Here is a 285,123-nt window from a genome sequence, read left to right as displayed (position 1 = left end):
TCCTCGAAGTGCTAACTCTAGAGATACACCTAGGTAACAGGTCACTCTCCTCCCCCTCCTCTATGTGCTAACTCTAGAGATACACCTAGGTAACAGGTCACTCTCCTCCCCCTCCTCGAAGTGCTAACTCTAGAGATACACCTAGGTAACAGGTCACTCTCCTCCCCCTCCTCTATGTGCTAACTCTAGAGATACACCTAGGTAACAGGTCACTCTCCTCCCCCTCCTCTATATGCTAACTCTAGAGATACACCTAGGTAACAGGTCACTCTCCTCCCTCTCCTCTATGTGCTAACTCTAGAGATACACCTAGGTAACAGGTCACTCTCCTCCCCCTCCTCTATATGCTAACTCTAGAGATACACCTAGGTAACAGGTCACTCTCCTCCCCCTCCTCGAAGTGCTAACTCTAGAGATACACCTAGGTAACAGGTCACTCTCCTCCCTCTACGCTCCCATCTCCCCTCTGCCCTCTGCCCTCTCTCTCTCTCACACATCCCCTCATCTTTACACCATGGTGTATAAACACCCTTCTTGTGACAGATAGTAAATGAAGGTGGAGAGAAACTCGCCTTTCTGAAATCAAATGAACTTGAACTGATCTGAAAATTACACATTGGAAAAAGAGAAAAAAATATAGTCTAACACAGATAAATGTGTGCCTGTCTCTTTAAGAACGCAGACACCGTCATAGGTGCACAACGAGCTGTATTTATGCACCGTTAAACCGTGACAGGCATTATGTGCATGCATTCTGAATGGCTTTAATAAATCGGGAGGGTGAAAGATAAACGCTCAGTGCATTCATATGGTATTTTCCACCAACCCCCTCCCAACCCTACTGCCTCTACACACACATACACACCGAGATCAGGGACATTACGCATACTTCCACTCCCTACTGAGGATGAAGAGTAACGCTGTAAACCGCTGCTGTTTCACGTCTGGGCGGCTGCCTAATTCCAGAGCTAGACGACGCCACAGTGACACACTGGCAGCGACACACGGAATCCGGGCTGGCTGCTCCCACCATGCGTCCTTTTATTCCGCTTCAGCGCAGATGAAACGCAGACCGCGCCACAGCCGCCTTCCCCTGCCGGGTTTAGCGACCAGCCACACTGACACCACACGCAGACAAGCATCTGGACAGACAAACGTGGTCCTGAGAAATCAATGTCTGTCATGTTCAGGCTACTGAAATAAAGGTGTTATCCACACACATTTAACCATTGTCTCGAATTGAGACAGAAGAGGCCTATTCGACAAAATGTCAGTTCAATGTCTGAATCACAACACAGATATACAAGCACACTGTCGAAAATAAGTTAAATAAAACGAAATAAAGACAGTATTCTCCCTTCTCCTCGTTCACCGTCCTTCCCCTTTCACCGTATATTTGCCTCTTTCTCCCCTCTCCCTCTTTCCACCAGCCCAGGAATCGATCTCCGCAGGATCGATAAGTTTGCATGAATATTTCCTGCCTGCAGAGAGGGTAGTTCGGGAGAGACGGAGGCTGAGGCACAGGCGTACGGAGCGGAGGAGAGGGAAGGATGGAGAGAGGGGACAGAAAGAGGGATACATCACCGGGAGAAAAGGAACGTAAATAAACACAAGATGGACCCGTCGCACATTACGAGCACGTGTTCTTTCAAGGGAATGGAGAAAATGACGTTTACGCGCAATTATTTGCAGTCTAATTTTAAACTATGGACTGTTTATTTACACATTTAAAACAAGAGAGAAGAGGAGTGTATTCCAGCCTTCAACACAGAAGTGTGTGTGTGCCCAGAACACTTTCCAGTTCCGAGTGCATAATCGGCACCGAGAAGCGCGCTACATGGGAGTCGTTAATTAAGGTGGGGCGGGAATGCATGACTGAACCTCACCGACATGGCAAGAATAACAGAAAATGTCTTACCGGAGTCGGAACGTAGAGCCAACGGGGACTTCAGACGCCAGGCGTTGAGGTCAGGGGCAGTTCTCTGAAACATGAACGGCACCGGCAAGGGAACAAACATGATCTTCCTCCGTCTTCTGGTTTTGTTTCATATCATTTTTCAGTAATATTGTGACAAGATGGCCCCTCTTCTGTGTATCTTCGTCCGTTTGAAATATACTTGGTATCGAAAACTTAGAACATTCGTTGTTTAGCTTACCAGTTGATGGCCCGTACACATCTAGGCTATGCTGGATAGCTCTATTTACGTTTTAGGATGTCTGTTTCTCATCCGCAGGATTTTGGATGTAAATGTGCATAAAACATATATCTATATGGTGCTCCTTGACTGTGCAGCAATCAAGCTAATGAACCAGCCCAGACCCAACACACAGACGGATAGAACCACAACTGAACTCCCACTACTATATCAGAGGAACACTATCAGGACTAATATAGTAATAATACTTGTATTATAAGCCTGTGGTTATGTCCAGATTTTTGCTCCTGTCTCTCTCGTATGCCGTGGAAAACTGTAAGTAACCATACATTAGTCTAATCGTTCTATTTCTCATGTATGCGTTTATATTAGCATAGTCTCAATGTTAGCCCACTGTTTTCCTATCGACAGGCGTGAGAACAAACACCGTAACAGTCGCTAGTTTCTTAGCGTCACTCACCCGGGTTAGCTTTGGTTTGCGCTGGTAAATAAAATGGATAATATTACAATAGAAACAGACGAAACCCGAGTCACGCTGGCGTGCATAAAGTACAAGAATTATTGTGATATATTTGGATTTGTTATTTTTGGTTAATCTACTTTATTTGGTTTATAGCTGATTGCACTGTCTCACTGCCCCTCGCATGTAGGCTATATACACACACATTCACCCATAAGCAGGTTACAAAGCAGCGAATCGTGTTTAAAATGAATGTAAAATAGTCGCATTAAGCTAATCAACTGAAATAAATAAACATTTGGAAAGGCTACACAACGTGCCCGCTTGGCCTACGCTCCTCCTCCCTCACTCCCTGTCACAAGGCAGTAATTAAAACGCAATCAATCGATAAATAAATAAATAAAGCCAAATAAAGAAAGAAAGAACGGAAACAACATAAAAAGAAAGCCGAATATCCGTTACGTTTCTCGTTTTTGTCGGAGCACTTGCCTATCTTTCCGTCCATCCGCCTGTGTGTCTTTCTGTCTGCCTGTTTGTCCCAGATATTTGGGAACCCCAAATAGCTCACTCGACCCGGCTCCCTCCAGTATTCTAGCGATCTGCCACTACGCTGGCTGCAACATTGAAGCGAGAGCACCCGCTACTCACACATTACCACCACCTTACCCCCACCCCCTCCTCCCTCATGCTCTCTCTCTCTGCTCCATCCTTCCTCGCTCCCCTCCCTCGTTTTCAGCGCCGCTGCTAAAGGTATCCTGTATTGATTTCTGTCTTCTTTCCTCTTAATAAGACCATGCTATAATGATGCGAATGGTGATCATTACATTACTGCTTGTCTGGGAGACTGGGATCAAAGATAACTGGAGAAGCCAACCAATAGGCACATACAGTATGTTACTATACTGAACAAAAATATAAGCGCCACATGCAACAATTTCAAAGATTTTACTGAGTTGCAGTTCATATGAGGAACTCAGTCAATTTTAATGAATGAATTAGGCCCTAATCTATGGATTTCACATGCCCGATACCTTAAATAATGGGCCTCAGGATCTCCTCACGGTATTTCTGAGCATTCAAATTTCCATCGATAAAATGCAACTGTGTTCGTTGTCTGTAGTTTATGTCTGCCCATACCATAACCCTACCACCACCACGGCGGACTCTGTTCACAACGTTGACATCAGCAAACCGCTTGCCCACATGACACCAAACACATGGTCTGCAGTTGTGAGACCGGTTGAACATTCAAAATCTCTGGCAACAGCTCTGGTGGACATTCCTGTAGTCAGCATGGCAATTACACGCTCCCTCAAAACTTCAGACGTCTGTGGCATTGTGTTGCATGACAAAACTGCACATTTTAGAGTGGACTTTTATTGTCCCCAGCACAAGGTGCACCTGTGTAATGATCACGCTGTTTAATCAGCTTCTTGATATGCCACACCTGTCAGGTGGATGGATTATCTTGGCAAAGGAGAAATGCTCACTTACAGGGATGTAAATGAATTTGTGCACAAAATTTGAGAGAAACAAGCATTTTGTTCAGAAAGATAAAACCTATCATAACATTTAGATTTTAATCAAATCATGTTTGCATTTTTTTTTCTCTCTCATGGAATTGCGTGAGGGAATCTTTGCATTAAGACATCTTTCAGCCTTAAAAATTCACAGTTGAACCTTCATTGGCTAACGCACTATAAACGCTTTCTTGGTGATTTCTGACACCCATATACAATGTTCTACAATCATTATGACAGTCATATGAATCTAGTTTATATGTTTAGGTAAAGGCATAGTGAGACCAGCTATAAGCATTTCTAACAAATCATGGCTGTTTAAATTCCTCCCTGCATCTATGACTTCAAATTCAAAATTACTGACGTGTCATGATCTAATTTCATCACCATAATTCCTGTGACTCAGAAGATGCTACTATTCTATGTGAAGAAACGTCATCTGCTACAGGTAAGGCTTGTGTTTGACCATGAGCAAAATCCCACTCCGGTAAGGCCAGCAGAGGCCTCACCGGCTTCACGCGGAAGAGCACCGGTTCAACCAACATCTCACTTCCCGCATGCAGGCCACATCTTGGAGTATTGCCGTGCACGCAGCGCGCGCCCTCTTTCTCTACTTCATCGCCTCACCTCCCTCGTGCCAAACCGATATATAATACGCGGTGAATTACCACGCCATACACTAGATTATTATCGATATAGATTTTTAAACAGAAAGATCAATACAAACATCTAAATCAATACAGGCAAATCAATAGCATTGAGTAAGACCTCCGCCCCCCACACACGTTACAGTCTATAGGCCTCTTGCTACTAGTTAAATATGAAATGTTAAACGTTATGACTGACTAATAAAAACACATAGGCCTATCGATATAGTCATACAATATATTTATTATTAATATTACTACAATTATTATTTGTATTATTATGATGATTATTATTATCATTATTATTCCTTCACCGTTTTGGTTTCACTGCAGGCCAGGGATATGTGCTAGTTTCTAATTATGAGAAATGTGTCCTATTTCCAGCCTTCATCTCTACCCCCGAATACACCACAATACAACACGGTTTGTTGTCCCTCTCCCTCCGCTCCACGTATGACAGATGACATCCGCAAGTCCAACGAGAGGAAGGAGGGATGTGGTTGAGGAGGGGAAGGAGAGAAGCGACTAGTTGTCCTTCACGCACCCCCTTTTCGAACAGAGGTAGCCGCGCGCGCCCCGCTCCTTCCTCCTCCCCATACTCCTTCCAGACAAAAGCAATTATTTCTTGTAGAATGTAGTGTGGTTGTGCGCGTTTGTGGGAGAGACGGATAGAGGTAGGGTGTGTGAGATTGAAGGAGGGGAAAATAAGATGGTGTTGGAGGGGATGGGAGGATGAGGGGGGCCCTAACACCTCCAGCATCCCCCATCCTCCTCCTTGCACACCTCCATCCAACTCTTCTCTTTCCTTTATCTGCAAATGTCATCTGTCATATGTGGAGCTGACATCCAACCAAATAAACTCTGTGTCCTACCCAAAGCTGTACCCCAAATACCCACTCCCATATGCACCTTACTAAAACGTTTATCTTGTTTTTTAAACATGGGAGTACATTTGGGCACTTGATTGTTCAGTATTTACCTGCCAAAAACTTTTGCAAAAAAAAATATACAAATGCAAGTAGCCAGCCAGACAGACAGACAGACACTAAGTTCATACTTTGCAATTCATCTAAGAACTATACTGTGTGTTGTCCTTGCCATGGCAAACAGTAGTCGAGCCTCAGGGCTATACCCAACCATACTATACACCTGGACCAAATACAAAGCTCCTCTCTCTGTAAGTCTTTATGCCTCCCCTCTCTCTCTATGTGATAATGCCCAGGCAGGGAGCCTGCAGGGAGGCTGCTCCAGACTTCCCCTCCCTAGTGGCCTCCATGGACCCCTGGAGCCCAGAGACAATACCCCTGGGGGGCCTCACCATCCAATAACCCCTGCTGCTCTGGACCATTCTCACCAGGGGCCCGGACGGCCTGGGACAGGTTGTCCACTGTTGGGACTGGTACTTCGTCAAACAGATAAAATAGAGAGGCTCTTCTCATCCCCTTTTTTAATGAAGAAGGAAAGGGGGACATCTAGTTAGTTGTACAACTTAATGCATTCAACTGAAACGTGTCTTCTGCATTTAGCCCAACTCCTCTGAATCAGAGAGGTGCAGCAGGGGGCTGCCTTAATCGACATCATCGGCATAACAACAGATTTGTACCTTGTCAGCTCGGGGATTCGATCCAGCAACCTTTCGGTTACAGGCCCAACACTCCTACCCACCAGGCTACCTCTGAGATGGAGATGGAATGGAGTCATTGTCACTGTTATTATTCTGTACTGTTATGTTATTGCATGGTACTGTATAGTAATGGCTATATGGATGCCAATTTCAATATTGGGGATTACATTATTATTGGCCCCATAGTGGTAAAAACAGGATCTCAGATATTTTTTATTTCATTACAATTGTATGACAATGTTATTACAAATACATAGATTTGATTGCTTAATTTGTGCAAAAATCTTACATTTTCTCCCTATTTAAATAGGCATTAATGGATAGAAATAAAATTCCCAGGCTGATTACAAGGTTGTTGTTTCTTAATAAATGTTGGATACTTTATTGTGTGTGATAACATGTTCTGATTAACGGTTAGTTCATCTGCCATTTTCTCTGTAGAACGATATATTGCTATTTATAATCAGGATTTTTGATGACCTAAAAATAAATTAGATATTTTTAACAATAAATCAAAGCTTCATCTATGCATACAAGAAAAACAAATAACATCCAACAAAATTGACCTCAAATTCTATCAATCACCAATGACATTCATAGAATGCAGAATGTTCCTAAAAATGTCATATTGGTATATCCTTCTTGAAATATCAGTATATTTAGTCATATTAACTTAGACATTATGGTTACACATTCAGCACATATAGTCTGGTCATCCTGCCCCATCTGTCCTTTAGTCTAGTATATTACTGGCCTCAGAGTAATAGCATGTCATTTTCATCTTCAAAGAAAGCAAGAAAAAAACACTCTGGAAATTACGGCAGAAATAAGGAACAGGAAGCCGGGTGGTTAGAACCCATGAGCCTTCCAAAAGAAGTGTGTAACTACGTACGAGCTGTGTGTGAGTGTGTACTAAATGTGTGTGTTTGACTATGTATTTGTCTGTGTCTACTGTCCATGTGCATGCTATGTCATGGTTATTGTTAAATGGTGATGTCACACTGACAAATGAGCTGGTTGAATTCAATTCTCACTCATCAATAACACCCATGTCCCCAAATCAATATCAGGCAACAGTTGTGTTACTGTCGCCGTCAGAGTGGTAACAGGGCCACATTACAATGAACAATACTCTCTCACTGTGACACTGCCTAGATTCAATCCAATACCACCTAGCATCAACCCAGACCTCTCACACCCTCGATCACTACACTGTCACTCCAATACCACCTCGCACCAACCCAGACCTCTCACATCCTATATCACTACACTGTCACTCCAATACCACCTAGCACCAACCCAGACCTCTCACATCCTATATCACTACACTGTCACTCCAATACCACCGAGCACCAACCCAGACCTCTCACACCCTCTATCACTACACTGTCACTCCAATACTACCTAGCACCAACCCAGACCTCTCACATCCTATATCACTACACTGTCACTTCAATACCACCTAGCACCAACCCAGACCTCTCACACCCTCTATCACTACACTGTCACTCCAATACTACCTAGCACCAACCCAGACCTCTCACATCCTATATCACTACACTGTCACTTCAATACCACCTAGCACCAACCCAGACCTCTCACACCCTCTATCACTACACGGTGTCACTCCAATACCACCGAGCACCAACCCAGACCTCTCACACCCTCTATCACTACACTGTCACTCCAATACTACCTAGCACCAACCCAGAACTCTCACATCCTATATCACTACACTGTCACTTCAATACCACCTAGCACCAACCCAGACCTCTCACACCCTCTATCACTACACTGTCACTCCAATACTACCTAGCACCAACCCAGACCTCTCACATCCTATATCACTACACTGTCACTTCAATACCACCTAGCACCAACCCAGACCTCTCACACCCTCTATCACTACACTGTCACTCCAATACCACCTAGCACCAACCCAGACCTCTCACACCCTCTATCACTACACTGTGTAGGACATACACACACAAAATTAGGGGTTCAACAAGGGTTCTTCTAAGATCCTCAAAATTATTCGAAGAACCTTAGGGTTCTTGGCACTGAAAATGGCTCCCAAAAGGTTCTTCCAAGAACCCCATAGGAGTTGGGGTTCTTCAAGGAACCTCCTTAGTTTGTGGGGGTTCTTGCAGGAACCTAACTATCCAATTTGAAATGACAACAGGTGCAGGCACTTAACTGAAAGATGCAAAGATCTCCTCAATTTAAGGTAAGGTTTGTCCCTTGTATGATCTAAATTGATATTGTTTTATAATGATACCATCTATCTTTTCATATTTTTGCAAATCTTTCTAAAACAGAAAATGGACACCATTCAATGGATATCAATCAACAAAGAGGTGAGAATATGTAGGCTGTAAGAACATGTTGAAGGCTAGATGTGTTGGGTGCAGATGACTGAACTGCTCACTTTTGTGTCTGTGTCTGCAGGTATGCAGACAAGGAGGCATACAAAGGTATGTCAATTGCTATTGGTACAGTATGTAATACAGATCACATGTACCATCCTCCTCCCTTACCTCTTCAATGAATATCCCATTGGCCTCTACATTATGGACAAGATATATGTATGAAAAACATGATCAAAACAGTTTTTCTTTTCATTCACATTCACCACAAAAACCAAGGTATGAATTCTGTCATGTCATATTTTGTTAATCATCTGTATAATAACTAATTTTTGGATTCACAGACTTCCCCCTCCCTACACCTCTGATGAATATAACAGGAAACCTGTTCGATCACCATGCACTGCAAAATCATTCTGTCTATGGATTTATTTATTTTATTTCACCTTTATTTAACCAGGTAGGCAAGTTGAGAACAAGTTCTCATTTACAATTGCGACCTGACCAAGATAAAGCAAAGCAGTTCGACACACACAACAACACAGAGTTACACATGGAGTAAAACAAACATACAGTCAATAACACAGTATAAAAATAAGTCTATATACAATGTGAACAAATGAGGTGAGATAAGGGAGGTAAAGGCAAAAAAAGGCCATGTAAAAACAATATAGCAAGTAAAACACTGAAATGGTAGATTTGCAGTGGAAGAATGTGCAAAGTAGAGATAGAAATAATGGGGTGCAAAGGAGCAAAATAAATAAATAAATACAGTAGGGGGAGAGGTAGATGTTTGGGCTAAATTATAGATGGGCAATGTACAGGTGCAGTAATCTGTGAGCTGCTCTGACAGCTGGTGCTTAAAGCTAGTGAGGGAGATAAGTGTTTCCAGTTTCAGAGATTTTTGTAGTTCGTTCCAGTCATTGGCAGCAGAGAAATGGAAGGAGAGGCGGCCAAAGGAAGAATTGGTTTTGGGGGTGACCAGAGAGATATTCCTGCTGGAGCGTGTGCTACAGGTGGGTGCTGCTATGGTGACCAGCGAGCTGAGATAAGGGGGGACTTTACCTAACAGGGTCTTGTAGATGACCTGGAGCCAGTGGGTTTGGCGACGAGTATGAAGCGAGGGCCAGCCAACGAGAGCGTACAGGTCACAGTGGTGGGTAGTATATGGGGCTTTAGTGACAAAAATGATGGCACTGTGATAGACTGCATCCAATTTATTGAGTCGGGTGTTGGAGGCTATTTTGTAAATGACATCGACGAATTTGAGGATCGGTAGGATGATCAGTTATTACGAGGGTATGTTTGGCAGCATGAGTGAAGGATTCTTTGTTGCGAAATAGGAAGCCAATTCTAGATTTAACTTTGGATTGGAGATGTTTGATGTGAGTCTGGAAGGAGAGTTTACAGTCTAACCAGACACCTAGGTACTTGTAGTTGTCCACATATTCTAAGTCAGAACCGTCCAGAGTAGTGATGTTGGACGGGCGGGCAGGTGCAGGCAGTGATCGGTTGAAAAGCATGCATTTATCTTTACTTGTATTTAAGAGCAATTGGAGGCCACGGAAGGAGAGTTGTATGGCATTGAAGCTCGCCTGGAGGGTTGTTAACACAGTGTCCAAAGAAGGGACAGAAGTATACAGAATGGTGTCGTCTGCGTAGAGGTGGATCAGAGACTCACCAGCAGCAAGAGCGACATCATTGATGTATACAGAGAAGATAGTCGGTCCAAGAATTGAACCCTGTGGCACCCCCATAGAGACTGCCAGAGGCCCAGACAACAGGCCCTCCGATTTGACACACTGAATTCTATCAGAGAAGTAGTTGGTGAACCAGGCGAGGCAATAATTTGAGAAACCAAGGCTATCGAGTCTGCCGATGAGGATGTGGTGATTGACAGAGCCGAAAGCCTTGGCCAGGTCAATGAATACGGCTGCACAGTATTGTTTCTTATTGATGGCGGTTAAGATATCGTTTAGGACCTGGAGCGTGGCTGAGGTGCACCCATGACCAGCTCTGAAACCAGATTGCATAGCGGAGAAGGTATGGTGGGATTCGAAATGGTCGGTAATCTGTTTGTTGACTTTAGAAAGGCAGGGTAGGATAGATATAGGTCTGTAGCAGTTTGGGTCAAGAGTGTCCCCCCCCTTTGAAGAGGGGGATGACCGCAGCTGCTTTCCAATCTTTGGGAATCTCAGATGACACGAGAGAGAGGTTGAACAGGCTAGTAATAGGGGTTGCAACAATTTTGGCAGATCATTTTAGAAAGAAAGGGTCCAGATTGTCTAGCCCGGCTGATTTGTAGGGGTCCAGATTTTGCAGCTCTTTCAGAACATCAGCTGACTGGATTTGGGAGAAGGAGAAATGAGGAAGGCTTGGGCGAGTTGCTGTGGGGGGTGCAGTGCTGTTGACCGAGGTAGGGGTAGCCAGTTGGAAAGCATGGCCAGCCGTAGAAAAATGCTTATTGAAATTCTCAATTATAGGATTTATCGGTGGTGACAGTGTTTCCTATCCTCAGTGTAGTGGGCAGCTGGGAGGAGGTGTTCTTATTCTCCATGGACTTTACAGTGTCCCAGAACTTTTTTGAGTTTGTATTGCAGGAAGCAAATTTCTACTTAAAAAAGCTAGCCTTGGCTTTTCTAACTGCCTGTGTATATTGGTTTCTAGCTTCCCTGAAAAGTTGCATATCACAGCGGCTGTTTGATGCTAATGCAGAACACCATAGGATGTTTTTGTGTTGGTTAAGGGCAGTCAGGTTTTATTTATTTTTTATTTTACCTTTATTTAACTAGGCAAGTCAGTTAAGAACAAATTCTTATTTTCAATGACAGCCTAGGAACAGTGGGTTAACTGCCTGTTCAGGGGTAGAATGCAGGGTAGCCCCAGAATGCACTGCCCCTGTCCCAGGTCTGGAGAGAACCAAGGGCTATATCTGTTCCTGGTTCTAAATTTCTTGAATTGGGCATGCTTATTTAAGATGGTGAGGAAGGCATTTTTTTTAAATAACCAGGCATCCTCTACTGACGGGATGAGATCAATATCCTTCCAGGGTACCCCGGCCAGGTCGATTAGAAAGTCCTGCTCGCTGAAGTGTTTGACAGTGATGAGTGGAGGTCGTTTGACCGCTGACCTATTACGGATGCAGGCAATGAGGCAGTGATCGCTGAGATCTTGGTTGAAAACAGCAGAGGTCTATTTAGAGGGCAAGTTGGTTAGGATGATATCTATGAGGGTGCCCGTGTTTACGGCTTTGGGGTGGTACCTGGTTGGTTCATTGATAATTTGTGTGAGATTGAGGGCATCAAGCTGAGATTGTAGGATGGTTGGGGTGTTAAGCATGTTCCAGGTTAGGTCGACTAGCAGCACGAGCTCTGAAGATAGATGGGGGACAATCAGTTCACATATGGTGTCCAGAGCACAGCTGGGGGCAGAGGGTGGTGTATAGCAGGCGGCAACGGTGAGAGACTTGTTTTTAGAGAGGTGGATTTTTAAAAGTAGAAGTTCAAATTGTTTGGGTACAGACCTGGATAGTAGGACAGAACTCTGCAGGCTATCTTTGCAGTAGATTGCAACACCGACCCCTTTGGCCGTTCTATCTTGCCTGAAAATGTTGTAGTTAGATTTCAGAATTTTTGGTGGTCTTCCTAAGCCAGGATTCAGAAACGGCTAGAACACCCGGTTTGGCAGAGTGTGCTAAAGCAGTGAATAAAACACACTTTGGGAGGAGGCTTCTAATGTTAACATGCATGAAACCAAGGCTATTACGGTTACAGAAGTCATCAAAAGAGAGCGCATGGGGAATAGGAGTGGAGCTAGGCACTGCAGGGCCTGGTTTCACCTCTACATCACCAGAGGAACAGAGGAGGAGTAGGATAAGGGTACGGCTAAAAGCTATGAGAATTGGTTGTCTAGAATGTCTGGAACAGAGAGTAAAAGGAGGTTTCTGGGGGCGATAAAATAGCTTCAAGGTATAATGTACAGACAAAGGTATGGTAGGATGTGAATACAGTGGAGGTAAACCTAGGTATTGAGTGATGATGAGAGAGATGTTGTCTCTAGAAACATTGAAACCAGATGATGTCATCGCATGCGTGGGTGGTGGAACTGAAAGGTTGGATAAGGTCTAATGAGCAGGGCTAGAGGCTCTACAGTGAAATAAGCCAATAAACACTAACCAGAACAGCAATGGACAAGGCATATTGATGTTAAGGAGAGGCATGCTTAGTCGAGTGATCATAAGGGTCCAGTGAGAAGTGAGGTTGGTTGGAGTAACGGCGATCCAGACAGCTAGCCGGGCCATCGGTAGCAAGCTAGCATAGGATGGAGGTCTGTTTTCAGCCACCCCATGCGCCTCCGTCAGTAGAACAGTGGCGCTCTGTGTGGCAGAGGGGATCAATCCAATTGGCTAAATTGTCCGATAGACCCACTCAGATAGCAGCCGATAAGACAGCCAACGATTAGCGGGCCGCAGATGGGCGTTCAGGTAACGTCGCGACGGAGAGGCCAGTTAGATAAATCCCTCGGGCAGATAACGTCGGTAGTCCAGTAGTCCAGTCGTGAAGGCCCGGTGGGGCTCCGCATCGGCAGTAAAACGGGTCCGGATAGGTGACCGCAGCCCAGGAGTCGCCGATGGAATTCCCCAGCTGGCCAGCACCGGAATAATCTATGTTTGCTCCGGGAACAGCGCAAGCCAATAGTCACACGGATAGCAGCTAGCTAGCTGCGAGATCCAGGTGTAAATGTCCAGAGTTTGCGGTTGAAATCCGGGGATATGGAGAGAAAAATAGGTCCGGTATGTTCTGGTCTGAGTCGCGCCGTACAAAACTGGTGATAGCTGTTCGAGCTAAAGGATAGCTGATGACCACAAACCGTGGTTAGCTGAATACTAACGTTAGCCAGCAAACTGGCTAGCTTCTGGCCAGCTTCTGGTTAGCTTCTGGTTAGCTTCTGGCTAGCTTCTGGTCAGCTTCTGGCTAGCTTCTGGTTAGCTTCTGGCTAGCTTCTGGTTAGCCTCTGGCTAGCTTCTTGTTAGCTTCTGGCTAACCAGAAGAGATTTGGGGTAAATAATACTATTTTTTTTAATTGGTGAGGTGGGTTGCAGGAGAGTGTTCTGAAGTTGAGTTTTTGGAAAATAAAATATATAAAAGATATGCGAAGAAAGATGTAAATATATATATATCCATGGGACACGACGAGACGAGGACAAAGGACGCCTGTCTGACTGCTATGCCATCTTGGTATGTACGGAGAATATGTATGTATGTACGGATACGGAGAACATCAACATCAACACGCCAGAGGATATACCCATTGGACTTGGGGGCTGCTGGGAGTTTACCTCATATTGAGATCTTTATTCTGCTGTGCCACTAAAATCATAATAAACACTGAGAACTAAAATATTGTTGTTATTGTTATGCGTATTATTATTAATAATAAGAACAGATGAGGGGGGGGGTACAATAACAGAGAGAAGATGCAAAATTCACACAAATCCATATGCTGACCTGATGTATAGATTTATCAAGATAAATTGGACATGATGTATGGTGTTATATTGTGTGTGTGTGTGTTGATCTACAGTATCTAGCGTTAGTGTACTATGCAGATCTGAAGACACAAAGCATACACTGGGAAATAAATAATGTGTGAGCATACAGCAGACTTATATACTCCATGTAGACACACACAAGCATGAAAGTACACACACACACACACACACACACACACACACACACACACACACACACACATACACACACACACACACACACACACACCTGATCCCCATCTCTGTCTCCCCTCCTCCTTCTATAGTGAATAAGCAGCCAGTCCATCTTAAGACCTTGTTCTTCCTGTATTTCTTGTCTTTTTTTATTAGTTTTTATTAACTTTGCCTCCCTCTCTCTGTCAGCACTTTCAATAATCAATGCTGATATATTGCCAATATCCAGCCAAGTCCCCAGTGTCATCTTTCACTGAGGCTGCGTTATTGGGGGAGATTGGCCCAATAATAATGATATTTATTACGGATATTTATTATCTGGATCTTGACAGTACTGAGGGCCACACCCTGCTGCTGACTTACATACTCACACTCTCTCCTCTCTGACTCCACACACTCTCCTCTCTGACTCCACACACTCTCCTCTCTGACTCCACACACTCTTTTCTCACTGACTCCACACTCTCTCCTCTCTGACTCCACACACTCTCTCCTCTCGGACTCCACACACTCTCTCCTCTCTGACTCCACACACTCTCTCCTCTGACTCCACACACACACTCTCCTCTCTGACTTCACACACTCTCTCCTCTCTGACTCCACACACTCTCTCCTCTCTGACTCCACACACTCTCCTCTCTGACTCCACACACTCTCCTCTCTGACTCCACACACACACACTCTCTCTCAGACTCTACACACACTCTCCTCTCTGACCATACACATTCTCCTCTCTGACTCCACACACTCTCCCTCCTCTCTGACTCCACACACATTCTCCTCTCTGACTCCACACACACACTCTCTCTCAGACTCTACACACACTCTCCTCTCTGACTCCACACACACACACTCTCTCTCAGACTCTACACACTCTCTCCTCACTGACTCCACACACTCTCCTCTCTGACTCCACACACTCTTTTCTCACTGACTCCACACTCTCTCCTCTCTGACTCCACACACTCTCTCCTCTCTGACTCCACACATTCTCCTCTCTGACTCCACACACTCTTCTCACTGACTCCACACACTCTCCTCTCTGACTCCACACACTCTCTCCTCTCTGACTCCAAACACACACACTCCTCTCTGACTCCACACACTCTCCCTCCTCTCTGACTCCACACACATTCTCCTCTGTGACTCCACACACACACACTCTCTCAGACACTACACACAATCTCTCCTCTCTGACTCAACACAATCTCTCCTCTCTGACTCAACACAATCTCTCCTCTCTGACTCCACACACACACTCTCCTCTCTGGGGCAAAGTTAGACAGAGAAGGCAGGGAGATATTAGTAGTTCACTAGCTGTTTCTATCCTAACCATATACAGAGGCATTTTTCTTTAACACTTGTATATTGGCCTATTTGGGACCAGCAGTTCATCTGTGTAGTTGGACCTGGAAGCGATACACATTTGAACAACTAAAGGAAAGACAGAGAGAGGAACGGTGTACAATGGGACCTGGTCTGAGGACTGTACATCTTGCCCAATTTGTCTCCCCCTCCCCATACCTTAGGTAGCCCAACCTCAAATCTCCAGTCCAAGGCCCCCAAAGCACCCCCCCTCCCATCCCCCCCAAACCCCCCTGGCCTGCTTGGCCCCCTGACGTTAATCCAGCCCAGCCCAGCGCCCCTCATCGTTTCAGTTATTGATTTCCTCTCCAGCGCCATGGTTACATGTCACACCACGTCATTGGTCCAGGCTGCTGCTCCAGCCAGCCAGCCAGCCAGCCAGCCCCCTCTAACCTAACCTATCCACAAGGGAACCAGGGAATGGGAGAGGGAGGAGGAGGAGATGGGAGAGGAGAGGGCAGTGTTGTTGGACAAAATCGAGAGGGGGAGAGAGGGGAAAAAAGAGAGAGATGGGGAAAGAGAGGACACAAAATGGGTGAGAGACGAGGGGGAGAGAGGAGAGAGGGGGAGCCATAATAAACACTGCAGTATTTCAGCAAAGCAACCAGCGTTTTACAGGGATAGAAACAATCAGAAGCAACAAAATAAAAAATCTGCCCCGGGTTGCAGGAGAAATTGTGGAAATTATCAGAATGCGACACTAGAGTTCAGGGCGACAGATTTGTCTTGGGAAATGTATAACTGCTTGTCTTGCAGTTGTATACACATAATTATAAACTGGCTGGTTTGAGCCCTGAATGCTGATTGGCTGAAAGACATGGTATATGAGACCGTATACCACGGGAATAATAAAACATTTATTTTTACTGTTCTAATTATATTTGTAACCAGTTTATAATAGCAATAAGGCATCTCAGGGGGTTGTGGTATATGGCCAGTATACCACAGCTAAGGGCTGTATCCAGGCACTCCACGTTGCGTCCTGCATAAGAACAGCCCTTAACCTTGGTATATCGGCCATATACTTCAAACCCCAGAGATGCCTTATTACTTAATTACACAGAATGAAAACATATTGTGCTGCATGTAAGTGCATATATGCAAAGACAGGTAAGTCCTGTCACCATCACCACAATGTGAAACGCAGCTACAGCATTCTACACACCTCTGATAATATAAATGCCATAAAGAAAGACGGACTCCATACCACAAAGACAGACTGACTCCATAAAGACAGACTGACTCCATACCACAAAGACAGACTGACTCCATACCACAAAGACAGACTGACTCCACAAAGACAGACTGACTCCATAAAGACAGACTGACTCCACAAAGACAGACTGACTCCACAAAGACAGACTGACTCCATAAAGACAGACTGACTCCATAAAGACAGACTGACTCCATAAAGACAGACTGACTCCATACCACAAAGACAGACTGACTCCACAAAGACAGACTGACTCCATGCCATAAAGACAGACTGACTACATGCCATAAAGACAGACTGACTCCATGCCATAAAGACAGACTGACTCCATAAAGACAGACTGGCTCCAAGCCATAAACACAGACTGACTCCATACCATAAAGACAGACTGACTCCATGCAATAAAGACAGACTGGCTCCAAGCCATAAACACAGACTGACTCCATACCATAAAGACAGACTGACTCCATACCATAAAGACAGACTGACTCCATGCTATAAAGACAGACCAACACAATGCCATAAAGACAGACTGACTCCATGTCATAAAGGCAGACTGACTCCATGCCACAAAGACTGACTGACTCCATAAAGACAGACTGACTACATGCCAAGAAGACATACTGACTCCATGCCAAGAAGACATACTGACGCCATGCCATAAAGACAGACTGACTCCATAAAGACAGAATGACTCCATAAAGACAGACTGACTCCATAACACAAAGACATACTGACTCCATAAAGACAGACAGACTCCATGCCATAAAGACAGACTGACTCCATGCCATAAAGACAGACTGACTCCATAACACAAAGACATACTGACGCCATGCCATAAAGACAGACTGACGCCATGCCATAAAGACAGACTGACGCCATGCCATAAAGACATACTGACGCCATGCCATAAAGACATACTTACTCCATGCCAAGAAGACATGCTGACTCCATACCACAAAGACAGACTGACTCCATAACACAAAGACAGACTGACTCCATGTCATAAAGACAGACTGTCTCCATAAAGACAGACTGACTCCATGCCATAAAGACAGACGGACTCCATGTCATAAAGACAGACTGACTCCATAAAGACAGACTGACTCCATCCCATAAAGACAGACTGACTCCATGCCATATAGACAGACTGACTCCATGTCACAAAGACAGACTGACTCCATAAAGACAGACTGACTCCATGCCATAAAGACAGACGGACTCCATGTCATAAAGAAAGACTGACTCCATAAAGACAGACTGACTCCATCCCATAAAGACAGACTGCTTCCATACCATACATGTTTTTCAGGTCCATGCAGGACAGACTTCACCATGTGAAAAGCAGCAAATTACTTTAGAAAAAGGTTACCACAATTTTGGTCAAGTACTGTAACTGTAGCTAAATAAAGAAACTATCAACTGAAGGATTTGTGCCCAGGTCCAAAAGCCAAGCAAATGTCACACACGCACAGACACACACACGCAGACACACACGCAGACACACGCAGACACACACACACGCAGACACACACACACACGCAGACACACGCAGACACACACACACACAGACACACACACACGCAGACACACGCAGACACACACACGCAGACACACACAGACACACGCAGACACACACACGCACAGACACACACACGCAGACACACGCAGACACACACACACAGACACACACAGACACACGCAGACACACGCAGACACACACAGACACACACGCAGAAACACACACGCAGACACACACACGCAGACACACGCAGACACGCGCAGACACACGCAGACACGCAGACACACACAGACACACGCAGACACACACAGACACACGCAGACACACACACACGCAGACACACACACACGCAGACACACACACGCAGACACACACAGACACACGCAGACACACACAGACACACGCAGACACGCAGACACACACACACGCAGACACACACACGCAGACACACACACGCACAGACACACACACGCAGACACACACACGCAGACACACACACGCAGACACACACACGCAGACACACACACGCAGACACACGCAGACACACGCAGACACACGCAGACACACGCAGACACACGCAGACACGCAGACACGCAGACACACACACGCAGACACACGCAGACACACGCAGACACGCAGACACACACACACGCAGACACACGCAGACACACACACACGCACGCAGACGCACACACACACGCACACACACGCGCACACACACACACGCAGACACACACACGCAGACACACACACGCAGACGCACACACACACGCACACACACGCAGATGCACGCACACACACGCAGACACGTGCAGACACACGCACATGGCTGATTAGTAGCACCACCTTCACTAACAATGACACAGTAATATCCATGTAATATAATCCATCTATCTATCTATCTATCATATAGTTGTGCCCACCCATGAAATGTCGGTCTCTAGGTTAAATGGAATCTCTCTCATTTCCCAGTTCATCCTCATATTCTCTCTCTCTGTTTCTCTCACTTTTAATGCACTGTAGTGTCTCTGGCCAGTGTGTTTACCTAACCCTCTCTCTCTTCCACTCTCTCCTCTCTTCTTCACTCCCTCGTTCCCTCTGCGAGCAGCTAGGCTGTGTGTGGGAGATTTAGAGCGGGGATCAATAAGAAATGTAAAAATCAATGCACTTAGTGCCAGGAAATCAATGGGACTAATCGGGATGCCAATCAGCCCAGTCAAAACAATTAGGGGGAAGAAAAATGTTTAACATCCTCCTCTCTCTTGCTTACACACAGAGGCAGGAAGAGAGGGATGGGGATATCAGAGGCAGGAAGAGAGGGATGGGGATATCAGAGGCAGGAAGAGAGAGATGGGGATATCAGAGGCAGACAGAGAGGGATGGGGATATCAGAGGCAGGAAGAGAGGGATGGAGGGAAGAGAGGGAGGGGGATATCAGAGGCAGGAAGAGAGGGATGGAGGGAAGAGAGGGAGGGGGACATCAGAGGCAGGAAGAGAGGGATGGAGGGAAGAGAGGGAGGGGGATATCAGAGGCAGGAAGAGAGGGATGGAGGGAAGAGAGGGAGGGGGATATCAGAGGCAGGAAGAGAGGGATGGAGGGAAGAGAGGGAGGGGGATATCAGAGGCAGGAAGAGAGGGAGGGGGATATCAGAGGCAGGAAGAGAGGGAAGAGAGGGAGGGGGATATCAGAGGCAGGAAGAGAGGGATGGGCGAAGAGGGGTGGGGATATCAGAGGCAGGAAGAGAGGGGTGGAGGGAAGAGAGGGATGGGGGGAAGAGAGGGATGGGGGAAGAGAGGGATGGAAGGAAGAGAGGGATGGGGGAAGAGAGGGATGGAGGGAAGAGAGGGATGGAAGGAAGAGAGGGATGGAAGGAAGAGAGGGATGAGATGAAGTGATAGATGGGAAGGAAAGGATCAGGAGGGAGAGCCCCAAGCTTAGTCTGGGGGAAGAGAGGAGAGAGGGATGGGTGGAGCGAGGCTGGGAGGAGTGAGGGATGGGTGGAGCGAGGCTGGGAGGAGTGAGGGATGGGTGGAGCGAGGCTGGGAGGAGTGAGGGATGGGTGGAGCGAGGCTGGGAGGAGTGAGGGATGGGAATGGAAATAAACAGAAGTCAACAGGGAACAGATGAGGTGGTCACACTAAAGACAACTGGGTTCTGGCATACATCAAGTATCAGCCTTTGACCATGAATTCATGTTAAATGTATCTTCTTGGCCTTTTCTAATTCTAGTGTAATTCTAGAGGAAACCAAACAATAAAAATATGATCATAAAAGCTGATGCTTTTATCCAAAGCAAATATCCAGAATACTGTATGTGGCCAATGTCAGACACAAACCCACAACTGTGGTGTAGTGAGAACCAAGCACAGGGCACCACAGTGTCATCAATGGGATCATTCTCTTATCAAATGGTTTGATTCCTAAATCAGATCACAACCTGATCCCCCAAGTCATCAAATACAGTCAGAGTGGAGGAAGGCAACAACATACACGACTGGTTGGATTCTGACATACAGACAATTCTGACCTTCATTCAGTTGAGTCAATCTTCCAGGAAATCCAGATATTCCCACTGTCTTTAATCCAACACAACAACACACTGAACCCCATGACAAGATCCACCAACAACACCTGACTCAGCTCTAAAAACAACCAACTCTTTACAAATCTGGAAGATCCAACCAAGAAACTCTACCTCACTGAACCATCCAATCAGATTGAGTGTTTTTCAGGCCAGACATCCAATAAGGAGGCAGGAATTGAGCGAGGAGACGTTGATGGGGGGTGGGGGGTAATTTGGGGTCAATCAATAGAGCTGGCCTCCCTCTATCTTGTAGCTGCTCACCGTGCTAAAATCAATAGGGAAGCCAATAGTTCCCAGGCTGGGTCTAGATTAGTGAGCACACAACTAATCAGGCAGTCTGTGAAACTGACACCACAGCTATTAACCTATTGATACGCCAGGAGACACCAGTTGAAAATACACAGATGCGCCAACACTGACACACGCATTCCACCACAGATTGACATTCTGTCAGACTCTGACTCCCTGTAAGAGAACTTCATACTACCGTTTAGTCTAAAGTGGTACTCCAGTCTCCTTTTCAGCTCATTCAACACCTGATCTTCTTAATAAAAGGCACATCTCAATAGGTGGTCCAGGTAAGTAATGGGGGGGGGGGGCTTTACTCTCTTGTTCTCTATTGCTCCTCTATTATTCCTCAAGAAAGGGGGAGGCTGATGACATCAGAGGGCTTCATCAGACAAGCTCCTCGAATGGCCTAATCCATAAAGTTACCACTTTCTTAGCTCAACACTATTTTTCACCCCTAGATGAGTGTACATTTCTGTATTTACACGTGATATATTGTTTTTCAACAAGAAAAGTTCCAATATAGCTGGAGTGCATCTTTAATACAGGTCCCATGTGGCTCAGTTGGTAGAGCATGGTGTTTACAGCACCAGTGTCGTGGGTTTGATTCCCACGGGGGACCAGTATGGGAGGGGGGGTAAGAAAATGTATGCACTCACTACTGCACCTTGTTCTGGATAAGAGCGTCTGCTCCCCCCCCCCCCCCCCCCCCCCCCCCACACACACACACACAGCTGTGCTCTGTATTCAGGCCTCATTGTCTCTCTAGTCAGAAACAGGATAGCATGGATGTTACCTCTGGAGCTAGACCGCAGGGTCAGAGAGGGGACTCAAAATGGCTGTGAGTAGATGGCAGTTTCACTCTAATGCAGGTGTCTCCGATTGGTGCAATGGTCTGCATTAGTGAGAGTGGACTGTAAATTTCTTCTCATAAATAGATATCCACGGGTTATATTTCTATGGTAGTAACTCTATAAATGGTAATTCACATAGACTACTTTTACCATTTAAATAAATATTTAGACAATAATTATGTAATTGTCATTGACCATCATACCACATAGACCTATATTTTAATCAAACTGATAGAAATTATGGTCATGACATACAAATTGCTCTGCAAAACTGGAAAAATAGCATGTTTCAAATTTGTTACCACTGTGTTATTCAGTCTTCAGCCCAAACTAGCCACAGTCTTCTCAAGTAGCAAAACATTATGTACCACTACCTCACTACTCTTTAGGGCTGCACCACACAAGGATCATTTGTCAAAAAGCCGGACTAGCTTTCATCCTTTACTTTTGAAAGCCCTGTTGTTTTTATAGATTGCCTCTCCTTCCTCTGTTCCTCTTCCTCTCCTTCCTCTCCTTCCTCTCCTTCCTCTCCTCCCTCTCCTCCCTCTCCTCCCTCTGTCTCTCTCTCTCTCTGTCATGTTTTAGTCTTCATATGTTGCTTTTGTTCTCTTCCTCATTTTCCCCTTGTGTAAAAAATGAAAGGCTGAGAACAGGAAGAGTTACAACAAACACAGCAGCTAGCCGCAGTACATCAGTGGGATCGCTCTGACAGACAGTTACAGGCTACATCTAACAGCACAGCCCAAAATCAAACTCATATACATGATATTTAAAACGCTCAATATTAATCAGCATTAAATTAAAAAAGCTCAATCATATTCATATGCATGGTATTCAAAGGGCTAGCTATCTCCAGATAAACAGGGTTGCATGATATGCATCATACAAATCATATCTTCAAAGCTAAGTAGGATTCATGCATGTTTGGAAATAGATTTTCTCCAGATCTGTCAAATCATATTGATATTCATGATAAAGACAAACATAAATCATTTTAAAACATGATATCTCCAAAACGCAATAGGATCCGTGCATTTGTGTTTAGAATTTGATAATCATCCATACACATTGGACTGTGACAGCTCAGGCAAAGCACCCAACAGAACTTTCTCTCTCTTTTTCTTTCCGACATCCTTTTCACCAATCCCTTTTCACACGTTTAATACACAGGGAAAATGAAAGTGAGAGGCGTATGAATTGAACTGGATTTATTTTCCAGTCAGATATACTTCCATGGTGTTGTCTATCCAGCATAGGTCCATCATGGACAACATGCAGCTAGGGCATAACAAACAGGATTCTGCTTTACAGCCTAATCATAACCCTTCCCTCTACGCTGCCATGGCTATGATGGGAAAGGAGACGTCAGGGGAAAGGGAAGAAGGAGAGAGAGAGAAAGGAGACAGGCAGGGGAGAGAGGGAGAAATGGTGGGGAGGCAGAGGAATGGAGAGAAAGAGAGAGATGGAAAAAGGGCCTACTGAGAGGAAGGGTAGAGTAGTCTGGATGCATTGGTTCCGTATAACAGACCTATTTCAGTCTGATAGACACATGTTGCCATTATAAGGAAACGGAATCCAAATGTCTCGCATTAGGTCCAGTATCTGGTCCAGTATCTGGTCCAGTATCTGGTCCAGTATCTGGTCCAGTATCTGCACCATACAAAGTAGGAGGATATGGGGAAATGATCCAGACTCAGTATTTGGCTCTCTCATCCCTCTCAGAGATATTTTCCCCTTAAGCGTCTTTCTCCGAAGCTCTTTCGTCTCGAGTGTTTCATTGCTTGCTTTACACAATGAAATGCTGCACTATTGAAACCACTGACAGGTTTTAAAAACAACATTCCATTTGATATGATAACAGACTGACAGAGCCAACGATCCCACCGAATCAATTTAAAAAGAGCTGAGGTATATGTTTAAATACAGTGTATTGGCACTAACCATAACCCTAACCCTTTTGAAGTGGCCATTTAGAAGATTATAGACATTTAATCCCAATGATACATCTCTTACATTCACATAATTGATTATATAAAGGTAAGAACACTGTAATATCAATAGTTACGTATCTTTGTACCTCAACAGAATCCAAACACAATAGAAAGAAACACAGGCCAACTGGAGAGACTGACGACTGCAGCCAAATCACAGAAAATGTAACACATCCTACAAAATGGCTGCAGAATCTAAAATGGGTGTGAGCTCGATATTGCCAGGCCAAGATAAGAACACTCTCCCTTAGCAGGTACACTGAAGAGAATGAGCTTCAGACTGTGGTAACAAACTCTATAATAATTTATAAATGTTATAATTGGTATGATTTAATTCACTTAAATAGCAACAGAGTCAATGGTGATTGTGGCAATTTGTCACAGCCTAACAGAGTAATATGAACTACACGTAGAGAAACAGAAGAATACGAGAGGTAAGCAGCAGATGAGAAGAGACCAAAACAGTATGGATGGATGATGGCAAAGAAGAAAATGAAAGACTGAAAGGAGTAGACCGCAGAAGAGAGACAGAAAGAAAAATAAAGAAATATGTAAAAAATAGACTAATTAGTTTAGTACAGCAACATTAACTGCTGCTACACTACTGGTACAACTACCACACAAAAAACATCATAATAACATATATGCAGTACTTGTACTATCCAATCATCAGCATCACTATATCTGAAGTGTTTAAAAGGGGTTATACTGAGAGGTGGCATGTTTGGGAGTGATAGAGGAGGAGTAGAGAGGTAGAATCAGAACAATTGAGACAGGGGTGGTGAGAGAGATATATTTGGGATTAAGGAACAAGTGCGTGGAAAAGGACGAGGATTAGGGGAGTGGGAGAGAGAAGGACAAAGTGAGAGGAGTGAATGAAAAGGCAGACAAAGAGCTTTGACGGAGAGGGCAGGGATAAAAATAGGTATTTTTCTGCTTCATCTATTTTCCTTCCTCTCCTCTGCGCTGCTCCCTACCTCTTTACTCCCTTCTCTGTCTAACTGGGAAGATCATTAGGAAACCTAAACGAGCCAGACCACCTGCTCTCTACTGTCGGTACTGCACTATGTAATGACCGAGGGACCATTGGACCGTTTCTCACACAGTGTAACCATCCATCCAGCAGAAGACAATGAGGTTAGGAGACTGGACTGGGGCTGGGGTTGGAGCAAGGGCATATTGGACCCAGGGCTAGAGCAAGGGACGGGACTTGGTGGAGTTGCGTGGAGATAAGACTATTATTTCATGGTCATTATGGTCTAAGGCAGTGACACTGAGATCTCTCAGGATTGTGACTGTGGGATTAGAAGGCAGGATCAGAGCGTTGTGACTGTGGGATTAGAAGGCAGAATCTGGCGGTTGTGACTGTGGGATTAGAAGGCAGGATCTGGCGGTTGTGACTGTGGGATTAGAAGGCAGGATCTGGCAGTTGTGACTGTGGGATGAGAAGGCAGGATCAGGGGGTTGTGACTGTGGGATGAGAAGGCAGGATCAGGGGGTTGTGACTGTGGGATTAGAAGGCAGAATCTGGCGGTTGTGACTGTGGGATTAGAAGACAGAATCTGGCGGTTGTGACTGTGGGATGAGAAGGCAGGATCAGGGGGTTGTGACTGTGGGATAAGAAGGCAGGATCAGGGGGTTGTGACTGTGGGATAAGAAGGCAGGATCAGGGGGTTGTGACTGTGGGATAAGAAGGCAGGATCAGGGGTTTGTGACTGTGGGATTAGAAGGCAGGATCGGGGGGTTGTGACTGTGGGATAAGAAGGCAGGATCAGGGGTTTGTGACTGTGGGATTAGAAGGCAGGATCGGGGGGTTGTGACTGTGGGATAAGAAGGCAGGATCAGGGGTTTGTGACTGTGGGATTAGAAGGCAGGATCGGGGGGTTGTGTGTAAAGAGAACATCTTCTCAATCCACTTCCTCATATATTCACTATATAATTCACTACACTGTGTGCTTGTAAGTGTGTGTGTGTGTGTGTGTGTGTGTGTGTGTGTGTGTGTGTGTGTGTGTGTGTGTGTGTGTGTGTGTGTGTGTGTGTGTGTGTGTGTGTGTGTGTGTGTGTGTGTGTGTGTGTGTGTGTGTGTCCAGGCTAGATAACACACATTTGCTGCTGCTGCTGGGGGTAGCAGTGGGAAGGGGAGCGGGGTCAGAATCCAGGGTCAGGTGTTAATTCACTGCATCTAGCAGCAGGAGCAGGAGGGACCACATCCAGACCAGACCGCTGCTGGAACATACATGGACAAACCAAGTTATATTCAATGATCATCCCTGTGGGTGGATCTGTCTGTCTCTCTCACCTCTCCCCTTCAACTCCCCATCTCGCTTCTTCCTCCCCCTCTCGCCACCTTTCAGTCCCTAACTCACTCCTTCTTCCCCTCTCTCCTCTCTCCCTTCCCCTGTCCGTCTCTCCTTCCCGGTTGTCCTCTCTCTCCTCCCCCACCCCAGTTTAAACGCAGAGGTCACTCTGTCTCCCAGGGTCCTGTCTGTCTGGGATGATCCTGAACTCTGACCCCAGGCTTGATCATATTCTAACCACACACAGACCACAGACACACTCACAGAAAGGGCATGTGTGTCCTCACAAGAGCCTTTTCATTGTGGTCATTGTTGATCAATTTATCACTTCTTTCCTGTCACTTACTGAAAACCTATTGGCAGATAAAGCTCGTTTGGCAAGAAAGTCAACGCTTTTGCAAATGTGAACATTTCGGGTGATTACAAGGATTTATCAAGCCAATCAAGCAATGATCGTGATTTAGTTATGAATTTGCTAGGAATCGGATACTATTCAATAGCCACTGACGCTGGTGGGTTCATGACATTTCTATCATGTGGTGTGGAGTAGAAAAATGACAAGCGATATCTTAAACAACCGCAGCATCATATTATCACAAAAACAAAAGCTCCATGAGCATACATTACAATAGGCATATAGCTTACATTCCCCCCAAACATGTGCGTAATATTTCCACTGTCATTCATTCATGCACTTTACCTATTTAATATTTCCCGAAAAATATGTCCAACTAAAAACAACGATAGTCTACTGACTAGGGTGTGTAGCAGCTTTTATAAAGGCATAGCCTACAACTTCTAAAATATATATATGCCTCTCTAAATAGGCCTACTGCAGACATTTTATATTACTAAATTACTTTATTGTAAAATATGGGCTCTATATGTTAAATACAATCCAACAAAATGAATTGATTTAACCCGTGTTATAATGCATTTTTAAGTCGAACAATGTGGAGAAGTATGGTGGAAAAAAAACGTATAGCAAAATGGCACATATCCCGAAATGACGGTCCCTTCTTGTCGCAGAAAGGCTGCAACGTGCAATTGCAATTTTTTCCGCTTTAATTGAGGGACTGGCCAAGCGGCCTTTGACCCGCGGGTCATTACTGCATTGTGCTCCGGGCCGCGGAGAGACCCAACACCATTTGGGGGGAGAATCGTGCGCAGAAAATGGATTCATTTTAAACGGCCTGTGGTGCTGATAATGATTGGAACTATAACGAAAAATCTATAGACAATGTATCCTCGTTTTATAAGGTATCTTAGCCTATGACTTGTAAAGTTGAGACACTGAAAATAGTTGGTGCAATAAACCTGTGAGGATTTGTGAAGGTCCCAAGAAAGGATTTCGGACTTGGTTTCAGATATTAGGGTTCATTGCATAGCCCAATCCTTTTAGGCTACTCACCAACCATATCCACCATTTTAGATCAATTGAGGGTTTCGTTTAGCAACATCAAAAATAACTTATGACTATACAATTGAAAGACCGTTCTAAAAACATGTGTAACCTCTAACACAACAGGCTACGTTTACCCTATATTTGGATAGGTAGCCGAAGCATTATCTGACAGACAGTAAGCCTAGAGAACCTATTTACAAAAGAACTGGCCAGAAAAATAGATTAACAGTTTGTTTCACATCAGTTTGATTGAATATTTCATGTCGTATAGCGAAGTAGACTTGTAGGCTACACAGTTTTTGATTATTGTAATTATAATATCGTAGTTTATTTCATTCTGATCATTAGTTCAAGTTCAAAGACATTTGGTCCGATAGCATCTATTGTAAACGACGTATCAACACATTTTAGTTCATATTTGAGGTATAGGGAGTTTGTGTTTAATTTTAAACTATGTTTAGATCGATTGACTAAGAGAATGAAGACTCTGATATTCCTTCTTGAATGTTTATTTTTTACATTGTATATGCAAGTTTCATTGCAAAGTGGTTAAACTTTGTCCCGTTATGCATGGTGTATATCTTGATATTCGAGCAACAATAAATTAGAACAGCCTGTGTAAATGTCCCCATGAATTTGCAAGTGGGCAATATAAAATGAAAGCATTTAAAAAATATATATATATATATATGTAGATTTGAATATTATGTAGGAACAATTCTCCATTCATCCTCCAAAAATGTTTTCTTTGAAATATCTCTCCTGTGTCATTATGCCAAACTAATGCAGATTCCTTCCGATATGCTATAGGCTTTTTCACGTTATAGGCTTTTTGCAGCATCTGAGCTTCATGCAATAATTTACGTCATGCAGGCTAAACTTAATAATTATAGGGAAGCCTATGTGAACAATCTGTTTTTTTAAGAGAAGTCCAATGTCTTTGAACGCGTGCGAAAGAACGCACACCAACAAACACATGGCGCAAAACACCTTGCAAATAGTGTCAACGTTACAAAACGCAAATGAATAAGCAGAATGAAACGTAATGTAGCCCTGTGCACAAGAAGACATACATATAAATATACAAAATGAATATAGGCCTACATAGCTAATGCTAAGGAATATATCTTTCACCTGACAGAAATAACATCGTTAAAGCCTTGTTTCATGGTTTTTAAATATTCCAGATATAGGCATAATAAACACTGAAACTCAGAACATCCCTACTGTGGTTGGAATCAGGGAATTGAATCACATTGCCTAAGCATTTGAAGACAAGCTATGTGGAACATTTAGTTTTCCAGCGAAAACGAGGGCTTTTTCAAACGCAATATCGTTCCATATTCACTGATACATGGGCATTTTACATGTCTGCATTAGGAAACACAGCCTGTTATAAAAGCATGATGAGGAAATCCTAACGTTCTCTGGTTTAGGGTTAGGTCGTCATTTTAGAGAGGCCTACTTTGTTCCTATGACTTTCCTAAAACCACAATAATATGAACATTCTGAAAATTCTGGGGGTTCTTGAAACTATATTACATTCAATGACTTTCCTTGTCTTATCTCTCATTTGCGTTCAAACAGGCCTATCGTATTAAGAACATTACATTCTGCATTAAAATATTATTATTATTATTATTATTATTATTATTATAGGGTAGTGCAATTGTAAGACTTTCCTTTCGTAAAAAAAAATGCAAATATGAATATAATTTTGAATGCAAATATGAATATGCTATTACATAACCATATTCAGCTAATCGTGTTTATTTGCATTCCGGTGCACATATTTAAGTGCTTTAACTCACACACACACACACACACACACACACACACACACACACACACACACACACACACACACACACACACACACACACACACACACACACACACACACACACACACACACCACCGTTTTTCACTTGACGTTTAAACTTTACATATTGTATTCATACTAGTTAAAGAGAGATGTATAGCCTAATCAAACAACCAACCCTCGAATTATCATCGTTAGTCAATTGACTGGATTAAGAACAGAGCATAGTGGGCTTTCCCTTTACCGAACTTGAAAGAGATTGGGGGAAAAAGCTAACCAGACTTGCTTCATATGCTTATTGAATAAATAGCCTATGTATCTGGAGGCTAACTGAATACTTTTAAAACTCATCACCATCACGACTCTGAGATGTAAAAAATGAGAGAGCTATACAGTATAGGCCTACTTTATGTGGAATGTATTAAATCAAATTTGAATATTTTAGGTGCACACAATTCTTTCTCAATTTTTACCAAATAACTAATACGCACGGCACTACACACGAACATTCTATATATTTTAAACCACATTATTAGATCATATTGGAGGCCTGTGTAGGCAATATGAGATGTAAGCCCATAATTTTAAAATAGCCTACACTGGACTGTACACCTGTGTGTTGTGTGGATTTTACCGAAATATAGCCCATAGAAGCAAGATCGTTCATATTTAAACATTATTATCCAGCTAACAAACTATCACCCAATATCTGATTAAACGTGTGAATGCGTGGTTGACAATTAGGCCTATTCTAATGATTATCTCTGTCTCAGCTCAAACCCTGTCTGAAACATCTATATCTGACCAATGACCAGTGTTTGTTGCTCATTAACCAGTGGACTACGGTTTGGGGGGCTCCCGGGGGAATTTTTCGTGTATCATGTCTTCGGGGGCATATTTTGTGTATCGTGTCTTCCTGTGCCTTTTCTTCTCGTGCCTGTCTGTCTGTCGCTCCAAGTTCTTGGTCCCTCTATTTACACCGCGCGTGGTCCTTGAATCAACCACTGCACGTGGAGCCACATAATGGCCTCTAAATGGCAATAGGGTCTCCGAATGTTAGCCGCCCAACACCAGTAATATATGGACACTTGCACATACACGCACACACATAGCAACTGGAAAGCAGAGGTGTGGTGTGTGTTGGAGACACACACTGCTGCCCAGTTGCTGTTATGTGTGAGAATAATGTGTTTCAAATAGCAACGATTCCCAAGTTGATGCAATCCTTAATATTACATTACATTACATAAAAACACAAAACACAACTAGCATACGTGACAATCATCATTTCAACACAGTATTTCATGAATAGATTTTGGTTAAAAGAGATAAGATCACATTGCCTTTGTTCAATGACATCACATGGAACGCTCAGTTTGCTTGAGTCAGGAGCGAGATGGAAGAGCAGAGCCGGACGGACAGAGGATGAACCTCCGCCAGCCCTGTAGGTTGAGTGTGTCCGCCTGTCCCCAGCTCTCCCCCTCTGCGGGTGCTCTGTCTCAGTGCTCAGGCTTATAAAGGCCCAATCCCCTCCTCTTAATTGATTTTCTCATAATTAACTCACTCTGTCCATCGATTTCCCTTCTGCGGCCTATCTGCCCTACAACGGCACTAACACTCCTACTGGCCGTGTAGGGGCCGTGTTATTGTGGAAGGTAGCCTATTATCTGCGGCGATCGGGCAAGCTGCCGAACAAATATCGACCAAATTGATTAACAATCCCACCCAATAACACTAAATACACATAGTCTTTATACTGTCACAGTCAAGGGCAAATAATAGCCTATTCGTGTCCACTGAGTGGGTGAACATATAGGCTTTTCTCTCATGGCAGATATTTGAAGACTATACGCAATTAAACAACAAAAGGCTTATAGCGCCATCAAGGGATTCCACTGAATTCGGTTTGTAGCCTATTTAAAAAACTACTTTCAGATGTTCCGGCTAGACATCTGAATCAAATGACTCATCGCAAACCCCAGTCATGTACTCTTGCTATGTAAATAGACATATGACATTATAATCACAACACACAGCATATCATATCAATAAACGATAAGAGGAAACATTCTGTGTGTAATGTTCCCATTCAACGAATGCAAGCGCAGACTGACGCATGATGCACGTGCATACATAATATAGAGCGAACTCATATTCAAAATCAAATATTCGCGCGATTCACAACCAGAAATACGGCATGCAGAGCAGGTGAATGACAGCGCGATTCGCCCACCGAGAGAAGGAAAGCGGGGGTATGAGAGGGACAGAGAGAAAGGGTTGCCCACATGAATTTATTTATGTTCTAATCAATAAAAAGAAAATCCCTGCCCGCGCAAGAAATCATTAAGGCCGTTATTTCTCTGTCCATCTCCTCTCTCTCCCTCTCTATGACACAGGCAAGTTGGCCTCGAAATTTGACTAAAGTCTTCCTGGTTGTGAATTGAAACAGAAAAGCAATATACTTGATAAGAAGGTGGAGGGTTTAGAGAGGATGGGAAGAGGCAGGGGGGATACATGGGAGGAAGCAGAATGCAAAGATAAGTTATCACTATGCAAAGTTGAGCCCTTATATGAAATCTTTATCTTTTTTTGGAGGTGAAAATTTACCAGTGCTTCCATCGGTGAACGTCTCTATCCCCGCCATGCGAGCTGCCTGTCTGAACACGAGAGGGATGGAGTGCAGAGATGGGGAGAGGTGTGTGTATGGGTGGCCAGGGAAAAGGGGAAGAAGGAAGGGCATAAGGGGAACACAATCTGGGGTGGGGGCTGTGAATTAGAAATTGGGGGTAGGTTAGAGGTGAAGGCTGGGTTTTGGGGTGCGGGGGTTGGGAGCACGCGCCCGCCCTGTATGGTAGGTAACACCCTAACCTTTCATGTCTCCCTTGCTGTCCTAATTGTGTTCCCCTCTGCTCTCCTCTCTCTCCACAGCTCGCGTTCCCTTCCCATCTTTCACTCTCGACGTCTCTCAGCGGTTTCCATGGCGACGTGGTGTTTGTGGTGCTGCTGCTGAGGAGAAAGAGGCGCGTGCATGTGAGACCGGGAGAGCAAGAGGGATAGTGTGTGTGTGAGAGGCAGAGATTGTCATTTAAGAGAGTGTGAGGACAGATTTCGACATTTCTAAGAAATCTAATTCAAAATGAACATTTCATAATATGCCTGCTTCAGTTGGACATACAGTAATCCCTTCCCCAGAGATATTATAACACACAGTAAAATAATCAGTGTTGGTTGTATTCTGCAGAATAGTATGATTTCATACAGTATAAAGAAGGCATATAAAATAAAAGGTCTACGAAAAAGGTGTCCTAACATGCTTATGAGAGGTGACACATTTGTTGTCACAGATCATTTTGAAGGGCTCTTAAAAGCTGATTAATTCATAGACAATAGCCTATTAATAGCCTAGCAATCAATTAACATTAAATTGTCAATATTCATGGTCCATCAATTCCTAAAACGCATTGACCTGGAACAGAAGTTATATCCACAGTTCCAATACCGGACATATAGGCTTAACTCTGGATATTCAGTGGGGCTTTTTCTCTATGCAGCTCTCTTCAAATGGACTATTCATCTCATGCTGCCATCTGCAGGCCAGAAACAGCGTTATTTATCAGAAAAAAAGAATGAATGAGCACCTTGTTTTTGGTGGATTTACTTATTTTTGTAAAATATTCCTTGATAATAATGGTAGACATCTGTGTGCATGAACATAGACACAGCAGAATTGACCTCCCAACTGGATGGGAGACAGCCTAGCCTGCTTCAGGTGGACATACAGTAATCCCTTCCCCAGAGAGCTCCAGCTCTATTATCTTTAGACCGTCAAAGACCTAGCCCCCAACAATTGTGAGCGCAGTGTGAAAAAGTCCTTTCTGGAGATGAAAAGCGGGGACCAGGGTGGACAGACCACGCTTAATGTCTAGAATAAGACCAAGAGGTCAGTTGTGAAATATGCATATAAATATATGTTTATGTTGAGCTTATCCTTTTTTAAGCATTGTAAGCCTAAGGTGGAGGTAGCTACCAGGCCTGTTGGCTTTTTATGAAGATGTTTGGACTCGGGTGCTCTGGATCCTTTGATGATGCCGACAATGTCTCATCAAACAGACCTTTTGTGATTGTTTGTAACTTGCACAATTCAATAAAAGGTCTATACAAACAAAATATAATTCTTTAAAACCAATTTACCAATGAGTCAACAAATGCAATACAAAAAATTGATAACTAAATAATATTTTTAAGAATTAACTCGATCTCCATGGATCATGGAGATACAGTATACAGTCAACTGTCTCAGTACATTGAGCATACAAAACATTAGGAACACCTGCTCGTTCCATAACATAGACTGACCAGGTGAATCCAGGTGAAAGCTATGATCCCTTATTGATGTAACCTGTTAAATCCACTTCAATCAGTGTAGATGAAGGGGAGGTGACAGATTACAGAATAATTGTTAAGCCTTCAGACAACTGAGACATGGATTGTGTGTGTGTGCCATTCAGAGGGTGAATGGGCAAGACAAAATATTGAAGTGCCTTTGAACACAGGATATGGTAGTAGGTGCCAGACACACCGGGTTGTGTAACCAACTGCAACGCTGCTGGGTTTTTCCCGCTCAACAGTTTTCCGTGTGTAACAAGAATGGTCCACCACCCAAAGGACATCTAGCCAACTTGACACAAGTTTGGCAAGCATTCGAGTCAACATGGGCCAGCATCCCTGTGGAATGCTTTCGACACCTTGTAGAGTCCATGCCCTGGCGAATTGAGGCTGTTCTGAGGGCAAAAGGGGGTGCCACTCAATATTAGGAAGGTGTTCCTAATGTTCTATACACTCAGTGTAAATCATACAGTATAAAAACACACAACAGATAGAAATGTAATTAAAAAAATGAATACTGCTTTTTATTCATTGCTCTGTTTTGCTCGACATGCAAGAGAAGAAACAGCACACTCCACTCCAACAGTGTCCAGGCTTCTCCTTCTTATTACCCCCCTCTTCCTCTCTCACTGCATTCTCTGGCTGTTCCATCACCAGCTGGCAGCACGATGACTGGGGCACTATGGTCATCAGGCTCTGAAGCTCCTCCACCTCCTCTCCTTCCACCTCTGTCACCATGACAACCTCATTGACCCCGGTGACATGGATGTGGATCTGGCCGGCGTCCCTAGTGCTCATTGGCAGAGGGCTGCTGGGCTGGGAGTGCAGAGTGGTGGTGTCAGTGGGTTCCATGGGGTCAGAAAGATGCGCGGTGGTGGGAGCCTGGGGGGTAGCATCAAACTTCACCACCTGGGACCAGGGGTGGGCTGGGCTAAACCCTGGCTCAAAGATGGAGTCACTGCAGAGCTGAGAGCGCTGAGCCTGTTCAACCTGTGGCAGGGCATGCTGGGATAGTAGCGGTGTTGTCGGGGCTGAGTTCGGGTCCAGACTGAGGTTGTTCATAGAGCCCCTATTGGGTCCATCATCACCCTGGGTGGATCCACAGGCTGGTGAGTAACCAGGAGGGGGTGTGCTGGTAGGCAGCAGCAGGTCAGTGCTACTTATACCACAGCCTGGTCCGAACACTTCAGGGAACATCTGTGGCTGGAAGAGCTCCTGAAGGGAAGGAGCAGTCTCAGCGTCCAGGTCCACAGGGAAGACAGTTGGCGGTTGGCTTGGAGAGTCAGGCCCATTGGTGGTGGTCTCCAGGAGCATGGTGTTAGTCACAGCAGGCTGGGGCTCCTCCATGGTTGAACATGTTGCCCCAGAGTTCTCCAGGCCTAGATCCCCTAACTCTTTGAAAAAATGTTTTTTTAGAGAGACAGGGTCTTCATTGAGGAAGTCACTGCTCAGAGCTGGACCATCGAAGCAGCCTTTCAGTTGACCGTCCAGTTCTCTGCAGAAGTCAGAGTTGGTGCGCATGAGCCTCGGTGTCCCTGGTTCCTGGCTTGGTGTTGAGAAGGACAGGCCTCCAAACATCTCTCTGCTCATCAAGGGATTCCTCTGGCAGTCTGGCTGGCCATCGAATAATACCGCCTCTGAGAAAGACAGTGAAGGCCCAATCAGATTTTTCTCTGGGGGTTGGTCCCCCTTGCTGTTCTCCATGTCTGCTGATCAAACTATGAAGACATTTGAAAATTCCTAGGCTTTATTAAGGGTGGGTGTGGTCAGAACTCAACATTATTACATAAAACATTGTTACATCAACGTTGTGATCCACATTAAAACAAGGTAGTCATCATAACTGTGAACCGCGAAAAACGTAATAATGTGTTTCACGGTTCTAAGACTTATACCGTCATGGCGGAAATTGAGAGAATAGGAAAATAATTCATGTTTTCACCGCTGCAGAACACACACACAACATAGCCTACCTGTTATCCAAATTGCCAGAATAAATGTTAATGTGGTAGCCTAGGCTATTTTCGTAGCATCATACTATAACTAAATGCTACTTTGGAACAGGCACATAGAAAGGTGGATTTAGGCTAAATCAGGAGCTTTGGGTCTCTATTTATATGTAACCAAATTTACACCACATATATTTTGTACAGAAAATGTACACACAAAATGGATGGATCTTCCTACCTTTTCAAACTAGTCACTCGCACAATGACCACAGGCCCACCTGGAAGAGATGGGTAGATTATATTTGAACCTTGGTTGTTTATATTTGAACAGTGCATAATATAGATTTCAGTACTTTGAGTTAAGAATGCTGCAATATTATTTTAGTCTTTCTAACTTCAGATAGTAGCCTATGTTGAACATTAGAAACACCGTGGAACTAATTGACCAACATCAGTGAGTCCGCGCGGATTAATTGTATCGTTGGACACCTGATATTATTCCTGCTGGCACCATTCGAAAACCTAGACCCCAACCATTGTGAGCGCGGGCTGAAAAAGCCCACGTCCTTTCTGGAGATGAAAAGCGAGAACCAGAGTAGACAGACCAAGCATAATGTACAGAATAAGTTCAAGAGGTGAGTTAATGAAATATACATATACATTTATGTTTAGCTTATCCTTTTTTATGCATTGTAAACCTGTTAGCTCCAATTTGCATGCGTCTCGGCTCGGACCAAACATGCCCAGAACTGATTAAACAAAAGAGCAAAAGGTTGGGTATGAAATTGGAACTTAGAAAATGCCGAGTTTGTAGGAAATTGCAACCAACATTCCTGTTTTAAGCATATCTGTTTTTTAAGAAGACGTTTGGACACAGGTGCTCTGGATCCTCTGACGATATCTCATCAAACAGTGGATGCCTTGGCACTAAATAGTTTCTGTTTTAACTAAATTAGTTATGATTAAAGACCTTCACCTTTAGGTACACTCTACACATGTATCTAAATCTATTTACTTTGTTTTAGTACAAAAGTCACCAGAAGACTGAAAAGGTGTCTTTGGCTTTTCCCACCTCTTGACTTGTAAGTGTGAATTAATAGGCTACACGTGCCTGCACTGTACTGTTTTCTATATAAAAGCGAAATGACCTTGCCACAAGCAGCACCACAGATATTGAGATGAGCCAGATGCAAGACTTCCCTCCCCATAGACATTAAAACCATTCGATAGCACCGACGTCATCCTCGTATCCCTATGGAAAAATCCCGATGGCTCATGAAATCGGAAATATTTTAATTTGAAACGCCCCATATTGCTGAATGGGTCAAGGCTAGCATCAAAAGTTGAATATTTTTGGATTTTAGATAACTCTAACCCTTTTCCTAACCTTACTTTAACCTAATTATCCTAACCAGCTGTTAAGTATCCTAACCTGCTTTGTCATTTTTCCTAACCTGCTACGAAGTCGAATCTGATGTTAATTTGTCAAAAGCTGTATCCCTTCTAGTCATGACCTTCCTATATGTAACCTCTATTTAACTAGGCAAGTCAGTTATGAACAAATTGTTATTTACAATGACGGCCTACTAGGGAACAGTGGGTTAACTGCCTTGTTCAGGGGCAGAACGAAATATTTACCTTGTCAGGTCAGGGATTCAATCCAGCAACCTTTCAGTTACTGGCCCAACACTCTAACCACTAGGCTACCTGCCGCCCCATTGGGCTGAACGGCACCAACATTGCTAAGGATCATCGAGAAAGTGGCCAGAATTAGCAAAGGATCATGTTCGATGTAGTGGTTTTCATCCTGCCTGAGAGACACGTGCAAAGAGCGTGCATGAGGGCGCACGCCTCTCCGTAGCCTGCCGGTCTGTGATTGGTGTCAGTACATTGGTCTGGTCTGTGTCGGGCTCCCAAGTGGTGCAGCGGTCTAATGCACTGCATTTCAGTGCTAGAGGCGTCACTACAGACACCCTGGTTTGAATCCAGGCTGTATCACAACCGGCCGTGATTGGGAGTCCCATAGGGTGGTGCACAATTGGCACAGCGCTGTCCAGGTTTGTCTGGGGTAGGCCGTCATTGTAAATAAGAATTTGTTCTTTACTGACTTGCCTAGTTAAATATTGTTTATTTATTTAAACATGGTCCAGAGTGAGGACTAGTAGTCAAAATGGATCGGTATTTAATTTCATTTATCGATTTGTAGCGAATTTTTAAATAATTCACTGTGGGATCGAACTTAATCATTGTAAACCAATTTTAGAGCCAAAATCAGCTGTTTAAAACAAATTGTTTGGCCATTCTAGCTATCATACTTTATATAGGCATTCTAAGGCAGACCAGGGGTTTTGGCACCGCTAGGTTGCTATGCAGTAGCTGACCAGCAGAGCACTTGGCTTCACACTCACACAGTCACACAAAGTCACACACAGTATCTGCGCATGTGCCTAGGTTTGCTTCACACTGTTACAGCGTGGTAGCCAGGGGACCAAAACAGAAGAAGAAGTTGAGCCTTGCGCTTCAACACTTAGTTGTTGTGGAAATTGACCTACTATGTTGTTTACTTTCTGCATCTACGTCATATCGCAGAGTCTACCTTTAACTCAGTTTTTGTAATACATTTCCTCTCTCAGGGAGGAGGATGCAGCTCCGGTCCCTGTGTCTGACGCCACCAGAGAACCACCAGAGACCAGGATGTCAAAGAAGAAGACTTTCCCCAGACCACCTGTCACACAGGATGCAGAGAAGTTTCATGATGGCCCAACTAACACCAGTAGGCAAGTATCAAACATTCTAAATGCTCAGTTCTCATATTTTGTTAGAAAAATAATCAAATTAACACACCTGACATGCATCTAAACCGATTTCCATTGTTTTAGCCCCAATACCATCCCAAAGAGAAGGTGCCTTTTCCCAACCCTGTGAGTAACAGTTACACAATTAAATTAAATGAACAATTCATGATTTGTGAGTGTGACTGCGCATTTGACCACCTCCTTCAGGATGTCTGAGCCAGACCCAGTGCCTCTCTCTGAGCCAGACCCAGTCCCTCTCTCTGAGCCAGACCCAGTACCTCTCTCTTATCCAGCAGAGACCAGCGAGCCCCAGCAGAAGGCAGGAATCTTCATCCCACCTGCCACAAAGCGACTGAAGAGGACCAGGTTAGGTTACACTTTAGTCATAGTTATTTCATACTATATTCACACCATTAGTTAGTTGAATCCCAATTTCTAATGATTGTTTTCTGTTCTAAGATTTTTGTTTGTGTCAATTCTACCTCAGAAAGTTGGAGCCAGCCCCAGGCCTTCTCTCTGAGCCACCAGAGAGCATGAAGTCAAAGGAAATGGAGATCCCAGGTCCACCTGCCACAAAGAGACTGAAGAGGACCAGGTCACTCTCTAGTTCTCATATTCTAGTCACACTATTATGTAGTCAGTTGAATCTCAATTTCTTTTTTTCAGATTCTACACTCCACATAGTTTTTTGTTCTAAGATTTCTGTTTAATTTGTGTCTGTTCTATCATGTTCTACCTTAGGAAGTTGGAGCCAACTCCAGCCCCTCTCTCTGAACCTCCAGACACCAGAAAGTCAAAGAAGAAGAAAATAATCCCTGGCCCACCTGCCAGTCAGCAAGTGAAGAGATCCAGATGTCCTCCCAGCCCCTGGACCCCTAACCTAGTGGAGATTAGACGTAGGACACCTACAGCCAGACCTCCTACCTGTGAGATAGGTGTAACTACATTTACCTTGAGATCGAAGGTAGTGACAAGCCCTACCTTGAAGTCAGGTGTAGTCACATCCCCATCTAGCGGTGAAGCCTTTTCCACATCCCCTGAGAGGAAGATGAGGAAGAAGAACAGGAAGAGGGCCAGATGCAGTGGTGCGGCCGTTCCCACCCCCCCTGAGAGGAAGATGAGGAAGAAGAAGAGGAAGAGGGCCAGATGCAGTGGTGCGGCCGTTCCCACCCCCCCTGAGAGGAAGATGAAGAAAAGGGTGAGGTGCTGCCCTGTCCTGTTGAACAACCCCTTGTCTGTCTGTCAGTCGCAGAGGGCCACCCAGGGCAGGAAGGCCTGTGTGTGGTGTAAACAGGAGAAAGAGTGGATGAAGACCATCTGGCAGTGTGAGGCCTGTCAGGTGGCCCTCTGTCTCATACCGGGCAGAAACTGCTTCAGGGCCTGGCACAAGACTCACAAGTGGAACGAGGAAGTCATCTTCAGTCTGTTTTCTTAAATGTTGTCAAATATGTGGGTCTGGAGCCTCAGCATGAGATATTAATGGTTTGTGGTCAAAAAAGGCCACATTCAGTTCCTAGTTCATACGGTTTTAGTATAATTCAGGCATACATGCATTAAATAAGAAATATTTCATTTGTGGGTGTTTTTGCAAAAAAAGGAAGTTGAAAAGTTTGCTACATTTTCTTAAAAGCCCTTTTCCTTATGTTGTTTAAGTTGACATATTAAATACATTGTTAAAAAACAAATATGCCTCTTTCAAATGTGTGCACTTTGTACATTACTTTACAGTTCTTGTTCTTACAACTAACCGTGATCCAAACAGTATCTTTCAATGCTACAAAGACAGATGAACTCATAAAACAACCATGCACAGTGCCTTAAGTATTCATAGCCCTTGACTTTTTCCACATTTTGTTACAGCCTGAATTCAAAACGTATAAAAATCTATTTTTCTCACCCTTCTACACACAATGCCCCATAATGACGAAGGGAAAATGTTGTTCTTAACGGACTTGCCTGGTTAAATAAATGTATATACCGGTAAGTATTCACACCTGAGTCAATACATGTTAAAATCACCTTTGCCAGCGATTACAGCTGTGAGACATTCTGGGTAAGTCTTAAGAGCTTTGCACATGTGGATTGTACAATATTTGCACATTATTCTTTAAAACATTATTCAATCTCTGTTAGGTTGATTGTTGATCATGGCTAGACAGCCATTTCAATCTTGCCATAGATTTTCAAGCTGATTTAAGTTAAAACTAACGAGGCCACTCCGGATCATTCAATGTTGTCTGGTAAGCAACTCCAGTGTATATTTGGCCTGGTTTTTAAAGTTATTGTCTTGCTGAAAGGTGAATTTGTCTCCCAGTGTCTGTTGGAAAGCAGACCGAACCAGGTTTCCCTCTCTCATTTTGCATGTGCTTCGCTCTATTCAGTTTATTTTTATAAGTAAAACTTGCTAGCTCTTCCTGATGAAAAGCATACCCATAACATGATGCAGCCACCACCATGCTTGAACATATGATAAATGCTACTCTGTGATGTGTTGGATTTGCCCCAAAAATAACACTTTCTATTCAGGACAAAGTTAATTGTGTTGCCATTTTTACTTTAGTCCCTTATTGCAAACAGGATGCATGTTTTGGGATATTTGTATTCTGTACAGGCTTCCTTCTTTACACTCTGTAATTTAGGTTCGTATTGTGAAGTAACTACAATGTTGTTGAGCAATTCCCAGTTCTCCTATCACAGCAATTAAACTATGTAACTGTTTTAATGTCAACATTGGCATCATGGTGAAATCCCTGAGCAGTTTCCTTCCTCTCTGGCAACTAAGTTAGGAGGACACGTATCTTTGTAGTGACTGGGTGTATTGATACACCGTCCAAAGTGTAATTAATAACTTCATCATGCTCAAAGGGATATTCAATGTCTGCCTTTTATTTTATTTTTACCCATCTACCAATTGGAAAACCTCCCTGGTCTTTGTGGTTGATCTCTGCTCGACTGAGGAACCTTACAGATAATTGTATGTGTGTGGTGCAGAGATGAGGTAGTCATTCAAAAGTCATGTTAAACATGTTCAATTGCATAATTATTTTTTATTGTTTAACTCCTGAACTTATGTAGGTCTGCCATAATAAAAAGGGGTTGATTACTTATGGACAATACATTTCCGCTTTTAATTTTGAATACATTATCCCACTTTGACATTATGGGGTATTGTGTGTAGGCCAGTGACACATCTCAATTTAATTAATACATGTAAAATTCAGGTTGTAAGAACAAAATATGGAAAAAGTCAAGGGGTGTGAATATGTTCTGAAGGCATGGGTACATCATAGACGCAATAAACCTTTGATAAATCATTTATTTTTATTTGAAATAATTCCAACTTTCCACTAATATATTAAACTAATATACAGCACTTTTGCAGTGCCTAAATAAAAATATCCAGATACTTAAACAAAAGTTCACCCTAAGTTAATGAACTAGAACACACAGTATTTTTGTTATTTTCTCTTATGAACCATACAAAGCTACACTAACGAATCCATATACCAAAACACAGAAAAAGCAAACACTACTAAGGTTTTCCTGAGTGCCTCTAGTCCTCCATCTCTGGTCCCATAGGGCTGTGTGAACCAGACACAGTGCTGTAGCAGACCAGGAAGCCTGGTTGTATCAGGGGACTTATCCTCCAGAGGATGAGGCGGCTGTCCAGGAGCTGAAAGGCGGGATGGAGGTGGGGATCCTTCTCCCTCTTCCTCTCTTTCCCCTTCTCCCCCTTACTCCTTCTCCTCCCATGGTGGTGGTGGAGTGACAGAGGGGGTTATTGATCCCACTCAGAGGAGTTCAGGCATTAGTTCCACCAGGGTGACTAGACTAGAGACAGACAGCACTCTGTGAGCCACCAGTGGGGCCTACAAGTCAGGGCTGAGTGGAACTAGGATGTATCCTTCTGATTTTGATCTCCTCCACATCAGTTTTATTGACTGATGCACTGTCTTGTGCTTCAGTTCCAATGGGAAAGGCAGTGGCCTTGCCTTGCTGGAAGCCGGGGTGAGCACAGCCTAGTGTGTTATCCCAGCTGCTGTTCAACAACTTGTGGTGATGTGATGAGTTCTCCATGGTTGGCTGAGGATGAGAGGTAATCACTCCAATCATCTGAGATGAGATGGCCACTGACCACAGCTATCAGGCCCTGGGTTAGCATGGCACAGTGATTGGACTACCAGTGGCTTGTGATCATGATGTGTGTGTGTGTGGACGAGTTCTCGAAGGACCAGCGATTTGTCCACTACACTGTCCTCAGGTAGTCTTCACTTTGCCATCTATTTCAAATTCTCTCCCAAAAGGTAAAAACATAATCTCATGCTTTAGTAATTTCCCCATCATCTCTGAGAGCTGCAGTCTCGGTCATCTTTTCAAAATCATACATTTCAATGGAAACGCAAACTAATATTTAGGCGGGTGAAGTTCGCCTTGCAGGGCATCTCACACGCTCCTCAAACATAACCAGAGATGCTCAGCATTAGCGCACAGTCTAGTTGGTATCTGGGCTGTCACTGTTAGCAAGAAATGTCTCTTGGCTTCAATGAGTCTTACAGGCAGCGCTGATGGTTCATCGTGTAGATGATTTTACAGAGCGTGTATGTTAGATACAGTGGTAGTTTGTGTGTGTTACAGTGGAAGTTTAGTTTCTCTGTGTGTGTGTGTGTGTGTGTGTGTATATGTGTGTGTGTGTGTGTCTCAGAGGCGGTCTCTTCCTCAGTGCCGTGAGGGCATCTAGGCTCAGTGCAACTTGTGTTATCAATTCCAAACAGAACAGTGTGTCAAGTCTTAGTCCAGTTTGCCTTCACTTCAAGTTTGGCTGTTTTCCCTGGGGACTATTCATTCCCCTGACCTAGGAGTGGCTGTATCCTCTATTCTCAGCATGAGAAACTTAAAAAGGAGAGAAAAATGTTCCTCTTCATATTTTATTCTCCTTTTCATTCCTCTATCCTTGGGCTCATGACCTGCAGAGGGAACATAGTGGAGGACGGTGGTTAGATTTACAACTATTATTCACTGTCTCTGAGGATTCTAGAACTGTTGTGTGAACTGACATGAGCCGGAAATAATTAACACAACCTCGCACAGCTGCCTGTCTGTCTGTCAGAGCCGAACGTCCATAACCAGCTTTCTCAGGTTGGGTCTAGGGAGTATGACAACGTGAGACCAGGTAGTGTATATGGCTCTGATGCCTGTGGGCAAAGTTTGCCATCTAGTGGTTATTGGTGGCATTACATAGCTATTCCAATTCATGACCACCAGTCAAGTCCACATCTATGACCCCCACCCCCTGTAGTGGTCACCATGGACCCAATACATACCACAGAGTAGATAAGTACTTTAATCAACCAGCTTACTAACACAGTATAACAGAACCAGAATAGAGAGTGCAGTGAGGCTCACCCGTCTCGTCCCCAGCAGCCGGCCTGTTGTTCCTGTGCGTCCAGCAGCAGTCTGCGACCCTCCTCGTAGTCATCCTGGTCCACACTGATCAGCAGCCGGACCCCCTCTCTCCCTGCCGCCCTCCGCAGAGAGTCTGTGATGAACACCCCCTTCAGGGCCTCTAGCAGCGCTCCACTCAAATAGTCCCCCCAGAAGGCCTCCAGGTTGTCCAGCTCAGAAAACTTGATGTCGCAGATGATGGAGCCCAGGTCGCGGGCGCGCAGCACGGAGGTGGCACGACTGAACAGCTCAAACTGCCGCTCCAGGGGCTGCTGCTTGTCCGAGGAGACGCCGCCGCGCAGAGCCGACTCATGTTCCCAGTATTCTGCTCGCACACGCAGACGAATGTCTGCAAGGAGGGGGAGGGTGAGGAGATGGAGGGAGGTAGGGGAAGAGTGAAGGGAGGAAAGAGAGAGAGAGAAGGGAGGAAAGGGTAGAAGAGGGAGGGAGAGTGGTGGAGGGGAAGGTGTAGGGGAGGAGAGAAGAGGAGGGGTAGATGTAGAGGGACAGGAGAGGTGATTTTTAGGGTGCAAAGAGGTCAGACATATTCAAAAAGGGAAGCAGGAGATTGAGCGGGGTGAGATATATCATGTACACGTGAGAGTGAAAATCAAATATGAGAAGGAGGGTAGGATCATTGAGTCAGAACAAAAGGAAGAGAGGGACAAAAACACAAAGAAAATGATAAGAAAACGTTTCAAATAAAGCCGTAATCACAGAATATTATCTGAAAAATGGTCAAGAACAGGCTATGGGAGGGTTGATTGGCACTTGTCTAAGTAAATAATATTTAAGGGGAGCCTACTACATTCAACAGAACTGTATCTGACATTAAACTAGTGATTAGAGTAGGATACCACATAGAAATACTTACTGGTATTATATTTTCTTAACTCTTCTTGAACTGCACTGTTGGTTACGGTTTTCTAAGTAAGCATTTCATGGTAAAGTCTACACTTGTTGTATTTGGTACATGTGACACATAAAGCTTGATTTGGTATAGGACACTGCTGTGTTATTAACTACAGTTGATAACAAAAGTCTGTATTTAAGAGTGATACAGGTGAGGCAGAACTGAAGACATCTGTGGAGCACAGAGGTGAATGTAATACCAACCAGACTGTCTACCATCACTAACCTGACAGTGGGAACAAATATGACCTGTTCAGGTCCAGAAGAGCATTACTCAGGATTTACTGTATGACTAAACAGATCTATTTTTCACAACACCCACTACCAAAAGCTGTTGTTGTAGTACTGAAATCAGAGGATGGATAACAAGCATATTCATCAAGGGAAGAACACCACCACACCACTCTGTACAGTTCTAATAGTCCACCCCCCATCATTATTCACCCAGGAGATTTCAGCCAGGCACTGTAATCTACACAAAACCTCTACACACTGAAAGCTAGAGCTATAACTATGTAATCCATTTCTCTGAGTAATTACAAAGCTTGTTACACTGTACTTACAGTAATAATGAGTTATAGGTGGCACAAAACAGGCAGAAATAAAATGCTACTTGTTGTGAGGGTTGTAGGATTTTGTTAGGCCACTCTTTTACACTGTAAACAGCCCTTGGGATGGATAGCAACCTTTCAGTGACATGTTTTTGTTGTTTCAGCAACAGGATAATTAGCGGTCATGCAGCAACAGCACAGTGAGAAGGGTCAGGAGATACATACTGTACTGAGCAAAGGCAAGCAGACCTCTGTCTCATCCTCCTCTACTGCCATTATTCACCAAGCGCCCAGCAGAACCAGCGTCCTTCCGACTTTGCTGCAACAAAAAATCCAAACCTTCCCAGTCCCACACTACCCCACCAGAGAGATGTAAATAGATAGGCAAACTTTGTTTGAGACTACTTTCACGGAAACATGTTCGAACCAAACATTCCAAGAAAACAATTATTCAAATTAGAATATTCTTGTCAAAGAATGTCTGTTGCCAACATGGAGGATAGTTTGTCAAATGGTGTATCTGGATTTACCCCACCCACCTTGCCCTCCCCAACTTCATGTAACAGAAAATGGAGGAACGATAAAGAGAAGAACTGGATTTAAAAAGAGAGAGAGAAGGAATATGGAACGGAAAGGGGGCCCCAGAGGTCCAAAAACTCACATTGAAAATTAGACCACCGTCTTATCTCTCAAAACACCTGTGGATGTGAATAAGAGGGAAAGCTATGTGTAGTACCATACACAGGGAACCGGGTACCTACACATACCTTGGTCTCTGAAGACACCGAGACAGGTTTGGGTAAAGGAGAAACTGACAAATAGTTGCTTCCTCTAACGAGGACACAAGAAATAGAACCAGACAATTTAAACTGGAATGTTGTACCAAATGAACCAGGGACATGACTGTGCCTTAGAATATGTGATTCATTTGAGTTCTTTGTCTCCATCCACATTATTGTTCAGGCCCATGGGGGACAGCCTCTGGAGGGGGCAGCTTTGGAAAATGCCAACATTAGAAATGCAAATGTTGAATTGATTATGTATTTCTTAACATTTGTAAGAGAGAAAACCAAACACTGGTTCCTTCTTTCTTTGCTTTATAAGGTTGCAATGAGGAGGCAATACAAACACGTACTACTTGGACCATCGGGGAGGTTAGACATCCTCAGGTTAGACAGATCTCCTACATGTACTGCCAACATTGAAAACATACTCTGATTTATCAAAAATGTATCTTAAGATCAACTGCAAGTAGATTTGTAGATAGCTAAAAAATATGTGTTATGTATCACATCAGGCCAAATATGATAATCATGATCATATTTCATGAAGGTCAACTGTTAGTTTGCACACAAAGAAATTGGATACAGAAGGTGTTTGGATTTTTTTTTTTCTTCCAGGAGGCAAAGTTATGGTACAAGGAACATTTCTGTCTCTATTGATACAGCAGCTCTTAGGACAGTTATCAATGAGGTTGATAGAGAACAGTAGGACGCATACAGTCCCGAAAATAAGACTAAATGCACACAGCCCCATAATCTGACATGTTGTGAAAAATAATTGAAGAGTTGCCTTCCCTCATCACTACTCCAATGTCTCACCAACATCTCCACATTGTTACTCTGGGGAGATGTTTCTGCATGTAAAATCATGGACCATTTCAGGAAATACATTGTCAATTTGGGGGCAATTCGTATCAGAAAATACATAGTTTGTCCCTAAGGCAGTGTTTCCAAACTCGATCCAGGGGACCCTAAGGCGTGCACGTTTTGGTTTTTGACCAAGCACTATACAGCAGACACAAATGATCAAAACTGGATGATTAGCTGATTATTTGAATCAGCTGTGTAGCACTAGGGCAAAAACCTAAATGTGCACCCAGGGGGGGCCCCAGGACCCAGTTTGGGAAACCCTGCTCTAGGGGATACATTTATCTCTCCCTGCCAGCAGGGTGTCAAATCAGCTAAAACAGGATGTGCAGCTGACAAGGCACAGCACTGCTCTGAGAGGAAACTGAAAGTCAGCTTCAAGCTAATAACATCTGAAAGTTACCAGGACTGCATAATACCCCTGTCAATTGTCGATATGGTAAAACATGTCAGATAAATAATAAACTGAGTAAAACTGTAACAATTGTGCACTTTTGCAATGTACAAGTCTAGCGACATGGGTCATATACTGTGTGGGGACTGTGATGTCAACACCTACTACACAATGTCCCCATACTTCTAAATGACTGCTCCTTCCTACCTACTTGTGAAAAATGGACTTGCTGAGAGCACCAGGAAAGGAAGGCCCTTAAAAACAATGGGAACATAGTGATTTTGTTAAGGTTACAGAGTCCTTTACGCTTCATCAGAGACAGATAGATCCATTTAGACAGAACAATAGGAGGCACAACTTTCATTTTCTCCCTTTAAAACAAGGAGTTGGTTAGATTCTCCATTCACCCCACAGAAAAGTACCCATTTACGAGGAGTCACTTGGTGCGAAGAGCTTCAACTCTTTATCGATCCGTTTTTCTGCTGAACGACAGACCAAGAGAGGGAGGGAGAGAGGGAGGGGTAGAGAGAGACAGGTAGAGAGACCTCTCTCTATTCCCCTTTGACCAAAGCTCTTTCTTTTTTTGGTTTGTGTGGTTTGAGCGTTTAGTGTTCGTTCTCTCCCTCTCAGTGTGTGTGAGAGGATGTTTTTTCCTGACACACGAGTCGGTCTGTTTTGAACTGCGAACATAGAGAAAGGAGAGAAAGAGAGAGAAAGAGACAAGCACAGTTGGATTGGATATCTGTCAATTTGGATGTTTCTCAAGATCAAGCAGGCAAGCTTAACACTGGTTCAAAGGCAATCACTTGGAGTTTGAATTGTTTTTGATGCCTCCAAGTCCACTGTTTAACATTACGGTTTAGGTGGACAGTTTTACGTCGCCTCTAATCGTAGGTTACAGTTTGGTATAAGAAATTGTAACCACAAATAACTGAAATAGTGTAACTGAAACACTTGAACTGAGAAAAGGAACTGATGTGAAAACAAACTGACTGGTAAGATAGTAGAGGTAGTAATGGGTTTGGTCTGAATGCTGTGAGGCAGCATTGGACTGGACTGCCCCATCTATCTCTGCTCCCCACACTGGGAGCTCATTCAGGGGTCAGAGATGAGATACAGCATGCGGTTACACAGCCCTTAACACAACACTGTTGGGTCATTTTCCTCAGAACTGCTCGAGCAAAGGTTCCAGAGAAGCTGTCGGCGGCCATGTTATGTTCATATAAAGATAAAATTTGAGTTAAGACTGACAAGAAGACTGAGATCATTGGATCTCTGAGACCAGTTTGACATTTTTTTATTGAGATTCCAGAATGAGTTTAGCCTCTTTTTGTTTTAGTAAACCAGAATCAGTTGAGTTGTTTGAATTCTGAGAAAGGTATTTGTGATCACTGACCAGAGGTATCTACTGAAGTTGATGCCACAAGAACCACTGGGACTCAGTTAAAAGGCTCCATTTTGATGGCTGCTTTAGAAGAGTAGTTTACCCCAAAACTAAAGTTAATCAGATGTTTTCAATATGCATGTAGTGGGATATACACCAGACTAGACAGAGTGGAATATGCACTCAGTTATCACTTTTGAGGAAAACATCTGTCAAACTTTAGCTTTGAAGTGAACTACCCCTTTAAGAACATTTTCTTCAGGTCAGTTTGAGCTTTGAGTCATTTGGAGAGTCCGAGCATGGTATTCAGAAGAGGGGTCAGGTTCAAGGTCGCATTACGGTGATTAAGAAACTTCTGGAATATTCTACACATATTTCCAAGGACTCTTTGGTCAGTTCTGTGAAACACTGAGACCAACACCCCTCTTTAGAGTAATAGACAAATCATGGAACATTCCAGAACACTTTGTGGGGAGCATTCTGTTTTTTCTGAATGGGGTAAGGAGGAACAGGATAGCTAGAATAATACACAGGCATTGAACACAGAGCAGAGTGGCAGCCCCCCCTCGTTCTAAGGGGGAGGGCCTCTTTTACCTTGGGCATCGGGCCAGACTGACGAGAGAGAGAGCGACTGAGGTGAGCACACACTGCAGATCGTACGGACAGAGTGAAAGGCCAGACCAGACTTTTTTTTTTTGTCCAGCCTTTCTCTCCGCTCTCTAGGTCCGCTCTCTAGGTTACTCGATCTGAGTCACAATCCTGAGTCAACCTGGTGGGGATCAAATGCGGAGTCAAGACAGCAGCATGTTCAGAGGCAAAGCAACAACACTGTGTATGGTACATGTCTGGGACTGTGAGGGCAAGGCTACTGCAGAGGGCAAGTGTCCCTCGTAGATTGTTCAGGGTTTGATCACTGGGCACTTAGTGAAGTTGATTTAGAGAAGGCTGTTCTGATCGACGGGGACAAAATGGCACATTTGAAAGGGTTGCAGTGTTATGTTGGAGCGCTACGAAGCCAGTGGAAAATCATAAGCATCTTTGTCTCCCTTAAGAAGAGACTTCATGGATTGCGAAAAGTTGTTAAAATCAGATCATGTTGATAAATAAGCAGTATCACTCATCAGTATGTGTCAGGCTGTGGGAGTGGCTGTGTCTGGGATAGCCACAGTACGAGGGGTTAGTTGGCTGTCAGGTAGGCTAGGTACAGCAACTGAACTGGAAAGGCTAAGGGCCTACTGACCTGGGCCCGGTTTCCTGATAGCGATTGAATTTAGGCTTCCGAGTGTTTTAACGATGCATCTTTGCTATAACGGCCAAAGATGTAACATGTTTCCAAAAACACAGCGCAGAGAGAACGTTCACCACGTGTGTCGTTGAGGCTTGTGTCCATACTGATAGTATTGAAAGAAAGGCAACGCTGCTCTCGGATCAGCTTTCTCCATTCAAATCTTAACTTAACATTAGGGGCGGCAGGTAGCCTAGTGGTTAGAGAGTTGGGCCAGTAACTGAAAGGTTGCTGGATCGAATCCCAGAGATGACAAATGACAAGGTAAAAATCTGTCGTTCTGCCCCTGAACAAGGCAGTCATTGTAAATAAGAATTTGTTCTTAACTGACTTGCCTAGTTATATAAAACATGTGATAATCAAGATTTGGCACATCATTGCACATATTAGGCATGAAATATATACAGACAAAATTACAAGTAGCAAAATAGAACTCCATAAATGATTGAAATATATATATTTACATTTATACCAAGCTGCTTGTTTGTATCAATTGCAAAGACATTGTCAATTTTGTATTTGTTGTCCACTTTGTTGGAAAGTTTTCAGCGGTCACAGATGCAGATAGACCAGGTGATTCTGTGTTTAGCGGAGCTCTTCTGTGTGTAAAGTGACGCGGGAGGGCAAAAAAAGCATCTAACGACCCACTTAGCTGTTCAATGAGTGGTCTGAGACAGGCGTTAGATTACAAGTGTAACGTTAATAACGAAGGTTTTGGGAAACAGCTCTGAGATTTAATAATGGTCCTACAAAGGTTCTAACAAACTTAGCTTTAAGATGCTTTTGGGAAACCGGACCCTGGTCTGGGAAGATGTCAGCAAGTGAGAGGCTATCAATTCAATTTATGTTCAGTACACATTCAGAAATTCAGTGGGACTTTCTCTAAACTTTGCTAGGGATCGGAGAAGACAGACAGTACTACCAACATAAGAGACAGGAGACCTACCAGGCAGGGTTCTTAAGAACAGGAGCTGAAAAAAATTGGGTAAGTGGAAGAGAGGGAGATATGTCGGGGGTGATGAAAAGTAAGAGAAGAAAAATGGAGAAAGGGATAGCACAAGCAGTAGTTATGTAGCCTGGGTACCAGTCGGTTTGAGATACCATTCCACTCCTTGTCATGCCAAATGAGTGACAAGCAGTGGCATGATCACACAAGCAGATCTGGGACCAGGCTAGTAGTTATGCTATATGAAGAAGACAAGCTCGGCTGACAAGTGTATAGCAGACGTATAAGTGAAAGACAGGTGGTTTACTGTCTTCTACACTCTAACTGTCCTTCCCCTGGGCCTCAGTCTGGACCACAGGCTAGTTATTACGAGGCAGCATTCCAACCATGTGTGGCAGCTATAGTATGTAGGTCGAAATCATACATTTTCCCCACAAGTATTGTCACAAAAGAGCAAGGCAGCTCTCACATTATTTTGGTCTGCACAGAAGAGACTAAATTGTTCCGTTTAAGGAGCTTGTGGGTTGATGCCGAAACATCCCATTGAAACATAACACGCTTGTGAATCTAAGGTTGAATGCCACGTTGAAATGCCATGTCCTACTACTACACGAAGCCTGCTGTGCTGTGTGGAGCTCAGACAGAAACGCTGACTCACAATGCTGTGCTGTGTGGAGCTCAGACAGAAACGCTGACTCACAATGCTGTGCTGTGTGGAGCTCAGACAGAAACGCTGACTCACACTGTTGTGCTGTGCGGAGCTCAGACAGAAACGCTGACTCACACTGTTGTGCTGTGCGGAGCTCAGACAGAAACGCTGACTCACACTGTTGTGCTGTGCGGAGCTCAGACAGAAACGCTGACTCACACTGCTGTGCTGTGCGGAGCTCAGACAGAAACTCCGACTCACACTGCTGTGCATTGGGTGTGTGAATTCCTCTAAGGGTGCATCTCGATAGTCTAAAGAGGCTTCTTTCCATTGTTTCCTCCCCATTATCTGAATGGCCAGGATAGGTAAAGGGCAAGTATTAAGGCTGGATGCTTATTTAGTTTGAGACACTAGTGGGAATGGTGAAGACAATGGCTGACATAGGCATAGTATATTTAATAGATGGGAGTTGTAGGCAAGCCAATCCAATTCCCCTCTGTGCTACGGTCATCACGAAATAACAGACCAGATAGATTTCATTTCATTCAGTTTCTGGTTATTTTTGTTAGTGTAGCAGGGGGCACACAATCAAAGTCCCCGGGAGTGTGTAAAACACTGTCTGAAACCCTGGTGATAATGTTTGAGTGAGAGACAGTTTGACCACGACAGAGAGCATATGATGACCAGGTTGAGGGGTTAAGTCAGGTCAAACACAGCCAGTCAGTATGGGTTGTATTTACTGATGAGCGGTCACTCATTCACACATGCTCTGCTCTCACAGTATTGTTACAGCACAGCCCACTCAGTCCAACATGCCTGCAGGATAGTATTGATCTCCCAGGAGGCCCATGCAAACCATTCTCAAACCAGCAACAGTGGGACGGTCAACTTATGGTCAGGGTATAAGCTGAGCAGAGGGAGCAAACTGAAGTCGTTATCTTATGTGAGGACATGAACACGGCTCTGACTGACATGGATTCAAGGTTGCTTGATATGGACATTAAGTTCAAACTTACTGGTGAGACAAGGTGGTGACTGGGACATTCTGATATGGCAGAGATTTTTAGTATCATCACTGTTATTAAGGGCTGTTGGGGAGATGGTGCTTACAGCTTCTCATTAGAAGAGAGATAGAAAATGGATGTAAGCCAGAGAGAGAGAGACTCAGACACATGTATAATGGCAAGAGAGGAACCCAGAGTGAGTGTGGTGAATGAGCAAGTGGGTTAAAGAGAGATGGAAAGAAAATAGAGAAAGAGAGATGGAAGGGAAACTAGAGAGAAAGAGAAAGACATGGAGGCAGGTCTTACCGCAGGTCACTTTCTCAGGTATAGGTGGGGGAGGAGTTTCAGGGATTCCTATTCTTCTCCTGTGGGAGGTGGGCTTGCTGCTCCAACGGCGGCCTTTACCCCTCTTCTTCCGTAGGGGGGCAGGCGTTGGCCTGGCAGAGTCAACACCTATTAGACAGACACAAAACACAGTCAATCAGCAATGCTTAACTGGTGCAAATCCAGACAATTTCAGAAACAGTCACTGACATTTCTTAGAGACAAGTTCAGGCATGCACAGATTATACCGGAGTGTAGCTTACCCCCCCTCCATTGCTGGGTGGCGTGTTCGTCATGTGATTCTGTCTGTGCACAGGGGTCAGTCAGTCCAGATGTGCACACCTGTCTTTTGTCCTCTGTCCCGTAGTCCACTCTGAAACGTTCTGGTGATACTGAGAGGTAGATTAAGGTCAGACACTGACACAGCAGAGTGTAGACAGACAGGCAGATAACACACAGCTGGGAGGAGTAGGCCTACAGGTGATTATGACAACATTGTCTCTATTACTGCATGTTGGCTTCCAGTTATGAACAGCACTCTGTTACAGTCCCTTACCTGTCCTCCTTTTCTTGCGGGACACCAAAGGCAGGAGGTCGTGTCGCGTCAGGACTCGCAGCAGCTGCAACAGGGGCTCCAGGTTACCCTCACTGAGGTACCCACGTCTCTCCAGCTCCAGCAGCAGTTCTAGCCCACTCTTGGGCTTGTGGCGGGCAGCGGTAGGGCAGGCCAAAGCAGGAACCTTGGGCTGTAACCGCCGCCAGGCCTCCAGGAGCACTGGGCTGGGGGAGACTCCTTTACTGGCCTCAGGGTCTTCCTCACTGGGCTCGCTGGTCCAGCCAGCTGGGTCCAAGGGGTGCCCTCCAGCCGGATAGGTCTCATCCAAGAGGAACGACAGCACCTCAACGTCTGTCTCAGTCAGTTGAGAACCGACAACTTCAAACATCTCGTGTAGAGAGAGCATCCTATAGTACGTCAGGCACTCAGTCTCATCCCAGTACAGAGAGTCTCGGAGAGAGTACCTTGGACGACGCATGGTTGCCATTGTTAACAAGCTAGCTGGCTATCCTTTCCCAATGCACCTTGGCCAGACGTTTCTATGTGATAAGAATAAAGTTAATGTGAGTAGCAATGAAGTAATGACTCAAAATGTCAAACTAAACAACAGGAGGACTGGCTAGGTTTATCAGGTTATCAAATAACAAGCCAGATAGCAGCCACAACGCGAATGGACCATACGATATTGACATGGACAGTTACAGGCTTGAAAATGCAAGCAACTGTCTAATAATAACCGATGTGGGGGTGTGAACCACAAAGCTCCTTCGTTTTCGTTGTAGCTACGTTGGAGAGCTCGAGATCTCGTCGAGCCACCATATGTGTTGACAGTGCAACAAATTACGTTACGTAACAGACGTTCCACTGCTGGAAGAAAAAAAACTGCACTTTACATTTAGATTGACAGCCCTTGAAAACGGTCCAAAATAGAGATGGTCCCTCATACATTGCTACATTTCTCGAGTTGATAGTAAAAGCTAGATGGAAACATCAAAATAATGAGTTGCAGCTGGAAGAACCATTTGGGTAGCTAGATAGCTAACGTTAGCTACGAAATTATCGCTAGCTAGCAACGACAACAGCTGACTATACCATGAAGATGAATCAAGACGTTAAAATACATGTAAAGACTAAAGGCGGTAATTCATTGTCAATATAATATTGTTAATCGTTGCAACAAGCTAAATAATGTGTTATTTTGTGAAACTCGCCTTCGTTGTTCGAAGATGGTCAATGTTGTCAACACAGCTGGGGTGTATTCATTAGTCAGATTTGGTTCTAAAACGTGTTGTCTGTTGCAAAACGGAAACCGTTTGCTCTAGGAACCAAACGGAAGTAAACAGAAAAAATGGAACAGGAACGAAGCGGGGAGGGACCTGCCTAAATGTATCCAATAGAAACTCGTTGTCGTTGCAAAACGTTTTGCAACTGAATCCACTAATGAATACGCCTCGTCTCGCACGCAGAGTTGGCAGTCGAACAACAACAGGCAGTAACCAATCACTGCACTTACTTTTTTAAGACATGTTGGCAGTGATCTACCGCCATGATGAGGAGGACAACAGTGGGTAGGTAGCGAAGAGACGAAGATGCTGTTGTCAGACCTACTCATTTTATACATGAAGAATGTGAATGAGGCAGTATTGCTGATGTCAGTATAGTGACCTATCAGATCATTTTCCCGGAATACCTAATAAATATCCTGTTGTTTTCACTTTGTACAATGACCAGCACCGCTATGCTATTACCACAAGAAATCACGTCCCATCGAGAATTAATGTTTTATTTTATTGGAGGATTTTAAGGCTACATATAAATGTGTTCTGTGTGTCTATATGGCAAAAGCTGCAGCGGTCATCCCCCTCTTCAAAGGGGAGATGCTCTAGACCCAAACTGTTACAGACCTATATCTATCCTACCCTGCCTTTCTACGGTCTTCGAAAGCCAACTTAACAAACAGATCCCCAACCATTTAAAATCCCACTGTACCTTCTCAGCTATGCAATCTGGTTTCCGAGCTGGTCATGGGTGCACCTCAGCCACGCTCAAGGTCCTAAAAGATATCATAACTGCCATCAATAAGAGACAATACTGTGCAGCCGTATTCATCGACCTGGCCAAGGCTTTCGACTCGGTCAATCACCACATTCTTATCGGCAGACTCAACAGCCTTGGTTTCTCAAATGACTGCCTCGCCTAGTTCACCAACTACTTCTCAGATAGAGTTCAGTGTATCAAATCGGAGGGCCTGTTGTCCGGACCTCTGACACAGTCTCTATGGGGGTGCCACAGGGTTCAATTCTCGGGGTGACTCTTTTGTCTGTATACATCAATGATGTCGCTCTTGCTGCTGGTGATTCTCTGCTCCACCTCTACCCAGACGACACCATTCTGTATACTTCTGGCCCTTCTTTGGACACTGTGTTAACTAACCTAACTAACTAACCTGCCATACAACTCTCCTTCTGTGGCTTCCAACTGCTCTTAAATGCAAGTAAAACTAAATGCATGCTCTTCAACCGATCGCTGCCCGCACCTGCCCGCCCATCCAGCATCACTACTCTGGACGGCTCTGACTTAGAATATGTGGACAACTACAAATACCTAGGTGTCTGGTTATACTATAAACACTCCTTCCAGACTCACATTAAGCATCTCCAATCCAAAATTAAATCTAGAATCGGCTTCCTATTTTGCAACAAAGCATCCTTCACTCATGCTGCCAAACATACCCTCGTAAAACTGACAATCCTACCGATCCTTGACTTCTGCGATGTCATTTGTAACATTGCATCCAATTTGCTGAGTAGAGTGTTAGAGGCTGTCTATTACAGTGCCATCCGTTTTGTCACCAAAGCCCACTATACTACCCACCACTGCAACCTGTATGCTCTCGTTGGCTGGCCCTCGCTTCATACTCGCCATCAAACCCACTGGCTCCAGGTCATCCACAAGTCTCTGCTAGGTAAAGCCCTGCCTTATCTCAGCTCACTGGTCACCATAGCAGCACCCACCCATAGCACACGCTCCAGCAGGTATATTTCACTGGTCACCCCCCAAAGCCTATTCCTCCTTTGGCCGCCTTTCCTTCCAGTTCTCTGCTGCCAATGACTGGAACGAATTGCAAAAATCACTAAAGCTGGGGACTCATATCTCCTTCACCAACTTTAAGCATCAGCTGTCAGAGCAGCTCACAGATCATTGCACCTGTAGATAGCCCATCTGTAAATAGCCCATCCAACTACTTCATACCCATATTGTTTTTTGTTTGTTTTTTTGCTCCTTTGCACCCCAGTATCTCTACTTGCACATTCATCTTCTGCACATCTATCACTCCAGTGTTTAATTGCTAAATTACTTTGCCACAACGGACTATTTATTGCCTTACCTCCCTAATTTTACCTAATTTGCACACTGTATATAGATTTTTTTCTATTGTGTCATTGACTGTACGTTTATTTATGTGTAACTCTGTGTTGTTTGTGTCGCACTGCTTTGCTTTATCTTGGCCAGGTTGCAGTTGTAAATGACAACTTGTTCTCAACTGGCTTACCTGGTTAAATAAAGGTAAAATAAAAATATATAAATTCTGACCGTATGAGCGCTGGGCTCTCACAGATCCATCCAGACATGATGCTGCAGGTCTCTTCTCTCCAGCTCCGAGAAGGGTTGGTCTCTCTGAGGGTGGAGGCACACACTCTCTCCCCTCACAGCACTCTTTCTACCTGGGGGATTCCACAGAGATACACTGATTTTCTACACATCCAATGCCCATAATCTATGCGTATTATATCCTGTATTAATACTAGAGTAAAGATTGTCTTGGGGCCCAACCATCTTGCACCATAGATCTAACCCACCTCTGCGCATCTCCAATACAATGTCTCTCACCTGTTCCTCTGGACTAATGACCACCAGATCTCCGCCCTGTTGAACACAGTCGACCCGACCGCTGCTTCAGCTCCTCCTCTCAGTGGAGAAGAAGTAACACCTGGAGGAGAGAATCTTCCAGCCCTTAAGACAAGGTGTGTGAGGCGATTATGTACACAAACACTTACACACGCGCACAGACACACATAAGAACACATTCATGCACATTGCACACCCACATGCTCAAACATACAGAAACACACATACACAAGAACATATTCATGCACATTGCACAAACACACAGTATATAGTGCATAGATATAGAAGGAGGACAGATAAATCAAGACACTGCTGACCATGGGTGAGCTGGTCTCTGAGTGGACAGTGTCGGTCCACAGGCAGGAAGTTGACCAGCTCTGTAGGCATCTTCTGAAGGGGATCCCTATCCCTCACCGTGACAACAAAGTCTCTGTTCAAAATTGCCTCAGTTTCAGAGAAACTTATGAGATCTAACTGAAGTTGGTTTTTAGTCTCTGCGACCCTCACATGCTCTCACCTCAACTGGTCATAATGCTTTGATCACACAAACAGTGTGTTTGTGCAAAATGGTACGCAGCATCATCTGGATATGTTTGCAACAAAAGATCAACATTTACCTCCTGCTACCATTTCTCTCGAGCCGTCTAGGCTTACAGTTTGATGCATGTATTGGATAAATCCACCGTATGTACCACACAAAACGCACTACAACTGCCTCTACAATGCTGGAAGGCAAACGCAGCATTCCATTGGAAATGAATGTACTTCTGGTGTACCAAAATGCAATGACGCGTTGGTGTGATCGAGGCGTTAAGCTGCACTGATGTTCAGGTGTTGTCTCTGTGACCGTTCCCTGGTTCGTGTGAGATCTTTTAGCTCTCTCTGTAGTTGTTTTTAGATGCTGTCAGGTCTATAGTTTTTTTTTGCAATTTGTTGTTGGATGTCAGTAGGCCTTCATACTCTCTTTCTAATTGGTTATGAGAAGCAGCAAGGTCTCTGTGTTGCCTCTCTGACTGGTACTTGGACGTGACAAGTTACATGTAGTCTCTCTCCAGTTGGTCCTTAACCACAGCCTTCATAGCTATTAATTTTCTGTAGCTCAGCTTGAGTTGAAGTCAAAGCATAATTTTGGATCCAGATCTTGTTCTTGGCTGTGAGGACGGTGTCGTAGTTGTCCCTCAGAAGCTGAAATTATGCCGCCAGTAAGGTGCAACTGATAGAAGCTGTGTAATCTGGTGAGATGGACACAAAGTGTGAGTGTTAACAATTAGTGTACAGCAGATTGTTTTAGTATACGCTGCCTTTAAGGTTATAGTGAGGCCCAGATATTCTAAATACATGGCTCTGGAATGGCCAAGGCCCATAAGGATGTGATGAAGAATATGCCTATTGTGTCCTCCTGTAATCATAGACCTGAGATGGTTAGGATTGATAAAAGCAGTATCCAGGGGCTTGAGGCGTCACTACAGACCCGGGTTCGATCGGGAATCCCATAGAGTGGCGCACAATTGCCCCAGTGTCGTCCGGGTTGGGAGAGGGTTTGACCGGGGGGGCTTTACTTGGCTCATCGTGCTCTAGCAACTCCTTGTGGCGGGCTGGGCGCCTGTAGGCTGACTTCGGTCGTCAGTTGAACTGTGTTTCCTCAGACACATTGGTGCGGGTGGCTTCCGGGTTAAGCGGGTGGGTGTTATAAAGCCCGGTTTGGCAGGTCATGTTTCGGAGGATACATGACTCGACCTACGCCTCTCCCAGGCCAGTTGGGGAGTTGCAGCGATGAGACAAGATCGCAATTGGATATCACGAAATTGGGGAGAAAAAGGGTGTACAATAATGCAGTATCCAGGGGCAACACAGACCTATTAAAATAAGAAGCATTATACAGCTCATTGATTGAAAAAACAAGGTAGACTAGCTGTTAAGCAGTTGGTCCAGTACCCAAAAGGTTGCTGGTTTGAATCCTTGAGCCGGAAAGGTGGAAAAATATGCTGTTCTGCCCTTGAGAAGGGCAATTAACCCCCAACAACTGCTCCCCACTTACAAAAAAATGATTGCAGTTTTGAAAGTGCAGTAACTGCAATTCACTGTGGTATTTTGGATGCAGAATAACTGCAGTTGGACTGTAGTTATACAGCACTCTAACTGCAATTACAGGCAACATTTCTGCAGTAAAAAAAAGAAGAAGCTGTTATTGTGGACGCAGTATACTGCACTCTGACTGCAATCTTTTTTCGTAAGGGCCGGGTGTCGATCACTTGGATGTTGATTAAGGCAGCCCCTCGCACCTCTCTTATTCAGAGGTGTTGGGTTAAATGGGGAAGACATATTTCGGTTAAATGCATTCAAAATGTGCAACTGTATGGGATCAATTTCACGCCATATGTATTGAATTTAAAATAAAATAAATCGTGAACATGAAAAATAAAGTTGAGAATTTGACATATTTTCGAGGACGGGTGAAATCAAAAACCAAACAATTGAAAGCAAAATGTATAGATTTTTTTTTTTTAAATAAACATCAAAAGCAAAATCCAAAAACGTGTAAGCAAATCATTTTTAAGCGAGAGAAAAACTCTATGACAAATGATTAAAAATATATATATATATTTGTAAACGAATAAAAAAATCGTTTTCGGTTCAACTTTCCCAGCAACCAACCCTATTGAATCCATTTTGCCTACGCTCTTGCCTACCTTTTGGTTACGCTACTCGTATATTTGCTTTCGATGTCTGTTTCTTTGCTTTCACTGACAGTCTTTTCGATTGCGAGTTTTGGCATTTTTCCCCCTGAAGGGCGTGGTTTAGAGGGAGGCCTAGACAATGAGTCTCCATTGGTCCGCTAGTTTTGGAGCGACGGTTCGTTTTAACCTAATCAATGAACATGACAGACAGGTTTACCTGTTGGACAACTTTCGGTGCAGGTGTTTGGCGAACCAGTTACTACACCTACAAGTTTTGGAGTTTTGCTTTCGATGTCTTATTTGTGTTTATAATTCTATACATTTTGCTTTCAATTGTTTGGTTTTTGATTTCAACATCCATTATTTCACCCGTCCTCGAAAATATAATGTTTACATTCTCAACTTTATTTTAAATGTTCATGTTTTATTTTTATTTAGAATCAATACATATGCGTGAAATTGACCCCATACAACTGACTATGTTTCCCCTTCCCATATAATCTTTTTGGACGAGAAAAAAAATACAAGAATTTGAAAGACCGAAGTCGCATTCCGTTCCAGCAGGTGGCGATAGTGCAAAATGTGTTTGCCGCTGTGCTCAAAGGAACGTCCTCCTTTGTTTAACGCATACGGTGTCTACGCTATGTTGTTGTAAATGTACCTGTGAATATCCGCTAGCAAGCTAACACAACTTTTCTCCTCTAAAAATGTCCAAAATAGAGTTATTGAGAGTGTTTCTCAACCAGAGATTGACAATGGCAGCTGAGGAGATATTTGGCGTCGTTGAAGAAACGATATCAGAGTACCAGGAAGAGAACAGCCGTCTGCGTAGCATGCTCGATGTAGTTATTAAACCAGATATACTATTACACAGAATAGGTGTGTGACTGAGGCTGCTAGCTGTTATATTTTAAACGTTATTTGCATGTGTCAAGTGGTCAATGTCATGATGTATCAACCAAAACCAATGACAATGTAGCTAGCTGCTATGTTAGTATCTATCGAAATAGCTATCTATCTAACTAGAATACTATTCATGTTAACGTTTTAGATGTTTTATTTAATTCTCTATCCTTCCCTCCAGACATCCAACAGCCCACTCACCCTGTATCTGAACAGGAGGTTCTCCCTGAGCAGCAACACTGTGAGCAGGAGTGGAGCCCCAGTCTGGGGCAGGAAGACCCACATTACATACAGATAAAAGAGGAACCGGAGGAACTAGAGTCATCTTTGAAAAATGACTCCAACCACCAGGACCTGACTCAGTCCTCACTTCTTTATGAAACCCAAAGTGAAGACTACGAAGAGACGTACTGTCTTCCCAGCACCTCAACTGCACAGAGGAACTACTCTCTACACAGCACCTTAACTGAACAGAGCAGCTACTCTCTACCCAGCACCTCCACTGAACAGAACATGATACAGATCAAACCAGAACTTAATGCAGAAGACAATGGAGTATCAGAACCATCCCGTGAGTCTCAGCCCCTCTTTGCAGAAGATACAGAGTCTTCTGCAGCTCAGAGTAAAAACATGAAATGTGTCAAAGGGGAAGAGAGTAGACCTCTATCAGATTCAAAGCCACTGAAATCAAAGAGATCACAGACAGTAAGAAAACAAAGTGCCTATATCCACTGTAAATTTTGTGGAATGTATTTCTCTTACTTAGCTTCTTTAGTGAATCATGCAAGAAAGCATGCACAGGACAAAGAATGTCTATGTGGTGTGTGTGGAATACACTTAGAGTCCACAGAAAGTATGTTAGATCATCTAGAAACCCACGTTGGAGCTAGAGTTTGTCATGTTTGTGGTACATTTTTCCCTGGGAGTGCTGAGCTGAATGATCATATGAAGGTTCACCCAGGGGAGAAATCGTTTCGCTGTCCTGATTGTGGCAAGTGTTTCAGAAAAAATCCAGATCTCACAGCGCACAAGAGGATTCATACAGGGGAGAGACCGTACCGCTGCCAGTTTTGTGGCAAAGGATTCAGTCAGAGTGGAAACCTGGCTGTGCATATGAAGAGCCACTCTGGGGAGAAACCGCATTGCTGCCCTGTTTGTGGGAAATGTTTCAGCAGTAAATCTTATATGAACACACACATGAAGATTCACACAGGGGAGAGGCCATTTTGCTGTCGTATATGCGGAAAATGTTTCATAAGAAACCCTGATCTGACAGTCCACATGAGGACTCATACAGGGGTGAAACCATATAAGTGCCAGTATTGTGGCCAAGGCTTCAAACAGAATTATCACCGGAAACTACACATGAAGATCCACATGGGAAAAACCATATCATTGCCATCTTTGTGACATGTATATCAGCACTAGCACCCAGTCAACCTGGCTTGAGATTTCACATGGAAGAGAAGACTTCACTGCAGAGGCTTTGCATAGACTGGAAGTTTGGGAGGACATATAATGACAATGCACAGAATACTTTAGTGTAGAAAATACTGACTGTAGACCTTGTTTGTGATACATGTTTCACTCAGCCGCTTTATTGAGGAAAGTTTTTACATGCAGTGACTGTTAATATGTGGTTGTTTTACCTGTTTTGAATGTACTGACTGTAAGTTGCTCTGGGTAAGAGTGTCAACTAAATGACCAAAATGTAAATGCAAGAAATTAAATTGACACAGGAGAGAAACCGTGTCATTGTTTTATAAAAAAAACATACATAAGGCAATGATTGCTGCTAAATGCTTAAAATGGATGAACTCCCCTAGAAGATACGAGAAGAACATTCACAAGAGGGAGAAAACATAATGACAACGTGACAGTCGTGTAGGGAGAGTCTTTCAGACGATACAAGAAGTGCATTAAAACATCTCATACACTAAATCTACTGTCATTCTTTATTTCTAGGAAATATATAAAAATATACAGACACTGGAGAATAGATTGGGAAATACTTATTCAATCTGATCAGTAATTAGTAGTATGAAGGACGAGATATGAATTCATTTTGCCCAGTAATCAATGTCCTCTTCTCAAAAGAAGCAGACTCTGGCGCCACCTGCAGGAACGCCACGAACCGCGTCTTCCGCTCCAGCAGGGGGCGACAGTGCAACACTTATTATGCCGTACACGCAGAGACTGACAGCGCTCTTTGTCTTGACTTAGTTTACGTTGGTAGCTAGCTGGCTAACTTAGCTAGTTAGACAACGTTCCTTATAAAAACATGTCTAAAATAGAGTACTTGAGAGTGTTTCTCAACCAGAAATTGATAGCGGCAGCTGAGGAGATATTTGGTGTCGTTGAAGAAACGATAGCAGAGTACCAGGAAGAGGTTTCTCACACAAAGGAGGAGAACAGGCGTCTACGGAGCATGCTGGATATTCGTTCTAAGCCACAGATCAAGTTACATAGACGAGCAGGTGTGTGTTTGTTTTTTCAACATTCGTTTAATATGAGACATGTTAAGCTATCAATGTGTATTTACTTTTTGAGAGTGTAGCTAGCTAGTTACAAAACCAGTGTCTGTAATACGATTATTATTGTAAGCCTCGCTAACTACGTCAAGTCAGCTCATGAGTTTTCTTTTTCATCCTTCTCTTCAGACCTCCAGCAGCTCCCTGTCACCGTGTCTGATGAGGTGGTTTCCCCTGTGCAGCAGGAGTGGATCCCCAGTCTGGGGCAGAAGGACCCAGAACCCACACGGATGAAAGAGGAACAGGATGAACCAAGGACCAGTCAGGAGGATGAGAATAATTTCAATGAGTTTATCAATTCTTACGGCTGTGTATCAAGTGGCTATTATCAGGACCCAACTCAGTCCTCACATGGAGAGAGATACTCTCTACCCAGCACCTCAACTGAACAGATCAAAACAGAACCTTATGTAGAAGACTATGGTGTATCAGAACCAACCAGAGAGCCCCAGCCCTTCTCTGCAGTAGATACAGAGTGTTCTGCAGCTCAGAGTGAAAACAGAGGACATATTGACAGGATGGAGTGTGGAGGACCTCTGTCAGGTCTAATGTTAAAGCCACTCAAATCAAAGAGAACAAAGACAGTAAAAGGACAAGGTTGTCATAGTGTTAAGGACAGGAAATTGAACCATCTAAAATCACACTCGAGACCCAGTGTAAGCTGGGATGCTGCTCCTAGTTGTAAGGTATGTGGAAAGCAATTTGACTCCATGGCGTCTTTATTAAATCATGTGCAAGTGCACACACAGGATAAAGAACATCTTTGTGGTGTGTGTGGAAAATTCTGTCAGTCTACAGAAAGTATGATGGATCACCTACAAACTCACATTGGAGCAAAGTGTTGTCATATTTGTGGTAAATATTTTGCTTGGGATACTTTCCTGAAAAGGCATTTGAGGAGTCATACAGGGGAGAAGCCGTTTTGCTGTCAAGATTGTGGCAAAGGATTTACTCAGCGTGGACACCTAAACTTACATATGAGGAGCCACACAGGGGAGAAACCACATCAATGCCAGGATTGTGGCAAAGGATTCAGTCAGAGTGGAAACCTGGCTGTGCATATGAAGAGCCACTCTGGGGAGAAACCACATCGCTGCCCTGTTTGTGGCAAATGTTTTAGCAGAAACCCTGATCTGAAAGTCCACATCAGGACTCATACAGGGGTGAAACCATATAAGTGCCAGTATTGTGGCCAAGAATTCAAGCAGAATTATAACCTGAAACTACACATGAAGATCCACATGGGAAAAACCATATCATTGCCATCTTTGTGACATGTATATCAGCACTAGCACCCAGTCAACCTGGCTTGAGATTTCACATGGAAGAGAAGACTTCACTGCAGAGGCTTTGCATAGACTGGAAGTTTGGGAGGACATATAATGACAATGCACAGAATACTTTAGTGTAGAAAATACTGACTGTAGACCTTGTTTGTGATACATGTTTCACTCAGCCGCTTTATTGAGGAAAGTTTTTACATGCAGTGACTGTTAATATGTGGTTGTTTTACCTGTTTTGAATCCACTGACTGTAAGTTGCTCTGGGTAAGAGTGTCAACTAAATGACCAAAATGTAAATGCAAGAACAGTACTCCAACAGTCCAATTAAACACAGGAGAGAAGCCAAATACTTGTGTTATTCAAATGGATGAAGTCCCCTAGAAGGTCTGAGAACATTCACAAGAGGGAGAAACACAAATAACAACCTGATGAAAATCCTCCTGACAACATGGCAGTTGTCCCCTGTGTAGAGAGAGTCTTTCAGACAATACAAGAAGTGCATTAAACATGTAGTTCTCCGAGTTCTTTATTCCTCTGAAATACATCACTCATCTCCTCTTCCTTTAATTAATTGCAGACATGAGAATGTTGGATGAGTGATAGCAGTATAGTGTATTATATGTTTGGTGCACTTTAGTGATCTAGGGAGGCAATGATTGATCTAAACTTCAGATTTGCACCAGTAGTGCTGTAGCAGTGCCACCAGCTCTGCAGTCTACTACATGTAGGTCTATGTGCTGGGCTAGAATAACAATATACAGACACTGGAGAATAGATTGGGAAATACTTAATCAATCTGATCAATGACAAGAGAATAATTCATGTTGCCCAGTAATCAGTGTCCTTCTTAAAATTAGAATCAACTCTGGTGCAAACTGCAGGAGCTTCACGACCTGCGCTTTCCGCTCCAGCAGGTGGCGATAGAGCAAAATGTATTATGTCGTGCACGCACAAAGACTACATAATGAAGAGATGCTCATGTCTCCGCCCTTACAGTGGGAAGGTAGGCGACAACCTTGGGTCAAAAATAAGCCCATATAAACGCGTTGGCCTAGTTTCGGACAGAGTTAGGGGAGAGTGAAACCCTCTTTATTTTTTCGACTTAGTAGCTATCTAGCAAACGTTCCTTCTGTACAAATGTCTAAAATAGAGTTATTGAGAGTGTTTCTAAACCAGAGATTGATAGCGGCAGCTGATGAGATATTTGGTGTCGTTGAAGAAACGTTAGCAGAGTACCAGGAAGAGGTTTCTCGCACAAAGGAGGAGAACAGGCGTCTACTGATCACGCTTGATATCCTTACTAAGCCAGATAACAAGTTACATAGACAAGAAGGTGTGTTTGTATTTTCAACATTCGTTTAATATGAGACACGATAAGCTATCAATGTAATAAAATGTTGAGAGTGTAGATAGTTCCAATGTCTGTAAGAAGAGTACTCAATCTTAAACCCGGCTAACAATTCTAGGGTGAGGATTTATATATATTTTGATGTTACCCGTAATCGTCCCACGTTTGTTTGTCCAGTTTTCCGTTAGTTATGGAAACATTATATCTATGTTAGCAAAACCATTTTGAGAACCCGTTAGCATGTTTTGATGTTAAAGTTAGAACATTACCTTTTTAATGTCACATTGATCTTATCAAGAACGTGGCTACAATGTTATCAGAATATATAACATTCATGTTCTAGACGCGCTATATGGGACGTTGCAAAAACCTTTATGTGTCCGGTTTTCTGAGGGTTAGGGGAATATTCTAACAAAGTCCCACAAATTATACACAGGACATGGTTGCCAAGTTCTCGGAATGTAAGATATTCGTGTTCTAGACACGTTTCATGGGAACATTGCAATAACATTTCTGTGTATCAGTTGTCAAGCAGTCGCCTGAATTGTCCAGAAAGAAACGTTCTCCCCACAAAAATCATTGCACATCACGTTTCTGTTGCCGAGCCCATCAAGGCCCTGATTGGTAATCCATTCACAGCTCTTTGTTGGCAAAGTTAGGGTTACTCACACACCCACAGTGCTTTTAAAACCCTGTTTTCAACTACCACATTTGACATACATCATTACATTGTGCATGTTGATTTATACAGCAATTATTATGCAACATTTCCTCACCTGGAATTTGAATTCACAACCTCTTGGTTCACGGCAATCAGATCTTCCTGCCACACCACCATGCCTGTGTCAGTTATCAGTTAATTGGACTATTCTCTCATTGATTTGATTTACTTATTTCAACAATTGAATGGCTTTCTATATTGTTATGTAATGTTGGTGGGGCATATTAACCTGTTTTAATGATACTCCTCAATCACTAGGATCAATATGTTTTTCTTGAGTGTACTTTTAACAGAACTGAGAGTTACTTAAAAGTTCATTCACCCTATTGCTTACACATATCACGTTGTTTCAGGTCTACACAAGTGTCTAGGGAGGAGGGTTGGGGTTTCTTCTTGACAGGGCCTAACTATTGGTTTGTGTTGGGGCAGTAACCAAAAGGTTGCTGGATCGAATCCCCAGCTGACAAGGTAAAAATCTGTGGCTCTGCCCCTGAGCAAGGCAGTTAACCCACTGTTCCTCGGGCGCTGAAGACGTGGATGTCGATTAAGGCAGCCCCCCCGCACCTCTCTGATTCAGAGGGGTTGGGTTAAATGCGGAAGACATTTCAGTTGAAGGCATTCAGTTGTACAACTGACTAGGTATCTCCCTTTCCCAATGAGCACATGCCCTAGAGCAGGGCTGTCCAACTCTTCCTGGAGAGCTACCATCCTGTAGGTTTTCACTCTAACCCTAATCTAGCATACCGACTTATCCTAATTGGCTGGTGGATACACTGAATCAGGCTGGTGACAACTGGGGTTGGAGTGAACCTACAGGAGGGTAGCTCTCCAGGAACAGGGTTGGAGTGAACCTACAGGAGGGTAGCTCTCCAGGAACAGGGTTGGAGAGCCCTGTCCTAGAAATAACCCTCATTGGGACAGTTGTTAGGTTGTTCCTCATTGGTGCTAGTGGCCTTGGTTTGAGACCCGCAGGAAGAGGCAACCTACTCTCACATTCTTAGCAATATGTTAGTCATTATTTGGCAACAGTTACAACACACCAGTGTTTGAAGTAAATATCTGTTAAAAGTACACCCAATAACATATTTTATTGATCATAGTGATTCAGAAGTATCATTAAAACAGGTTAATATGACCCATCAATATTAGACAACTATAGAGAAAGCCCTTAAATTGCTGGAATAAGTAAATAAAAAATCAAAGATAAGACACTAATCAGATTAACTGACAGCCTACTTTACACAGACATGATGGCGTAGCAGGAAGATTGGAGTACTGTGAATTAAGGGGTTGAGAGTTCAAATCCCAGGTGTGGACATGTTGAATAATAATTACTGATTAATTGAACATGCACAATATAATCATGTATTTCAAATATGGAAGTTGAAAACACAGTATATTAAAAGCATTGTGTGTGTGTGAGTATCCCTAACCTTGCCAACAGCCAAAGAGTTGTCAATCAATTAGCGGTTCACCAATCAGGGCCTTAATTGGCTGGGCAATAGTAAGACGTGATGTGTAAAACATTTTATTTTGTGGACACAAATGTTTTTGCAACGTCCCTATTAAACATGTCTCGAGCATTAATATCTCATGTTCTGAGAACATGGCAACCATGGTCTGTGTATGTTTGGTGGGATGTTGATGGAGTATTCTCCTAACCAGCAAAAACTGGAGACATGAATGTTCTTGCAACATTCCCATGAAACATGTCTATGGCATTTATATGACTTTCTGTTTGACATTAAGGGAATGGTCTCTTGGAAACATGCCTTGTACATCCCGGGAACATTCCTAAGAAAACGTTAGTTAATGACTGAATGAGACGCTTAAGGAAATATTCAAATAAAGTTGTGGGAACATTTGTTGTTAGCTGCATATGTCAAGTCAAGTCTTGAGTTTTCTATTTCATCCCTTTCTCCAGACCTCCAGCAGCTCCCTGTCACTGTGTCTGATGAGGTGGTTTCACCTGAGCAGCAGGAGTGGATCCCCAGTCTGGGGCAGAAGGACACAGAACCCACACGGATGAAAGATGAACAGGATGAACCAAGGACCAGTCAGGAGGAAGAGAATCATTTCAATGAGTTTATCAATTCTTACGGCTGTGTATCAAGTAGCTATTATCAGGACCCAACTCAGTCCTCACATGGAGAGAGATACTCTCTACCCAGCACCTCAACTGAACAGATCAAAACAGAACCTTATGTAGAAGACTATGGTGTATCAGAACCAACCAGAGAGCCCCAGCCCTTCTCTGCAGTAGATACAGAGTGTTCTGCAGCTCAGAGTGAAAACAGAGGACATATTGACAGGATGGAGTGTGGAGGACCTCTGTCAGGTCTAATGTTAAAGCCACTCAAATCAAAGAGAACAAAGACAGTAAAAGGACAAGGTTGTCATAGTGTTAAGGACAGGAAATTGAACCATCTAAAATCACACTCGAGACCCAGTGTAAGCTGGGATGCTGCTCCTAGTTGTAAGGTATGTGGAAAGCAATTTGACTCCATGGCGTCTTTATTAAATCATGTGCAAGTGCACACACAGGATAAAGAACATCTTTGTGGTGTGTGTGGAAAATTCTGTCAATCCACAGAAAATATGATAGATCACCTACAAACTCACATCGGAGCAAAGTGTTGTCATGTTTGCGGTAAATATTTTGCTTGGGATGCTTTCCTGAAAAGGCATTTGAGGAGTCATACAGGGGAGAAGCCATTTCGCTGTCATCATTGTGGCAAAGGTTTCAGTCAGAGTGGAAACCTGGCTGTGCATATGAAGAGCCACTCTGGGGAGAAACCACATCGCTGCCCTGTTTGTGGCAAATGTTTCAGCAGAAACCCTGATCTTACAGTGCACATCAGGACTCATACAGGAGTGGAACCATATAAGGGCAGTATTGTGGCCAAGGATTCAAGCAGAATTATCACCGGAAACTACACATGAAGATCCACTTGGGAAAACCATATCATTGCCATCTTTGTGACATGTATTTCAGCACTAGCACCCAGTCTAGGGCGTGACCCCTACTATTCTCTATTTTGGTTTGGTCAGGGTGTGATTTGGGTGGGCATTCTATGTCCTTTTTCTATGTTTTGTATTTCTTTGTTTTGGCCAGGTATGGTTCTCAATCAGGGACAGCTGTCTATCATTGTCTCTGATTGGGAATCATACTTAGGCAGCCTCTTTTGCCACATTAGTTGTGGGTAGTTGTCTTTGTTTGTGGCCTGTATAGCCCAAGTTGTGGTCGTTTTTGTTGGAGACATTCTTAATAAAAATAAATGTACGCTTACCACGCTGCACCTTGGTCCGGTCATTTCCCTGACGACGATCGTGACACAGTCAACCTGGCATGAGATTTCACATGGAAGAGAAGGCTGGCAGAGGCTTTGCATAGACTGGAAGTTTGGGAGGACATATAATGACAATGCACAGAATACTTTAGTGTAGAAAATACTGACTGTAGACCTGGTTTGTGATACATGTTTCACTCAGCCGCTTTATTGAGGAAAGTTTTTACATGCAGTGACTGTTAATATGTGGTTGTTTTACCTGTTTTGAATGTACTGACTGTAAGTCACTCTGGGTAAGACAATGCAATTATGTTTCACTGTTAGTCTACACCTGTTGCTTACAAAGTGTGTCACAAAAAGACAATTGATTTGATTTGATTTCTGCTAAATGCTTCAAATGGATGAAGTCCCCCAGAAGGTCTGAGAACATTCACAAGAGGGAGAAACCATAATAACAACCCGCTGAAAAACCTCCTGACAACACGGCAGTTGTCCCCTGTGTAGGGAGAGTGTTTCAGACAGTACAAGAGGTGCATTAAAACATGTCGTTCTCTCAATCTACTGGCTTTATTTCTATAAAATACAGTGCCTTCATAAAGTATTCATACCCCTGGACGTATTACACATTTTGTTGTGTTACTGCCTGTACTCAAAATTTATTCATTTTTTTACACCCATCTACACGCAATACCCCATAATGACAAAGTGAAAAAATATTTTAAGAAATGTATTGATAATGAAATACAGAAATCTCATTGCCATAATCACACTCCTTAGCTCAGGTTGTGACGGTCCTGAATTTGTCTGAACCGTCTCAGTGCTTCTCCTTCCAATAGGGCGCTTCCCCTTTAATTCGCAATTAAATAGTGCTTCTCCTTCCAATAGGGTCCTTCCCATTTAATTACTAATTAAATTGCCAGCCTCAGCTGCGCAAATGTGGGATTGTGATGGAGACACGAACGAGGATGTGTTCAACCCTCAGTTACGTTTCGTTTGTTTTGTTGCCTTTAACAGTGTGCTTTTGTAGCCTATTAGCAAGTTTACCCAGGATCGGAACCACTCTTTGCTTCTGTTGGACTACACCTCTCCGTTGTTCTTCGTGGCCTTTCTCCGCTGGGGATCTGTTGGCTGATTGGATTGTCTGACTGACCACAACCTTTTTGTATACGGTATTTGTTTTGGTGTGATGTATACCGTGATGATTTGTCGTTAGTTGTAGTTAAGGACTTAAGATTTGATACGTTTTATAGGTGTTGTAAAATGTTTATTTTTATTGATACTGGGTTTACGCTACACTTGTATGAACGGACAAACATTGCGTGACTAAAGTCACTTGAGTTCCCTGAACTCCTTTACCGGGCTGTACTCTTTTAGGCCCGAGGTACAGGACTTTTCTGGAGGAACCAGAACTCATTATTGTGTGTGTGTGATAATTTATGTTGGTATTACAACTCACGCAAAATAATACAGTTTAAGTTATTTCCAGTGTTTTAAGGGTTTATGAAAAGTGTATGTCCATCCTGACTTGTACATGAGTCCTTTGTATTGTTGTAGACTTGACGGACCAGATGGGACTCATTCCCTCCCAAACCAAAAGGAGAAACCAATATTTTATCTGGTAGGCAACCTACCTGGCACCCCCATAAACAATAACCTCAAGTCAAAACCATTACAAGGTGCATCCAATTTCCTTTGATCATTCTTGATGTCACTTCAACTTGATTGGAGTCCACCTGTGGCCAATTCAATTGTTCAGACATGATTTATATAGATAACTGTGGGACCTTAGAAACACACCTAACAGTGCATGTCAGAGGGGGCAGATAGGCAATCTTTACTGAATAGTTATCGTTGTCCATAGATTATGGGTGCTTTGTTTATGGTTCTGTGGCTTTTATATCGTTTTTTTTCTCCCCTTGATAGGATGCAAGCGAGGGCACTCAGGATATGTGATTGTGCAATTAAAACTACACCAGTTGGGGCTTTACAAGTAGACACTGGGGAAATGCCACTGTCCCTTAGATGAGTTAAGCTAGCCCTGGCGTACTGGGCAAGACTGAAGGTTAGTACGGTAGATCATCCTACACTGACAGTATTGGAAGACTGCTGGGAATATGAAATATCAAGAGAAAGATTTGGAAAAGGGGTTTATAAAGATTGACTCCGGGACCTTTTTATAGGGCCATCTGTGGAAATAGGAAATGTGTCACTGGTTTTATATAAGACCACATGTCGATTTTAGCCTGATCGAGGAAAAGAAAGTGGTGTGAAGATCATGTAGCAACAATAGTGGATCAATATATTACTAATCCGTTTTATTCTTGTCTTGCAGTGCATACAGATGGTTCAAAGGATCCCATAAATGGGAAGACGGCAGCAGGTGCATTTATTCCTGAGTTCGATGTTAAATAATTTGTTAGTCTCTTGCATTGATTATCTGTCAATTCAACAAATGGTTGGATTGCAATGGATAGAGGAGGTGCAACCAAGAAGAGTAGCAATATGTTCAGACTCTGCATCAGTTTTGTTTAGTTTAAGATCTGGAAAGCATTTTGCTATACCTGCAATAACATGTGCTAAACGTGTATGAGACATAACATTTTATTTTGTTTTGAAAGTCAGAACATGAGGATTTATGGGTAGAAAATGCTGCTGTTGGGCTTACAAAGAAATGGTATTGACATTCAGTTCTGTTGGATTCCAGCTCATAAAGGAGTTAATGGAAATGATATAGTAGATATAATAGCCAAACAAACTGTGAAAATAATATTATGGATATACAGGTGCAGTTGGGTTGAGAGAATTAAAACATTGATTTGGAAAATGGGTTCGATTGCTGGCAGAGACAATGGGACGAAAGTAGTAAGGACAGACATTTTATAGTACAGGGAAATCTCTACGGGAGATAGTGTTATAATGGGAACAGAAGGGAGGAAGTTATGTTGTGTAGGATCAGATTTGGGCATATGGGATTTAATCCCTCTTGGAAATTGATAGGGAAGCATGATACTGGAATGTGTAATGGCTGTATGGTACGTGTGATGTAGAAAGAGAGAGGTTGTTTGACAGGTTCAGAGAGGTTGGATGGAAATGGGGAGTAGGTGGTATTTTATGTGGGGGATAACGAGAGTAGTGAGGTTTGTAGGGAATTATTTTATTTGATTAGAAGTTCAGGGTTAGTTGAGAGAATATAGTGGTATAGATAGGTCGTGACCGGCCTCACACTCCAGAAAAGTAGGAGGGTTAGTTAGGTCGTGACCGGCCTCACACTCCAGAACAGTAGGAGGGTTAGTTAGGTCGTGACCGGCCTCACACTCCAGAACAGTAGGAGGGTTAGTTAGGTCGTGACCGGCCTCACACTCCAGAACAGTAGGAGGGTTAGTTAGGTCGTGACCGGCCTCACACTCCAGAACAGTAGGAGGGTTAGTTAGGTCGTGACCGGCCTCACACTCCAGAACAGTAGGAGGGTTAGTTAGGTCGTGACCGGCCTCACACTCCAGAACAGTAGGAGGGTTAGTTAGGTCGTGACCGGCCTCACACTCCAGAACAGTAGGAGGGTTAGTTAGGTCGTGACCGGCCTCACACTCCAGAACAGTAGGAGGGTTAGTTAGGTCGTGACCGGCCTCACACTCCAGAACAGTAGGAGGGTTAGTTAGGTCGTGACCGGCCTCACACTCCAGAACAGTAGGAGGGTTAGTTAGGTCGTGACCGGCCTCACACTCCAGAACAGTAGGAGGGTTAGTTAGGTCGTGACCGGCCTCACACTCCAGAACAGTAGGAGGGTTAGTTAGGTCGTGACCGGCCTCACACTCCAGAACAGTAGGAGGGTTAGTTAGGTCGTGACCGGCCTCACACTCCAGAACAGTAGGAGGGTTAGTTAGGTCGTGACCGGCCTCACACTCCAGAACAGTAGGAGGGTTAGTTAGGTCGTGACCGGCCTCACACTCCAGAACAGTAGGAGGGTTAGTTAGGTCGTGACCGGCCTCACACTCCAGAACAGTAGGAGGGTTAGTTAGGTCGTGACCGGCCTCACACTCCAGAACAGTAGGAGGGTTAGTTAGGTCGTGACCGGCCTCACACTCCAGAACAGTAGGAGGGTTAGTTAGGTCGTGACCGGCCTCACACTCCAGAACAGTAGGAGGGTTAGTTAGGTCGTGACCGGCCTCACACTCCAGAACAGTAGGAGGGTTAGTTAGGTCGTGACCGGCCTCACACTCCAGAACAGTAGGAGGGTTAGTTAGGTCGTGACCGGCCTCACACTCCAGAACAGTAGGTGGTGGTGTATGCACCTGACAGTTGGTTGCGATTCGCCAATAAAAACTTAAACTAGAAGTGCATGTCAGAGCAAAATCTATACCATGAAGTCCAAGGAACTCTCTATATCTGAGATAAAATTGTGATGAGGCATATAGCTGGGGAAGGGTATAGAACAATGTCTAGAGTGTTGAAAGTTTCCCAGAGCTCAGTGGTCTCCATCGTTGGGAAATTGAAAAAATGTGGAACGACCCAGACTCTGCCTAGAGCTTGCCGTCCAACCAAACTGCGCAACCGGGCAAGAAGGACCTTGGTCAGGGAGGTGACCAAGAATGTAATGAACACTCCCGAGTTCCTTGGCTGTGATGGGAGAACCTGCCAAAAAGACAAGTCTCTACAGCACTTCACCAATCTGGGATTTATGGGAGAGTGGCGGATGGAAGCCACTCCTGAGAAAAAGGCACATGACAGCATGCCTGGAGTTTGCAAGAAGGCATGTGACAGACTGAGATCATAAGGCAAACGATTGTGGTCTGATGAGACAAATTGAACACTTTGGCCTGAATGCAAAGTGCTTTGTCTGGAGAAAACCAGACACAGCTCATCACCTGTCAATAACCATCCCTACCGTGAAGCATGGTGGAGGCAGCATCATGCTATGGGGATGCTTTTCAGGAGCAGGGACTGGAAGACTGGTAAGGATAGAGGGAACAATGAATAGAGGCAAATACTTAATGAGAACCTGATCACAAATGACCTTGGACTGGGGTGAGATTTGCATTCCAACAGGACAGTGAACCTAAGCATACAGCCAAAACAACATTGGAATGGCTTCAGAACAATAAAAGTTATTGAGTCACCCAGCCAAAGCCCAAACTTGAATCCCATTGAAAATCTGTGGAAAGAATTGAAGATTGCTGTTCATCTCCGCTCCCTATCTAACTTAACAGAGCTTGAGAAACTCCCCAAATCCCAAAAAGCTGTAATCGCCTCCAAAGGTGCTTCTACAACGTATTGACTCAGTGGTGTGAATACTTATTTAAATGATATATTTATGTATTTCTAAAAGCATATTTTCACTGTCATTATGAGGTACTGTGTGTAGATGGGTGAGATAATAAATGTATTTAAAAAATGTAATACATTTTGAATTCAGGCTAGCAACAAAATGTGGAATTAGTCAAGGGGTATGAATACTTTCTGAAGGCATGGTACATTAATCTCCTCTTCCTTTAATTAATTGCAGACATGACAATGTTGGATTAGTGATAGCAGTATGGTGGATTCTATTTTTGGTGTACTTTAGTGATCTAGGGAGGCAATGATTGATCTAAACTTCAGATTTGCACCAGTAGTGCTGTAGCAGCGCCACCAGCTCTGCAGTCTACTACATGTAGGTCTATGTGCTGGGCTAGAATATAAAATATACAGACACTGGAGGACCTCCAAGAATAGATTGGGAAATATTTATCCAATCTGTAGGATTGCGAGGACCTGTGTCTTCCGCTCCAGCAGGGGGCGACAATGCTAAATGTACTATGCCGTGCACGCACGAATACTGACAGCGCTCTTTGTCTTCTGGACTTTGTTTACGTTGGTAGCTAGCTGGCTGACTTAGCTAGCTGACAGCTTTCCTAATTAAAAAATGTCTAAAATTGATTTCTTGAGAGTGTTTCTCAACCAGAAATTGATAGCGGCAGCTGAGGAGATATTTGGTGTCGTTGAAGAAACGATAGCAGAGTACCAGGAAGAGGTTTCTCACACAAAGGAGGAGAACAGGCGTCTACGGAGCATGCTGGATATTCGTTCTAAGCCACAGATCAAGTTACATAGACGAGCAGGTGTGTTTGTTTTAATAACGTTAATTTCATATGAGTTACGATTAGCTTTCAATTAATTAATTTTGTAGGGTCTATTTACAAAACCAAGGTCTGTAAAAACATAATAATTGTAAACCTAGCTACGTCTCAAGTCAGCTTTTGATTTTTTTCTGCATTATCTCCAGACCTCCAGCAGCTCACTGTCGCCGTGTCTGATGAGCAGCAGGAGTGGAGCCCCAGTCTGGGGCAGAAGGACCCAGAACCCACACGGATGAAAGATGAACACGGTGAACCAAGAACCAGTCAGGAGGATGAGAATAATTTCAATGAGTTTATCAATTCTTACGGCTGTGCATCAAGTGGCTATTATCAGGACCCAACTCAGCCCTCACATGGAGATAGATACTCTCTACCCAGCACCTCAACTGAACAGATCAAAACAGAACCTTATGTAGAAGACTATGGTGTATCAGAACCAACCAGAGAGCCCCAGCCCTTCTCTGCAGTAGATACAGAGTGTTCTGCAGCTCAGAGTGAAAACAGAGGACATATTGACAGGATGGAGTGTGGAGGACCTCTGTCAGGTCTAATGTTAAAGCCACTCAAATCAAAGAGAACAAAGACAGTAAAAGGACAAGGTTGTCATAGTGTTAAGGACAGGAAATTGAACCATCTAAAATCACACTCGAGACCCAGTGTAAGCTGGGATGCTGCTCCTAGTTGTAAGGTATGTGGAAAGCAATTTGACTCCATGGCGTCTTTATTAAATCATGTGCAAATGCACACACAGGATAAAGAACATCTTTGTGGTGTGTGTGGAAAATTCTGTCAGTCCACAGAAAGTATGATGGATCACCTACAAACTCACATTGGAGCAAAGTGTTGTCATATTTGTGGTAAATATTTTGCTTGGGATACTTTCCTGAAAAGGCATTTGAGGAGTCATACAGGGGAGAAGCCGTTTCACTGTCAAGATTGTGGCAAAGGATTTACTCAGCGTGGACACCTAAACTTACATATGAGGAGCCACACAGGGGAAAAACCACATCAATGCCAGGATTGTGGCAAATGTTTCAGCCAGAATACATCTCTGATTGTGCACATGAGGACTCACACAGGGGAGAAGCCATACATGTGTCCTGTGTGTAAAAAATGCTTTACCACATCAAGTATGTTGAAGAAGCATCAGACAGCTCACAAACATATAGGTGTCTTGAACGTGGCCAATGCCACAATGGATTCAGACCATACAGAGTCACGTGAAGAGGGTTTACAAGAAGGAGAACAAATGACTGTGCCCTGTGTGGGGGGGGGGGGAGAATTGGACAGCAGACTGAGAGACATGTGAGAGGAGAATCGGCCCTCCTCGGGACACTGCTCTCTGATTTAATATCATGTTCTAACAGAGAGCAGTTAGTGGGTTTCTGAGCAACAGGAGTCCCTGCTCATTAGTTATAGGATGACACAGAGGACATGATGTGATCCACTGTTCTGTCTGCATATAAACCTTGCATTGGTATTGAGAGTAATATGTCACAATATATCTGCCCTGATGTTGCAAACAGCCTAGTTTTCAGAATGTTTGTTCCCTTCTGTTTAATGTGTCAAGATCTTCCGTACACCAAATGTCATACTTACCTCTGAGCCTAATGCCAAACTCCACCAAGGGGAAAAAATACATTTCATGTGTATTTACATGTATAGAGAATTGGTATGGTACAGTTATGCTATGTTCAATGGGATCTAAATATACCACCTGAAATGATAGCTGCTTCTTTCAACCAACCCAGATATTGTACATATGTCCCAGACATACATTAAGTACTACAGAATAAATGGCTGATAATGTGTTCATTGAATTGTCTTTTTTTCCAGCTTTGCTCTTCTCTGGCAGCGTTGCAGAATCATGTTGGGAACCAACCATGCAACCATTATCTGATGAAATCAATAGAAGTGTTAGGAAAAGGGCACAGGCTCCAATCTTTAAATAAAATCTATTTTAATTCTATGTAAAGGCAGTGGAAATATGTCTGAGCTCTCTATCAAATGGCTGCATCTACACACTAATCATTTAGTGATTTATAATGGTGTGGACACAGACCCTGTTGCATGAAACAAAGAACTTCCATGGGGTAGGGACGTCGTAAGAGGAGTTCGGTCAGCTAGAGGAGAAGCGCTTGCTTGGAGGTTGTGTTGTGATGCACAAGATTTGAGGTTTGTTTGAATGACTTCGTGCCTGGAGAACTTTGTGGAGTCAGAACTGGGTGAATGAGAAGTTTGGAAGTCTGACAGCCAAAATGGAGGCGAGTAGTGTGGACGAAATGGAGAAAAGGTTGGAGAAGCAACAGCTGTGCTGGAATGCAAACAGAATGGGTGTCAGTCAAGGAATGGTTGGTAGTGGAAAAACATGAAGAATAATGATAATGACACTAAAAGCACTGCCTGTTCACCCAGCTATCATCCAGAAGGCGAGGTCAGTACAGGTGCATCAAAGCTGGGACCGAGAGACTAAAAAACAGCTTCTATCTCAAGGCCATCAGACTGTTAAACAGCCACCACTAACATTGAGTGGCTGCTGCCAACACACTGACTCAACTCCAGCCACTTTAATGATGGGAATTGATGTAAAAAAATCACTAGCCACTTTAAACAATGCTACCTAATATAATGTTTACATACCCTACATTATTCATCTCATATGTTTACGTATATACTGTACTCTATATCATCTACTGCATCCTTATGTAATACATGTATCACTAGCCACTTTAACTATGCCACTTTGTTTACATACTCATCTCATATGTATATACTGCACTCAATACCATCTACTGTATCTTGCCTATGCCGCTCTGTACCATCACTCATTCATATATCTTTATGTACATATTCTTTATCCCCTTACACTTGTGTCTATAAGGTAGTAGTTTTGGAATTGTTAGCTAGATTACTTGTTGGTTATTACTGCATTGTCGGAACTAGAAGCACAAGCATTTCGCTACACTCGCACTAACATCTGCTAACCATGTGTATGTGACAAATACATTTTTATTTTATTTTATTTTATTTGAAGAAAGCATAAAGAGGGCCAAGGTAAGAAGCAAGAGTAATAATGTGTGGGAGTGGAAAGTGGTGATGATGTTTCATGAGACCACAGGGCCTCATTTACACCCTATCCAACTAACCAATGCAGTAGAGAAAGAGATGGGTGAAGTCAGATTAGCCCAGTTCATTGGAAATGGTAGATTGTTCATATTCTGTGGTAGCCTGATGGAAAAGCTTAATGGGATGCATACTAGAAGTAATATCCCTGGTGCTTATGCTAGGTAGAGAGTAGTCATCAATGGGGTCCCAATATCTATGTCCATAGATGATATTTCAGAAATGTGACAGGAAGTAGTGATTTGAGGCCAAAAAGTTGATCAGTAGGAAAGAGGGGGGGGGGGGGGGGGTGCAGAGAGAGGCTCAGAGGTATATAATCAGTCATGATGTATCGTATGCAGAGGCTGTAAAACAGATTAGTGGAACTACAGTGCGGAATGATGGCGCTTTCATGGCCGCTACTGTACTAAGTGGACCCAATGTCGGGTTGGTTCTACTGGATCTGGCATGGTTTCAAGACCTGTTCAGAAATCTTGTGCTCATAAATGTCAAAGGACACTTTAATAGTGAATACATTTAACTTCATATCTTTCATTGGTAAGGTTATCAACACGACTCAGGTTGTGGAAAGCAGAAATGCCAAGTTCAAGGTTATTGTGGATACGGCAAAAGTGTTATTGGGGGTAACATATGTTACTTTTGAAATGGTTGTAGACATGCTGAATAATCTTAAGGGTGCATTGTTTCAGCATGATATAGATCAAGTTAAATGGGTTGTGGTGGCCTGGCAGTTTTTTGGGGGGGTAGAAGTTAGTAGGGATTTATTGTTTTATTTAATTTGCTTGGTAGTACAGAATTAGGCATACCATGATTGATCGCATTCTCCAGCACAGTAGATAGCAAACTTTTGTTTGCGGACCGCCATGATATTATAGAAGAAGAAGAATACGATGTCGCACTCCACTCCAGCAGAGGGCGATAGGGCATCACAAATTATGCACTACACAGAGGGGCATGCGCTTCTGTGTTTATCTTCTGCAGAAGTGCAGGCAAATTTTGTATGGAGGAAAATAAACAATAAAAATTTCTAAAATAGAGTTGTTGAGAGAGTTTCTCAACCAGAAATTAACAGCGGCTGCTGAGGAGATATTTGGGGTCGTTGAAAAAACGATAGCAGAGTACCAGGTAGACGTCTTCGTGGGCTGTTGATGTTGCATAGAGGAGGTATGTAGCTTCATACAGTCAGTTGTTTGTAGCGTCTAACCACATACCCGTGTAGTTACCCCTCCCCTTTTGTGTCTATCTAATAATGTTAGCAAGCTTTCTGCCCAGACTCAAAATGTTTGTCAATAGCGTATTTTCATTGAACTTGCCAGTTACAAAACCCGAATTGATGGTGAAGTCCGGGGAACTGGCCTTAAAGCTGAGAAACGTAGTGTTAAGCAGCGCCACTGCATTTGTTCCTGTTTTGTTTTTAAAAAGGAGTAGATGCGCAACTTGGTCTCAACATTGTGTATTATTCTGTACGTAACTCAGTAACATTCCATTTAATCAATGTTACGATTTATATGGTATGTATTAATTTGTGGATGTCCATAATCCATTTTGTATATGTTACTAATTACAATTTGTGATATGTTGGGAATTTGCTGTACATTACAATTGGTTGTGGCTAAAGTTAGCTAGGTGGCTAACACACATTTTAGCTAGCTGGCTAACATTAGCTAGGATATGGGTTAGGGTTAATAGTTAGGCTAAAGTGTTAAGGTTAGGGGAAGTGTTAGCTACGTAATTGCAAAAAAGTAGTGAGTAGTTGAAAAGTTGCTAAAATGCTGAAGTTGTCTGTGATGAGATTAGAACACACTTGTCTGTGATGAGATTAGAACACACTATCTTTGGGTTACTAGATGTTCGCATTATACGCCCATCCATCCACCCCGACCAATCACCCTCCTTTCGTTTTTTTGCATTAAGTAACCTGTCATATGACGTGATACTGTACAGCTGTATTCATTGACCTGGCCATGACTTTCGACTCTGTCAATCACTACATTCTTCTTGGCAGACTCAACAGCCTTGGTTTCTCAAATACCTGCCTCGCCTGCTTCACCAACTACTTCTCAGATAGAGTTCAGTGAGTCAAATCGGAGGGCATGTTGTCCGGACCTCTGGCAGTTAAATCTAGAATCGGCTTCCTATTTTGCAACAAAGCATCCTTCACTCATGCTGCCAAACATACCCTCGTAAAAAAACTGACTATCCTACCGATCCTTGACTTCTGCGATGTCATTTATAACATAGCCTCCAACACTCTACTCCGACTGCATCCAATTTGCTATCACAGTGCCATCTGTTTTGTCACCAAAGCCCCATATACTACCCACCACTGCGACCTGTATGCGCTCATTGGCTGGCCCTCACAATAGCCGCCATGTTGACGTCAACATAAACAAGAAATTACATGATAAATATTCCCTTATCTTTGATGATCGACATCAGAAAGCACTCCAGGAATCCCAGGTCCACAATAAAGTTTGTTTTGTTCGAAAATGTGTTATTTATGTCCGAATACCTTCTTTTGTTAGCGCTTTCGATATACATATCCAAACGCTAATTCTGGTCAGAGTTATATCGGACAAAAACTTCAAAACGTTATATTACCGGCCGAAGAAACATTTCAAACTAAGTACAGAATCAATCATTAGGATGTTTTTAACATATAGCTTCAATAAAGTTCCAACTGGAGTACTCCTTCTTGTCTTCGTGAGCAATGGAATGCAAGTGACTACCATGAGGAATAAGCATGATCAGAGAATGGCTGACTGCCAGACACCTGACTGATTCTGCTATCATTCACTCCCACAACACCATAGAAGTCTCATTATAATTTCTATTGGTGGTTGACATCTAGTGGAACCCCTAGGCAGTGCAACATCATTAATATCTCAAGGGGATTTCATTGGGGACTCTGGTGAATACATACAAAGCTCAGATTTCTGACTTCCTGTTTTGATTTCAACTCAGGATTTTGCCTGCCATATGAGTTCTGTTATACTCACAGGCATCATTCGAACAATTTTAGAAACTTTAGATTGTTTTCTATCCAATACTACTAATAATATGCATATATTAGCAACTGAGACTGAGGAGCAGGCTGTTTACTTTAGGCACCTTATTCATTCAAGCTACTCAATACTGCCCCCCAGCCATAAGAAGTTAACCTCTACATCACCAGAGGAGGAGTAGGATAAGGGTGTGACTAAAGGCTATAAGAACTGGTTGTCGAGTACGTCCAGAAAAGAGAATAAAAGGAGCAGGTTTCTGAGCGCGATAGAATAGATTCAAGGCATAATGTACAAACAAAGGTATGGTAGGATTTGAATACAGTGGAGGTAAACCTAGGCATTGAGTGATGATGAGAGAGATATTGTCTCTAGAAACATAATTTAAACCAGGTGATGTCATCACATGTGTGGGAGGTGGAACTAAAGGGTTGGATAAGGTATATTGAGCAGGGCCAGAGGCTCTACAGTGAAATAAGACAATCACTAACCAGAACAGCTAAGGACAAGGCATATCGACATTTAAGGAGAGGAATGCGTAGCCGAGTGAACATAAGGGTCCAGTGAGTAGTGAGGCTGGTTGGAGACACGGCGATTCAGACAGCTAGCGGGCCGGGGCTAGCAAGCTAGCAGAAGGGCCTCAGAGGGACGTCGCGTCGGAGGAAGTCTGTTTATAGCCTCCTCGTGCGTTTACGTTGGTAGACCAGTCGTGATGGATTAGTAGGGTTCCGTGTGGTAAAGGGGACCAGTCCAATTGGCAAAAATAGGTATAGTGGCCCAAGAAATTGTCAGATGGACCTATTCAGCTAACAGCCTATATGCTCTAGACAGCTAGCGGGCTGCGGCTAGCAGGCTAGCAGATGGGCATTCAGGGGACGTCGCGACGGAGGGGCCAGTTGAAATACCCCCTCGGGCAGATTACGTCGGTGGTCCAGTCGTGAAGGACCGGCGGGGCTCTGCACTGGCAGTAAAATGGGTCAAGGCCAATTGGCAAAATATGTATTGTAGCCCAGGAGTGGCTGATGGAACTTCAGCCACCCGGGAGATGGACCTAACATGGGCTAGCTCCTGGCTAATTGGTGCTTGCTTCAGGACAGAGACAATAGACAGGAGTAGACACTTGGATTGCAGCTAGCTAGCTGCGATGATCCAAGTGAAAATGTTCAGGGCTTGCGGTGGGAATCCGGGGATATGGAGAGAAAATAGGTCCGGTATGCTCTGGTTATAATTGCGTTGTGCAAACTGGCGAGAGTTTTCAGAGCTAAAGGTTAGCTGATGACCGCTAGCAGTGGTTAGCTGACTACTAGCTAGAATCTAGTCAGCTGGCTAGCTTCTGCTGGGGGTCCCGATTCCGAAGTAACGAAAAATACTTTAGAAAAAGCAAATCCAGACCACATTGGGTGAGGTGGGTTGCAGGAGAGTATTTTGAAGTTGAGGTTTAGAAAAATATAAAAAGAAATGCGAAGATAAAAGATATATACATGGGACACGACAAAGACGATGACAAAGACGTCTGACTGCTACGCCATCTTGGAATCATATGGTCAGCTCACTGGTCACCATCGCGGCACCCACCCGTAGCACACGCTCCAGCAGGTATATTTCACTGGTCACTCCCAAAGCCAATTCCTCCCCTGGCCGCCTTTCCTTACAGTTCTCTGCTGAGGAATGACTGGAACGAATTGCAAAAATCACTAAAGCTTGAGACCCATATTTTTTGCGCCTTTGCTCCCCAGTATCTCTACTTGCACATTGATCTTCTGCACATCTATCACTCCAGTGTTTAATTGCTAAATTGTAATTATTTCACCACTATGGCCTATTTATTGCCTTACCGCCCTTATCTTACCTCATTTGCACACATTGTTTATAGACTTTTCTATTGTGTTATTGACTATCTTTGTTTATTCCATGTGTAACTCTGTGTTGTTATTTGCGTCGCACTGCTTTGCTTTATGTTGGCCAGGTCACAGTTGACAATGAGAACTTGTTCTCAACTGGCCTACCGGGTTAAATAAAGGTGAAATAAAAATATGTTACTCATTTGAGCATCCAATATTTACTTTTACTATGTTACGTCTAGTCTGAGACCAGGCTGAGCAAAGTAATACAAAACAATTGTAGTAGCTACATAGAGTGCTGTTCTATTATGCATGCAATGATGTCTGAGGGAATAAAACATTGTTCGTTGTTTGAAGTGACATCTTTGTTGTGGCAGTTTTACCAAAACGCATTCCAACTTTAACAGATCTACATGTGCAATTGTTTCTCCTTCCCTCCAGTGTCGATGGCAGGCTGAAGCTACTATCACTTTGGTGCAGGTTGCCCCAGAGCAGCAGCAGTCATGTACTCAAGAGTGGGGCCTCCATCTAAGACAGGAGGACCCAGAGCCCACAGTGTCACTATGTAAAGAGGAAGACGATACCCACTGGATCAGTGAGGTTGAAAAGCACATTCAAAGGCTGGAGTCTGATCCCAAAGACCCAGACCAAGTATCCACTTCTGAAGGTGGGTTCACTGACTAGCTCTCAACACATATTACCAAGCCATAGCGTTGGTCAATGGGCATATAGCTATCCCTTTCAGCAAATTATTTATTATAACACAGTCGTGCTGTTGTATTTATAGGTAATACTCTTCCAAATCAAGGGACATTTTATTAGTGGAAATGATATGGAAATCGTACAGTCTATGGCTTTAGGCCCTGGTGACGCTGTGTCCTTTCTTTTCCTTCAGATTTCACATTCCAAATGGAGACAGAAGGGTCAGTAAACGAAGCCATTCAACTGAAAGTTTTCCTCAACGCCAACAGAATAGAGAAAGTGATTCTGCCCTCTCAACCTGACTCACTGAATGAGCTGATATCAACGCTCAAGGAGAAACTGCATCTGAAGTTTGATTTCAGTCTTCTTTATGAAGACCCTGATTTCAACAACGAGCTCTTCAACTTCGAGACCATTGAAGACTTGCCTTCTCCTAGGGCTACGGGGGAAAGTTTTGCGAATACGACGTGATACAGACCTGGGTTTAACCGGACTCTCAGCCACCGAGTTACAGGCCGCCCCACCAGAGCGGCTAGGCAGGTGGCCTGAGGTATTTGTCATACCCACTTTCTCGGTGGAAGTTGAGGTTGCTCTGAGAGAGGGCAATTGTGCATATCTGAGACATGAAACGGTGCTGAAAATAACAAGGGATCAAAAACACAACATTCTTGATAGGATGGCTTGGACAATCTTCAATTCCAAAGCGTACCCAAGTGACAGGCAGTTTGCCAAGGCAGCTGAGGCCCTTGTAACCAAGCACCTGTGTTTGAAAGAGCCTGGCTCAAAAACAGGCTGTGATGGCTGGAAGAGCAGCCTGAAATTCAAAAAGGGAAACTACAGGCAGAAGTTACGCCGTGTTGGGTTCCCAGAGGTTGCTGTGAACGGGGGGAGGAGGAGCAAGCATTGTCCTGACAATGAGCACGCTCGGAGCAACATTAAAAGAGCACGCCGGGCAGAGGTGAACTTCTTGCCCAACTTCCCTCAAGGAGAAGATGAGGCCAGCCTGGAGAAACAGAGACTGGAGATGGTCCACGAGATGACGAAAGAAAACAGAGACCTGCCACTCATCAATCAACACATGCAGAAGACATTTGCTCTCCGACGCCAAGAAATAGTTCAATCCAGTCCTACGGTAGAGCATCTCAGAACACGCTGGCCAGCACTCTTCCTCGAAGCCCAGGTTAAGCAGACTAAGAAAAGTTGTCTTTGTCCAGTCATGTTCTCATAGCAATCTACATTTCCATTGCAGTTCAGACCTTTTTGATGCATGTCACATGGGCTTCTGGTTGTACTCACAAGTCATGGTTATCAGTAACAACAATCTCAGGGCAGGCTCAACTTGCCTGACTGACATAAATTGGGATGTTCTGTGTGCTTTGTCTTTTCCTTTTGGTACATGCTGAGTTTCAGAGAATCACCAATCAGAGCCTGCAGCAGACGTTCTACTCTGCCTTGGACCACCACACGCCCCGCCTGCTGACCCTGTTCAGGGAGAAGGAGGGGAAGTCCACCACCCATGGAGGGAAGTTTTCAAGCATCCTGAGAGTGTACAACGAGCAGGTGAGTGGGATTCACTGGATCAGGGATGGACAATCTTGGTGTTTCAACCAAGCAGTGACACACCTGATTCAACTTGATCAACTAATATTCAACCAAGACTTTGTTTACTGCTTGGTTGGAACAAAAGCCTGCACCCACACCTGCTTTTTGTGCATAAGATTGGCCACCCGTGTGCTACATGGACATGTGCATCAGATATTGGCTGTGACTGGAACCAGATTAGATTACTCCTATGTTGGGGTTGACGAGCTCAACTTGCTGGATTATTTAAATGCTAAATGACATTGTGAAATGTGCTCTCTTTAGTTCACTTCACAGGGAGAAAATAACATCACTGTGACCCGTTCTGCAGTCCTGGCTGGTCTCCCTTTGTTGTTACGAGAGGATAGTTCTGATGTCTTCAAAATCTGTGAGGTACTCACCTGGTTTTACAGCCTGTACCATTATGAATGCATTCTTTCCTATTGTGTTTTTTAAACTTCGTTTTTTCCTGTCATTAAGGTGGGAGAACTCAGCAACCCTGGTATTCTGGATGGAGTTTTCATTCTTTCAGTGGTGGGCCAGCACAATGAGGTGGTGGGTGGTATACCCATCAGACCAGCCCATGTATCCATTGTCCTTGAGGATAAGATCGTCATGACTAACTCCCGCTCCTGGCCAGATGCTCTCGTGGTTGTTTTTGGGCTACTCTACTCCCTCCATCTGAACTACCCCAAAGCCCTGGGCAGCACCTTTGAGTTCATGCAGAAAGTCTTCCTGAACCTCGACGATGGAAAACTGAAGCCCAAGCTGCTAGCGCTGAAAAATGAACTGTTGGCCTAATTCTGTAGTGATGAGATGGAATTTTACTTTGAGTGACCTCCTATATGCGGAGTGAGTGGTTTGAAAACAATGGTTATTTTTTATTTACTTTACTTTTTATATTGTTGTACCTTTTTTGTGAAGGTAATGGATTTGATATTGTATTTCAATTAACTTTTAACCCTTTTATGTGAAAGGAAGACACAGGTCAGTCAACACATTAACTTGCCACATACAGTCGATCTGCGACCTTCTATCTGAATTCTAAATGCTCACCAAGACACAGGACTATGTCTTAACTGTTGTAACACACTGAATATACGCTGAGTGTACATTATCATGTTGCACCCCCTTTTGCACTCTGAACAGCCTCAATTTGTCGGGGCATGGACTCTACAAGATGTCAAAGCGTTTCACAGGGATGCTGGCCCATGTTTATTTATTTTATTTTACCTTCATTTAACTAGGCAAGTCAGTTAAGAACAAATTCTTATTTTCAATGACGGCCTAGGAACAGTGGGTTAACTGCCTGTTCAGGGGCAGAACGACAGATTTGTACCTTGTCAGCTCGGGGATTTGAACTTGCAACCTTCCGGTTACTAGTCCAACGCTCTAACCACTAGGCTACCCTGCCGCCCCATGTTGACTCCAATGTGTCCCACAGTTGGCACGATGGTGGACTATTCTTGATACACACAGGAAACTGTTGAGCGGGAAAAACCCAGCAGTGTTGCAGTGCTTGACACATTCAAACTTCTTTAACCTGTCTCCTCCCCTTCATCTACGCTGATTGAAGTGGATTTAACAAGTGACAATAAGGGATCATAGCTTTCACCTGGTCAGTCTGCCATGGAAAGAGCAGGTGTTACTAATGTTTTGTACACTCGCATCCTATAGTTTAAAACATTTTTTTAATTGCACTGTTGGAGCCAAAAACACAAGCACTTTGCTGCACCTTTGATATCATATTCAAATCTGTGTATGCGACCAATAAACTTAGATTTGATTTTGATTTGTAGTAATGCAAACAGTGGAGAGCCAGGGCTGTGATGGCGGTCAGTAGGAGGGCACACCTCATCACCAGAGACGCTGTAACTGGTCTCAATGTAGGAGAAGTAGAGCTCCATCTGCCACTGAGCCCTGGGAGGAGAATACACACAATACACTCCATATAGCCTTCACAGAGCATACATACAGATTTCATATAGCCTTCATAGACCATACATAAAGACTTCATATAGGATGTATTATGATGGAACACTATAGCCTTCACATAGCATAACGATGTAACACAGATAATACCCTTCATACAACCGTCAAAATCACACTGATCACAGTAAAGCAACTTTGGCATTATGTACATCAGTCCAGGGTTACAAGCAGAACATTTGAAAAGGTCCCAGCATGTTTGTTCTTAACACTCAATGGAGAGTGAGGCAGCAGGGGGGACACAGATTCTTACCTTGTTGCACAGCTCCATGTCAACTCGATGTGCGCTGGTATCTGTGAGGCGGTTTCTCTGTCAAGACAGCTCACTGGTTTGTCTGTGTCGTTGGTCTGTCTGCCTGTCGCTGGTATATGTGTCTGTCGCGGGTATGTGTGTCTGTCTGCCTGTCGCTGGTATGTGAGCCTGTCGCTGGTATGTCCGCCTGTCGCTGGTATGTGTGCCTGTCGCTGGTATGTGTGCCTATCACTGGTATGTGTGTCTGTCGCTGGTCTGTCTGCCTGTCGCTGGTATGTGTGTCTCTCGCTGGTCTGGGAAGTAGTGTTGGTCGCCTTCCGGGTCCTCTCAGACACAAAGGGCTCTGTGTGTGTGTGTGTTTTTATGTGTGCGCACGTGCAAGTGAGTCTGTGTTCTTAATTACATGGAGCACCATGTCAGCATATTTCTCAATTTGTGTGAGTTAATAAGTGAGGGTTTATATGTGTGTTTTCCTACGACTAAGGGAGTAGTTATTAGATTTCAGTGTCATGCAGCCTGAGCCCTCCCCCTTTGACTGACACTGAGAATACTTCACCAGATTGGCAAAAACAAGAAACATTGAAACGCCTGTGACTCCAATTAGTATATAATCAAAGCAGCCTGTCAGTCAGTCCATGGCTCTGTGATCACAGAAATAGTTCACTTACCAGTAGAACAGACAGCACCATTGACAGAAAGTCTTGCCTGATTGAAAGCCGAGGGAAGCCTGGTACCGAAATAACAATTTTCTTAGAAATTATGTGATAAAATGTAATTACACTGTAACAATTTGTTTGGCAGAACTTCTATGTTACCCAAGCTGCAATGATGGACAGGCCATGACATCTATTTACTCTATGCAACCTATTTCTATGTCTTTGATGTCATCCTTCTCACTCGCCCTGGTGAAGGATGGCTCTAAGAATATCTCCCTGATGTGATGTCATCAGAATGGAATGTCAGGATCGTCCTGTAGATGCTACAATACGGAATGCTGCCGACATACTTATCTAAGGTGACTTTAAACGCCACACAACCAATTTACCATGGAATATCTCAGCTCAACATGAGGGCAGGAGAAGGCTAATAGCACTTGTGACACTAATATACCTCTGTTTACTTCTTTACTACTAATGAACTCTTGTTGAATGCATGTTATTCCTATGGTTAATGCAGAGTACAGTAGCTGTTCTGAATGGCAACATGGCTGACTATACAGCACTATAAACAGAATATAAGGCAAAGGCCCACACTGTCAGTTTCTAACTGTAAATCGAGATCAAAGTAAAATAGTTTTATGTGAATAGTCAGACCGTAGCATGTTAACACACTGTCCAGCTGCATATGCAATTACCATGTAAATACTGTATGGTTTTAACTTCACTTGGTATAAAGAGGGAATCGTAAGTCACACCATCACATGTACTGTATGAAGAGGATGAAGTTGCCTCTTTGTGGTTGAAACATTATTAATACAAAGTATAGGATGTAGTCTAAACAGCACAGAGGCATTTGTCACATTTAGCCTACAAAAAATTCAGCCCTAAGCTTCTAACTGGATCGATAAATCATACGCTTCCAGCTCCTCCTATTAGTTACCTTCTTTCTTTTACAGTGTGGTCTGGAATGTTGGCTGTACAGGGATGGTGCTCACTGGTGCTACACAACTTTCATGTTTCACACTCATCCCATACATATGTCTCCTATTAGCTACACTCGCCCAGAGAGAGGGAGGAAAGGGAAGGAGAGAGGAGGGAAGCAGAGGGTGGGGGAGAGGAGAGGGGGAGAGAGAGGGATGGGAGAGAAGGAGAGGGAAGGAAAGATGAGAGATGAGGAGAAGAGAGAGGAAGAAAGGGAAAGGTGGGGTGAGAGGGAAGGAGAGAAAGTGGGCAGGAGGAAGGAAGGAGAGAGGGAGGGAGAGAGGAAAGATGAGAGATGAGGGGAAGAGGGAAGGAGAGAGAGAGAGGGAGAGGGAGGGAGGGAAAGGTGGGGTGAGAGAAAGGTGGGGTGAGAGAGAAGGGAGATAGAGGGAGTGAGACAGTTGGGTGAGGGAGAAGAGAGGAATTTGATATAAAGTAACAGTCAAAAGTTTGAACACACCTAGTCATTCAAAAGGTTTTTTTCTTTATTTTTAAAATATTTTCTACATTGTAGAAAAATAGTGAAGACATCAAAACTATGAAATAACACATATGGAATCATGTAGTAACCAAAAAAGGGTTAAACAAATCAAAATATATTTTAGATTTCTACAAAGTAGCCACCCTTTTCCTTGATGACTGCTTTGCACTCTTGGCATTCTCTCAACCAGCTTCACCTGGAATGCTTTGCCTTAAAGGAGTTCACCACATATGCTGAGCACTTGTTGGCTGCTTTTCCTTCACTCTGCGGTCCAACTCATCCCAAACCCTCTCAATTGGGTTGAGGTCAGGTGATTGTAGTCATCTGATGCAGCACTCACTCTCCTTCTCCTTCACTCTCCTTCTTGGTCAAATAGCCCCTACACAGTCTGGAGGTGTGTTTTGAGTCATTGTCCTGATGATTAAAAAAATGATAATCCCACTAAGCGCAAACCAGATGGGATGGCGTATCGCTGCAGAATGCTGTGGTAGCCATGCTGATCAATCTGAGGTGCAGTTAGCTCTAATGAACTTATCCTCTGCAGCAGAGGTAACTCTGGGTCTTCCCTTCCTTGTCCTCATAAGAGCCAGTTTCATCATAGCACTTGATAGTTTTTACGACTGCATTTGAAGAAACTTTCAAAATGATTGACATTTTTTGGATTGACTGACCATTTCTTAAAGTAATGATGGACTGTCATTTTTCTTTGCTTATTTGAGCTGTCCTTGCCATAATATGGACTTGGTCTTTAACTAAATAGGGCTATCTTCTGTATACCACCCCTATCTTGTCAAAACACAACGGATTGGCTCAAACGCATTAAGAATGAATGAAATTCCACAAATTAACTTTTAACAAGGCACACATGTTAATTGAAGTGCATTCCAGGTGACTACTTCATGAAGCTGGTTGAGAGAATGCCAAGAGTGTGCAAAGCTGTTATCAAGGCAAAGAGTGGCTACTTTGAAGAATCTCAAATATAACATATGTTTTGATTTGTTTATCACTTTTTTGGTTACTACATGATTCCATAAGAGTCATTTCATAGTTTTGATGTCTTCACTATTATTCTACAATGTAGAAAATAGTAAAAATAAAGAAAAACCCTTGAATGATTAGGTGAGTCCAAACTTGACTGGTGCTGTATGTTTTATGTGTGTTTTATATAAACACAAAGACAGAGATGCACGTGTTTGTGTAGAGAGAGAGAGAGAGAGGAGAGAACATACTGTACACAACCACATCAGAGACCCATATATTTCCCCCCAAAAATGATGTAGTTTATCTTCTGTCTTTTTCCTTCATTTGCATCTCGTTTCACAATAAAAAAAAACTAAAGAAACCGCCATACCATGAAAATGTAATAAAATAACAATACAAATAATATGTATATAGAATTATACAATTATCAACAAACAGACATGAATAATAATAACAATACAACTAATCGTTAACATAATATGACACTTGTTAATCGCTGGTCTCATGCATACTCATACACCACCCATCCGTTAGGAAAGAGAGGGCGATTACTAAAAATAGAACCAGGAGTTCAACCAGTTCAGAATAAGCGCCTAGCTACATGCAATGACATAAAAGAGAGCCTCATGTACACATTCTTCCTGGCATAAGGTCATTTACACCAGACTGTACTGCATTATATTGCTGCTCCCACCTAGTATACTGTACAGGGCACAATACAAAACTGGAGTTGAAACACATACGCTGTGATGCGCCCAGAGTCTGGGGCTATGGTATAGTACAGACAACACAGACTGTGAGCAACGTTTTCACTCCTCTCATCCCTCTCTCCCCTTTTTCATCTGGTTTCGCAATCAGTTCATTACTCCTCAGGTTCCTATGGTTTGATGCTTCCTTCATTGTTCTTAGTGCTTCTGTTTTGTTGTTTTCTTCTTCCTCCTTTGGGTTTGTCTTCCGTGGGCTTGTTCCCCCTCTCTTCTTCCTCCTTTGGGTTTGTCTTCCGTGGGCTTGTTCCCCCTCTCTTTTTCCTCCCTTACAGGGTCTTGTCGCTTTCCTTCTTTAAGTGGCTGAGGAAGAGAGAAGAGACTGTATGAGACAGGGTCAGGGATGATGCACACACACACACACACACACACACTCTCCCCCACCTCTACCAGACACAGTCTCCCCACACCTCACCCAGCTCCCCTGGTCCCATTAGTAGGCTACCTGTAGTACTCGTCCTGGGTGAGGGAGTGATGGTGGTGGTGGTGGATCCACTGCTGTTCCAGAGCCAGTCTCTGGATCTGCAGCTCTGCGCTCTGGGCCTGCTGCATGGCCTGGAGCTGGTGGGCCGCTGACATGGAACCTGTCAGAGAGGAGGGCTGGGGCAGCTCACGGAACGGAGCGCCTGGAGGGGGAAGGAAAAGGGAAGAGGAAAGGGAGAAGAGTAGAGACAGGTGAGAAGAGGAGACAGGTAAGAGGAGGTGTGGAGAAGAGGAAACAGGTAAGAGGAGGTGTGGATAAGAGGAGACAGGTGAGAGGAGGAGTGGAGAAGGAGATAGACAAGTGAGAGGAGGAGTGGAGAAGAGGAGAGACAGGTGAGAGGAGGAGTGGAGAAGAGGAGAGACAGGTGAGAGGAGGAGTGGAGAAGGAGATAGACAAGTGAGAGGAGGAGTGGAGAAGAGGAGAGACAGGTGAGAGGAGGAGTGGAGAAGGAGATAGACAAGTGAGAGGAGGAGTGGAGAAGAGGAGAGACAGGTGAGAGGAGGAGTGGAGAAGGAGATAGACAGGTGAGAGGAGGAGTGGAGAAGGAGAGACAGGTGAGAGGAGGAGTGGAGAAGGGGATAGACAGGTGAGAGGAGGAGTGGAGAAGGGAGAGACAGGTGAGAGGAGGAGTGGAGAAGGGAGAGACAGGTGAGGGGAGGAGTGGAGAAGGGAGAGAGGTGAGGGGAGGAGTGGAGAAGGGGAGAGACAGGTGAGAGGAGGAGTGGAGAAGGGAGAGACAGGTGAGGGGAGGAGTGGAGAAGGGAGAGATAGGTGAGGGGAGGAGTGGAGAAGGGGGAGATAGGTGAGGGGAGGAGTGGAGAAGGGGAGAGACAGGTGAGAGGAGGAGTGGAGAAGGGAGAGACAGGTGAGAGGAGGAGTGGAGAAGGAGATAGACCGGTAAGAGGAGGAGTGGAGAAGTGGAGAGACAGGTGAGAGGAGGAGTGGAGAAGTGGAGAGACAGGTGAGAGGAGTGGAGAAGAAAGACAGGTGAGTGGAGAAGGAGATAGACAGGTGAGAGGAGGAGTAGAGAAGGGAGAGACAGGTGAGAGGCATGGAGAAGAGAGAGACAGGTGAGAGGAGGAGTGGAGAAGTGGAGAGACAGGTGAGAGGAGGAGTGGAGAATAGAGAGACAGGTGAGAGGAGGAGTAGAGAAGTGGAGAGACAGGTGAGAGGAGGAGTGGAGAAGGATATAGACAGGTGAGAGGAGGAGTGGAGAAGGATATAGACAGGTGAGAGGAGGAGTGGAGAAGGGAGAGACAGGTGAGGAGTGGAGTGGAGAAGAGAGAGACAGGTGAGAGGAGGTGTGGAGAAGAGGAGAGACAGGTGAGAGGAGGAGTGGAGAATAGAGAGACAGGTGAGAAGAGTGGAGAAGAGAGAGACAGGTGAGAGGAGGAGTGGAGAAGTGGAGAGACAGGTGAGGTAGATAATGACAGAAAGATAGTTACAGTAGCTATCATATTCATGATACAACACAGAGACAGGCAGACAGAAAAATAAACAAACAGACTGAAAAAACAAGCCTTTCCTCACCGAAGAGCTGTTGTCGTAGCACCTCGCTTTCAGTGAGGGGGTGTGCCAGGATGGGGGTGCCCAGCGCTGCCCCTGGGTAGGGCAGGCGGGCCAGGGGAGACCCCGACGCCAACGGGTCCATCAGGGGGTGCACCCCGCCCGCCGCTAGGGGCCAATGATGTAACAGGAAACACAAGGAGATATTTAATAAGAGTCACAGCATCAACAACCACGTTAACATCAACATCTGTATCAGACAGGAAGAGCTTTCTCAGGTCCAGCTCAAAAGAGCACTAAATAGTAGTGTGTAGATCATAGTACAAGATCACAACTGTGGTTAGCAGCAGTGGGTACCTGTGTCTTGCTGGTGCAGGTGCAGGTGGGAGTGGATGTGTGAGTGCTGGTGATGATGAGGCGTGACGTTCAACATCTGAAGACGCCCCGGAATCTCTCCTCCTCCTGTTCCTCCTCCTCCACTTCCACCACTTCCTCCACTTCCATTGCTTCCCCCTCTTTCTCTTTCTCTCTCTCGCTCCCTCTCCCTCTCTCGTCCCCTCTCTCCACCGGCTGGCAGCCCCGCTCTGTCTCGCTCTCTTTCTCTCTCCCTCTCTCCACTCCTCTCTCTCTCAGATGTGGTGGGGGAGCGAGTGAGAGGGGGGTAGGTCTCGGGAGGGGCTGTCACCGGGGCCGGGGCAGGTGGGGGGTGAGATGGGGGGAGGGAGCTGGGAAAGGAGTGTGGTGCGGGGTGATGGAGGGATGAAACAGGGTTAGAGGAGGGTGGTGGAGGAGCGGGCAGAGGTGCAGCTACGGGGACAGGGGGTGGAGGGGCTGGTGCAGGTGCAGGGTGAGAGGGGAGCGAGGGAGGAAGCAGGGAGAAGGGGGGAGGGTTGGAGAGGGACTGAGGGGCGGGAGGAGGGTTAGGGAGGCGACTCACTGGGGCTAACGCTGGGTTCTGGAGGGGCGGTGGAGGGGGTGGAGGAGCCTGGGGAGGGGGGGTGCCATAAATGGCCACCTCACCTCCACCCCCTCCCCCCAGCAGTAGGGAGTGAGCATGTGCATGAGCGTGTGCGTGGGCATGCGAGTGGGAGTGGGCGAGGGCGAGAGCCGTAGGATCTCCCAAGGAGCCCGGCTGGTACACCCTGTCCTCACTCTTAAACTCAAACCCCGGCTTCATGCGCTCACGGTGGGCTGCCACTGCATGGGGAAACCCCATCCCCCCTAACCCTGCACCCCCCATCCCCCCATGTCCTCCTCCATGCCCCCCTGGCCCTCCCTCCATACTGCCCCCATAGAGGAAACCCAAGATGGCTGCCGCTGTGGCTGCATCAGCAGGCATGTGATGTGGGTGGGCCAGAGCATGGTTCTGGAACTGGGGGAGGAAGAAGGAGGGGTGGACATGGGGGTGGCCATGAGGGTGGCCATGATGGTGGACATGTGGGTGTTGGTGTTGGCGACTAGCCCCGAGGGGGGACATGGCGTGGGGCCGGGCATACTCGCTCAGGGTCCGCAGTGCGGGGGTGTCAGGGCCCAGGTACGGCCCTCCTAACCCGATCCCCAGAGCCCCCTGTGGGCCAACCACCGTTGAACCCCCCATTGACTGCATGAGGAGGGAGTGTGGGATGTGTTGAGAGAGGGAGGGGTGGAGGTGGGAGTGGTGGAGGTGAGCGTGGGGGTGAGGGTGAGGGTGGGAGTGGTGCTGCTGGGGGTGAGGTTGAGGGTGAGACCCAGGGTTAGAAGAAGAGGAGTTAGGGTCGAGGAGGATGGAGGAGGAGGGGAAGAAGAGAGAGGATCCCTGGCGTATATTTGCATTGTTATTGTCCTTCTGCTGCTGCAGGGAAAGAGGGAGCATTTAAAGAGACAAAAAGGAGAAGGAAATTGAGCATTGTGTCCCTCTCTCATCGCCCCCCCCTCCCTGCCTCAATATACTCACTTGTAGATGCCTCTCCAGGTCCCTCTCCCTCGCTCATCGCCCCCACCTCCCTGCCTCAATATACTCACTTGTAGATGCCTCTCTAGGTCCCGCTCCCTCTCTCTCTCCCTCTCTCGTTCCCGCTCTTTCTCCCTCAGGTCTCTGGCCCTCTGCTCCACCTCTCTCCGGGCTCTCTCGATAACCTCGTTCCTCTTCTTCCACAGTTTGGAGCCGTCCAGGGGGACAAAGAGAACGTCGCTGCGGGCGCAGGAGTTTCCACTGCCCCGATCTAGAACCCTGTGGAACCTACAACCACATCAGCAAAATATAACCAATTTATGCATCGGATTTTGTTCCCATATGATGATACTATCTTTATTACCTGGCAATGTCTTCTGTGACAGGTGTTGTCTTTGATATACTGTAGGCCTGTCTACAAAACATCTTCTGTGACAGGTGTTGTCTTTGATATACTATAGGCCTGTCTACAAAACATCTTCTGTGACAGGTGTTGTTGTCTTTGATATACTATAGGCCTGTCTACAAAACATCTTCTGTGACAGGTGTTGTTGTCTTTGATATACTATAGGCCTGTCTACAAAACATCTTCTGTGACAGGTGTTGTTGTCTTTGATATACTATAGGCCTGTCTACAAAACATCTTCTGTGACAGGTGTTGTTGTCTTTGATATACTATAGGCCTGTCTACAAAACATCTTCTGTGACAGGTGTTGTTGTCTTTGATATACTATAGGCCTGTCTACAAAACATCTTCTGTGACAGGTGTTGTCTTTGATATACTATAGGACTGTCTACAAAACCTCTTCTGTGACAGGTGTTGTCTTTGATATACTATAGGCCTGTCTACAAAACATCTTCTGTGATGGGTGTTGTTGTCTTTGATATACTATAGGCCTGTCTACAAAACCTCTTCTGTGATGGGTGTTGTTGTCTTTGCTATACTATAGGCCTGTCTACAAAACCTCTTCTGTGATGGGTGTTGTTGTCGTTGATATACTGTAGGCCTGTCTACAAAACATCTTCTGTGATGGGTGGTGTTGTCGTTGATATACTGTAGGCCTGTCTACAAAACCTCTTCTGTGATGGGTGGTGTTGTCGTTGATATACTGTAGGCCTGTCTACAAAACCTCTTCTGTGATGGGTGTTGTTGTCTTTGATATACTGTAGGCCTGTCTACAAAACCTCTTCTGTGATGGGTGGTGTTGTCGTTGATATACTGTAGGCCTGTCTACAAAACCTCTTCTGTGATGGGTGGTGTTGTCGTTGATATACTGTAGGCCTGTCTACAAAACCTCTTCTGTGATGGGTGTTGTTGTCTTTGATATACTGTAGGCCTGTCTACAAAACCTCTTCTGTGACAGGAATACATTTCTCAGCCCCTTTATCTAGAAATAATAGCTGACATATTATGATAAGTGCCAGTGACAAAAACAGAGATAAAAACCACATAAATCAGTTGTTAGAACTTGTTAGAGTGACATATGATGGAGCCCTTCTGTTGCTATGACGCCTGTCCCATCTCACCGTGCTGATTGGCTGGCGTGGATCGGAATGTCCACCGGCTTGGGCTCAGGGGAGGGGCTTCTCAAAACAGGAGGTGGGCTTTCACTCTCCTCCCTCTCCTCTATTGGTTCCTCCTTGATGACAGGTGGGGGAGGTGGACCTGTGGACGAATCAGAATGCCCATCTCTAGGAAGGGAGGAGCTACAGACAGGGCCCGAAGTGCCATTGTTGTTGCCGGGGTTACTAAGAGGTGGGGGTCCTTTTGAGGCGTTTTGAGGTGAGAGGGACTGAGAGAGAGAGTTGGTATGGCTGCTGCCACTGCTACTGTTACTATTGCTGTTAGTCGGGACCAGGTTGTTCCCACTGTTCCCATTGGAGTGGTAGGGGCCGCTGAAGGGGGCGTGGCTGTTCAAAGTGCTGTGAAAAGGTGAGGGCCGACAGCCAGGTGACACACCTGAACCAGGAAGTGACATGTTGGCCCCGGAGGAGGAGCCTGGCGGGTAGGAAGGAAACCCTCCCATCTGATTGGTCGAGGGGCTTAGTAAAGGAGAGAGGGGTGTTGCAAGAGTCTGATTGGAGGAAGAATAATTTGCCGGACGAACGTGATTGGGTCCCAGGCCGGAGGGGGGTTGGGGCTGAGTAAGGGAGGTTTGGGGAGGGGGGAGAGGGGGAGGAGGTGGCGGAGGAGGGTAAGGAGCATTCGGAGGGTGTCCATGAGGAGTGGAGGAGGAAGAGGAGGGAGAAGGAGATGGGGGTTGGGGGGGACCGCCACGGTTTTGGTAGAGAGACGACTCTCGCTGGTTGGTGTCCCTCTCTCGGTCCCTGTCTCTGGGCTGCTGGGCTGGAAAGTGGGGGTGGGGCAGGTGGGGGATCTGAGGTCCACCTGGGTAGTCTCGGGCCAGGTTTGGAGTCATTCCAGGAGGACTGGGGTACTCACGGGCCGGGCCGGTGGAGGGTGGGCCACCAGGGGGATAGTCCTTGGCCCCAGGAGGGTACTCTCTGTGGAAGTGTTCTGGTCCAGAGGGGGGACTGTGCCTTGTCTGTGCCTGGTCCATCGATGGGGGGTAATCTCGTTTGGAGGCGCTTTGAGGATGTGGGTGGGGGGGTAGGGTAGGGTGGCTGGGGTTGTTTTGGGGTGAGGAAGGGGGGTCGCGGTTTAGCATGGGGGCTGCAGGTAACCCACTGGTCGAGCTTGAGGGGTTTCCTAGGGGGAGGGGGTTATTATTGGGGTTACCATTTCCCCCCACCTCTCTCATCTGGCCCCCAAACTCGCCCCACCGCCCCCCCTCTTTGTCTCTGGGGTGCCCCCTTCCTCCCCCAGCACCGGTGGGTCCAAACTCTCTGTTCTGATTCTCATTACGATTCAGTAAAGGAAACTCCCTTCCTCCTACATCCCTCTCTCCCTCCCTCTCCCTCTCTCTATCCCTCTCTCTTTCTCTGAACACCCCCGGTCCAAATTCTCTTCCCCCAGGACCCATGGGGGGGTCTCTCACAGAGCCCTGAGGTCCCAGGCCTGGGTACTCCCGGTTCTGACCCCCAAACTCCCTCCCTTGGACCCCATTAGGACCACCCATCCCACCAGAAGTGCTGCTGTTACTACCACTACTAGCCGAGAAATCCCTACCTATCTCCCTCCCCCCATACTCCACCCTCACTCCCCCCCTCTCCCTCTCGCCGGCCGCCCCTCTCTCCCTTTCCCCTCCCCCGGAAGCGTACCTGGGGAGGTACTCCTTGTGGGGGTGGGGGAGGTAAGGGGGGTGGGAGGAGGACGAATGGCGGGAGGAAGGGGGGTTGTAGACGGATGGCAGTTGCTGCTGCTGCACTGGGGGTTGGTGCTGCGGCTGGTGAGCGTGGTGGTTACCAGAGTAACGGGTGTAGCCCCAGCTCCCCTGGCAACCGGTTGCGGTGCCTCCCTGCCATCCGGTGGGGCTGTAGTGGTGGGGGTGGGGCGGGGGCTGGGAGGGGGGTAAGGGGCTGGTTTGGGGTAACAGAGAGGGAGGAGCCGTCTTGTTGTCCATTAGTTTCTCACCTTTCTCCATTTTCTCTCTCTCTACCTTGACTTCTGAGGGCAGGTTCTGCCCCCCTAGTTCTAAGGGTTTCAGCGCTGGTGGAGGAGGAAGGGGTGGTGGAGGGGGGTGTGGAATGTTGGGGTTGCTGAGGGGATAGTCTCCCCCGGCGACAGTTGCCTTGGTCACGCACTGAGCTTTAGCTTTGGAGTTCATTCGATTGCCACTGTGCACAGTGTCAGCGCTGGCCGGTCCATACTCCATCTTGCTCACCAGCTTGGAGTCCTGTGAGAAATAGGACTTCCTGACACTATTGCTGTCATTGGCTGAATCCCCTGCTCCGCGGAGAGAGGGAACAGGAGCAGAGGAAGAGATGGAGGAGGATGGCAGCTTCAGAGAAGGGCTGTCCTCTATTCCTCCATCCGTCCTTTCTCCATCCCCGCAAGACTCATCCCCTCTCCCCTCTCTGGCTGCTCTCCTTTCCTCTCCTCCTGTCTTCCCCACTCCTCCCTCTTTCCTTTTCTCCCGTTCCCCCTCTCCTTGCTTTGGTGAGTCTGGACCATCAGAGTCCGAGTCTAAACTGGCTGGAGGCGAGGCAGAGAGACTCGGGGAGGAAGATCGATTGTCCTGGTCGATGTCCCGCCCACTGCTCAGACTATTGGCCAAGCTCCCTACAACTGAGCTCCTGCTGCCCTGGGATTGACCATCCTCGTTGTCACTGTCACGTGACTGTCTGGGAGCCGAGGGTGGGGGCGGTATAGTGGGGGGAGTACTGTCAGTTGAATGAGTTGAAGTCGGTGGGTTGGTGACAGAGGAAGAATCCTGATGACATAAGGTGAATATGAGGAAAGTATATATTAATTCAATGTTGACATTAAAACATCCTAATTCAACCTAGTGGTGCAGTTCAACATCACGTTACACTAACCTGGACTTTCTGCCTCTTTGGTGGAGGCACAAGTTCCTCCCCTTCACTCTCTGACGAATCATGGCCTTGCGATCTGTGATTGAAGCGACTGACAGCCAATTCCTCACCAGCAGCTCTTTGCTAAGATACAGAATATGCATGCATATCATTTTTTTAAGTAAGAAAGACAAATTCAACGAGAGATGACACTGCAGGTAAAAGCAGTATAAAACACCCCACATTGGCACTACAATTGTACATATAAGGTAATCATGGTGGTGATGACTCATACAGGCACGCACACACGGCTTCATTAAGGCTTACATGGAGATCAATATCTAATAACTGACAGCCTCTTCTCTCACTCACACACACATGTACACACAGACACACACACACTCTTGTACAGTCGTGGCCAAAAGTTTTGAGAATGACACAAATATACATTTTCACAAAGTCTGCTGCCTCAGTTTGTATGATGGCAATTTGCATATACTCCAGAATGTTATGAAGAGTGATCAGACGAATAGCAATTAATTGCAAAGCCCCTCTTTGCCATGCAAAAACATTTCCACTGCATTTCAGCCCTGCCACAAAAGGACCAGCAGACATCATGTCAGTGATTCTCTCGTTAACACAGGTGTGAGTGTTGACAAGGCTGGAGATCACTCTGTCATGCTGATTGAGTTCGAATAACAGACTGGAAGCTTCAAAAGGAAGGTGGTGCTTGGAATCATTGTTCTTCCTCTTTCAACCATGGTTACCTGCAAGGAAACACGTGCCGTCATCATTGCTTTGCACGAAAAGGGCTTCACAGGCAAGGATATTGCTGCCAGTAAGATTACACCTAAATCAACCATTTATCGGATCATCAAGAACTTCAAGGAGAGCGGTTCAATTGTTGTGAAGAAGGCTTCAGGGCGCCCAAGAAAGTCCAGCAAGCGCCAGGACCGTCTCCTAAAGTTGATTCAACTGCGGGATTGGAGCACCACCAGTACAGAGCTTGCTCAGGAATGGCATCAGGCAGGTGTGAGTGCATCTGCACGCACAGTGAGGCGAAGACTTTTGGAGGATGGCCCTGGTGTCAAGAAGGGCAGCAAAGAAGCCACTTCTCTCCAGGAAAAACATCTGGGACAGACTGATATTCTGCAAAAGGTACAGGGATTGGACTGCTGAGGACTGGTGGTAAAGTCATTTTCTCTGATGAATCCCGTTTCCGATTGTTTGGGGCATCCGGAAAAAAGCTTGTCCCGGAGAAGACAAGGTGAGCGCTACCATCAGTCCTGTGTCATGCCAACGGTAAAGCATCTTGAGACCATTCATGTGTGGGGTTGCTTCTCAGCCAAGGGAGTGGGCTCACTCACAATTTTGCCGAAGAACACAGCCATGAATAAAGAATGGTACCAACACATCCTCCGAGAGAAACTTCTCCCAACCATCCAGGAACAGTTTGGTGACAAACAATGACTTTTCCAGCATGATGGAGCACCTTGCCATAAGGCAAAAGTGATAACTAAGTGGCCCTGGGAATAAAACATAGATATTTTGGCTCCATGGCCAGGAAAATCCCCAGACCTTAATCCCATTGAAAACGTGTGGTCAATCCTCAAGAGGCAGGTGGACAAACAAAAACCCACAAATTCTGACAAACTCCAAGCATTGACTTTGCAAGAATGGGCTGCCATCAGTCAGGAGGAGGCCCAGAAGTTAATTGACAGCATGCCAGGGCAGATTGCAGAGGTATTGAAAAATAAGGGTCAACATTGCAAATATCAACTTGTAATGCAACTTGTAATTGTCAATAAATGCCTTTGACACTTATGAAATTCTTGTAATTATACTTCAGTATTCCATAGTAACATCTGACAAAAAATATCCTAAGACACTAAGGCAGCAGACTTTGTGAAAATTAATATTTGTGTCATTCTCAAAACTTTTGGCCACGACTGTACAGCTAACTTGTGGTGCCACACAATTCAGTCCCATTCAAAGTCCTATTTTCCCTAAACTCTAGCCCTAACCTGTACTCTTACCCTAACCTTAACCCAAAAACCTAACCTTAACCTAACACTAGCTCCTAACCCTTAACGCAATTCTAACCCTAACAATAATTCTAACCTTAACCCTAAACCCCCTAGAAATAGCATTTGTCCCCATTTGGTACCCACAAGAATAGTTAAACACGTCCACACACACACTTTACTATAGACAAATCTAGATGGAAAGACTACATGACAAACAAAGCCATAAGGAGAAAGAGACTGCCATTACTAGAGACAGAGAGGGACAACATTACAAGAGATTCTTAGAGAGAACACGGGAAAGAACAGACATAAAACATGATAGGTTCTCACCGTCTGCCTGTCGTTTCGTTCTGCACGAGAAGGGCTGGGATGCGGGCGTCTACCCCTCCTCTCCTCGTTGCTTCCCCCCCGCCTCCGCCCACTGCGCATTGGCATCTGAACCGACAGGGGTGGAAGGGGCAAGAAGGAGAAAAGGAGAGAGAAGGAACAAATGAAGAGAGAGAAGGGGAAATGGGTTATGAGGTGGGTAAAGGGGGGTAGAGGTGGGTAAAGATGGGTAGAGGGAGGTAAAGGGGGGTTGAGGGGTGTAGAGGGAGGTAAATGGGGGTCGAGGGGGGTAGTGAGAGGTAAAGGGGGGTTGAGGGGTGTAGATGGAGGTAAATGGGGGTCGGGGGGGGTAGCGGGTGGTAAAGGGGTCAAAACAATAAGTAAAGAGGACAAAACCAAGGAGTGAGAGAGGGGGAAAGGGGGAGAGGGGGAAAGAAAAAAGTGAGGGATAGAAAGGGCAGAAAGGAAGGGAGAGGGGATCAGGGAAGGGTAAGGGGGAATGAAGGATGATGAAATAGGGAGGGGGCAGGAATGAGGGAGAAAGGATAGAGGATCAGTGATGGGTGGGAGGGGGGGGGGTAAGAGCATGAGGAGGGAAAGGAGAGAGGATCAGTGATGGGTGGGGGGGGTAAGAGCATGAGAAGGGAAAGGAGAGAGAAGAGGAATTGGGAGGGTAGAAAGCGGCAAGAACGAGGAGAGAAGAGAACAGAGAGAGGAATAATTATGACATCAATGTCTACACAGAATATACACACAGAATATCTTAACTTCAAAAGCCTTATTCATCTTAAATTATGTAAAATGTAACATCACAATCCATCTCTGTGCAATATAATACAACATATTAACAATAAATACATCTGCAATCTGACCCACACATGCACACTCAGCTACACAGGGGAACAAGGTAGAGATGAAGGAAGCCATTGAAACAGTTCATACCGATTCTTTGTGAGTTCGAGTTTTCATCGTGACTCCTTTATGATGTCCATCCCTCCCCACAGGCCATAGCAGTGAATGAAGTGGTGTCCTTGTCTTTCTCTGTAGGACTGAAAATCACCGCACCACCATCTGAGCTTCTACAACCTGGAAAAAAACCCCACAATGATGAATTGTCTACCTAACCAGGCCAGTCCCATTGAATTAGGTAGCATCAGAAAACCCCATACAAATCAAATACAATAATACAACAACAATAAAACAACACATTATTTTACAGGACACGTTACAGTGCACCATCAATCATAATAACAAATGATGTACACATGTCGAAGGATAAATATTGAATAATCAATATCGAACAATAACATTACAACTACGGTTATAGGCAATTCATTGCAATGGTGGACTGATTAACCTGGCATGGCTTTGAGTGCATGTACAAGTCAAGGATCCTCAACACAGCGATGCTACAGGAAAACTGATATCTGACTCATATCACACTTCAATACTGAATGGATGCATTGATGAATAATACACCGCAGTTCAGATACAACCTCTCTCATCATCACCCAGTGCCTGGGCTTACCTCCGCTGTACCCGCACCCCACCATACCCCTGTCTGCGCATTATGCCCTGAATATATTCTACCATGCCCAGAAACCTGCTCCTCTTATTCTCTGTCCCCAACGCTCTAGGCGACCAGTTTTGATAGCCTTTAGCCGCACCCTCATACTACTCCTTCTCTGTTCCGCGGGTGATGTGGAGGTAAACCCAGGCCCTGCATGTCCCCAGGCACCCTCATTTGTTGACTTCTGTGTTCGAAAAAGCCTTGGTTTCATGCATGTCAACATCAGAAGCCTCCTCCCTAAGTTTGTCTTACTCACTGCTTTAGCACACTCTGCTAACCCTGATGTCCTTGCTGTGTCTGAATCCTGGCTCAGGAAGGCCACCAAAAATTCAGAGATTTCCATACCCAACTATAACATCTTCCGTCAAGATAGAACTGCCAAAGGGGGAGGAGTTGCAGTTTACTGCAGAGATGGCCTGCAAAGTAATGTCATACTTTCCAGGTCCATACCCAAACAGTTCGAACTACTAATTAAAAATAAAAAAAATTGAAAATTACTCTCTCCAGAAATAAGTCTCTCACGGTTGCCGCCTGCTACCGACCCCCCTCAGCTCCCAGCTGTGCCCTGGACACCATTTGTGAATTGATCGCCCCCCATCTAGCTTCAGAGTTTGTTCTGTTAGGTGACCTAAACTGGGATATGCTTAACACCCCGCCAGTCCTACAATCTAAGCTAGATGCCCTCAATCTCACACAAATCATCAAGGAACCCACCAGGTACAACCCTAACTCTGTAAACAAGGGCACCCTCATAGACGTCATCCTGACCAACTGGCCCTCCAAATACACCTCCGCTGTCTTCAACCAGGATCTCAGCGATCACTGCCTCATTGCCTGTATCCGCTACGGAGCCGCAGTCAAACGACCACCCCTCATCACTGTCAAACGCTCCCTAAAACACTTCTGTGAGCAGGCCTTTCTAATCGACCTGGCCCGGGTATCCTGGAAGGACATTGACCTCATCCCGTCAGTTGAGGATGCCTGGTCATTCTTTAAAAGTAACTTCCTCACCATTTTAGATAAGCATGCTCCGTTCAAAAAATGCAGAACTAAGAACAGATACAGCCCTTGGTTCACCCCAGACCTGACTGCCCTCGACCAGCACAAAAACATCCTGTGGCGGACTGCAATAGCATCGAATAGTCCCCGTGATATGCAACTGTTCAGGGAAGTCCGGAACCAATACACGCAGTCAGTCAGGAAAGCTAAGGCCAGCTTCTTCAGGCAGAAGTTTGCATCCTGTAGCTCCAACTCCAAAAAGTTCTGGGACACTGTGAAGTCCATGGAGAACAAGAGCACCTCCTCCCAGCTGCCCACTGCACTGAGGCTAGGTAACACGGTCACCACTGATAAATCCATGATTATCGAAAACTTCAATAAGCATTTCTCAACGGCTGGCCATGCCTTCCGCCTGGCTACTTCAACCTCGGCCAACAGCTCCGCCCCCCCCGCAGCTCCTCGCCCAAGCCTCTCCAGGTTCTCCTTTACCCAAATCCAGATAGCAGATGTTCTGAAAGAGCTGCAAAACCTGGACCCGTACAAATCAGCTGGGCTTGACAATCTGGACCCTCTATTTCTGAAACTATCTGCCTACATTGTCGCAACCCCTATTACCAGCCTGTTCAACCTCTCTTTCATATCGTCTGAGATCCCCAAGGATTGGAAAGCTGCCGCAGTCATCCCCCTGTTCAAAGGGGGAGACACCCTGGACCCAAACTGTTACAGACCTATATCCATCCTGCCCTGCCTATCTAAGGTCTTCGAAAGCCAAGTCAACAAACAGGTCACTGACCATCTCGAATCCCACCGTACCTTCTCCGCTGTGCAATCTGGTTTCCGAGCCGGTCATGGGTGCACCTCAGCCACACTCAAGGTACTAAACGACATCATAACCGCCATCGATAAAAGACAGTACTGTGCAGCCGTCTTCATCGACCTCGCCAAGGCTTTCGACTCTGTCAATCACCATATTCTTATCGGCAGACTCAGTAGCCTCGGTTTTTCGGATGACTGCCTTGCCTGGTTCACCAATTACTTTGCAGACAGAGTTCAGTGTGTCAAATCGGAGGGCATGCTGTCCGGTCCTCTGGCAGTCTCTATGGGGGTGCCACAGGGTTCAATTCTCGGGCCGACTCTTTTCTCTGTGTATATCAATGATGTTGCTCTTGCTGCGGGCGATTCCCTGATCCACCTCTACGCAGACGACACCATTCTATATACTTTCGGCCCGTCTTTGGACACTGTGCTATCTAACCTCCAAACAAGCTTCAATGCCATACAACACTCCTTCCGTGGCCTCCAACTGCTCTTAAACGCTAGTAAAACCAAATGCATGCTTTTCAACCGGTCGCTGCCTGCACCTGCATGCCCGACTAGCATCACCACCCTGGATGGTTCCGACCTAGAATATGTGGACGTCTATAAGTACCTAGGTGTCTGGCTAGACTGCAAACTCTCCTTCCAGACTCATATCAAACATCTCCAATCGAAAATCAAATCAAGAGTCGGCTTTCTATTCCGCAACAAAGCCTCCTTCACTCAAGCCGCCAAGCTTACCCTAGTAAAACTGACTATCCTACCGATCCTCGACTTCGGCGATGTCATCTACAAAATGGCTTCCAACACTCTACTCAGCAAACTGGATGCAGTCTATCACAGTGCCATCCGTTTTGTCACTAAAGCACCTTATACTACCCACCACTGCGACTTGTATGCTCTAGTCGGCTGGCCCTCGCTACATATTCGTCGCCAGACCCACTGGCTCCAGGTCATCTACAAGTCTATGCTAGGTAAAGCTCCGCCTTATCTCAGCTCACTGGTCACGATGGCAACACCCATCCGTAGCACGCGCTCCAGCAGGTGTATCTCACTGATCATCCCTAAAGCCAACACCTCATTTGGCCGCCTTTCGTTCCAGTACTCTGCTGCCTGTGACTGGAACGAATTGCAAAAATCGCTGAAGTTGGAGACTTTTATCTCCCTCACCAACTTCAAACATCAGCTATCTGAGTAGCTAACCGATCGCTGCAGCTGTACATAGTCTATTGGTAAATAGCCCACCCTTTTCACCTACCTCATCCCCGTACTGTTTCTATTTATTTACTTTTCTGCTCTTCTGCACACCAATATCTCTACCTGTACATGACCATCTGATCTTTTATCACTCCAGTGTTAATCTGCAAAATTGTAATTATTTGCCTACCTCCTCATGCCTTTTGCACACATTGTATATAGACCCCCCCTTCGTTTTCTACTGTGTTATTGACTTGTTAATTGTTTACTCCATGTGTAACTCTTTGTTGTATGCTCACACTGCTATGCTTTATCTTGGCCAGGTCGCAGTTGTAAATGAGAACTTGTTCTCAACTAGCCTACCTGGTTAAATAAAGGTGAAATAAAAATTTTAAAAAATAAAAAATAATTCAGAAGAATCACGGTTAAAGGAAAACTCCACCCGAAAAATATATTTTGGTATTTGTTTCATTAGTCCATTGTTTATATAGTCCCACAATTGATATAGTCCCATTTTGATTTATACCTCCAATTCAACAATGGACTACTGAAAAAAATGCCAAAATATAGTTTTGGGTGGAGTTTTCCTTTAAGGACATGCAATCTGTACACAGATGTATAGATACTGTTGTGTATGACAATAAACACATTTGGAAGAAAATATTGTGTGCACAGATTATTCCCTTATGCTGATGAACATTGAATACTGTACAGCACCTTCCCAAAGCAATTGGATGCGTGTATGTGTTCTAGTCTTTATCGGCCTATCAGAACCCACTAAGGTGTTGTTTAAACCTGGGTCAGAAAGAGTTTAAGCTGTTATAGCCATCTCCAGGGCTATCCCAGAGCCACATTAGCCCCTTACCTACCCTACAGGAGCCCAGCCCAGACCCAAACCGGCATGGGGTTAAAAAGAGCCCAGACCCAAACCTGCATGGGGTTAAAAAGAGCCCAGACCCAAACCTGCATGGGTTTAAAAAGAGCCCAGACCAAAACCTGCATGGGGTTAAAAAGAGCCCAGACCCAAACCTGCATGGGGTTAAAAAGAGCCCAGACCCAAACCTGCATGGGGTTAAAAAGAGCCCAGACCCAAACCTGCATGGGGTTAAAAAGAGCCCAGACCCAAACCTGCATGGGGTTAAAAAGAGCCCAGCCCCAGACCCAAACCTGCATGGGGTTAACAGTCTGATAATTCATTCATTCATAGATCTAGAGCTGGGAATTGCCAAGGACCTCACCCTACAATATTATCATCATACTTAGGTGCCAATACAATATGTATTGGGATTCTCACAATTCTATGTTTTGTGTATCGATACTGTGATTTTATTGCGAATTGATGTTCCAAAAATATTGCTAACCATATCTCTGCTGCAAAGAGACAACAGATCATGAGAAAACGAGTTTTGATCAGTCATGGGAAAATAATATTGCAATATTGTCAAAACGATGCGATACGATATATCATCAAAAATAATATCCCAATATGTAACTGATTTCCCCCCCATAACTAATAGATACAGGTAATTGACCATGACATGCAACATATATGTCCAACTCATTCACCCATTCATTCATTAGGGTAGTAGACTATGAAATTTGACACAGGTTTTACAAGTCCAACTCATTCACCCCTTCATTCATTAGGGTAGTAGACTATGAAATATGACACAGGTTGTACAGGTCCAACTCATTCACCCCTTCATTCATTAGGGTAGTAGACTATGAAATATGACACATGTTTTTACATGTCCAACTCATTCACCCATTCACCCAGTCAAGCTCATGTATACTGAATGAGGATATAAATAGAACAGTGGCACACTGGGTGATATAAAGGGATATATTTAGCCAGGTAGTTAGCACTGACAATGGAGGTCCTTGTGTTCAACCCATCGAGCAGTAAACACACAGATGCAGTGTGTGGTGGAACCATTACTACATATATGAATTATTAGTGCATACTGCATATGTTGACTTATTCATACACTCACACACTGTATACAAACAGTTACAGCTGTTAGTTACAGATTCACACACAGACACACACAGACACACACAGACACACACATTGAATAGTAGTGTATAGTCACTTGGCATGAATTCAACATCAGGCGAGTGTGTGTCACCAACTGGCTTTGAACCTGGACTAAGCTCCACAAGACTGTGTTATCCTGCTGAGCTAAACGCCTAGGCATTAGCCTGGAGAGCTAACACAAGTCCACGGCTCAGACTAGGCTTGTCAGTCGTCAAGCTATCTTGGTTCACAGAACCCCCTCCTTTACACGTGCAATGTGCATAGCGCTATAGTGACTTTTCCCATAGACATGTTGTCTACTATATTGCAGTAGTTAAAGAATTCACAATTCCACACACTCAATGATAAACATTGCGCCATCACTTGTGCTATGAAATCAATATTTGGGGAGTGTAGGCCTATGGGCCCAATGTAAAGCAGAGGAGGGAGGCTATGGATCCCAATGACACATAGATACTGTATACAGTCAGTGTATATCTTAGTCACAGGTGGCTGGCTGCTACTATTCATGGTTTAATTTGCTGGTCCCTGGCTGTGGTCCATCAACACTAAAAGCAAACATAGCATTTACCATAGCTTATAATAATCAAACAATGTATAGCAATGGTGAAACAGACACACACATATGTGCACATGAACTGTTTCTCGCTCTCACACACATCAATGCATTAAAATGAAATATGTGATGCATCGCAGCATGTCTTTAGCCCGTGTAAGCATGCAGTTACACAGCTCACATCACCGAAAGACACCGACACGCAGACACCGAGAAGCAGGCATCGAGAAGCAGGCACCGCAAAGGTTCTCTTTCTCCTTTCTTCTCCCGCTACTGTTATTGATACACATGCAGATGCGACCGGCTCTGCTATTCTGTACAACAAGCGAGCTACATCGAAATAGACTACACAGGCGATTTGGACGCTATGTGTAATAGCACATATTGGCTAACACTGATAATGCAGAATGGAATGGGTCCTGTGTCTATCTATGCCTGTTGTGTTTCTCCCATAGCGTACTGTTTTTTTTCTTCATGTCTTGGAAAAATAATTCGGAATAGAATGGCGAATGGCATTCTTCACCGAGACGCCTTTTCTCGTTGGAATGTGAGTGCGTCTGTTGTGCGTTGTAACCTAACACACATTTTACCCGGGCATGAATTACACATAACGAATGATCGTTAACGCACAAAGAAAGGGGAGGGAAGACACAAACGTGGCCAACAAGAATAGCAAAAATATATAAGCATCCATTTTCCCTTCTCCTTACCTATGATATCCAGCGATGCGTGTCCCCTTTCACTCTCCCTTTCTTTAACCGTCTCTCTCGGTTTATACTGTACGTTGACATGCACACATAGGGGCAGCACGCGCACCTATAAACAGAGGCTGCTGGATCATATTGCAACGGTTCCGCAAATAATGCAGAATGTTCTCTCCTTCCCAAATCGTTGCAGGAAAAAACGGGGTGCCGCTGAAGACTGTACGAATTGATGCGTACGTTTGCCTCTTCCCCACCCCTTCTCTTTCTCCCCCTTCCTCCGTCAAGACGACTTGCACTTTTTGCCGTCGGTACAGTCACAAAATCTACTGAGGGCGAGCAAGGGATGCACTTCGAGGAAGAGAGAAAGAGAGGGAGAGGAGGGCGTGATTTGCATATTCTTAAGGAATGGGGGAGCGAGAAGAAAGGGAGTAAGGAAGAGGCGCAGAGGGCCAACACTCAGAAGAGGGGAGGGAAGGAGAGAAGTCCCTTTTTCAGTTTTATCTTCCCCCACTCCAATGTAGGATCACTGTGCATTAGCCTACTATATGCTAATTTGCATGGACCCTTTATACACACAATAACTCGGTTTACAGAATCTTACCTTTTCTCCCTTTGTTCTAAAACTTCTCCCCGTCATTGTATTGATAGGCAAATGGCTACAGCATGCAGCCCAACGTGTGGTCAAACAGCATCGAACTGAATAATGCCATTATAGCCTAGATAATAGTGCAGTCTCAAAGTTTCCGTGTCCATTCTATTCATGCCTAGAACGGAGTTCTTCTTTGAGTGTATAACCCTTTCCCCTAAAACCTAGGCCGAGGCCTACCCCGGTTCTTCTCCTTCCACCTCTCTCTCCCGGTCTACCTCTCTCTTTTACTCTGCACAGTGTCGGGGGAGCTAGCTACAGTGTGATCAGTCAAGCGGTTCTGCAAACCACCTCCCTACTCTCTCATTTCGTTTTTTCTTCCCCCTTTACACAGCCCCCTATCCCGTCCCCTATTGTGTAGTAACCATAGTAACCATGTGAAGGAGGGAACTACTGCGCTTGCGCGCCTTTTACCTTCACGTGAAAAGGCCACGTCTCGCGCTCCCTCTGCTGCTACATTTAGAACATGCAATGGATATACCTGCAACAATTTATATAACAGTGTAGGTACAGTTGATACATTGTTAATATGATGCAGCTTGTGCCTGCATATAGTGCGCATTACACGTGTCAGCCACGCCAGGGGGCTTATTTAGGAGGATGCAATTTTACAGAGCTTTCAGATATTGAACAAAATTATATATTTAATTAAGAATGGGTAAATGTGGCAGCCCAATGCATTTCTACCTGCAAAGTTCCGAACGTTCCATCCCATTGAATGTGCCCCATGTGAAAGTAATGACAGAGAATATACAGTAGCCAATATAGCCAGTCTAAAGTAGAGCTTTCATTTGAATTATTAAAACAATATATATATATATATATATATATATCCCATACAAAACACAGACACAATTGTGGCTGATGTTTACATCATAAGTGTTCATGTCTTTATTGATTGGAGGGTTTCTGTGGTAAGCTTTTACATGTAGGTGGTAACAGACAATTATGTGGCAGGCTTTTACATGTAGGTGGTAACAGACAATTATGTGGCAGGCTTTTACATGTAGGTGGTAACAGACAATTATGTGGCAGGCTTTTACATGTAGGTGGTAACAGACAATTATGTGGCAGGCTTTTAAATGAAGTGGTAACTGAAAGGTTGCCTAACATGGAAGGGCAGGAGGAAAGGGGAAGGGTTGGGCAATTGAGGAAATTGAGATGAGAAAACTGAGGTAAAGGGGAGGAGAAAAGAGAGGGATGGAAAATAACGTCTTATTCAGTCTGTCTGTCTCTCCGTCCTTACAAACATACGTCTGTCTGACCTATCAAGGATTCATTGTAAGAAGTTATGTATATCTGTCTGTGGACATCTGTCAGTCCATCTGTGCCCTGCAGTGGTGTGATGTGTGTCTGTGATTCTGTGTCAGTGTCCGTCAGCCCAGAGGAGTCTTAGAGGGCGGCAGGGTTCCGGAAGTTGTGCCCTGCGAAGCGAGCCTGATCCCCTAACTCCTCCTCAATCCTAAGAGAGGATAAAGACAACAAGAGAAAGAGAACGACAGAGAAGAATTCAGAGAGGAACAGACAGAGAGACAGTTATACAGAGTCATACAGCAACAACCACACACAGTGAGTAGGGTACCAACCTCATGAGTTGATTGTATTTGGCCAGCCGCTCTGATCGACAGGGAGCTCCAGTCTTGATTTGTCCAGTGCAGAGGCCCACCACCAGATCAGCAATGAAGGTATCCTCTGTCTCACCTGAGCGGTGACTCACCATCACCCCCCAGCCATTCTCCTGAGCCAGCTTACACCTGGAGGACAGACAGAGAGACATACACAGATAGACAGACAGAGAGGGAGAGAGAGACAGCGACAGATACAGAGATGGAGAGAGAGGAAGAGATACAGAGAGAGAGAGAGAGGAAAAGATACAGAGAGAGAGAGAGAGAGGGAGAGATACAGGGAGAGATACAGAGAGAGAGAGGGAGAGATACAGAGAGAGAGGAGAGGGGGGAGAGAGAGAGAGGAGGGGGGGAGAGAGAGGAGAGGGGGGAGAGAGAGAGAGAGAGAGAGAGAGAGAGAGAGAGAGAGAGAGATACAGAGAGAGAGAGGGAGAGATACAGAGAGAGAGAGGGAGAGATACAGAGAGAGAGAGAGAGAGAGGGAGAGATACAGGGAGAGAGAGAGGAGGGAGGAGATACAGAGAGGAGAGGAGATTACAAGGGGAGGATGAGAAGACGATGGAGGGAGGGAGAGATACGGAGGAGAGAGGACGAGGACGAGGGAGAGATAGGAGAGGAGAGAAGGAGAGAGAGGAGTAGGGGAGAGATACAGAGAGAGAGAGAGGAGAGGAGAGAAGAGAGTAGAGGCAGAGGAGAGAGGAGAGGGAGAGATACAGAGAGAGAGAGGAGAGGGAGAGATACAGAGAGAGAGATACAGAGAGAGAGGAGAGGGAGAGATACAGAGACAGAGAGAGGAGAGGGAGAGATACAGAGAGAGAGAGAGGAGAGGGAGAGATACAGAGAGAGAGATACAGAGAGAGAGAGAGGATGAGGAAGAGAGAGGAGAGAATGAGAGAGGGAGAGGGGAGAGGGGAGACGGGAGAGGGGAGAGAGAGGGGGGGGGGGGGCTGGTGGATGAGGTGAGTTCTCACCTATAGTGCACTACTTTTGTCCAGTGCCATATAGCACTATATCAGGAAAAGGGTGCCATTTTGGACACATTCTAAAATGCGAATCCGCTACACACTCCCCTCCCTGACTCACGCCTGGATGGCTTCGGTGACAGAGCCGATCTGGTTGACTTTGAGCAGCAGGCAGTTGCAGGCCCTCTCCTCCAGGGCGCGCTCTATCCTCTTGGGGTTGGTGACGGTCAGGTCGTCCCCCACCACCTGGATACCCACGGAGGCTGTCATCTGGGACCAGGCCGGCCAGTCATCCTGGTCAAACGGATCCTCAATGGACACCACTGGAGGAGAGAGGGCCAGGAGGAATGTTAGTGAGTGTTTGTGTGTGCTGCAGCCATAATGGAGAATAAGGACAGGGGTAGAATGAGGGTAGGCTAAGGATGACCTGGGGCCATGCCTCTAGACACTGATCTAAGGACAGTTTTTCATTTAAACGCCTAATGGTTAATGTTACAATTTCTGAGCAGTAGATATTCCTACATCTGTCCCTAAAGGAAATATCTACCTAGAGTGAAGGAAATTACTTTACCATGTTAAGGAGTGTGTGTGTTTATGTGTGTGCCTACTCTAGTGTATTAAGGGGTGTGTGATGGGAGTTGGTTGATTAGCTCAAGACCCACTCATGGCCCATGGTGGACGGGCTCAGAGGTACAGTGTGTCAGTCTTAATGGGGATTTCAATTACTGCCTCTGACTGGACACCCTATACTATCATCCATTACACTCTACACTCCTCAGAGAGACAGAGAGATACTTTGACTTTTGGCCTTTCTTTAATGAAACATTCTCATTTCATTAAAACCCAACCCAATAAACCCAATAAAACACCAAATTATATCCTGTACTGCATAAACATACCATACTCACCTTGCCCTCTACCCCATGATACAAAACAACACATCACAATAACCAAACCTTCACCACTTCTACAACCGTATATCCAAAATATCTTCCCCGGCTATACAGACAGCCCCCCCCAACACACCATATCTCCTGAAACATCTCTACACTTTTCATTATTTTATAGAATTCAAATTCCACCCTAAGGTGGGCAGAGACCATCATATTAAATAACAGTAAAGGGTCTGTTATCCCCCCACATTTGACCCTGTTCCTCCTTGTTAGCCAAATAGCCAAGTTTGCTTGAGCAAACAGAAATTTAAACAAAACACATTTGGCCTTTTCCTTATTTGAATACCTGTACCCCATTATATACATCCCAACAGTAAAAACCACCCCCACCTCTCACACAGATATTCCAACAGAGACATGAATGGCATTAACCTGGCGCACACAGAAAACACATGAGTCACAGTTTCTCGAATAACACAGAAAGGACGCTGCCCGACTCCAGGTTCAACCCGTGCCAACCAGCTGTTAGTGGCCAGGCTCCATGTAGAACCCTTCACTGTAGGTCCCCTGACCTCTTTGGTACTGGGGGTTTGTAGAGCCCCCTGCATCTAAAACCCACCATACTCTCCTCCTCACATACCCCCTGCCACTGATGTGCCTTCACTCCTGTTAGGCTCCTAATGTTCCTTACCTTAATGCAGAGGTTGTAGCATCCTTTACCTCCCACCCCCTCAAACTCCCCCAGGCTCAGAGTGTTAAAATCTAACAAGTCCTCCAGACCCCCTTTCCAGTCCCCAGTCCCCAGTCTCTGCCGTCACCTGCAGTGGTGGAAACATGGGTGGCCACTCCCCCTTTGGCTGCTCAAACACCCCCCCTACCGGATCAGACAGTGCCTCCTGGACCTCCTCCAGGAATCTGTCCAGCAGCCTAAGAGACATTATTCCTGTTTGTTGTGCCAGGACTTCCATGGTTTTCCATCCCTCCTCTTCCAGCAGTCGCAGGTCCCCCAGCCTTAGTAAACCCGCTGCCATCAGTTGCCTCTACAGGGTGGCCAACTGAACCGATCTCAAAGGGATGGCTGGGTTGTGGAAGATAGGCTCCTCCCACACCCACAGCCCAGGCTCCACACCCCCTTCTTGTGTTTGCCTTAGCAGCTTCCGGCCCTCAGCACTGCATAGTAAATATCTGATAGACCTGCGGTACTCAGCCTCTCCAGCTTCATGAGGAACAGCTACCGGTCCAACCCTAATCCGCTATCTCTCCTCAGCAGCGTGCATGCTGGTTCCCTCCAGCCAACATCAGTATGGTACAGCAGTCTCTGCACCGCCTTTAGTCAGAAGGCAGCCACCCTGCTCTCCAGTTCCACCAGGCCCTGTCCTCCTTGGTGGACAGTCATGTACAACACTGCCGCCCTCATCCAGTGATGGCCCAACCAGAAAAAGTCCACCAGCTTGCGGGGGAGGGGGGGGGGGGGGTGTTGAGGACAGCCAGTTTATGCCACCAGGTTGTTGATTATCAGTACCATCCCTCTATATGACACTTGGGACAGGAGCCACCTCCACCTGGCCAGTCTTGACACCACTGCCTGTGACAGCCCCTCCCAGTTCTTCCTGGCCCGAGTACACCCCCAACATTTTAAGCCCTTCACAACCCCACTGCCAACCCCCTGGAAGCAGAGGAGGCGCCACATCCCCCCATGGCCCACATAACAGAGCTTTGCTCTTGCCCCAGTTTACCTTAGCTGACAAAGCACCCTTATACACCTTCAGACTAGTCTCTAGTGCCTGCATATCCTGACCATCAAAGAAACGTCATCTGCACACCCTGACACTGCTATGCCTTTCACCACACCCATGTCTGTCCAGCACACTCCCTGCAGTCTCCTGCGTAGCAGGCCCAAAAAAGGCTCACTGGCTAGTGTATATAACTGCCCCGATAGAGTGCATCCTTGTCTAATGCCTCGTCTCACTCAGACTGTCCGACTGAGCCCCCCTCCCACCTTGACCATACATGATGCCCCAGCATACAACATCTTCACAAAGGTCAAAAACCTTTCCCCAAACATCACATTAAACAGATACTCATGGTCCACTCTATCAAAAGCCTTCTCTTGGTGTAAAGAGACCCGTCCAAAGTTCACATTAGAACCTCTCGACAAGTCCAACATGTCCCTAATTAAGAATAAGTTGTCTGTGATTGAGCGTCCCGGTACACAATTTGTTTGGTCCTTATGTACTATCGAGTCCAGGTGGGACTTCAGTCTGTTAGAGAGGACCTTGGCAAATATCTTGAAGTCCGCACAGAGCAATGCCACAGGACTCCAGTTCTTAAGTTCACACAAGTCCCCTTTTTTGGGATGGAGAGTCAGAGCCGCCTGACGACAGCTCATCGGCAACTCTCCTCCCCCAACGCATTCACGCAACACGCAAAATAAGTCCAGTCCAATTATTCCCCAGAATTTTTTATAAAACTCCACTGGGAGTCCATCGACCCCCGGTGCATGACCGGGGTACATCTGCATTATGGCCTCTGCCAGTTCATGGGACAACATAGGAATGTCCATTTCATCCCTCTGTGCCAGAGAGAGCTTAGGGAGTTCTGCGACCAAGACCTGAGCACATATAGGATCACACATTTCTTCCCTATACAACTCAGTATTTAACTCCACAGTCCACTCCCGCATCTCCCACACCACAGAGGTCACCTGCCCATCAGACAGCCATAGACAATGCATACTCTTGGCTTCACCGCTCTGTCTTTCCAAACCAAAGAAGGAGGAGCTGGGAGCATCCATCTCCTTGAGCATGGAGAACCTAGCTCTTACAAGTGCTCCCTTTGCTTTAACCTTGAAAAAACTGCCCAGGTCCCTACGTAATTCAGCTAAATTAGCCTGGAGGCCTACATTGCCTTGCCCCACCATCTCTACCTCCATCTCACTAATACTATGCTCGAGTTCCCCCAGTACTCTCCTAGCCTCTGAGGATGAGAGAGCTGTATACTGTTGACAGAAAAGAAAAGCCGAATTTGGACTTTTCCCACATGCCACCATTGACTCAGAGACTCATATTCCTCTCTTTGCTGCCCCCACCTTTCCCAAAAAATCTTGAAACCTGAGCAAAAAGTGGCATCTTGAAAGAGCTTTACATTAAACTTCCAATAGGATGCCTACCGAGGCCCTGGTGAAATATACAGCCGAGCCATGGTTATGTGGTGATCCGAATACCCCACCGGGAGAATGGTAGCATCCAACTGTCACGCCCTGACCTTAGAGAGCTTTTTATATCTCCATTTTGGTTTGGTCAGGGTGTGATTTGGGTGGGCATTCTATGTCCTTTTTCTATGTTTTGTATTTCTTTGTTTTGGCCGGGTATGGTTCTCAATCAGGGACAGCTGTCTATCGTCGTCTCTGATTGGGAACCATACTTAGGTAGATTTTTCCCACATGGGTTTTGTGGGTAGTTATTTTCTGTTTTGTGTTTCTGCACCTGACAGGTTTCAGTTCTGCACCTGACTGTATCGGTTTTCATTAATTCTCTTTGTTAATTTTGTTATTTAGTGTTCAGTTCAAATACAAGTATGAACACTTGCCATGCTGCACCTTGGTCCTCTCCTTTCATCAGCCGTGACACCAACAGCCTATTGCTCTGATTCCTAGACATGTAAAATCGATCAAGTCGGGCTGCATTCACCCTAGCCCCAAAAACCTTCACCCATGTATACTGCCTTGTGTTGGGATGTTTAGTTCTCCAAACATCCACTAGGTCGAACTGATCAATGATGTCCCTTAACACTCCCACTGACACTGAATGAGGCTCTTCCCCATTTCTGTCTTTCGTAAAATCCATTGTACAGCTCCAGTCCCCACCGACCACCAGCATCTCCTCAGGCGCTACCTGTGAGAGTTCCTGTATAAGACACCCAAATAGAACCCCCCCCCTCTCTCCCTGTGTTAGGCACATATACATTTATGAAGACAAAACCCATGTTGTTAATTTCTGCTTTTACAACAAGCAGCCTACCCCTACACACCTCCTTTGAGGAGCAAATTTTTAGACCGACCCGCTGCCACCCCTGCACTAAAATGTGTCCCATGGCTCAACACATTTGCCCCTTTCCACCAGAGCCCCAATCGACTTCATTCACCACATCACTATGCATCTCCTGCAGAAACAACACCTGTACTGTTTTTTTGTTTTACATATTCAGCCAACACACTCCTCTTTCCCGCATTTCTGGCACCATTTATATTAAGCGAGCCTACCCAAAGAGTCTCCATAAGAAATTGGAGAAAAGCCAGCAAAAACAAAGAGACCAATAGAGCCCCAGTGCCAGAAAAAAACTATACATCTAAACAGTGTCTGAAGGTAGACCCTTACGCACGGTTGTGATCCACTTCCTCAACCTAAACCGTTTCCTGGGTGAGAGGACACCATGCCCTCATTTTTTTCATAGCATGTTGTACTGATCATACAAATTTTCTCGGATTGGAAAATAATAGCCTCAAGATGAACTTTTTTCCCCTTGGTCTCATTCAGGAACCTTGTCAGTTCCCTCAACGTGTACTTTGACCCCTCTGCTTGACTGGCTGTCAGCTCCGAACCCATTGAAGTGGATTCTGAAAAAAACAGATCCTCATCATCCTCTTCCTCAGACTCACTTTCCTCCTCATCTCCATCTCCTATCCTGACCACCTGCCATTCCTCTCTGGTCAGGGCCTCCCCCCCAGCACCAGGCAAAGGTTCCTTGGTGCATTATACCCTCCCACCTTATTTCTTGCCCCCTTTTTCCTTTAACGCTTGACACCCTCCTCCTCCCACCCTAGTCTCTTACACTTCCCCACTATACTCTCCTCATCCACTAGCATAACCTGACTAGACCCAGCCTCATCTACCCCACCATCTCTAACCTGACTAGGCCCAGCCTCATCTACCACACCATCTCTAGCCTGACTAGGCCCAGCCTCATCTACCACACCATCTCTAGCCTGACTAGGCCCAGCCTCATCTACCCCACCATCTCTAGCCTGACTAGGCCCAGCCTCATCTACCACACCATCTCTAGCCTGACTAGGCCCAGCCTCATCTACCACACCATCTCTAGCCTGACTAGGCCCAGCCTCATCTACCACACCATCTCTAGCCTGACTAGGCCCAGCCTCATCTACCACACCATCTCTAGCCTGACTAGGCCCAGCCTCATCTACACCACCCTAGTCTCTTACACTTCCCCACTATACTCTCCTCATCCACTAGCATAACCTGACTAGGCCCAGCCTCATCTACCCCACCATCTCTAACCTGACTAGGCCCAGCCTCATCTACACCACCCTCCATAGTATGATATGGCCCAGCCTCAGCTACCCCACCATCTCTAGCCTGACTAATCCCTGCCTCTGCTGTCTTTGTCTCATTGCCCCCTGCACGTTGAACTCGATTTCCCCCACTGGCGCTTGTACCTTGTCTATGGCCTTTATGTGGGCACGCAAAGCTCTTATGCCCCAAATCCACACACTCAAAACACCATAGACTATCTGTGCTGGCAAACCCTGCGAAGAGCCCCTCCCTATGCCTCACTTTAAAATGCACATTTAGCTGTTGCTCATTGTTATTCAGAAACAGGAACACTTTCCTCCAGAACGAAACAACGTGCTCAACGGCATCTGCCTGAAAACCTGCTGACACGAAAACTGCTAGGAAACCTACCAAAACGACTCAGCTCTTTCCTGATTTGATCATCCGTAATAAACATAGGCAAATTTGCAACTACCACCCTTGTCGAAGGAGTAGAAAGAGGCGAAATTGGCACCAACACATCCCGTACAAATATTCCACTAGCAATTAGCCTACCAACCTAATTTGCTCTTTTCATGAACAAAATCACAGCTTTGTTCATTCTGGAAGCAGAATGTATAAATTCAGCTCCTACCTGTTCACCGACTGCAAACAGATCCTCCTCCACTTTAACTCCATTCTCAGGAACACACCTGAATCCATGCCGTATCGACAGCGTCTCCTCTGCGCTAGGATGAGAAGCCATTGCGCACACCACACCTTCCAAACCCCAGGAAACTAACTCTATCCTCTTCCACCCTAACTTTGAAAAAACCTGTGGATACCACTAAAACAAAGAGTGCATTAATATAAAATAAAAATTGAAAGAAAAGACCAAGGACAGAATTAAGAAAATAAGTTAGGACAGAGCCCTCCACACAAAACACTCAAACTCCCAAAAACTCCCAGCATGCACTGCAAGAGAGAGAGCAAGAAAGAAAGAAAGAGAGAGAGAGAAAGAAAGAAAGAAAGAAAGAGCTTGGATGGCCTCCCCTCATTTCCTGACACCAGTTAAGGAGGTTTTAATTATGCGCTACAGTGCACATTTGGCACGGTGGGAGCTGCACTGATGTAGCCCTGTTCCGGGTGCTTATCCATGTCTCTATGGCTGTGTGTGTGTGTGTGTGTGTGTGTGTGTGTGTGTGTGTGTGTGTGTGTGTGTGTGTGTGTGTGTGTGTGTGTGTGTGTGTGTGTGTGTGTGTGTGTGTGTGTGTGTGTGTGTGTGTGTGTGTGTGAGAGAGAGAGAAAGAGAGCTTCAGTACAAGACATCAGGGTTAATTGTCGGGAGGGGAGTAACCTAATCTATCATATCATGGAACAATTAACTATGTTAGGGTGACAGGTACACACGCACACACACATACACACACACCTGGGTAGTCATTGACGAAGCCCTGGTACATGTCGCAGAGCTCTTGGGCGCTGATGTGGCGGTCTGCGTTGGGGGGAGACTTGAAGTCCAGGTCGTACTTGCCCTCTTTGTAGAACTCAGAGGCTGCCACGTCCATCCCGATCACCACCTTGTCTGTGAAACCTGCCTTCTCAATGGCTGTCTTGATCAGCTCCAGGGCTGCACAGGACAGAGTGACAGGACACAGGGACAGGGCAAATGGACAGGACAGAGGGACAGGGCAAAGGGATAGGACAGAGGGACAGAACAGAGGGGCAGGACACAGGGACACAACACATGGACAGGGGGACAGGACACAGGGACAGGACACAGGGACACGACAGAGAGACAGGACGAAGGGACATGACACAGGGAAAGGGGGACAGGACACAGGGACAGGACACAGGGACAAGACAGAGACAGGACAAAGGGACATGACAGAGACAGGACAAAGGGACATGACACAGGGAAAGGGGGTTAGGACACAGGGACAAGACACAGAGATAGGACAGAGAGACAGGGAAAGTGAGTGTGACAAGAAAGGTGAGCAGGGAGAGGGGGTTGCTATTAAACAGTGAGTGATAAATCCAATGCAGGGGTATTGTGCTTGTCTTGCTCTGACTCTGAAAGACAATGTGCTGTGTTAATTTATGAGCCCAGTTCAAAAACAACCATGGACTCCAACCCCTTCTGCATTTACAGTAATATTGGGAATCTTGCCTACGGTGCAATCAGAAACTATTCATACCCCTTGACTTATTCCACATTTTGTTATATTACAGCCTGAATTCAAAATGGATTAAATATATTTTTGTTCACACCCATCTACACACAATACCCCCAAAATGACAAAGTGAAAACATGTTTATAGACATTTTTGCAAATGTATTGAGTCAATACATGTTAGAATCACCTTTGGCAGCAATTACAGCTGTGAGTCTTTCTGGGTAAGTCTCTAAGAGCTTTGCACACCTGGATTGTACAATATTTGCACTTTATTCTTTTAAGCTATTCAAGCTCCATCAGGTTGGTTTATGATCATTGCTAGACAGCCATTTTCAAGTCTTGCCATAGATTTTCAAGCCGATTAAGTCAAAACCAATGTTGTCTGGTAAGCAACTCCAGTGTATATTTGGCCTTGTGTTTAAGGTTTTGTCCTGCTGGAAGGTACATTTGTCCCCCAGTGTCTGGTGGAAAAGCAGACTGAACCAGCGTTTCCTCTAGGATTTTGCCTGTGCTTAGCTTTATTTCATTTATTTTTTATATAATTAACTCCCTAGTCCTTGCCAACGACAATCATACCCATAACATGATGCAGCCACCACCATGCTTGAAAATATGAAGTGATACTCAGTGATGTGTTGTGTTGGATTTGCCCCAAACATAATGCTTTGTATTCAAGTTAATTTCTTTGCCACATTTTTTGCAGTTTTACTTTAGTGCCTTATTGCAAAAAGGATTCATGCTTTGGAATATTTGTATTTTGTACAGGCTTCCTTCTTTTCACTCTGTCATTTAGATTAGTATTGTGGAGTAACTACAATGTTGTTGATCCATCCTCAGTTTTCTCCTATCACAGCCATTAAACTCTGTAACTGTTTTAAAGTTTCCTTCCTCTCCGGCTACTTAGTGACTGGGCGTATTGATACACCATACAAAGTGTAATTAATAACTTCACAAAGGGATATTCAATGTCTGCTTTTTATATTTTTACCCATCTAGCAGTAAGTGCCCTTCTTTGCGAGGCATTGGAAAACGTGTAGGCCAGGCTGTAACAGAATAAAATGTGGAAAAAGTCAAGGAGTGTGAATACTTTCTGAAGGCAATGTAAACCAATTGGAAGGCTGTTTCCTTCACATCTGAAAACACAGAAAGCTGAGGGTCTACAGAAGTTGTTTCCGGACCATGCAGTAATGTCTTTGATATGTCTTTCCTCCTGTCTCTCTCACCTTCAGTGTTCTCCAGTATGTTTGGGGCGAACCCCCCCTCGTCCCCCACGTTGGTGGCGTTCTGGCCATACTTCTCCTTGATCACTTCCCTCAGCGTCTGGTACAGCTCCGCCCCCACACGCACAGCGTCCCTGAAAGACTCCGCCCCTACAGGAAGTACCATGAACTCCTGCATGGCCAGCTTGTTGCCTGCGTGAGAGCCCCCGTTGATAACGTTAAAGGCCTGAGGGAGAGATGGACCAGGGGAGGAGAGGAGAGGGAGACATACATCAGTATTTGTCAATATACAGTATTTATTCATTCATTTATCTAGTTGTTCCTTCATTCCTTTATCGAGATTGTGCTTCATTCCTTTATCCAGTTGTTCCTTCATTCCTTTATCCAGTTGTTCCTTCATTCCTTTATCTAGTGTTTCCTTCATTCCTTTATCCAGTTGTTCCTTCATTCCTTTATCCAGTCGTTCCTTCATTCCTTTATCCAGTCGTTCCTTCATTCCTTTATCCAGTTGTTCCTTCATTCCTTTATCTAGTTGTTCCTTCATTCCTTTATCCAGTCGTTCCTTCATTCCTTTATCCAGTCGTTCCTTCATTCCTTTATCCAGTCGTTCCTTCATTCCTTTATCCAGTTGTTCCTTCATTCCTTTATCCAGTTGTTCCTTCATTCCTTTATCCAGTTGTTCCTTCATTCCTTTATCCAGTTGTTCCTTCATTCCTTTATCTAGTTGTTCCTTCATTCCTTTATCTAGTTGTTCCTTTATTCCTTTATCTAGTTGTTCCTTCATTCCTTTATCTAGTTGTTCCTTCATTCCTTTATCTAGTTGTTCCTTTATTCCTTTATCTAGTTGTTCCTTCATTCCTTCATCCAGTTGTTCCTTCATTCCTTCATCCAGTTGTTCCTTCATTCCTTTATCCAGTCGTTCCTTCATTCCTTTATCCAGTCGTTCCTTCATTCCTTTATCCAGTTGTTCCTTCATTCCTTTATCCAGTTGTTCCTTCATTCCTTTATCCAGTCGTTCCTTCATTCCTTTATCCAGTTGTTCCTTCATTCCTTTATCCAGTTGTTCCTTCATTCCTTTATCCAGTCGTTCCTTCATTCCTTTATCCAGTTGTTCCTTCATTCCTTTATCCAGTTGTTCCTTTATTCCTTGATCCAGTCGTTCCTTCATTCCTTTATCTAGTTGTTCCTTCATTCCTTTATCCAGTCGTTCCTTTATTCCTTTATCCAGTCGTTCCTTCATTCCTTTATCCAGTCGTTCCTTCATTCCTTTATCCAGTTGTTCCTTCATTCCTTTATCCAGTTGTTCCTTCATTCCTTTATCTAGTTGTTCCTTTATTCCTTTATCCAGTTGTTCCTTCATTCCTTTATCCAGTCGTTCCTTCATTCCTTTATCCAGTCGTTCCTTCATTCCTTTATCCAGTCGTTCCTTCATTCCTTTATCTAGTTGTTCCTTCATTCCTTTATCCAGTTGTTCCTTCATTCCTTTATCCAGTTGTTCCTTTATTCCTTTATCCAGTCGTTCCTTCATTCCTTTATCTAGTTGTTCCTTCATTCCTTTATCCAGTCGTTCCTTCATTCCTTTATCCAGTCGTTCCTTCATTCCTTTATCCAGTCGTTCCTTCATTCCTTTATCCAGTTGTTCCTTCATTCCTTTATCCAGTCGTTCCTTCATTCCTTTATCCAGTCGTTCCTTCATTCCTTTATCCAGTCGTTCCTTCATTCCTTTATCCAGTTGTTCCTTCATTCCTTTATCTAGTTGTTCCTTCATTCCTTTATCCAGTCGTTCCTTCATTCCTTTATCCAGTCGTTCCTTCATTCCTTTATCCAGTCGTTCCTTCATTCCTTTATCCAGTTGTTCCTTCATTCCTTTATCCAGTTGTTCCTTCATTCCTTTATCTAGTTGTTCCTTCATTCCTTTATCTAGTTGTTCCTTTATTCCTTTATCCAGTTGTTCCTTCATTCCTTTATCCAGTTGTTCCTACATTCCTTTATTTATTGATTCATTCATTCGTTCATTCAATGACAGCGATAACTGTCTGAAGCCTTCATCTTATCTTTTTTTACAGAGTAGGTTATGGTTTTTGGTCAAATGTATTCTATGACAGTCAACTGAATACAGGTGAAAATGTAACGGTTATGAACTCACAGGAACTGGAAGCACTAACTCTGTGTTTCCTGCCAGGTCAGCAATGTGACGGTACAGGGGGACACCTTTCTCTGCAGCACCAGCTTTGCATATGGCCAAGGACACACCCAGAATAGCATTGGCCCCAAACTGAGCTGAAGGGAGCAGAATGAATAGGTATGAATTAAGGGAAAGATCCAATTGAAAAAGCACTGGTTAGAATAAAATGTTCAGACGCCAGCTCTTGAGACCAGGACTAGTCCAAGCTGGTGTCCCATATGTGATTCATACAGGTTGTTACTTACACTTGTTCTCAGTGCCGTCCATCTCTATCATCATCTTGTCAAGTTTCTCCTGTTCTACCACACTGACCTCCTGCAACACAGCACATCTTAGAGAGACTGATGAGACATCTTTCTCTCTTTCTCTCAGTTACAAATATGCCCAAACAAACACACTGCAACACAGGACATAACACACACACATACACACGCTCTCCACCGTACTCACCGACTGGATGAGGGCAGGACCGATGGTGTCATTGATGTGACCAACAGCCTTGAGCACACCTAGGAGAAGGAGGGATGTAGCGAAGGATGAGAAGAAACAGGATGAAGAAGAGGTGGTGGAGGAGGAGGAGGAGGAGGAGGAGGAGGATACAGAGACAGGGCATAAGAATGAAGAAAAGGACACAGAAAAGTAGTTCATTCTGCACCTCACTTAGTGTAGTCATCTTAATTTTCCTCCTCACAGTACTACCATAAGTCAATATGGCTTACTGCTCATACCTTCTCTAGTACCCATCCATCTCCTAGCCCATTTCTCTATCCCCCTTCAGTTCCCCTCACACACACACACACACACACACACACACACACACACACACACACACACACACACACACACACACACACACACACACACACACACACACACACACACACACACACACACACACACACACACACACACACACACACACACACACACACCTTTCTCGGCAATCACCTTTGCCCTTGTAGCGGCTTTTGTCTCCGTCTCTCAGCTCCAGGGCTTCATAGATGCCAGTAGACGCTCCGCTAGGCACAGCTGCCCTGAAGACACCTGGAAAGAGGAGGGAGATATTTGAGGGAATGGAGGGGTGAGGGAATGAGGGAAGGGAGGGGGAGGGAGGGGAAGACAGATGGGGGAGGGAATGGAAGGGTTGAGAAAACGAGGGAATGGAGGGGTGAAGGATAGAGGGGAAAGGAAGATACCCATTAACCAGTTGATAATGGAATATCTCAAATAATCACACCATGTAGTGATGATGAAAAATACCAGTCTCTCACCTTTGTCAGTGTGCAGGTCCACTTCCACTGTGGGGTTCCCCCTGGAGTCCAGGATCTCCCTGGCAACAATGATCACTATCGACATCCTGTGGGGAACACACACACACATACACACAGACGTGCACAGTCAAATATAATGCAGACACAATTCATTCTCACCTCTAACAGGCACGCACACAAATGTACACACACACACGTACACACACATATACAGTGGGGAGAACAAGTATTTGATACACTGCCGACAGGAAAACCTGCAAAATCGGCAGTGTATCAAATACTTGTTCTCCCCACTGTATACACACACGCAAAGAACCTTTCATCCTCTCTTCTAGCACATACAGTACATGCACCAACCCTCCTTCTAACACAGCCATGTTCTAACTCAGCCATGTTCTAACACAACCATGTTCTAACACAGCCATGTTCTAACACAGCCATGTTCTAACACAGCCTTGTTCTAACACAACCATGTTCTAACACAACCATGTTCTAACAAAGCCATGTTCTAACACAACCATGTTCTAACACAACCATGTTCTAACAAAGCCATGTTCTAACACAACCATGTTCTAACACAGCTGTGTTCTAACAAAGCCATGTTCTAACACAACCATGTTCTAACACAGCTGTGTTCTAACAAAGCCATGTTCTAACACAACCATGTTCTAACACAGCTGTGTTCTAACAAAGCCATGTTCTAACACAACCATGTTCTAACACAGCCACGTTCTAACACAACCATGTTCTAACAAAGCCATGTTCTAACACAACCATGTTCTAACACAACCATGTTCTAACACAGCCACGTTTTAACACAGCCACGTTTTAACACAGCCATGTTCTAATACAGCCACGTTCTAACACAACCATGTTCTAACAAAGCCATGTTCTAACACAACCATGTTCTAACAAAGCCATGTTCTAACACAACCATGTTCTAACTCAGCCATGTTCTAATACAGCCATGTTCTAACACAGCAGAGGGATTTCTGCATTATCAAAACAAGCTTTAGAAGACGGGGGAGAAAGATGAGAGGAGCAAGGGAACGGTGGTAGAGATTCTATAATTTTTAAATCCCCCTTTGGCCAGAAATTATGAATATTCTGAGATGGGGTGAGTGATATTCACAGAGTGAGAGATAAAAATGACCTCTTAAATGTCTTTGCCGGAGACATAAACAGAAAATATAGAGACTAACACAGGTAGACTTCTACTCACTCTCTCTCTCTCTCTCTCTCTCACACACACACACACACACACACACACACACACACACACACACACACACACACACACACACACACACACTGACGCATAGTCAGGAATTAAATGCTGTGAAGCAGATGCACTCTAAGCATATACAGCAACACACACCATACCGCAATTGACAGGCCAACCATCAAACACATTCAACACCGAACCATGGACTAGTAGGACACATGTTCAATGCGCTGTCATTCCTTGACACATACACACCGTCAGTGAGTTCAGACACATAAGCTGATGCAATGGTATCTGTGCTGTGAGGTCAAGGGCTAATCAGAGGATATGAGCTGGTGGAGGGTTGAAATGGTGAGAGCAGAGCAGAGAGACAGAGGAGAGGAGACTTAGAAGGATGAGAGGGAGGAAGGAATAGATGTATATTGTTTTCCATTACCTGCAGTGTGTGTGAAGCCTGGTAGGGAAAGTGAGAGAATGTGAGCAAATGAGAGAGAGGAAGAGTGAGAGAGGGGCACAGGGAGGAGGTAGAAAATGGGAGGGGGTGAGAACGTGCGACAGATGGGGGAGGGGGGACGAGCAAGTTATTGGAAGATGCAGAGGAAAGGGGAGGGAGCGAGACTGGGTCAAGGAGACAAAAAGAGGAGAGGAGAGAAGGATTCAGCATAGCAGCAGTAGGCACTGAAAAAGAGGGGTTGTGTGTGTTCGGTTTTTGGCTTGAGCCCAGAGAAACGTCACAAAATAGAATAGGAGAGAACACAACATGGAATACAAAACACAATCTCCCACAACCCCCCTGTCCCATCCCATGATGACACAGTCAACATTCTGCACCACAGCAACAGAGCTACAGCCCTAGGCACTAACGCTCAGTATATTGGCAATCACAAAAATTACACATTCATTTATGCATACATTTGTTGGAACAATATTTCCGCAGATGTCATAAGTACTAGTCAGTAGTGATGTAAGCCCTGATAAGCTCACATACACAGAGAACAGGCAGAAACAGACGGCAGGGTTGGCAGGAGTGTATGCTGGGACATACTGTGGGATGCATGGGCTTAGCTTGCTGTGTGTATCTGCTAGCTAGAACATACTGGTTGATGCATTCACTTAGTTAGCATTAGCATTCATCTTCTACGACATACTGCAGGCCGCAGAAATCTGTTAGTATGGCTATCAGCTTTGTATAGATACTATGTGGATTGGCCTTGTATAGACTGTTGTGACCAAACTGTAGGTTGTATTTGGCTTAGCCTTTGCATGCACAGTATAGGAGGGGAGACATTGAACTCCCTGTAGTTCAGGTTAGATGGCCATATGGAATAGATACAGTGCCTTGCAAAAGTATTCATACCCCTTGGATTTCTGCACATTTTATTGTGCTACAAAGTGGCATTAAACTGGATTTAATTGTACTTTTTTGTCAACAATCTACACAAAATACTCTGTAATGTCAAAGTGGAATAATAAAAAAACAAAAAATAGAAGATTGATAGAAATTCAATAATATAGTTGTTGCATAAGTATTCAGCTCCCTGAGTAGAGGGAGTTAGAAACACATTTGGCAGTTATTACTTTTTTTAATAGCGTTTCCAGCAACTCCAGTGTAGATTTGGCCTGTAGGTTATTGTCCTGCTGAAAGGTGAATTCCTCTCCCAGTGTCTGTTGGAAAGCTGAACCAGGTTTTCCTTTTGCCTGTGATTAGCTCCATCCTGTTTCTTTTTATCCTGAAAAACTCCCCAGTATGTGCAGATGTCAAGCATACCCATACCTTGATGCAGCCACCACCATGCATGAAAATAAGGAGGCAGTTACTCAGTGAAGTGTTATGTTGGATTTGTCCGAAACATAAGACTTTGCATTTAGGCCAAAAAGTGTATTACTTTAGTGCCTTGCTGCATACAAGATGGATGTTTTGGAATATTTGTAATTCTCTTTTCACTTAGAGTCATTATTGTGGAGTCACTACAATGTTGTTGAACCATCTTAAGTTTTCTCCCATCACATCCATTGTAACTGCTTTAAAATCACCAATGGCCTCATGGTTACATCAGTGAGCAGTTTAATTCTTGTCCTGCACCTTAGTTCAGAAGGATGTCTATCCTGATGTGTCTGGGTGGTTTAATACATAATCCACAGCATAATTATTAACTTGACCATGCTTAAAGAGATATTCAATGTCTGATTTGTTATTGTTATCCATCAACCAATCACTACCCTTCTTTGAGGCTTTCAAAAAAGATCCCTGGTCTTTATAGTTGAATCTGTGCTTGTTATTCAATATTTGATTGAGTGAATTTACAGATATTGTATGCACGGGGGACAGAAGAAGGGTATGCCATTAAAAAATGGCAACCCATAGTATTTCATAGAGAGTGAGTCCATGTAAATTATGTGATTTATTAAGCAACATTTTACTCCTGAACTAATTTAGGCTTGCATAAACAAATAGGCTGAATACTTACACAATGGACATATTTTAATATCACATTTTTATTCATCTTTTTTAAAAAATGAATTTCTCTTCCACTTTGACATTAGAGTATTTTGAGTAGATTAACAAAAAAAGACTATTAAATTAATAAATTCTCATTTGTAACAATGTGAAGCAATCCAAAAGCTCTGAATGACTTTGCAAGGCACTGTATGTGAATGAAGGCCAGGGCCAACTAACAAGTGATGGGTAGCATTTAACAGAATACAGAGATGAAAGATAGAGAACGAACAATAAAGCACACAAGGCAGCTATAAAATACAGATGGAACCTCAGAGATGAAGGTGACAATTATGGAAGAGAGAGGGGGGGAAGAGACAAATCCAGAGGGAATGTGCCACGGAATGGGCAGAGGATAGGGCGGATTTTGATTGGCTTCTTCTCTAGTGTGTTCCATCTGGATGTCATATGACCATCTGCAGCTATTCTGACACTAGATAGTGAGAGCAGGAGTTTACACACACAAGAGAGTGTGTGTAGGGATGTGAATGTGTTTATTTGTGAGGGAGTATGTATGAAGGGATGGACTGTGCCATAGGACACACTATTTACTGTGGAATTTATAATAGAAAAAAAGTGTTGGGATGGAAAGACATGCGGAATATTGAACAGATTCAACAGCAAAACAAAAATACAACCAAGTAACATTTTCACATGCACCAGGGTTGGGATCAATTCCACTTCAATTGTGCCTTTTTGGGAATTAAACTTAAATTCCAATTATCATGGCTTTTCAACAATGAAAATAGTTGGAATGTCAGTTTATTTCCCTAAATGGAAATGGGATGTCAGACAAGTGACTGTATTAAGACAGAAAAACACCAGCAAACTCCATTTCTCCTGTACCACCTTCAGTAATGGCAGTCCTCGTCAGGTCAAAACCTGTTCTAAAAACATAACCCATCCACTCACTATTCCATGACAAACCACAACACAGTGTGCAATTATCTAACAATATTTAATGTTTGTTTTCATTAATTATTTTAATTAGTCAACAGTATACAATTCAATTCACAGACACACTAGTGTCTACACAAACATATATGGACTGTACAGCACATGTGTAGTATGTAGTGTGGCAATTTATATATATTTATATAGTGAGTTGGGAAATTAACGCATGTGAAGTTGGAGGGTGGCTCTATATACAACTTGAATGTGTGTAATCATGTGTGTACGCTTGTCCGCACATGTGTATGTGAACGGTAACAGCAGATAGGTTGAACCATAATTGCGGGTATTGAGTGTGTTGGGTTCTGATGTGTGTGTGTGTTAAATGTATAGTTTATATATAGACAGTCCCATCATATCAAACATCTTGACGGTCAGTAGTGACCCTCTTCTCCCTTCTTCATTCACAGCATCAGGCAGATCCCCTCGGTATCCTCTCCTCCATCCTTCTGCTCACCTTTCACCCTTGACCCCTGGCAGGAGAGAACACATGACATCAGTGGGTGATGTGGATCTCGACTGTCATTTTGGCTTCTTGTCTCCTCTCCTACCCTGATCTGAAAACACTGGTTATGTCAAAAGCAATATGGAGGATTTTTACTGGGACTGAGCTTTTGCATGTCCACTTGTTTAATGTCAGAGCAGATGGAGGAGTGGTGTAACGTAAACCACTGTAGAGTATTGAGATACACCCATTGAGCCCAGACAAGCTAACAACTGGGACAGGCCCAGGTCCAGACTCATCTGTTCCCTGGACCTTATTGACTCACCTAGTGGATTTGAAAGGACTGGATCGGGATTGGCGTAAGCAAAGACCCTATATCAGGGTTGATGCCTATCCACTACTTTCAGATCAACAAAGGGTACAGGAATTGATTTGGAACTGTGCTGTCCACAGTACACACACTTTTACAAACACAGACATACACAGGTCATGCTCCTCCTACCTCTCACCAGTCGTAGCGGGGGCGAGTTGCGGGTGGGAGGTGTCTGGGAGACTCATGGCGAGGGGCGGGCGGAGACGAGGAGCTGGGTGGGGCGGCGAGGGCCAGCTGTTGGCCCCCTGCCCTCCTGTCCCGGCCGTAGTCTATCCCCCGTGCGTTTGGGGGAGGGTACCTTCCGGCTGTGCTCCTCCACTCCTCATCGAAGGCAGTAGCCTCACCTGAGAGAGGGACAGGGGGCGGGGGGGTCAGAAACCTGGCCAGACATACCTCTAACCAGGCAAGTCTAGCAATGGAAACAAACAGTTGCAAATACAGCCATTAAGAATGAATGTGCTTTTTTACTCAAGGCAAATGGTTTATTATTACTTGAGGGTTAGAAACATGGGTATGGTCATACTGATTCTGGAGAACCGTAGTGAGTAGCACATGTAGCTCCGTGACTTACTCTCCTCCAGGTTGATGTAGTCCTGTCGTTCTTCGCGGTCACCCGTGTGGCGGTTTCGGGAGCGTTCCATCACGTGACCGCGGTCCCAGATGTGGTGGCCAATGGCCAGGCGCTCCAAGCCACTCTCGCTGTCACGCATCGATTGGCGCGTCTCACGAATCTGAGGGGAGGAGGTAGTGTTCAGCAGGGAGCTGGTAGTAGAGGCCAGTAGCTCTGGAGGACTGGCATTGTAAAACCCTACTGAAAAATGTACATGCAATCACAGTAGTAAATGTCATTTGGCCTGCTCTTACCCCTCCAGGTGCAGTCCTCAGTTCACTGGTCTGCTGGTAGACTTTAGGGGCTCCCATGTCTGAGGAGGAGTAGGAGATGACTGTGGAGGAAGAGAACGTCTGACAGTTTGGCGAACCAGACATTCTGTCCTAAAGGGAAAGAAGATAACACATCTTGTCCAGCTGGATTATGTTTAAGTTTCATCCACTGAACTCATGTTGGGTCTTTGCTACGTTTTTAGCTAGCCCCAGCTAGCTTAATTAGCTAGACAGAGTTGTTGCTGGGTCACAAAACGTTAACTCTAAAATGTGTTTTTTTTCTGGACGCAGAGAATCCCCATTGAGGGTGTTTTTTTTAGCTCAGGAACATGTTTGATCTGGAAAAGCAGGTGAGGGAATATCTCTGGAAATACTCACCATGTTCTCCATCATTCCTCCCATCATCCCAAACATGTCCATGAAGCCTCCCCCCTAGGGAAGGAACACATGAGGAGGTCAGTTATCTGATTCTGAAATTGAAAATTAGTTTTGAATGTATTGGAACAGGGCCTTGGGTGCTTTTCTGTGCTCTAAGAGGCAGAGATAACATCTTAACACGCAGGGACAAGGACTCACCATTCCCATCATTCCAAACGGCTGCAGGGCCCCAGCCTGAAAAGCAGTAGGAGGTTATTTAACAGCAGACAACAAATATGCAGTAACAATGCAGTATGGCATGAAGTACTATAAAATTAGAGTCTACACTACATATAATCAAAGGTGAAATAGCTATGGTGTGTTGTGCTGTATACATACCAGGGTTGGGTCGATTCCATTTTAATTAGTCGATTCAAAAGTTATCCAATTCAAATTCCAATGTTTACTCATTGAAGAGAATTTGAATTGTACTGTACTTTCTAAATTTGAAGTGGAATTGAACCCAACATCACACACTTACTAGAGATACTCAGAGTAGTCTCTCTCACACACACACACACACCTGAAGGTGGGGTGCACGGGGAGGCTGAATCTGAGGGCTGAGGGGGAAAGGTTCGTAGCCAAACGACCCAAACAGACTCCTCATCTGTTGCCTCTGGGCTGCAAATGGATCCCTTCAAAACAGAAATTATTTATCTCACTGAGGATACACACCATGAAAAAAAAAACACAGCAGTGAATAAGGAAAAGGATTGCTGACATTATGAAAAACTCAGGTGAGAAATCCACCTGTTTCCAGGAGTACTCTTGACCATGGTTACTCAGCATGGAATGAGGATATAAGGTGTAACCACATACTTATGTAAAAAAAAAAATAAGGAACAAAATAAATAAGCTAGAGATAACTATATCATGGCTTGGATGGATCATGACACTATGTGGTGTATGCAGTTAACTGATACACATGGTGGCAGGAGATTAGGCCTTTAAATCTCAGAACAAACGACGACTGGGTTGATGCATGCAAGTGGGTATAAAAGCAAGACATGCAGTTCGCTTGGATAAAAGGCAATACGATACTCACATCATGTAAGGGTTGTCATCCACGTCATTTAAATATCGAAACATGGTGTTTTGGTTAGCTAATTAAGCTAGTTGGGGCTAGCTAAAAACGTAGTTTCTTGGGGCCTCAGTACAAAAAATAATGTAAGAGGACAGTAAGTTTACGACCTCTCATTCAGGTATTTCGATACTTCTAGTACAGCGTACCGACGGACAATAGTGAGAAATGTGCAGCAGTATTGTTAGCAAGCTAGCTAACCTTGCTAGCCACCTAGCATCCGTGTAAGGAAACTAGCCTGAAAACTAGCTTGCAAACAAACGTAGGAAATTAGCCCCTTAAAGCAGACGTATTTGCAGAAAGAAAGTCTTATATTGTTCACGCCTAAGTACAACTTAAAACATTGACTCGGGTTTTCCTAGCAAGATAGCTAACTAGCTATTTTTCCACTGTTGATTGCACATGAAAACGGAAGTCAAGCTGACAAAGGAAGCCAAAACGTCAGGAATCCAAAGGAAGAAAGATGTTGATGTCTCCACAATTTTCCAACAACCTGACACCTACAAACGCCTATATGTTGTGCAAAACATGCACCTATCCGTTCAGAAGCCGTGATGCTAAATGTCACCGAATAAAAAACAAATGACCCTGCAAAACGCCTGTTGCCCGCAAGCTAGAATTAAGCGAAATGTCAATAAAAAAAAGGGGGGGGGCAACATCCGGAAATGACGCAGGCTCGTCGTCAATGAGGATAGAATGCAAAAGGGCCAACATGCCTTACCCTTGCTAATGTGTAATATCTGTCAGCCAATGTCACTTCTTTGGTATCTATTTACATTAAACATGTAATTTTTTCTATTGAATGTCACTAAATAGAGCTGGTGAGAGGGTGTCATTATGTCACTGGGTGACATAAATTATATAGAGCTTAAAATCATAATCAACTATCTTTTTTTCTAAAGATTTGCCTTGATATGACTGTAAAAACAGAACATTTTAAAACAAGACTCAGAAACAACTTTAGGAATCAAAATATTGCCAGAAGTTACAGAAATGTGAGAACACTGCTCTCTACAGGCCTTGCTTTTGAGGATCAAACTGCTGTTGCATGCATGCATGCTCAAAAGTTGTGCCAACTGTCAAATATGTTTTTGAAGTTAAGTTTTAATGTCACATGCACAAGTATAGTGAAATGCCTTCTTGCAGCACCAAACCCAACAATGCACTGATCAATATCAAAGTAGCACTAAAGATAACACTAAAGAACACAAGGTAATAAGCTATATACATGGTCAGTCCAATACCATATTTACAATGTGCAGGGATACTGGAGTGATAGAGGTAGACACAGTGCATTCGGAAAGTATTCAGAACCCTTGACTTTTTTCCACCTTTTGTTACATTACAGCCTTATTCTAATATGGATTAAAGAGGAATTCTGGAGCTCTGTCAGAGTGACCATCGGGTTCTTGGTCACCTCCCTGACCAAGGCCCTTGCCCCCCGATTGCTCTGTTTTGCCAGGCGACCAGCTCTAAGAAGAGTCTTGGTGGTTCCAAACTTCTTCCATTTAAGAAATATGGAGGCCACTGTGTTCTTGGGGATCTTCAATGATGCAGAAATGTTTTGGTACCTCCCCCCCCCCCATGTTTTAATTATCAATTTTACAATAAGGCTGTAACGTAACATAATGGTCAAAAAGTGAAGGTGTCTGAATACTGGGAGGGGGAGGGGGAGGGGGAGGGGGGAATCCTCTCTCGCAGCTGCGCAGAAGTGGTCTAGTCAAACCCGGATGTAACCAACGCCTAATTGCCGGAGAAAAACGGTGAGTACTTTTCTGAAAACGTGCATAATGAAATTGTTTTAGTTAAATAAATGGGAAGACAGTTGTAGTATATATTCGTCCATCGTTATACATTAGTGCCTACTCACGTAAGAAACGTTGAATTGTTATAATGTCGTTAACGACCATAAGCGACTTTTTAGGAAATTAGCAACCACAGGCTAACCGAGGGGCAATGCTTGCCAGCCAACTCGCATTGTCATAACTTTGAAAAGTTTCATGATATGAGGGCAGTCTCGAATGTTTTGGACTGTACAAAATAACCAACCATCGGCAATGTTTTATGACAATCTAACTTTACCCATAATTATTTGGCTAGCTGTATGCTTCATGTCAGTGTCTCCCGAAAGCCGGTAGCTAACGTTTGGTATGTGTAGAGCAAATTCTAAGGTTTAACTTTCACATTCATTTTTAGACTGAGACTTTAATGGCTAGTTACAGATTGTTACACAGTATAATGTGTGAAACCAAATATTGTTGGTATCCATTACTGAGAGTTACAGGTTACTTACTGTATGCTGTAACGTTAGCGCAGATAATTTGACCAACCTTAATGATATAATCTTTACAAACTTTGTTGTCAATTCGGTCAAACGTGTATATTTTAAAATGACTGTGTCCAGTTGCAGGTGGTGCGTTTGAATTTAGAAAATGCTCAGTTATTAAAATAATGTGTATGGCGCCATTTTAGTGTTGCCAAATTAAGGTTGGTCGAAAACTCTCTGTGCTACGCCAAACAGTACCTAACCTGTAACTCCCAGTAATGGATCCCCAAAATCTATGGTTAAATCACATTATCTGGTGTAACAATCTGTAGCTATGCAATGGCATGCTTGCTGTCCTTGCATTTTTCTGGGAAAGATGAGTGTATTTAGACAAGCAGGTCCACCTTTTCCTATACCAATTGGTCGTTTGACCAATCACATCAAATTAAATGTATTTATGTAGCCCTTCGTACATCAGCTGATATCTCAAAGTGCTGTACAGAAACCCAGTCTAAAACACCAAACAGCAAGCAATGCAGGTGTGTAGAAGCACGGTGGCTAGGAAAAACTTCCTAGAACGGCCAAAACCTAGGAAGAAACCTAGAGAGGAACCAAGCTATGTGGGGTGGCCAGTCCTCTTTTGGCTGTGCCGGGTGGAGATTATAACAGAACATGGCCAAGATGTTCAAATGTTCATAAATGACCGGCATGGTCAAATAATAATAATCACAGGCATCACTGGAGCAGCAGCACGGCCAGGTGGACAGCAAGGAGTCATCATGTAAGGTAGTCCTGAGGCATGGTCCTAGGGCTCAGGTCCTCTGAGAGAGAATTAGAGAGAGCATACTTAAATTCACACAGGACACCGAATAGGACAGGAGAAGTACTCCAGATATAACAAACTGACCCTAGCCCCCCGACACATAAACTACTGCAGCATAAATACTGGAGGCTGAGACAGGAGGGGTCAGGAGACACTGTGGCCCCATCCGATGACACCCCCGGACAGGGCCAAACAGGAAGGATAAAACCCCACCCACTTTTCCAAAGCACATCCCCCACACCACTAGAGGGATATCATCAACCACCAACTTACCATCCTGAGACAAGGCCGAGTATAGCCCACAAGGTCTCCACAACGGCACAACCCGGGGGGGGCGCCAACCCAGACGGGAAGATCACATCAGTGACTCAACCCACTCAAGTGACGCACCCGTCCTAGGGACAGTATGAGCCCTAGTAAGCCAGTGACTCAGCCCCTGTAATAGGGTTAGAGGCAGAGAATCCCAGTGGAAAGAGGGGAACTGGCCAGGCAGAGACAGCAAGGGCGGTTCGTTGCTCCAGAGCCTTTCCGTTCACCGTCACACTCCTGGGCCAGACTACACTCAATCATATGACCCACTGAAGAGATGAGTCTTCAGTAAAGACTTAAAGGTTGAGACCGAGTTTGCGTCTCTCACATGCGTAGGCAGACTATTCCATAAAAATGGAGCTCTATAGAAGAAAGCCCTGCCTCCAGCTGTTTGATTTTTTTACTTCTTCATAGCTGATCTGATTGGTCAAAATATCAGAATTAGTCAACCAGTCTATGCGCAGCCTATGTCCGGTGCCCCCCAGTCCAGTTCACTTGCTGTCTGCTAAATTTAGTTAAGCCATAACTGTAGAGCTGATTGTTTATTCATAAGCGATGCCATTTCCTTTCACATATTTAGGTATAGACTAGCTGCTTTTAGCAACGCTAGTATTTACACACTAGCGTTGCTGGGAATTAGCTTGCAAAAAACCTGACTGGTCCGCCAGAAAATAAATACAATTAATTTCAATTTATTCTGTCGATTGTCTGTAGGCTTGGTCCTTATGCAGGGGGTGAATTTGTGAGAGAAAAAATACATCTATTGGAACGTTTAATTAACCAGCATTTCCCAATGTGGGTCTGTTACAGACCCATTCAGTTCCTCTCTGCTTACATGTCAAAATAAAAATCCCCAACAAGATCTTGCTTTTTTGTGAGCGTGTATGTCACACGTGCAGGACTTTTATTTTGACATGAAGTAAGCGCAGAGGATGAAGTAAGTGCAGAGGAAGTGGGTCTACAACAGACCCACTTTTGGAAAGTATGTTTAATTAGTTCAATTAGATGTTTTTTCTCAATTTCCCCCAGTATAAGGTTTAACCTTAAGGACAATCGGCAGGGTAAGTTTAAATATAATTCTATTTAACCTCTGGCTTCCAGCGGACTATCAATCAAATGTATTTATAAAGCCCTTTTTACATCAGCCGATGTCACAAAGTGCTGTACAGAAACCCAGCCTAAAACCCCAAACAGCAAGCAATGCAAATGTAGAAGTACGGTGGCTCGGAAAAACTCCCTAGAAAGGCCAGAACCTTGGAATAAACCTAGAGGAACCAGGCTCTGAGGGGTGGCCAGTCTTCTTCTGGCTATGCCAGGGCGAGATTATAACAGAACATGGCCAAGATGTTAATAGATGACCAGCAGGGTCAGATAATAATAATAATCACAATGGTTGTAGAGGGTGCAACAGGTCAGCACCTCAGGAGTAAATGTCAGTTGGCCTTTCATAGCAGAGCATTCAGAGTTCGAGAGAGTCCGGGACAAGGTAGCACGTCCAGTGAACAGGTCAGGGTTCCATAGCCATAGGCAGAACAGTTGAAACTGGAGCAGCAGAATGACCAGGTGAACTGGGGACAGCAAGGAGTCAAAAGGCCAGGTAGTCCTGAGGCATGGTCCTAGGGCTCAGGTCCTCTGAGAAGAGAGAATTAGAGGGAGCATATTTAAATTCAGTTGATTTGGACAAACCATCCACAGAGACAAACTGATATCTTTCCGACAGATAAGATCTAAACCAAGCCAGAACTTGTCCATGTAGACCAATTTGGGTTTCCAATCTCTCCAAAAGAACGTGGTGATCGATGGTGTCAAAAGCAGCACTACGGTCTAGGAGCACGAGGACAGATGCAGATCTTTGGTCTGACGCCATTAAAAAGTAATTTACCACCTTCACGAGTGCAGTCTCAGTGCTCTGATGAGTTCTAAAACCAGACTGAAGCGTTTCGTATACATTGTTTGCCTTCAGGAAGGCAGATATGGTAACTAGTGTAACCAGGAGGAGAGGCCTCGTTTAACACAGTAAATTCATCAGGCTTAAGCCACGATTCATTCAGACCAATCACATCAAGATTATGATTATTGACTATAACTGCCTAGGAAGTGAGTGCTCTAACATTAAGTAGCCCTATTTTGAGATGTGAGATATCACAATCTCTTTCAATAATGACAGGAATGGAGGAGGTGTTAATTCCAGTGAGATTGATAAAGTGAACACCGCCATGTTTAGTTTTGACCCCCCCCCCCCAGATCGAGGCACAGACACGGTCTCAATTGGGGATAGCTGAGCTTACTACACTGACTATGCTAGTGGCAGACTCCACTAAGCTGGCAGGGTGGCTAGCTGCCTGGCCTGCACCCTATCTCATTGTGGAGTTAGAGCCCTGTCTATGTTCATAGATCAGATGAGAGCACCCCTCCAGCTAGAATGGAGTCCATCACTCCTCAGCAGGCCAAGCTTGGTCCGGTTTGTGGGTGAGTCCCAGAAAGAGGAAATTCTATATTTTGGGAGGGGCAGAAAACGGTTTCAACCAGCGATTGAGTTGTGAGACTGCTGTAGAGCTCATCACTCCCCCTGACTGGGTGGGGGGCAGAGACAATTACTCGATGCCGACATCTTTCTAGCTGATTTAAACACTTAAGCTATATTGCGCTTGGTGACCTCTGACTGTTTCATCCTAACATCGTTGGTACCGACGTGGATAACAATATCCCTATACGCTCTACACTCGCCAGTTTTAGCCTTAGCCAGCACCATTTTCAGATTAGCCTTAGCATCGGTAGCCCTGCCCCCTGGTAAACAGTGTATGATCACTGGATGATTAGTTTTAAATCTAATACTACAGTAATGGAATCGCCAATGACTAGGGTGTTCAATTAGTCAGAGCTAATGGTGGGAGGCTTCGGCATCTCAGACCCCGTAACGGGAGGAGTAGAGACCAGAGAAGGCTCGGCCTCTGACCTGTTGCTTAATAGGGAGAACCGGTTGAAAGTTTCTGTCGGCTGAATGAGCGACACCGGTTGAGCATTCCTACAGCAATTCCTTTCAGAAGCCTTGAGAAAGTTGTCCGGTTGAGGGGACCGTGCGAGGGGATTTATACCACTCACGTTATCTATACTTATTAGTGGTACAGACGATGTTTCATCCTTTACTTAGCTTCGGCTGGTGGAGGTCCTGTAAAACCATGTCCAGATAAAGCTTCCGGGGTGAAAAAGTTGAATGAAAAAACGAGGTAAAAATATACGACGGTAATTAAAAAGTAAAAGCCATAAAGTTGGCAGGTAGCAAAGAAACATTAAAAACAAACCGCACGTAAACAAGTCTACAAGTTGTGGCCGGAAACTATAGCGTTTTTTTGCAAGATAATTCCTAGCATCACTAGTGTGGAAATACTAGCGTTGCTAAAAGCAGCTAGATATAGACTACCCGTTTCTAATGTGTTTATCTACTTATTCAGCAGAAGTAACAATTTGAAATTAGAATCTTAAATCAGGCAAAACGCAACAAATAGTCATGACTACATCATGTCACTTCCCTTTCCCTGCCATGTCTTTGCTATGCAAGTATGCGGAAGTTAACGTTGTCTAGCAGTAACTGGAAATAACTTTTTGTTACATAACACCAAATTTGTCACAGACACAGTTTTTTGGGTAGTCCAGGCATATTTTGATTTGCCTGGACCCCTGTCTGTTTACCTGTCTGTCTCTACCTCCTTCCGTTGGCTATTAGAAGTTCCGCCCCCCATAAAGGATCCATTAGTGACAATCAACATGTTTCAAATGCGGTCAAGCATCATTTGTGGTTTGATGATCAGTAGATGCCCATGTTTTGAGCCTAACACACCATGAACATCACCTGTCTGTACATCAATAGGCTGCAGGCAAGGCAGACAGTGTTATTGCAAATCACGGTGCTGTTGTCATCTCCACTCTGTCTGGTTGTGTTGTTTTTAGTTTCCCAGTTACTGTTATTGTATGGAGTTACAAGCAAGGTCTCAATTATGTCTTTCATAAGATATTAACTCTACTATGTTATGACTGGTGTATGTGTGTCTTGTCTATCTGTGTCTGTCTCTCTCGCCGAGTAGATGCAGACAATAAAGTGTGTAGTGGTGGGGGACGGAGCTGTAGGAAAGACCTGTCTACTTATCTCCTACACAACCAACAAGTTCCCCTCAGAATACGTGCCTACGGTAAGAGGTGGGCAGGGGAGGGTGTAAGTAGGGGCAAACAAGTCACACCCTAAACACTGTGGAGGTCAGTGGGGTGATGTCCAGAGAGCTGAGTGGGAGGGTAGAATGGGCTTTAACACCATAACCAGCCTGCCAGTTGGGGTAATGTTTGATTTGAACCTTTTATTTAACGTTTAGCTTATTGATTTACATTTGCTTCATGAAATAATAAAAAATGGGTAACATCCCTTGAACTTTTTTACAAATTATTTTGTGTGTCTCATGTGTGCAGGTGTTTGATAATTATGCAGTGACGGTGATGATCGGAGGGGAACCCTACACACTTGGGCTTTTTGACACAGCAGGTAATCTGTCTTTGTCTTTCAATTTATGCTTTTATGTCTGTACCTCCTTCTGTTAAGCAGTCGCTGTGCTACAACTCAATCCTAGTCTGCTTTTGTTCATTCTTGAGAACATATGATGTCTTGTAAATGCAACTCAACCAGTTGAATCGTTCAATATCACATTAGTTTCATTGTCACAGCGTTCTCTTCCTCTGATTGGTCGTCTCAGGTCAAGAGGATTACGATAGGCTGCGACCTCTCAGCTACCCGCAGACGGATGTCTTCCTCGTCTGTTTCTCCTGCGTCTCACCCTCATCCTTTGAGAATGTCCGAGAGAAGGTCGGTGTTGGTGTTGGAGTCGCCACACCTCAACTTTTTACCTTGTATTATTACCCATAGAGAAACTTCTAGATGATGGATCTGAACCCTTTCCTTAGCCACTTCACCTTCTGTTATGGCAGAAGATCTCCCAAAGCCCATTGGAAGGCTATGTGAAGTCATCCTCATACTGCTTACATCAGGAATGGGAAACTTTGATGGGGCCACAGTGGCACACGGGTCTGTGTACCCACATCCATTCCAACACATGCAATCAGAGCCAGCCATAGCCTTTCGGGGGCCCTAAGTTGTCTTGCGAGCAAAACATTGACGTTTTAGTTCATTTCCTGAAATTCTACACATTTTGCCATGGAGTGTAGATAGAATGTTGTAGTTTTAAATTAAGTTTGCTTCAATTCTATACATTTTGCCATGGGGCAGAGAGAAGATTTTACAATTTTAGAACTCATTTCATGCAATTCTACTAATTTTGCCATGGGGTGGAGAGAAGAACGTGTAGTTTTACAGCAAATGTTCTTAAATTCTACACACTTTGCCATAATGTGGAGAGAAATGTTTGCAGTTTTAATATGATATCTGAGTGAGCGTGACAATTTAATGGGGGCCTCCCGCTCGGTAATTCGACCATGATTACTACAGATGGCTAGACTAATTTACCATTCTAAATTTACCAATCTTTGCTAATTCAGTGGCTGTCAGTGACTAACATAACACAATAAACTTCTGATTCACAACCATATTTCAATATTGCAAATTGTATTATACTATTGTAACTCTCAACAGTAAGTTGAGACCCCGAATGAGTTCCTAAAAAAATATATATATTTTTGAAACAAATTTTGGGAAGTTGATCCCCGATCCCATTCCTGGCTTACATCTATCTCTGTTGATATCTACAAACAGAATGGCTAGGGGCTAGCTCAGGGTAAAAAAAAGAAAGCATGCACTTTTCCTACTAGCCCTCACTTTGCTGAAAAATGTATTTACTACGACTGAGATGTGTGGTTGTCTCACCTTGCTATTTTAAGATGAATCTAACTGTAACTCTGTCTGGATAAGAGCGTCTGCTGAATGACTAAAATGTTAAAATGATTTTGAATTGAGCATATGAACTGATTCTGTACACACTCTGACCTCGGTGTATCCTTCAACCTATGTAGTGGGTTCCAGAGATCTCCCATCACTGTCCTCGTACACCCTTCCTGTTGGTGGGCACCCAGGTGGATCTGAGGGACGACAGCAACACTGTGGAGAAGCTGGCCAAGAACAAACAGCGGCCCCTGTCCCCTGAGAGCGGAGACAAGCTGGCCCGGGATCTCCGGGCCGTCAAATATGTGGAGTGCTCCGCCCTCACGCAGGTAAGGGGCCAAGGATTATGATGATACATTGTTAGAGGGAAAAAGAGCTGATAAGGACCCATGGTGGCTGAAACATTGCTGTACTTCACAAAATATGTTAGAATACATTTATAAACCATGAAAAGTCAATGCAAACTTTCCCTCTCTCCTCTCTCTCTCAGAGGGGGCTGAAGAACGTGTTTGACGAGGCCATCCTTGCAGCTTTGGAACCTCCTGAGACTAAACCCAAGAAACGCTGTGTCCTGTTATAAAGGGAGGAGGAGGAGAGAAGGAGCGGTAGAGGGGCAGGGTTAAAAATAGGCGAGTTGGTTACAAATAAGAGAAGCAGATCAACAGCTTGAAAAAGGACAAAAAAGAGTGAAAAGGAAGGAGATGAAATGGCATCGAGACTCCAATACATTCATGCACTGTGCCTTCTTAATATGTATTGAGAAATGGAGAGGAGAACGAAAGAAATGTGGGGAAGGAATCAGAACTTTCATCTAGTCTCCTTCTCCAGATACACTTTAGACATCTGAAGTGTTTACCCTAACATTACTTCTGTGGGGCGGGCTCTCCTACCTGCCTGTCATGTTGCCTTTGTGCCTAGCTTAAATTAAATAAATACCTTGGGGAAACACTTAATTTACATTTTCTTTTGTTGCTACTTTGAGGAGGGAGGGGGAGAAACAAAGATTTCTTTCCACTCCCGACCAGGCTAGCATGCTAGAATGGTCACTTTTTCTTTTGGGACACACCAAGTGCATTTTCGCCTCAGATTTTACTGCCTTCTGAAGGCAACACAGAACTGAATATATATGATTTTTTATCTCTTTTTGTGTCATGTATGATGTATTAATTTTATAATTTTATTTTGGGAAATTCTTAGCGTATATTATATTCTTTTGGGAGTATGTTTTCTTTTTTTGCTTGACTACCAACTTGATTGTGATTGGTTGATAGTATAACACATTAAGCTGTACTCTTTTGAATAGCTGATCTTAATCTTGATAATAACAATGATGGTGAGATTATAACCTTTTCCTAGTCAACTTCTGGATGTTTGTAATTGCAGAATGTTTTTAATAAAATAGTTTAACTGACACAGTTGGTCATTGAGTTAGTGTGTAATTCTTATTTTTCTATATATGTTTCACATGATGGTATACACCACATCATAGAAGAAACTGTAGTCAAAACAAGTTTATTTGACCAAGTCGACTGCAGAACACGAGCAACATGCATCACAATTGTTTTATTAGTGTTGGACTAAAGCAACATGTATGCAGACGGATGGGGGAGAGGACAGGTATTCTCACTGGTAGAATCTGACGGGTAGGAGGACGGGCCACAGGATGATTGATGTACAAATAAATAAAAGACAGAATAGTGGCAAAAGACTCATGAATACAGTAAATGTATAAAGACTGCAACTACCTACTACAGTGAAATCAAAAGAATCATAAATATATAAAGACCAACTACACTGAAATCAAGAATCATAAATACAGTAAATGTATAAAGACTGCAACTACCTACTACACTGAAATCAAATGCATTTAAGAAAAGGGCTGTAATAATTTCCCTGTTAGTTGAGGTTAATTTTGGCTTTAAACGCTTTGTCAGTTTAAGTTAATTGTGTGTGTGTGCTCGCTGTAGGCTGTGTGCCATTATGATCTAGACAATCACCTACACAGTGTAGGACGCTGACTTGCAATGTTGCATTATAGTTCCGTTTAGGTTGAAAGAGTACATCATGAGTGTAATATGTTCAATGGGAGTGTTAATATTGCTCTATGCAGGGAGTTTCCTTTCTCCATACTTGTTAGTATCTCTACTTTCTGGCGTTAGAGGTAATGGGCGAGGTCATTCCACCCTTTCTGCCTTCCCTTGCAGAGGTTTCTGTCATACGTAGGTCCTCACTCTCATAATGCACTGGCTTATACTATCCACACGGTTCTTGCCAGAGTCTTAAAGTGTATGTCAGGTCAGTTTTGTAGAACATGTCATCAAAGTGTTGTTCTACCACGTCTGGACAATGTTCTACAGCAGCGGTTCCCAACCTTTTCCCCCAGGGCCCCACTTTTCTCATTTGAAAAATGTAACTTTGTTTAATTTCAGGGACCTAGGATTTTAGGTAGGCTCTTTTAATGATTATAATAATAAAGCATAAGGAAAATAAAGTCTTGACCCGATTTCCCACAATGTTATTCCACTACCAAATATGTTTTATTAAAATGTATATCAACCTCAATTTAATTATACATATTATATTTTACAGAATGTGAATAGATCAATTGATAGCGACAGAGTCACATTGTATAAGATTACTTCCCAAGCAAAGTCCAATTTCTTTGACTCCTCGACTTGAGGTCGTAGCTCAGATTCTGAATGTCATGGAGACAAACCAAAGATATTCCTATATTCGCATCTCCCTCTGGCATTTTACCGTTTGTTTCTAGCCTAAAGCTTCACCGATGGATGCATTGTTTTAGATAGGTATAAACAATAAAAAAATATATAACCCTCAAGTCAAGGAAGGTCCTGCCCCCCCCCCCCCCCCCCAAAAGAAACGTTGGCGCATCCTAGGTTGGGAACCCTGGTTCTAGAGTGTCTGGTCCACAGGAGGTTGGTGGCACCTTAACTGGGGAAGACGGGCTCGTGGTAATGGCAGGAGCGGAATTAATGGAATAGTATCAAACACATGCCATTCCATTTACTTTGTTCCAGCCGTTATTATGAGCCGTCCTCCCCTCAGCAGCCTCCACTTGTCTGGTCGTTGTAGTAGTGTTCCAGAATGTCTGGGTAGTGTTGTGTTCTAGAGTGTCTGGACAGTGTTGTGTCTGGGTAGTGTTCTGGAGTGTCTGGGTTGTGTTCTAGAGTGTCTGGACAGTGTTGTGTCTGGGTAGTGTTCTGGAGTGTCTGGGCTGTGTTCTAGAGTGTCTGGACAGGTGTAAGGTTCTTGCGTGTCTGCTCAGTGCTCTGGGTTCTATATAGACTGGGTTCACTCTCGGCAGGTGTGGATCATCACTGTGTTCTTGCACTGCTGGCAGCGGACCGAGCAGCACCAGGAGAACTTACAGGAGCAGCGCTGCACCACCTCGGCCCGGCCTGCCCGGTACCCTGGCCCACAACACACCAGCTCACAGCCATCTGGGGCCAGCCGGGAGGTGCCTGGGAGGGGAGGATTTAGACGAGGTAGAGGAAAGGAAATAAGGATGTGAACATACAAAACAGCCTGATCACCTAATAAAATGTTAATGCTTTATCCCAATGCTGCTGATGTGACTGAATCTCACCGTTACAGCGTCGGCCGGCTGTCCCGGGGATCCCATTGTTGGGGTCAAGACGGCAGAAGTCTGGAGAGACAGCGAGGTACACCAGGTCCCTGGCGGCTGGAGGTTTGACCTGGGGGTCCCGGGGCAGCAGGGCTGTCCTGGAGCCGATACGGGACAGACGCACCTGGGTGAGTGGGGGTATTTGTTGAATGTTAAGAGATTTTGAAAAGACTGGAAGCAGTAAAAAACACTAATTTCCAATGGTTTGTCACCTATTAAATGAATAATGAAGACGATATCCCAAATATATGGCTGTACCTCTGTGGCTCCATCAAAGCGTTCCTTCAGCACGGCGCCGACGCGCCGAAATGGGGGCATGACTTTCCAGCAGGTCCTCAGCTCACAGGATCCCGAGACACCATGACACTTACACTCCACCTGCATGTTATGGAGGATAGCCTGGGGATGGAGGAATGTAAAAGAACAATCAGGAAGTCAAAGGAAACAAGGAAAAAGATGATAGAAGTGAAGATTGATGATGTCATCAGAGTGCCCCACCGCCACCAACCTTCCGTCCAGCCTCGTTGTTATGGACATTCATGAGGGGTCGCCCTGCCGACATCCCCTTGGCACGCTCCGTCTCATCCACGAAGGTCTGGGAGAAGGCCACACCATATGACAGGTTATCACTGCACCCAGACCACTGGAAACCTGCAGGACAGACAGAAAGATGTTGATAGCATCTGCACATTTTCCAGCTATGTATTTCAAGACAAAGTTTAACTGACAGACAGAAAGAGAGACAGACCTATAGACCGATGTCTAGACACAAGCGTAGACAGAGGATAAGAGGCCCACACCCCAGACTCACCCTCGGGACTGACCCCTCTGACCTTCCTGTCGCAGCCACACCGCTCTAGCTCCCCCCGGCTGCAGCCTCGCGTCACTGCAACCGCCACCGCCGCCGAGGACAGGGCGTGCACAAAGGCTGCCTCACGCGTGCCTGGTTTTTAGAAGAGTTCAAGACAGCAATGGACTAATTTACCATGTCAACACCTGTCCTTAGTCCTTCTGATTTCAGCCATGTGGAATGAATGGCTTCTCTGTTACCAGCATGTTAATGACTGTGGTACAACCACAGATTTCCAGTGGTAACTAGAGAGGCCCTGCTGTCCTCACCTTGGCTCATGACTCTACCGAACACGTTGACTCCACGTGGGGTGGTGGAGCAGTTCCAACGGCGATTACGAAACTGGTGCTGGCACTGATCCAACCAACAGCCAAGCCAATGGGACCAAGGGTTCGGGGTTCATATAGACAGGCAGATAGACATTTTACATAGGTGCTGAGGAGAGTGAACTTTGGTCAAACTGGTGCAATTGTTTAATACTTTACTGAGTACAGATGAGGGGATGTTAATGATGCTGGTTAAAGAGGAAGAAGATGATGATCATAATAATAATAAATACAAATGATGAGGATGATTGAGGAGGTTAATGATGACACTCCTCCACACTGATTGATATGGATATCGGTTGAAGAAGATGATTTTGGTGACGATGATGTTGAAGATGACTGTAACAACAGCGCTGATGATGCTGATTGAAGATGATCTTGAGAAAGTTAATGGTTGATCTTAAAGAAACTCTTCCACACGGACTTCACTACTTTTGTAACACAACCGATGACAGTTCTGCCCCAGGCTCATACCTCCTCTATGACCATCTCGGCTGCCTTGCGCACAGACTCCATGACCTCTCCCCGTGCCCTGCACACCCCCACCTGCCCCACGGACAGTCCCCTCAGCCGCCCACAGGGGGCAGCACCCGACACGGGCCGCGAGCGCGGCATCCTCGCCAGGGAGCTGAGAAAGAAAGGGAGAGGGGACGATGCAGGAGAGAAAGGGGAGGGGCAGAGGGGCAGATAGAGGAAGAGAAAGTGGGGAGATGGAGAGCGAGGGTGTAAATGGCGAGAAGGGGTGAGATAGAGGATAAGGATAGAGGGAGAGGAAGAGAAGGGGCGAATGAGCCAATGATGGGTGAAAGAGGAGAGAACACAGGGGACAGGGTTTCAGAGAGAGAAAGAGAAGGACAGAGAAAGACCAGCAGACAAAAGGGACAGAGAAGACCCAGTGAAGGGAGAGAGGACAAGAGAAAGACCAGCAGACAAAAGTGACAGAGAAGACACAGTGAAGGGAGAGAGGACAAGAGAAAGACCGTCAGACCAAAGGGACAGAGAAGACACAGTGAAGGGAGGGAGAGAGAGGACAAGAGAAAGACCGTCAGACCAAAGGGACAGAGAAGACACAGTGTAGGAAGGGAGAAAGAGAGAGAGGACAAGAGAGAAAAGGTCAGCAAGGGAGAGACAAAGAGAGAAAGGGGAGCGACAGAAAGAGATTTAGAGGCACGTCACCATCTTTTAAAAGTTATAGCATGACAAACAAACTCTCTCTTTCTCTCCCTCCCAGAACACCAGACTTACAGCCAGTTGGTTGCCATGGTCGGGTGGGTTGCCCATAGCAACAGCAGGAGGAGTTGTGCCGTGAGATTGACAGCGGAGACAGTTGGCATCAGACTGTCTGTCTGTCCGTCTCTGTGGGTCAGTGAGTGTCCTTGGGCGGCAGTCTGCCTTTTTCCACGGTTAAGCCTCGTTGTCCGTCAGTGTGTCAGTTAGTTCTATCTTTCTGGTTCCGAGCTTGGGGATGATCCCCTCATATCTGCAGATAGGAGAAGGTCGACCTGGTTAGTTAAGTAATGTGTTCTGTCGGAGAAGCTCATCTCTCCCTCTTACAACTCATTCAGAACCATCAGGTCTGTGATCAAGACTGTAGATGAGGGTGCTATTTCATTTTCTTTGAAAAATGCTATGTATAATACATAACAAGTTCTCTGGATGAGTACAGCTTAGTAATAAACGTGGGTTCTTACCAGTTCATGTCCAGCACTGTCCAGTAGTTTTTCTCTTTGGAAATGTGTCTGACCAGATTGAAAATGAAATGAAATTTCTCAGTGAACGGTATCAATGTTATAGATGAACAATTTCCACCTCTGTGATGGCAGAAACATGCCTATAGGAAGGTATTGTCATGTAAAGTGATCCAGGTACACGTCTAAAAACAACTAAATTAGAAAATAAAAAAGGTCATATCCAAATAGTATGGTTCTTATAATTACTTTTTAGAATGATTTGGCAGACAGTGATCAAAATTGACACTTTTTGTTTGTCTGATTCCCCTCTATCTCTCTATCTCTCTCTCTCTCTCTCTCTCTCTCTCTCTCTCTCTCTCTCTCTCTCTCTCTCTCTCTCTCTAGAAAATGTTTGAGAGAGAGAAAGAGACTAATATTATAACACAAAGAACAAAAGTGAGGGAAACTCAACATCCAAAAAAGCCCCTAAGATTTGGATAGGTAAATATGTAAAAAGGCATTTTTCCTCTCTGCTGTTTGTCCCTTGGTTGCTTCCCCTCGTTAAGAAAACGAATGTGTGTCCAGTCCCGTAAAAGACCGAAAGAAAGTGAGAATGGTGAGATGGGAGTGATGGGTTATAAAGGAGGGAGGGAGGTAGAAGAGATGTAGGGTGGCAGTCAGAGGGAGGGGACACTGTGTAATGGTTACACTGCAGTACATTAACACTGATGAATGGCATGGGTTCCATTGTGCATGTTAAGCACAAGACATAATATAATATGTGACCCGGACTGGAGAGAGGGAGAGCTAAACAGAATTATGCTGAATGGTTCATTTAGAGCATGCGTGCGTGTGTGTGTGTGTGTGTGTGTGTGTGTGTTTGTTTGTTTGTTTCACCAGTTTCCAAGAACATTAAAAGCACCTGTCAGAATAGGTCTCTGTTCATTCAGGGGTCCTAGCTACAGGTTCTCACTGATGCTGCATTGTGTGTTTGACTGAAACGTAAGAAATACCCAGCATAAGATGAAGGACCCTGGGACTAAACACCTCCCTCTGCAACTAGATATTTGACTTCCTGACAGGCTGCCCCCAGGTGGTAATGGCAGGTAACAACACATCCACCACGCTGATCCTCAACACTGGGGCCCCTCAGGGGTGCGTGCTCAGTCCCCTCCTGTACTCCCTGTTCACTCATGACTGCACGGCCAGGCCCGACTCCAGCACCATATTCATTAAGTTTGCTGATGACACAACAGTGGTAGGCCTGATCACCGACAACGATGGGACAGCCTATATGTAGGAGGTCAGAGACCTGAATGTGTGGAGCAAGGACAACAACCTCTCCCTCAACGTGATCAAGACAAAGGTTTGTGGACTACAGGAAAAGGAGGACCGAGCACGCCCCCATTGTCATTGACGGGGCTGTAGTGGAGCTGGTTGAGAGCTTCAACTTGGTGTCCACATCACCAACAAACTAACACGATCCAAGCACACAAAGAGAGTCGTGAAGAGGGCACGATAAAACCTATTCCCCCTCAGGAAACTGAAAAGATTTTACAGCTGCACCAGAGCATCCTGACGGGTTGCATCACTGCCTTGTCTTGGTCGGCGTCCGACCGCAAGGCACTACAGACGGTAGTGTGTACGGCCCAGTACATCACTGGGGCCAAGCTTCCTGCCATCCAGGACCTCTATACCAAGTGATGTCAGAGGAAGACCCTAAAAATGGGCAAAGACTCCATCTACCCTAGTCATAGACTGTTCTCTCTGCTACCACAAGGCAAGCAGTACTGGAGCGCCAAGTCTAGGTCCAAGAGGCTTATAAACAGCTTCTACTCCCATGCCATAAGACTCCTCAACAGCTAATCAAATGGCTACCCAGACTATTTGCATTGCCCCCCCCCCCCCCCCCCCCCACGCTGCTGCTACTCTCTATTATTATTTATGCATAGCAACTTTAATAACTCTACCTACATGTTCAAAATGACCTCAATTACCTCGACACCGGTGCCCCCGCACATTAACACATTGACTCTGTACTGGTACCTGTATATAGCCCCGCTATTGTTATTTACTGCTGCTCTTTAATTATTTGTTATTTTTATCTCGTACTTTTTGGGGGTATTTTCTTAAAACTGCATTGTTGGTTAAGGGCTTTAAGTAAGCATTTCACTGTAAGGTCTACCTGTTGTATTCGGCGCATGTGACTAATAAAATGTGATTTGATATAGAGATGACTACACCCACCCCTCGTCCAGGAATTGTGACACTGGTTTTTTGTGTATATATGTATGTGAGAAAGTGTCTTACCTAATGTTTAATCTTCCCAAACTTTGTTGCTCTTTTTACGAGTTCCCCCCCTCCCCTCCTCTATCCCCCCGTACTTACCCTCTCCTTCGCTCTTTCTCTGCCTCTCTATATTGTCTTAGAAGAAGGGGTGACATTTAGACAAGGGGTAGAAAACACACTGGCAACAAATATTGGAACTGAGGCAAATAAATCACGAAAGTGGAGGGGAGGGAGGGAGGGATGGAGTGAGGGATGAAGAGAAACTACTGGGGTGTTAAACTGAGGTTAAGGGGTAAAGGGAAAGGGGGCCGAAAGGAACATTCAGGGATGTAGGGTAGAAGGAAAGTCTGATATTAGAGTTCAAGGAGGGGGGTTGGTGCTCCCTTATGGTCCTGTACAGCACTCTCTGTGTGTGTGTGTGCGTGCGTGCTAATGGGGTATGTTCCGGCCCAGAGCTGGAACACCTGAGTTAACTAATTTATTACTTGTGTTAGATCTCCAATAGTTGATTTAGGTGTTTTAGTGCTAGGTATGAACAAAAACCTGCACACTTTGGCTGTCCAGGGATGGTATTGGTGACCTATGCCCACTCACTTATAGGCCTATTTAATTCATGTATTAGTGCTGAACAATGTTTGGTTAACTCGTTGAAAGAGGTGTATGAGGCCCTTGTTGTCCTGCTGACCCCTGCCCTACGACCTATAATGATATCACTATCTGATGGCATACCATAGTCTACCTGAACCCAGTGACACGAGGTCCTCTCCAAACAAACTAATAAATAACCTAATTCTAGGTTGGCTCCACCTCCCCAAACCTCTCTCTCTCCCGGTTTGAAAAGTCCCTCTCTCTGTTTCCCTCCTCCCTCCTTTTTTAAACTCTACTCCATGTCGTATTCCTCCTTTGTGTCCGTCCATTTCTCTCAGTGACGTCTTTTTCTGTATCCCCAGCAATGCCATGGCGATGGGCTCGCCACTGTCACGTCCGGCGCCTCCGCTGTGCTCATCCCTCCGTCCCTTCACCCCTCTCTCGTAAATAACATCCCCTCTTTTTGATATGTCTTTCCTCCTGTTGGAGCCCTTTTTATCATCCTAGATGGCCTCACTTACAGGTGTGAACTAGCTACCTCAACACCTGTGCCTATTTAGTAGTTTGTGTAACTTCTTAGAGGTTTCCCAACATCCAGGTGGGTGGTGCAGTCAGAGGTGTTATGCACGGCGCGCCTCAAAGGGCCAACTGTGGCCAAATTCAATATCTTTCAATTAATTCTGTGTATAAAAAAATATATCTTGGATACTTTTGTCTTACAAAGAAATACAACTGATGGGGCAAGAGTACACATTGGTGGTGGATATTGGCGTGAGTTCCAGTGCTTTGAGCTTTGAAAAAGTGCTATATAAATTCAGCCCTATAGCATTATGATGTAGCTAGTATAACAGGTAGGGCTACGCTGCCACTCCATCCAGATATCTGTACTGTATTGTTATCTCATAGTGTGCTGATCATTATTGGATGGCCAGCTGACCTCATTCCCCCATGGTCGCCCTTGGTAACCACCAACTCTATTGCAAAGCCTTCTCTTAGGTTATTATGGGATGGAAATTGGATCTCTCTCTCTCTCTCTCTCTCTCTCGCTCTCCCTCCCTCCCGTTTTCTCAGCCTGAGTATGAACAAAGCAGTCATATCTGACTTAGACGCTACCATTTACTGTAAAGGCACACCCACCGGAAAGAGAGGTTTCTTCTGAAGCTAGCGTGTTTCTGTGTATGAGAGGTGGTGAAGGGAGCTGAGAATATTATGGGATGGATGTGTTAGAGGGGTGAGCAGCAGATGTGTGGAGGTGGGGACAGTGTGTGGGGCTCTGAATATTATGGGATTGATGCGTTATTAGGCGGTGTGTGTGTGTGTGGGGGGGGGGGGGGTGGCGGTGGCTGTGAAAGGAAAGGGAGGGGATTGTGAGCATTATGGGTTAGAGAGGTTGTCAGGCAGGGGCCTGAGACAGGGAAGCTAGGGGGAGTGTGTGGGTTGAGCGGGTATAGGGGGATAAGAGTGGAATGTGTGTGTGTGGATTGAGTGGGTATAGGGGGATAAGAGTGGAATGTGTGTGGGTTGAGCGGGTATGGGGCATAAGAGTGGAATGTGTGTGTATGCGTGCGTGCGTGTGTTTGTGTGTAGGGTGCTGTGAATACTATGGGATTCAGGTGTTATGAAATGGAAGGGGGGGTGTATGGGTTTGGGGGGGGTAACGGAGCATCCAATCGCAGACAACAGAAAATGGTCTGACATTGGGGCTTGGGGTCATGGTGAGGGGAAATGTTATGAGGTGTGCAGTCAGAAAGGCAGAGAGAGTAATGGCTCACTACACCTGGGCTGGACACACTGGCAGACAGGTGTAGAGAGACAATGGGTTCCCTCCAGGTTTTGTGTGGCAACTCCATTTGAACAATAACAGTCATAACTGGAAGACATACACTTTACAGCTCAACAATAAAAACAATCTGAATTTCAATTGACCATTACCCCAGTAGAAACATAACTAATTAAATCCCACCCAGGCAGAGATCATTCTGGTGTAGGGCCTCTTGCTTCCAGGGCACAGTCAGTGCACTTGACCTGTAGAGGGAGTAGGATCCCAGGCTATTTAGTACAGCACCAGAAGACATATCTACTGGACAGGTTCTTCGTTTTTAAGGATCTGCCTGCCCGCCCGCCCGCCCGCCCCTTTTTGTCTGGATTCCTGTGTGTGTCGTGGGTGTATTTAACCTTCAACAATTGAATTTTCTTCGTCTGCTTATTTCCTCTGGGGTAAAAAGCAGGATATAAACTTTATGGTGGTGCAAAAGCCTGGTTGATATGCCCATAATGTACTACTGATAAATCAATATCAGCGATACAGTAACAAAGTCACAAAATGAACCGTGTTTGGTTTCAGGAACACTGGGCTATGAAGAATTTACTTGCAGAGACCTGAAGGGGATGGTGAAAGAGGGAGGTAAGAAATTCACGCACACACACACACGCGCGCACACACACACACACACACACCAACATGATACCATTCTATTGTCTACCATCTAGAAAATGCCACTCCTTAAGGACAGAGTCCAACCATTCAGAGTGATGCATGACAGTCCATCCATGTAAACACAATGCATCCATCACACATATCCCAGATAACTTGAAACTTATCACTGATTCAGTCCTAACACATTAGAGTATACATCAATCTATCAAATCTAATTGATAGAGCTCTTTTTTACATCTGCAGTTGTCACAAAGTGTTTTAAATGTTTCTGTCTACAGGGCTCCCGAGTGGCGCAGCAGTCTAAGGCACTGCATCTCGGTGCTAGAGGTGTCACTACAGACCCTGGTTTGATTCCAGGCTGTATCACAACAGGCCGTGATTGAGTGATGCATGACAGTCCACAGTCCATCCATGTAAACACAATGCATCCATCACACATATCCCAGATGACTTGATTCTTATTACTGATTCAGTCCTAACACATTAGGGTATAAATCAATCGATCAATTAATCAAATCTAATTGTATATAGCACTTTTTTACATCTGCAGTTGTCACAAGATGCCACAAGATGCCACCACATAAGGGTTACTACAGACCCTGGTTCAATTCCAGGCTGTATCACAACAGGCCGTGATTGGGAGTCCCATAGGGCTGCGCACAATTGCCCAGTGCCGCCCGGGTTAGGGTATGGCTGGGGTAGGCCATCTTTGTAAATAATAATTTGTTCTTAACTGGCTTGCCTATCATCTGTGCATAGTCACTTTAATAACTCTACCTTCATGTACATATTACCTCAACTAACCATTGCCCCCGCACATTGTCGCTGTACTGGTACCCCCCTGTATATAGTCTCGCTATTGTTATTTTACTGCTGCTCTTTAATTACTTGTTACTTTTATTTCTTATTCTTATCCGTATTTTTTTAAAACTGCAATGTTGGTTAGGGGCTCATAAGTAAGCATTTCATTGTAAGGTCTACACCTATTGTATTCGGCGCATGTGACTAATAACATTTTATTTTATTTGATAGTTAAATAAATGTTAAATAAAATACAAAATAAAAACATGCCAATGCGGTCAGGTAGTGTGTTTTCAAACACGGCATCAAAATATTAACATTCCTGGTCATTCAATCTATTGACCATCTGTTGCCCAATTCAAGACTGAATGCATCTGTATATACTTTTGATCTGTGGTTTCCAACCTGTTTCAGCTACTGTAGCACCAGCGGAATTTTGCTCTGCCCGGAGTACCCTTGAAGTACCCCCTTATGTGCATTTTTCCAGTAGGCCTATGGTCTGATGAGTCTTCTTAAGTACCCCCTGTGGATAGGCCAGGTACCCCCAGGAGTCCTAGTACCCCTGGTTGGGAACCACTGCTTTAGATGCTCTTCTATATGGTTGAATTCTCTGTGGCAGTCAATGCAATGTTGACCCTGTTTCACATTCTAGTTTTCTCTATCCTGTCCACAGCACTGCATGCTGTGAGGGCTATGGGGACAATGGACCCCAACTGTACTGTGCCATCCCATAAGTTGTTCTGTTGAGTCCAGAGACAGATGCCTAACATGTGACACAGCAGTCCATCATTGACACAAGCAGTACATGTTTCTGGTATCCCTGTGGGTCCCGAACAATCACATGTGTGTGGCAAACCTGTTGTGTTGATGTGTGTATTTAAGACTAAGCCATGTGTACCATGTACTTCAGTACAGTTGGCCTAGAGTTATTCCCATGCAAGTGTCATAAAGCAGTCTTATACTGTGAGTGCAGTCTGTAAGTAAGTACGCACAGTGGTAGACTAGCCTACGTGTGGGCTTCCATAGGTCTTCTGGGTGCAGTGGAAGACATGCCAGGTGGACAGTCTGTGAATATTATGGTCTGTCACCAGTGGCCTAGAGTTTCCCTGGAGACCATGTGACTGGTATTTTTTCTCCTGTCTTTTTAGGAGTTGTGTTTATTATGGGATGTTGGTGGCCAGAGTATTATGGTCTGTCAGAGAGAGGGCGGGGGGAGGAGTGTATCCATGACAACGGGGTTTCTAAGGGGCTGGGATGAAGGGTGTGTGTTCAGTAGAAATGTATGAGCATGTGTGTGTGTGTGTGTAGAGGGGGGAGGTGCGTGCAAGCTGAGTATTATGGTCTGTCTGTTGCGAGGTAACTATGCAGAGTTGTGTGAGTCCGAGGGAGGGAGGGAGGATTATTCTGGGATGTCTGCCCCCTTTGTGTGTTTGTGAGGATGTTAGCTAAGCTCTGCTAGCCACTGAGGCTGGGGGAGAGAAGGGGGACGGAGAGTGTGCAACCTGTTTTGCAGGGTCATTAACGACATATTTTACTGGATATTGTTGCTCATTAATTTATATTAAAGACTAATACCATTGCTGAGAGACAATTATTACACGAAGGAAACCCATCTCTAACAGGGACTACAGTAAGTTTCTGACAAGTCTTAGGGGTTTCACTTGAACCCTGACTGTAACTGTAAGTTTGCCTAAATTGAGTTTGTATCGCGAGTGGGGCAGTATTCCAGAGAGTACTATAATGCACCTTTCTATTCAATACACGATGATTGACGGGTGTCCATTGCTACAGCTTCCTGTGCGGTGTGGACAGAGGCATGCCAATTGAAAACAAATGTTTTTCGATGTAATAAGATAGTTAACATGTCACACCGTGACCTGTCACTGTAATAAATATGTATTATTATGCGAAAAATACCAATAGGATTGCTAATTCAAGCAAATATATTTTTCTTCTTACAGCGACCCTACCCTCCCCAGGACACCCCCGTTCCATTCTCCACCACCCACACGTCATTTGCCCTCCTCCCTCACAAGATCGGACAGGGTTCGGTGGAGGGATTAGCTCGCTTTTAATTTAAATTAATTCTTATTGAAATATGTCGGGAAGCGAGGACGAGAGGGAAGACTTGGAACCTACCGCACTTGCACATGGTAAGACAGCAATATTTTTCAGAACAGGCTTGCAGGTTGGTAACGTTAGTTAACGTTACATTAGCTAGTTAGCTAGCTGATTTGCTAGCTACTCTAGTCTGGTTACTAGTAGTGACAATTTACATTAGGCAGCCCAGTTCGCTAGCTAGTCTAATGTTTTGCTTCTACGCTAGCTGGCAAACTTGATAGCACGTTAGCTAGCTACCAATAGAGAGTGCGTAAATATTTACACTGTCAATGCATGCGTGTTGTTGTTAGAAGTTGCGTCCACGACCATTTGCTGGCAAAGTCACAGGAGTCATGCCTCTGTTTGGTAGTGAACTGGCAACAGACGTGCAGTGCGTTCTTCATATCAAAATTTATCCAAAACACTGTCAATAAAGCTTGTCTGGAGTTGACAGTTTTAGAATTTTATACAAAACCCTCGGTCATTTATGGATATATTTTTATGAATATAATTATCTCAATCAATTATGCATTTTATTCAATCAATTCCTGTATCCTTTCCATCGGCAGACGAGGAGGAACCAGAAGAGGCTGTGTCTGACGTCGAGGTCCCCACCAAGTCAAAGAAGAAGAAGAAAGCTAAGAAGAGCCGTGAGAGCAGGATCAGCAAGAGACCAAGACCTGTCAGAGAGGTAGGATGGGCATGATCCTTCCTTACATGAAGTATCCTAGTCACTGATATCAGGGATTTCTCCAATGAAGTTGGGAGGGAAGAATGCATTTTGAAGTATAATAATAACAATACAGATAGCCCCTAGCCTTTGACCCTTTTGACCTGTCCTTAGTATACATTTTCAGCATTTGTGAGATTTTTTTCTTCATATTTGCATCTATGTTGACTCATTTTGTTTCCTCTCAGGAGGTGCCAGTCAGCTCACCAGAACCCTTCATAGCAGTAGAGCAAGCAGCGAGGGAGGAGGAAGAGGGAGGAGGAGGTAGAGCCAGGTCAGAAAGCGAGGGAAGTGATTACGCCCCGAGGGGGAAGAAGAAGAAGCGCTCCAGTTCCTCCAAAGACAAGAAGAAGGGAGGAGGGACGAGTGGAGAGAAGGAGAAAGGAGGAGGAGGCTCATCCAGCTCCAAGAGTAAACGCAAAGAACCAGAACTAGAGAAAGATGAGGATGAAGATGATGATGAAGATAGCCAGGTGAGGATGAAGGCTAAGAGGTGGGCAGTGCGGGTGGGGTGAACAAGGGAGACGTTGGAGCTGTTCTCTGTTTGGATTTGAAGCAGCCCCTGCAATCCACTTAATGACGCTGTTGGCACAGTGACCCTGAATGTAATGATACCTAACTCCGCCCCCTCTCCAGGAGCCCAAGAGCTCGACTCAGCTGCTGGAGGACTGGGGCATGAAAGACATCGACCATGTCTTCACTCAGAAGGACTACACCACCATCACCAACTACAAGGCCTTCAGCCAGTTTGTCAGGTTAACATACCTCTCTCACATCTCATGTTTTCTACTTTCTCCTTCTGTTTCCACTGTAGCAGGTTTCAGTACCACTTCGCTTGGATAGCGCAGCTTTTGTGGATCGGGGGAGAAAGTTACTTCATATCTGTGTGTGACTGAGCTAGCTATGACCAGTCTGTAACTGCCCCTACTTCTACCCCGAACTGAAACTAACATAGCAGGCGTAAAAAGAAGCTTGAACGGAGTCCCCACATCTGTTTTTCAGAGCAAATGGAAGTTATGTTGAAAATACTGTATCCCTGAAAACCGCAAACATCCACTTTCTGCCGCGCCCCTGTAGAGTGCCCCAAACTTAACCTCTGCCTCTCCTTTGCCCTCACTTCCCCAGACCCCTCATCGCAGCCAAGAACCCCAAGATCGCTGTGTCCAGGATGATGACTCTGATGATGGCCAAGTGGAGGGAGTTCAGCACCAACAACCCTCTGAAGGTAACACAACCCAATACAAGGCATTGCTATTACATGACATTACATTGCTATAACATGACATTACATTGCTATTACATAACATTACATTGCTATTACATAACATTACATTGCTAATACAATACATTACAAACGTATTTTGACTATGATTGCATGTTCTTTATAGCAACAGTCCTGATTTCCATCCTGCCTTGTCTAACCCTCTGTAGGGCTGTGCCAGTGCCAACGCAGCCCTGGCAGCTGCCAACGTGGCTGCGGCCGTGGAAAGCATGGTGGTGGCAGGGACAGAGGCAGGAGGGGATACAGGGGCGGGGGGTAGTGCTGCTAAAGACTCCCCTCCATCTACACCCGCTTCCGTACCTGTAGCTGTACCCACACCCCCACTCCGCAAGGCCAAGACCAAAGAGGGCAAAGGTGAGGAATAAGTTAAAGGAATGCTGATGGAGGGAGCATGTATAATATTAATGGTTGGGGATTCGTTGTAGAATAAGGGAATAATTGAACTCCATCTTTCTCTGCAGGCCCCAATGCTCGCAGGAGGTCCAAACCCAACCCTAAGCCCGCCCCCAAGCCCAAAGCCAAGAAGGTGGCTCCGCTCAAGATCAAACTGGGAGGCTTCAACAGCAAGAGGAAGAGATCCTCGGTAAGAAAACGTACTTGTCTGAGAATCAACTGATATGCAGTAAGCCTTGCCATACTTCTGTCCCACAGTTCTAGCATTGTATCTTTGTCTCTGTTTCTCTCCCTGTGTTGTCAGAGTGAGGAGGATGAGCTTGACGTGGAGAGTGACTTTGACGACGGGACCTTTGAAGTGTCGGACGGCTCCAACAGCCACAGCAGCCGCTCCAAGAAGAAGGCCAAGACCGCCAAGAAGAAGAAGAAAGGTTGGCATGGAAACACAACTGTCATCTCTTGACCTTTCATTCCATGCAATGGAGGTGTCTACATGCTATAGCTTTGGCTATAGCATGTAGACTAGTGGTCAGTCACATACCTTAGATCAGGAGAGCTATAGGGGATGCAGGCTTTTGTTCCAGTCCAGCACTAACACACTTGATTCAACTAATTGTGTTGCTGATGATCGTGTGATTATAGGAATCAGATGTAGTTGCTCTGGGCTGAAACCAAGGACCTGGCTCTCAGCCAATCCTCTGATAATATTAGATGTTTTTAACAGGACTATCATCATGTACAATCCCCCTCCCTCTTAACTCCTCCTCTTCCCTCCTAACTCCTCCCCCCTAACTCCTCCTCTTCCCATCCCAGTTGAGGAGGATGGTGACGGCTATGAGACAGACCACCAGGACTACTGTGAGGTGTGCCAGCAGGGAGGGGAGATCATCCTGTGTGACACCTGTCCCAGGGCCTACCACATGGTCTGTCTGGACCCTGACATGGAGAAGGCCCCTGAGGGCAAGTGGAGCTGCCCCCACTGTGTAAGTACACAATGTACCCAGTCTGAAATTGGCCCATAGTCCAACCCATGGTTAGGCAGAGTTTACACCATATTGCTTGTATACACTGTATGTATTTTCTCTTTAATGACTAAAGATTGGTGTGATATCCTATTTTTGATGTTGAACTTTTTTTGTCCTGGTCCTTCTCTCTTTCACTCCTCCTATCTTTCTCTCTCCTTCCCCTTGTCCTTCATCACCCCACTCTCGCTTCCCCTCTTCCCATTTCCTCTCAACACCCCCCTCCTCCCTCTCCCTCCTCACTCCGCTTCCTGCACTCTCACTATCCCCTCCACCACACCCTTCCCACATTCTTGTCCCCCCCCCGCTCTCTCCTCCCACTCTCTTTTTGTTCCTCCCTCCCTCCCTGCAGGAGAAAGAGGGGATCCAGTGGGAGGCCAGAGAGGAGCTGTCTGAGGGAGAGGGGGAGGACGAAGAGGTGGGGAGGGATGAGGGATGGGTAGAGGAGGAGGATGACCATCACATAGAGTTCTGCAGGGTGTGTAAGGATGGAGGAGAGCTGCTGTGCTGTGACACCTGTACCTCCTCCTACCACATCCACTGTCTCAACCCCCCCCTCCCCGAGATACCCAACGGGGAATGGATCTGCCCACGCTGCATGGTGAGCCCTGCCACCCTGTGTATGTCTGTGAGAGAGAGAGAGATTCTCAACTTATGGGTGTTGGATGTACATGATTATTAAAGAGAACATGTTCTGTTTTACATGTGTGGGTGGCTACACCTACATCATATGGAATTCTTGATTTGAGTTGAGTCAGCTATACAGCTGCAATTTAACTCTTATTTCCGATCTCTCCTCGTATATGCTGGCATTGTTTTTTAAAATGTATAATGCTGGAAGATTGCAGATATAAATGCAATATGTAGTGTTGACATGATTGACAAAGAAGGTATTTTCTACACAAGATATTTCTTTGTGAATGTATATCTGATTGTTCCTGAATGTCCCTCAGTGCCCAGGCATGAAGGGTAAAGTCCAGAAGGTTCTGACCTGGAAGTGGGGTGAACCTCCACCCCCTACACCTGTGCCCCGCCCCCTGGACCACCCAGCTGAGGCTCCGGACCCTGTCCCATTGGCCGGCCGACCAGAGAGGCAGTTCTTTGTCAAGTGGTGCAACATGTCTTACTGGCACTGTTCCTGGGTTCAAGAGCTACAGGTAACACGCACAACCAGCAATATGCCACTGTAATATGCAGGATAAATTAGGGCTGTGGCGGCCATGACATTTTGTCAGACGGTTATTGTCATGCAAAAGACTGCCGGTCTCATGGTAATTGAACGTTCATTAACATAAACATGTTTAGGGGACAGAATGCGTTCGGACCATCACATAATTGCCATATATATTACTCTTACAGAATTTCCATGTGGGCAAGGATATTGGAAATGTAATCAGTCTACTGGATGATAACTTGTTTTTAACCAGGACAGAAGAATTTATAACTTACTTTTTCCGACATAACGTGGGTACAGCAGATGCCAATATCATATGGGACAATTTTAAATGTGCCTTATGAGGCCATGCAATTCAGTACTCATCTACACTGCTCAAAAAAATAAAGGGAACACTTAAACAACACAATGTAACTCCAAGTCAATCACACTTCTGTGAAATCAAACTTTCCACTTAGGAAGCAACACTGATTGACAATAAATTTCACATGCTGTTGTGCAAATGGAATAGACAACAGGTGGAAATTATAGGCAATTAACAAGACACCCCCAATAAAGGAGTGGTTCTGCAGGTGGTGACCACTTCTCAGTTCCTATGCTTCCTGGCTGATGTTTTGGTCACTTTTGAATGCTGGCGGTGCTTTCACTCTAGTGGTAGCATGAGACGGAGTCTACAACCCACACAAGTTGCTCAGGTAGTGCAGCTTATCCAGGATGGAACATCAATGCGAGCTGTGGCAAGAAGGTTTGCTGTGTCTGTCAGCGTAGTGTCCAGAGCATGGAGGCGCTACCAGGAGACAGGCCAGTACATCAGGAGACGTGGAGGAGGCCGTAGGAGGGCAACAACCCAGCAGCAGGACCGTTATCACCGCCTTTGTGCAAGGAGGAGCAGGAGGAGCACTGCCAGAGCCCTGCAAAATGACCTCCAGTAGGCCACAAATGTGCATGTGTCTGCTCAAACGGTCAGAAACAGACTCCATGAGGGTGGTATGAGGGCCCGACGTCCACAGGTGGGGGTTGTGCTTACAGCCCAACACCGTGCAGGACGTTTGGCATTTGCCAGAGAACACCAAGATTGGCAAATTCGCCACTGGCGCCCTGTGCTCTTCACAGATGAAAGCAGGTTCACACTGAGCACATGTGACAGAGTCTGGAGATGCCGTGGAGAACGTTCTGCTGCCTGCAACATCCTCCAGCATGACCGGTTTGGCGGTGGGTCAGTCATGGTGTGGGGTGGCATTTCTTTGGGGGGCCGCACAGCCCTCCATGTGCTCGCCAGAGGTAGCCTGACTGCCATTAGGTACCGAGATGAGATCCTCAGACCCCCTGTGAGACCATATGCTGGTGCGGTTGGCCCTGGGTTCCTCCTAATGCAAGACAATGCTAGACCTCATGTGGCTGGAGTATGTCAGCAGTTCCTACAAGAGGAAGGCATTGATGCTATGGACTGGCCCGCCCGTTCCCCAGACCTGAATTCAATTGAGCACATCTGGGACATCATGTCTCGCCCCATCCACCAACGCCACGTTGCACCACAGACTGTCCAGGAGTTGGCGGATGCTTTAGTCCAGGTCTGGGAGGAGATCCCTCAGGAGACCATCCGCCACCTCATCAGAAGCATGCCCAGGCGTTGTAGGGAGGTCATACAGGCACGTGATTTCCATTGATCATTTTTGTGTGATTTTGTTGTCAGCACATTCAACTATGTAAAGAAAAAAGTATTTAATAAGAATATTTCATTCATTCAGATCTAGGATGTGTTATTTTAGTGTTCCCTTTATTTTTTTGAGCAGTGTATTAAAAAATAAATCGAACTGGATGGAATATGGGGAAAAATGCACCAAATTATTTTTAGATCTTCAACAAAAAAACTTTTGAAATTTGTTACAAATTGAGTCACTCATGATGTACCGAACAATATTTTGAAAGAGGAACTGAAGTACTTTAAGAATGTGTTCGTTTCAGTCTCCTCCATCTCCACTAATCGAAGCTAATTGTATGGATTTTCCCCCCCAATTAATAATGTAAAATTAACATCTGAACAGAAAAACTCATGTGAAGGCCAAATTACAGAGGAGGAACTTCTTGATGTAATTAAAGCTTTGAAAGGCTGGTCATGGCTCATATCAACACCATTATCCCAGAAACCCTAGACCCACTCCAATTTGCATACCGCCCTAACAGATCCACAGATGATGCAATCTCTATTGCACTTCACACTGCCCTTTCCCACCTGGACAAAAGGAACACCTAGTAAGAAAGCTATTGACTACATTGACTACAGCTCAGCGTTCAACACCATTGTACCCTCAAAGCTCATCACTAAGCTAAGGATCCTGGGAATAAACACCTCACTCTGCAACTGGATCCTGGACTTCCTGACGGGCGGCCCCCAGGTGGTGAGGTTAGGTAGCAACTGGAGGTCGACCGATTCATCGGAATGGCCGATTTAATTAGGGCCGATTTCAAGTTTTCATAACAATCTGAAATCGGTGTTTATTATTTTTGGACGCCAAATTTTTATTTTATTTAATCTTATTTTAACTAGGCAAGTCAGGTAAGAATACATTCTTATTTTCAATGACGTCCTAGGAACGGTGGATTAACTGCCTTGTTCAGGGGCAGAACGACATATTTTGACCCTGTCGGCTCTGGGATTCAATCTTGCAACCTTACGGTTAACTAGTCCAACGCTATAACCACCTGCCTCTCATTGCACTCCATGAGGATCCTGCCTGTTACGCGAATGCAGTAGAAGCCAAGGTAAGTTGCTAGCTAGCATTAAACTTATCTTATAAAAAACAATCAATCAATCATAATCACTAGTTAACTACACATGGTTGATGATATTACTAGTTTATTTAGCGTGTCCTGCGTTGCATATAATCGATGCAACGCTGGGGGATGATTTAACAAAAGCGCATTTGCGAAAAAAGCACAAAATACCTAACCATAAACACCAATGCCTTTCTTAAAATCAATACACAGAAGTATATATTTTTAAACCTGCATATTTAGCTAAAAGAAATCCAGGTTAGCAAGCAGTATTAACCAGGTGAAATTGTGTCACTTCTCTTGTGCTCATTGCATTCAGAGTCAGAGTATATGCAACAGTTTGGGCAGCCTGGCTCACTGCCAACTAATTTGCTTGAATTTGACGTAATTATGACATAACATTGAAGGTTGTACAATGTAATAAGAATATTTAGACTTAGGGATGCCACCTGTTAGATAAAATACCGAACGGTTCCGTATTTCACTGAAATAATAAATGTTTTGTTTTCGAAATGATAGTTTCCGTATTTGACCATATTAATGACCAAAGGCTCGTATTTCTGTGTGTTATGTTATAATTAAGTCTGATTTGATAGAGCAGTCTGAGCGATGGTAGGCAGCAGCAGGCTTGTAAGCATTCATTCAAACAGCACTTTCGTGTGTTTTGCCAGCAGCTCTTCGCAAGCACAGGGCTGTTTATGACTTCAAGCCTATCAGCCTAATGGCTGGTGTAACCGATGTGAAATGGCTAACTAGTTAGCGGGGTGTGCGCTAATAGCGTTTCAAACGTCACTCGCTCTGACACTTCGAGTACTTTCTCCCCTTGCTCCGCTTTTGTGGAGCGATGGGTAACGCTGCTTCGAGAGTGGCTGTTGTTGATGTGTTCCTGGTTCGAGCCCAGGTAGGGGCGAGGAGAGGGACGGAAGCTATACTGTTACACTGGCAATACTAAAGTGCCTATAAGAACATCCAATAGTCACAGGTATATGAAATACAAATGGTATAGAGAGAAATAGTCCTATCAATACTATATTAACTACAACCTAAAACCTCTTACCTTGGAATATTGAAGTCTCATGTTAAAAGGAACCACCAGCTTTCATATGTTTTCATGTTCTGAGCAAGGAACTCAAACGTTAGCTTTTTTACATGGCACATATTGCACTTAAACCAAATGGAACATGTTTCATTATTTATTTGAGGCTAAATGGATTTTTATTGATGTATTATTTTAAGTTAAAATAAGTGTTCATTCAGTATTGTTGTAATTGTCATTATTACAAATACATTTTTAAAAAATGGACCGATTAATCGGTATCGGATTTTTGTGGTCCTCCAATAATCGGTATTGGTATCGGCGTTGAATAATCATAATCGGTCGACCTCTAGTAGCAACACATCTGCCACGCTGATCCTCAACACTGGAGCCCCTCAGGGGTGCGGGCTCAGTCCCCTCCTGTACTCCCTTTTCACCCACGACTGCATGGCCAGGCACGACTCCGCAACACCATCATTAAGTTCGCAGACGACACATCAGTGGTAGGCCTGATCACCGACAACGATGAGACAGCCTATAGGGAGGAGGTCAGAGACCTGGCTGGGTGGTGCCAGAATAACAACCTATCCCTCAACGTAACAAGACTAAGGAGATGATTGTGGACTACAGGAAAAGGAGGACCGAGCATGCCCCCATTCTTATCGACAGGGGCTGTAGTGGAGCAGGTTGAGAGCTTCAAGTTCCTTGATGTCCACTTCACCAACAAACTAGAATGGTCCAAACACCAAGACAGTTGTGAAAAGGGCACGACAAACTCCTATTCCCCCTCAGGAAACATTTTTTTTTGGCATGAGTCCTCAGATCCTCAAAGGCTTCTACAGCTGCAACATCGAGAGCATGGTTGCATCACTGCCTGGTACGGCAATTGCTCGGGCTCCGACATCAAGGTACTACAGAGGGTAGTGGGTACGGCCCAGTACATCACTGGGGCAAAGCTGCCTGCCATCCAGGACCTCTACACCAGGCGCTCTCAAAGAAAGGCCCTAAAAATGGCCAAAGACCCCAGCCACGCCTGTCATAGACTGTTCTCTACTACCGCATGGCAAGCGGTGCCGGAGTGCCAAGTCTAGGACAAAAAGGCTTCTCAACGGTTTTTTACCCACAATCCATAAGACTCCTGAACAGGTAATCAAATGGCTACAAGGACTACTTGCATTGTGTGCCCCCCCAACCCCTCTTTTACACTGCTGCTACTCTCTGTTTATTATATATGCATAGTCACTTTGACTATACATTCATGTACAAACTACCTCAGTTGGCCCCGACCAACCAGTGCCCCAGCACATTGCCTAACCGGGCTATCTGCAGTGTGTCCCACCACCCACCACCCGCCAACCCCTCTTTTACGCTACTGCTACTCTCTGTTTATCATACATGCATAGTCACTTTAACCATATCTACATGTACATACTACCTCAATCAGCCCGACTAACCAGTGCCTGTATATAGCCTCGCTACTGTTATAGCCTCGCTACTGTATATAGCTTCTGTTTTTTTTCATTGTCTTTTACTTTTGTTTTTATTTCTTTACTTACCTATGGTTCACCTAATACCTTTTTTGCACTGATGGTTAGAGCCGGTAAGTAAGCAGTTCACTGTAATGTCTGTAATGTCTACCTGTTGTATTTGGCGCACGTGACAAATAAACTTTGATTTGATTTAAGTCCGGGAAAACTCCAGGGCTGGATGGCATACCAGTGGAAGTATACCAAACTTTTTTATATCCTCAGAGGACCGTTATTAGCATGTTTTAACCACTCATATTTAAACGGTAGATTATCAGACATGCAACAAGAAGGTCTGATTTCATTATTACTGAAACATGATCCAAGTGGTGTATATATAAAGATCCAGTCCATTTAAAAAAAAATGGAGCCTCTTACACTTCAGTGTTGTGATACAAATTTCTAGCTACAGTTGAAGTTGGAAGTTTACATACACCTTAGCCAAATACATTTAAACTCAGTTTTTCACAATTTTTGACATTTAATCCTTGTAAAAATTCCCTGTCTTAGGTCAGTTAGGATCACCACTTTATTTTAAGAATGTGAAATGTCAGAATAATAGTAGAGAGGATTATTTATTTCAGCTTTTCTTTCTTTCATCACATTCCCAGTGGGTCAGAAGTGTACATACACTCAGTTAGTATTTGGTAGCATTGTCTTTAAATTGTTTAACTTGAATCAAATGTTTTGGGTAGCCTTCCACAAGCTTCCCACAATAAGTTGGGTGAATTTTGGCCCATTCCTCCTGACAGAGCTGGTGTAGCTGAGTCAGGCTTGTAGGCCTCCTTGCTCACACACACTTTTTCAGTTCTGCCCACAAATGTTCTATAGGATTGAGGTCAGGGCTTTGTGATGGCCACTCCAATACCTTGACTTTGAATGTCCTTAAGCCATTTTGCCACAACTTTGGAAGTATGCGTGTTGTCATTGTCCATTTAGAAGACCATTTGCGACCAAGCTTTAACTTCCTGACTGTTGTCTTGAGATGTCGCTTCAATATATCCACATAATTTCCCATCCTCATGATGCTATCTATTTTGTGAAGTGCACCAGTCCCTCCTGCAGCAACGCCCCCCACAACATGATGCTCCCACCCCCGTGCTTCACGGTTGGGATGTTGTTCTTCGGCTTGCACAGCCAAAGGAGGGAGACGAGAAGCGAGGTGGACACAGGCGCTCCCAAAGAAGGTTATCCAGACGGATGGCCATTGAGACACCAGCGCCCAAGGATATGTTGTCATCCCGACATGCCAACTCCATCTGAACCTCCTCGCGCGGTCCACTGCGGAATAGAGTACGGAGCGCCAGCTCATTACATCTACTGGAGGCTGCCACATTCTGAAAGGTGAGGGCACATTCCGCAGTGGTCTGGGCACCCTGCTGGAGTTGGAACAGTTGCTCACCTCCCTCTCTGCCCGCTGGAGGTTGGTCAAAGACCGCCCTGAACAGAGCCATGAACCTCTCATAGTAACCTAGCTCCTCCTCTCCTCTCTCCCAGAGGGCCGTAGCCCACTCCAGAGCCCTTGCGGTCAGCAGGGAAATAACCGAGAGCAACCTTGGGCCTCTCGATGATGGGGGATCCCGTCTGATAGGCGAAATAGAGGAAGCACTGGAGTAGGAAGCCACTGCATTTCGATAAAGTTCCGTCATACTTCTCCAGAAGGGATAGTCGGGCATTGCTGACCTGGGTGGATGGCTGGGTAGGCTGGGGGACTGGCTCACTGTGATGATCCGTGGTAGGAGGCCCTTTGATAGGGGTATGGAGAACCTCGCTGGTGGTGTCGAGGCAGTGTAGAATGCGGAGGATCTCCCTCATGGTCGTATCCAGGTGCGCCAGTTGGTCGTGGTGTTGGTGGATTAGATGACCCTGTTCATTGACCATCTGGAAGAAGGTTTTATCTTCTGCCGCGTCCGTATTGTGAGGTGGTATTCTGTAACGTATATGCCTGGAGTCAGGAAACAGGTGCAGAAGGTGAGTTTAATAATACAATTTTATTGGTCACATACACATGGTTAGCAGATGTTAATGCGAGTGTAGTGAAATGCTTGTGCTTCTAGTTCCGGCAGTGCAGTAATATCTAAGTAATGTAACAATTCCCCAACTACCTAAGAATATGCACATTTAAATATATGGCTGAGCGATGGCCGAGGGGCATAGGCGAGATGCAATAGATGGTATAAGGTACACTATATACATATGAGATGAGTAATGTAAGATATGTTAACATTATTAAAGTGGCATTTATTAAAGTGGCCAGTGATTTGAGTCTGTAGGCAGCAGCCTTTCTGAGTTAGTGATTGCTGTTTAGCAGTCTGATGGCCTTGAGATAGAAGCTGTTTTTCAGTCGCTCGGTCCCAGCTTTGATGCACCTGTACTGACCTCGCCTTCTGGATGGTAGCGGGGTGAACAGGCAGTGGCTCGGGTGGTTGTTGTTCTTGATGATCTTTTTGGCCTTCCTGTGACATTGGGTGCTGTAGGTGTCTTGAAGGGCAGGTAGTTTGCCCCCGGTGTTGCGTTGTGCATACCACACCACCCTCTGGAGAGCCTTGCGGTTGAAGGCGGTGCAGTTGCTGTACCAGGCGGTGATACAGCCCGACAAGATTCTCTCGATTGTGCATCTGTAAAAGTTTGTGTGGGTTTTAGGTGACAAACCAAATTTCTTCAGCCTCCTGAGGTTGAAGTGGCGCTGTTGCGCCTTCTTCACCACACTGTCTGTGTGGGTGGACCATTTCAGTTTGTCTGTGATGTGTATGCCGAGGAACTTAACTTTCCACCTTCTCCACTACTGTCCCTTCGATGTGGATAGGGGGGTGCTCCCTCTGCTGTTTCCTGAAGTCCACGATCATCTACTTTGTTTTGTTGACATTGAGTGAGAGGTTGTTTTCCTGACACCAAACTCCGAGTGCCATTACCATCTCCCTGTAAGCTGTCTCGTCCTTACAAACTCACTCACAGAGTCAGTGTATAGATCAATGTTATTCTCTGAGGCTGCACGGATCATTTCCCAGTCCGCGTGATCAAAACAATCTTGAAGCGTGGATTCCGATTGGTCAGACCAGCGTTGAATGGTTCTAGTCACGGGTACATCCTGTTTGAGTTTCTGCCTTTAAGACGGTTGGAGCAAGATGGAGTCGTGATTGCCGAAGGGAGGGCCTTGTATGCATTGCGGAAGTTAGAGTAGTAGTGATCGAGTGTATTGTCCGCACGAGTGCTGCAATCAATATGCTGATAGAATTTAGGTAGCATTGTTCTCAAATTTGCTTTGTTAAAATCCAGAGTCACAATAAATGCAGCCTCCAAGATATATGGTTTCCAGTTGACATAGAGCCCAATGAAGTTCCTTGAGGGCCGTCGCATTGTCTGCTTGAGGGGGTATTATACACAGCTGTGATGAAAACTGACGAGAATTCTCTTGGGAGATAATATGGCCAGCATTTGATTGTAAGGAATTCTAGGTTGGGTTAGCAGAAGGACTTGAGTTCCTGTATGTTGTTATGATTACACCATGAGTTGTTAATCATGAAGCATACAGTCGTGGCCAATAGTTTTGAGAATGACACATTCATTAAAACAAAGTTTGCTGCTTCAGTGTCTTTAGATAGTTTTGGCAGATGTTAATATGGAATACTGAAGTATAGTTACAAGCATTTCATAAGTTTCAAAGGCTTTTATTGACAATTACATGATGTTGATGCAAAGAGTCAATATTTGCAGTGTTGACCCTTTTTCAAGACCTCTGCAATCTGCCCTGGCATGCTGTCAATTAACTTATGGGCCACATCCTGACTGATGGCAGCCCATTCTTGCGTAATCAATGCTTGGAGTTTGTCAGAATTTGTGGGTTTTTGTTTGTCCACCCGCCAATTGAGGATTGACCACAAGTTCTCAATGGGATTAAGGTCTGGGGAGTTTCCTGGCCATGGACCCAAAATATCTACGTTTTGTTCCCCGAGCCACTTAGTTATCACTTTTGCCTTATGGCAAGGTGCTCCATCATGCTGGAAAAGGCATTGTTTGTCACCAAACTGTTCCTGGATGGTTGGGAGAAGTTTCTCTCGGAGGATGTGTTGATACCATTCTTTATTCATGGCTGTGGTGTTAGGCAAAATTGTGAGTGAGCCCACTCCCTTGGCTGAGAAGTAACCCCACACATGAATGGTCTCAAGATGCTTTACTGTTGGCATGACACAGGACTGATGGTAGCTCTCACTCTGTCTTCTCCGGACAAGATGCCCCAAACAATCGGAAAGGGGATTCATCAGAGAAAATGACTTTACCCCAGTCCTCAGCAGTCCAATCCCTGTAACTTTTGCAGAATATCAGTCTGTCCCTGATGTTTTTCCTGGAGAGAAGTGGCTTCTTTGCTGCCCTTCTTGACACCAGGCCATCCTCCAAAAGTCTTGCACTCACACCTGCCTGCTGCCATTCCTGAGCAAGCTCTCTACTGGTGGTGCCCCAGTCCCCAGCTGAATCAACTTTAGGAGACGGTCCTGGCGCTTGCTGGACTTTCTTGGGCGCCCTGAAGCCTTCCTCACAACAATTGAACTGCTCTCCTTGAAGTTCTTGATGATCGTGCAATCTTACATGGAACCCAAACTGGCTGCGCGCTTGCGCTATCGTGCATACATATATATTTGTCCCTCTACACCAAACGCGATCACGACACGCAGGTTAAAATATCAAAACAAACTCTGAACCAATGACATTAATTTGGGGACAGGTCGGAGAGCATTAAACACGTATGGCATTTTAGCTAGTTAGCTTGCACTTGCTAGCTAATTTGGCCTATTTAGCTAGCTTGCTGTTGCTAGCTAATTTGTCCTGGGGTATAAACATTGAGTTGTTATTTTACCTGAAATGCACAAGAACCTCTACTCTGACAATTAATCCACACATAAAACGTCCAACCAAATCGTTTCTAGTCATCTCTCCTCCTTCCAGGCTTTTTCATCTTTTAACTTATTTGGTGATCCATCTAAACTTTCATAGTATTACCACGACAACCGGCAACAAAGTTCGTCTTTCAATCACCCATGTGGGTATAACTAATGAGGAGATGGCACGTACCTGCTTCTATAAACCAATGAGGAGATGGGAGAGGCAGGACTTTCAGCGCGATCTGCGTCAGAAATAGGAATTACTTCTATTTTAGCCCTTGGCATTGCAGACGCACGTTGGCGCGCGTAGTGTGGGTGCAAAAATTGAATAACATGAATTTCTCCATTTTATTTTGGCGGCCAACGCGACGTGACCGGTCTGGTCAGCATGTTACTGGCAGCAATAGCCCTTTTTGTACAAAGCTATGATGACGGCACGTGTTTCCTTGCAGGTAACCATGGTTGAAAGAGGAAGAACAATGATTCCAAGCACTACCCTCCTTTTGAAGCTTCCAGTCTGTTATTCGAACTCAATCAGCACGACAGCCTTGTCAACACTCACACCTGTGTTAACGAGAGAATCACTGACATGATGTCAGCTGGTCCTTTTGTGGCAGGGCGGAAATGCAGTGGAAATGTTTTTGGGGGATTCAGTTCATTTGCATGGCAAAGAGGGACTTTGCAATTCATCTGATCACTCTTCATAACATTCTGGAGTATATGCAAATTGCCATCATACAAACTCAGGCAGCAGACTTTGTGAAAATTTATATTTGTGTCATTCTCAAAACTTTTGGCCACGACTGTACACCCCGCCCTTCTTCTTCCCAGAGAGGTGTTTATCTCTGTCAGTGCGATGCATGAAGATGCCCGGTGGCTGAACCGACTCCGACAACGTATCCCAAGAGAGCCATGTTTCTGTGAAACAGAGGATGTTACAGTCTTTGATGTCTCTCTGGAAGGCAATTTCGTCTACCTTGTTGTCCAGAGACTGGACATTGGTGAGTAGTATACTCGGAAGCGGTGGGCGGTGTGCACGCCTACAGAGCCTGACCAGGAGGCCGGTCCTATTGCCTCTTCTGCGGCGACATTGTTTTGGGTCGGCTGCTGGGATTAGATCCACTGTCCCGGGTGGTGAACAAAGGATCCGCTTCGGGAAAGTCTAATTCCTGGTCGTAATGTTGGTAAGTTGACGTCGCTCTTAAATCCAATAGTTCTTCCTGGCTGTATGCAGTAACACTTTAGATTTTCTGGGCTAACAATGTAAGAAATAATACAGAAAAAAACTAAATATTGCATAGTTTCCTAGGACTCGAAGCAAGGCGACCATCTCTGTCAGCGCCATCTTCATGAAAAAATACAAAAGAACAAACATGAGAAGCATTCTGAACATGAGAGAGAACAATACCACCTAATGACTGATGACAACTGAGGGCGAAATAAAGGGGGCGTAATCAATGTGTGTGTGTAATGATGGGGAACAGGTGTGCGTAATATAATAGCCAGTTCCGATGGTTAGTAGACCGGTGACGTTGAACGCTGTAGGGAGCAGGAGTATGTGTGACAATATGCTTAAGTCCCGTGCCATTATTTTATTTTACTTGATTTTATAGTAAGAAGAATATGATTGATAATAGCTGAATAAAATAGAAAGGATATTTGTCCCATTGCGGAGCATATGAAGTGGCTATGTTGAGCGTAAAAGTGATCACTTGAAACGGGTCATATGTGCTAGATTTAATAGTTATTTGGCAACTTTAGTTGTGAGTGATACAAAACATAGAATGTCTTAGAAATCAGGCTGCTTCGGTTTTATAGCGAAACATGTGCTTAATATGAGCAGCTGAGAAAGAAATATAAGAACACTTATTTCACTCAACGCGGCAGGTAGCCTACTGGTTAGAGTGTTGGGTCAGTAACCGAAAGGTTTGCTGGATCGAATCCCCGAGCTGACAAGGTAAAAATCTGTCATTCTGCCCCTGAACAAGGCAGTTAACCCACTGTTCCCCGGTAGGCGGTCATTGTAAATATGAATTTGTTCTTAACTGACTTGCCTAGTTAAATAAAGGTTAAATAAAACATTTAAAAAGAATAATAATGCAGTCCACACTCAAAGGCAATTACTCAAATTTATTAGGCTAGATTGATTATGTACCAAAGACATCTTAAATCAGTTTTGTTTTATGTTTAATATGCGGTAGTAAATGTATTGTAAAGACACAATCATCATTTTAATTCATTTTTTTCCCAGCTTGGGGTAATAAGCCTATGCATAAACTCAAATATGCGTTTGGTTGTTTTGAATTACTCATCATCTGAGAAAGCACTGTCCATTTTGTTATGTTAGGCTTTGAAACAACATCCACAACAACCATGTTTTATACTATTTCAACCTGCTGTTAAAACTTGTTTCTTCACATTGATCATCACAGTGAGGTGAGTTTTGATGATTTGTTTGATGTGATTTTCTATAGCATTTGCATTGATGTCAGAGTGGTTAGAGGGACAGTAGAGCCCTGAGTACCAGACCATTAGGACCTGATGGAGGGACAATAGAGCCCTGAGTACCAGACCATTAGGACCTCATGGAGGGCCAATAAATCCCTGAGTATCAGGCCATTAGGACCTGATGGAGGGACAATAGAGCCCTGAGTACCAGGCCATTAGAACCTGATGGAGGGACAATAAGGCCCTGAGTACCAGGCCATTAGGACCTGATGGAGGGACAATAGAGCCCTGAGTACCAGGCCATTAGGAGCTGATGGTAGTTAGTAAATTGGGTACTACCAAAGCATGTCCGGAGTGCATAAAAGGAGATTACTGTAACTCAACGGTCTCGTGGAATTTTACTGCCGTCATGACTGCTGGTGTGGCGGTAATACGGTCACCGCAACAGCCCTAGGCTCTTTGTCTTCATCCTTATGTACTAAATAGAGAGTAGACTCCTCTTTTACCCTCTTCACTCTTTTCCCTCCCTCCCTACCTCCCTCCCTCCAGTTGGAGCTGAACTGCCAGGTGATGTTCCGTAACTACCAGAGGAAGACAGACATGGACGAGCCCCCGCTGGTGGACTTCGGAGGGGAGGGGGACGATGACAAGAGTACTAAGAGGAAGAACAAGGACCCCCTGTATGTTCACATGGAGGAGGAGTTCTACCGTTACGGAGTCAAGATGGAGTGGCTCATGATCCACCGCATCCTCAACCACAGGTAGCGCACACACAGGCACCTGGGATACACACACTAACACACACACGCACACACCTGGGATACACACACTAACATGCACACCTGGGATACACACGCTAACACACGCACACCTGGGATACACACGCTAACACGCACACCTGGGATACACACGCTAACACGCACACCTGGGATACACACGCTAACTAACACACACACCTGGGATACACACGCTAACACACACACACACCTGGGATACACACGCTAACACACACACGCACCTGGGATACACACGCTAACACACACACACACCTGGGATACACACGCTAACACACACACACACCTGGGATACACACGCTAACACACACACACACCTGGGATACACACGCTAACACACACACACACACACCTGGGATACACACGCTAACACACACACACCTGGGATACACACACACCTGGGATACACACGCTAACACACACACACCTGGGATACACACGCTAACACACACACACCTGGGATACACACGCTAACACACACACACCTGGGATACACACGCTAACACACACACACCTGGGATACACACGCTAACACACACCTGGGATACACACGCTAACACACACCTGGGATACACACGCTAACACACACACACCTGGGATACACACGCTAACACACACACACACACACACACACAGGCGTGTCAAAGTCAGTTCTGTAAAGGAAAAGGCTGTTTATTTGTTGTAAAAATGGCAATAGTTTGTTTAACACCTCTGTATCCTATTTGTATCAATACAGATGTAAACCATAATATCATCATTCTCCTTCCCCTCCTCTCTCCAGTGTGGATAAGAGGAACAACGTGCACTACCTAATCAAGTGGAGGGATCTGGCCTACGACCAGGCCTCCTGGGAGAGTGAGGAGATGGACATCCCAGAGTATGACCAATACAAGCAGACCTACTGGAACCACAGGTGCACACACACACACACAAACATGCACATACTCACCATTGCATGCACACACAACTCTGACAACTCTGCCTATAGCAACCTAGAGTAACCTGAAGCAATAATCTAATCCTCTTCATGTCTTTCATATTTCTCTACCTTCCCCCTCTTCCATCTCTCTCTCTCAGAGAGTTGATGTTGGGAGATGAGGGCAGGCCTGGTAAGAAGCTGAAGAAGATAGCTAAAGTGAAGAAGACTGAGAAACCCCCTGCTAACCCTGTGGTGGATGTAAGTACGGGCACTTCCTTGTTCCTTTTCATGTGAATCGTCCAAATCTCCAGTTCACATTGATTCATGATTCTGTGATGTAATTGAAGATGTTTATCTTCCACTTCCCCTCCAGCCCACCATCAAGTTTGACCATCAGCCAGACTATCTGGACACTACAGGAGGAACGCTGCACCCCTACCAGCTGGAGGGTCTCAACTGGCTACGTTTCTCCTGGGCTCAGGCCACTGACACTATACTGGCTGATGAGATGGGTCTAGGCAAGACTGTCCAGACCGCTGTCTTCCTCTACTCACTCTACAAAGAGGTGTGTTGGTAGGGTCTGTATTGGGGTCTGTGTGTGCTGGATAGGCAAAAGGATGTGGTCATCTGATTCCACAGCGATGTGTTTCAGAGTGTGTGTGTGTATGTACGTTTGTGTCTCTCGTCCAGTCTGCCTTCCCTTGTCAATAATTTCAGTAGGGGTACTGCCAAACCCTGGACAAAAAATAAAACCGCCCATCAAAGGGAACTAGTCCAAAAAGATGGACTCTGTCCTAAAGGCAGGCTGGGACAAATACAAGCAAAGTCCACCCAGTCTTATCAGAATGCTAGGTTGAGTTATTACCCTACTGCTAAATACCTAGCGACGTGAATGATCAGTCCAATGTTAGGGGATAAGGGCAGAGCATCTAAATCAGACTTAGGCACTTCTCTTTTCTGATTCACCTGAAGTGTTTTACTCACTCACCTATTAACCCCTGATCTTCCACCTCTCCAGGGTCATTCAAAGGGCCCGTTCCTGGTGAGCGCCCCCCTGTCCACCATCATTAACTGGGAGAGAGAGTTTGAGTTGTGGGCCCCGGACATGTACGTGGTGACCTACGTAGGAGACAAGGACAGCAGAGCCGTCATCAGAGAAAACGAGTTCTCCTTCGAGGGCAATGCCATCCGAGGGGGCAAGAAGGCCTCTAAGATGAAGGTGAGAGACGAATGGGATGGGAGGATGGGGAGACTGATCATGTCATGTCATGTTTGTTGTTGTTGTTGATTTTTTTCTCATTGTATCTTTATTGTTACCTCCTAATCCTCTGCCCCCTCCCTCTCGCTCTGTCCCCCTGCAGAAAGACTCATCGGTGAAGTTCCATGTCCTGCTGACATCCTATGAGCTGATCACTATAGACCAGGCTGTGCTGGGCTCCATAGACTGGGCCTGTCTGGTGGTGGATGAGGCACACAGGCTGAAGAACAACCAGTCAAAGGTCAGACACACACCAGTACAATAACCATTATAGTCATAACCAGTACAATAACCATTATAGTCTTAACCAGTACCATGACCATTTCTGCCATAACCATTAGTCATAACCAGTACCATAACCATTATAGTCATAACCAGTACCATAACCATTATAGTCATAACCAGTACCATAACCATTATAGTCATAACCAGTACCATAACCATTATAGTCATAACTAGTACCATAACCATTATAGTCTTAACCAGTACCATAACCATTATAGTCATAACCAGTACCATAACCATTATAGTCATAACCAGTACCATAACCATTATAGTCATAACCAGTACCATAACCATTATAGTCATAACCAGTACCATAACCATTATAGTCATAGCCATTATAGTCATAACCATTATAGTCAGCCATTATAGTCATTACCAGTACCATAACCATTATAGTCATAACCAGTACCATAAACATTATAGTCATAACCATTATAGCCATAAACATTATAGTCATAACCAGTACCATAAACATTATAGTCATAACCAGTACCATAACCATTATAGTCATAACCAGTACCATAACCATTATAGTCATAACCAGTACCATAACCATTATTGTCATAACCAGTACCATAACCATTATAGTCATAACCAGTACCATAACCATTATAGTCATAACCAGTACCATAACCATTATAGTCATAACCAGTACCATAAACATTATAGTCATAACCATTATAGCCATAAACATTATAGTCATAACCAGTACCATAAACATTATAGTCATAACCAGTACCATAACCATTATAGTCATAACCAGTACCATAACCATTATAGTCATAACCAGTACCATAACCATTATTGTCATAACCAGTACCATAACCATTATAGTCATAACCAGTACCATAACCATTATAGTCATAACCAGTACCATAACCATTATAGTCATAACCAGTACCATAACCATTGTAGACATAACCAGCTTCTCCCAAAGTGTTGTCTTGACTATGTGCTTAGGGTTGTTGTCCTGTTGTAAGGTGAACCTTTGCCCCACTCTGAGTGCTCTGAAGCAGGTTTTCATCAAGGATCTCTCTGCACTTTGCTCCGTTCATCTTTCCCTCCATCCTGAATAGTGTCCCAGTCCCTGCCGCTGATAAACGGGATTGTGCCAGGTTTCCTCCAGACGTGACGCTTGGCATTCAGTCCAAAGAGTTCAATAATGGTTTCATCAAACCAGAGCATCTTGTTTCTCATGGTCTGAGAGTCTTTAGGTGGCTTTTTGGCAAACTTCAAGTGGGCTGTCATGTGCTTTTTACTGAGGAGTGGCTTCCGTCTGGCCACTACCGTGAAGGCCTGATTGGTGGAGTGCTGCAGATATTATTGTCCTTCTGAAAGGTTCTGCCATCTCCACAGAGGAACTCTGGAGCTCTGTCAGAGTGACCACCTGGTTCTTGGTCACCTCCCTGATCAAGGCCCTTCTCCCCTGACTGCTCAGTTTAGCCTGGCAGCCAGCTCTAGGAAGAGTCTTAGTGGTTCCAAACTTCTTACATTTAAGAATGATGGAGGCCACTGTGTTCTTGGGGACCTTCAATGATGCAGACGTTTTTTGGTACCCTTCCCCAGATCTGTACCGTGACGCAATCCTGTCTTGGAGCTCTACGGACAATTCCTTCGACCTCACGGCTTCGTTTTTGTTCTGACATGCACTGTCAACTGTGGGACTTTATATAGGCAGGTGTGTGCCTTTCCAAATCATGTCCAATCAATTGAATTTACCACAGGTGGACTCCAATCAAGTTGTAGAAACATCTCAAGAATGATCAATGGAAACAGGATGCACCTGAGCTCAATTTCGAGACTCATAGCAAGGGTCTGAATACATATGTAAATAAGGTATTTTTGTTTTTATTTTTAATGTGTAAACCTTTCTAAAAACCTGTTTTCACTTTGTCATTATCGGGTATTGTGTGTAGATTAGTGGGATAAAAAAAATAATTTAATACATTTTAGAATAAGGCTGTAATGTAACAAAATGTGGAAAAAGTCACGGGCTCTGTTTACTTTTCGAATGCACTGTAACCAGTACCATAACCATTAGAGTCATAACCAGTACCATAACCATTAGAGTCATAACCAGTACCATAACCATTATAGTCATAACCAGTACCATAACCATTATAGTCATAACCAGTACCATAACCATTAGAGACATAACCATTAGAGTCATAACCAGTACCATAACCATTAGTCATAACCAGTACCATAACCATTATAGTCATAACCAGTACCATAAACATTAGTCATAACCAGTACCATAACCATTATAGTCATAACCAGTACCATAACCATTAGAGTCATAACCAGTACCATAACCATTAGAGACATAAACAGTACCATAACCATTATAGTCATAACCAGTACCATAACCATTGTAGTCATAACCAGTACCATAACCATTGTTGTCATAACCAGTACCATAACCATTAGTCATAACCAGTACCATGACCATTATATACATAACCATTAGTCATAAACAGTACCATAACCATTATAGTCATAATCAGTACCATAACCATTATAGTCTTAACCAGTACCATAACCATTATAGTCATAACCAGTACCATAACCATTGTAGTCAAAACTAGTACCATAACCATTATAGTCATAACCAGTACCATAACCATTATTGTCATAACCAGTACCATAACCATTATAGTCATAACCAGTACCATAACAATTGTTGTCATAACCAGTACCATAACCATTAGTCATAACCAGTACCATGACCATTATATACATAACCATTAGTCATAAACAGTACCATAACCATTATAGTCATAACCAGTACCATAACCATTATAGTCAAAACTAGTACCATAACCATTATAGTCATAACCAGTACCATAACCATTATATTCATAACCAGTACCATAACCATTATAGTCAAAACTAGTACCATAACCATTATAGTCATAACCAGTACCATAACCATTATAGTCATAACCAGTATCATAACCATTATAGTCATAACCAGTATCATAACCATTGTAGTCATAACCAGTACCATAACCATTATTTGTATAACCATTACCATAATCATTATAGTCATATTCAGTATCATAACCATTATTTGTATAACCAGTACCATAACCATTATAGTCATAACCAGTATCATAACCATTATAGTCATAACCAGTATCATAACCATTATAGCCATAAACATTATAGTCATAACCAGTACCATAACCATTATAGTCATAACCAGTACCATAACCATTATAGTCAAAACTAGTACCATAACCATTATAGTCATAACCAGTACCATAACCATTATATTCATAACCAGTACCATAACCATTATAGTCAAAACGAGTACCATAACCATTATAGTCATAACCAGTACCATAACCATTATAGTCATAACCAGTACCATAACCATTATAGTCATAACCAGTATCATAACCATTCTTTTTATAACCAGTACCATAACCATTATAGTCATAACCATTATAGTCATAACCAGTATAGTCATAACCAGTACCATAACCATTATAGTCATAACCAGTATCATAACCATTATTTTTATAACCAGTACCATAACCATTATAGTCATAACCAGTACCATAACCATTATATTCATAACCAGTACCATAACCATTATAGTCAAAACGAGTACCATAACCATTATAGTCATAACCAGTACCATAACCATTATAGTCATAACCAGTACCATAACCATTATAGTCATAACCAGTATCATAACCATTCTTTTTATAACCAGTACCATAACCATTATAGTCATAACCATTATAGTCATAACCAGTATAGTCATAACCAGTACCATAACCATTATAGTCATAACCAGTATCATAACCATTATTTTTATAACCAGTACCATAACCATTATAGTCATAACCAGTACCATAACCATTATAGTCATAACCAGTACCATAACCATTATAGCCATAACCAGTATCATAACCATTATAGTCATAATCATTATAGTCATAACCAGTACCATAACCCTTATAGTCATAACCAGTACCATAACCATTATAGCCATAACCAGTATCATAACCATTATAGCCATAACCATTATAGTCATAACCAGTACCATAACCATTATAGTCATAACCAGTACCATAACCATTATAGTCATAACCAGTACCATAACCATTATAGTCATAACCAGTATCATAACCATTATAGTCATAACCAGTACCATAACCATTATAGTCATAACTAGTACCATAACCATTATAGTCATAACCAGTATCCTAACCATTATTTTTATAAGCAGTACCATAACCATTATAGTCATAACCATTATAGTCATAACCAGTATCATAACCATTATAGTCATAACCAGTATCATAACCATTATAGCCATAAACATTATAGTCATAACCAGTACCATAACCATTATAGTCATAACCAGTACCATAACCATTATAGTCAAAACTAGTACCATAACCATTATAGTCATAACCAGTACCATAACCATTATAGTCATAACCAGTACCATAACCATTATAGTCAAAACGAGTACCATAACCATTAGTCATAACCAGTACCATAACCATTATAGTCATAACCAGTACCATAACCATTAGTCATAACCAGTATCATAACCATTCTTTTTATAACCAGTACCATAACCATTATAGTCATAACCAGTACCATAACCATTATAGTCATAACCAGTACCATAACCATTATAGCCATAACCAGTATCATAACCATTATAGTCATAATCATTATAGTCATAACCAGTACCATAACCCTTATAGTCATAACCAGTACCATAACCATTATAGCCATAACCAGTATCATAACCATTATAGTCATAACCAGTACCATAACCATTATAGTCATAACCAGTACCATAACCATTATAGCCATAACCAGTATCATAACCATTATAGTCATAATCATTATAGTCATAACCAGTACCATAACCCTTATAGTCATAACCAGTACCATAACCATTATAGCCATAACCAGTATCATAACCATTATAGTCATAACCAGTACCATAACCATTATAGTCATAACCAGTACCATAACCATTATAGTCATAACCAGTACCATAACCATTATAGTCATAACCAGTATCATAACCATTATAGTCATAACCAGTACCATAACCATTATAGTCATAACTAGTACCATAACCATTATAGTCATAACCAGTATCCTAACCATTATTTTTATAAGCAGTACCATAACCATTATAGTCATAACCATTATAGTCATAACCAGTATCATAACCATTATTTTTATAAGCAGTACCATAACCATATAGTCATAACCATTATAGTCATAACCAGTATCATAACCAATATTTTTATAAGCAGTACCATAACCATTATAGTCATAACCAGTACCATAACCATTATAGTCATAACCAGTACCATAACCATTATAGTCATAACCAGTATCATAACCATTATAGTCATAACCAGTACCATAACCCTTATAGTCATAACCAGTACCATAACCATTATAGCCATAACCAGTATCATAACCATTATAGCCATAACCAGTATCATAACCATTATAGCCATAACCATTATAGTCATAACCAGTACCATAACCATTATAGTCATAACCAGTATCATAACCATTATAGTCATAACCAGTATCATAACCATTATAGTCATAACCAGTACCATAACCATTATAGTCATAACCAGACCATTATAGTCATAACCATTATTTTTTATAACTAGTACCATAACCATTATAGTCATAACCAGTATCCTAACCATTATTTTTATAAGCAGTACCATAACCATTATAGTCATAACCAGTACCATAACCATATAGTCATAACCAGTATCATAACCATTATTTTTTATAAGCAGTACCATAACCATTATAGTCATAACCAGTGCCATAACCATTATAGTCATAGCCAGTACCATAACCATTATAGCCATAACCAGTATCATAACCATTATAGTCATAATCATTATAGTCATAACCAGTACCATAACCCTTATAGTCATAACCAGTACCATAACCATTATAGCCATAACCAGTATCATAACCATTATAGTCATAACCAGTACCATAACCATTATAGTCATAACCAGTACCATAACCATTATAGTCATAACCAGTACCATAACCATTATAGTCATAACCAGTATCATAACCATTATAGTCATAACCAGTACCATAACCATTATAGTCATAACTAGTACCATAACCATTATAGTCATAACCAGTATCCTAACCATTATTTTTATAAGCAGTACCATAACCATTATAGTCATAACCATTATAGTCATAACCAGTATCATAACCATTATTTTTATAAGCAGTACCATAACCATATAGTCATAACCATAACCAATATTTTTATAAGCAGTACCATAACCATTATAGTCATAACCAGTACCATAACCATTATAGTCATAACCAGTACCATAACCATTATAGTCATAACCAGTATCATAACCATTATAGTCATAACCAGTACCATAACCCTTAGTCATAACCAGTACCATAACCATTATAGCCATAACCAGTATCATAACCATTATAGCCATAACCAGTATCATAACCATTATAGCCATAACCATTATAGTCATAACCAGTACCATAACCATTATAGTCATAACCAGTACCATAACCATTATAGTCATAACCAGTATCATAACCATTATAGTCATAACCAGTATCATAACCATTATAGTCATAACCAGTACCATAACCATTATAGTCATAACCAGACCATTATAGTCATAACCATTATTTTTTATAACTAGTACCATAACCATTATAGTCATAACCAGTATCCTAACCATTATTTTTATAAGCAGTACCATAACCATTATAGTCATAACCAGTACCATAACCATATAGTCATAACCAGTATAATAACCATTACTTTTTATAAGCAGTACCATAACCATTATAGTCATAACCAGTACCATAACCATTATAGTCATAACCAGTACCATAACCATTATAGTATGACATATCATTGCATACTGAATACAGCGTTTATTAGTATAGTTATGGTTATAACCTGTCAAAGATGAGAGATCACCCTGTTTTGTGAAGAGGACAGCGGAAGTATAAAACACTGTCTCTATCTCTCTCTCTCTGTGTAGTTCTTTAGGATTCTGAATAACTACCCTCTCCAGCACAAGCTGCTGCTGACTGGTACACCTCTACAGAACAACCTGGAGGAACTCTTCCACCTGCTCAACTTCCTCACCCCAGTGAGATTCAAGTCAGTATGCCTACACTACTGTGGGTGTGGGTGTGTGTGTGTGTGAGAGTGAGTGCTGCTATTGCTTAGTGTTTTGTAGTCCTGATGTTTCCTTTTGAACAAATCAAGTAACCAAAACAATAACAAAAGTCCCCCCCCCCTCTTCTCTCCCTCTCTGCTCTGCAGTAACCTAGAGGGGTTCCTGGAAGAGTTTGCTGACATCGCCAAAGAAGACCAGATCAAGAAGTTGCATGACATGCTGGGACCACACATGCTGAGGAGACTGAAGGCCGACGTCTTCAAACACATGCCCACCAAGACAGAGCTCATCCTACGAGTGGAGCTCAGCCCCATGCAGAAGTAAGTGATGAGGAGGACGAGGGGAGGGTGGGGAGGATGGTGCTCGCAATCAAATCAAATTCGCCACATACACAGTTTACAGCAGGTTTAAAAGGTGCAGCGAAATGCTTACTTGCTATCTCCCTCAACAATACAGTACAATCAGTGCTAGCACATGCTAATGAGTGGAGAAGAAGTATAGAAAATAAATAAATAGAGGATTGAATATCAGTAGTGTAGTGTTGCAGAAGTCTCATGTTGGCTTCTATTTCTTGTTTTCTGGTATTAATTTAATTGTGTGATGCAGGAAGTACTACAAGTTCATCTTGACGCGTAACTTTGACGCCCTGAACACCCGCGGAGGAGGAAACCAAGTGTCCCTGCTCAACGTGGTCATGGACCTCAAGAAGTGTTGCAACCACCCCTACCTCTTTCCCGGAGCCGCAATGGTACGATCTCAACCCATTCTCTGAGACATGGGCCATAACATTGATTCGGTGCTTGAAGGAGGGCATCGATCTGTGTCTGTGTGTTTGTATACGAGTAAATGTTGTCTTGAATGTATATGATTTTGTTGGTTATATTTCCAGAACTAAACCTAATATGGACTAAACAGAATGTGTTAAGATGCTTTGATCTGGATGCAGTCTGCTTGATGATGAGCTTTAATTAATTAATTGACTGATGTTTGATTGATTTCCTGCAGGAGGCGCCAAAGATTCCAAACGGAATGTACGAGGGCAGTGCCCTCACAAGGGCTTCTGGGAAACTGACTCTGCTGCAAAAGATGATGGTTAAACTCAAGGAGGGAGGACATAGAGTGCTCGTCTTCTCTCAGGTACACACACACACATACACACACACACACACACACACACACACACACACACACACACACACACACACACACACACACACACACACACACACACACACACACACACACACTAACTGTCTCTGTCTCCTGGTAGATGACTAAGATGTTGGACCTGCTGGAGGACTTCCTGGAGAACGAGGGTTATAAGTACGAGAGGATTGATGGAGGTGTAACGGGGGGCATGAGACAGGAGGCCATCGACCGCTTCAACGGTGAGACACACACACATGGGTTCATGGATACACTAACGACAGCACAATTGGAACAGTAACTTTAACTGGGAAAAAATATGAATTGGATGTTTCTATTTGTCTTTTGTCACCTCCCTCTCTCTTTGTCTCCCTTCTCTCTCTCTCTCTCCTCAGCTCCTGGCGCCCCTCAGTTTGCCTTCCTGCTCTCTACCAGAGCGGGAGGTTTGGGCATCAATCTGGCAACCGCCGACACCGTCGTCATCTACGACTCCGACTGGAACCCCCACAACGACATCCAGGTACACACACACACACACACACTTGACGCATGCCACCTGCTCATCTCTCCTCTTTCAATCTCTTCCCCTCTCTTTCTCTCAGGCATTCAGCAGAGCTCACAGGATTGGTCAGAATAAGAAGGTTATGATCTATCGCTTCGTTACCAAGGCGTCTGTGGAAGAGCGGATCACTCAGGTAAACCCAGTATAACAAGGCCTACCAGACTCATACAGAGTGGTAGGTAAAAGACAGACACTAATTCTCCTCTCATCCTCTCCTCCAGGTGGCTAAGAAGAAGATGATGTTGACCCACCTGGTGGTGCGTCCTGGGCTGGGCAGTAAGACAGGTTCCATGTCTAAACAGGAGCTGGATGACATCCTCAAGTTTGGAACAGAGGAGCTGTTCAAGGACGAGCTGGGAGAGGGTGAGTCACTAACTACTAACCATAACCAGGTCAGTCCACTCCAAACAGGTAGTCATTCCCGTTGTCGGGGGCCATAATGCCCGCTGGTTTTCCTTCAAACTAACAACCTGGAAACTAGGTGTGTGGCCTCTCCAGTCTTTCTTACACACTCTTTCATTGTATGCCACTCTCTTTCCTCGTCCCTTTCCGTCTCAGGGGACAACAAGGAGGATGACAGCCAGGTCATCCATTATGATGACAAGGCCATAGACAGACTGCTGGACAGGAACCAGGAGTCAGAGTCCACTGAGGACACAGAGATCCAGAGCATGAACGAGTACCTCAGCTCCTTCAAAGTGGCCCAATACGTCGTCAAGGACGAGGAGGAGGAGGTGTGTGTGTGAGAGAGAGACTGTGGAAGGTGATGAACAGGAGAGATGATTCATAATTCTGAGTCTGTGTTATTACACTTGTATGTGTTTGTATGCAAGTTCTTCCAACATTGCTAACCTGTGTATGTGTGTGTTTATTTGTATACGTGTTATTCCATCATTGCTCACGTGTGTGTGTGTGTTAGAAGAACTCGTATACTACCTAACACACACAGGTTAGCAATGATAGAGGAACTCGTATACTACCTAACACACACACACACACACACACACACAGGTTAGCAATGATAGAAGAACTCGTATACTACCTATCATTGCTCACGTGTGTGTGTGTGTGTGTGTTAGGTAGTATACGAGTTCTTCTATCATTGCTAACCTGTGTGTGTTAGGTAGTATACGAGTTCTTCTATCATTGCTAACCTGTGTGTGTTAGGTAGTATACGAGTTCTTCTATCATTGCTAACCTGTGTGTGTTAGGTAGTATACGAGTTCTTCTATCATTGCTAACCTGTGTGTGTTAGTTAGTATACAAGTTCTTCCATCATTGCTAACCTGTGTGTGTTAGTTAGTATATGAGTTCTTCCATGATTGCTAACCTATGTGCGTGTATTAGGTAGTATACGAGTTCTTCTATCATTGCTAACCTGTGTGTGTTAGGTAGTATATGTGTTCTTCCATCATTGCTAACCTGTGTGTGTGTGTGTGTTAGGTAGTATACGGGTTCTTCCATCATTTTGAACCTGTGTGTTAGTTCGTTTATGACTTCTTCCATCATTGCTAACCTGTGTGTGTGTGTTGTTAGTTAGTATACGAGTTCTTCCATCATTGCTAACCTGTGTGTGTTAGTTAGTATACGAGTTCTTCCATCATTGCAAACCTGTGTGTGTTAGTTAGTATATGAGTTCTTCCATCATTGCTAACCTGTTTGTGTTAGTTAGTATACAAGTTCTTCCGTCATTGCTAACCTGTGTGTGTTAGTTAGTATACGAGTTCTTCCATCATTGCTAACCTGTGTGTGTTAGTTAGTATATGAGTTCTTCCATCATTGCTAACCTGTGTGTGTTAGTTAGTATACAAGTTCTTCCGTCATTGCTAACCTGTGTGTTAGTTAGTATACGAGTTCTTAGGTCATTGCTAACCTGTGTGTGTGTGTGTGTGTTAGTTAGTATACGAGTTCTTCCATCATTGCTAACCTGTATGGGTATGTTAGTATACGAGTTCTTCCATCATTGCTAACCTGTGTGTGTGTGTTAGTATATGAGTTCTTCCATCATTGCTAACCTGTGTGTGTATGTTAGTATACGAGTTCTTCCATCATTGCTAACCTGTGTGGGTGAGTTAGTATACGAGTTCTTCCATCATTTTTAACCTGTGTGTGTGTGTGTGTCCAGGAGGAGGAGGTGCAGCGTGAGGTGATTAAACAGGAGGAGTCAGTAGACCCAGACTACTGGGAGAAACTGCTGAGACACCACTATGAGCAGCAGCAGGAGGACCTGGCCCGTAACCTGGGAAAGGGCAAGAGGACCCGCAAGCCTGTCAACTACAACGACGGCTCTCAGGAGGAACGAGGTAGTAGACGGGGTACAGAACAGCGCTGCACAATGCAACCTTTTTTATCTACTCTGTGTGTGTGGATGTGGATGTGTGTTTATGTGTGTGGTAGGTAGGGTGTGTGGGATAGGAGTGTGTACCTTTCATGTTATGTTGGAGCATGTGAGTGTGTGTTTGTGTTTGTACTAAATATTTGTCCATGTCCCATCTCTATCCTCTGTGTTTTTGAGGTGTTTCTAGTAGTATTCTAGGATTAAGCATGGGGGGCATGATGTTTCCTTCCTACTGGCTCAGTACTCTCTCCTATCTGTCTCTAACAAGATTAGGGTCAATTCCAATTCAGGAAGGGAATTGAAATTCAATTCATGTTTGATAAATGCTCATTGACAAGAAAGTTACCCCAACCTTGTTAATGACTTTGGTATTGACTAGTTTAGTTTTCTTGTGTAGTTGGTTGAAGTGAATTTCTGTCTATGTGATTGTATGTGTTCTTCACTCTCTCTTCCTTCTCCCCTGAAAACAGAGCGGTCTGTTTCCTAAAACTCTCTGATTGGCTAATCCTGTCTCTTCCCCTCCCCCCTCTCTCCATTCTATATGCAGATTGGCAGGAGGATCAGTCTGACAACAACTCAGATTACTCTGTGGCCTCAGAGGAGGGAGATGAGGACTTTGATGAGCGATCAGAAGGTAACAAACATTTTTGTCATGAATTCATATTGGTTACAGTGCATTCGGAAAGTATTCAGACCCATTCACCTTTTCCACATTTTGTTACGTTACAGCCTTATAATAAAATCAAAAAAATTCCCTCATCAATCTACACACAATACCCCATAATGACAAAGCAAAACAGGTTTTCAGACATTTTTGCACATTGATTAAAAAAAAAAAATGTTTTTTTAACATAAATATTCAAACCTTTGCTCAGTACTTTGTTGAAGCCCCTTTGGCAGTGATTACAGCCTTATAATAAAATCAAAAAAATTCCCTCATCAATCTACACACAATACCCCATAATGACAAAGCAAAACAGGTTTTCAGACATTTTTGCACATTGATAAAAAAAAAAAAATGTTTTTTTAACATAAATATTCAAACCTTTGCTCAGTACTTTGTTGAAGCCCCTTTGGCAGTGATTACAGCCTTGAGTGTTCTTGGGTATGACGCTACAAGTTTGGCACACCTGTATGAGGGGAGAAACTCCCCATTCTTCTCTGCAGATTCTCTCAAGCTCTGTCAGGTTGGATGGGGAGCGTGACTTGTTTATGACTTGTTTATTGTGTTATTGGCTTGTTTATTGTTTACTCCATGTGTAACTCTGTGTTGTTGTCTGTGTCACACTGCTTTGCTTGATCTTGGCCAGGTCGCAGTTGCAAATGAGAACTTGTTCTCAACTAGCCTACCTGGTTAAATAAAGGTGAAATAAATCAAATAAAAAATTTAAAAGAGAAGAATGAGAGAAATTCCCCAAATACAGGTGTACCAAGCTTGTAGCGTCATACCCAAGAACACTCAAGGCTGTAATCACTGCCAAAGGGGCTTCAACAAAGTACTGAGTAAAGGGTTGAATACTTAAGTAAATGTGATATTTCAATTTTTTATTTTGAATACATTGGCAAAGATTTCTCCAAACCTGTTTTTGCTTTGTCATTATGGCATATTGTGTGTACATTGATGAGGGGGGAAAAACTAATCTGTTTTAGAACCAGGCTGAAATGTAACAAAATATTGAAAAAGTGAAGGGGTCTGAATACTTTCCGAATGCACTGTATGAGTGCAAATAAATGAATCTCTGTATGTGCCAGTTCGAATTAGTGTTTGCTTGTGTGTTTTCCTGCAAAGGACAGAAAGTGAAAGTGTGTGCATTTGTGTGTGAGAATGAGCGCGCGAGAGAGCAACTGATTCTTTCAGCTAGTTGTAACAGATGCCAATTAAACGATAATAGTATGAAACTATTCCACACATCAAGTGTAAGTAAGCACAAACCCAATACTTAATGGCCAACGGCAGTTAGAAAGGGCGGTATAAGCCCCAACTACTGATACAGGGTTAGATATTTGTTCATCCCCATAATGGTTCATTTAGGATTGGGGATAGAATCATCTGATTATAGATCTGTGGTTCAGGTCAGTTCTACCAGGAGTGTTACGAAGCTGTGTCCCATGCTAACGTCTTTCAAATGGCCCCTACAGATTATACAGAAACAGACTAACTCCTGCATCGACTTGTAAGACAGGGCAGCAACATGGTCAGAATATATCAATTCTGTACAGTGAATCATCCATGTTCTTTTTGAGGATCTGTTCAAATTCTTATTTTGAAGTTTATAGTGTGGTGCTCATACATAGAATTAGAAGAAACTGTTGAAAGCACCTATGATGACGTCTATTCTTTGAGTTTATGGATATCCAATCATTGTTAAGTTAATATATGATTGTGGTCAACATGACATTTGGTTAAACTACAAGTGTTTTGAAATGGAAGGGTTGCAGGTTAAAATGCTGGTGTAGAATATCTTTTACTTTACATTGTTGGAAAAACATTTTCATTGATTAAATTCACACAAAAATCCAGGACATTTGTGTGTATGTATTATGTAAGAAATAAAATATATATTCTATATAAAGAAGCGTTTTGGTGGCAAAACAATAATTAATACGATGTTAGTCAGAAATGTGACGTTGTGGTCTGGGTTCGAACCATTGATCTATTGATTGAACGGCAGATGAGTTACCGATTGCGCCGCCGTGGTAAATGAAATAGTAATGACTGCAGAGGTCACCCTGTGAGTGAGCGACTCTAAATCCTGTTATAATCGTAAATATTTTCAATGCTAAACGGTAAACACATTGACAGAAGATGAATCGGAAGATGTTCACTTGCCTCAGTTGACGTTGCATCACAGAACATTCAGAGTGGATTTTATTACAGCGCGACAGATACAGTAGCTACTCGCGGTTACGTTTTTCAATATTGAGGTGTTCCTTTCGATCATCCGCCCGTTTCGATTGCGACAGTCAGTGAGTGCTCTTTCAAGATCAGATATATCGAGGAGTAGCAGCATCGTCTGTGAATATGATAGCTACTAATTCAATTCAAAGGGCTTTATTGGTATGGGAAACATATATTTACATTTCCTAAGAAAGTGAAATAGATAATAAACAAAAGTGAAATAAACAATAAAAAATAGACAGTAAACATTACACTCACAGAAGAGCTGAAGGAATAGAGACTTTTGAAATGTACACAGTTTCCTCCTTGAGACTGTTTTCTGAGGTGTGAACTAATGATACACACAGTTTCCTCCTTGAGACTGTTTTCTGAGGTGTGAACTAATGATACACACAGTTTCCTCCTTGAGACTGTTTTCTGAGGTGTGAACTAATGATACACACAGTTTCCTCCTTGAGACTGTTTTCTGAGGTGTGAACTAATGATACACACATTTTCCTCCTTGCGCTGAGTTTTTTTCAGCAAGTTCACTGATGATGCAGCAACAATGAATCAATTAATGTATTTTTGAGTCTCTTATCATGTCATATTCTATGGTACACTATTTCAAATAGGTCTGTCTGCAACTTTTATCTGCAATTGGTTGTAAAAATTGCAAAGGCTTGCTAAAACAACATCCGGTAGAGGGGTAGAATAGCACACAATTCCATGCTGTTTTGAGGGGTCATTCAATCAAAATCTCATATAGTGATGTAGGGAGTTTACCCCAACTCTTTTGCCGGATGAATTGTGTGTGTATTTTCTGTGTGTGAGTGTAGTGTGTGTGTGTGTGAGACTAACATGACATGACCTGTGTTTCTCCCTCCAACAAGCCAACTCCCGCAGGCCAAGCCGCAAGGGGCTGAGGAATGAAAGGGACAAACCGCTGCCACCCCTGTTGGCCAGAGTGGGAGGCAACATTGAGGTCAGACTGCGACTATCAGTCTCTCTCATCGTCTGTCACTCAAAATAAAAATCGACATTGTTCTCTTCATATCTCCCTCTACAAGCAGTCTTTTCTTTCACCATGTCTACTTCTGCCTGCACATTTTCCTCTCTCTTTACCACTTGTCTTTTGTCTCTTTCAGTGTGTATGTTGCTCTAAACCCCTCCCCCCTCTCTCTCTTAGGTGTTGGGCTTCAATGCGCGCCAGAGGAAGGCATTCCTGAATGCAGTGATGCGCTATGGGATGCCTCCTCAGGATGCCTTCACCACCCAGTGGCTGGTCAGAGACCTCAGGGGGAAGTCTGAGAAAGAGTTCAAGTGAGTCTGTGTGTTAATGTCTGTGGTCTATCTATTTGTGCGTGTGTGTGCAGTCTTTATGTGTATGTGTGTTCCCAGGGGTCCTTATAAAAGTATTCTCTCTCCCTCTCAGGGCGTATGTCTCCCTCTTCATGCGTCATCTCTGTGAGCCGGGGGCTGACGGAGCGGAGACCTTCGCTGACGGGGTTCCACGGGAGGGGTTGTCACGACAACACGTCCTTACTCGCATCGGTGTGATGTCATTGATCAGGAAGAAAGTAAGCAATATCATTTGTTTACAACATTTGGTATTTTTTCTGATCAGTCATTGGTGTTATCAGTTAATCATTTGTTGTTTTGTTTTCATCTAATTGGTGTATGTATTGATTATATTGATGTCCAGGTGCAGGAGTTTGAGCATGTGAACGGCCAGTGGTCCATGCCCTGGATGATGGAGCTGGAGGAGAACAGGAGGCTGGCAGCCATCGCTGCTGGAGAGGATGTCAAAACACCTTCTACTGGAACCCCTGCTGACACACAGCCCAACACCCCCGCCCCAGGTACACACACACACACACACACAGCCCAACACTCCCGCCACAGGTACACACACACACACAGCCCAACACCCCCGCCCCAGGTACACACACACACACAGCCCAACACCCCCACCACAGGTACACACACACACACAGCCCAACACCCCCGCCCCAGGTACACACACACACACACAGCCCAACACCCCCGCCCCAGGTACACACACACACACAGCCCAACACCCCCACCACAGGTACACACACACACACAGCCCAACACCCCCGCCCCAGGTACACACACACACACACAGCCCAACACCCCCGCCCCAGGTACACACACACACACACACACACACACACACACACACACACACACACACACACAGCCCAACACCCCCGCCCCAGGTACACACACATACAGCCCAACACCCCCGCCCCAGGTGCACACACACACACACAGCCCAACACCCCCGCCCCAGGTACACACACACACACACACACACAGCCCAACACCCCCGCCCCAGGTACACACACACACACGCACACACACACACAGCCCAACATCCCCGCCCCAGGTACACACAAACACCGTAAGATGAAAATATACTCAATCATTCTCACGCTCTCTTTGTCGCTAACAGAGGACCTCACTAAGTCTGAAGACACTGGCAAGGAGACGGAGGTAAAGAAGGAGGGAGAGGCAGAAAAGGACAGCAGGGTGCACAGCAAGACAGAAGACCCAGAGGTGAACATTATTTATTACATTATACTGCACCCTCCGCTCAGATTGTGATGTCATCCCATCACTACCCTAATCCCGACCCCTTTTTCCTCCTCACAGATTATTGAAATCCCAGACGAGATGGAAAAACGCTCTGAAAGGAAAGAGGCAGAGGGAGAGTCCTCCACCACAGAGAACGACAAAGAAAAGAACAAAGACACAGAAGAGAAGGAGGATAAAGAGACTGAAGAGAAGGAAACCAAGGAAACCCAAAAGGAGACTGCAGACAAGGAGAACGATTCCCCCACTGAGGTCAAAGGTGAAGGGTCAGAGGCCACAGCAGTGTCACAGGAGGCCAAGCCTAAAGGTCAGTCGGGAAAGTCAGGGTGACACAGATATTGTATTAAGGTCATGTCTCCTGTGGTTGTGACCCCTGACCTGTGTTCTCTCTGTTATAGTAGAGGAGAGCAAAGAAGAGAAGATGGACACTAGTCCTCTTGCAGAGGACAAGAAAGGTAGGTTCTTCTGTTCCATACACACATTTATGCACACACACACACAAACAAACGTATGGTGCTAACCCAGTATTCTTCCTCCCTTCAGAGCAAAAAGAGGAGAAAGATGGTTTGAAGACCGAGGAGTCTGGCAAGCTGCAGAATGGAGAGAACAGTAAAGAAGGAGTGGCAGCAGCAGTGGTGAATGTGAGTGAGGAGAAGAAGAAGGCTACCAAGCAGAGGTTCATGTTCAACATCGCAGACGGAGGATTCACAGGTACACACACAGATCTAGGATCAGATAACCCTCCCCAACTCCCTAACCTTAACTAGTAACCATTGGGGGGCAGGGGGATGCAAACTGTCCTTTGTTCATTTTCAGTCTCTCTTAACATCTCTCTCTCTCTCCAGAGCTCCACTCTCTGTGGCAGAACGAGGAGAGGGCGGCGACCGTCACCAAGAAAACATTTGAGATCTGGCATCGTCGCCATGACTACTGGCTGCTGGCCGGCATCATACAGTATCCTTTCACTCTGTACCAATGTCACTCTGTACCAACGTCACTCTGTACCAACGTAACTCTGTACCAAGGTCTCTCTGTAGCGGGAGAGGTACACACACCAAGGTCTCTCTGTACCAAGGTCTCTCTGTACCAAGGTCTCTCTGTACCAAGGTCTCTCTGTACCAAGGTCTCTCTGTACCAAGGTCTCTCTGTACCAAGGTCTCTCTGTACCAAGGTCTCTCTGTACCAAGGTCTCTCTGTACCAAGGTCTCTCTGTACCAAGGTCTCTCTGTACCAAGGTCTCTCTGTACCAAGGTCTCTCTGTACCAAGGTCTCTCTGTACCAAGGTCTCTCTGTACCAAGGTCTCTCTGTACCAAGGTCTCTCTGTACCAAGGTCTCTCTGTACCAAGGTCTCTCTGTACCAAGGTCTCTCTGTACCAAGGTCTCTCTGTACCAAGGTCTCTCTGTACCAACATCACTCTGTACCAACTTCACCCTGTACCAACGTCACTCTGCTAATCAAAGTGTGGAGGAGTAGGTTATTAGTTGGATCAGGTATGTTAGTGCAGGGCTGGAACTAAAACCGATAGGACCAGGGTTGGAGACCACTGCACTAGTCAGCAGGATGTCAGTGGTTTGGTGGGAGGACTGTGAATCATTATGATGTCATGACCTTTGACCGTGGCGCCTCTCAGACACGGTTACGCTCGCTGGCAGGACGTGCAGAGCGACGTGAAGTATGCTATCCTCAACGAGCCCTTCAAGGGGGAGATGAGCCGAGGAAACTTCCTGGAGATCAAGAACAAGTTCTTGGCCAGAAGGTTTAAGGTGCGCTGAGCTGAGCTGGCGGGATGTTTCTGGCTGCTTCTGTCTATTGGAACACACTCTCTCTGTGTTCTGTTGAGCCATCCCTCTCTCCCACTGTCTCTTTCTTTCTGTTAATCACTCTGTTTACCTCTTCCCTCTCTCCCACTGTCTCTTTCTTTCTGTTAATCACTCTGTTTACCTCTTCCCTCTCTCCCACTGTCTCTTTCTTTCTGTTAATCACTCTGTTTACCTCTTCCCTCTCTCCCACTGTTTCTTTCTTTCTGTTAATCACTCTGTTTACCTCTTCCCTCTCTCCTCCTGTCATATCCCTTCCTTCTCTCTCTTTGCCTCTCTCCTCCTCATCCCTCTCATCTCTGTACCCCCCCCCCCCCCCCTCTCTCTCGGTCTCTAGTTGTTGGAGCAGGCGTTGGTGATTGAGGAGCAGCTTCGCAGGGCAGCCTACCTGAACATGTCTGAGGACCCGGCCCACCCCTCCATGGCCCTCAACACCCGCTTCAGTGAGGTGGAGTGTCTGGCTGAGTCCCACCAACACCTCAGCAAGGAGTCCATGTCAGGGAACAAGCCTGCTAACGCAGTACTGCACAAAGGTAGTGTTGTGTCTTTACTATGGATTAAGTGATATTTGACATGCTATTGTATCAAATCAATTTTCTGTCATTAATATTACCTGATTAAACTAATCATAGAAATGTAATTAACTAGGAAGTCGGGGCACCACAGAAGAATGTTTATAGAGCTGTTGTCTTCCGAGTAAACTCTTAAAGATGTGGTAATCTTTTATAGCAATAGCCGTCAATTATTAATCGTAACCTTATTCAGTCACATCTGAACATTATTTGTTATCTTCACGAACCCAGTCTAACAAGTTGAATCAGTAATACAACATTTGGTTTAATTATTTATTTACTAAAAATCACACAGAATTCCATCTACACAGGATGGATCATACATTGATGACTAATTATGTCCTAAAAGAAAACTTCCCTATAGTGGATAAAACCGATATGATGTGGCTGGTTACACAAAGAAAAGGGGTTGGGTTTGAATGAAAGCCCGGGAAGACTGAGGAACAAAAGGATTGGGTCTCTATCGGACCTTATGAAGCTATGCTATCATAAATACAGAATCTTATGCATTCAAATGGTCGTTCAACCATTTGCAACCAGAGCTTACGCTGAGGTTGGCTTAGTCAGCCGTGAATTGGGTCACTGGAGCTCTTATAGAAATGTAGAAAAGGGGTTGGTTCATAATTTCCAACCAATGCTTATTCACATGGGCGTGGCCACTGATTGAGCATATTTTACTTATGAAAAGATTCTCTCATTTTAAAAACAAATAAAATTTCATCTTTTCACAAATAGTTTCATAACATTTAAATTGCACAACAATTCTATGTGAATCTAGAATGTGTATATTTTCCAAGACACAGTTTGTCATCAGCAATAATGTCTCAGACCACAACTGATCTGACATCATATTCTTTAAGTACCAACGGATACTTTCAACTGGTTGGATTACCAAAATATGTTCTGTTCCCAACCTTTTGATGTTACCATACTCTCTCTATGTTAACCTCTCTGTAACCTCTTCGGGACGGTAGCGTCCCACCTTGCCAACAGCCAGTGAAAGTGTAGGGCGCCAAATTCAAAACAACAAAAATCTCATAATTAAAATTCCTCAAGCATACAAGTATTTTACACCATTTTAAAGATAAAATTCTCGTTAATTCAGCCAAAGTGTCTGATTTCAAAAAGGCTTTACAGCGAAAGCACCACAAACGATTGTTAGCTCACCACCAAGTCACAGAAAAACTGCCATTTTTCCAGCCAAAGTCACAAAAAGCAGAAATAAAGATCCAATGAATCACTAACTTTTGATGATCTTCATCAGATGACACTCATAGGACTTCATGTTACACAATACATGTATGTTTTGTTCGATAAAGTGCATATTTATATCCACAAATCTCATTTTACATCGGCGTGTTATGTTCAGTAGTTCCAAAACATGCGGTGATTTTGCAGAGAGCCACATCAATTTACAGAAATACTCATCATAAATGTTGATGAAAATACAAGTGCTATACATGGAATTAGAGATATACTTCACCTTAATGCAATCGCTGTGTCAGATTTCAAAAAACTTACTTTACGGAAAAAGCATACCATGCAATAATCTGAGTACGGCGCTCAGAGACCAAAACAGCCAAAGAGATTTCCGCCATGTTGTGGAGTCAACATTAGTCAGAAATAGCATAATAAATATTAACTTACCTTTGATGATCTTCATCAGAATGCACTCCCAGGAATCCCAGTTCCACAATAAATGTTTGATTTGTTCGATAAAGGTCACAATTTATGTCCAAATACCTCCTTGTGTTAGGGCGTTTGGTAAAAAAATCCAAACGCGCGTCCAGCCGAAAGGTCGGATTAAAGTCCAAAAAGTTATATTACAGGTCGTAGAAACATGTCAAAAGAGGTATAAAATCAATCTTTAGGATGTTTTTATAAAAAATCTTCAATAATGTTCCAACCGGAGAATTCCTTTCTCTGTAGAAAAGCAATGGAACGCAAGCTAACATTCACATGACCGCACGTCACAAGCTCGTGGCAATCTGCCAGACACCTGGCTCAATCCTCTCATTTGTCCTCCCTTCAAAGTAGAAGCATCAAACAAGGTTCTAAAGACTGTTGACATCTAGTGGAAGCCTTTGGAAGTGCAAAATGACCCCACAGACACTGGATATTGGAAAGGCAATGAGCTGAAAAACTACAAACCTCAGATTTCCCACTTCCTGGTTGGATTTTTCTCAGGTTTTCACCTGCCAAATGAGTTCACAGACATCATTCAGAGTGTTTTTGACCCAAATATACTAATTACAGTGGGGCAAAAAAGTATTTAGTCAGCCACCAATTGTGCAAGTTCTCCCACTTAAAAATATGAGAGGCCTGTAATTTTCATCATAGGTACACTTCAACTATGACAGACAAAATGAGGGGGAAAAATCCAGAAAATCACATTGTAGGATTTTTAATGAATTTATTTGCAAATTATGGTGGAAAATAAGTATTTGGTCAATAACAAACAAGCAAGATTTCTAGCTCTCACAGACCTGTAACTTCTTCTTTAAGAGGCTCCTCTATCCTCCACTCGTTACCTGTATTAATGGCACCTGTTTGAACTTGTTATCAGTATAAAAGACACCTGTCCACAACCTCAAACAGTCACATTCCAAACTTCACTATGGCCAAGACCAAAGAGCTGTCAAAGTACACCAGAAACAAAATTGTAGACCTGCACCAGGCTGGGAAGACTGAATCTGCAATGAATCTGCAATAGGTAAGCAGCTTGGTTTGAAGAAATAAACTGTGGGAGCAATTATTAGGAAATGGAAGACATACAAGACCACTGATAATCTCCCTCGATCTGGGGCTCCACGCAAGATCTCACCCTATGGGGTCAAAATGATCACAAGAACATTGAGCAAAAATCCCAGAACCACACGGGGGGACCTAGCGAATGACCTGCAGAGAGCTGAGACCAAAGTAACAAAGCCTACCATCAGTAACGCACTACGCCACCAGGGACTCAAATCCTGCAGTGCCAGACGTGTCCCCCTGCTTAAGCCAGTACATGTCCAGGCCTGTCTGAAGTTTGCTAGAGAGCATTTGGATGATCCAGAAGAAGATTGGGAGAATGTCATATGGTCAGATGAAACCAAAATATAAATTTTGGTAAAAACTCAACTCGTCGTGTTTGGAGGACAAAGAGTGCTGAGTTGCATCCAAAGAACACCATACCTACTGTGAAGCATGGGGGTGGAAACATCATGCTTTGGGGTTGTTTTTCTGCAAAGGGACCAGGATGACTGATCCGTGTAAAGGAAAGAATGAATGGGGCCATGTATCGTGAGATTTTGAGTGAAAACCTCCTTCCATCATCAAGGGCATTGAAGATGAAATGTGGCTGGGTCTTTCAGCATGACAATGATCCCAAACACACCGCCCGGGCAACAAAAGAGTGGCTTCGTAAGAAGCATTTCAAGGTCCTGGAGTGGCCTAGCCAGTCTCCAGATCTCAACCCCATAGAAAATCTTTGGAGGGAGTTGAAAGTCTGTGTTGCCCAGCAACAGCTCCAAAACATCACTGCTCTAGAGGAGTTCTGCATGGAGGAATGGGCCAAAATACCAGAAACAGTGTGTGAAAACCTTGTGAAGACTTACAGAAAACGTTTGACCTCTGTCATTGCCAACAAAGGGTATATAACAAAGGATTGAGATAAACTTTTGTTATTGACCAAATACTTATTTTCCACTATAATTTGCAAATAAATTCATAAAAAATCCTACAATGTGATTTTCTGGATTTTTTTTTTCTCATTTGGTGTGTCATAGTTGAAGTGTACCTATGATGAAAATTACAGGCCTAATCTTTTTAAGTGGGAGAACTTGCACAATTGGTGGCTGACTAAATACTTTTTTGCCCCACTGTATATGCACATTCTAGCTTTTATGGCTGAGTAGCAGGAAGTTTACTCGGGGCACCTTATTTATCCAAGCTACTCAATACTACCCCCCAGTCACCAAGAAGTTAGCAAAGGGCTTTCCAAGTGTCCATTCTGTTTAGTAGAGAGAGAAAAGGGGGAAAGGTATTTATGGGGGTCATAAACCTCACCAACAGGGCAACGTCATGGCAGTAGTCTACACACACACACAGACTCGCTCTCTTTCTTTCTCATTGTCTCTTTTCTGTCTCTGCTGTTCTTACCCACTTCCATCATCTATTTTTCTTATTTCTCTCCCTCTCGTCATTGTTTCCTAAACTCTGTCAGTTGGACTTTGGTGGTGGTAACTATGTCTCTCTCCTTCAGTTCTCAAACAGCTTGAGGAGCTTCTGAGTGACATGAAGGCCGACGTCACCCGTCTCCCGGCAACCATCGCCCGTATACCACCCGTCGCCGTGAGGCTGCAGATGTCGGAGAGGAACATCCTCAGCCGATTGGCCAGCCGCGGGTCCGAGGTCACCGGCCAGAGCCAATCACAGACCACGCAGCAGATGCAGGTGCCACGCTGACCAATTCCGCCAGTCCTCCCTAAGGCGTTCTCCCACCCGTGTTTTGGAATTGGAGAGTGACCCTCATCTCACCCCGCTCTGCACCTCTCCTGTCCCCAAACCAAAACTCACACTCTGGACAGTAGAGTAAGGTCTCTACCCACCAACACATCTTCTCTGGACACAGCAGATTACAAATGTTCTGCTTCCTCTTCACCCAAAGACACCTGGAGGAACACAGTCTCTGTTCTCCACTGGGAACACCTTCTCTACAGTATCTACCTAATGAACTGCAGCACTGTGTCTGTCTGTTATGTGTCTAACTTTCACACAGAGGTTGTTTTCACTGTATCTTTCCCCAAGCCTGTCTCTAAAATAGACAGCGCTGTACCTGGCTCTGTCCCATAGAATTAGAATGGGTCAAATGGACTTTTCCACTTCAAGTAAAGGTTCTATAATATGTGGACTCGTTGTTCTATGGGTGTGCAGAATTCAATTCGATATGCAACATGTACAATTCAATTAGGTAAATATGAAATCATGTGGAATTTAGAACTATGTCTGTTCTGCCCATTCCATTTCTGCGTGTGTACCTATTCTGAGTGTATGTGTGTGTGTAGGTGGGCACACTGCTCTATACTTCCCACAGAGAGACTGTTAATAACTATCAACTGATGAGGATGCTTTAGTAGAATAATATTGGTTCAGTGTTACACTCCTGCCCCTCCCCCTCTTCACTGCTCCCTTCACCTGTAAACTCAGGTGGTCCATTATTGGCTCTCCCTGCTCCTCAGCCATGCCCTGTCCTGCAGCTCTCCATTCCTGAGCGATTGTATCACAAATGTTCCCGGAGGCCTCGCCCCCTTTTTGCCCAAAATAAGGACATGCAATAGCTCCACTAGTGTCGACACACGGGGCTGCATCGAGAATGATGGCAATCTCTAAATTAATTAAATGTCTTAGTCTAATGTTTTGTTCTTTTACATTTTGGAATATTATTATGGTTACCAGCTTGTTGTTTTTATCGTTACAGTTTCTTCTGAGAACTCCAATAAAAAGGGTAACAGTTTGTGATGCTTGTTTCTTTGCCCTTTATTATGTGAGGGCATTATTACCTGGGCACATTGCATTGTATTATAATCTGGAGGGGGTCGAGCCCTGAATGCTGATTGGCTGACAGCCGTGGTATACCACGGGTATGACAAAACGTGTATTTTTACTGCACTAATTACGTTGGTAACCAGTTTATAATAGTAATGAGGCACCTCAGGGGTTTGTGATATATGGTCAATATACCACGGCTAAGGGTTGTGTCCAGGCACTCCACGTTTCGTCGCGGTTAAGGACAGCCCTTAGCCATGATATATTGGCCATATACCACACCTCGGGCCTTATTGCTTAAATGACCAATGGTACGCGTCATAATTTGACCTACAAGGTCTGTGGAAGGGCATCATCTGATTTAACTGTATCTATAAAGTAATACAACCATAGAACACAGGTACAGGAAGAGGAGGGAGTGTGGCTGTAAATGTATGATGGGAAAGGTGAATGCTAATTTCCTTTTGCAGGAGAGGGAAGGAGAACAAGTGGACAGTTAGAGGGAGAGAAGAAGAGAGAGACAGGAACAGACTTGTTTTCCCAGACAGAGAGAGGTGCAATTAAGAAAGTTGGGGGAAATTACAGGGCAGGAGAAAATACTGCGTTGTAATAGAGCCTGCTGATAACTTATCAGGACAGAGACCGGGACGGAGGGATAGAGAGCAGGCAGTCAGAGGAATTGTAGAGAGGGGGAACAACAGGGAGAGACGGGGAGGAAATGAGTGAGAAAGAAGAGGTAGATAGAGGGACAGAAGAGAGAAGCAGCAGGAACAGTGTACAGTGTAGTATATGCTAGTTAACTGGACACAGTGGACAGACCACACTGCACTAACCTCTAGCTCATCTTCGTTCTGTTGTAAAGACTGGATCTATGAGACTGAACTGCTGTCTAGAACACCCGAGCAAAAGTCCATTCAATGTCTTGTGGGTAAGTACTATCTATAGACACAGTTAGCATGTGAAGCTCACAGGTGTGAAAGGGGAAGAGAGCCCAACTCAAACTGCTGCAGGCGTTTTGTTTCACTAACCAGTATGTTAGTGTGTCTGCAATTCCTGGTGTTAACCATTGTTCTAACACCTGCAGTACAAACGTCTGTTAGTCTGTGCATGTGTGTGTGTGTGTGCTCGCATGCTTGTGTATGTACTCTAGCCTTCTGTAATGTATGTATTTAAAATCAGACATGGGAGAACTAATTATGTTCTCATTGGCTGATCATTCTGAGTGTACACCTTCCTATTTTTGAGTTGCACCCGCTTTTGCCCTCAGAAAAGCCTCAATTGGACTCTAGAAGGTGTCGAAAGCATTCTACAGGGATGTTGGCCCATGTTGACCTCCCACAGTTGTATCAAGTTGGATGGATTTGCTTTTGGGTGGTGGACCATTTTTGATACACACAGGAAACTGTTGAACGTGAAAAACCCAGCAGCGTTGCAGTTCTTGACACAAACCGGTGCGCCTGACACCTACTCCCATACTGAGTTCAAAGGCACTTCAATCTTTTGTCTTGCCATTCACCCTCTGAATGGCACACATACACAGTCCATGTCTCATTTGTCTCAAGGATTAAAAACCCTTCTTTATCCTGTCTTCTCCCCTTCATCTAAACTGATTCAAGTGGGTTTAACAGGTGACATCAATAAGGGTCATAGCTTCACCTGGATTCACCTGGTCAGTCTATGTCACAGAAAGCTTTTGTATACTCTGTGTATTTACATACATTTAAATGTCCAGGCAAGAGAGATGATACGATTTGCAAGCCAAAGTGATAGCCCTGGAAGATTCTTGTTTTGACAATAGTTACTGTCAGACAGGGCTCTTTGGTGTCATTTATTAGTATTTATTTCAAACCCATCCCCCACCAGGCTGCTGAGGGGAGGACGGCTCATAATAATGGCTGGAACGGATATGTTGGAACGGATGTGTTGGAAACCATGTGTTTGATGTTGTTGACACCATTCCACCGATTCTGCTCCAGCCATTACCACGAGCCCATCCTCTCCAATTAAGGTGCCACCAACCTCCTATGTCCCCCACCCCTCCCTTCAGAGGACAAAAGCAACCTTGTTTTTACACACTTTTTCCCTAGATATGTTTCTACGTACATGCCACTTTTCCCACACATGACAAAAATACAGTTCAATATACACTGAGTGTACAAAACATTAGGAACTCCTTCCATGATATAGACTGACAAGGTGAATCCAGGTGAAAGCTATAATTGCTTATTTATGTCCACTTCAATCAGTGTAGATGATGGGGATAAGACCGGTTAAAGAAGGATTTTCGAGCCTTTAGATAATTGAGACATGGATTGTGCATGTGTGCCATTCAGAGGGTCAATGGGCATGGCAAAATATTTAAGTCCCTTTGAATGGGGTATGGTAGTAGGTGCCAGGTGCACCGGTTTGTGTCAAGAACTGCATGCTCCTGGGGTTTTCACGCTCAACAGTTTCCTGTGTGTATCAAGAATTGTCCACCACCCAAAGGACATCCAGCCAACTTCCAGCCATCCAGCCAACTGTGGGAAGCGTTTGAATCAACATGAGCCAGCATTCCTATGGAAAGTGTTGTCCTGTAGGGCTGGGAATTGCCAGGGTCCTCACGATATGATATTATCATAATACTTAGGTGTCGGTATGATTAGTATTGCGGTTCTTACGATTCTCATGATTCTATATGTATTGCAATTCGATTTTCCAAACATATTGCTCACTAAATGTCTGCTGTGGAGGGGACAAGAGAGAGACATGAGAAAACAAGTTTTGATCAGTCATGGAAATAAATGTGCTTAAAACAAATTGGCTCCTTATTTAAAAAGAAGATGGAGAACAAGATATGAAAGGAAAATGATGGAGTTTTGGTGCATGTACAGCCAACTATAGCAAAAATAGTATTGCAATATTGTCAAAATGATACAATATATCGTCAAAAGTCATATCCCAATATGTAACTGTATCAGTGTTTTCCCCCGTCACTATTAGTCAGTGTGAGAGTGTGTTCTTTCATTGAAGGCAAATCATCATCACTTGGACTTTGGGTGCGAGAAATCAAATCAAATCAAATCAAATTGTATTTGTCACATACACATGGTTAGCAGATGTTAATGCGAGTGTAGCGAAATGCTTGTGCTTCTAGTTCCGACAATGCAGTAATAACCAACAAGTAATCTAACTAACAATTCCAAAACTACTGTCTTATACCCAGTGTAAGGGGATAAAGAATATGTACATAAGGAAAAATGAATGAGTGATGGTACAGAGCAGCATAGGCAAGAGACAGTAGATGGTATCGAGTACAGTATATACATATGAGATGAGTATGTAAACAAAGTGGCATAGTTAAAGTGGCTAGTGATACATGTATTACATGAGGATGCAGTCGATGATATAGAGTACAGTATATACGTATGCATATGAGATGAATAATGTAGGGTAAGTAACATTATATAAGGTAGCATATTTACATAATTTCCCATCAATTCCCATTATTAATGTGGCTGGAGTTGAGTCAGTGTTAGTGTGTTGGCAGCAGCCACTCAATGTTAGTGGTGGCTGTTTAACAGTCTGATGGCCTTGAGATAGAAGCTGTTTTTCAGTCTCTCGGTCCCAGCTTTGATGCACCTGTACTGACCTCGCCTTCTGGATGATAGCGGGGTGAACAGGCAGTGGCTCGGGTGGTTGATGTCCTTGATGATCTTTATGGCCTTCCTGTAACATCGGGTGGTGTAGGTGTCCTGGAGGGCAGGTAGTTTGCCCCCGGTGATGCGTTGTGCAGACCTCACTACCCTCTGGAGAGCCTTACGGTTGAGGGCGGAGCAGTTGCCGTATCAGGCGGTGATACAGCCTGCCAGGATGCTCTCGATTGTGCATCTGTAGAAGTTTGTGAGTGCTTTTGGTGACAAGCCGAATTTCTTCAGCCTCCTGAGGTTGAAGAGGCGCTGCTGCGCCTTCTTCACAATGCTGTCTGTGTGAGTGGACCAATTCAGTTTGTCTGTGATGTGTATGCCGAGGAACTTAAAACTTGCTACCCTCTCCACTACTGTTCCATCGATGTGGATAGGGGGGTGTTCCCTCTGCTGTTTCCTGAAGTCCACAATCATCTCCTTAGTTTTGTTGACGTTGAGTGTGAGCTTATTTTCCTGACACCACACTCCGAGGGCCCTCACCTCCTCCCTGTAGGCCGGCTCGTCGTTGTTGGTAATCAAGCCTACCACTGTTGTGTCGTCCGCAAACTTGATGATTGAGTTGGAGGCGTGCGTGGCCACGCAGTCGTGGGTGAACAGGGAGTACAGGAGAGGGCTCAGAACGCACCCTTGTGGGGCCCCAGTGTTGAGGATCAGCGGGGAGGAGATGTTGTTGCCTACCCTCACCACCTGGGGGCGGCCCGTCAGGAAGTCCAGTACCCAGTTGCACAGGGCGGGGTCGAGACCCAGGGTCTCGAGCTTGATGACGAGCTTGGAGGGTACTATGGTGTTGAATGCCGAGCTGTAGTCGATGAACAGCATTCTCACATAGGTATTCCTCTTGTCCAGATGGGTTAGGGCAGTGTGCAGTGTGGTTGAGATTGCATCGTCTGTGGACCTATTTGGGCGGTAAGCAAATTGGAGTGGGTCTAGGGTGTCAGGTAGGGTGGAGGTGATATGGTCCTTGACTAGTCTCTCAAAGCACTTCATGATGACGGAAGTGAGTGCTACGGGGCGGTAGTCGTTTAGCTCAGTTACCTTAGCTTTCTTGGGAACAGGAACAATGGTGGCCTTCTTGAAGCATGTGGGAACAGCAGACTGGTATAGGGATTGATTGAATATGTCCGTAAACACACCGGCCAGCTGGTCTGCGCATGCTCTGAGGGCGTGGCTGGGGATGCACGTGTGTATGTGCATCCCCAGCCGTGTGAGAGTGTGTACATACCCTGCAGGAGTGAACGGATCAAGTGATGTCATCACTTGGTATGTGTGTGTTAGTCAGTGTGTGTGAATCTTTGTGGAAAGTGGTCATCACTTTTGGGTGTTAGAAATTATACACAACAGCAACATGACTGAACAGGGAAAAACCCTTCTCAAAGTCAGCTCTCAGCTCCGTACAGTGGGGCAAAAAAGTATTTAGTCAACCACCAATTGTGCAAGTTCTCCCACTTAAAAATATGAGAGAGGCCTGTAATCATCATAGGTACACTTCAACTATGACAGACAAAATGAGAAAAAAATCCAGAAAATCACATTGTAGGATTTTTAATGAATTTATTTGCAAAATATGGTGGAAAAAAAGTATTTGGTCCACCTACAAACAAGCAAGATTTCTGGCTCTCACAGACCTGTAACTTCTTCTTTAAGAGGCTCCTCTGTCATCCACTCGATACCTGTATTAATGGCACCTGTTTGAACTTGTTATCAGTATAAAAGACACCTGTCCACAACCTCAAACAGTCACACTCCAAACTTCACTATGGCCAAGACCAAAGAGCTGTCAAAGGACACCAGAAACAAAATTGTAGACCTGCACCAGGCTGGGAAGACTGAATCTGCAATAGGTAAGCAGCTTGGTTTGAAGAAATCAACTGTGGGAGCAATTATTAGGAAATGGAAGACATACAAGACCACTGATAATCTCCCTCGATCTGGGGCTCCACGCAAGATCTCACCCCGTGGGGTCAAAATGATCACAAGAATGGTGAGCAAAAATCCCAGAACCACACGGGGGGACCTAGTGAATGACCTGCAGAGAGCTGGGACCAAAGTAACAAAGCCTACCATCAGTAACACACTACCCCGCCAGGGACTCAAATCCTGCAGTGCCAGACGTGTCCCCCTGCTTAAGCCAGTACATGTCCCGGCCCGTCTGAAGTTTGCTAGAGAGCATTTGGATGATCCAGAAGAAGATTGGGAGAATGTCATATGGTCAGATTAAACCAAAATATAACTTTTTGGTAAAAACTCAACTCGTCGTGTTTGGAGGACAAAGAATGCTGAGTTGCATCCAAAGAACACCATACCTACTGTGAAGCATGAGGGTGGAAACATCATGCTTTGGGGCTGTTTTTCTGCAAAGGGACCAGGACGACTGATCCATGTAAAGGAAAGAATGAATGGGGCCATGTATCGTGAGATTTTGAGTGAAAACCTCCTTCCATCAGCAAGGGCATTGAAGATGAAACGTGGCTGGGTCTTTCAGCATGACAATGATCCCAAACACACCGCCCGGGCAACGAAGGAGTGGCTTTGTAAGAAGCATTTCAAGGTCCTGGAGTGGCCTAGCCAGTCTCCAGATCTCAACCCCATAGAAAATCTTTGGGGGGAGTTGAAAGTCTGTGTTGCCCAGCAACAGCCCCAAAACATCAATGCTCTAAAGGAGATCTGCATGGAGGAATGGGCCAAAATACCAGCAACAGTGTGTGAAAACCTTGTGAAGACTTACAGAAAACATTTGACCTCTGTTTTATTTATTTTTATTTATTTCACCTTTATTTAACCAGGCAGACTAGTTGAGAACAAGTTCTCATTTACAACTGCGACCTGGCCAAGATAAAGCATAGCAGTGTGAACAGACAACACAGAGTTACACATGGAGTAAACAATTAACAAGTCAATAACACAGTAGAAAAAAGAGAGTCTATATACATTGTGTGCAAAAGGCACGAGGAGGTAGGCGAATAATTACAATTTTGCAGATTAACACTGGAGTGATAAAGGATCAGATGGTCATGTACAGGTAGAGATACTGGTGTGCAAAAGAGCAGAAAAGTAAATAAATATAAACAGTATGGGGAGGAGGTAGGTAAATTGGGTGGGCTATTTACCGATAGACTATGTACAGCTGCAGCGATCGGTTAGCTGCTCAGATAGCAGATGTTTGAAGTTGGTGAGGGAGATAAAAGTCTCCAACTTCAGCGATTTTTGCAATTTGTTCCAGTCACAGGCAGCAGAGAACTGGAACGAAAGTCGGCCAAATGAGGTGTTGGCTTTAGGGATGATCAGTGAGATACACCTGCTGGAGCGCGTGCTACGGGTGGGTGTTGCCATCGTGACCAGTGAACTGAGATAAGGCGGAGCTTTACCTAGCATGGACTTGTAGATGACCTGGAGCCAGTGGGTCTGGCGACTAATATGTAGCAAGGGCCAGCCGACTAGAGCATACAGGTCGCAGTGGTGGGTGGTATAAGGTGCTTTAGTAACAAAACGGATGGCACTGTGATAAACTGCATCCAGTTTGCTGAGTAGAGTATTGGAAGCTATTTTGTAGATGACATCGCTGAAGTCGAGGATCGGTAGGATAGTCAGTTTTACTAGGGTAAGTTTGGCGGCGTGAGTGAAGGAGGCTTTGTTGCGGAATAGAAAGACGACTCTAGATTTGATTTTAGATTGGAGATGATTGATATGAGTCTGGAAGGAGAGTTTACAGTCTAGCCAGACACCTAGGTACTTATAGATGTCATTGCCAACAAAGGGTATATAACAAAGTATTGGGATAAACTTTTGCTATTGACCAAATACTTATTTTCCACCATAATTTGCAAATAAATTCATTAAAAATCCTACAATGTGATTTTCTGGATTTTCTTTCTCATTTTGTCTGTCATAGTTGAAGTTAACCTATGATGAAAATTACAGGCCCCTCTCATCTTTTTAAGTGGGAGAACTTGCACAATTGGTGGCTGACTAAATACTTTTTTGCCCCACTGTAACAAAAAGGCATTCAGACATATGTGGCACACAAGATACATGGTGCTCTCGGCCCCAGCCACTACAGATCAGGAGCTTTAAATGGCACCTCTCACCTACTCTCTGCTGCTTTGCATGTTGGTTGTATTGAAATTTGTAACACTAACTTCAACAGGCAGTCACACTGTAACATCAAGCTGTTAACTTATACAGCCCTGCTTTGTTGCTATGCGTCTTCCGTAGCCACAACAGCTGGCTGTTGCATTATGGGAAGAGTAGTTTCAGTTTCAAGCTCTAACAGACTTCTGTGGACAAGCCTTTAGTATACATGTAGCCCACCTCTTCTTGTAGCATGCTCACATGAACAGTGTTGTGTAGTTGCTATCCTGACTGTAGTTATGTGTGTATGGGGGGGTCGCACTCTGACAATAAGGAAGTGTAATGCGAGCATGACCTTTGTGTGTCAAACACAAATGGAACACAAAAGGTTAGACACACACACACGTGCACATACACAGCTGAAAGAAGAGAACAAACACTCAGACAGAAGAGGGGAGGAGTGGAGGACAGGTGGGTTAGAAGGAAAGAGAGAGAGAATGAGAAGGACAGAGGAAAATGTATGATTAGTTTAACCATTATATACTGGAGGGGCTAGTTTGTTTTTCATTCCTGATAGTGATGGTGAGCAGATGTGCAGTTCCTTAAAGTGACCTTTTAAAGGTGCTCTCTCTCTCTCTCTCTCTCTCTCTCTCTCTCTCTCTCTCTCTAGTTCATTATCTCATTGAGGAACAGTGTTTGGTATGACATATTCAGAGTAATCTCACTGGACTGTGTCTGTTTGCAAAACACTAGTGGTGCTTTGATCATTCTGAGGGGATAGAGAAGAGAGAGATAGAGATGTGACATTAGATTGAGGCAAGGAGAGACAAAGAATTATAGTTGAATTTTAAAGATGAAATCTACGATTTTATATTGCGTTGACATTTATAAAGTATCTCTTTCTGTAAGAGATTCCGGCCTGTCAGCTTTTTTTGTTCCTGTCTGTCTCTTGCTTTCACTGTTTTGTGAAAAGAGCCACAAAAAGGAAGGAAGGAGCGAGAGAGTGTCACAGAACGACAGAGAGAAAAAGAGGGGAGGGACGGAGGGTAAGACATACACGAGCCTGTCAGCAAGAGTGTCGCTTGTTTTCAGAAGGAGCTGAGAACAGTAAGATTGTTTACTTATCTACCTAAAGTGAGATATATCAAGAAAGGGTAAGGGAGGAAAGAGGGTTTGATGAACAGATTAGTGTGGGAGTAAAAGAGGAAGAAAAGACAGGTGGTTTAGAGGGGTGTTCTTTGTGTATGTGATGTTGAATGAGAGAAATGAATAAATACAGCAAACTAATGTGTGGAGGAGGGCAGTTAGAGAGAGAGAGAGAGGGATGATAATGGAAGTAAAACATTATTTTTAGAAGTACATTTGTAGTTAATAACTGGCTAGATTTGCAGATTTAGAAAGGGCATGAAGATGCATCAATTATGTACAGTATTTGTTACATTACCATGTATCATAATTTGCTAGCCTGGAGGTTGTACCTGTACGTGTACCCTCACTATCCCGTCTCCTTCTCTTTGGGCCCAGAAGAAGTGAAGGTGAAAATGGTTCGGTGAGTTGATCTCCTCCCTCTTAAGACCCAGTTGCTCAACCCTGGTCTCTGCCTTTACCTAACGCGTGATGTCAACTTCTCTCTTTCTTTTACTTGTTCTCTCTGTTTCTTTACCATCAGTACTTTGTTCTTTAGACTTTTCTGCTGTCTTGTGTGTTTGTAGTTCCCACGTAACGTTTTGTTTTCAAACTCTGTAGGAATTCCCAGTTATTTTGCAGTAGTTTTTCAAATTCTTGAAATGTTGCCCAATTCTGATTGATTCTACCTTTGCATCCTACTCTTAGTCTATCAATAGCTTGACCATGTCGTGTGTAGCTACAACTACACTGAAACTTGGCAACAGATATCAAAGTGATGGTCTACTTGTTAGTGAGAGATTGTCGAAGGAAAGATAATAGATTGTACATTTACAATCATAAATCATTCCCTCTAGTTTAGAAAGCATTATCAGTCCTACCTCTCAGATGTGTGATACAATCGTTAGCAGCATGTTGTTCTGTAGAATAGGCTAGTATAGTATCCATTGAATGAAAAGTTGGTGCTTTGTGGTGAGGTGGGTTTGTGGTCTGTTTGTCATCTCTTAGGCCTTAGTCAGGCTTTACCATTCAAATGTTTTGCTAGTTCTTTGCCTTGAAGCAATATTGTATACTAGCGTATACTTAAAAAAGGTTGCAATAATGCTGTGTAGGCTGCTCTCTACCTAGTACTGTGTTAATCTATGAGCTGGTAATGGTACCTAGTACTGTGTTAATCTATGAGTTGATAATGGTACCTAGTACTGTGTTAATCTATGAGCTGGTAATGGTACCTAATACTGTGTTAATCTATGAGCTGATAATGGTACCTAGTACTGTGTTAATCTATGAGCTGGTAATGGTACCTAGTACTGTGTTAATCTATGAGCTGGTAATGGTACCTAGTACGGTGTTAATCTATGAGTTGATAATGGTACCTAGTACTGTGTTAATCTATGAGCTGGTAATGGTACCTAGTACTGTGTTAATCTATGAGCTGATAATGGTACCTAGTACTGTGTTAATCTATGAGCTGATAATGCTACTTAGTACTGTGTTAATCTTTGAGCTGATAATGGTACCTAGTACTGTGTTAATCTATGAGCTGGTAATGGTACCTAGTACTGTGTTAATCTATGAGCTGGTAATGGTACCTAGTACTGTGTTAATCTATGAGCTGGTAATGGTACCTAGTACTGTGTTAATCTATGAGCTGGTAATGGTACATAGTACTGTGTTAATCTATGAGTTGGTAATGGTACCTAGTACTGTGTTAATCTATGAGCTGATAATGGTACCTAGTACGGTGTTAATCTATGAGCTGATAATGGTACCTAATACTGTGTTAATCTATGAGCTGATAATGGTACCTAGTACTGTGTTAATCTATGAGCTGGTAATGGTACCTAGTACTGTGTTAATCTATGAGTTTGTAATGCTACCTAGTACTGTGTTAATCTATGAGCTGGTAATGGTACCTAGTACTGTGTTAATCTATGAGCTGGTAATGGTACCTAGTACTGTGTTAATCTATGAGCTAGTAATGGTACCTAGTACTGTGTTAATCTATGAGCTGGTAATGGTACCTAGTACTGTGTTAATCTATGAGCTGGTAATGGTACCTAGTACTGTGTTAATCTATGAGCTGGTAATGGTACCTAGTACTGTGTTAATCTATGAGCTGGTAATGGTACCTAGTACTGTGTTAATCTATGAGCTGATAATGGTACCTAGTACGGTGTTAATCTATGAGCTGATAATGGTACCTAATACTGTGTTAATCTATGAGCTGATAATGGTACCTAGTACTGTGTTAATCTATGAGCTGGTAATGGTACCTAGTACTGTGTTAATCTATGAGTTTGTAATGGTACCTAGTACTGTGTTAATCTATGAGCTGGTAATGGTACCTAGTACTGTGTTAATCTATGAGCTGGTAATGGTACCTAGTACTGTGTTAATCTATGAGCTGGTAATGGTACCTAGTACTGTGTTAATCTATGAGCTGGTAATGGAATGCAGGGTTTTGAAATGGGATTTAACAGACACATTGTGATTTAACTCATCTTTATTACCACGTCTCATATAATTTCCCCCCAAGGGAAGAAACAGAGTATCAAAGAGATGATGTGGCTCAGTGGACAGGTGTGGAAGGGCCAGATGATAACCCTTTGTGTGTGCATGTGCTTATGTGCGTGGCCCGATCTGTGTGTGTGTGGTTTGTATGTATATGTGTGTAATGTGTCTCTCTGTGTGTATCCAGCTGGTTCCACAGGGATATCTCTGGCTTGGATGCTGAGTCTGTTTTGAAGAGCCGGGGCGTCCATGGCAGCTTCCTGGCCCGACCCAGCAGGAAGAACCAGGGAGACTTCTCTCTCTCTGTCAGGTAGGAATACACCCCATATCTTTCTTTGTCCTTCTCTCTCTCTTTCTCTGTCAGCTAGGATATCCTCTCTCTCTATCTCTCTCTCACTCTCTCTCTCTCTCTCTCTGTCTCTCTCTCTCCATCAGCTAGGACATCCTCCATCTCTTTCTCCTCCTCTCTCTTCATCAGATGGAGATACTCCATCTCTTTCTCTCCTTCTTTGTCTCTCCTTCTCTCCTTCACTCAACCTACAGTGCCTTTGGAAAGTATTCAAATCCCTTGACTTTTTCCACATTTTGTTGTGTTACAAAGTGGGATTAAAATGTGTTTAATTTTATTTTTTTGTCAATGGTCTACACAAAATAATCTGGAATATCAAAGTGGAAGAAATGTTTTGTAAAAATATTATTAATGTTAAGTATTCAACTTTAGTGTAGATTTGGTCTCGTATTTTAGGTTTTTGAAAGCTAATTTAATCTCCCAGTGTCTGGTAGAAAGCAGACACAACCAGGCATTCCTCTAGGATTTTGCCTGTGAGCGCCAGCCCATTTTTTTTCTTATCCTGAAAAACTCCCCAGTCCTTAACGATTACAAGCATACCCATAACATGATGCAGCCCCCACTATGCTTGAAAATATGGAGAGTGGTACTCAGTAATGTATTGCATTGGATTTGCCCCAAACATAACACTACATTTCAGCACAAAACGTCAATTGCTTAGCCACATTTTTTGCAGTATTACTTTATTTAGTGCCTTGTTGCAAATATATATTTTTCTGTACAGGCTTCCTTGTTTTCACTCTGTCAATTAGTTTAGTATTGTGGAGTAACTACAATGTTGTTGATCCATCCTCCGTTTTCTCCTATCACAACCATTAAACTCTATAACTGTTTTAAAGTCACCATTGGCCTCATGGTGAAATCCCTAAGTGGTTTCCTTCCTCTCTGGCAACTGAGTTAGGAAGGACACATGTATCTTTGTTGTGACTGGGTGTATTGATACACCGTCCAATGTGTAATTAATAACATCATGCTCAAAGGGATACTCAATGTCTGCTTTTTTATTTTACCCATCTACCAATACGTGCCCTTCTTTCTGAGCCATTGAAAAACCTCCCTGGTCTTTGTGGTTGAATCTGTGTTTTGAATTCACTGCTCGACTGAGGGACCTTACAGATAAAGTCCATGCAACTTATTATGTGAATTGGTAAGCACATTTTACTCCTGAACTTATTAAGGCTTGCCATAACAAAGGGGTTGAATACTTATTGACTCAAGACATTTCAGCTATTTATTTGTAATTAATTTGTCAAACATTTGAAAAACATAATTCCACTTTGACATTATGGGGTACTGTGTGTATTCCAGTGACCAACAAAATCTAAATTTTATCAATTTGAATTTCAGGATCTAACAGCAAATTGTGGAATAAGTCAAGGGGTGTGAATACTTTCTGAAGGCACTGTATGTTAACCTACAGCATTTCACTACACCTGCAATAACATCTACTAGATGTGTATGTGACCAATAACATTTGATTTGAAAATTTGATTTAATTAAATTTGATTTATAGTATATCCTCTCTCCTCACTCATCATTTCCTCTCTCCTTTTCTTGCCCTCTGTCAGGTACAGATACACTGCATCTCTCTTTTGCTACTTATTTTGCTACTTAAAATATATTTGACTTAACTAGTTTAGGTGGAATTGTCTACTGTCACTGACTGGCCCATGAATGTCCCCTTTCCCCTGATCTTTGACCCCAGGGTGGGTGAGCTGGTGACCCACATCCGTATCCAAAACACAGGGGACTTCTACGACCTGTATGGAGGGGAGAAGTTTGCCACGCTGTCCGAGCTGGTGGAGTACTACACTGCGGAGAATGGGATCCTGCAGGACAAAGACGGCACCATCATCGAGCTCAAATACCCCTTCAACTGCTCTGACCCCACCACTGAGAGGTCAGTGCACTCTAACCTTTAACCTTTACCCCTAACCCTTAATTCCACCAGAGTCAGTCAGTCAAGTCGGTGTACTCTTGCCTCAAATCTCTAACCCTTAACTCTGCTTTCACTGTTCTGCTGAATTTCGTTGCATGTTTATCAAACGGAAGCAGATCATATAAAATACTCCTGAGACATCCAGCCATTTTGTCATTTATTAATCTAAACGCTTTATGTTGAGGATCATAAAGCTTTCAGAAGGAAAGGTAATTCTATGGCCTTTACTTTGAGGCGTGTGTGTGCGTGCGTGTGTGTGTGTGTGTGTATGTGTGTGTGTGTGTAAATCCCTCATGTTCTACCCTCACTGCCCCTCCTTTCTCCACTCTATTTTCTCTCTCTGTCAGTTTGACTTCCCTTTCTTGCTGCGGTTGGAAACTTTAGATTTTGACACATTTGAAAACAGTGACCAGACCCTCAATACCTTCCTCTCTCCTAACCTCCATCTTGCTCTATTTCAGTCTTTCTGATCTCTTTCTCGATACTCATATCACAGGTACTGCTGTGATGGTATGCTTTATAGTCTAATTTTAATGCAGAGGTGTCATTCTATGATGTTTATGCCTCTGTAACTGTCTCACTCATCATTATTCACAATCCATTCATGATTATCCATAATCATGGTAGCATCCAAATTAATTCAGAAGTGTTTAGAAACATACATTATTTACCATTCATTTTCATTGGGCACAAAATAATCTGAAACACAGCCAAAACAAACTGAACATGCATCCAACAAGTCAGTAGAGTCACCAAGCTTGATGTAGTCATTGCGGGCTAGGAATATAGGGCCAAATATTTGGGGGGGATCTATGGGGGTGGGGGGGGAGATATGGGGTGAGGAAGAAAAGGGGGGTAGTTTGTGTGGGGCTCAGGCTATAAATATCATGCTGTCTTGAGCCACGAAATCTTTCCGACCGCAAAGCAGGAAGTTCAGATGTAGAAATCGAGAACTACCCCTAAATTTAAACAGCAGGCAGCACTCAGAGACGATCCCCATACTAACGAGTGTAAACTCTCCCAGACACACAGACGCATGCACGCAAACACACACTATACTCTCAGGACAGAAATACCTTGCATAAACCCATATAAAGTGCATCTGTACAGGCCGTAAATACACATTAGTTACCAAAATGTCCTCAAACATTTATTAAAGTCCTCTACCAAGTCTTCTTCCATTCTCCTCCATGTAGGGCATAGTGATGTTTCCATCAGAGCTTCATTGACCCCTTCTCTGTCATACACCATACAGGTGGTATCATGGACACCTGTCAGGCCCCAACGCAGAGAAGTTGCTATGGGAACGGGACGAGCCGGGCACCTTCCTGGTGCGGGAGTCTCTGTCCAAACCTGGAGACTTTGTTCTGTCTGTTCTGACTGAGGAGAAGAGCAAGGCATCCAGCGGAGGGAGGAGGGTCTCACACATAAAGATCATGTGCCAGGTGTGTGTGTGTGTGTGTGTGTGTGTGTGTGTGTGTGTGTGTGTGTGTGTGTGTGTGTGTGTGTGTGTGTGTGTGTGTGTGTGTGTGTGTGTGTGTGCGTGTGCGTGCGTGCGTGTGTGTGCATGAGTGTGTGCGAGCATGTGAGTGTTCGTGTGTTTTTCTCTCTCTAACACACATTCACTCACATTCACTATTGCAATTTCACATTGCAATCTTTGCTATAATATTTCCCATATCTGAGTACATCTTGTTATGAAACCAGACCAATTTTCAGTTTCCCCAAAATGTTCATTCTTATGCAACGAATGACCTTCCTGCTTCCAACATCTAGGAGAAAACCTGACAAACATCAAACACACCACCACTACTGTCTCAGCACAGAAACAGTTATACAAAGTCCAGTCAATATGAACATATAGGTTTGAGTTTGAGAGATATCACTGTCTTGGTTACAAAAGTATGCCAAGCGGTTATGTTTTAATTAGTTAGTTATGTATTTAATTTGGACCCTTAGGTGACGTGTGAAAATGCGTATACGATTCCAATAAAATACATGAGAATGAGAATTGGTATTCACAATTAAGTACTTTATATTCATGTGTGTACAGTAACTACCACTAGAAATAAAAAATAGCATAGTTATTTCCGAGTGCAGAGCTAGACTGTAACTAACTGCATTCATCCCCAAACCTACTTTTCGTAGATTCAACATTATTAGCAGCACCATCATGGTTAGGTTATTTTTAGCTGTGGTAATACAGTGCAGACATGAGGTGGATTTGAATGAGAGGCATTGTAGGGCTGGAGTCTAAAGTTTTCAGGGTCAGAAGATTATCACACAGGTCATTGAGTCCTGGCACAGGCCCTACCAGGAGCAAGCATCAGGTGCATTTCTTAATAGCTAACCGGAAGTACATTAAAGATATTTTCTGGTACTACACCGGCTCCGACGCTCGTCGGATGTGGCAGGGCTTGCAAACTATTACAGACTACAAAGGGAAGCACAGCCGCGAGCTGCCCAGTGACACGAGCCTACCAGACGAGCTAAATCATTTCTATGCTCGCTTCGAGGCAAGCAACACTGATGCATGCATGAGAGCATCAGCTGTTTTTCATCTAATTTTTTTATTTTACCTTTATTTAACTAGGCAAGTCAGTTAAGAACAAATTCTTATTTTCAATGACAGCCTAGGAACAGTGGGTTAACTGCCTGTTCAGGGGCAGAAAGATTTGTACCTTCTCAGCTCGGGGGTTTGAACTTGACGACTGTTCCTGATGACTGTGTGATCACACTCTCCGTAGCCGATGTGAGTAAGACCTTTAAACAGGTCAACATACACAAGGCTGCGGGGCCAGACGGATTACCAGGACGTGTGCTTCGGGCATGTGCTGACCAACTTGCAGGTGTCTTCACTGACATTTTTCAACATGTCCCTGAGTCTGTAATACCAACATGCTTCAAGCAGACCACCATAGTCCCTGTGCCCAAGAACACAAATGCAACCTGCCTAAATGACTACAGACCCGAAGCACACACGTCCGTAGCCATGAAGTGCTTTGAAAGGCTGGTAATGGCTCACATCAACACCATTATCCCAGAAACCCTAGACCCACTCCAATTTGCATACCGCCCAAACAGATCCACAGATGATGCAATCTCTATTGTACTCCACACTGCCCTTTCCCACCTGGGACTAAACACCTCCCTCTGCAACTGGATCCTGTACCTCCTGACAGGCTGACCCCAGGTGGTGAGGGTAGGTAGCAACACATCTGCCACGCTGATCCTCAACACTGGAGCTCCCCAGGGGTGCGTGCTCAGTCCCCTCCTGTACTCCCTGTTCACCCACGACTGCATGGCCAGGCACGACTCCAAGACCATCATTAAGTTTGCTGACGACAACAACAGTGGTAGGCCTGATCACCGACAATGACGAGACAGCCTATAGGGAGGAAGTCAGAGACCTGGCTGGGTGGTGCCAGAATAACAACCTATCCCTCAACATAACCAAGACTAAGGAGATGATTGTGGACTACAGGAAAAGGAGCACCGAGCACGTCCCCATTGTCATCGACGGGGCTGTAGTGGAGCAGGTTGAGAGCTTCAAATTCCTTGGTGTCCACATCAACAACAAACTAGATTGGTCCATACACACCAAGACAGTCGTGAAGAGGGCACGAAAAAGCCTATTCCCCCTCAGGAAACTAAAAAGATATGGCATGGGTCCTGAGATCCTCAAAAGGTTCTACAGCTGCAACATCGAGAGCATCCTGACCGGTTGTATCACTGCCTGGTACAGCAATTGCTCTGCCTCCGACCGTAAGGCACTTCAGAGGGTAGTGCGTACGGCCCAGTACATCACTGGGACAAAGCTGCCTGCCATCCAGGACTTCTACACCAGGCGGTGTCAAAGGAAGGCCCTAAAAATTGTCAAAGACCCCAGCCACCCCAGTCATAGTCTGTTCTCTCTACTACTGTATGGCAAGCAGTACCGGAGTGCCAAGTCTAGGACAAAAAGGCTTCTCAACAGTTTTTACCTCCAAGCCATAAGACTCCTAAACAGCTACTGTCTGTTGATCTAATATGCATAGTCACTTGAACTATACATTCATGCAGATACTACCTAAATGGCCCGACCAACCAGTGCTCCCGCACATTGGCTAACCGGACTATCTGCATTGTGTCCCACCACCTGCCAACCCCTCTTTTTACGCTTTTGCTACTCTCTGTTCATCATATATGCATAGTCACTTTAACAATACCTACATGTACATACTACCTCAATAAGCCTGACTAACCAGTGTCTGTATATAGCCTTACTACTCTTTTTTTCAAATGTCTTTTTACTGTTGTTTTATTTCTTTACTTACCGACACACACACACACACACACATACCTTTTTTCCCTGCACCATTGGTTAGAGCCTGTAAGTAAGCATTTCACTGTAAGGTCTACACTTGTTGTATTCGGCGCACGTGACAAATTTACTTTGATTTGATTTGATTTTGTTTACTTTTGAACCAGTGGTTCTGAAAGTAGCGCCCACGAGCCAAAAGTGGTCCCTGAAAATTGCATACTATGTCACAGATGGGCAGATATGTTCACCTCGCTCTCCCCCTTTCTGATTTTCTCTATTTTTACATATTTTTGATATTGAATGCTATCAGATCTTCAACCAAGACCTAATATTAGATTAAGAAAACCTGAGTTTACAAATTAGAAAACAAATTGATGATTATTTTATTTATTTAATTGACATAGTTATGCAACACCCTTACACTCAATAACTGGTTGTGCCACCTTTAGCTGCAATGACTGCAACCAAATGCTACCTGTAGTTGTTGATCAGTCTCTCACATCGCTGTGGAGGAATTTTGGCCAACTCTTGCATGCAGAACTACTTCAACTCAACAACATTTGTGTGTTTTCAAGAATGAACTGCTCGTTTCAAGTCCTGCCACAACATCCAAATTGAGATTTAGTCTGGACTTTGACTCGGACATTCCAAAACTTCAAATGTGTTGATTTTTAGTCATTTTCATGACTTGATTGTTTGTATTCAATCATTGTCTTGCTGCATGACCCAGCTGCGCTTCAGCTCACAGACGGATGGCCTGACATTCTCCAGTAGAATTCTCTGATACAGAGCAAAATTCATGGTTCCTTCTACTAATAAGGCTAGTCGTCCAGGCTTGAGGCAGCAAAGCATCCCCAAACCATCACACTACCACCATCATGCTTGACCGTTGGTATAAGGTTCTTACTGTAGAATGCAGTGTTTGGTTTTCGCCAGGTATAATGGGACTCATGTCGTCATATATTTATATAAATAGAATGACCGGTACACGGTGGGAGGCACAGAGATGTTTGACACCCTGGCTGACCTGATGGAGCACTACAAACGCAAAGGCATCGAGGAGATGTCTGGAACCTGGGTGCACCTCAAACAGGTAAAGACTTACAGGACTTACAGTTGTAACCCCATACAGGTTACAAGAGTCACCGTGAGTGTTGCAGTAAAGTTACAACCTTACACAGGTCGGATATACTGTATCTTATAATGGGTTCACCTGAATGACAAGTTAGAGCCATATCCGAACAAATCTTGACTTATTCTCCTCTCCTTCTCTTTCCTGTCCACTCCATCCTTCTCTCCTTCAGCCCTACTTCTCCACCAGAGTGAATGCAGCAGACATTGACAGCAGAGTGAGGCTGCTGGACCAGATGGCCGAGAGAGAGAACGAGGGAGACAAGAAGACCAAAGCAGGATTCTGGGAGGAGTTTGATGTAAGTCGATTAAGTTTTTGATGGAAGGAAGATGTGATGTTTTGAACAACCCTTCTTAACCTCTTCCTCTCTTTACTCAACCTGGTCTCAGAGCATTTAAATGATTATGTATGTAAATTCGAGACACTCCATTTAGTATGATATGTTAAGTTTCTTATTGTATGTATTCATGTGTGGATAGGGGCCTCCCTGTTGGCGCAGTGGTTAAGGGCGCTGTACAGCAGTGCCAGCTGCGCCACCAGAGACTCTAGGGAGGGTTTGGCCGGTAGGGAAATCCTTGTCTCATCGCGCACCAGCGACTCCTGTGGCGGGCCGGGCGCAGTGCATGCTAACCAAGGTTGCCAGGTGCACGGTGTTTCCTCCGACACATTGGTGCGGCTGGCTTCCGGGTTGGATGCGCCCTGTGTTAAGAAGCAGTGCGGCTTGGTTGGGTTGTGTATCGGAGGACGCATGACTTTCAACCTTCGTCTCACCCGAGCCCGTATGGGAGTTGTAGCGATGAGACAAGATAGTAGCTACTAAAACAATTGGATACCACAAAATTGGGGAGAAAAAGGGGTAAAAAATATATATATAATTAATTTGTGGATGACCAGTAAACCCATTTTATATGATATGTTATGAATTACAATTCTTATATGTTACAAATTTGCAAAACGTACTACATGTTACGATTTTTTTTTCAGTATGATAAGTTATGAATGGCTAGCGTTAACTACTTGGCTAATTTTTAGCTAGTCTAGGGTTAGGGTTAAGATTAGGAGTTAGGTTGAAGGGTTGAGGTTAGTGCTAGGGGAAGGGTTAGCTAACATGCTAAGTAGTTGCAAAGTAGCTAAAAAGTAGTAAGTATTTGAAAAGTAGCTAAAATGCTAAAGTTGTCCATGATTAGATTCAAACTAGCAGCCTTGGGTTGCTAAATGTTCGCGTTATACACCCACGCATCCACCCCGAACAACCACCCTACTTTTGTTTTGCTTTAACAATCTATCTTATGTTACCAAACCAAACGTAACATATACTAATTTGATTGTCTCGGATTTAGATTTACTATGTTATGTCTAGTCTATGAGACCAGGATGCTTAACTCTACTGTAGGTTTTCTGAGGCCAAATTTCTTACATGCTGACCACACCAGCTTTGCAAAATAAATGAACACATACATGTTGTTCAATCATTGCATCGGAACGAGCGTCTGCATAGCCAGGCGCTAAAATAGAACTTGTCAATATTTGTGATGCTTGACGAGCTGCAAATCCAATCTCTCCCATCTCCTCATTGGTTTTTAGGAGCATATACCCATGTAGGTGATTGAAAGATTAACTGAGGTCCACACTCCAGTCCAGTTGGTAGTGGTAATGCACCTCAAAGTTGTTTAGCACCCGCCATATAAAGTCCAAAGAAGAAGCCTGAAGGAGGAGAGATTACTAGAAATTAACTCAGTTTACCCTTTTATCTGTGGAATAATTGTAAGAGTAGGAGACCTTGTGCATTTCAGGTAAAATAACAATTGAATGTTTATATCCCAGGACAAATTAGCCAGCAACAGCAAGATAGCTAGCTAAATTGCCATGAATGTTTAATGCTTTTCGACCTGTCCCCAAATTAATATAGTTGGATCAGAGTTCGTTTTGATATTTTAACCTGCGTCCTCTGATCTCGTCTGGTGTGGATGGACAAAATCAACATGCGCGCCCGGTGTAGTCAGCATGAAACTGTGTCTGTGTTTGATGCTTTAGTTGGTCATATAAGCTGTGTATGTAATGTGCCTTTGCTCTTGTGCAACATGGTGAAACATGTTCCGTTAGACAAGTCAAAGTGAGAGTGTTGCAAGGAAAAACTATAATCAAATGGTTAAAGGTCTCACTACTACAGCCATAGGAAACATTTTTACTACCACCATGTGGTAGCATATGGTACTGCTATTTGAGGCCTCTGTCTCAATTGTCTAATCTCAGAAACCCACAACAAAACCTTGCATAATTGTGTTAGATGCTAAAGAGTCTGGCCACGAGAGATTAGAAATTGTCAAACACTAATTCCAAACTGCTTTAACAGCACATTAAAAATAACTTTTCAAATGGTAAAAAAAATATGGGTAATGAATGTACATTATCTGTATGTTTATAAAGAATACATAACACATAATAAACATGCCATATTTATAGAGCATTCATGAATGTATTCATAGTAATACAGTATGTCAGTATTCCACAAATACTGGGAATGGGGATTTGCATGTCTTTAAACATTAACTCATTCTCCTGAAGGTATTCCTGAACAGATTTTGAGTTGTCACAGCTGGGTTGAGTGAATCTATGTTTGGGATTTTTACAGTCAATCCCTTCCCTCAAGACTGTGAGGTTAGGTTACTCTGGTCCTGGAGTACACATGCAGGCTTTTGTTCTAGCCCAGTGAAATAGTAAACACTGGATGTATGTGTAATCCCAATCCTTTAGACCAATTAGAGTTCACCTGAGCTGACACAGGCTAAAATACAGGATGAGAGGGGCTGATGATGCTGATTAAGAACCTCACTGAAACTCCCCTCATATCCAGGGGACTGGATTAGCACTAGCAGCAGCTTCCACCAGGGGTCAGGGGTCAGGACAGGTTATAAGGCAATACAGGTTGTACACACAAGTTGTACACACAATACCCCATAATGACATAGCAAAACACTTTTTTTGTGTGCAAATGTATTCAAAATAAAAAACTTATATCACATTTACATAAGTATTCAGACCCTTTACTCAGTGCTTTTTTGAAATAACTTTGGCAGCGATTACAGCCTCGAGTCTTCTTGTATGACGCTACACGCTTGGCACACCTGTATTTGGGGAGTTTCTCCCATTCTTCTCTGCAGATCCTCTCAAGCACAGCTATTTTCATGTCTCACTAGAGATGTTCGATTGGGTTCAAGTCCAGGCTCTGGCTGGGCCACTCAAGGCCATTCAGAGACTTGTCCTGAAGCCACTCATGCGTTGTCTTGGCTGTGTGCTTAGGGTCATTGTGCTGTTGGAAGGTGAACCTTCACCCCAGTCTGAGGTCCTGAGTACTCTGGAGCAGGTTTTCATCAAGAATTTCTCTGTACTTTGCTCCGTTGATTTTTCCCTCAATCCTGACTAATCTCCCAGTCCCTGCTGCTGAAAAACATCCCCACTGCATGATGCTGCCACCACTATGCTTCACCGTAGGGATGGTGCCAGGTTTTCTCCAGACGTGACGCTTGGCATTCAGGCCTAAAGTTCAATCTTGGTTTCATCAGACCAGAAAATCTTGTTTCTCATGGTCTGAGAGTCTTTAGGTGCCTTTTGGCAAACTCCAAGCGGGCTATCATTTGCCTTTTACTGAGGACTGGCTTCCGTCTGGCCTCTCTACCACGAAGGCCTGATTGGTGGAGTGCTACAGAGATGGTTGTCCTTCTGGAAGGTTCTCCCATCTCCACAGAGGAACTCTGGATCTCTGTCAGAGTGACCATCGGGTTCTTGGTCACCTCCCTGACCAAGGCCCTTCACCCCCAATTGCTCAGTTTTGCCAGGCAGCCAGCTCTAGGAAGAATCTTGGTGATTCAAACTTCTTCTATTTAAGAATGATAGAGGGCACTATGTTCTTGGGGACCTTCAATGCTGCAGAAATGTCCAATCAATTGAATTTACCTCAGTTGGACTCCAATCAAGTTGTAGAAACATCTCAAGAATGATAATTGGAAACAGGATACACCTGAGCTCAATTTTTGAGTCTCATAGCAAAGGCTCTGAATACATATGTAAATATGGTATTTCTGTTTATTATTTGTGATAAATTTGCTAAAAAAAAAAGAGAAAATGTTTTCGCTTTGTCTTTATGGGGTATTGTGTGTAGATTGATGAGTATTTTTCTATTTATTTAATCAATTTCAGAATAAGGCTGTAACATAACAAAATGTGGAAAAAGTAAAGGGGTCTGAATACTTTCCGAATATACAGTATTTATTCCGGGAAAGGGGAGTGGTTTTGGGCGTTAAATCACTGTAAATCTCGTCAAAGATACTATGGGCTAACTTGGATGTGAGTTAGATAGTGACCTATCTGGTGAGGGTATAAATTTAAAAGCTCTCTCCAACGTTAACTAAAAAGTATAATTTCTGGCTAAGAAAATCAAGATTTCTTGGTACTAGTACCTCTTGGTATAGTAGTTATCCCTAGGGCATCAAGAATTAAACCTCTCATAATCAGATAGTCAGGATTACTTCAAGCTCCTATCCTGCAGTCAGGATCACACCCAACTCCTATCCTGTAGTCAGGATCACACCCAACTCCTATCCTGTAGTCAGGATCACACCCAAGCTCCTATCCTGTAGTCAGGATCACACCCAAGCTCCTATCCTGTAGTCAGGATCACACCCAAGCTCCTATCCTGTAGTCAGGATCACACCCAAGCTCCTATCCTGTAGTCAGGATCACACCCAAGCTCCTATCGTGTAGTCAAGATCACACCCAAGCTCCTATCCTGTAGTCAGGATCACACCCAAGCTCCTATCCTGTAGTCAGGATCACACCCAACCTCCTATCCTGCAGTCAGGATCACACCCAAGCTCCTATCCTGCAGTCAGGATCACACCCAAGCTCCTATCCTGTAGTCAGGATCATACCCAAGCTCCTATCCTGTAGTCAGGATCACACCCAAGCTCCTATCCTGTAGTCAGGATCACACCCAAGCTCCTATCCTGTAGTCAGGATCACACCCAAGCTCCTATCCTGTAGTCAGGATCATATCCAAGCTCCCATCCTGTAGTCAGGATCACACCCAAGCTCCCATCATGTAGTCAGGATCACACCCAAGCTCCCATCATGTAGTCAGGATTATTCTCAAACTCCCATCATGTAGTCAGGATTACTCTCAAACTCCCATCATGTAGTCAGGATTACTCTCAAACTCCCATCATGTGGTCAGGATTACTCTCAAACTCCCATCATGTAGTCAGGATTACTCTCAAACTCCCATCATGTAGTCAGGATTACTCTCAAACTCCCATCATGTAGTCAGGATTACTCTCAAACTCCCATCATGTAGTCAGGATTACTCTCAAACACCCATCATGTAGTCAGGATCACACCCAAGCTCCCATCATATAGTCATCACTCTCACTTTGATTACCTGAAATGGCTCAAGGTAAAAACAACTGAAGTCACTCAAATCAAGATAGGGTTTATCAACTAAACTGTATAGCCTTGTCCCCACATACTCTTCCTTTCGCTGCCTTTCCTTCCAGTTCTCTGCTGCCCATGACTGGAACGAATTGCAAAAATCTCTGAAGCTGGAGTCTTATATCTTCCTCTCTAACTTTAAGCATCAGCTGTCAGAGCAGCTTACCGATCACTGTACCTGTACACAGCCAATCTGTAAATAGCACACCCAACTACCTCATCCCCATATTATTACTTACCCTCTTGCTCTTTTGCACCCCAGTATCTCAACTTGCACATCATCATCTGCACATCTATCACTCCAGTGTTAATGCTAAATTGTAATAATTTTTTGCCTCTATGGCCTATTTATTACCTACCTCCCTACTCTTCTACATTTGCACACACTGTACACAGTTCTATTTTTGCATTGTGTTATTGACTGTACGTTTGTTTATGTGTAACTCTGTGTTGTTGTTTTTGTCGCACTGCTTTGCTTTATCTTGGCCAGGTCGCAGTTGTAAATGAGAACTTGTTCTCAACTGGACGACCTGGTTAAATAAAGGTGTTCTCAACTGGACGACCTGGTTAAATAAAGGTGTTCTCAACTGGACGACCTGGTTAAATAAAGGTGTTCTCAACTGGACGACCTGGTTAAATAAAGGTGAAATCAAAAAATAAAAATACCTATATGTAATTATTTCAGCCGCATTAGAGACTCGTCCGAGATTCCAAAAGACTGGAAAGCTGCCGCGGTCATCCTCCTCTTCAAAGGGGGTGACACTCTAGACCCAAACTGTTACAGACCTATACCCATCCTGCCCTGTCTTTCAAAAGTCTTCGAAAGCCCAGTTAACAAACAGATCACTGACAATTTCGAATGCCACCGTACCATCTTCGCTGTGCAATCTGGTTTCCGAGCCGGTCACGGGTGTACCTCAGCCACGCTCAAGGTAGTAAACGATATCATAACCTCCATCGATAAAAGACAGTACTGTGCAGCCGTCTTCATCGACCTGGCCAAGGCTTTTGACTCTGTCAATCACCGTATTCTTATCAGCAGACTCAATAGCCTTGGTTTCTCAAATGACTGCCTCGCCTGGTTCACCAACTACTTCTCAGATAGAGTTTAGTGTGTCAAATCGGAGGGCCTGTAGTTCGGACCTCTGGCAGTCTCTATGGGGGTGCCACATGGTTCAATTCTGGGCTGACTCTTTTCTCTGTATATATCAATGATGTCGCTCTTGCTGCGGGTGATTCCTACGCAGACGACACCATTCTGTATACATCTGGCCCTTCTTTGGACACTGTGTTAACAAACCTCCAAACGAGCTTCAATGCCATACAACACTCCTTCCGTGGCCTCCAACTGCTCTTAAATGCAAGTAAAACTAAATGCATGCTCTTCAACTGATCGCTGCCAACGCCCGCCCGACTAGCATCACTACTCATGACGGTTCTGACTTAGAATATGTGGACAACTACAAATACCTAGGTGTCTGGGTAGACTGTAAACTCTCCTTCCAGACTCATATCAAGCATCTCCAATCCAAAATTAAATCTAGAATTGGCTTCCTATTTTGCAACAAATCAAATCAAATCAAATATATTTATGTAGCCCTTCGTACATCAGCTGATATCTCAAAGTGCTGTACAGAAACCCAGCCTAAAACCCCAACAGCATGCAATGCAGGTGTAGAAGCACGGTGGCTAGGAAAAACTCCCTAGAAAGGCCAAAACCTAGGAAGAAACCTAGAGAGGAACCAGGCTATGTGGGGTGCCGGGTGGAGATTATAACAGAACATGGCCAAGATGTTCAAATGTTCATAAATGACCAGCATGGTCCAATAATAATAAGGCAGAACAGTTGAAACTGGAGCAGCAGCACGGCCAGGTGGACTGGGGACAGCAAGGAGTCATCATGTCAGGTAGTCCTGAGGCATGGTCCTAGGGCTCAGGTCCTCCAAGAGAGAGAAAGAAAGAGAGAAAGAGAGAATTAGAGAGAGCACACTTAAATTCACACAGGACACCGAATAGGACAGGAGAAGTACTCCAGATATAACAAACTGACCCTAGCCCCCCGATACATAAACTACTGCAGCATAAATCCTGGAGGCTGAGACAGGAGGGGTCAGCAGACACTGTGGCCCCATCCGAGGACACCCCCGGACAGGGCCAAACAGGAAGGATATAACCCCACCCACTTTGCCAAAGCACAGCCCCCACACCACTAGAGGGATATCTTCAACCACCAACTTACCATCCTGAGACAAGGCTGAGTATAGCCCACAAAGATCTCCGCCACGGCACAACCCAAGGGGGGGGGGGGGCGCCAACCCAGCCTCCTTCACTCATGCTGCCAAACATACCCTCGTAAAACTGACTATCCTACCGATCCTCGACTTCATCGATATCATTTACAGATAGCCACTAACACTCTACTCAGCAAACTGGATGCAGTCTATCACAGTGCCATCCATTTTGTCACCAAAGCCCCATATACTACCCACCACTGCAACCTGTATGTTCTCGTCTGCTGGCCCTCGCTACATATTCGTCGCCAGACCCACTGGCTCCAGGTCATCTATAAGTCTTTGCTAGGTAAAGCTCCGCCTTATCTCAGCTCACTGGTCACCATAACAACACCCACCCGTAGCACGCGCTCCAGCAGGTATATCTCACTGTACATCCCCAAAGCCAACACCCACTTTGGCCGCCTTTCCTTCCAGTTCTCTGCTGCTAATGGCTGGAACAAATTACAAAAATCGCTGAAGTTGGAGACTTATATCTCCCTCACTGACTTTGAGCATCAGCTATCTGAGCAGCTTACCAATTGCTGCAGCTGTACATAGCCCATCTGTAAATAGCCCACCCAACTACCTACCCCGTCCCCATATTGTTTTTATTTACTTTTTTGCTCTTTTGCACACCAGGATCTCTACTTGCACATCATCATCTGCACATCTATCACTTCAGTGTTCATTTGCTAAATTGTAATTACTTCGCCACTATGGCCTATTTATTGCCTTACCTCCTTTGCACACACGGTATATAGATTTTTCTATTGTGTGATTGACTGTACTTTTGTTTATCCTATCTGTAACTCTGTGTTGTTTTTTGTTGCACTGCTTTGCGTTATCTTGGCCAGGTCGCAGTTGTAAATGAGAACGTGTTCTCAACTATCCTACCTGGTTAAATAAAGGTTAAATAAAAAATCTATAAAAACACCCTCTAGTACTCCACCAGAGGGACCTCTAACCGACTTTATTCCCTGTAGATTCAAGAGCTCAATGGGGGAAAACTCTTTCCTGTAGTCAAATGGTTCCCATACTGTGGGGTCGAAATGGGGGGCGCGGGTATCCCTCCGAAAAAAAACATTATTATATATACATATTTTTTTTATGAACTCAGTCCTGTTTCAAACTTCCTCTTGAAAGTTGTAATAGTAGAATGCACAAGGTGCAATTTCGAAATTGGGTAGTGCATCATCAGTTCCTCTTGTCGTGTCAGTCATTGCAGACCTTAGAGAGCTATTTATAACTTGTCAGAAATGTCCAAAGAGGGGTTTGAACAGTTTGTGTCATGAACAGTGCTTGTGCCCATAGAAATAGACATGGTGTGCACGTGGGACCCGAGATGTTCCCCAATGCTGGAAGGGGGGGCCCAGAGTGAAAAAGTTTGGGAACCCCTGTGGCAGTACTGTGGAACAAATGAAACATGTGTTAATATGGGGGCGGCAGGTAGCCTAGTAGTTAGAGTGTTGGACTAGTAACCTGAAGGTTGCAAGATCAAATCCCAGAAATGACAAGGTAAAAATCTATCATTCTGCCCCTGAACAAGGCAGTTAACCCACTGTTCCTAGGCAGTCATTGAAAATAAGAATTTGTTCTTAACTGACTTACCTAGTTAAATAAAGGTTAAAAAAAACATGGCTGTTTGAGGGTATTTTTATTTTCAAGAAGTGACCCGTTTAAAGGCCCCTCTATACTGTTGGTTAAGTAATTGAATGCTTGTTGATGTTTATAAAATTGTATTGAGCTTACAATGACTGTCTTTCTCTCTCTCTCCTTCTCCCTCTTTCTTGTTATTTTCAGACCCTTCAAAAGCAGGAGACAAAGGTGAAGAAGAGCAGAGAAGAAGGGATGAGACCAGAAAACAAAAGCAAAAACCGATATAAGAACATCCTTCCCTGTAAGAGCATCTACTTCTAAAGTGCAGTGATATAGCCTCTTATCTTTAATCTTCTTCACATTTTCTCTTCCATTTATATTATCTCTGTCTGATACATCCCCTCATCTCTCTCTCTCATCCTTCCATCTCTACACTCATCCTATTCTCCTCCCAGTTGATGAGACCAGGGTCATTCTGTCATCTGGAGACCCCGATATCATTGGCTCAGATTACATCAATGGCAACTATGTGACAGTAAGCACATGTTATGTCACCTTGTATTCTCAACATCAAATGATAAACCTCTGTTATGAATCCATAACAAGTCTAAACATGAATATGTTTGAATTAATATGATAATATTAATTAATATGATAATATTAATCAATATGATAATATGATCGAAGACTATGATTGCAATGGGCTTTGTCTCCATGTTGACAATATTTGACATATTTTACTAACTTTCTCCATCTCTTTGTAGAATAAGTTACAGGAGTCCGGTGACCCGAAGGTGTACATTGCCTGTCAGGGCTGCCTTGCAACAACTGTCAATGATTTCTGGCAGATGGTGTGGCAAGAGAGGACAAGGGTCATCGTCATGACAACCAGGGAGGTCGAGAAGGGACGGGTTAGTAACTTTTACTGAGAATTTGAAAGCATTTTCTTTTACATTCTATGATTTTAATATTATAACATAGTATAAACTACCCATCTCATTTTCCTCAAACCATTTCTCCATGTTTTTTTATGCAGAATAAATGCGTGCCATACTGGCCAGAAATGCAGGGCTCCAAAGAGGTGGGGCCATATGTGGTCACTTGTGTCTCTGAGAGAGATGCCACTGACTACAAGATCAGGGTTATGGATATCTCCCCTCTGGATCAGGTAGGTACCACCTGCTGGTTCCACCCATCATCACCTCTCTTACCACTGTCATCATTGTTACCACTGTCATCATTGTTACCTCTGTCATCACTGTTACCTCTGTCATCACTGTTACCTCTGCTCTCACAGTCATCACTGCCATCATTGTCATTACTGTTAACACTTTTACCTCTGTCATCTCTAATGCTGTCATCACTGTTATCGCTATCATCACTATCACCACTGTTACCATTGTCATCTCTGTCATCACTGTTACCTCTGTTGTCACTGTTACCATTATCATCACTGTCCTGTCACCTCGGTCACTACTGCAGTCACAGAATAGCTGAGTTTACAGTATTACTCATGTCTCCCCTCTTTGTCTCGTTCCTCTCCCCTCCTCGCCTGTCCCAGTCGGATTCGGTCCGTACTATCTGGCACTACCAGTACCTGAGCTGGCCCGACCATGGAGTTCCCGAGGAGCCAGGAGGGGTGCTCAGCTTCCTCACTCAGGTCAACACAAAACAGGCCGAGTTCGCCAACGCCGGGCCAATGATCATCCACTGCAGGTATATTCTAGCTGTCTTCCAGCTGTAAACTTGGTATATTCCAGCTGTATTCAGGAAGATAAGTGTCAGTTCTATCCATTCTCCATTGTCTAGAATACATTATAAGAATTTCAGATGATGTTGTTTTTCCAGGATTAAGATTAGTTGTTAAGATTAGTTGCGGTACACAGCATTTTAAGTCAACTCACAGTTTATCCTATAGGAATTTTCCCCTTGTGATATCAAGACTAGAGAGGGTTCTTGTACTCTTGTATGTTGTTGGTCCCATAACTATTTGTTATGTAAGCAGACATAAGTACAGCATAATAGCGTATAGAGTGTTTACAAGGCTGTTGCAGTACAATTTAATGACAAAAGCTTCTTTACACTGAAAGACATCCATAGGGACAAAGTTCTTATCCAATCCACTGGTCTTTATAATATAACCAAACTGTCACAGTCACGTGTGTGTAAAGTGGTCATCCCCTGGCTGAGACATCTGTTAGTGTGACAACATGACAAATCCCTCTCCATGTGTCCATGATCACAGAATTACTTAGATTATCAATACTGTTCTAGAAATTCTGTTTCAATACAGTTAATTCATTTCAGTGAATTGCATTGAGCCCAGTCACATTGTACTGTACTGACAGTTGTCCCTACAACCACTCTGTTTGTGTTGTGTTTCTGTGCAGTGCTGGAATAGGCCGAACTGGCACCATTGTGGTGATCGACATGATCATCAAGACCATTGACACGAAAGGTGAGTCTCTTTCAGTACCAAAGTTCTTGCATTTCTTCAGATCTTCATGATATTATACTGTATCTTATTATGGCTCTTTTGTCCCATGATCCTTGTAATGCCTGTCATCACTGTAGAATGACAATGTTTTTGTTGTGGATTGTGATTCTAACTTCCTGATTGTCCATAGGTCTGGACTGTGACATAGACATCCAGAAGAGCATCCAGATGGTGAGAGACCAGCGGTCAGGCATGGTGCAGACTGAAGCCCAGTACAAGTTCATCTACCTGGCCGTCTCTGAGTACATAGAGGCCTCCAAGACCTACAACAAGGTGAGGGAGAGGGGGGGAGGTTGCAATAGAAGGGAGAGAGGAATATGGGTAATATGGAATCAAATATATATTGTTCTCCTCTCCCAAGTGGACTGGCTACAGTATATGTCTATTGACAAACTGTGTTGAAAAACAACATTCCAGAAAATAACAAGACAGCAGAGAGAGACTCAGATATCAGCTGACACAGAGGGATCTGTGTCAAGATATACTTTTCACTGTTGTTGTGCATGTTCTTCTGTTCTCCAGACAGATATCATATCAGACACTGCTTTGTAAAATATGAACATTGACAAAATTGTTTACGGAAATTGCTAATGTTCTGGGAAATTGTTAATAAAACTTAACTATGCACATTGACTCACCTTATACCACCCATCATGTCTAACACTCGCTGTCCTCTTCTCCCCTTTCTAGGGAGCTGAGACAGAGTATGGAAATTTGCAGTTCAAACACCAGCCTGCCAGCCGCAAGGTCTCCAAGTGAGTTTGTGCAGTGTGTGTCTGTGCACATGCCATTGGAGTTCCGTGCATATTCCCATCTCTCCTCAAAACCACATTGGGTCAAAGTTCTCTGACGCAGGCTACACAGAGAGAGAGACACACACACATTCAGAGAGAGAGAGAGAGACAGAAAAGAGAGAAAGAGAGAGAGAGAGCGAGAGAGACGGAAGAGAGAGAGAGAGACGGAAGACAGAGAGAGAGACGGAAAAGAGAGAGCGAGAGGTTAGGTAGAGAGAGACAGAAGAGAGAGATGAGCGGATATAGACATTCTCTGGGACCATTGTTTATCATTGTCTTCCCCCATGTCTCTCCTTCCTTCTGTTGTCCAATTTAGCTGATTGGGCACGTTTGTGTAACCTTTGGAGGCGATACATTTGATTAGGTAGCCCTACTGTACTCTCTCGCTCTGGAAAGAATGGACCAATTAGAAAAAACTAAACTGGACAACAAAGGAGAGGAGGAATCACTTGACCTGTTTGGAATGTTCGGACTGACCAAACTCTGTAAACTCCCACTCGATCAACCAGACCATTCTCCTGTCAGGGTTCAAATTACACTCTGATTCCCAGGGATGCCCTGAAAACAGTTAAGACAATGTTAGCAGTGTTAACTGCTATGAGAATGTAGGGACACTGATTATACAGCTGCCTATAGGGATCACCCTGGTAATACAGCACAGTTCACCCTGGTTATACAGCTGGCTATAGGGATCACCCTAGTTATACAGCTGGCTATAGGGATCACCCTGGTAATACAGCACAGTTCAGCCTGGTTATACAGCTGGCTATAGGGATCACCCTGTTAATACAGCACAGTTCACCCTGGTTATACAGCTGGCTATAGGGATCACCCTGGTTATACAGCTGGCTATAGGGATCACCCTGGTTATACAGCTGGCTATAGGGATCACCCTGGTTATACAGCTGCCTATAGGGATCACCCTGGTAATACAGCACAGTTCACCCTGGTTATACAGCTGGCTATAGGGATCACCCTGGTTATACAGCTGGCTATAGGGATCACCCTGGTTATACAGCTGGCTATAGGGATCACCCTGGTAATACAGCACAGTTCAGCCTGGTTATACAGCTGGCTATAGGGATCACCCTGGTTATACAGCTGGCTATAGGGATCACCCTGGTTATACAGCTGGCTATAGGGATCACCCTGGTAATACAGCACAGTTCAGCCTGGTTATACAGCTGCCTATAGGGATCACCCTGGTAATACAGCACAGTTCACCCTGGTTATACAGCTGGCTATAGGGATCACCCTAGTTATACAGCTGGCTATAGGGATCACCCTGGTAATACAGCACAGTTCAGCCTGGTTATACAGCTGGCTATAGAGATCACCCTAGTTATACAGCTGGCTGTAGGGATCACCCTGGTAATACAGCTGGCTATAGGGACCACCCTGGTAATACAGCTGGCTATAGGGATCACCCTGGTTATACAGCTCATTATAGGGATCACCCTGGTTATACAACACAGTTCACCCTGGTTATACAGCTGGCTATAGGGATCACCCTGGTTATACAGCTGGCTATAGGGATCACCCTGGTTATACAGCTGGCTATAGGGATCACCTTGGTAATACAGCACAGTTCACCCTGGTTATACAGCTGGCTATAGGGATCACCCTGGTTATACAGCACAGTTCACCCTGGTTATACAGCTGGCTATAGGGATCACCCTGGTTATACAGCTGGCTATAGGGATCACCCTGGTTATACAGCTGGCTATAGGGATCACCTTGGTAATACAGCACAGTTCACCCTGGTTATACAGCTGGCTATAGAGATCCCCCTGGTTATACAGCACAGTTCACCCTGGTTATACAGCTGCCTATAGGGATCACCCTGGTAATACAGCACAGTTCACCCTGGTTATACAGCTGGCTATAGAGATCACCCTAGTTATACAGCTGGCTGTAGGGATCACCCTGGTAATACAGCTGGCTATAGGGACCACCCTGGTAATACAGCTGGCTATAGGGATCACCCTGGTTATACAGCTCATTATAGGGATCACCCTGGAAATACAGCACAGTTCAGCCTGGTTATACAGCTGGCTATAGAGATCACCCTGGTTATACAGCTGGCTATAGGGATCACCCTGGTTATACAGCACAGTTCACCCTGGTTATACAGCTGGCTATAGGGATCACCCTGGTTATACAGCTGGCTATAGGGATCACCCTGGTTATACAGCTGGCTATAGGGATCACCTTGGTAATACAGCACAGTTCACCCTGGTTATACAGCTGGCTATAGGGATCACCCTGGTTATATAGCTGGCTATAGGGATCACCCTGGTTATACAGCACAGTTCACCCTGGTTATACAGCTGGCTATAGGGATCACCCTGGTTATACAGCTGGCTATAGGGATCACCTTGGTAATAAAGCACAGTTCAGCCTGGTTATACAGCACGGTTCACCCTGGTTATATAGCTGGCTATAGGGATCACCCTGATTATACAGCTGCCTATGGGGATCACCCTGGTAATACAGCTGGCTGTAGGGATCACCCTGGTAATACAGCTGGCTATAGGGATCACCCTGGTTATACAGCTGGCTGTAGGGATCACCCTGGTAATCCAGCTGGCTATAGGGACCACCCTGGTAATCCAGGTGGCTATAGGGATCACCCTGGTTATACAGCTGGTTATAGGGATCACCCTGGAAATACAGCACAGTTCAGCCTGGTTATACAGCTGGCTATAGAGATCACCCTGGTTATACAGCTGCCTATAGGATCCCCCTGGTAATACAGCACAGTTCACCCTGGTTATACCGCTGGCTATAGGGATCACCCTGGTTATACAGCTGGCTATAGGGATCACCCTGGTTATACAGCACAGTTCAGCCTAGTTATACAGCACGGTTCACCCTGGTAATACAGCTGGCTATAGGGATCACCCTGGTTATACAGCACAGTTCACCCTGGTTATACAGCTGGCTATAGGGATCACCCTGGTTATACAGCACGGTTCACCCTGGTTATACAGCAGGCTATAGGGATCACCCTAGTTATACAGCTGGCTATAGGGATCACCCTGGTTATACAGCACGGTTCACCCTGGTTATACAGCAGGCTATAGGGATCAGTGTAGCAAGCTCACAATCCAGTGTGGTGTTGGTAAGCTCACAATCCAGTGTGGTGTGGGTAGGCTCACAATACAGAGTTCACTGGAGAGCTCTGAGCTGGCTATGTACAGAATGAAGGGAAACATGTCACTGTCACCACTCCTAAGTTAGGCCATAACTGTTTTTATTTTTAATATTACGTTTGTGAACTATCCTTGTATTGTTAAAATGTCAAGGTACTGTTTGGTAGGGTCGGGGTACTGTTTGGTAAGGCCAGGGTACTATCAGGGTAGTGTTTGGTACGGTCAGGGTACTGTCAGGTAGTGTTTGGTACGGTCAGGGTACTGTCAGAGGAGTGTTTGGTAGGGTCAGGGTACTGTCAGGGTAGTGTTTGGTACTGTCAGGGTAGTGTTTGGTAGGGCCAGGGTACTGTCAGGGTAGTGTTTGGTACTGTCAGGGTAGTGTTTGGTACGGTCATGGTACTTTTTGGTAAGGTCAGGGTACTGTCTGGTAGGGTCAGGGTACTGTCAGATTAGTGTTGGGCATGGTCAGGATACTGTCAGGGTCATGTTTGGTGAAGTCAGGGTGCTGTCAGGGTAGTGTTTGGTACGGTCAGGGTACTGTCAGAGGAGTGTTTGGTAGGGTCAGGGTACTGTCAGGGTAGTGTTTGGTAGGGTCATGGTCCTGTCAGGGTAGTGTTTGGTAGGGCCAGGGTACTGTCAGGGTAGTGTTTGGTAGGGTCAGGGTAGTGTTTGGTAGGGTCAGGGTACTGTCAGGGTAGTGTTTGGTAGGGTAAGGGTACTGTCAGTGCTGTGTTTGGTAAGGTCAGGGTGCTGTCAGGGTACTGTCAGGGTTGTGTTTGGTAGGGTCAGGGTACTGTCAGGGTAGTGTTTGGTACTGTCAGGGTAGTATTTGGTACGGTCAGGGTACTGTCAGGGTAGTGTTTAGTACTGTAAGGGTAGTGTTTGGTAGGGCCAGGGTACTGTTTGGTAAGGCCAGGGTACTATCAGGGTAGTGTTTGGTACGGTCAGGGTACTGTCAGGTAGTGTTTGGTACGGTCAGGGTACTGTCAGAGGAGTGTTTGGTAGGGTCAGGGTACTGTCAGGGTAGTGTTTGGTAGGGTCAGGGTACTGTCAGGGTAGTGTTTGGTAGGGTCAGGGTAGTGTTTGGTAGGGCCAGGGTACTGTCAGGGTAGTGTTTGGTACTGTCAGGGTAGTGTTTGGTACGGTCATGGTACTGTCAGATTAGTGTTGGGCATGGTCAGGATACTGTCAGGGTCATGTTTGGTGAAGTCAGGGTGCTGTCAGGGTAGTGTTTGGAAGGGTCAGGGTACTGTCAAGTTACTGTTTGGTAGGGTCAGGGTACTGCCAGGAAAGTGTTTGGTAGGGTCAGGGTGCTGTCAGGGTACTGTCAGGGTAGTGTTTGGTAGGGTCAGGGTACTGTTTGGTAGGGTCAGGGTACTGTTTGGTAGGGTCAAGGTACTGCCAGGAAAGTGTTTGGTATGGTCAGGGTACTATCAGGGTAGTGTTTGGTACAGACAGGGTACTGTTTGGTAGGGTCAGGGTACTGTCAGGGTAGTGTTTGGTACAGATAGGGTACTGTTTGGTAGGGTCAGGATACTGTCAGGGTCATGTTTGGTAAGGTCAGGGTGCTGTCAGGGTAATGTTTGGTAGGGTCAGGGTACTGTCAGGGTACTGTCAGAGGAGTGTTAGGTAGGGTCAGGGTAGTGTTTGGTACTGTCCGGGTAGTGTTTAGTAGGGCCAGGGTACTGTCAGAGGAGTGTTAGGTAGGGTCAGGGTAGTGTTTGGTACTGTCCGGGTAGTGTTTAGTAGGGCCAGGATACTGTCAGGGTCGTGTTTGGTAGGGTCAGGGTAATGTTTGGTAGGGTCAGGGTACTGCCAGGAAAGTGTTTGGTATGGTCAGGGTACTGTCAGGGTAGTGTTTGGTAAGGTCAGGGTACTATCCGGGTAGTGTTAGGTAGGGTCAGGGTACTGTCAGGGCACTGTTTGGTAGGGTAAGGGTACTGTCAGGGTAGTGTTTGGTAGGGCCAGGGTACTGTCAGGGTAGTGTTTGGTAGGGTCAGGGTACTGTCTGGTAGGGTCAGGGTACAGTCAGATTAGTGTTGGGCATGTTCAGGATACTGTCAGGGTTATGTTTGGTAAGGTCAGGGTGCTGTCAGGGTAGTGTTTGGTACGGTCAGGGTACTGTCAGAGGAGTGTTTGGTAGGGTCAGGGTACTGTCAGGGTAGTGTTTGGTAGGGTCATGGTCCTGTCAGGGTAGTGTTTGGTAGGGCCAGGGTACTGTCAGGGTAGTGTTTGGTAGGGTCAGGGTAGTGTTTGGTAGGGTCAGGGTAGTGTTTGGTATGGTCAGGGTACTGTCAGGGTAGTGTTTGGTAGGGTCAGGGTACTGTCAGAGGAGTGTTTGGTAGGGTCAGGGTACTGTCAGGGTAGTGTTTGGTAGGGCCAGGGTACTGTCAGGGTAGTGTTTGGTAAGGTCAGGGTAGTGTTTGGTAAGGTCAGGCTACTGTCAGGGTAGTGTTTGGTACGGTCAGGGTACTGTCAGAGGAGTGTTTGGTAGGGCCAGGGTACTGTCAGGGTAGTGTTTGGTAAGGTCAGGCTACTGTCAGGGTAGTGTTTGGTACGGTCAGGGTACTGTCAGGGTACTGTTTGGTAGGGTAAGGGTACTGTCAGTGCTGTGTTTGGTAAGGTCAGGGTGCTGTCAGGGTACTGTCAGGGTTGTGTTTGGTAGGGTCAGGGTACTGTCAGGGTAGTGTTTGGTACTGTCAGGGTAGTATTTGGTACGGTCAGGGTACTGTCAGGGTAGTGTTTAGTACTGTCAGGGTAGTGTTTGGTAGGGCCAGGGTACTGTCAGGGTCATGTTTGGTAGGGTCAGGGTAGTGTTTAGTAGGGTCAGGCTACTGCCAGGAAAGTGTTTGGTAGGGTCAGGGTAGTGTCGTGTAGGGTCAGGGTACTGTCAGATTAGTGTTGGGCATGGTCCGAATACTGTCAGGGTCGTGTTTGATAAGGTCAGGGTGCTGTCAGGTAGGGTCAGAGTACTGTCAGGGTAGTGTTTGGTAGGGTCAGGGTACTGTCAGGGTAGTGTTTGGTGCTGTCAGGCTACTGTCAGGGTAGTGTTTGGTATGGTCAGGGTACTGTGAGGGGGCTGTTTGGTAGGGTTAAAGGTACTGTCAGGGTACTGTTTGGTATGTTAAGGGTACTGTCAGGGTAGCGTTTGGTAGGACCAGGGTACTGTCAGGGTAGTGTTTGGTAGGGTCAGGGTACTGTCAGGGTACTGTCAGAGGAGTGTTAGGTAGGGTCAGGGTAGTGTTTGGTACTGTCCGGGTAGTGTTTAGTAGGGCCAGGGTACTTTCAGGGTAGTGTTTGGTAGGGTCAGGGTAATGTTTGGTAGGGTCAGGGTACTGCCAGGAAAGTGTTTGGTACGGTCAGGGTACTATCAGGGCACTGTTTGGTAGGGTAAGGGTACTGTCAGGGTAGTGTTTGGTAGGGCCAGGGTACTGTCAGGGTAGTGTTTGGTAGGATCAGGGTACTGTCTGGTAGGGTCAGGGTACAGTCAGATTAGTGTTGGGCATGTTCAGGATACTGTCAGGGTTATGTTTGGTAAGGTCAGGGTGCTGTCAGGGTAGTGTTTGGTACGGTCAGGGTACTGTCAGAGGAGTGTTTGGTAGGGTCAGGGTACTGTCAGGGTAGTGTTTGGTAGGGTCATGGTCCTGTCAGGGTAGTGTTTGGTAGGGTCAGGGTAGTGTTTGGTAGGGTCAGAGTAGTGTTTGGTAGGGTCAGGGTACTGTCAGGGTAGTGTTTGGTAGGGTCAGGGTACTGTCAGAGGAGTGTTTGGTAGGGTCAGGGTAGTGTCAGGGTAGTGTTTGGTAGGGCCAGGGTACTGTCAGAGTAGTGTTTGGTAAGGTCAGGCTACTGTCAGGGTAGTGTTTGGTACGGTCAGGGTACTGTCAGAGGAGTGTTTGGTAGGGTCAGGGTACTGTCAGGGTAGTGTTTGGTAGGGCCAGGGTACTGTCAGGGTAGTGTTTGATAGGGCCAGGGTACTGTCAGTGCTGTGTTTGGTAAGGTCAGGGTGCTGTCAGGTTACTGTTTGGTAGGGTCAGGGCACTGTTTGGTAGGGTAAGGGTACTTTTAGGGTAGTGTTTGGTAGGGACAGGGTACTGCCAGGGTAGTGTTTGGTAAGGTCAGGGTACTGTCAGGTTACTGTTTGGTAGGGTCAGGGTACTGTCAGGGTACTGTTTGGTAGGGTCAGGGCACTGTTTGGTAGGGTAAGGGTACTTTTAGGGTATTGTTTGGTAGGGCCAGTGTACTGTCAGGGTAGTGTTTGGTAGGGTCAGGGTACTGTCTGGTAGGGTCAGGGTACTGTCAGATTAGAGTTGGGCATGGTCAGGATACTGTCAGGGTCGTGTTTGGTAAAGTCAGGGTGCTGTCAGGGTAGTGTTTGGTACAGTCAGGGAACTGTCAGAGGAGTGTTTGGTAGGGTCACGGTACTGTCAGGGTAGTGTTTGGTACGGTCAGGGTACTGTCATAGGAGTGTTTGGTAGGGTCAGGGTACTGTTTGGTAGGGTCAGGGTTGTGTTTGGTAGGGCCAGGGTACTGTCAGGGTAGTGTTTGGTAGGGTCAGGGTATTGTCTGGTAGGGTCAGGCTACTGTCAGATTAGTGTTGGTCATGGTCAGGGTACTGTCAAGGTACTGTCAGGGTAGTGTTCGGTAGGGTTAGGGTGCTGTCAGGGTAGTGTTTGGTAGGGCCAGGGTACTGTCAGGGTAGTGTTTGGTAAGGTCAGGGTGCTGTCAGGCTACTGTCAGGGTAGTGTTTGGTACGGTCAGGGTACTGTCAGGGTACTGTTTGGTAGGGTCAGGGTCCTGTCAGGGTAGTGTTTGGTAGGGCCAGGGTACTGTCAGGGTAGTGTTTGGTAGGGTCAGAGTACTGCCAAGAAAGTGCTTGGTAGGGTCAGGGTAATGTCAGGGCACTGTTTGGTAGGGTCAGGTTACTGTCAGATTAGTGTTGGGCATGGTCAGGATACTGTCAGGGTCGTGTTTGGTAAGGTCAGTGTGCTGTCAGGGTAGTGTTTGGTAGGGTCAGGGTACTGTTTGTTAGGGTCAGGGTACTGCCAGGAAAGTGTTTGGTACGGTCAGGGTACTGTCAGGGTAGTGTTTGGTGCTGTCAGGCTACTGTCAGGGTAGTGTGTGGTACGGTCAGGGTACTGCCAGGAAAGTGTTTGGTACAGTCAGGTTACTGTCAGGGTAGTGTTTGGTGGGGTCAGGGTAGTGTTTGGTAAGGTCAGGGTACTGTCAAGTTACTCTTTGGTAGGGTCAGGGTAGTATTTGGTAGGGTTAGGATAGGGTCAGGGTAGTGTTTGGTAGGGTCAGGGCAGTGTTTGGTAGGGCCAGGGTACTGTTTGGTAGGGTCAGGGTACTGCCAGGAAAGTGTTTGGTACAGTCAGGGTACTGTCGGGGTAGTGTTTGGTAAGGTCAGGGTACTGTCAGTTTACTGTTTGGTAGGGTCAGGGTACTGTCTGGTAGAGTCAGGGTACTGTTTGGTAGGGTCAGGGTAGTGTCTGGTAGAGTCAGTGTACTGTCAGATTAGTGTTGGGCATGGTCAGGATACTGTCAGGGTCGTGTTTGGTAAGGTCAGTGTGCTGTCAGTGTAGTGTTTGGTAGGGTCAGGGTACTGTCAGTTTACTGTTTGGTAGGGTCAGGGTACTGTCTGGTAGAGTCAGGGTACTGTTTGGTAGGGTCAGGGTAGTGTCTGGTAGAGTCAGTGTACTGTCAGATTAGTGTTGGGCATGGTCAGGGTACTGTCAGGGTAGTGTTTGGTAAGGTCAGGGTGCTGTCAGTGTAGTGTTTGGTAGGGTCAGGGTACTGTTTGGTAGGGTCAGGGCACTGCCAGGAAAGTGTTTGGTACAGTCAGGGTACTGTCAGATTAGTGTTGGGCATGGTCAGGATACTGTCAGGGTTGTGTTTGGTAAGGTCAGGGTGCTGTCAGTGTAGTGTTTGGTAGGGTCAGGGCACTGTCAGGGTAGTGTTTGGTAAGGTCAGGGTACTGTCAAGTTACTGTTTGGTAGGGTCAGGGTAGTGTTTGGTAGGGTTAGGATAGGGTCAGGATAGTATTTGGTAGGGTTAGGGTAGTATTTGGTAGGGTTAGGATAGGGTCAGGGTAGTGTTTGGTAGGGTCAGGGTAGTATTTGGTAGGGTTAGGATAGGGTCAGTCAGAGTAGTGTTTGGTAGGGTCAGGGTACTGTCAGGGTAGTGTTTGGTATGGTCAGGGTACTGTCAGGGTAGTATTTGGTGCTGTCAGGCTACTGTCAGGGTAGTGTTTGGTAGGTTAAGGGTACTGTCAGGGTAGTGTTTGGTGGGGTCAGGGTAGTGTTTGGTAGGGTCAGGGTACTGTTTGTTAGGGTCAGGGTACTGCCAGGAAAGTGTTTGGTACGGTCAGGGTACTGTCAGGGTAGTGTTTGGTGCTGTCAGGCTACTGTCAGGGTAGTGTGTGGTACGGTCAGGGTACTGCCAGGAAAGTGTTTGGTACAGTCAGGTTACTGTCAGGGTAGTGTTTGGTGGGGTCAGGGTAGTGTTTGGTAAGGTCAGGGTACTGTCAAGTTACTCTTTGGTAGGGTCAGGGTAGTATTTGGTAGGGTTAGGATAGGGTCAGGGTAGTGTTTGGTAGGGTCAGGGTAGTATTTGGTAGGGTTAGGATAGGGTCAGTCAGAGTAGTGTTTGGCAGGGTCAGGGTACTGTCAGGGTAGTGTTTGGTAGGGTCAGGCTACTGTCAGGGTAGTGTTTGGTAGGGTCAGGCTACTGTCAGGGTAGTGTTTGGTATGGACAGGGTACTGTCAGGGCAGTGTTTGGTAGGGCCAGGGTACTGTTTGGTAGGGTCAGGGTACTGCCAGGAAAGTGTTTGGTACAGTCAGGGTACTGTCAGGGTAGTGTTTGGTAGAGTCAGGGTACTGTCGGGGTAGTGTTTGGTAAGGTCAGGGTACTGTCAGTTTACTGTTTGGTAGGGTCAGGGTACTGTCTGGTAGAGTCAGGGTACTGTTTGGTAGGGTCAGGGTAGTGTCTGGTAGAGTCAGTGTACTGTCAGATTAGTGTTGGGCATGGTCAGGATACTGTCAGGGTCGTGTTTGGTAAGGTCAGTGTGCTGTCAGTGTAGTGTTTGGTAGGGTCAAAGCACTGTCAGGGTAGTGTTTGGTAAGGTCAGGGTACTGTCAGGTTACTGTTTGGTAGGGTCAGGGTAGTTGGTAGGGTTAGGATAGGGTCAGAGTAGTGTTTGGTAGGGTCAGGGTTGTATTTGGTAGGGTTAGGATAGGGTCAGGGTAGTGTTTGGTAGGGTCAGCTTAGTGTTTGGTAGGGTTAGGATATGGTCAGGGTAGTGTTTGGTAGGGTTAGGATATGGTCAGGGTAGTGTTTGGTTGGGTCAGGGTAGTATTTGGTAGGGCTAGGATAGGGTCAGGGTAGTATTTGGTAGGGTTAGGATATGGTCAGGGTAGTGTTTGGTAGGGTCAGGGTAGTATTTGGTAGGGTTAGGATAGGGTCAGGGTAGTATTTGGTAGGGTTAGGATAGGGTCAGGGTAGTGTTTGGTAGGGTTAGGATAGGGTCAGGGTAGTATTTGGTAGGGTCAGGGTAGTGTTTGGTAGGCTACTACTAACTGAAGATCTAAAGAGTGCTCATTTTCTTACACACAAAGAAGCCTACATTTTTATCTCTCATCTATTTGAAGCTGCAGGTTTCTAACATTATGTCCTCTCTCTTGTACTGTCTCTCTTTTAGAAACAAGGAACAGGAATTGTATGAAAACCTAGCCAAAGGAAAGAAAGATGTGAAGAAGCAGAAGTCAGAGGAGAAGAAGAGTGGCTCCGTGAGAAAAAGATAGAGGATGAGAGAGCTGTGTCCTGATGATTTAATATTGAATTTGATATTAACTTTCTATTTTAAAAGATTTATTTTTGTGTTTTTTGATATCAAGCGATAAAGTTGATGTCTGTGATATAATTAAGATTATAAAGCAAAGTACTGATAGATTTGGGCCCTGGGCCGTGAACCATGGAACCATTCTGCACCCATGCGAATGGTAATGTATTGACATTTTTGCTGACAATAAAGGCTCAGAGTAATATGCATTCATTTCTTTCTTCATCACAATTGTATTGTATCCATGGGTGCAAAGCCTATAGAATATTCTACAATGAATATAATAAAATGCCATGACCACGGGATCTAGCACAGCGGGGACACACTGTCATTCCAATGAAAGTTTTAGATAAGACATATCTCTATAATGAGCTATTATGTTAATAGACTAACATTGGCAACATCACTGGGCTCCCCCAGATTCGCCGACGACCCGCAGTGACTGCTCCCAGTGAGAGGAAAACATTGAGCGAGATGTATTAACTTCCCCCCGCCTCCCTCTTCTCCGCATGTGGTACAGAACACAGTCTGCTCTCCAAACAGTGATAGTGAAGGAGAGCGAGGGAAACTGAAAACTTTGTGTGTGTAATGTTTACTGTTAATTTCTGATAGTTTATTTCACCTTTGTTGAATGTTTTTTCACGTTTTGGCAATGTTTCCCATGCAAATGTGAACTGAGAGAAGGCCGTTTAATTAAGGCGGAAAGGGCACAGACCTACCCAGTTCCCACTTTAGGAAGAGGATTAGTGGAATAAAAACGTCTCGCATAAAGCTCCGTAAGGAAGAGTTTACACTTTCCGAAAGGAGGGGAGAGGGAGCGAATAGGGAACCTAAAAGGGCTGTGCAACGTCAGCATCAACAATCGATACCCGGGAATTGAAGGAGTGAATAGAGCAGGGGACAGTCGTTGTGGATACTGCCGCCGCTCTGTTAAAAACATTCCAGCAGCTCAATCATTCCATTATCGCGTTGCAGTTTTGCGTAAAACCGCATACCTTCTGACTGACACTAGCATATAGAGGGTTAGCTCACAGGTTGCATAAATCTTATTATTATTGAACAATACGGGAGCAGTGAAAAGAACAGAGAAGGATAATATCTGTAGAGAAGAGGCAACACTAGGTTACAGTTTTCTTTGTTGAGTTCCTCTGCAAAACTAAAGGCTAAAAGATGTCTAAACCAAATTACACAGGAACCTTTCACATGGTGTCTCAAGATAACTTCGAGAACTACCTCGCAGCTTTGGGTAAGATTATATGAATCGTAATGTCTTTGTCTGTTACCACATATATTAGCTACAAATGCGTCATTGTTAAAAAGTGTCAAATTTTGTAGTTGTAATGTGTAAAATGACACGTGTTAAGACCTTAATGTACCTCTGCAACTTGCCTCCTTTCATTTGAATTTAACACGATTCATTCATTCTATTTTACTGAATTTAAAATATATTTTTCCTTTGTTTGCCTACTGCTTTGAGATTAATTTGAGGGGTAGTGACTCATCGAAAGGTTTGCCGTCTCCATTCCCAGAGCCGAGTGATAGATCATCATGGCGCCTTAGCCTGTAAATGACCCTGGACACAGACAGGGGTGTGTGTGTGCCTCTGTCTGTGCGTGTGTGATATCTGGAAACATTAACAGGAGATGTAAAAGGACAGACACAGCTGTAGGTCAGAGATGTTGCCTCAGATACACTACCTCATTACTAGAATGGCAAGGTGTTATGTTTGGTTGATTAATTCTCTCCCTCTCTCTCTCCGTCAGATATTAATTTTGCCTTGCGGAAGATAGTGTGTATGTTGAAGCCCACTAAACAGATAGTCCACGACCCGGCCACGGGCAGTATGAAGATCCGCACACTCACCACCTTTAAGGACTTTGATATGGATTTCAAACTGGGTCAGGTCTTCACCGAGGACCTGGGACCTGTGGATGGACGAGTCTGTCAGGTGTGTTTACAGTTCTACATGTATGGTTGGGTGGGTGGTCTCTGTGTTCTTCATCATGTGCTGTTAGTAAAGACAGTGGCTAAATGTATTTCTGTTATCTGGTGATGTTTTCCTTATGTTTGTCTGTTTCATGGCTTGTTCAGATTTGTACAAATTCTCTCTAATTGACTTCATATAGGTGTACTTGTCATACTACTTTGCTTTGTTTGGGTGAATAGACTTTTTGCCAGCTGTGTGTGTGTGTGGCTGTTTTGGCCCGTCTATGAGAGTGTACCACCTGTTGTTTTCCTGTCACAGCCACTCCCGTTGCTTGTTTTCAGACCGGGCCAAACTAAGAGTGGTTCAAGGCAATGGTTGTGTGTGTGCTTTCATGTTTTTTTGCAGACCACTGTGTGTGTGTGTGTGTGTGTGTGTGTGTGTGTGTGTGTGTTAACCCTGTTTTTAGACCACAGTGGACTGGGAGGGTGATAAGCTGGTGTGTGTTCAGAGAGGAGAGAAGGAGGGAAGAGGATGGACACACTGGCTGGAGGGAGACAAGCTACACTTGGTGAGAATGGAGGGAGGGATGGATTAACAGAGAGGGATAAAGATTGGAAGGGAATTGGAATAGAGGTGAACACCAGCGCAAGGGAGGAAGGCCAGAGCAAGGGAGGAAAGCAGGAAAGATTTGGGAGGAAAGAATATGCTGGAATTGATATACCATTTTGAAAGTGGGGGATATGCAAATCAGATTTGGTAATGGAAGTTATTCACTGCCTACGTTGTATGCGTGCACGTGTCCGTGCGTGTGTTTTGTGTGAGAACAAATGAGATCCTTCTAAAAAATAGGGGGTGTATGGCCCTCAAACCTCCTTATTTGTTGCCTGTACATGGGAAAGAAATGTGAGGGGCCCGAAGGAGGAGAAAGAAACGGAGGAAAACACTGTTAAGAGTCTTCAGGGCGAAGGAATGAACAGGAAGAATAAGGAAAGGTTATTGTTCGTTACCATTTGAATGAGCTAAATACAGACTTCAACAAGACTCTTCATAGTGAAGGGATTGGGAGGAGAATCACAAGCTTCTGTTTAGGCCTATGCTTCAGATGGACTTTAGCTGGGAAATCTGTTTTTGCTTGTGATTACATGCAAATGCTGATTACGATTTCAAACAATCAGCATTGTTTTGTTCAACAGCTCCCAAATGCTTCTAAAAACAGATTGCCCAACTAAAGTCCATCTCAAGCATAGGCCTAAACAGAAGCTTGTGATTCTCCTCCCAATCCCTTCACTATGAAGAGTCTTGTTGAAGTCTGTATTTAGCTCATTCAAATGGTAACGAACAATAACCTTTCCTTATTCTTCCTGTTCCTGCCCATGCCTTCACCCTGAAGACTCTTTGCTTGTGATTACATGCAAATACTGATTACGATTACAAACAATCAGCAATGTTTAATTAAACAGCTTCTAATAGAAAACAATACCTCATTGATATTTTGTTCAATTCCGAAAGAGAAGTTTGGAAATAAATGCCACTGGGGATCAGGCGAGTAACACAAGAAGAGGGGGGGGGGGAGTGGGATTGAGGGCTGGGAAGTACGTGTGTGTGTGTGTGGGGGGGGGGGGGGGGGGGGGGGAGGATTACGGAGTCCGGAGAGAAAAGAGCACAGCATTTTTATTGTGACTGAGTCCATTAATGATCTTTTCCCACTCACCCACCCACCCACCCACGCACGCACTCCCTCTCTCTCACACACTCACTCACTCACTCACTCTCACCCACCCAAACTCCTCCCTCTTTTCTCTTTCTCCACCCTATTCTCAACCTGTCCTTTTTTTGCCCTCTAGGAGATGAGAGTTGGAGATGTGGTCGCCAGGCAACTCTTCAAGAAGGCAGACTGAAACCACTGGGAAGGATCCCGTTCATCAACTCAATTTTCATGATTCTCATTAGAAAAGTCTAGGACTTGGTATATAAGTGCCAAAGTTTTAAAAAATATGATCATCATTGTTTTAAAAACCATTACTTAATGGACAACATTTAACATTTAAGATATTTTTAATTAGTGTGCTATTTCACTGTGGGAAAGATTGTCAATGATCCGTTTTGAATGTTGTCATGGTACAGTGCAGGTGAACTGTGTAAACATTCCCAATGTGTTTCCTCATATATCACTGCGATAGTTCCCAATGCCATTGAATGTTCCCTTTTGTGTTGAGTGTGGCTGTTCTGTGTCCAAATATACCACCTGATGCTCCACACTACAAATACAGATGTTGCCTCTTTATGGTACCCATGTTCTAACTCTTCCCTTCAATGTGTATTTATGTGTACGTTGTGATCGAAAGTCAGTTCAGCGTTTTTCACTCCCATTGGTTTAGTTATTGGGGAAGGTGTGCTTACCCTTGGTCTGTGCCTAAAGGGCTGCATTTACACAGGCAGCCCAATTCTGATCTTTTTGTTTTACTAATTGGTCTTTTGACTAATCCGATCAGCTCCGAAAAATATCTGATGTTATTGGTCAAAAGACCAATGGAAAAAAATATCAGACTTGGGCTGCCTGTGTGAAAGCAGTCCGCAACAGATTTTAGTTGGCCTGCATTTAGCTGTAAATGCTAGCTGATAACACTAGAGGGCAGGGTAAAGCAGTTTGAAGTATGGTAGCCGCTGCTACTCCTATTCTACATGGGGCGACAAACACTTAATTAATCAGTGTCCACTCGGGTGTTGTCTACATTTAGATTCTGCACTTTGCTAAAGTGTCAACTGTTTTGACAATTTTCAATGCTGTTGTTAAAACATCACTGAACAGATGCTGTGATGTCAAAATGAATATCTATCTATATATACATCTACTTCAACAATCTCTTTTCCACCACAGTGATGTTCATATCAAGCTACTGACGACAACATGTCTTCGTTAGGGGAATTCCAGCTGCCATGGGCTTTGAAAGTTCCTTAGAAAAATGTAAAATGGAGAAGCTATGACGACATTTGATCTCAGTGGTTACACTTTATTTAAGCCCTCCCCAACAGTTTTTTTCAATGACCTAAGAAACAAAGGATGTTCAGTGTATTTGCATTGCAGAGATAAGACTTTACAAAAGGGATTGTATCAAGGAACCTTCAAGGAGGAATCTGCTCAGTTATTTTCCCATGTGGGTCTTGTTCATTGAAAAAAGTCATATTTAGTTGAAAATCAGAATTAAGTCCCTGGCCACTCATCTTCCTGTGGCTCTGATAGGTAGCGGGAGGGTCTGATGTCATTTCTTCTCATTCCATTACTGTGATCCGATTGGCTGAATCGCTCTGATGTTGTCATTGTTATGGTGGTGCCATCGGCCTCAACTTCACAGTCTGACGTATAGCCGTTTACCTGAATAACAGCTGGGATACACAAGGGAAATAGTATGAGCACACAACAATAACCCTCCTCCAACCTCACGTAGTACAGCATTTATCATTCATGAAGCCTACACAGGCCCCATCTCATCATGTCCATAGAGGTAACAATACATCTGTATTTTAATGATTTGATTTAGGCACTTGCAAATGGAGAAATAGCTCATCCTGATTGTTGATTATATGGGCAGCCTCAGTTTAGATTACATTACATCTGATCCATTCTAAGTAAGGAGAGTCATCACATTATTGATCATTGCGTCACATTATTGATCATTGGGAAGCTGTAGAACTACTATGAGTGATGGATATGGTGTAATATAGACGAATGAACAGGTTTATCACATAGCGACTCCACATGGAAACTATGTGTTTTTGGTGATGCGATTTGTCAGGAGATGATTTAAAGGGGTAGTTCATCAAAATGTCTAATTTAATTTATCTTATGGATACCTTGCACTCGATTCAATCCATATTGTCGAAGTTCAGCACTATGGCGCTGAATTACGTGCTTGAAATTGAAAGGTAATTTCCAATTGAGCTGACAGCGCTTAGGGGAACGTTGCCTTTAAATTTCAATCGCTCTATAAAGATGAACCTCAGCTATATGGATTGAATCGAGCCCTTAAACCTTGGTACCATGGTATCCAGGGTCCCATCACTCATATTGTTCTGCACTCTATGATGCTAATGCTAACCTGTAGCTCAGTAAACAAACCCAACTTACTCTCTGGGTGTACTGAATACCTCCTTTCTTGTGCACTAGAGGAGGTACATTTGTAATTGTGGTGAACTATTCCAACTACCACTGAGGGACTTTCACCTGTGTTGATGAAGAGTGGCTCAGTGGCTTTCTGGTCCAGGCTCCAATGGCTGTTGCACTCAGTGGGGAACTTGAGCTCAGCTGGTGCGAAGGAAGGAGGTGCAGGTTCTACAGGAATTCCAGGACCACTGGAGTTGGCTACAGACAAGACAGGCAGACAGGCATGTGATCACTGAGTAGCACTATCAACATTCATATACTTGCTGTATCTTATCTGACTTGTTATTGTGGGTAAGTCCAACCGCCACTGGTGAAGCATTGATAAAAAGGACAGTCACCAAATGTGTCAACCGGTGACGCCAGTGTACTTTACACAACACTTTCTTGCTATGAGTTAGCTGACTGAAACGTGTCATGTGGTTTTCCAATAACCGTGTCAAGCTCAACATAGAACAGGATGTGGTTTTGTCCCCAAGTCTCAGAAACTCAAGAAGCTACAGTAGAAGCTTGTTTCATACCTACTATAGTTTCCAACTGATAATGAGTAGATGTACATGGAATCTGGAGGCAGTTGTTCTTATTTCTACCTTCACAGGGTAGTCTAACTGGTTATTTATTCAGTGGAACCTACATTTAGTTTGATTTGAATTAAATATATATATGATTGAAATGTCAATGTCAAATAACCTTCAGAAATATCATTTCAAACAACATTTTTCAAAAAGAGAATATGAGTTTGAGATCACAGATATGTGTGCCTACAATGTTCTCTCAATTTCCCATTTTATGCTCAGCCGTTTCTCAACAAACATCTGTTTGTTTGAGATATTAGGCTGAAACATAAATGTTATAACCAGAAGCCAATAGCAGTGGTGTCTTATATAAGCTCCTGTGACTTTTATCTGCACTTGGACTCATATTGGTTGATGTGCTGTGCACTCAGCCCCTGATCGAGCATAAACATGAGCGATGCATGCGAGTTTCACTGTAACTCATATTGTCTTTGATCTGATTAATCTCTAGAGGAAGTGGTGAGTTCCTACGTCTGACGGTGAAAAGCAATGACCTTGTTTCCTTTCATTCAATCCAAATTACGTCTAGCACCTTGACACCTAATACTTTTACAATGTGATGCATATTGTCACTGTGTAGGAGAGAAAAGACACACTAAGAGTTTTCACTGCCTCTACATCTGTCACCGGGTAAAATCTACTGTCCATGATCTGAAATCTACTGGCTCGGAAATCACACAGAGAAACGAAAAGAGCATTTACTTAAAAATTGGTAGGCTTAACTATCAAGTTGCGCTTTTTGAATGACTCCCAAAGAAACAAACAAGTTGTTGATAGGTTACAATGATGTATGTACAACAGCCCTCAGAGTGGAGTAGCATACAGCTGAGGTGGACTTGATCAAGCAAGTTGATTTTACCTGTTGACTCGCTCATGCAATCACACACCTGTCAGTAATGATCAGAACTGCCCTGATAGGCTCGTTCACACTTGCTGTTTGTATTTAAAGCCTGTCAAGCTCAGTTGCTTTCCAGTTGTGTGTGTTAAGAGTAAGTTTGTTTCCTATTTCCTTATTTCAGATGTATTGGTTTAATAGGTTTATCCATATCACCTTGTATGTTCTACAACCTGCTCATGATGTCTCGCCTTTGTTGCAGAACCCCACAAATCCAACTTCACCATGTCCAATCACAAGTCCTCAATAAATAGGTGAACTATGGCACTGTCTCTGTCATTTGCAAGTACTCATGGTGACATCTATCCAACCAATGACCTATCTAGGTTCCTTAGCTTATTTTTCATGGTCCTTCAAGACGGATGATGTTTACCAGTTGTACTGCACCAGATTTCCATCTACCACAGCAGAAAGTGTTTCATTCTCATGTGAATGACTGTGTAGTGGGTCACTGTAGGGAGTGTCAGTGGTTGATCACCCATCAACAGGACCGGGCTCTAACAGCATGACTTTCTCTCCATTCATCACGTCTTCGGGCTACCAACATAAACAAGCACCATTGTTGGAAATGGCGGAGCGATGCTCCAGTGCTCTGGCAACACTACACCACCCCTTGCCCCAGCTACCCATATCTACTGAACCTGTAATGTCATCACTGTGGACCAGCCTGCCTTGACGCCCTGGGCCTTGGCTAATCCATGTCACAGGTTTTCAACAACCTGTGCTAATCCAAGGAGCCATCTCGCGCCTGCCTGAGGGGCAGACCCGCGCCCGTCATGGGGCAGCCTACCCCATGCTCATCCTAGTGGCCAACCTGTGTCTGTCCAAGAGGTGGCCTACCAGGTACCCATACAAGGGGACTCGGGTGAGCCTGCCCAAGAAGCCTACCCCATGCTCATCCTAGCGGCCAACCTGTGTCTGTCCAAGAGGTGGCCTACCAGGTACCCATACAAGGGGACTCGGGTGAGCCTGCCCAAGAAGCCTACCCCATGCTCATCCTAGCGGCCAACCTGTATCTGTCCAAGAGGTGGCCTACCAGGTACCCATACAAGGGGACTCGGGTGAGCCTGCCCAAGAAGCCTACCACACCTACATCGCTCCTGACCAACCACCCTATTTTTCAATATTATTAAAATGTTTCACTGTAAAGTCTTATTAAATAGCTACAAATTGTTCTACAGTACAGAGTCCCTGGAATATGGTGGGAACTCTAGCCAATACTTACATCAAATCCACGATGAGTGCACACACACACTTTTGGGAATTGGTAGTGATGATATACGTACCTGGCATGTATGATTGACGCTTGGCCCTCCAATAGATGCAGATCAAGATTATGATGAGTGAGGTCACCACTAGTCCCGCCCACAGACTGGTAGGTAGTATCCAGTGACACCCTGAGATGGAGGCAGAGCGATAGAGGAACAATCAAAACAACCTAAAACCCAGACAATCTATATATGAGGCTCTATCTGAACCATTTCTGAGGGAGAACGCAATGTGCTCTAATCTTGTTTACAGTATTAGATGTACATCACTTATGTCAAATCATTCAATGAAGAGAGAAGAGGGGAGGTGGAAGAAATATTGGTAAAATGCTATATATATATCATCTAGTTTTCTATATATTCTATACTACTGTGCAATAAAAGGAGATCCTATTAGACCTACGAGATATGAAGGCACCACACACAGCATCGGTAGTCTCAGTCCCAGCACTTTTCACCTCCTTCCCTAGGTCCCCACACCTGAGAGAGGAAAGAAAGTGATTGTGAAACAGAGAAAGGAGTTTAACTCCACAGTTAACCCCGCTGTCCCACAATTGTATAAAAATGTCAAATGTTTTGTGTCAACCAAATGCACCTACTGAGTTGACTTTCGATAAAAATCAGAGCCACTTTGTGTGAAGGGTTCTGACCTGGTGTGTGATTGGCAGTGTGTGATGGCATCGTTGACGCTGTTGTAGGTCCCAGGTTGGCACGGGGCACAGACTGTGTCATTCTGGGGGTTGGCTGGGGGGTTTAGGAACAAGTGTCAGACATGTCAGCTGCTCAAAGTAAAGTACATACATCCAGCAGATTATACAAGCACAGTAATAAGATGTTTTGTACTGACAAAGGCCCACAGTGGTTTAAACATTGACCCTGAGTGCATCTTATTAGACTACAGACTCTGATTTCTTGTCAGGTGTCTTTTCAATACCAGCCTTAGTATCTCCAACTCATGATCAGCTCATCAGAGGCAATGGTCTGTCATATTAAAACAGGGTATAGAGGTGAGGAGGCTGCTGAGGGGAGAACAGCCCTTAATAATGTCTGGAACGGAGCAAATGGAATGGCATCAAACCATCATTCCTCTGACTCCGCTGCAGCCATTATCATGAGCATGTCCTCCCCAATTAAGGGGCCACCAACATCCTGTGGTGTAGAGGTGAGGAGGCAGTTCTCACCTTGATTCACAACACCTGAACCCAGAGGGCACAGGGTCACAGGTAGGCAGTGTTCACATCCATCGTCTGTACAGTAGTAACCTGTCTTACACACACATTGCCTGTCACTACTGGCTTCACACTCCCTCAATACCTTCTGGTTACTGCCTGAGAGAGGGAGAGAGAGATGGAGAGAACGAGTGGGAGAGAGGACGGTAGAGGGAGAGGGAGACGGAGAGAAGAGAAGGGAGAGAAAGAGTGGGAGAGAGGATGGTAGAGGGAGGGATGGATGGGGTATTGAACAGGAGAGGCAGAAAAAGATTAAGTGAGGTGAAAATAATGTCAAGAGAGATGAGGTGGGATAGAGAGAGGGGATGTAAAGATGAGGAGAGAGGTGGGAATAGAGAGAGGGGATGTAAAGATGAGGAGAGAGGTGGGATAGAGAGAGGGGATGGAAAGATGAGGAGAGAGGTGGGATAGAGAGAGGGGATAGAAAGATGAGGAGAGAGGTGGGATAGAGAGAGGGGATGGAAAGAGAGGAGGGTCGGGGGGAGTGAGAGAGAGAGAGCGCGAGAGAGTGGGAGAGAGAGAGAGCAGGGGTGGGGAGTGAGAGAGGATGAGTCAGATCAGAAAGGGATTATTTTAAGGAGAAATGGGAACAATGAGTGGAACTGTCAGAACAGGGAAGAGGGAGGGGGGGGGGGACTTACTGGAATAGCAGACCCTACAGGGTAGACATTGTTTCAAGAAGTTTAATTCAGCAGTGTAGTATTCATGTTGACAGGTTTCACACTCTGTTTTTGTAGACTTGCCACAGTCGGTGCGAACATACTGTCCTGGAGTGAGGTTGGGAATGAGAGAATGACAGAGAAATGTGATCATCCATACCCCCACATATAGGCCACAGTATTATGCTGTCCATAGTAACATGTTAATCACAGGAGGTTGGTGTCATTTTAATTGGGGAGGATGGGCTTGTGGTAATGGCTGGAGCAGAATGAGTGGAATGGTATTATCAACATCAAACAAATGTTTTCTATGTGTTTGATGCCATTCCATTCGTGCCGTTCAAGCCATTATTATGAGCCGTCCTCCCCCCAGCAGCCTCCTGTGTGTTCATGTAGTGTTGTGGAGATAAAGGGACTGCTGTTTTCCCCTCTATACTGCACTTCATCATTTGATAATATGGTCATGTTGCAGACAAACAGTTAATACATATAATATGAGGTGCTTGTATAATGCTGGTCTTTTAGACATCTTGCTCCAACAGCCACCTGAACAACAGAAACACACCAGTAGTCACAGACCTTTATGACAACAGAAACACACCAGTAGTCACAGACCTTTATGACAACAGAAACACACCAGTAGTCACAGACCTTTATGACAACAGAAACACACCAGTAGTCACAGACCTTTATGACAACAGAAACACACCAGTAGTCACAGACCTTTATGACAACAGAAACACACCAGTAGTCACAGACCTTTATGACAACAGAAACACACCAGTAGTCACAGACCTTTATGACAACAGAAACACACCAGTAGTCACAGACCTTTATGACAACAGAAACACACCAGTAGTCACTGACCTTTACGACAACAGAAACACACCAGTAGTCACAGACCTTTATGACAACAGGAACACACCAGTAGTCACAGACCTTTATGACAACAGGAACACACCAGTAGTCACTGACCTTTACGACAACGCTCACAGCACCTTTTCACCCCAGAAGCATCATGAAGGTATTCCTCAGTTTTGCATTCCAATACAGCCATCTCTAGCCCATTTGATGATAGTCTCTTTGTTAAAATGTTGACTCTATCATAAAGTTTGTGTTTTTCAGTAATTCTTCTCTGTAAAATCGTTACTATTCAAGTAAAACATTCTTCTTCACCATTCATGTTGTTGATCCACTGGTCTCAGTTGAATGTATATCCTTTCACACTCGCCTCTCTGTCTCTAGCTCTCTCTCCTTGTTCTCTATCACTATTTCTGACTTTGACTTCTTTCTTCCGCTGAAGTTTCACTCACTCTTTGTCTTCTCCTCCGCTGTGTCCTCCGTCCTCTCAGTGAGAATATAGAGCTGCTTCCTCTCCTCTTTCACCCACCTCTTTCCCCTTCGTTTGTCCTCCAGAGCGGAAAGCCCCGATGCCCCTCATCTGCCCTGTGCGTCTCTCTCTCTCCTCCCTTTCCTTCCTGCCCTCCCTCTCTGGCACGAGGTGTACTGTTCTGGGCCGTGTAAACTAGCTGCAGAGAGGAGGATTCTAGAGGCTGCTTTTGGCACTGTCTCCAGATCAGTATGTCCAGATGTGGCACACAATACACACCAACACAATAAGATACTTCCCCTGACCACTCCAGCCCTTCCCGTCACTCTCTCTCCCTTTATTGCTTTACTGAACCTTTGTCCTGATAGTGTTGTAATGCTGCTGATATGGAGTTGTTGAGAGATGTGTTTCGATGATGAGATGAGTAGATTAAGACAGAAATATATACCTCTGACTCTCTCTCTTCCTTCCTTCTCTCTCTCTCTCTCTCTCTCTCTCTCTTTCTCTCTTTCTCTGTCAATTCAATTCAATGGTTTCTTTGGGCATGAGAAACATGTTTACATTGCTAAAGCAAGTGGAAAAGATAACAAAAGTGGAATAAACAATCAGAAATGAACAGTAAAGTTATCTCTCTCTCTCTCAACATGGAATTGACTTTGAATTGACGTCTGTGCCCAGTGGAAAAGACAGTGAGTTTGTTTATTTGCTGAGGCAGAAGTGATCCCTTCCTAACCATGCTAGCTAGGTGTGACTATGATGTTTCATCATCTCTTATCAAACAGAATAGAAATATAACATGTAAGTTCCCCTTGCATTTCCACAACACTGTGTGATATTACAAGGCAGAAAACAAACAACACGTTTTAAGACGGCCTTATGCAACGATCGTGATTTACACTTTCCTTCTTGGGATATGGGGTGTAATTTTCTTCTTCCTCAGTGGATGTGATTATGTGAAATTAACCAAGCATTTGTTAAGGATCCTCCCCTTTAAAAGAAAATTAGCCTAAATTGACATACCCAAATCTAACTGCCTGTAGCTCAGGACCTGACAGAGGCGCCGACAGAGATGGCCGCCTCGCTTCGCGTTCCTAGGAAACTGCAGTTTTTTGTTTTTTTTATGTGTTATTTCTTACATTGGTACCCCAGGTCATCTTAGGTTTCATTACATACAGTCAAGAAGAACTACTGAATATAAGAGCAGCATCAACTCACCATCAGTACGACCAAGAATATGACTTTCGCGAAGCGGATCCTGTGTTCTGCCTTTCACCCAGGACAACGGAATGGATCCCAGCTGGCGACCCAAAAAAACGACTTCGTAAAAGAGGGAAACGTAGCGGTCTTCTGGTCAGACTCCGGAGACGGGCTCATCGTGCACCACTCCCCAGTATACTTCTCGCCAATGTCCAGTCTCTTGACAACAAGGTTGATGAAATCCGAGAAAGGGTAGCATTCCAGAGGGACATCAGAGACTGTAACGTTCTTTGCTTCACGGAAACATGGCTCACTGGAGAGACGCTTTCGGAGTCGGTGCAGCCAGCTGGTTTCTCCATGCATCGCGCCGACAGAAACAAACATCTTTCTGGTAAGAAGAGGGGCGGGGGCGTATGCCTTATGGCTAACGAGACGTGGTGTGGTCACAAAAGCATACAGGAACTCAAGTCCTTCTGTTCACCTGATTTAGAATTCCTCACAATCAAATGTCGACCGCATTATCTACCAAGGGAATTCTCTTCGATTATAATCACAGCCGTATATATTCCCCCCCAAGCAGACACATCGATGGCTCTGAACGAACTTTATTTGACTCTTTGCAAACTGGAATCCATACATCCTGAGGCTGCATTCATTGTAGCTGGGGATTTTAACAAGGCTAATCTGAAAACAAGACTCCCTAAATGGTATCAGCATATCGATTGCGCAACCAGGGCTGGCAAAACCTTGGATCACTGCTATTCTAACTTCCGCAACGCATATAAGGCCCTGCCCCGCCCTCTTTTCGGAAAAGCTGACCACGACTCCATTTTGTTGATCCCTGCCTACAGACAGAAACTAAAACAAGAAGCTCCCACGCTGAGGTCTGTTCAACGCTGGTCCGACCAATCTGATTCCACACTCCAAGACTGCTTCCATCACATGGACTGGGATATGTTTCGTATTGCGTCAGACAACAACATTGACGAATACGCTGATTCGGTGTGCGAGTTCATTAGAAAGTGCGTTGAAGATGTCGTTCCCATAGCAACGATTAAAACATTCCCAAACCAGAAACCGTGGATTGATGGCAGCATTTGCGTGAAACTGAAAGCGCGAACCACTGCTTTTAATCAGGGCAAGGTGACCGGAAATATGACCGAATACAAACAGTGTAGCTATTCCCGCCGCAAGGCAATCAAACAAGCTAAGCGTCAGTATAGAGACAAAGTAGAATCTCAATTCAACGGCTCCGACACAAGAGGTATGTGGCAGGGTCTACAGTCAATCACGGATTACAAAAAGAAAACCAGCCCCGTCACGGACCCGGATGTCTTGCTCCCAGGCAGACTAAATAACTTTTTTGCCCGCTTTGAGGACAATACAGTGCCACTGACACGGCCTGCAACCAAAACATGCGGCCTCTCCTTCACTGCAGCCGAGGTGAGTAAAACATTTAAACGTGTTAACCCTCGCAAGGCTGCAGGCCCAGACGGCATCCCCAGCCGCGCCCTCAGAGCATGCGCAGACCAGCTGGCTGGTGTGTTTACGGACATATTCAATCAATCCCTATCCCAGTCTGCTGTTCCCACATGCTTCAAGAGGGCCACCATTATTCCTGTTCCCAAGAAAGCTAAGGTAACTGAGTTAAACGACTACCGCCCCGTAGCACTCACTTCCGTCATCATGAAGTGCTTTGAGAGACTAGTCAAGGACCATATCACCTCCACCCTACCTGACACCCTAGAACCACTCCAATTTGCTTACCGCCCAAATAGGTCCACAGACGATGCAATCTCAACCACACTGCACACTGCCCTAACCCACCTGGACAAGAGCAATACCTATGTGAGAATGCTGTTCATCGACTACAGCTCGGCATTTAACACCAAGGACCTTGCGAAAGTCTTGCGAAAGTATTCGGCCCCCTTGAACTTTGCGACCTTTTGCCACATTTCAGGCTTCAAACATAAAGATATAAAACTGTATTTTTTTGTGAAGAATCAACAACAAGTGGGACACAATCATGAAGTGGAACGACATTTATTGGATATTTCAAACTTTTTGAACAAATAAAAATTATTCAGCCCCCTTAAGTTAATACTTTGTAGCGCCACCTTTTGCTGCGATTACAGCTGTAAGTCGCTTGGGGTATGTCTCTATCAGTTTTGCACATCGAGAGACTGACATTTTTTCCCATTCCTCCTTGCAAAACAGCTCAAGCTCAGTGAGGTTGGATGGAGAGCATTTGTGAACAGCAGTTTTCAGTTCTTTCCACAGATTCTCGATTGGATTCAGGTCTGGACTTTGACATGGCCATTCTAACACCTGGATATGTTTATTTTTGAACCATTCCATTGTAGATTTTGCTTTATGTTTTGGATCATTGTCTTGTTGGAAGACAAATCTCCGTCCCAGTCTCAGGTCTTTTGCAGACTCCATCAGGTTTTCTTCCAGAATGGTCCTGTATTTGGCTCCATCCATCTTCCCATCAATTTTGACCATCTTCCCTGTCCCTGCTGAAGAAAAGCAGGCCCAAACCATGATGCTGCCACCACCATGTTTGACAGTGGGGATGTGTGTTCAGGGTGATGAGCTGTGTTGCTTTTACGGCCAATTTTGGTTTCATCTGACCAGAGCACCTTCTTCCACATGTTTGGTGTGTCTCCCAGGTGGCTTGTGGCAAACTTTAAACAACACTTTTTATGGATATCTTTAAGAAATGGCTTTCTTCTTGCCACTCTTCCATAAAGGCCAGATTTGTGCAATATACGACTGATTGTTGTCCTATGGACAGAGTCTCCCACCTTAGCTGTAGATCTCTGCAGTTCATCCAGAGTGATCATGGGCCTCTTGGCTGCATCTCTGATCAGTCTTCTCCTTGTATGAGCTGAAAGTTTAGAGGGACGGCCAGGTCTTGGTAGATTTGCAGTGGTCTGATACTCCTTCCATTTCAATATTATCGCTTGCACAGTGCTCCTTGGGATGTTTAAAGCTTGGGAAATCTTTTTGTATCCAAATCCGGCTTTAAACTTCTTCACAACAGTATCTCGGACCTGCCTGGTGTGTTCCTTGTTCTTCATGATGCTCTCTGCGCTTTTAACGGACCTCTGAGACTATCACAGTGCATGTGCATTTATACGGAGACTTGATTACACACAGGTGGATTGTATTTATCATCATTAGTCATTTAGGTCAACATTGGATCATTCAGAGATCCTCACTGAACTTCTGGAGAGAGTTTGCTGCACTGAAAGTAAAGGGGCTGAATAATTTTGCACGCCCAATTTTTCAGTTTTTGATTTGTTAAAAAAGTTTCAAATATCCAATAAATATCGTTCCACTTCATGATTGTGTCCCACTTGTTGTTGATTCTTCACAAAAAAATACAGTTTTATATCTTTATGTTTGAAGCCTGAAATGTGGCAAAAGGTCGCAAAGTTCAAGGGGGCCGAATACTTTCGCAAGGCACTGTATATACTGTACTCAATACCATCTACTGTATCTTGCCTATGCCGCTCTGTACCATCACTCATTCATATATCTTTATGTACATATTCTTTATCCCCTTACACTTGTGTGTATAAGACAGTAGTTTCGGAATTATTAGTTAGATTACTTGTTGGTTATTACTGCATTGTCGGAACTAGAAGCACAAGCATTTCACTACACTCGCATTAACATCTGCTAACCATGATGTGTATGTGACAAATAAAATGTGATTTGATTTGATTTGAAGCAAGGATATGCATATTCTTGATACCATTTTAAAGGAAACATGTTGAAGTTTGTGGAAATGTTAAATGAATGTAGGAGAATATAACACATTAGAGCTGGTAAAAGATAATACGAAGAAAAAAACAAACAATTTTTTGGTATATTTATTTGTACCATCATCTTTGAAATGCAAGAGAAATACCATAATTTATTATTCCAGCCCAGGCACAATTTAGATTTTGGCCATTAGATGGCAGCAGTGTATGTATAAAGTTTAAGACTGTATGTGTAAAGTTGATTTCTGTTCAAAATGTTGTATCAAGACTGCCCAAATGCCTAATTGGTTTATTAATACGTTTTCAAGTTCATAATTGTGCACTCTCCTCAAACAATAGCACGGTATTCTTTCACTGTAATAGCTAATGTAAATTGGAGTTAGTGCAGTTAGATTAACAATAATTTAAGCTTTCTGCCAATATCAGATAAGTCTATGTCCTGGGAAATGTTCTTGTTACTTACAACCTCATGCTAATCGCATTAGCCTACGTTAGCTCAACAGTCCCGTGGGGGACCCACCTATCCTGTAGAGGATAGCCTGGAGACTCCATCCACCCCAAGAGCATTGACATGGCACAGAGGGGCAAAAGGAACAAACAGAGGCTGGGGAGAGGACAAAGACAGAAAGAGAGAGGGGGGGGGAGAAAGGAGAAAGCTAGAGTGAGAGAAAGGGGGGGCGGGGCAAAAAGTGGGAGAGATAGAGAGAGAAAGGTGGGACACAAGATTAATAGAGAGAACGAGGGAGAAGGAAAGTATGAAGAGAAAGAGAGAGTCAATAATAAACAAATAGACAGAGAAACAGTCAGACAAACAGAAATAACAAGCGTGAGATGCATGAGAATATCAAATCAAATGTATTTATATAGCCCTTCTTACATCAGCTGATATACGTCAAAGTGCTGTACAGAAACCCAGCCTAAAACACAAAACAGCAAGCAATGCAGTTCTAGAAGCACGGTGGCTAGGAAAAACTCCCTAGGAAGGCCAGAACCTAGGAAGAAACCTAGAGAGGAACCAGGTTTATGAGGGGTGGCCAGTCCTCTTCTGGCTGTGCCGGGTGGAGATTATAACAGAACATGGCCAAGATGTTCAAACGTTCATAGATGACCAGCAGGGTCAAATAATAATAATAATCACAGTGGTTGTAGAGGGTGCAACAAGTCAGCATCTCAGGAGTAAATGTCAGTTGGCTTTTCATAGCAGAGCATTCAGAGTTAGAGACAGCAGGTGCGGTAGAGTGAGAGAGTCAAAAACAGCAGGTCCGGGACAAGGTAGCATATCCAGTAAACAGGTCAGAGTTCCATAGCCACAGGCAGAACAGTTGAAACTGGAGCAGCACAACCAGGTGGACTGAGGATAGCAAGGAGTCATCAAGCCAGGTAGTCCTGAGGCATGGTCCCAGGACTCGGGTCCTCCGGAAGGGGAGGGAGAGGGAGAGAGAGAGAATTAGAAAGAGCATACTTAAAATTCATACAGGACACCAGATAAGACAGGAGAAGTACTCCAGATATAACAAACTGACCCTAGCCCCCCGACACATAAACTATTGCAGCATAAATACTTGAGGCTGAGGCCAGAAGGGTGGGGAGACACTGTGGCCCCGTCCGACGATACCACTGTACAGGGCCAAACAGGCAGGATATAACCCCCACCCACTTTGCAAAAGCACGGCCCCCACATCACTAGAGGGATATCTTCAACCACCAACTAACTACCCTGAGACAAGGCTGAGTATAGTCCACGAAGATCTCCCCCATGGCACAAACCTGAGGTGGGAGCGGAAAATCCGGACAGGAAGATCACGTCAGTGACTCAACCCACTCAAGTGACGCACCCCTCCTAGGGATGGGATGGAAGAGCGCCAGTAAGCCAGTGACTCAGCATCCCTTAATAGAGTTAGAGGCACAGAATCCCGGTGGAGAGAGGGGAACCGGCCAGACAGAGACAGCAAGTGCGGTTCGTTGCTCCAGTGCCTTTCCGTTCACCTTCACACTCCTGGTCCAGACTACACTCAATCATAGGACCTACTGAAGAGATCAGTCTTCAATAAAGAATTAAAGGTCGAGACCGAGTCTGCGTCTCTCACATGGATAGACAGACCATTCCATAAAATTGGAGCTCTATAGGAGAAAGCCCTCCAGTTGTTTGCTTAAAAATTCTAGGGACAGAAAGGAGGCCTGCGTCTTGTGACCATAGCATACGTGTAGGCACTAACTGAAGTTTATTTAGTGCTTTATCCGGGTACCTGGAAAGTAGAGCATTTGCAGTAGTCTAATCTAGAAGTCTCAAAAGCATGGATTAACTTTTCTGCATTGTTTTCGGACAGAAAGTTTCAGATTTTTGCAACTTTACGAAAATTGAAAAAAGCTGTCCTTGAAATAGTCTTGAAATGTTCGTCAAAAGAGAGATCACGTTCTAGAGTAACGCAGAGGTCCTTCACAGTTTGATTTGAGACGAATGTACAACCATCAAGATTAATTGTCAGATCCAACAGAAGTTCTCTCTCAACACAGTAGAAGCCTCATTCAAATTTCTATAGACGGTTGTGGAAGCCCTAGGAAGTGAATCTTCATTCATATCCCAATGGGATTTCAATAGGGAATGGGTTGAAAATATAACTTCAGATTTCTCACTTCCTGGTTGGATTTCTTCTCAGGTTTTTGCCTGCCATATGAGTTCTGTTATACTCACAGACATCATTCAAACAGTTTTAGATACTTCAGAGTGTTTTCTATCCAATACTACTAATGCTATGCATATATTAGCAACTGAGACTGAGAAGCAGGCCATTTACTCTGGGCACCTTTCATCCAAGCTACTCAATAGTGCCCCTGCAGCCATAAGAAGTTATTAATGCGAGTGTAGCGAAATGCTTGTGCTTCTAGTTACGACAATGTAGTAATATCTAACAAGTAATCTAACAAATTCACAACAACTACCTTATATACACAAATGTAAAGGATTGAATGGGAATATGTACATATAAATATATGGATGAGCGATAGCAGTGCGGCATAGGCAGGATGCAGTAGATGGTATAGAATACAGTATATACATCCGAGACTAGTTTTTTTGTATTGTATTTTTATTTCACCTTTATTTAACCAGGTGGCCAGTTGAGAACAAGTTCTCATTTACAACTGCGACCTGACCAAGATAAAGCAAAGCAATGTGACAAAAACAACAACACAGAGTTACACATGGAGTAAACAAACATACAGTCAATAACACAATAAAAAAAATCTGTGTACAGTGTGTACAAATGAAGTAAGGAGGTAAGGCAATAAATAGGCCATAGTGGCGAAGTAATTACAATTTAGCAATTAACACTGGAGTGATAGATGTGTAGATGAGGATGTGCAAGTAGAAATACTGGTGTGCAAAAGAGCAGAAAAACAAAAACAAATATGGGATGAGGTAGGTACTGGGCTATTTACAGATGGGCTGTGTACAGCTGCAGTGATCGGTAAGCTGCTCTGACAGCTGATGCTTAAAGTTAGTGAGGGAGATGTAAGTCTCCAACTTCAGTGATTTTTGCAATTCGTTCCAGTCATTGGCAGCAGAGAACTGGAAAGAAAGGCGGCCAAAGAGGTGTTTGCTTTGGGGAAGACCAGTGAAATTGACCTGCTGGAGAGCGTGCTACAGGTGGGTGTTGCTATGGTGACCAGTGAGCTGAGATAAGGCGGAGCTTTGCCTAGCAAAACATATAGATGACCTGGAGCCTGTGGGTTTGGCGACAAATATAATTTGTAAATTACATAATGTAGGATATGTAAACATTATTAAAGTGCCGTCATTTAAAGTGACTAGTGATACCTTTATTAAGTCAATTTATTAAAGTGGCCAGAGATTTGAGACTGTATGTTTGCAGCAGCCTCTCTATGTTAGTGGTGGCTGTTTAACAGTCTGATGGCCTTGAGATAGAAGCTGTTTTTCAGCCTCTCGGTCCCAGCTTTGATGCACCTGTACTGACCCCGCCTTCTGGATGATAGCGGGGTGAACAGGTAGTGGTTCGGGTGGTTGAAAGCAGTGGTTCGCGCTTTCAGTTTTGTGCAAATGCTGCCATCAATCCAAGGTTTCTGGTTAGGAAAGGTTTTAATAGTCACAGTGGGTACGACATATCTAATGAACTTGCTAATAAACTTGCTCACCGAGTCAGTGTATACATCAATATTATTGTCTGAAGCTGTCCGGAACATATCCCAGTCCACCTGACCAATCTTGATGTGTGGAATCCGATTGGTCAGACCAGCATTGGATAGACCTGAGCACGGGCGTTTCCTGTTTCTGACTATAGGCTGGGAGCAAAATGTAGTCATGGTCAGATTTGCCAAAGGCAGGGCAGGAGAGAGCTTTGTATGCGTAGTAATTATCCAGAATGCAACCAGCTCGTGTCACGCATTCGATATACTGATAGAATTTAGGAAGTCTTGTTCTCAGGTTAGCTTTGTTAAAATCCCCAGCTACAATAAATGCAGCCTCAGGATGTATGTTTTCCAGTTTACATAGAGTCCAGTGAAGTTCTTTCAGTGCCGACGAGGTATCTGCTTGGGGGGATATACACGGCTGTGACTATAATCTAAGAGAATTCTCTTGGAAGATAATGCAGTCGGCATTTGATTGTAAGGAATTCTATGTCAGGTGAACAAAAGGACTTGAGTTCCTGTGTGTTGCTGTGATTAGTCGTTAATCTGAGTTGTTAATCATAAGGCATACTTTTTTTAACCAGAGAGATGTTTGTTTCTGTTGGCGCGATGCATGAAGAAACCGGGTGGCTGTACCGACTCTGACAACATATCCCGAGTGAGCCATGTTTCAGTGAAACAAAGAATGGTACAATCTCTGATGTCTCTCCGGAAGGCAACTCGTGCCCTAATTTCATCCACCTTGATATCGGACATTGGCGAGTAATTTTTATTTTACCTTTATTTAACTAGGCAAGTCAGTTAAGAACACATTCTTATTTTCAATGACGGCCTGGGAACAGTGGGTTAACTGCCTGTTCAGGGGCAGAACGACAGATTTGTACCTTGTCAGCTCGGGGGTTTGAACTCGCAACCTTCCGGTTACTAGCCCAATGCTCTAACCACTAGGCTACGCTGCCGCCCCTAATATGCTTGGAAGCGGTGGATGGTGTGCTCGCCTTCTGAGTCTGACCAGTAGGCCGCTCCGTCTGCCTCTCCTTCAGCGACCGCGTTGTTTTGGGTCGGCCTCTAGGATAAGATCCCATGTCCAGGGTGGAGGTCTGAACAAAGGATCCGCTTCGGGAAAGACGTATTCCTGGTCGTAATGTTGGTAAGTTGACATCGCTTTTATATCCAATAGTTCTTCCCGGCTGTATGTAATAAGACTTGAGATTTTCTGGGCTAACAATGTAAGAAATAATACATAAAAAACAAACAACTGCATAGTTTCCTAGGACTCGAAGCAAGACGACCATCTCTGTCCAAGGTTCAAACACACCAAGACAGTCGTGAAGAGGGCATAACAAAGCCTCTTCCCCCTCAGGAGACTGAAAAGATTTGGCATGGGTCCTCAGATCCTCAGAAAGTTCTACAGCTGCACCATGGTTGCATCACCGCCTGGTATGGCAACTGCTCGGGCTCCAACCACAAGGCACTATTGAGGGTACATCACTGGGGCCAAGCTTCCTGCCATCCATGACCTCTATACCAGGAGGTGTCAGAGGAAGGCCCTAAAAATTGTCAAAAACTCCAGCCACCCTAGTCATTGACTGACTCTCTACTACCGCACGGCAAGCAAACCCACAACCTTCTGTCAAGTAGCCTGCATCGACTGCCACAAAACCGAGCTGAAGTGGTAAAATCGAGAGAGAGAGAGAGAGAGAGACATTTATGCTGCTGCTCTTGCTTTCACGAGAGTGGTACGTGTTCTTGTTCTTGGCCAATCTAAAGTCTTTAAAGTGCCAATGGGCTACAGTCATATAGCCTCCGTGTGGGGCAATAGTTAGGAAATATCTAATCAATGGAAAATGGAATTAAAATGACAGAATTAAAAGTTAAACGAGAAGGATAGGCTACAACGACCAAGAGTAAACAGGCGGGCTGCTACTTAATATTCTGAAAGGAGTAGTTATTATTTGCCCTGCAGCCTCAATTAGCCTAGCTAGCTAACGTTAGCTGGCTTAACAAGCTTCTCCCGGGTTGATGCAGTCAAGACAGGTACTACGTAATCATATTTGATGATAAATATCCTAGCTATGGCAGCAGTTAGTCTACTATAGAGCGAGTCAGCTAGGTTGGTTGCTGTCTCTAGTCTCTCACTCCCTGCTCACAGTGTCACTCGTTCACAGTAAGGCCCCTCCCCCGCCTGCTAGAGTGGCACCTCTCTCTCTCCTCTTGCACTTTATCAGCTCCGGGTTAATAAAGTAGATTAAAAAATAATCGGACCCGGTCTGGATCAGACCAAGTCTATACAAAAAGGGTCTAGTTGTCCTACAAAGGGTCTTTGTATTTAAAACATTTATTTATGCATATCGGGTCTGGGTGGGAAAGCCCCGGGTTCATTTCAGAACAGGTACAGCTTTTTGGACTTGTGAAGACCTCTAATATCAAGCACAAACCCAGATGAGCAGCCAAGTCAGAAAGATGACCCATGCTGCTATTTTTATTAACACAATCGCCTCACCTTATCTTCATCCCTGGTATTTCCATTCAGCACATGTGCTGCAGTCATGATCCAGTGGTCCCCGATAACTATCCCTCCTCCTCTACCATTTACTATCAGCAACACCTGCCAGGGGAAGCATCCAGCTGGTGCTGGCTTTCCCCCAACAATCCTTACAATCCCTGGGATGTTCACTGTAAGAAGTCCACACACTAGGGACAAAGAGGGACACAAGAGGCACACATGAGGCACACATAGACAGCTACACTCACAATAACTGCTAACCATGTGTATGTGACCAATAACATTTGATTTGATTTGACAGTGACAGTTGACTAAGGAACACTCACATCCATTCATTCATATTGTAAAACACATGCACATTCACACTTAGAAACACAAATTGTCTTCTTGCTGTATCTCATTTCTACAAGTCCATGCTAGGTAAAGCTCCGCCTTATCTCAGCTCACTGGTCACGATGGCAACACCCATCCGCAGCACGCGCTCCAGCAGGTGTATCTCACTGATCATCCCTAAAGCCAACACCTAATTTGGCCGCCTTTCGTTCCAGTACTCTGCGACTGGAACTAATTGCAAAAATCGCTGAAGTTGGAGACTTTTATCTCCCTCACCAACTTCAAACATCAGCTATCTGAGCAGCTAACCGATCGCTGCAGCTGTACATAGTCTATTGGTAAATAGCCCACCTTTTTTCACCTACCTCATCCCCATACTGTTTTTATTTATTTACTTTTCTGCTCTTTTGCACACCAATATCTCTACCTGTACATGACCATCTGATCATTCATCACTCCAGTGTTAATCTGCAAAATTGTAATTATTTGCCTACCTCCTCATGCCTTCTGCACACATTGTATATAGACTCCCCCTTTGTTTTCTACTGTGTTATTGACTTGTTAATTGTTTACTCCATGTGTAACTCTTTGTTGTCTGCTCACACTGCTATGCTTTATCTTGGCCAGGTCGCAGTTGCAAATGAGAACTTGTTCTCAACTAGCCTACCTGGTTAAATAAAGGTGAAATAAAAAAAATAAGAAAATTCAAAATGTTCTCCTTTCCCTTTAAGGAGGGTACATATTTATTATGAGATACCTGGGATACATTGGAGAATCATATAGTTGTTCTGATCATCGTTCCACTTTGTGACCAATGAGCATGTGAAACTAGCTATTTTTTATTTTACCTTTATTTTACTAGGCAAGTCAGTTAAGAACAAATTCTTATTGTCAACGACAGCCTAGGAACAGTGGGTTAACTGCCTTGTTCAGGGGCAGAACGACAGATTTGTACCTTGTCAGCTCGGGGATTCGATCTTGCAACCTTTCGGTTACCAGTCCAACGCTCTAACCACTAGGCTCCGCTGTACATTGAAAGAGTGTCATTAGAATGTTGTAATTGCTGTGAAATATATTTTCAATTGCAAAAAAATAGAGTTAAAAGCTGTTTGAAGCTGGTGGGCCAAAACCAAACGTAAAAGTCTCAAGAGTGAGTGCAAGGGAGGTACAATGATTACCTACAGTATTCAGTGCTTGTTTTCTAATTTCAACTGAAATTGAGCAAAGTGTAGACTTTTAGCAATCAAAGGAGATGAATGTGGATGACAGGAAAAGGAGGACCGAGCACGCCCCTATTCTCATCGACGGGGCTGTAGTGGAGCAAGTTGAGAGGTTGCAAATTTTATTGGTCACATACACATGGGTCGGCCTCTAGGATAAAACAGATGTTAATGCGAGTGTAGCGAAATGCTTGTGCTTCTAATTACGACAATGCAGTAATATCTAACAAGTAATCTAACAAATTCACAACAACTAAGAGTGATTCTCCGCCAGGGAGGTACAATGATTCTCTACAGTATTCAGCTTGTTTTTTCATTGAAATTGAAATTGAGCGAAGTGTAGACTTTCAGCAAACAGGGAATTACAGCGTGATTTCCAATAAATAACAAAGCCACAAAGTCAGAACATCTTTCTCATGTTGATGACAGATGCCACTCCGGTGGGAGAAATCAATAGGCAGATATCACAGCCAATAACAACTCTGGTGGGTAAGTAATAATGTAAAACACGATCATTCCACTATTACTGCACATATATTATGGACATTTTCTAAAAGTACAATGCAAAAATGATTAAATAAATCCTATGTCTAGCACCTATCCGTTTCTTTACATTGATATCTTTAAAAAAATAAGGAAACTATTTACATTCACTTTTTTACTATATAACGCTAATGCTTAAAATAACCATAAAACATCTTCTCATGGACTAAAGGTCAGATTCACTCCAAATTTGATCTTTGCACTCATCACAATAGTCCCTAACAACTTTGAGAAAATAACAGTGATACATTCAAAGATGGCCACACTATACCAGTAGATGCATATTAGCACATTCGCTAATATGCTCAAATATGCTAAAAAAATACTTTAAAATCATGAATGATAGGATCAAATGACACTAAATTTGGAATGTATGCCCATGGTATATACCTTAAGTTAGCTAAGGGATAGTCAAAAGTTATTGACTAATTATTGAGTTATTGACACACATTTTACATGTCCATTTAAACCACTGTAAAACCCAATCCAGAGAGACCTATCAACTTGAAACTTGTCAATGCTATCATGGACATCCCTACACTCTTAGAAAAAGGCATTCCAAAATGGTTCTTCGGCTGTCCCCAAAGGATAATCCTTTTTGGTTCCAGGTAGGACTCTTTTGTGTTCCATGTAGAACCCTCTGTGGAAAGGGTTCTACCTGGAACCAAAAAGGATTCTTCAAAAGGGTTCTCCTATGGGGACAGATGAAGAGCACTTTTAGGTTCTAGATAACACCTTTTTTTCCTGAGAGTGTAAGATGAACCACACTGAATTTGGTATTGATTTCTCAAAAAACAAAGAAACTATTAGGGAAAGGGAAAGGGAGATACCTAGTCAGTTGTTCAACTGAATGCATTCAACTGTCTTCGCATTTAACAACTCATTCTTTGCATATGTAACGTTAATGCTAAAATGCTGCATTCATCATCTTCGTTAATGCTGCATTCATCTTCTTCTTGTGAAAAAATACATCAGATTAGCTCCAGATTTTCAATTTAGACTCATTACATCAATCTTTAATGATTTTGAGAAAAAATTGTTGCTGCATACAAATATGGCGCAGTGTACCTATAGATGCACGTTAGCACACATGCTAATGCTAAAAATACTCTACAAATCCTCTTCTCATGAACCATAAATCAGATTGACTCAAGATATGGTAATAAGACTCATTGAATTAGCCTCTAATCATTTGAGAAAGATAACCAACTTACTTGCGTCATTCTCCACTGGCCTACCTGGATAAATAAAGGTGAAAAAAAAACACACAAAAAAACCTTGTGGTATTGAGAGATAAATATGGTATCGCTTTTACTGATTGCACATAAAGGAAGATAGTTCCTATATGATTGGGTGCATGCTTTGTTATCCAACTGTGTCCTTTCTATCATCCCGTGAACCCCGTTCATTGCTGCTTGCAGCTATATTTAATATTGAAATGTAATAAAAAGATGGGACTCAGAGGGTTCATTATGGACTTCACATTGTTAAAAATATATGATCGTAAAAAGTCTCACCATTAACTCTTTTAGAGAGAGTGTAGTACAGCTCATTGCAGTGGTACTAAATGACTGAGAGATGCTGGTTCTGAGAGCTAGATATGAACATCACCCCTCCATTCAGCAACGGTTCGGGTTCCCCACAGTCAATTACTGCAGGGGAGAGAGAAAGAAACATCATCACCATCATCATCATCATCATCTTTACCCTAGAGAGGGATGGTGTGGTATCTTGAAATATGGAGCTGTATGAGCAAGTTATAAAGTAGTAGTCATTATCATCTTTGCCGTTGTTATCACAATTGTTGTCATTAACATGAGCATGCTCATCATCATCATCAGAAGCAACAGCAGATTCCACATTATTATTATTATACAATAACACAGTCGAAGCACTCGCACAAAACATTAAAACACACAAACACATCTATAATAGTTATATTTTAGAATGTTTTAGAATCTTCCTCCTCTATGGTATTTTTGATCCAGTCTACGTTGTTAGCCACACGCGTGTAGACCCCATATTTTTTCAAGGCTGTCCACAGTCAATCCCCCAACTGACGATCCCTGCTAGATATTCGTAGTTTACTGTTTTAGTTCACCTATGCTTACCCAATCTGACCTATCAGGTATTTAGCGTCCTTTGCTGGCAGACACAGTGGCATGATATGAGCGTGATTGGATGTTTTAGATGGATCAGGGCGATGTCATGGTCATAGTTTACATTATTGTATTCAGGGTGAATATGGAGAGAGGTGGCCTCAAGGGGTGGAGACTGGATGAGGTTTTCCACATTGTTGTCTCCAACACCTTTGGACAGGGAAAATTAGTCACACTTACGATATACACTTAATCAGCAGTGACGACAGTCCATTTTTCCATTGTATCGTATCACCCCTGCCCAGTCATTGAAAGAGATAGATTAGGGCCTAATGAATTTATTTCAATTGACTGATTTCCTTCATTTTCTTTTATTTAATGTTAAGGGACAGTATTCTGTAGGTGAGAATGAAATACAATTCCATTATGTCTTATCTGTGTGCTGAAGGCACCTGAAGAGTTAAAGGTGCAATATGCAGGAATTGCTCTGTGATTTCCTGGTTGCAAAAATTCTAGGAGTTCGCCTAATCTCAGTTTATGTGACAAAACAAGCAAAGTACCATCTAAACCGATGTGAAATATCTTTTCAAATACCAAAAATACACACTTTTACACTCATCATATGCTCCTGCTACTCTGTTCTTTATTTTACTCTATCCTGATGCCCAGTCACTTTACCCTGCCTTCATGTACATATCGACCTCAAATACCTTGTACCCCTGCACATTGATCTGGTACTAGAACTCCCTGTATATAGCTCCGTTCTTGTGTATTTTATTCCTCTTTTGTTACTATTTTTCTTTTTACTATAATTTTTTAAAACTGCATCGTTGGGAAGGGCTCATAAGCAAGCATTTCACTGTAAAGTTTGCACCAGTTGTATTCAGCGCATGTGACAAATAACATCTGATTTGATTTTAGTTTTTGGTTCCAGTCTCTTCTACAGTGATTTGCTGTGGGGAACCTGAACCATCGCTAAACCGTTGCTGAATGGAGGGGTGACGTTCATATCTGCCTCTCAGAACCAGTACCTCTGTCATTCAACACCACTGCAATGAGCTGTAATACATTCTTCCTGAAGGGGCTAACCATGAGACTTTCATTGAAGGAAAGTCAGGAAGTGTGCAGGAAAGTCGGGAATTCTAAGCAAACTCCTGCTACTGTCTTGTAAACTACCAATACTGTCTGGAAAAATGTTAATAGGAGTGTTGTTCCACCAATTAGGTGCCATTTTGAGTGCTTAACTTTAAGAAAAATATTGAAGAAAAAAAACGACTTTGAACATTCTATCATAATCCTTAAGTGTCATTTGACGCACTCCATCAAAATCTGTCTGTTTAAACTAGAGATATCAATTTTTTTGTATGGGCTGCGTCTCAATCCATCACATCCGCCTAGGACGAATGGCCTTCCACATCTGAGCTGGAAAGTGTCAGGGCTACAGTGCTGTTTGTCAGAACAGGAGACATCTCAAAAATCGGTTTTCTCACGAAAACTTCCCTCCCTTCCTCTTTATCTCTAGGGTTTGGTGTAGGAGTCATGAAAATCTCCAATAAGCTCCGATATGTCCAGCTTCCTGTGGTGGATCAGGAAACGTGCAGAGCTGCTGTTGCCCTGAACGATAGCGGACACAACTGGGGACTTGTTCTGTGCCGGGTTGCCTGAGGGTGTCAAGTCTAAATGTCCTGAAGGAGGCTGAACATTTTTGGTCAGCAGGGATCATTAGCTGGGCAAAAGGATGTGTATGACCTGGCCAATATGGGGTAAATACCCATGTGGCTAACTACATCTGCTTGATCAAGAAGACCATGAAGGAGAAACTAGACCAATATAAGTTGTAGTGGCAATCAATGACATCTGTTCTCTCAGCATCTCGCTTTTTGTGTCCATTAAACATGGAACATCTATTTATTTTACACACTTCCAAATTAATCTCACAATATATGACTAATATTGCATTTACACACTGTAGTCTTAGAAAAGAAAAGCTGGACGCATTTCCGAGGCTCCGATGCAATAAATGCACTAAATACCAACGTTTCCACAGCTAAGCTGCCTTCATCAGGGTCTCATCTATTTAACATACTGTAGGCTGTCGTGTCCCATAACTACACATGACCAGGGATGTAGTTTAAAAAAGGTAGATCATCTGAATGCTATAGTGGATAGTGTTGTGTACAGTGTGTTCTTAGCAGCACTACAGTACATCCCTGCATCATGTGACCTGAACTGACATACCCAGACCAGCATGGAGTTTGTCCCTATGTGTAAACAAAACAAACTATTCAAACACAATTTACAGGAAGAGCACTGAACACACTTTCCTCCCACTCTCTCTCTCTCCTCCATTCCCTTTTCTGCCCCTTCCTCCCCCTCTACCCCCTTTCCCCCACGCCCCATCCCCCCTCCAACCTCTGGTAGATATGCATTCTGTCTTTTATAGGTTTCGATTTCGACATTAACGTAAAAAAAGGTTTTACCTTTAAGAACTGGTCAATTGTAGTCTTTTAACTCCACCACCACCAATACTCTGTCTCTCGGGCCCTTTCACTCTCTCTCTCCCTCTCTCTTGTCCCCCCTTCTCATTCGTCTAGTTCAGCCAAGTCAAACAGAGCAGGTTTTAACATGACTTTTAGACTCGTAGTCTAGCATAATACCTCACCATAGGTCTCTATTGGGACACACAGACTGCAGGGAATTCAAGTCTAATACATGTGAGCAATAGCCACACAACAGTAAAACAATAACAACAGAAACATTTGTGGCCAGGACCTTCAACATGGACAGGACCCATCCGTTCATCTGGTGAGTTTGTTTGGTTACACTGTACTTGAACCCATTGGCTATAGCTAAGTGAACGTAAACAACAACTGCTTAAGTGAGTGTGTAAAGTCAGTTGTCATAATCAGACCAGCTGCCGTGAAGGTGTATGCCGTTAATTCCATTACTAGTACATTGTGTCATGTGACTAGCACGTTTGAGAAAGAGTTCAAATGAAGTATAACCTGTTTGTTTACATTACGCAGCACACCAGTGGTTTTAACCTTTATTGAGTCTTCATCTTGAAGGATGATAAGAACATATGATTCCTACAGCATCATTAGGTTATGTTTTCTTCTGCTTCCTGGTCACAGATCAGAAAAGAGCTCTCTATCTGATCAGTCATCATACAGACATGTTTCAAGGGGCTGTATTTACCTCGTTGTGACACACTCCTCCTATACCTCCCATCTCAGCCCTCTCTCCCTGTGTTGGTCTGCTCCAGGCTGCTGTGTGTGTCTGTGTGTGAGTGTTGGCGGTTGGCCCGGTCCCTGCCAGCCCTACATGGGGTAGTCCAGTCCCCCCAGTTCCCCCAGCCGTACCCGGCTGCCCTGTCACAACAGTGGGACCTCAGTGTACCTGAGGGCTACCAGCTCCAGCTCAGCTTCACTCACCTGGACATCGAGCCATCAGCCGACTGCTACTACGACTCCCTCACGGTCAGTGGACTTCAAAAGAACACTTTGATACCTTATTATAAAACGTAGGATGTATTAAATGTTTCTTACTGATATTGGAATATGTCCAAGAACCTTCTTCACTCTGTCATTCCAGGTTTTATATGACAAGAAGGTCCTTGCAAAGTTCTGTGGTCAGGAGAATTCTGCTGATGGACATCACCCAGGCAACCGGCCACTCTTGTCTCCAGGCAACAGGCTCACCCTGGTCCTTCAGACAGACGACACGAACCCTGAGCCACACCAGCACCTCGGCTTCTCTGCCCATTATCAGGCCAAAGGTAGCAACCCCACTAGAGGATCAGATGCCCTGCTCACAACATTAATACATAATCCAAGACAACCATACAACACTGTTAAACCACAAACCCCAGGAAAGTCTCAGGGAAGGTGACATCACGGTGTGATGCTAAGCTACACCCTCCACCTATCTCCTTCTCTTCACCATCTCTCTCCATCCCTCCACCTCTCTTCTCAATCCCTCCACCTCTCTTCTCCATCCCTCTCTCCTTCCCTCCACCTCTCTTCTCCAACCCTCCACCTCTCTTCTCCATCCCTCTCTCCTTCCCTCCAACTCTCTTCTCCATCTCTCTCTCCACCTCTCTTCTCCATCCCTCTCTCCATCCCTCCACCTCTCTCTCCATCCCTCCACCTCTCTTCTCCATCCCTCTCTCCTTCCCTCCACCTCTCTTCTCCACCTCTCTCTCCTTCCCTCCATCTCTCTCCTCCATCCCTCACTCCATCCCTCTCCCAGACATAGATGAGTGTTCAGCTCCAGACCCTGAGGATGGTTCTGGTCCACTCTGCTCCCAGATCTGCCACAACACCCTGGGCTCTTACATGTGCTCATGTCGCCATGGCTACGAGCTCCGCCCTGACCAGCGCACCTGTGTCTGTGAGTACATCTACTCTCTATCTGTGTGCGTGTGTGCGTGTGTGTGTGTGTATTGTAGTCCTACACATCTTGTGGACATCTCTCTCTCCCCCAGTGTCCTGTGGTGGGGGTATATTTGATGAACCAGAGGGGACTCTGTCCAGCCCAGGCTACCCTGACCCATCACCCCACGGCCTGGCCTGTCAGTATGTCATCTCTGTGGAGCCTGGGTTCATCGTCACCCTCAACTTCACTGACAGCTTCCACATAGAGCACATAGGCACCCAGAATGGACCCAGCTGCCTCTACCACTGGCTACAGGTAACACTGTACAATGCCCTGACCACTGGTTACAGGTAACAATATACAATGTCCTGACCACTGGTTACAGTTAACACTGTACAATGCCCTGACCACTGGTTACAGGTAACACTATACAATGCCCTGCCCCCTGGTTACAGGTAACACTATACAATGCCCTGACCACTGGTTACAGGTAACACTGTACAATGCCCTGACCCCTGGTTACAGGTAACACTGTACAATGCCCTGACCACTGGTTACAGGTAACACTGAACAATGCCCTGACCACTGGTTACAGGTAACACTATACAATGCCCTGCCCACTGGTTACAGGTAACACTGCACAATGCCCTGACCACTGGTTACAGGTAACACTATACAATGCCCTGACCACTGGTTACAGGTAACACTATACAATGCCCTGCCCACTGGTTACAGGTAACACTATACAATGCCCTGCCCACTGGTTACAGGTAACACTGCACAATGCCCTGACCACTGGTTAAAGGTAACACTGCACAATGCCCTGACCACTGGTTAAAGGTAACACTATACAATGCCCTGACCACTGGTTACAGGTAACACTATACAATGCCCTACCCACTGGTTACAGGTAACACTGCACAATGCCCTGACCACTGGTTACAGGTAACACTATACAATGCCCTGCCCACTGGTTACAGGTAACACTATACAATGCCCTGACCACTGGTTACAGGTAACACTGTACAATGCCCTGACCACTGGTTACAGGTAACACTATACAATGCCCTGACCACTGGTTACAGGTAACACTGCACAAAGCCCTGCCCACTGGTTACAGGTAACACTATACAATGCCCTGCCCACTGGTTACAGGTAACACTGCACAATGCCCTGACCACTGGTTACAGGTAACACTATACAATGCCCTGACCACTGGTTACAGGTAACACTATACAATGCCCTGACCACTGGTTACAGGTAACACTGCACAAAGCCCTGACCACTGGTTACAGGTAACACTATACAATGCCCTGACCACTGGTTACAGGTAACACTATACAATGCCCTGACCACAGGTTACAGGTAACACTATACAATGCCCTGCCCACTGGTTACAGGTAACACTGTACACTGCCCTGACCACTGGTTACAGGTAACACTATACAATGCCCTGCCCACTGGTTACAGGTAACACTGTACAATACCCTGACCACTGGTTACAGGTAACACTATACAATGCCCTGCCCACTGGTTACAGGTAACACTGCACAATGCCCTGACCACTGGTTAAAGGTAACACTATACAATGCCCTGACCACTGGTTACAGGTAACACTATACAATGCCCTACCCACTGGTTACAGGTAACACTGCACAATGCCCTGACCACTGGTTACAGGTAACACTATACAATGCCCTGCCCACTGGTTACAGGTAACACTATACAATGCCCTGACCACTGGTTACAGGTAACACTGCACAATGCCCTGACCACTGGTTACAGGTAACACTATACAATGCCCTGAACACTGGTTACAGGTAACACTATACAATGCCCTGACCACTGGTTACGGGTAACACTGCACAAAGCCCTGACCACTGGTTACAGGTAACACTATACAATGCCCTGACCACTGGTTACAGGTAACACTATACAATGCCTGACCACTGGTTACAGGTAACACTGTACAATGCCCTGACCACTGGTTACAGGTAACACTATACAATGCCCTGCCCACTGGTTACAGGTAACACTATACAATGCCCTGACCACAGGTTACAGGTAACACTATACAATGCCCTGCCCACTGGTTACAGGTAACACTGTACACTGCCCTGACCACTGGTTACAGGTAACACTATACAATGCCCTGCCCACTGGTTACAGGTAACACTGTACAATACCCTGACCACTGGTTACAGGTAACACTATACAATGCCCTGACCACTGGTTACAGGTAACACTGTACACTGCCCTGACCACTGGTTACAGGTAACACTATACAATGCCCTGCCCACTGGTTACAGGTAACACTGTACAATACCCTGACCACTGGTTAAAGGTAACACTATACAATGCCCTGACCACTGGTTACAGGTAACACTATACAATGCCCTACCCACTGGTTACAGGTAACACTGCACAATGCCCTGACCACTGGTTACAGGTAACACTATACAATGCCCTGACCACTGGTTACAGGTAACACTGCACAATGCCCTGACCACTGGTTACAGGTACCACTATACAATGCCCTGACCACTGGTTACAGGTAACACTATACAATGCCCTGACCACAGGTTACAGGTAACACTATACAATGCCCTTCCCACTGGTTACAGGTAACACTGTACACTGCCCTGACCACTGGTTACAGGTAACACTATACAATGCCCTGCCCACTGGTTACAGGTAACACTATACAATGCCCTGACCACTGGTTACAGGTAACACTATACAATGCCCTGCCCACTGGTTACAGGTAACACTATACAATGCCCTGACCACTGGTTACAGGTAACACTGCACAATGCCCTGACCACTGGTTACAGGTAACACTATACAATGCCCTGCCCACTGGTTACAGGTAACACTATACAATGCCCTGACCACTGGTTACAGGTAACACTGTACAATGCCCTGACCACTGGTTACAGGTAACACTATACAATCCCCTGCCCACTGGTTACAGGTAACACTATACAATGCCCTGCCCACTGGTTACAGGTAACACTGCACAATGCCCTGACCACTAGTTACAGGTAACACTATACAATGCCCTGACCACTGGTTACAGGTAACACTATACAATGCCCTGACCACTGGTTACAGGTAACACTGCACAATGCCCTTCCCACTGGTTACAGGTAACACTGTACACTGCCCTGACCACTGGTTACAGGTAACACTATACAATGCCCTGACCACTGGTTACAGGTAACACTATACAATGCCCTGCCCACTGGTTACAGGTAACACTATACAATGCCCTGCCCACTGGTTACAGGTAACACTGCACAATGCCCTGACCACTGGTTACAGGTAACACTATACAATGCCCTGCCCACTGGTTACAGGTAACACTATACAATGCCCTGACCACTGGTTACAGGTAACACTGTACAATGCCCTGACCACTGGTTACAGGTAACACTATACAATCCCCTGCCCACTGGTTACAGGTAACACTATACAATGCCCTGCCCACTGGTTACAGGTAACACTGCACAATGCCCTGACCACTGGTTACAGGTAACACTATACAATGCCCTGACCACTGGTTACAGGTAACACTATACAATGCCCTGACCACTGGTTACAGGTAACACTGCACAAAGCCCTGACCACTGGTTACAGGTAACACTATACAATGCCCTGACCACTGGTTACAGGTAACACTGTACAATACCCTGACCACTGGTTACAGGTAACACTATACAATGCCCTGACCACTGGTTACAGGTAACACTGTACAATGCCCTGACCACTGGTTACAGGTAACACTGTACAATGCCCTGACCACTGGTTACAGGTAACACTATACAATGCCCTGACCACTGGTTACAGGTAACACTGTACAATGCCCTGACCACTGGTTACATGTTTTTAATGTCCTCAGCACTGCATAGAGTACATTAATGTTAAGTATTGAGTATTGCATGTGTACATTAATTAAGTATTGCATGTGTGTGTTTGTTCATGTGTGTGTTCATGCATGTGTGTGTGTTCAGGACAGCATGCTTTGTGTTTGTTTACAGTGTTTGATCTCTCCTCTGCCTCGCCCAGGTGTCCATCCCCGACAAGGAACCCCAGAAGCTGTGTGGAGTGAAGAGTCCTGCACTAATGCCCACTAACTCTTACACTGTCCAGCTAGACTACCACACTGACTGGGCTGGTCTGAGCCAGGGCTGGAGCCTGCACTACACTACTCAGAGTGAGAGAGGGAGGAGGAAATGCATAGAGAGGGAGAACAGAGGTAGAGGGAAATAATGAAAGAGGAGAGGGAGAAAGACAGAGCAAGGGAGAGTATGAAGGGAAGAGCAGATGCAAACTGGTGAAAGGGCAAAAAGGTGAGAAGGTAAAACCTCCTGGAAGTAAAGCAGAGAATGCAGGTCAAAGTTGAAGCCTAACTAAAAAGGCCCTGGTCAGAAATCCTGATATGTGTGTTGTTGTTCATAGGGGTGCAGTGTGCTTCACCCAGTTCTATCACCAATGGAAGAGTCACCCCAAACTTTCCACAGTACTATTACAGAGACTACATCCAAGTCCGCTGTGACCCTGGCTACAAACTAATGATGGTGAGATTAAACAATCCCTTTTTACCCTGCCTCTTATCATTCTCTCCTACCTCATGCTTCCTTCCTTCTCTTGTTTATATTCAGTCTTTTTATTTTCTACAAGGACTCTTTTCCCTGAAATATCCTCTGTGAAGTTCTCTCTCTCTCTCTCTCTCTCTCTCTCTCTCTCTCTCTCTCTCTCTCTCTCTCTCTCTCTCTCTCTCTCTCTCTCTCTCTCTCTCTCTCTCTCTCTCTCTCTCTCTCTCTCTCTCTCTCTCTCTCTCTCTCTCTCTCTCTCTCTCTCTCTCTCTCTCTCTCTCTCTCCTCTCTCTCTCTCTCTCTCTCTCTCTCTCTCTCTCTCTCTCTCTCTCTCTCTCTCTCTCTCTCTCTCTCTCTCTCTCTCTCTCAGGATGGCAGGGAGATCAAAAGCTATGCCTCCATGTGTCAAAAGAATGGACAGTGGCACCTCTCCCTCCCTGAGTGCCACAGTGAGTTACAACCATAGAAATGGATTCTAT

General features: G+C 44.4%; 18 protein-coding genes and 2 long non-coding RNA genes across 46 annotated transcripts in view; 11 read left to right on the top strand and 9 right to left on the bottom strand.

Annotated features, from left to right (window-relative positions):
* Positions 1-3,041, bottom strand: part of LOC109883386 (POU domain, class 2, transcription factor 2) — an 87,550-nt gene extending 84,509 nt beyond the window's left edge. For 2 of the 7 annotated variants that reach the window (XM_031786331.1, XM_031786341.1), the window contains exon 1: positions 1,919-3,027. In XM_031786331.1, coding sequence (XP_031642191.1) covers positions 1,919-2,018 — 100 coding nt within the window. In that variant the 5' untranslated portion in view covers positions 2,019-3,027. Of the gene's footprint in view, positions 1-1,918 lie in introns of all 7 variants that reach the window. The other 5 variants (XM_031786312.1, XM_031786309.1, XM_031786304.1 and 2 more) reach the window with 5 other exon arrangements.
* Positions 3,042-36,616: 33,575 nt separating this feature from the next.
* On the top strand, positions 36,617-40,644 carry LOC109901476 (coiled-coil domain-containing protein 86). The gene is made up of 7 exons (XM_020497477.2): positions 36,617-36,810; positions 37,201-37,257; positions 38,809-38,952; positions 39,055-39,096; positions 39,178-39,336; positions 39,458-39,565; positions 39,712-40,644. The coding sequence occupies exons 1-7, from the start codon at positions 36,752-36,754 to the stop codon at positions 40,403-40,405; spliced, it is 1,263 nt and encodes a 420-aa protein (XP_020353066.1). The 5' UTR covers positions 36,617-36,751; the 3' UTR covers positions 40,406-40,644.
* Positions 40,645-42,079: 1,435 nt separating this feature from the next.
* On the bottom strand, positions 42,080-60,810 carry LOC109900635 (DNA-binding death effector domain-containing protein 2). Of its 9 annotated transcripts, none has more exons than XR_004202405.1 (10): positions 60,666-60,780; positions 58,293-59,207; positions 57,958-58,080; positions 57,661-57,791; positions 54,067-54,605; positions 53,774-53,902; positions 53,493-53,639; positions 44,374-44,761; positions 44,050-44,162; positions 42,080-43,934 (listed from the first exon to the last, which is right to left on the bottom strand). XR_004202405.1 is itself a non-coding variant. In XM_031786276.1 (9 exons), the coding sequence occupies exons 4-8, from the start codon at positions 54,551-54,553 to the stop codon at positions 44,074-44,076; spliced, it is 1,191 nt and encodes a 396-aa protein (XP_031642136.1). In that variant the 5' UTR covers positions 54,554-54,605; positions 57,661-57,791; positions 57,958-59,207; positions 60,666-60,780; the 3' UTR covers positions 42,080-43,934; positions 44,050-44,073. The 9 variants fall into 9 exon arrangements, 4 of the variants coding, with proteins under 4 accessions (XP_031642136.1, XP_031642150.1, XP_020351943.2 ...); XR_004202406.1 differs by having other exon boundaries at positions 57,958-58,057; XR_004202403.1 differs by having other exon boundaries at positions 57,958-59,207.
* A 460-nt stretch (positions 60,811-61,270) lies between these two features.
* On the top strand, positions 61,271-63,497 carry LOC109906453 (zinc finger protein 391). The gene is made up of 2 exons (XM_031786260.1): positions 61,271-61,532; positions 61,738-63,497. The coding sequence occupies exons 1-2, from the start codon at positions 61,361-61,363 to the stop codon at positions 62,964-62,966; spliced, it is 1,401 nt and encodes a 466-aa protein (XP_031642120.1). The 5' UTR covers positions 61,271-61,360; the 3' UTR covers positions 62,967-63,497.
* A 253-nt stretch (positions 63,498-63,750) lies between these two features.
* LOC109906476 (zinc finger protein 227-like) lies at positions 63,751-65,876 on the top strand. The gene is made up of 2 exons (XM_031786252.1): positions 63,751-64,033; positions 64,217-65,876. Exons 1-2 carry the CDS (start codon positions 63,838-63,840, stop codon positions 65,359-65,361), a joined length of 1,341 nt encoding a protein of 446 aa, XP_031642112.1. The 5' UTR covers positions 63,751-63,837; the 3' UTR covers positions 65,362-65,876.
* A 468-nt stretch (positions 65,877-66,344) lies between these two features.
* Positions 66,345-71,286, top strand: LOC109906464 (zinc finger protein with KRAB and SCAN domains 8). Its single transcript, XM_020504170.2, has 2 exons — positions 66,345-66,703; positions 69,364-71,286. Exons 1-2 carry the CDS (start codon positions 66,508-66,510, stop codon positions 70,380-70,382), a joined length of 1,215 nt encoding a protein of 404 aa, XP_020359759.2. The 5' UTR covers positions 66,345-66,507; the 3' UTR covers positions 70,383-71,286.
* A 5,152-nt stretch (positions 71,287-76,438) lies between these two features.
* On the top strand, positions 76,439-78,657 carry LOC109906446 (zinc finger protein 227-like). Its single transcript, XM_020504154.2, has 2 exons — positions 76,439-76,824; positions 76,989-78,657. The coding sequence occupies exons 1-2, from the start codon at positions 76,629-76,631 to the stop codon at positions 78,149-78,151; spliced, it is 1,359 nt and encodes a 452-aa protein (XP_020359743.1). The 5' UTR covers positions 76,439-76,628; the 3' UTR covers positions 78,152-78,657.
* Positions 78,658-80,917: 2,260 nt separating this feature from the next.
* LOC109906433 (uncharacterized) lies at positions 80,918-88,883 on the top strand. Its single transcript, XM_020504136.2, has 6 exons — positions 80,918-81,129; positions 85,250-85,475; positions 85,704-86,690; positions 86,903-87,070; positions 87,377-87,484; positions 87,572-88,883. The coding sequence occupies exons 3-6, from the start codon at positions 85,881-85,883 to the stop codon at positions 87,890-87,892; spliced, it is 1,407 nt and encodes a 468-aa protein (XP_020359725.2). The 5' UTR covers positions 80,918-81,129; positions 85,250-85,475; positions 85,704-85,880; the 3' UTR covers positions 87,893-88,883.
* Positions 88,884-92,710: 3,827 nt separating this feature from the next.
* LOC109906429 (atrophin-1) lies at positions 92,711-112,752 on the bottom strand. Of its 3 annotated transcripts, XM_031786238.1 has the most exons (11): positions 112,371-112,752; positions 111,776-111,881; positions 104,832-104,975; positions 103,893-103,997; positions 101,560-101,679; positions 98,647-101,453; positions 97,191-97,407; positions 95,547-97,020; positions 95,214-95,357; positions 93,645-93,825; positions 92,711-93,502 (listed from the first exon to the last, which is right to left on the bottom strand). In XM_031786238.1, the coding sequence occupies exons 3-11, from the start codon at positions 104,856-104,858 to the stop codon at positions 93,469-93,471; spliced, it is 5,109 nt and encodes a 1,702-aa protein (XP_031642098.1). In that variant the 5' UTR covers positions 104,859-104,975; positions 111,776-111,881; positions 112,371-112,752; the 3' UTR covers positions 92,711-93,468. The 3 variants fall into 3 exon arrangements, with proteins under 3 accessions (XP_031642098.1, XP_031642103.1, XP_031642105.1); XM_031786243.1 differs by lacking the exon at positions 111,776-111,881; XM_031786245.1 differs by lacking the exon at positions 112,371-112,752 and having other exon boundaries at positions 95,547-97,017; positions 111,776-112,334.
* Positions 112,753-113,275: 523 nt separating this feature from the next.
* Positions 113,276-129,898, bottom strand: LOC116353075 (gamma-enolase). The gene is made up of 11 exons (XM_031786230.1): positions 129,679-129,898; positions 128,018-128,103; positions 127,695-127,790; positions 127,197-127,255; positions 126,992-127,061; positions 126,708-126,841; positions 124,565-124,787; positions 122,598-122,795; positions 115,124-115,325; positions 114,002-114,169; positions 113,276-113,877 (listed from the first exon to the last, which is right to left on the bottom strand). The coding sequence occupies exons 2-11, from the start codon at positions 128,100-128,102 to the stop codon at positions 113,808-113,810; spliced, it is 1,305 nt and encodes a 434-aa protein (XP_031642090.1). The 5' UTR covers position 128,103; positions 129,679-129,898; the 3' UTR covers positions 113,276-113,807.
* A 2,780-nt stretch (positions 129,899-132,678) lies between these two features.
* LOC109900623 (myeloid leukemia factor 2) lies at positions 132,679-136,588 on the bottom strand. 2 transcript variants are annotated; one of them, XM_031786222.1, is made up of 8 exons: positions 135,853-136,588; positions 135,331-135,442; positions 134,967-135,002; positions 134,769-134,822; positions 134,373-134,501; positions 134,080-134,239; positions 133,638-133,852; positions 132,679-133,163 (listed from the first exon to the last, which is right to left on the bottom strand). In XM_031786222.1, the coding sequence occupies exons 1-7, from the start codon at positions 135,894-135,896 to the stop codon at positions 133,641-133,643; spliced, it is 747 nt and encodes a 248-aa protein (XP_031642082.1). In that variant the 5' UTR covers positions 135,897-136,588; the 3' UTR covers positions 132,679-133,163; positions 133,638-133,640. The 2 variants fall into 2 exon arrangements, with proteins under 2 accessions (XP_031642082.1, XP_020351919.2); XM_020496330.2 differs by having other exon boundaries at positions 133,645-133,852; positions 135,853-136,545.
* A 953-nt stretch (positions 136,589-137,541) lies between these two features.
* Positions 137,542-146,577, top strand: LOC116353074 (cell division control protein 42 homolog). The gene is made up of 6 exons (XM_031786211.1): positions 137,542-137,651; positions 143,369-143,473; positions 143,745-143,817; positions 144,026-144,135; positions 145,296-145,493; positions 145,655-146,577. The coding sequence occupies exons 2-6, from the start codon at positions 143,369-143,371 to the stop codon at positions 145,742-145,744; spliced, it is 576 nt and encodes a 191-aa protein (XP_031642071.1). The 5' UTR covers positions 137,542-137,651; the 3' UTR covers positions 145,745-146,577.
* Positions 146,578-146,712: 135 nt separating this feature from the next.
* LOC109900606 (protein Wnt-4-like) lies at positions 146,713-151,946 on the bottom strand. Its single transcript, XM_031786205.1, has 9 exons — positions 151,678-151,946; positions 151,232-151,466; positions 150,461-150,614; positions 149,930-150,014; positions 149,622-149,753; positions 149,319-149,461; positions 149,069-149,209; positions 148,772-148,934; positions 146,713-148,646 (listed from the first exon to the last, which is right to left on the bottom strand). The coding sequence occupies exons 2-9, from the start codon at positions 151,318-151,320 to the stop codon at positions 148,477-148,479; spliced, it is 1,077 nt and encodes a 358-aa protein (XP_031642065.1). The 5' UTR covers positions 151,321-151,466; positions 151,678-151,946; the 3' UTR covers positions 146,713-148,476.
* A 7,266-nt stretch (positions 151,947-159,212) lies between these two features.
* Positions 159,213-205,026, top strand: LOC109900596 (chromodomain-helicase-DNA-binding protein 4-like). Of its 3 annotated transcripts, none has more exons than XM_031786199.1 (41): positions 159,213-159,401; positions 159,733-159,924; positions 160,441-160,562; positions 160,790-161,074; positions 161,238-161,356; positions 161,727-161,826; positions 162,033-162,237; positions 162,345-162,466; positions 162,581-162,707; positions 163,090-163,259; positions 163,651-163,899; positions 164,252-164,455; positions 177,684-177,895; positions 178,710-178,841; positions 179,006-179,105; positions 179,221-179,412; positions 179,866-180,066; positions 180,209-180,346; positions 187,458-187,579; positions 187,745-187,918; positions 188,205-188,346; positions 188,604-188,735; positions 188,869-188,986; positions 189,140-189,264; positions 189,347-189,439; positions 189,528-189,669; positions 189,865-190,040; positions 191,432-191,609; positions 192,192-192,278; positions 195,416-195,507; positions 195,712-195,845; positions 195,958-196,102; positions 196,228-196,384; positions 197,002-197,105; positions 197,202-197,448; positions 197,540-197,596; positions 197,685-197,852; positions 197,987-198,095; positions 198,774-198,906; positions 199,298-199,493; positions 203,776-205,026. In XM_031786199.1, exons 2-41 carry the CDS (start codon positions 159,870-159,872, stop codon positions 203,976-203,978), a joined length of 5,967 nt encoding a protein of 1,988 aa, XP_031642059.1. In that variant the 5' UTR covers positions 159,213-159,401; positions 159,733-159,869; the 3' UTR covers positions 203,979-205,026. The 3 variants fall into 3 exon arrangements, with proteins under 3 accessions (XP_031642059.1, XP_031642058.1, XP_031642056.1); XM_031786198.1 differs by having other exon boundaries at positions 191,432-191,621; positions 197,543-197,596; XM_031786196.1 differs by having other exon boundaries at positions 159,214-159,401; positions 191,432-191,621.
* A 527-nt stretch (positions 205,027-205,553) lies between these two features.
* On the top strand, positions 205,554-248,019 carry LOC109906269 (protein tyrosine phosphatase non-receptor type 6). Of its 5 annotated transcripts, XM_031786070.1 has the most exons (17): positions 213,217-213,283; positions 213,786-213,858; positions 214,340-214,361; positions 216,639-216,761; positions 218,506-218,700; positions 219,995-220,184; positions 224,019-224,135; positions 224,347-224,472; positions 233,732-233,828; positions 233,983-234,062; positions 234,292-234,438; positions 234,564-234,695; positions 235,089-235,243; positions 235,918-235,985; positions 236,155-236,297; positions 236,715-236,779; positions 247,670-248,019. In XM_031786070.1, the coding sequence occupies exons 3-17, from the start codon at positions 214,354-214,356 to the stop codon at positions 247,770-247,772; spliced, it is 1,749 nt and encodes a 582-aa protein (XP_031641930.1). In that variant the 5' UTR covers positions 213,217-213,283; positions 213,786-213,858; positions 214,340-214,353; the 3' UTR covers positions 247,773-248,019. The 5 variants fall into 5 exon arrangements, with proteins under 5 accessions (XP_031641916.1, XP_031641930.1, XP_031641926.1 ...); XM_031786066.1 differs by lacking the exon at positions 213,217-213,283 and having other exon boundaries at positions 213,789-213,919; positions 214,337-214,361; XM_031786061.1 differs by lacking the exon at positions 213,217-213,283 and having other exon boundaries at positions 213,789-213,919; positions 214,277-214,361.
* A 204-nt stretch (positions 248,020-248,223) lies between these two features.
* On the top strand, positions 248,224-252,038 carry LOC109906374 (retinol-binding protein 1). 3 transcript variants are annotated; one of them, XM_031786169.1, is made up of 5 exons: positions 248,224-248,391; positions 249,003-249,056; positions 249,574-249,758; positions 250,204-250,305; positions 251,582-252,038. In XM_031786169.1, the coding sequence occupies exons 2-5, from the start codon at positions 249,014-249,016 to the stop codon at positions 251,633-251,635; spliced, it is 384 nt and encodes a 127-aa protein (XP_031642029.1). In that variant the 5' UTR covers positions 248,224-248,391; positions 249,003-249,013; the 3' UTR covers positions 251,636-252,038. The 3 variants fall into 3 exon arrangements, with proteins under 3 accessions (XP_031642029.1, XP_031642026.1, XP_031642031.1); XM_031786166.1 differs by having other exon boundaries at positions 248,341-249,056; XM_031786171.1 differs by lacking the exons at positions 248,224-248,391; positions 249,003-249,056 and adding an exon at positions 249,289-249,399.
* Positions 252,039-252,723: 685 nt separating this feature from the next.
* LOC109887180 (tumor necrosis factor receptor superfamily member 5-like) lies at positions 252,724-260,332 on the bottom strand. Of its 2 annotated transcripts, none has more exons than XM_031786138.1 (8): positions 259,498-260,332; positions 258,505-258,630; positions 257,816-257,962; positions 257,285-257,378; positions 257,038-257,114; positions 256,653-256,763; positions 253,960-254,097; positions 252,724-253,121 (listed from the first exon to the last, which is right to left on the bottom strand). In XM_031786138.1, exons 1-8 carry the CDS (start codon positions 259,577-259,579, stop codon positions 252,940-252,942), a joined length of 957 nt encoding a protein of 318 aa, XP_031641998.1. In that variant the 5' UTR covers positions 259,580-260,332; the 3' UTR covers positions 252,724-252,939. The 2 variants fall into 2 exon arrangements, with proteins under 2 accessions (XP_031641998.1, XP_031642003.1); XM_031786143.1 differs by having other exon boundaries at positions 252,728-253,121; positions 259,699-260,207.
* Positions 254,325-256,642, bottom strand: LOC116353070 (uncharacterized). The gene is made up of 2 exons (XR_004202393.1): positions 256,279-256,642; positions 254,325-256,180 (listed from the first exon to the last, which is right to left on the bottom strand). It is a non-coding gene; the product is annotated as an uncharacterized LOC116353070 (long non-coding RNA).
* Positions 260,333-270,540: 10,208 nt separating the features above from the next.
* LOC116353069 (uncharacterized) lies at positions 270,541-278,258 on the bottom strand. Its single transcript, XR_004202392.1, has 3 exons — positions 278,150-278,258; positions 275,088-275,222; positions 270,541-271,662 (listed from the first exon to the last, which is right to left on the bottom strand). It is a non-coding gene; the product is annotated as an uncharacterized LOC116353069 (long non-coding RNA).
* A 69-nt stretch (positions 278,259-278,327) lies between these two features.
* Positions 278,328-285,123, top strand: part of LOC109906229 (complement C1r subcomponent) — a 10,472-nt gene continuing 3,676 nt past the window's right edge. The window contains 8 exon segments of the mRNA XM_031786032.1: positions 278,328-278,474; positions 278,935-279,148; positions 279,264-279,447; positions 279,921-280,061; positions 280,156-280,361; positions 284,115-284,262; positions 284,508-284,626; positions 285,015-285,093. Of these exon segments, the coding sequence (XP_031641892.1) occupies positions 278,449-278,474; positions 278,935-279,148; positions 279,264-279,447; positions 279,921-280,061; positions 280,156-280,361; positions 284,115-284,262; positions 284,508-284,626; positions 285,015-285,093 (1,117 nt within the window). The 5' untranslated portion in view covers positions 278,328-278,448.

This window comes from Oncorhynchus kisutch, linkage group LG2 (assembly GCF_002021735.2).
Source record: "Oncorhynchus kisutch isolate 150728-3 linkage group LG2, Okis_V2, whole genome shotgun sequence".
Lineage (NCBI taxonomy): Eukaryota > Metazoa > Chordata > Actinopteri > Salmoniformes > Salmonidae > Oncorhynchus > Oncorhynchus kisutch.
The sequence above is the reverse complement of the archived record's forward strand: the minus strand, read 5'-3'. Positions and strand labels throughout refer to the sequence as shown.

Excerpts from the sequence above, each read along its gene's own strand:
- LOC109901476 (XM_020497477.2), top strand. The coding sequence starts at position 36,752 with ATGAAAAGCGAGAACCAGAGTAGACAGACCAAGCATAATGTACAGAAT. Across the intron at positions 38,953-39,054 it reads GGCCCAACTAACACCAGTAG|CCCCAATACCATCCCAAAGA; the intron begins GCAAGTATCAAA and ends CCATTGTTTTAG. Across the intron at positions 39,097-39,177 it reads AGGTGCCTTTTCCCAACCCT|GATGTCTGAGCCAGACCCAG; the intron begins GTGAGTAACAGT and ends CACCTCCTTCAG.
- LOC109900635 (XM_031786276.1), bottom strand. The coding sequence starts at position 54,553 with ATGGCAACCATGCGTCGTCCAAGGTACTCTCTCCGAGACTCTCTGTAC. Across the intron at positions 53,903-54,066 it reads CCGCAAGAAAAGGAGGACAG|TATCACCAGAACGTTTCAGA; the intron begins GTAAGGGACTGT and ends TCTACCTCTCAG. Across the intron at positions 44,114-44,373 it reads GGCTGCTGGGGACGAGACGG|ACCCAACCTGAGAAAGCTGG; the intron begins GTGAGCCTCACT and ends CATACTCCCTAG.
- LOC109906453 (XM_031786260.1), top strand. The coding sequence starts at position 61,361 with ATGTCCAAAATAGAGTTATTGAGAGTGTTTCTCAACCAGAGATTGACA. Across the intron at positions 61,533-61,737 it reads TATACTATTACACAGAATAG|ACATCCAACAGCCCACTCAC; the intron begins GTGTGTGACTGA and ends CCTTCCCTCCAG.
- LOC109906476 (XM_031786252.1), top strand. The coding sequence starts at position 63,838 with ATGTCTAAAATAGAGTACTTGAGAGTGTTTCTCAACCAGAAATTGATA. Across the intron at positions 64,034-64,216 it reads CAAGTTACATAGACGAGCAG|ACCTCCAGCAGCTCCCTGTC; the intron begins GTGTGTGTTTGT and ends CCTTCTCTTCAG.
- LOC109906464 (XM_020504170.2), top strand. The coding sequence starts at position 66,508 with ATGTCTAAAATAGAGTTATTGAGAGTGTTTCTAAACCAGAGATTGATA. Across the intron at positions 66,704-69,363 it reads CAAGTTACATAGACAAGAAG|ACCTCCAGCAGCTCCCTGTC; the intron begins GTGTGTTTGTAT and ends CCCTTTCTCCAG.
- LOC109906446 (XM_020504154.2), top strand. The coding sequence starts at position 76,629 with ATGTCTAAAATTGATTTCTTGAGAGTGTTTCTCAACCAGAAATTGATA. Across the intron at positions 76,825-76,988 it reads CAAGTTACATAGACGAGCAG|ACCTCCAGCAGCTCACTGTC; the intron begins GTGTGTTTGTTT and ends CATTATCTCCAG.
- LOC109906433 (XM_020504136.2), top strand. The coding sequence starts at position 85,881 with ATGAAGACCCTGATTTCAACAACGAGCTCTTCAACTTCGAGACCATTG. Across the intron at positions 86,691-86,902 it reads CACTCTTCCTCGAAGCCCAG|GTACATGCTGAGTTTCAGAG; the intron begins GTTAAGCAGACT and ends CTTTTCCTTTTG. Across the intron at positions 87,071-87,376 it reads TGAGAGTGTACAACGAGCAG|TTCACTTCACAGGGAGAAAA; the intron begins GTGAGTGGGATT and ends TGCTCTCTTTAG.
- LOC109906429 (XM_031786238.1), bottom strand. The coding sequence starts at position 104,858 with ATGAAAACTCGAACTCACAAAGAATCG. Across the intron at positions 103,998-104,831 it reads CTCGAACTCACAAAGAATCG|ATGCCAATGCGCAGTGGGCG; the intron begins GTATGAACTGTT and ends CTGTCGGTTCAG. Across the intron at positions 101,454-101,559 it reads CAAAGAGGCAGAAAGTCCAG|GATTCTTCCTCTGTCACCAA; the intron begins GTTAGTGTAACG and ends TTATGTCATCAG.
- LOC116353075 (XM_031786230.1), bottom strand. The coding sequence starts at position 128,102 with ATGTCGATAGTGATCATTGTTGCCAGGGAGATCCTGGACTCCAGGGGG. Across the intron at positions 127,256-127,694 it reads AAGCCGCTACAAGGGCAAAG|GTGTGCTCAAGGCTGTTGGT; the intron begins GTGATTGCCGAG and ends TCCTTCTCCTAG. Across the intron at positions 115,326-122,597 it reads CTTCGTCAATGACTACCCAG|TGGTGTCCATTGAGGATCCG; the intron begins GTGTGTGTGTAT and ends TCTCTCCTCCAG.
- LOC109900623 (XM_020496330.2), bottom strand. The coding sequence starts at position 135,896 with ATGTTTCGATATTTAAATGACGTGGATGACAACCCTTACATGAT. Across the intron at positions 135,443-135,852 it reads GATGACAACCCTTACATGAT|GGATCCATTTGCAGCCCAGA; the intron begins GTGAGTATCGTA and ends TCTGTTTTGAAG. Across the intron at positions 134,240-134,372 it reads TGAGGACTGCACCTGGAGGG|ATTCGTGAGACGCGCCAATC; the intron begins GTAAGAGCAGGC and ends TCCTCCCCTCAG.
- LOC116353074 (XM_031786211.1), top strand. The coding sequence starts at position 143,369 with ATGCAGACAATAAAGTGTGTAGTGGTGGGGGACGGAGCTGTAGGAAAG. Across the intron at positions 144,136-145,295 it reads TTGAGAATGTCCGAGAGAAG|TGGGTTCCAGAGATCTCCCA; the intron begins GTCGGTGTTGGT and ends CAACCTATGTAG. Across the intron at positions 145,494-145,654 it reads AGTGCTCCGCCCTCACGCAG|AGGGGGCTGAAGAACGTGTT; the intron begins GTAAGGGGCCAA and ends TCTCTCTCTCAG.
- LOC109900606 (XM_031786205.1), bottom strand. The coding sequence starts at position 151,320 with ATGCCAACTGTCTCCGCTGTCAATCTCACGGCACAACTCCTCCTGCTG. Across the intron at positions 149,462-149,621 it reads CAGAGGGGTCAGTCCCGAGG|GTTTCCAGTGGTCTGGGTGC; the intron begins GTGAGTCTGGGG and ends TCTGTCCTGCAG. Across the intron at positions 148,647-148,771 it reads AGCCGGCCGACGCTGTAACG|GCACCTCCCGGCTGGCCCCA; the intron begins GTGAGATTCAGT and ends CTCCCCTCCCAG.
- LOC109900596 (XM_031786196.1), top strand. The coding sequence starts at position 159,870 with ATGTCGGGAAGCGAGGACGAGAGGGAAGACTTGGAACCTACCGCACTT. Across the intron at positions 192,279-195,415 it reads CTTTGATGAGCGATCAGAAG|CCAACTCCCGCAGGCCAAGC; the intron begins GTAACAAACATT and ends CCCTCCAACAAG. Across the intron at positions 197,449-197,539 it reads ACAGGAGGCCAAGCCTAAAG|TAGAGGAGAGCAAAGAAGAG; the intron begins GTCAGTCGGGAA and ends TCTCTGTTATAG.
- LOC109906269 (XM_031786056.1), top strand. Across the intron at positions 234,439-234,563 it reads GGGAGGTCGAGAAGGGACGG|AATAAATGCGTGCCATACTG; the intron begins GTTAGTAACTTT and ends TTTTTTATGCAG. Across the intron at positions 235,244-235,917 it reads CCAATGATCATCCACTGCAG|TGCTGGAATAGGCCGAACTG; the intron begins GTATATTCTAGC and ends GTTTCTGTGCAG.
- LOC109906374 (XM_031786166.1), top strand. The coding sequence starts at position 248,981 with ATGTCTAAACCAAATTACACAGGAACCTTTCACATGGTGTCTCAAGAT. Across the intron at positions 249,759-250,203 it reads TGGATGGACGAGTCTGTCAG|ACCACAGTGGACTGGGAGGG; the intron begins GTGTGTTTACAG and ends CCCTGTTTTTAG. Across the intron at positions 250,306-251,581 it reads AGGGAGACAAGCTACACTTG|GAGATGAGAGTTGGAGATGT; the intron begins GTGAGAATGGAG and ends TTTGCCCTCTAG.
- LOC109887180 (XM_031786138.1), bottom strand. The coding sequence starts at position 259,579 with ATGGCTGTATTGGAATGCAAAACTGAGGAATACCTTCATGATGCTTCT. Across the intron at positions 257,115-257,284 it reads CACTGCCAATCACACACCAG|GTGTGGGGACCTAGGGAAGG; the intron begins GTCAGAACCCTT and ends TTCCTCTCTCAG. Across the intron at positions 256,764-257,037 it reads GTGTGGTGCCTTCATATCTC|GGTGTCACTGGATACTACCT; the intron begins GTAGGTCTAATA and ends CCTCCATCTCAG.